The 288,358-nt window shown below is 42.7% G+C and overlaps 3 protein-coding genes across 5 annotated transcripts; 2 read left to right on the plus strand and 1 right to left on the minus strand.

The window, feature by feature from the left end:
* Positions 1-30,062: 30,062 nt before the first annotated feature.
* ASCC1 (activating signal cointegrator 1 complex subunit 1) lies at positions 30,063-170,476 on the minus strand. Of its 3 annotated transcripts, none has more exons than XM_058188271.1 (10): positions 170,277-170,476; positions 163,181-163,319; positions 158,357-158,456; positions 154,519-154,616; positions 151,863-152,041; positions 116,594-116,730; positions 110,126-110,245; positions 102,487-102,611; positions 97,047-97,123; positions 30,063-32,460 (listed from the first exon to the last, which is right to left on the minus strand). In XM_058188271.1, the coding sequence occupies exons 2-10, from the start codon at positions 163,287-163,289 to the stop codon at positions 32,344-32,346; spliced, it is 1,062 nt and encodes a 353-aa protein (XP_058044254.1). In that variant the 5' UTR covers positions 163,290-163,319; positions 170,277-170,476; the 3' UTR covers positions 30,063-32,343. The 3 variants fall into 3 exon arrangements, with proteins under 3 accessions (XP_058044254.1, XP_058044253.1, XP_058044256.1); XM_058188270.1 differs by lacking the exon at positions 170,277-170,476 and adding an exon at positions 169,967-170,112; XM_058188273.1 differs by lacking the exons at positions 30,063-32,460; positions 170,277-170,476 and adding exons at positions 80,754-80,792; positions 169,967-170,112.
* A 176-nt stretch (positions 170,477-170,652) lies between these two features.
* On the plus strand, positions 170,653-203,273 carry ANAPC16 (anaphase promoting complex subunit 16). The gene is made up of 4 exons (XM_058188275.1): positions 170,653-170,811; positions 182,448-182,605; positions 197,597-197,671; positions 202,996-203,273. The coding sequence occupies exons 2-4, from the start codon at positions 182,464-182,466 to the stop codon at positions 203,109-203,111; spliced, it is 333 nt and encodes a 110-aa protein (XP_058044258.1). The 5' UTR covers positions 170,653-170,811; positions 182,448-182,463; the 3' UTR covers positions 203,112-203,273.
* A 48,731-nt stretch (positions 203,274-252,004) lies between these two features.
* On the plus strand, positions 252,005-254,496 carry DDIT4 (DNA damage inducible transcript 4). The gene is made up of 3 exons (XM_058188274.1): positions 252,005-252,164; positions 252,311-252,553; positions 253,023-254,496. The coding sequence occupies exons 2-3, from the start codon at positions 252,376-252,378 to the stop codon at positions 253,514-253,516; spliced, it is 672 nt and encodes a 223-aa protein (XP_058044257.1). The 5' UTR covers positions 252,005-252,164; positions 252,311-252,375; the 3' UTR covers positions 253,517-254,496.
* The last annotated feature ends 33,862 nt before the right edge of the window (positions 254,497-288,358 follow it).

The raw sequence follows: 288,358 nt of genomic DNA on the forward strand, positions 1-288,358 counted from the left end.
CTTCCTCCTCCTCCTCCACCTTCTCCTTCTCCACTTCCTCCTCCTCCTCTTCTTCCTCCTCTTCCTCCTCTTCCTCCTCCTCCTGTTCTTCTTCTTCTTCCTCCTCCTCCTCCTCCTCTTCTTCTCCACTTCCTCCTCCGCCACCTCTTCCTCTTCCTCCTCTTCCTCCTCCTCCTCCACCTCCTCCTTCTCCACCACCTCCTCTTCCTCTTCTTCTCCACTTCCTCCTCCTCCGCCTCTTCCTCTTCCTCCTCTTCCTCCTCCTCTTCTTCTTCCTCCTCCTCCTCCACCTCCTCCTTCTCCACCACCTCCTCTTCCTCCTCTTCTTCTTCTTCCTCCTCCTCCACCTCCTCCTTCTCCACCACCTCCTCTTCCTCTTCTTCTTCTTCTTCCTCTTCCTCCTCCTCCTTCCTCTTCCTCCTCCTCCGCTGCCTCTTCTTCTTCTTCTTCTTCCTCTGTGTCCTCTGCTTCCTCTTCTTCCTCTTCCTCTTCTTCTTCCTCCTCCTTCTCCTCCTTCTCCTTCTCCACCACCTCCTCTTCCTCTTCTTCTTCTTCCTTTTCCTCCTCCTCTTCTTCTTCTCCACTTCCTCCTCCTCCTCTTCTTCCTCCTCTTCCTCCTCTTCCTCCTCCTCCTCTTCTTCTTCCTCCTCCTCCTCCTCTTCCTCTTCTTCTTCTCCACTTCCTCCTCCTCCACCTCTTCCTCCTCTTCCTCCTCCTCTTCTTCTTCCTCTTCCTCCTCCACCTCCTCCTTCTCCACCACCTCCTCTTCCTCTTCTTCTTCTTCCTCTTCCTCCTCCTCCTTCCTCTTCCCCTCCTTGTCCTTCTTCCCCCTCCCTCTCCCTCTTCCTCTTCAGATCACTGACCCCACAGATTGTTGCATGACTTGCCATATTGGTCCTGGACAATCAGAAAAATGTAATAGATGAACAGTTTGCAAACTTTGGCCAGACTCTTGCCACTGGGACAATAAGCAGATGGCTTCAATGGAAGTCACTAGGGATCCTCTGACCCAGTCAGTGAAAGCTAAAGCTAAGATTGATATAGAACCCAAGGACATAATTATGCAACCCTGTAAAAGGATGCAGAAATCTGACACATTTCCATGCTAAAATAATCAAATGGTTTTTCTTAAAAAAACAGTTCTTCCCCTCCCGTGTTAATTTTTATTTTATTTGTAGGATTCCAAGTAGATCACCAAATGTATTTGCCAAACATTTCAAACCCAGCTGTTTTTACTCAAATGCCAATCTCTGAAACTGAAACCAACTGGATTTTGCAACCATCTTCATAGATCTTCTTATTCTTTACCCAAGCAAAGTTTACAGTCAGATTGTTCACTATAATCTGTTGGTATCAAAATACCATTAGAGCCCCTTTGATCTTAGCACTAAGGGACCATTGCTTTTCACATGGAGCTCCATTGCTTTTCACATGAAGAGCATGATCCAGACCAAAAATAGGAATGGCTGTTTCTTTCTTGTTTCCTGTGAACAAGAATTAAGTCTCAATGCAACTTTCTTACTAAAGTCATCCGTGGGACTAAAAGCCTTTAGCTGTGTTTAGAGTCTGTTGGAATGCTGATCCTTCCTATTTCTAAAGCAATGAACAGCTGTCGAACAGAATAAATAAAAATTGTTTTCTGGCTGAGTTGTGGCTTCCCCCTTCAGATCTTGGTGACTCTTCCCTTGTGAGTGTTTTCAGAGGCCTCTGCAAACCTTCTGAATTGTGTGGGTCTGTCTTTTGTTCTTTCCCCATGTTGCCATTTTTGTTTGGGTTCCTTTTATCTTTATTGTTGTTTTGTCCTATTGCTATTTTTTTTCCTGTGGGGGGGGTGTTGTTTTTCTTTTTGTACTTTGTGACCCATTCCAAATTGGCCTGGAGTTGGGTAGTGTATTGAATAAATAAATGTAGGAGCCAGACAATTTAAATTTGTTTGTTGTCCCCCTGCGGCTTTCACATTTTGCATTTCATTTACAGATTCTCAGGCAGGCACGAATAAATAATAAACTCACTCTGGGTTTTGCAGTGACAAAACTCTGGTTGCACCAGTTGTCAGGCTGTTAAAAAGAAACACTGTCAGTGGCTAGACTGTTGAGCTTGGTGGTTAATTAATTTAAATGGTTACTCAGCTCCAAAACTCACTGGGTGGCCTTTGACCAGTCACAAACTCTCAGCCTAACTTAATTGAACAGGGTTGAGTTGGGGATAACGTAAGGTAACCTCTTTGGAGGAAGGAAAGCTTATAAAATCAGTCACCCTTCGTTGGCCTCCTTCGATTCATGGTCAGTTTGAAAAGGAATATGCCCTTTCCAACATGTCTACCCCACAACTGTGCTGAGGAAGGAAGAAAAATATTAAAATTATAATTATTTCAGTCACCCTGGAGTATGACAAAATCTTTAACACTATGGCAGATTTCTGAAGCTGCTTCTTTTCAGGAACAGAGATTAACCTTTCTCCTTCCAAAAAAAGCTGAATAGGGAAAATTATCTCATCACTAAACACAGGATTAAACATCACCAAGCACAGAATTAAACTTCACCAAAATCCAGTTTTAGACCAAAAGTCAGAAAGGGTATGTAAACTCACATTTCAATGTCAATCTTTCTAGCTAGCCAATAAGCCCTGCTGAATGTCACTCATCTTGGTTCCTTGTCATTAATAGTTTCTGCTTCGTTATTCAATTATTTCTTCAAAGTGCTGATCATTGCATTCTGGCTGGAAGAACTCCAAGAGGGGAGTAGTTCCTCCCAACAGCGGTATAAAAAGGTTAAAACAACCCTTCCCCTTTAAGAAAGTCAAGAAAAAAAATTCTAAGAAGCTCGGGAACCGGAAGCGACAGTAAGTCTAGGCGTACTGCCAAGAATGTAATAAGGGTTAACTGAGAGGCAGTTTCTGTAAGCAGGGCAATAAAGATTACGCTAGGAAACAACATCAGAAAGTTGTAATTCCTTACAGGATTAACCCTATAAAGTGGAAAAAAACAAAAGGAGATTTTTTTCTAACAACCGGTTCTCTGAACTGCTTAACTATTTAACCGGTTCTACCGAACTGGTGTGAACCATATATATGGCTAAAAGGAACACACACACACACACACACACATACACACACACACACATATATATATATCATTCAAATACTCTGTCTTGACTAGAAATGTGTAGTGATGGCACAGAGGTTAGAATGCAGTATTGAAAGCAAACTCTGCCCACTGCCAGCGGTTCGATCCTGACAGGCTCAAGGTTGTTTCAACCTTCCATCCTGCTGAGGTGGGTAAAATGAGGACCCAGATTGTTGGGGGCCAATAGGCTGAATCTGTAAACTGCTTAGAGAGGGCTGTAAAAGCATTATGAAGTGGTATATAAATCTAAGTGCTGTTGCTATTGTTGGGGGCCAATAGGCTGATTCTGTAAACTGCTTAGAGAGGGCTGTAAAAGCATTATGAAGTGGTATATAAATCTAAGTGCTGTTGCTATTGTTGGGGGCCAATAGGCTGATTCTGTAAACTGCTTAGAGAGGGCTGTAAAAGCATTATGAAGTGGTATATAAATCTAAGTGCTGTTGCTATTAACATTTGCAAAGTTTGCTTTACAGCCATGGTGTTCACTGAACAGCTGCCACAAAAAAGAATGTAAAATCAGGCATGGTCAGGTGATGACCCATTTAATAACCATAATGACTTAACATCATAGTTGCAGACTCAAATACAGTTGTACTGTACAGATGGAACAGTAAAGAAATATGTGGGTAAGAAAATTTACCTTTACATTATGTTACACCCTAGTAGATTTAATAAAATGACATACTGTTGGTATATGACTCCAGAAAAGTGTCTAGAAAGCATAAATACACATCAACTTTAGGTTGAAAATATGGACAATAATGAAAGGTCATTTTATCATCTCTGGTAGACTTATAAAAAAGCCAGAAATTTCTGGGTTCAAATACATGCATGTAATTATACTAATGGGAGATAATTTATGTAGCTCAGGGGTTGAGCTGGGGCCTTCTTGGTGCGTCTCTGAGCTTGGTTACATATATAATGATACCAAAAGAATGTATCATTTCTTCAGTTACACACAGTGGTGGGTTTCTACCAGTTCACCCCGGTTCGTGCGAATCGGTAGTGGCGGCAGTGGGAAGCTCCGCCCACCCGCCCAGATGTCATTGCAGACACCCTGCGTATGTACAGAAGTTTCTGCACATGCGCAGAAGTGCAGAAGCCCCATGAGCGAGCGAAGCAAGTGCACATGCACACACACTCACAGTTCCAAACCGATAGCGAAAGTAAGTGGAACCCACTACTGGTTACACGTATTGTGTTATTGTGTTGGTTGAACTGTATCTTTTTTTTTTAATTACACACGTATAATGATACAAAGAATTGTAAAAATCAACATTCAGTTGAGACCAAATCTTTTCTTGGTGGGATTAATGGGCAGCCAGTAGAAAAGAGCTCTGGAAGATTATTTTATAATGACTGCAAACTATGCACAAAAATGAAAGGATTCTGAATGAAAGATACAATAGAGGAATAGTTGGTAAAGATGACAGAACTAGCAGACATGGTAAAATTGCTTGGTTACATAAAGATCAACAACTACCTTTATCAGTGACTGGAAACCCTTTTAAGGACTTTATGTTTGAAAAAAGAGAGAAAAAATGAACTTGTGATTTATGAGTTTGAAGATTAGAAAGGGGAGCTTATGGAAATAAGAGAATTATGATTTACCTTTAGAGAGAGAGGGCAAAATATAAATGCATCTATAACCTCTGTCAAGAAGTTTGGAAGCCATTTCTTTATAATCCCCCCGCCTTTTATATTTTTGTATTCTGTTTCTCCCTACTATTTAGTACTTTTCTTTCTTCTTTTCTTCTATGGTTTTTACTTTGTTAAAAATTTCTTCAGTAAAAATTCTCTCTCTCTCTCTCATCTCTATCTATCTATCTATCTATCTATCTATCTATCTATCTATCTATCTATCTATCTATCTATCTATCTATCTACCTACCTACCTACCTACCTACCTACCTACCTACCTACCTGCCTGCCTACCTACCTACCTTGCCTGCCTGCCTGCCCTGTCTCCCCAAAAATAAGACCCAACCGGGAAAAAAGGCTTAGTATGATTTTTCAGGATGCTCGTAATATAAACCCTCCCCACAAAATCATACCTAGTTAAAATCATCAGCAGATGGAAGCATTTAGTACTGTATTTTCCCCAAAATAAGACCTAACTGGAAAATAAGCCATAATACGTCTTTTGGAGCAAAAATTAATATAAGACCCAGTCTTATTTTGGGGAAAACATGCTATCTATCTATCTATCTATCTATCTATCTATCTATCTATCTATCTATCTATCTATCTATCTATCTATCTATCTATCTATCTGTTATGTATCTTTAAATATTTAGGCGGGAAACAAGCACGTTGCTGATTGGTTAAAGCCGCCGGTTAAACAGTATATAAAGGGTTGATTTTCCCCAGCCAGGTTGCTGGGTTCACCATATATCCCTCCAAGACTGAGTGGCTGTGGATGCCGGCATCCCGGTACAGTCAGCTGAGTCCTCGGCTGACTGTTGGGGGCGAGTCATTGGCCCCGATGGAGAGGGTGCGCAATCTGGGCGTTCTCCTGGATGAACGGCTGTCTTTTGAAGACCATTTGACGGCCGTCTCCAGGAGAGCTTTTCACCAGGTTCGCCTGGTGCGCCAGTTGCGCCCCTTTCTAGACCGGGATGCCTTATGCACGGTCACTCACGCCCTCGTGACGTCTCGCCTGGATTACTGCAATGCTCTCTACATGGGGCTCCCCTTGAGGGGCATCCGGAGGCTTCAGTTGGTCCAGAACGGCTGCTGGTGATAGAGGAGCCTCGGGCTCCCGTGTTACACCTATCCTGCGCAGACTGCACTGGCTACCTGTGGCCTTCCGGTGCGCTTCAAGGTGTTGGTGACAATCTTTAAAGCGCCCATGGCATAGGGCCGGGCTATTTACGGGACCGCCTACTGCTTCCAAATACCTCTCACCGACCGTGCGCTCCCACAGAGAGGGACTCCTCAGGTGCCGTCCAGCTAGGCAGTGCCGTCTGGCGACACCAGGGAAGGGCCTTCTGTGGGGCTCCACCTCTGGAACGAACTCCCCCCAGGACTTCGTCAACTTCCGGACCTCCGAACCTTTCGTCGCGAGCTTAAAACGCACTTATTCATCTGCGCGGGACTGGATTAGATTTTAAAGTTATTGGTTTTAAGGGGTTTTTTATTATTTATATTGTTTTTAAATTAGGCAATAGAATAAGTTTTTTAATTGTTGTTTTTTAATTTGTATTTATATGTATTTTAACTGCCTGTGAACCGCCCTGAGTCCTTAGGGAGATAGGGCGGTATATAAATTTGAAAAAATAAATAAATAAATAAATAAATAAATAAATATTAAAGAGCTGTTGTCACTACCCTGGTCTCCAGCCTCGTTACTTCCCGAACTTAACACTGGCGACGAGGGTGGGATCTCGAGGCTAAGGAGAACAAGAACCGAACCCAGCAAACACAGGGCAGAAAAGCGGAGATGGCCAGTTACACTCCGCCCGCACCGTTTGACCCGGCTAAAGAGAAATGGGGAACGTATATGACCCGTTTCGAAAGCTTTCTAGAAGCCAACGAACTGCAAGGAGTTCCAGATAACCGCAAAAGGGCTTATTTCTTAAGCCACTGTGGTCCGGAGGTCATTGATATCGCGGAAGCCCTGGCAGAGCCAACGCCGATACAATCGGTATCGTGGCCAACTCTGCAGACCTTACTAAAAAACCATTTCGCGCCAACGCTGTCCAAATACGTGCGGCGGTTTGAATTCGGAGAGCGAAGACAGATGGAGGGCGAATCCATCGGTGACTACATGGCCGCCCTAAGGAAAGCGTCCAAGGACTGCGGATACCGCGACCTAGACGAGGTGCTCCTCGAGCAACTCATCCGAGGGGTCAGAGACATCCGTTTGAGGCGACGGCTGCTAGCAAAGAGCAACCTAACGCTGGCCAACGCTCTGGACGAAGCCAGAGCACATGAAATGTCCACCCAAGCGGCGGAGACACTGCAAAAGCCTCTCCCACCAAAGGCGAGCACAAAGCCAACTCCAGTGCACCAGGAGGAGGTTCAGACCGAATCCGATGGTGAAGATGAGGAAGGGGTCTGCCGAACCGAGAAACGTGACAAAGAGGACCGAGACGAATGCGGAAGCTGCGGAGGTCAACACCAGCGCCAACGCTGCAAGTTTAAGGACGCAACATGTCGGCGGTGCGGAAAGAAAGGGCACCTAGCTCAAGTTTGTCGAGTGGCCCAACCTTCCCGCCGAAAATTCAAATCGGCCAATCAGAGCGCGGGATCGGAAAGGCGACCCGCGATTGGTTCAAACAAGAAAGGCGCGAATTCGAACCAAACGACTGTAGTCATAGGCCGCGCCTCAACCCGAGTGGAGAAGAAGATCTTCACCAAACCTAAAATAGAAGGAGTAAGGTGCCGACTCGAAGTGGACACCGGGTCAGCGATCACCATCATGTCGTGGGACACTTTGGCGAAGTCACTGCCAGCAGTCGCGAAGCGCCACCTGCAAACTCAACGGCTACGGGTCCATGACTACCAGGGAAATCGAATCCCTGTTCGAGGGACCACCTCTGTCCGCGTCGAATACGGACCTCACAAGAAGACCCTGCCCATCACGATCGTCGAGGGGACTCTGCCTAGTTTGTTGGGACTAGACTGGTTTCGTGCACTGGGCATGGGAGTGACTGGCATCTACAGAAGTGACTGTAACCTGAAAGACATTCTCTTGAACGAGTTCGAAGATGTCTTCAAGGACTGCCTGGGCAAGTACAAGGGGACCCCTATTTCCTTCAACTTAGACCCCCAGGTAGCTCCCATTAGGCTAAAGGCGAGGAGAGTCCCTTTTGCCCTTAAGCCAAAAATTGATAAGGAGCTAGATAAGCTCATAAATCAGGGAATTTTGGTACCAGTCGATCACGCAAAGTGGGAGACGCCAATCGTCACCCCAATAAAACCAGATGGGTCAATTAGAATTTGCGCTGACTACAAGGCGACGCTAAACAAAGCCTTACAGAAAAGCGCTTACCCCGTTCCCGTGGTGCAACACTTGTTGCACTCTTTGGGGCAAGGGCAAGTCTTTGCAAAGTTAGACTTGGCTCAAGCCTACCAACAACTGCCCGTAGACGCCCACACAGCCGAAGCCCAAACGATTGTAACTCACAGGGGGGCCTTCAAGTGTACCCGATTGCAATTTGGGGTGAGTGTGGCACCAGGGCTGTTCCAAAATCTGATGGAACGACTTCTGCAAGGGCTCCCAGGGGTAGTTCCCTACTTCGATGATGTATTGATATCAGCCGAAAACGTAGAGGAACTGGGGGAGCGGTTGAGAAAAGTTCTGGGCATTTTCCGGTCAGCCGGACTAAAGGTTAAAGTGAATAAATGCCAGATAGGGGTAGAATCCGTCGAATTCTTGGGCTACCGAATAGACAAGAAAGGAATTCACCCCACTGAGAGCAAGGTCAAGGCAATCAGAAAGGCTCCAGCGCCCAAAAACAAAACAGAGCTACAGGCATTCCTGGGGCTAGTGAATTTTTACGCGGTCTTTTTAAAAAACAAAGCGACCGTTGCTGAACCGCTGCATAAGCTTCTAGGGAAAAATACTGCTTGGTCTTGGGGGAAGTCAGAAAGTAGGGCTTTCGAAGCAGTAAAAAACCTGCTCTCGAGCGACAGCCTGCTCATCCAGTACCATAGCTCATTACCACTAGTGTTGGTCTGCGATGCCTCCCCTTACGGAGTGGGGGCTGTACTCAGCCACAGACTGCCAAACGGCACAGAAGCCCCTATAGCCTTCTACTCTAGAACGATGTCCTCCCCAGAGAGGAACTATAGCCAGTTAGATAAGGAAGCGCTAGCAATTGTGTCAGGGGTGAAAAAATTTCACGAATACGTTTTTGGGCGAGACTTTGAAATTGTGACTGACCACAGACCGCTGTTAGGAATACTGGCTGGCGATCACCAACGCCTGTGGCACTTTCGCCACGCTTGACCCGATGGACTATTTTCTTAGCCGCATATTCTACAAGCTGCAGCATCGACCAGGAAAAGAAGTGGGGCATGCGGACGCTTAAGCAGATGCCCACTACCAGGGGCGATCAAGACCCCACCCGGGACGCCCATCCTGCTTATTGACTCTTTGGACTCTGGCCCAGTCACATCTAAGGAAGTGGCTCGGCATCATACCGACATTATGTTAAGGACTGTACTCGGTTGGGTACAAAGGGGGTGGCCCGCTGCGCCGGGCGAAAGATTTAAGGAATTTGTAAAAAAACGTGATGAGCTCTCGGCTCAAGGGGGGTGCCTGTTATGGGGTGATCGTGTGGTAATCCCGGATAAATTAAGGGGAAAGGTATTGGACCTCCACGAGGGTCACCCAGGGATCGTAAGGATGAAGGGGCTAGCAAGAAGCTACGTGTGGTGGCCACTCATGGACTCAGAGATTGCTGAGAGGGTAGGGAAATGCCAGGCTTGCCAAGAGTCCAGACCTCTACCCCCAACGGCCCCAGTCAGGGAATGGGAAAAACCCCAAGGGCCCTGGTCAAGAATCCACATTGATTTTGCTGGCCCCTTCCACGGCCAAACCTTCCTAGTGGTTGTCGACGCATTCTCTAAATGGTTGGAGATCATACTCATGAAATCCACCACGGCCGAGGCAGTAATCGCAGCCCTGCGCCACCTATTCGCAACACACGGGTTGCCTGACACTCTGGTGTCCGACAACGGCCCGCAATTCACGGCAGCCCAGTTCGAGGAATACTTGGCAGAGGAGGGCATCCGCCATGCCCTCTCTGCGCCTTTCCACCCTGCGTCGAATGGCCTTGCAGAGCGTTCCGTCCGGAGCGCTAAGGAGGCATTGTCCAGGCTCAAGCCAGGGGACTGGCAAACAAAGATAGATTTCTTTCTGGCCGTTCAGCACAGAACCCCAAGCACTGCTACCGGCAGAAGCCCAGCCGAATTATTAATGGGGCGGAAACTCCGTGCCCACTTGACTGCTTGAATCCCATTACACACCAGAGGGTTACAAGGGGAACTAGAAAACAGAGGAATGGGCATAGGCGATCGAGTATGGGCCCGCAACTATGGGGACGGCCCAAGTTGGCTCGCAGGGCAAATCATAAAAGCAACCGTCCAAAGTCATACTTGGTCGAGTTACAAGACAACCGAATATGGAGGCGCCACATAGATCAGATAAGGAAACGAATAACTGAACAACCCGAGCTAGCTGAGACAGACAATGACCCTCCTTATTTGACTCCACAGCTGACCATAACCCGGGAGGCGCAAGACTTAGCTGAGGTCCCGGAGGTCCAGCGACGCCATCAGGTTCCTGATGGAAACAGCAGGAAAACTCAAAGTAATCCAAGGCCGGAGGGCCAAGAAAAAGAGACTGCCAGTAATCCAGGGCCCGATGGCCTAGAGAAAGAGCTGGGAGGAGAAAAAAGCCCCTCCGACCAGCTCAAAACACCACCCAGGACTGAACCACGCAGGTCCGAAAGAATTAGGAGACGCCCAGGTTATTTGCGTGACTACGTCGAAAAATAACATGTAAATAATATGTAAATAGAGATAAAGTGTTTTCTGGGAGGGGAGGAGTGTTATGTATCTTTAAATATTTAGGCGGGAAACAAGCACGTTGCTGATTGGTTAAAGCCGCCGGTTAAACAGTATATAAAGGGTTGATTTTCCCCAGCCAGGTTGCTGGGTTCACCATATATTAAAGAGCTGTTGTCACTACCCTGGTCTCCAGCCTCGTTACTTCCCGAACTTAACACTATCTATCTATCCTGAGGGTAGGACAAGAAGCAATGGGTGGAAACCAATCAAGGAGAGAAGCAACTTAGAACTAAGGAGAAATTTCCTGACAATTAGAACAATTAATTAGTGGAACAACTTACCTCCAGAAGTTGTGAATGCTCCAACACTGGAAGTTTTTAAGAAGATATTGGACAACCATTTGTCTGAAGTGGTGTAAGGTTTCCTGCCCAAGCAGCTGGCTGAACTAGAAGACCTCCAAGGTCCCTTCCAACTTCTGTTCTGTTCTGTTCTGTTCTGTTCTGTTCTGTTCTGTTCTGTTCTGTTCTGTTCTACTCTACTCTACTCTACTCTACTCTACTCTACTCTACTCTACTCTACTCTACTCTTCTCTATTCTACCATCTACACATTCCCTGATACAAGAATCCAAAGATTTCAAAATACATGCCAGATGTCAGACATCACCTGTGTTGCAAAATCTTCATATATGACCTTTATATTGCTAATTGAATTCTTGTTATACATCCTACCCCTTTAGTGCCTAGCCCAGGGGTCGGCAACCTTAAACACTCAAAGAGCCACAAAGGTCCTAACTGGAATCCCCCTGTTCAATTCTGGAGCTGACCGGAAGTCCGGTTCCCCACTATAGAGTCTCTTCCTAGCACGGCGTCTTTTTTCTCTACCTGTCCTAACCGAAAGCCCTATCAATTGTGGAACTGCCTGGTGACAGGGAGCCACAGCAGAGGGATGAAAGAGCCACATGCGGCTCCAGAGCCACGGGTTGCTGACCCCTGGCCTAGCCTCAAGGAGGCAGCCAAGTTCATTACACAGTAGTGTCACTTCTGCAGTGGGATCTTCCTCCTACACCTCCTTTTCCTCAAGTCGATGAGTTTCAAAATCAAGGTCTCCCACAAGAAAGATACCAAGAACACTGCAGGGAATCCATTATTGAAAAAAGAGAGGTTCATCCATGCTTCAAACCACTTTCTTCATTCTTTATTCTGGGTTCCTTATGTATCTTTCAATTCTTTTTTCTGTTCTCATCAACCGTGACCATTGGCTGCACTGGCTGGAGCCTGAGAAATCTGTAATCCAAAATACAATTGAATATTACTCTATAGCAGGGGTGCCAAACTCAAGGCCCACGGGGTGGTTGGATCTGGCCCACAGGGCCAGCCTGGAAGCAGCAAAGGACTGCTATGCCTCTGCCAGCAAAAATGGGGCATGGGGGCACTGCATGAGGGCCCATTGGGCAGAGGTGGGTTTCAACAGGTTCTGACCAGTTCTGGAGAACCAGTAGTGGAAATTTTGAGTAGTTCGGAGAACTGGCAAATACCACCTCCGGCTGGTCCCAGAGTAGGGGTGGGAATGGAGATTTTGCAATATGGTTCCCCTGGAGTGGGGTGGGAATGGAGATTTTGCAATATCCTTCCCCTGGAGTGGTGTAGGAATGGAGATTTTGCAATATCCTTTCCCCTGCCACGCCCACCAAGCCACACCCACAGAACCGGTAGTAAAAAAAATTGGATTTCACCACTGGCCACGCCCCCATCTATTCTTTGCCTCCCAAATCCCAGCTGATCAGGAGGAAATGGGGATTTTGCAGTAACCTTCCCCTGGTTTTTTTTGTTTTGTTTACATTTATACCCCGCCCTTCTCCGAAGACTCAGGGCGGCTTACAATGTATAAGGCAATAGTCTCATTCTATTTGTATATTTTTTTTTACAAAGTCAACTTATTGCCCCCCCAACAATCTGGGTCCTCATTTTACCTACCTTATAAAGGGTGGAAGGCTGAGTCAACCTTGGGCCGGGCTCGAACCTGCAGTAATTGCAGGCTCTGTGTTTTTAATAACAGGCTTCTCTATTGCCTGAGCTATCCTGGCCCCGGGATTGGGGAGGGAATGGAGATTTTACAGTATCCTTTCCCCTGCCACGCCCACCAAGCCACACCCACAGAACCGGTAGTAAAAAAAATTGGATTTCACCACTGGCCACGCCCCCATCTATTCTTTGCCTCCCAAATCCCAGCTGATCAGGAGGAAATGGGGATTTTGCAGTAACCTTCCCCTGGTTTTTTTTGTTTTGTTTACATTTATACCCCGCCCTTCTCCGAAGACTCAGGGCGGCTTACAATGTATAAGGCAATAGTCTCATTCTATTTGTATATTTTTTTTTACAAAGTCAACTTATTGCCCCCCCAACAATCTGGGTCCTCATTTTACCTACCTTATAAAGGGTGGAAGGCTGAGTCAACCTTGGGCCGGGCTCGAACCTGCAGTAATTGCAGGCTCTGTGTTTTTAATAACAGGCTTCTCTATTGCCTGAGCTATCCTGGCCCCGGGATTGGGGAGGGAATGGAGATTTTACAGTATCCTTCCCCTGCCACGCCCACCAAGCCACGCCCACCAAGTCACACCCACAGAACTGGTAATAAAAAAAATTTAAAACCCACCACTGCTGCCGGGCTCTGTTTTCACCGGCAGAAGGCTATCAAAACAAACTAAAAACAAAACAAAAGGAAAAATGTTTCCCGTATTGCATTTGAGCATGCAAGAAGGGACAGGGAAGGAGAAAAGGAAAGAGGAAAGACAAAGACAAAGAAAAAGATGGGAAGAAGGGAAGAAAGCAAAGAAAAATAAGAAAAGAGGAGAAGAAAGAAGAAAGGAGAATGAAGAGGGAAGGAAAAAGAAGAAAGGGAAGGAAGGAAGGAAGGAAGGAAGGAAGGAAGGAAGGAAGGAAGGAAGGAAGGAAGGAAGGAAGGAAGGAAGGAAGGAAAATTATAATTAGAGTGAGGAAGGGTCTCAGAGAAGTCTTGCCTTAGCACTTGGCCACCACAGGCATCCCCAACATGAGTGATGTCGAGCTGGCCGTGCCCCCACCCCTCCGAAGTCAAACACAACCCTGATGTGGCCCTCAATGAAATTGATTTTGACACGCCTGCTCTATAGGAAAACTATAGCTAAATTGTTGAGCATATAAGTTACATTCTGATTATTTGAGGTACGATATATTTCCCATCAGAAGCTAAGATTAGCGTTGTGATGTGAACTTTTCTGATGAATTGGGGGGAACCCCTGCCATTGGAACAGATTACAAGAACCTAAGTGAAGAGCTACTATATCAAATAAAACAATATTCTCAGGAAGATCTAATTTGGGATTGCAGCAAGCGTAGTCAAGACAGCAATTGCTATTGTGGCTGCCATCTTGACCTTTTTAGACCATCCCCCCGTCCCTCAACAGGTGGGCCTCTGTCCCCGTGCTTAAAAAGCTCTTTTTTAAAAACTTCAGGTGGGTGTGGTCCCAATTTTTAACCCAGGAGAAAATGAAGAGGGTGAGAGGCTCCTATTCATTATTGTAAAGTGGATCAAAATTAAACACAAATGTGAATTAAATGAAAAATGGTCGCCACGATGTAAAAAAGATGTTGAGACTCTAGAAAGAGTGCAGAGAAGAGCAACAAAGATGATTAGGGGACTGGAGGCTAAAACATATGAAGAACGGTTGCAGGAACTGGGTATGTCTAGTTTAATGAAAAGAAGGACTAGGGGAGACATGATAGCTGTGTTCCAATATCTCAGGGGTTGCCACAAAGAAGAAGGAGTCGGGCTGTTCTCCAAAGCACCTGAGGGTAGAACAAGAAGCAATGGGTGGAAACTGATCAAAGAAAAAAGCAACTTAGAACTGAGAAATTTCCTGACAGTTAGAACAATTAATAAGTGGAACGACTTGCCTTCAGAAGTTGTGAATGCTCCAACACTGGAAATTTTTAAGAAAATGTTGAATAACCATCTGACTGAGATGGTGTAGGGTTTCCTGCCTGGCCAGGGGGTTGGACTAGAAGGCCTTCAAGGTCCCTTCCAACTCTGTTGTTATATTATATTATATTAAAACAGTTATGGTTTTTCTCCACACCGTTTCCTAGTTTGCCCCTCTCCACACACTTTTAAGGTATATGTCCTCCAGCATTTTGCCTAAAGACCTTCTCCGCCATAAAGTATTGCCTGGCATATCAAAAATCAAATAAGAAGCTAGGTGAGGAGTCATCCAATAAAGGACAATATTTACAGCTCAGGGTTGACAGGGAAAGACCTTGGTGTTCTCTGAGCTTGCTTGTTTTCTTGCACACATTTCATTATTCAAATTAGGTAACATCATCCGTGCTAATAGTGGACCAGCACTGATGATGTCAATATCTACAAGAAAACAACCAAGATTTTTCTATTGACAATGTGTTTTCTCTATGGAAGTCCTTTTAAGACAGTGGTCTCCAACCTTGGTCCCTTTAGGACTTGTGGACTTCAACTCCCAGAGTTCCTCAGCCATCTTTGCTGGCTCAGGGACTCTGGGAGTTGAAGTCCACAAGTCATAAAGGAACCAAGGTTGGAGACCCCTGTTTTAAGAAATGGGGAAAAGCATCATCCAGAGCATTCTAGGACCCTGAGGAGGGCAAAAACGGCCTTCCCCACCCCACCAGAGGCTTTCCAGAGGCTAGAAACAGCCCATTTCCCGACTTCCTGTAGGATCAGAAGGCCCGTTTTTCACCCTCCCCAGGTTCCAGAGGCTTTCTAGGACAGGGGTCTCCAACCTTGGTCCCTTTAAGACTTGTGGACTTCAACTCCCAGAGTTCCTCAGCCAGCTTTGCTGGCTGAGGGACTCTGGGAGTTGAAGTCCACAAGTGTTGTGCCTCGTCCACTTTCCCCGCAGCCAGGCCCGTCTTATCTGCTTCCAAACGCTGAGGAATGTCCTAGCATGCCTCCGGCCCCAACCCTGGCTCCATGCCCAGACAGGCCGAGGAAGAAGACATGCCTCCAGCCCCCAGCCCTGGCTCCATGCCCAGGCAAACGGAGCAACTAGACCCCGGCCCCTCCCCCACAGCATGTGAGCCTGAGGAAGGTCAATTACCAACAGCTGCAGACTGGAGTGACCCTCGCTTCAGGAGAATTGATAGGCGCGTCAACAGAAGGAAGGGAGGGGCAGGCCTGGATAAGTGCTGAGTCATGGAGCCACACCCCATGACCTATATAAAGGATCTGCTTTCTGGCATTCTCTGAGTCAGGCAAAGTTTACCTTATATTGCTGAAGTCACTTTCTGGTCTCCTGCCTGCCTTGAGAACTTTGCTAGGACTTTGGCAGAGCTGCAGAGGCACACCTGATTCGGATTTCCCTGACCGGGCCGTCAGCGGAGGAGTGGGACATGACAAAAAGTCTTAAAAGGACCAAGGCTGGAGACCCCTGATCCAGAGTTCTTTGGCATCCAGAATGTTCTTTGGCCCTCTTCTCTAGTCAGCCACTCACGTAAGTCACCACCAAGATGAAGCCTGTTAGTTTTCAGGCTCAGCCAAGGTGACCTATGCAATTAATAAATGAAGCATAGAATTAGTATCTGAGCAGATTCAGCCTTGGCTGCTTGATTTATGAGTAAGCTGCATGTGGCTGTAGCTTTGCAGACAAAACCTGGGTGTCACCACTTTTTTTTAACCAAAAAGCACAGCCATCTGTTCCATTAGCAAAAGTGGCACGATTAGGTTCTGTATGATGCTCTTCTGATAGAGTTGCTCCATAATTGATGCTGCTGTTACTTACACTCTTCCACTGAGGAAACCAAAGTGGGTCTGAAATTGATGCAGCCTGTTGTGGTCCGTCAGCAGCCTATGAAGCTGGCAACCGAGTTAGACAGCGATAAGGCTGAGGTGAGGCCAGGGCCATCAGGAATTGAGGTGCGGACTCCAGAGCCTCCAGAGACTGATAGTAGTGAGGCAGAGGAACAGGAGGAGACTGTTCTTAATGCACGCATGAGAAGAGCTGCCAGAAGCAGAGAGGACAACTCAGGAGTAGGGCCAAGAGATGATTGTCCCCTCCCATAAGGCTTAAAACAGAGCAGCAACAATGTTTGAGCTTTGCCGGAAAACAACATTGGTATCTGCGTCCTCTGCTTCATCTTCTGCTTCGTCTACGTCTTTGTTTTTGTGGCTTCTGGACATTTGCCAGGAAGGGCCTTTGGCAGTTTGCCTAATTGGACCACGGTTTGCGAGAGAACTGAGGAATTTGTGTTGGGAACCATTTGTTTTACTTTGAGTTGAACGATGCCGGGAATGAAGTAATTCCCAGCTGTTCGAATAAAGTTTGTTTGTTTTTCCACGGACTGAGTTTATTACTACTTACTTGGGCCTGGGTCACAACACAACCTTGGTGGCTGCAGCTTGGTGACATCCTGAAGGGTCTCTTTTCAGGGCAATTTTTTTTAATTTTCCATAATAATTCCCACAATTTGACCAGTGTACAATACAATCACTTATCCAACAATCGATCCTATACTCAAATTATGCTCAATCAGGGCTGCTCGACCGCCACGCCCTCCCTTAATCCTTTCTACCCTTCTCGTCCTTCTTCGACTTTCCCCACCATCCTTCTCCTCGCTTTCCTACTTCCCCTCCTCTTTCCCACTTCTCACTACCATCCTTTCTAACCCTCTATCTTCTCCTCCTTCTTCTCCTCCTATCCTTTCTTCTCCCTCCCTTCTTTCCTACCTACCTACCTGCCTACCTACTTTCTTCCTTCTTTACTCCTCTTTCCTTACCCTTTCCCTTCGGGAGTGGTTACCGAGCAGTCCCGACTTTACACCATTCCAACTTGTTTAATTCTACCATTATTCCTGTACAATGGCAATCAATCAATTTATAATCTTCCCCTTCCCTCCCCCATTTTCCCCCTCCCCCCCCGAGACTTCCCAGAACAGAATGCAGGGTATTGTAACTAACAAACATAATCTAAAATATAACATAAAACATATTCCACTTCACACCATCACACCATCACACTATCAATTCCCTTCTTTCTTAAGCTCTAATACATAGCAATTCCTAACTTCACTCAAAAACTAATTGATATTTTTTAATCTGATACTTATTTTGAATATAATCAATCCACTTTCTCCATTCCAAAATATATTTTTCTTGTGTACAGTCTTTCAAGTAGGCAGAAATTTTTGCCATTTCTGCTAAAATTTGATACAAATTTAACAGTGCAATCTGGAATTATTCCTAATAAAAAGAACTGTGGAACAAACTTGATCTTCTTTTTCAAAATGTTCTGCATAATCCACCATATTTTAATCCAAAAGGCTTTAACTTTTTTGCAAGTCCACCATATATGATAATAGGTAGCATCCTCACAATCACATCTCCAACATTTTGCTTTCACATTTCGATACATACATGACAGTTTTTTAGGATCTAAATGCCATCTATAAAACATTTTATAAAAAATTTCTCTTAAATTTTGTGCTTGCGTAAATTTAACATTCCTCACCCAAATTTTTCCCCATGTTTCTAACATTATAGGTTGTTGAAAATTTTGTGCCCATTTTACCATACAATCTTTAACCAACTCCATTTCTGAAAGGGTCTCTTTTGATGGACTCTTAAAAGATAGAGGTACAATTTAAATAACTAGGTGGGATTTATTCACAGGCAATCCATATTAGGCAGATGTTGATGTCTGAGAGTGGGAAACGTATCATTGCAGGATGCAAACTGTTCCAAGTAAAACTGCCTTTTGCAATTGACTAATAACGATTTTGTCAATGCCAATGGTGCTCTAGCGGTCTTTCAGATGTTTTGGGATTGCACCGGGGTGAAATCCAGCAGGTTCTGACAGGTTCTGGAGAACCGGTAGCAGAAATTTTGAGTAGTTCAGAGAACCGGCAAATATCACCTCTGGCTGGCCCCAGAGTGAGGTGGGAATGGAGATTTTGCAATATCCTTCCACCAGGAATGGGAAGGAAATGTGGATTTTCAGTATCCTTCCCCTAGTGGGGTGGGAATGGAGATTTTGCAGTATCCTTCCCCTGCCACACCTACCAAGCCACGCCCACCAAACCACACCATGCGCACAGAACCGGTAGTAAAAAAAATTAGTTTTCACCAATGGATTGCACCATTGTTTGGAACCCATACCACATTTCTGACATCAATACAATACTACGCCGCCTTCGACATGACCTGAGTTGACCTCATAGAATCATCTATTACAATGTCCTTCCTGTCAAAGACTACTTCAGCTTCAATTGCAACAATACACGAGCACACAATAGATTTAAGCTTAATGTTAACTGCTCCAATCTTGATTGCAGAAAATATGACTTCAGTAACAGAGTTGTTAATGCCTGGAATACACTACCTGACTCTGTGGTCTCTTCCCAAAATCCCCAAAGCGTCAACCAAAAACTGTCTACTATTGACCTCACCCCATTCCTAAGAGGTCTGTAAGGGGCGTGCATAAGAGCACAAACGTGCCTATCGTTCCTGTCCTATTGTTTTCCTTTGTTATATCCAATTAATATAGTTATTACATACTCATACTCATATATATGCTTATGTGTTGTATAGTTGTTTCATGCTTATGCTTATATATACTGTGTGACAAAAATAAATAAATAAATAAAATAAAAGGTGACTATTGTTATTGATACAACCTTTGATTATTTTTTTATGCACAGTTGTTCTATTTCTATTTGAAAATTCTTATATTTCATGATGATGATGATAATTTCTAAAGCCAGTGGTCATAATTGTCCTTCACTATGAGAAAAAAAAGAGATGTGGTGACTCAGTGGCTAAGATGCGGAGCTTGTCGATTGAAAGGTCGGCAGTTCAGCAGTTCGAATCCCTAGTGCCGCATAACGGGGTGAGCTCCCGTTACTTGTCTCAGCTTCTACCAACCTAGCAGTTCGAAAGCAAGTAAAAAATGCCAGTAGTAAAATAGGGACCACCTTTGGTGGGAAGGTAACAGCGTTCCATGTGCCTTTGGTGTTGAGTCATGCCAGCCAGATGAGCAAGGAGACATCTTCAGACAACGCTGGCTCTTCGGCTTTGAAACGGAGATGAGTACCGCCCCCTAGAGTCTGGAATGACTAGCACGTATGTGCGAGGGGAACCTTTACCTTTACATTTTATGAGAAAAAAAAAGAGGCTTGATCTGCTAAAATCTTTCTACAATGTGACCAAACACAGGCTACTCTAAACTGTTTTATCCATCTTATTTATTGTCGGCAAGGCCGATGGCTCATCACATCACCTGCCTTTAAAACCCCAGATGTGATGATAGATAGCAGAATTCAAAAGGACCCAAGATTCTTAACACTTTCACCTCACCTCTGTTTTGCTTTTGATTGTGATTTAGAGATGAGAACACTGAATAGACAATTATAACATGTGTGTGTGTGTGTGTGGTTTCAATGCATTTTGATGATGTTGGTTAGATTAAACTAAAATATGCCAAGCAGACCTTACGTTAATTTTCCTGCATCGATAAAGAGCTTTGATGAGATTATCAGGACAAAAACTCCATTGGATTCCAGAAATGAAAGGAGAAAAACATACTGTATAATTAATAGATCAGCTCTGAATCGTTTAGAGTCTCGTATGCAAAAAACCCTGCAGAGTGCCACTACCGTTTTGAAGGCAGAGATGTCATTTCAAAGCAGCTATCAAGAAGAAAGGTTTTACAGTAAGAATAAACCCGTGATTTCCAGCTAGAAACATAAGGGACCTATAAGGCAGGGCAACACGAGCCGCCGAATCAATTCAAAAATGGTGCTTTGTCAAATGCAGTGCCAAGGTATGGGTTGGGGGGCGGGCGGAGAGAAAGCAAAAACTAAAATATTGCACTGAGAAATTTAAGCAGCAGCCAAGCTGCAAAACAGAGGGGTGGACATTGGCTCCAGCAACTTGTCAAGAGTTTTTGGGGGTGGCACAGAGGGAAAGGGTTGATTTCAAAACTAGGAAACCTGGTTTCTGCAATACTTTTCAGGGAGGTAAAGAGACTCAGCGTTCGATTAGACAAATCTGAAGCCAGGGATCAGCCAACGAATGCTGCAGCAATGATCAGTACAGTCAGAAATGCGGGTTTACAATACAATGCAGCATTTAAAAAAAACCAAAACCTTCTGTGTACGTTCAATGACTTGCAGAGCCACCTTTGATTTCCTTGCAGCCTCCTTGTATGGGGTTTCCCCAAATTCCCGTGCTGTTGAAAAGGGACCCCAACATTTAAGCTGTGCTGTACTGTCCACTCCACTCACAGTATCCTTACTTATTAACCACAGCATAATCCATATCTCTCGAGGTTTGCAAAATATGAGAGGGAGGCAGTCTGGAGCTTACAATCTAAAATAAGTGCAGGAGAGCAACTGAGAAAGGGAGGGCACTGGGGATGGGCTATTCAGGAGAATCTGAGATAAGCAAGGAGTAAGCCAGGATGTACTGTAGGCTTTGCTAGACTTACGGATGCCATGTAACACTGAGATATCAGTCAATTGTCATTCTGTTACTCAGGTTCATTGCTGTGCTTCAGCCTCCTATCACATGGAGCCTATTAGGGAGTGGGGTCAAATTCAGCTGCAGGGAACATGTACTTGATGTTCTTTGACTCCATTTATTCATCAGCTGGATATCTTCATTTACACTGAATAGCATTTAGTAATTGCAGTAGCACTTATAAGAGCCACAGTGGTGCAGTGGTTAGAGTGCAGTACTGCAGGCTACTTCTGCTGACAGCTGGCTGCTGGCTGCCAGCAGTTTGGCAGTTTGAGTCTCACCAGCTCAATGTTGTCTCAGCATTTCATCCTTCCATGCTCTGTAAAATGAGGACCCAGACTGCTGGAGGGGGGGTGGGAGATATGCTGACTCTGTAAACTGCTTAGACAGGGCTGCAAAGCACCATGAAGCGGTATATAAGTCTAAGCGCTATTGCAATTGCTATATACAGCTCCATAGTGCTTTACAGTACTCTCTAAGAGGTTTGCAGAGTCAGCATATCCATCCAACAATCTGGGTCGTCATTTTACCAACCTTGGAAGGCTGTGTCAAACTTGAGCCGATCAGGATCGAACTCCTGGCAGTGGGCAGAGTCAGCCTGCAATATTGTATTCTAATCACTCTGCTCCACCAGGACTCCTGAATATTTCCTGAATCCCACTTTGCGATGAAGCTTCCTCCCCCCAGGCTACCCTCTTCAAAGGCACCAACATCTGTTTAAACTCTGGTATTTCCAGGTATCTTAAAGGCAAAAGGATATTAGCATTTCTATATATCACATTTTACATGTAAAGCGCGTGCACAAAGCGAACCGGTGGTAAAACTGGTTAGAACCCACCACTGGATTAAACATACTGTAACAAACTTGATTTCTGTTCCTTTAATGACATTTTCTGCTTCTTTATCTTTATCTAAACGGAGTCTATTCCTGTTTATTCTTAAATTCTGAGAATTATCTGAGGTTTTGGTTTTGAGAAAGATATAATCAGATGTTGTGACCCAGGCCCAAGTAGGTAGTAGGAAACTCAATCAGTGAAAAAACAAACAAACTTTATTTGAATAGCTGAGAATTACTTCATTCCCAGCGTAGTTCAACTAAATTAAAGCAAATTCCTCCCAACACAAATTCCTCATTACTATTGCAAACCTTGGTCCAATTAGGCAAACTGCCAAAGGCCTTTCTTGGCAAACGTTCAGAAATCACTGATACAAAAATAAATGCAAGAAGACGAAGCTACCAGCTGTTTATCGGCAAAGCCCAAACGCTGTTGCTGGTCTGTTTTAAGTCTTATGGGAGGGGCTAATTATCTCTAGGCCCTGCTCCCGAGTTGTCCTCTTTGCTTGAGCTGCTCTTGCCTTCTGGCAGCACTTCTCATGCGTGCACTAGGAACAGGCTCCTCCTATTCTTCTGCCTCACTACTATCAGGCTCTGGAGGCTCTGGAGTCAGCACCCCCTCCCCCGCGATGGCCCTGGCCCCACCTCTGCCTCATTGTTGTCCGACTCCGATGCCAGCTCTGTAGGCTGCTGGCGGACCACAACATTAGGTAAGGTTGGAACTAGCTTTTTATCTGCTTGATGCAATGACTCCATTCATTTGCACGTTGTGTGATTTATGATGATGCACTTCCAAGCGTGCCCAGTACTGAGCATTGTTAAACCGTGTTTACTGTGGCTCAGGGGCTAGGACGCTGAGCTTGTCGATCGAAAGGTCGGCAGCTCAGCGGTTTGAATCCCTAATTCTGCTGTATAACGGGGTGAGCTCCTGTTACTTGTTCCAGCTTCTGCAACCTAGCAGTTTTGAAAGCATGTAAAAATGCAAGTAGAAAAAATAGGGACCACCTTTGGTGGGAAGGTAACAGCGTTCCGTGCACCTTTGGCGTTGAGTCATGCCGGCCACATGACCACGGAGACGTCTTTGGACAGCGCTGGCTCTTCGGCTTTGAAATAGAGATGAGCACCACCCCCTAGAGTCGGCAATGACTAGCACGTATGTGCGAGGGGAATCTTTACCCTTTTACTGATGTAGTGGTTAAGGCACCTTGAGGCTTTGACTTCTATTCCTGCCTTAGCAGAAAGTCACTTGGGTGACCCTGAGCCAGTCATTCTCTTTCAGCCCTGGGAAGCAGGCAATGGCAAACCACTTCCAAAGTTTTGCTAGAAAATTGGAGGGATTTCTCCAGGGAGTTGCTAGGAGTCAACACTTACTGGAAGGCACACCCACACTCACCCCCCCCCCACACAAGGTTCCTTTCAGGAGAACACTCAAAATAGCTAATTTTAATTAGTATAGAACTAACATCTCTGTATTAAATAGTTCGTTTTTAAAATTGTCCCTGTGAAATATTAGACTAGCGCTCAGTTTGATAGGAATTAATTCCAGATGTTTATTTCCGCTGCGAGTTTAATTTAGCAACTTAATCCAACATTGTTCAATTAATTACATCTCATACATTATACAGGAGAATAGTGCACACGCGCGTACGCGCGCACACACACACACACACACACACACATATAAATGAAACACTTTCTAACTTCATTAAAATAAATGCTATACTAAGGTCTTAACCTCATAAATAACGTCTTATGGTTTTCCATGGAAATATTGTGCTCTGGGTCTCAATCTATGGAACCGAAGAGGCCCTTCTGCTGATGTAATCTTCACTTCTACTCCTTTGATGTTGTTTGGCTGGCAGTACCAAGGTGTAGGATGCTACAGCCAAGGAAGAACCAGCAGCAGCCCTTGACTTGAAATAATCACCTCCGGTGCCATTAATTCTGACACCCACCATGACCAAAGCAGCTAAAGAAAAACCAGTGCTAAATGTTAAGTGGGAGCAGGAAAAAGAAACTGGAAAGGTTTGGGAGGAACTTGCGAACAAAGAAGAATAAAACTAGTCTTTATTTCTTCTTTTTCTTTCGACTTTTAATATTCCGCACGAACCACCGCATGTAGCTTAAGTGCCTAAACAGCTTCTTTTTTGACCGTTGTGAAAAATATGTCAAGAAGCTTTTAGATGTACTCGGTTGCTCTCTGCTGCAGAAGACATTACCGGCTTTTATGGACGAGTGGAACACAAACAGTGGGTCCCCTCTCCAAATCCCGCTCCTCTTGACCTCTGAGCTGGGCGGAGGAAGAATCAAGAGGGACATTTGTGCAGGTTGAGCATCTCTTCAAAGGTGCTGAAAGCTGCTGAGTGGAGTGGAGCCTTCTCGAGACCACACCTGAAGGCTCAACACTTAGCGGTCTGAAGGCAACCGCGTAGCTAAGAGGCTCAAGGGAGGTTCTGAATAGCTGGCGAATGTAAACAAGGATATTAGACATTCAGGGGAGTAATCAGGGAACCTTCATCCCATATTTTATGTCTGACCCTTGGAACATTTCATGCTTATATATATCTGACACAAAAAGGATGCTGCCAGCTTTGAGTGGGGGATTTTAATAAGCACCAACAGAACCATCCATCTTTGGAAAACATTCAGAGAAGGGCAAGGATGGCAGAATTTGGGTTTGGTTAGCCAAAAAGAAGGGGACGTGGTGGCTCAGTGACTAAGACGCTGAGCTTGTCGATCAGAAAGGTCGGCAGTTCGGCGGTTCGAATCCCTAGTGCCACATAACGGAGTGAGCTCCCGTTACTTGTCCCATCTTCTGCCAACCTAGCAGTTCAAAACCACGTAAAAAACGCAAGTAGAAAAATAGGGACCACCTTTGGTGGGAAGGTAACAGCGTTCTGTGCTCATTTGGCATTTAGTCATGCTGGTCACATGACCACGGAGACGTCTTTGGACAGCGCTGGCTCTTCGGCTTTGAAACGGAGATGAGCACCACTCCCTAGAGTCGAGAATGACTAGCACATACAGTATGTGCAAGGGGAACCTTTACTTTTACCCTAAAGAAAAGAAGGATTAGGGGTGACATGGTAGCAGTATTCCAATATTTGTGGGACTGCCACAAAGAAGAGAGGGTCAAATTATTCTCCAAAGCACCAGAGGGCAGGACAAGAAACAATGGTTGGAAACTAATCAAGGAGAGAAACAACCCGGAATTAAGAAGAAATTTCTTGACAGTGAGAAGGATGAACCAATTGAAGGCTTTCCTTCAAACATTGTGGGTGCTTCATCACTGGAAGTTTTTAAGATACTGGGCAGCCACTTGTCTGAAATGGTATAGCAGTGATTCCCAAACTGTGAGCCGCGGCTCCCCAGGGAGCCGCGCCACCGCCACAAGGGAGCCGCGAAGAAGCAGCGTCCGCTCCACACGCGGTGCCGCGAGATCCCAGACGCACAAAGCCGGACACGGCCGCAGCGACCGGGACTCGCACACCGCAACTCGGGAGAACTCCAAAAGCCAAGGGACCCCCGCGCAGCCGCACCCACACCCCCCGCGGGGCAGGCCACAGCAGGCAGGAAGACGGCAGACGCCGACGACGGACCAAAGGAGAAGCGCGAGCTCCGGCCCCGCCCGCCCGCCTGAACCACAGCGCCCGCCCAGACCCGCCGCCTGACGAAGCAACGGCGCACCTCCCCTCCAGTCTGCCCGCGACGCCACTGGCCTCCCAGACCACCCGACACGCTGCCCAACACGGCCGCGGCCACCACGCTCGACGGCATCGGGAAAGAGGGCTGCGAGAAAATAGCAAAACCACCCGTTAGTTCCTCCCAGGTGAGCCAGGCTGGAGGCGAGAACAGCCACCTCCTCCACAAGGCGGAGACCCGAGGGAACAAGGGGATCGCGAGAGGCCAAACTCCGAGACCGAAGCAGGGACCCCCACGCCTGGGAAAGTTCCACAGAGGCCGCTCCCATCAAAGGAGACGGCGCGTCCATCAGCAAAACATGAGTATGCCAAACACTTTGTAGAAACAGACTTTTTGATTAAACTCACATACCTATGTGATATCTTTGAAAAGTTGAATGTGTTGAATCTCTCTTTACAAGGAGGCAATATGCACATTTTAAAGTTAACAGAAAAGATTTCAGCTTTCAGAAAAAAATTCAGAAAAAAAGACAAAAATTAAAAAAAAAATCGGATGTACCTATTAAGGGAGCCGCGGAAAAAATCCGAAGTGTTATGGGAGCCGCAAACCGAAAAAGATTGGGAACCTCTGTGGTATAGGGTCTACTGCTTCAGTAGTTGGCTTGAATAGAAGACCTCCAAGGCCCCTTCCAGTCAGGGGTGAAATCCAGCAGGTTCTGGAGAACCGATAGCGGAAATTTTGAGCAGTTCGGAGAACTGGTAAATACCACCTCTGGCTGCCCCCAGAGTGGGGTGGGAATGGAGATTTTGCAATATCCTTTCCCCAGGAGTGGGGAAGGAATGGGGATTTTGCAGTATCCTTCCCCTGGAGTGGGGTGGAAATGGAGATTTTGTCGTATCCTTCCCCTGGAGTGGGGAGGGAATGGAGATTTTGCAGTATCCTTTCCCTGCCACATCCACCAAGCCATGTCCACCACGCCCACCAAGCCACGCTGACAGAACCGGTAGTAAAAAAATTTGGAGTTCACCACTGCTTCCAGTTCTATTCTATTCTAATTCTAAACCAGAGATAAACCCAAATCCACAAACTGAGCAAATAAACAATAACAACAATAAAACCCTTCCTTGCTGAAACTCTTTATTATTGCATGAAGACAATTCCCAAGGAATACTCAATGAATCCTGCGGCACAATATATCTTCCTGGAAATACCACATACTGATATTCTTTTCAGCCAACATCTCAGAAATAGCCCCAATTTGTAACAGGGTGGGTGGGTGGGGGGTAGGGATGGATGCTATCTGAACTCACTGGTCTTCCCCCCTGAAAAGCAATTAAATCCTAAATGTATTTACAACAAAATACTTAACTGGCAGTCAGTAAAACTGCTGGGTTGGGTTTTGCTAGACTTATTCAGCATCTGGTAAGTCTAATTATTATTATTATTATTATTATTATTATTATTATTATTATTATTATTATTATTATTATTATTATTATTATTTATTAGATTTCTATACCACCCTTCTCCCGAAGGACTCAGGGCGGTGTACAGACAAAATAAAAACCCAAACAATACAATATACAATTAAAACAAAATTAAAAAACTTATTATACAATTGGCCGAAAACTTTAAAACATTTAAAATTCTAAGAACCCATTAAAATTCATATAAAATTTAGAAATATAAAATATAAATTTAAAAATACAACAAAATTTAAGCCAGCCCCGTGCGAGTAAATAAATACGTTTTCAATTCGCGGCGAAAGGTCCAAAGGTCAGATATTTGGCGTAAACCAGGGGGAAGTTCGTTCCAGAGGGCAGGAGCCCCCACAGAGAAGGATCTTCCCCTGGGGGCCGCCAGCCAACATTGTTTGGCAGACGGCACCCTGAGAAGTCCCTCTCTGTGTGAGCGTACGGGTCGGTGGGAGGCATGAGGTAACAGTAGGCGGTCCCGTAAGTACCCAGGCCCTAAGCCATGGAGCGCTTTAAAGGTAGTAACCAAAACCTTTGTCTACTTATTTGAAAATTTGAGGCATTCTCTCTGTACTTATTCTTGTCTCTCTTTTAACTATCTCCCTACCCTGTTTCCTCATTTTGTACGTCATTATGAAATGACTTACAGAATTCATGTAAAACAGTCGACTGCTGGTTTCCAGATGAAAGCCACAAGGCTGAGATTCATAGGAGGAGCAATGTTTGTGATCTTGGAAGCAGATCCTTCAAGCTTGTAAACTAGGCTGGTGACAATGTTGGGCTGTTCACTTAAGTATGATCATATTTCTGGATATGGACTTTCAAAAGCATAGAGCAGATGGATGCACTTCTGATCATAACTACAAAGTCTGGTCCCCGCCCAAAGAAACAGGACTCTTTGGGGAAAAAAAAGTGTTATCTGAATTGTGGTAATTATTTTAGCCTAATAAAGGAGTAGCTTTTATTATAATGTTTGAATGGGAATGATAGAGAGCTACGAATATAACTGCTGGGTACAGAGAGAGAGAGAGAGAGACAGAGAGAGAGAGAGAGAGAGAGAGAGAGAGAGAGGCAGAGACAGAGACAGAGAAAGAGAGACAGAGACAGAGACAAGAGACAAGAGACAAAGAGAAAGAGACAGACAGAGAGAGACAAAGACACACACAGAGACAGAGACAAAGAGAGAGAGAGAGAGACAGAGAGAGAGAGAGAGAGAGAGAAAGAGAGAGAGAGAGTGAGTGAGAGAGAGATGGAGAAACTGAAGATGGTATGATTGGTGAGGAAGAGGGCAGAGTTTGTAGACGTGGTGTGTTCGAATGAGGGCTACTGAGATAATTGTGGATGTGAATGGCATTCAAACTTGAGGGAACATGAAGAAAAAATCTGAGCTAAAGTGTTTGACAACATGGTGATGGTACGTCTGGACCACTGGGTGTCAAGAGTCCTTGCTGCTTAGATGAATTGGTGCTGCTGAATCCTCAGCAGAATCCTTCTGGTCGGTATGGAGTTGTAAGTCTAGAGTCACAACAGCAGTGACATCATGGCACCGCCATTTCCAGAAGACCTGGTGGAAGAATAGCAAAAGCCAGCATGAAAAGGTGACTGGGGGTCCGCTTGCATTCATCTTTTTGACTGGCATGCTGCTGGAAAGGGATTCAAGAAGGCGATTTGCAAGATTGAAAGTCTGAGAAAGGCCCAGCCTAGAGGGAGGAAGTTGTCCTTGGAAATCTGTGGAATAATATCAGGGACTCCATCAATTCCTATATGATTTTGTAGCAGACTGTAGTATGTCTGAGGAATAAGGAGTAAGGGTCGTGAGAGTGGCTTACCAGATTGCTAGCCCTCTGGAATTTAGTTGTTGTGAGGTATTAATGTATTTATTTTTATGGGCAACCGGAAGGGAGCTTGGGCAGATTTTGGTAATAATAAACCTAGAAGTATATGGCAACAGAGGCATCCCACTATGAAGGAAAGGGGCCTGATTGTTGGTGACTTTGCTTCAAGCTTGATAAGGCGGCTTTGTTCTTCTATGATATGGCAGTGAATGAATAGATGAAACTGTGTATTATCAAAACCTGGTTGTGTGAGAGTAGGAAGGTCGCCCTACAGAAATTTTCTCTCCTGGTTTTGGGACCCGATGGCATCCTTTGACAGCAGGCCATGGCAGGAGGGTGGTATTCCCAGTGGTACTGTTCTAGAATAGGCCCGATGCTTATTTGGGCTGAATGGAGTGAGGGGGAATCCATCTGATGTATTGGATGCTTTGCTCCCCAGCAGGGTCTCTTCCCGAGTTCCTCAGCGTGCTCTCAGGGCTGATCCTGGAGTCCCCTCATCTCTTGATAGCGCCCTGTGGGTTGTGATGGGAAAGGTTGATGGCAACCATGGCTTTATGTCAAGTCATCTCTAGCCCTACATATACTGGCAGTCATAACAGTATAACAGAGTTGGAAGGAAACGTAGAGGCCTTCTAGTCCAACCCTCTGTACAAACAGGAGACCCTATACCCGTGAGGGTCAATCTGTGGCACACGGAGCCATATTTGTGGGCACGTGAGCACTGCCTTAGCTCAGCTCCAGTGCGCATGTGTGCGCCAGCCAACTGATTTTCGGGCCTTCTGGGCACAAGGGAAGTCAGGAAATAGGCCGTTTCCGGCCTCCAGAGGGTGGGAAAAACTGTTTTTATGTTTTCTAGAAAGCCTCTGGAACCTGGAGAGGGTGAAAAATGGGCCTTCCGGTCCTACAGGAAATCGAGAAATGGGCTGTTTCTAGCGTCTGGTAGGGTGGGGAAGGCTGTTTTCGCCCTCCTCAGGATCCTAGAACAGGGGTCTCCAACTTTGGTCCCTTTAAGACTTGTGGACTTCAACTCCCAGAGTCCCTCAGCCAGCAAAGCTGGCTGAGGAACTCTGGGAGTTGAAGTCCACAAGTCTTAAAGGGACCAAAGTTGGAGACCCCTGTCCTAGAAAGCCTCTGGAGCCTGGGGAGGGCGAAAAACGGCCTTGCCATCATGTGCCAAAAGCAGGGGGAGTGCGGGGGGGTTGCATGCACATGTGTGGGGGCGGCAGGGCGCATTGAATTATGGGTGTGGGCACACGTACATGTGACCCCCTCTCGCGCTCCCCTTGCTTTTGGCACGCAACGGCAAAAAGGTTAGCCATCCCTGCCCTATACCATTCCAGACAAGTGACTGTCTAGTCCTTTCTTAAAAGCCTCATGGTGGAGCACCCACAACTTCTGAAGGCAAGCCTTTCCACTGGTTAATTGTTCACAGTTAGGGAATTTCTTAGTTCTAGGCTGCTTCTCTCCTTGATTAGTTTCCATCCCTTGTCTTGCCTTCTGGTGCTTTGGAAAACAGGTTGACATCCTCCTCTTTTCTCTCATGGTTCTCTCAAAGTAGCTGACGGATGGAAGGCAATTACTGGGGTCAGATCATGTAGAGAATAAATGTGAGGACCTTGATGGAGAAAGGGGATGCTGTATCAAGGCACAAGCCTTCCTTCCGGTTAAAGACTACTTCAGCTTTAATTGCAATAATACTAGAGCAAACAATAGATTTAAACTTAATGTCAACCGCTTTAATCTAGATTGCAGAAAATATGACTTCTGTAACAGAATCACCAGTGCTTGGAACACTTTACCTGACTCTGTGGTCTCTTCCCATAATCCTAAAAGCTTTATCCAAAAACTTTCTACTATATTTCTACTATTGACCTCACCCCATTCCTAAGAGGACCATAAGGGGCGTGCATAAGCGCACAAACGTGCCTACCGTTCCTGTCCTATTGTTTTTCTTTTCTTCTTTCTATATATATGCTTATACCTCCTTATATTTACCCATATATGTTTATATACTATATAATCTTTTGTATGATTCCTACATATATTGTTGTGACAAAATAAATAAATAAAATAAATAAAAGCAGATAAAAATTGCAGAGGCCCATAGGAGGGGTATGCAAACACCTCAGGCTCCCCCCCCTCCAAATTTACATGAAAGATAAGAGAGAGTGAAGCACATTCAGACTTGCAAGATTCTTTTACTACAGGCCATCTTAATTTTAGACACACAGTACCTGTTGCACCATGAAACATATTGTCCGAGAACTCCTAAGGAGGAGCTGTCTTTATCCTCTTTCTCCCACACAAATCATAAACTTTGCTGGGTTTTTTTGGGGTGGGTGGGTTTGTTTTTGTTTTTTGCTGCTCTGAAATGCTCTCCCTCTCTCCTGGCAGATTAAATTCCGCTATAGGTTTCGACTTATAAAACTGTAAATGGCTCAGCACCTAAATGCACACAGGTTATCAATCTCCTAATTGAATCATTCCAACCTTGATGATCATTCCAGGAAAGGCTACGGATTCCTCACTTCCAATGAGAGGAGATGAAACTAGGAGGCGCTATCTCATTTCCACTTCTGTGGAAGAGGCTCCCCTTACAAATTAAATTGGTATCTTCGTTAATGCTTTTCCAGAAGATGTCAACAAACACTTTTCCGAAGGGCCTTTGGTGATGATTCTTTCACCATTGTTTTTTTACTATTATGGTTGTTTTTGGACCGGCTGCTAATGTTCTGACAATGATTGTAATTATGTTTTGATTTAATTCTCTTAATTAGTTTATTTACCATGGATGCTTTAATTGTATTTGTAATGTGCATGTTTTAATTATTAGTTGTTAAACCACTACGAATCCTTGACGGATTCAGCATTTAGCCGTAATAACGAAACAACAACAACCCCACAAAAATGCAAATATACTGCTGTTCTCGCAGTTAAAGGAAAAACTATCGCAAGGTTACCAAAGGGAGTGGTTTTTGTTTGGAAAGCTACAAAAGACGTGGGTTTCAGGGCAATCTGAAGTACCACAAAAAGACGTGATTTCCCCCTCTTTAATTTGAAAAGTTAGCCATTAAAAATAATTAATGGGCAATTTCTGTACATTTATAGCTTTCTAAACGCAGGTACTATTATGTCTTTTATTTCCAGCTTTTGTTTTTCCCAATAAACCACTTGCCAACCGAAGTAACTTATTTGATTGCATAGCTATTTTCTTTCATTCAATTTAGGTCAGGGGGTTTTGCCCAGATATTGGCAAACTTCTAAGGTTGATTCCGGAGGACGGAGCGACCCTGATCTAATAGCAGGGCAGGTTTAAATCATTACTGCCTTCTATATTAGAGACTCCCGGATCTCATTAGGTGCAATCTATCGGGAAAGATGAGCCTGCAATTCAGGAGAAATTGAGCTGCCCGGACGAGGCATAGTAGCCCGAGTGGTCAGTGGAGAATCGCTGTGAGAGGTAGACGGAATTCAACTGCACTTCTCCAAATTCGAAGTTCTCAAAGAGCTGAAAGAGAGGAGAGAGGAGTCATGACATTATAAACCTCAAAAGAATACACTGTGTGTGTGTGTGATCCTTGTAAACCATCTTCCAACATGTAAGCCGCCCTGAGTCTTCGGAGAAGGGCGAGATATAAATTCAAATTAAAAAAAACAAAAAACAACAACATATAATTGATACACGTTCTATGATTTTCTTTTCTCCTTCCCTTCCCCTGGCCCAGATTGAAAGAACTTGTAAGCATGGTGTTTTTTTGTTTTTTTTTTACTTACACATATATATGGTTTTTAACCCAACAGGAAGGGAGTTTCTGAAACTTTATTTATAGCAGAGTACCAACAATACTTTTGCTCCATTTGATCTATTGCAGGAAGAGGGCAAACCCAGCCTCTTGGCTGACAGCTATTAACCTACATTACATTGCGAAAAATTCAATTTGAAAAAAGGCAGAAAGGAAGGCTAAACAGCTAGAAGATGTGTGGTTTTCTCTATGACAGTCTCTCCGGGGAGTTGGGTCCATCACCTCCGTTTCCGTAGGTAAAGGTTCCCCTCGCACATATGTGCTAGTTGTTCCTGACTCTAGGGGGCGGTGCTCATCTCTGTTTCAAAGCCGAAGAGCCAGCACTATCCAAAGACGTCTCCGTGGTCATGTGGCTGGCATGACTCAACGCCAAAGGCACACGGAACGCTGTTACCTTCCCACCAAAGGTGGTATCTATTTTTCTACTTGCCTTTTTTACATGCTTTCGAACTGCTAGGTTGGCAGAAGCTGGGACAGGTAACAGGAGCTCACCCTGTTATGCAGCACTAGGGATTTGAACCTCTGAACTGCCGACCTTTCAATCGACAAACTCAGCATCTTAGCCACTGTGCCATCGTGTCCCATTTTCGTAGTTAGTCAGGCTCTAATATGAAGTTAGTAATATACATTTTGTTGTGTCTTCGGTTCCCGAGCCTGGCTTTTTGGCAGAGAGTGACTCAGAAAGTGAGGGGGAAGAGCCGACAGGACCTTCCTCTCTGGCTCCGCTCCAGGTTCCAGAGGCAGGCCAGGTGGAGGAGATGACGAGGCCTCTTTCTCCCACACCTTCCCCCTCCCAGGCAACGCCTCAAGACCCAGCTGCTGACAATCAGTCCTGGTTAAATCCCAGGCATCGCAGGAAGGAGAGGCGGGAACAACAAAAGAAGATGTGGGGCAGGCCTAGAGAGTGCTGAGTCACGGAGCCACACCCCACGGGGTATAAAAGTAGGAGGAGCTGCTCTATAGCTTCTTGTGACGGACAAAAACTGACTCTTGGAAACTTTGGCTGCAATATTTCGAGACTAAGAATTTGGCTTCTGGATTTCTGTTTATTTCTGAACTCTTGGTTGCTCCAGCAACAAACTGCAGTTACGCTGGCTTCTCAGGAGATAAGAGAACTTGGCAGGCAATTGCAGGTTCGTTGCCAGAACTGATATCTGTCGTAGGAATAAATTGCTGGCAGTTATAGTCAGCTCACGTGTCTTCTTGGTTGTGGTTGGGTGGGGGGGGACAGAACACATTTACAAGTGACTGATGAGGAAGAATTTGAGAAGAACAAATGACGAGATTATGAATAAATATTTGTATATATGTATGTATCTCTCTTTGGGCACACACATGTGTTTATACATGCACAGGCATACACTCAATTTGATTCTTCTTTGAGAATATCAAAGGAATTACATGCAATATCTAAAGACAAAAATAATAATCCTCTCCTTGTTATAAACTTCATATTTTTTCCCCTTATAAGTAACAGAGTTGGAAGGAACATTGGAGGCAGGGGTAAAATCTAGCAGGTTCTGACAGGTTCTGGAGAACCGGTAGCAGAAATTTTGAGCAGTTTGGAGAACAGGCAAATACCACCTCTGGCTGGCCCCTGAATGGGGTGGGAATGGAGATTTTGCAATATCCTTCCCCTGGAGTGGAGAGGCAATGGAGATTTTGCAGTATCCTTCCTCTGGAGTGGGGAGGGAATAGGGATTTTGCAGTGTCCTTCCCCTGCCACGGCCACCAGAACCGGTAGTAAAAAAATTTGAATTTCACCACTGATTGGAGGTCTTTTAGCCATGTGGCACTTGGGTCTCAAACCGGGGCTGCCGGCTTTCCAGCTGAGAAGCCTAGCGTTTTAACCGCTGCGCCATTGTGCACCCCACAACTTCTGGAGGCATGAGTCAATCTGCAAGGAGCATTTAGTACTGCTGCCAGGGGCTACTTGTAATAGTATCTGGCCTATGGACCATCAGTTAATCATCTCTGTTTCTGACATTTCACATTTCTTGTTTACACAACCTTCTGGAAGACATTAAAAGAAAAGTAATAGTCGTTATCAGCTCCCCAGACCAACATGCTGTTTTTCTTAAAAGTCTCTTTTCTACTGAAATATGATTGCAGCTCTTCATCACACAAGAGAAGTTTAATTATTGCTTCCACAGATTACACAAAGAAGGCCTGTACATCAAAGAAGATAGGACTCTAGCACCCAAGTGCCAACAATAAACCTTTAATTTGCTTAGTCAAGACTGAGTAGTTGTTTTTGCGATGGGGGAGGAGGGTAATGGGGCAAGGAGAGAAATTTCTAATTTATGTAGATTACTAATCTGCAATTAGTGTATCCACCTATATCCATCTACGGCCAATTTGTCCAAGTCGGAATAATGAAATGAGAAACAAGATGCTCTTCTTCCAGATGCCAGCAGTACAGCTGTTCAAGGGCATTTGCACGCTCACGTATGTACAGTTCGGGAGAAAACTGCTTCAGCAATTAGCACAATACAGGAGACATGTATGTATGTATCAGTGGTGAAATCTGAACCGGTTTACTACCGGTTTGCTGGCAGCATACATGCGCAGTGCGCACCACACACCAAAGGTGCGTGCGTGCGCAGTGCACACCAAAAAGAGGCATGGGGTAAGTAGAACAGCGCATGATGTGTGTGTGATCAGCTGTGGTGTGCGATCTTTTTTTTTACTTTATTTTTAATACTTTATTGAACTTTTATTACATTAAAAGCATAAAAAATTATATCACTTAACAGCTATTTGTGGTGTTTTTCTTATAACAATACTCAGTGCATTATTTACAAAAATTAAATTGTGTGTATTTAGATTCTTGTTTTATCTTTTGCTTATATTTAATAATTAACTATTTTTAATCTGTCTCCATTCTATCCTTTAATACCACTGTTCCCATACATTATAAAATGTCAATGTCTCTTTATCTTTAAAACTTTTACTTTTTTTTTACTTTTAAAAGCATTTTTTTACAATCTGTTTGGTTGAAAAGGTTGTAAAAAATGCTTTAAAAGTAAAAAAAAGCCTCTGATTATCATGCAGCTCAGGTGTGATCATCAGATTTTTTTTACCTTTTAAAAGCATTTTTTACAACCTATTCGGCTGACTAGGTTGTAAAAAAAAGCTTTTAAAAGTAAAAAAAAGGCTCAGATGCTCACGTGGCTCAGCTGGGCATGGGCGGGGTGGAATTTTTGCTACCAGTTCTTTGAACCACCTGCCGCCATCGCTACCGGATCGGCTGATCCGGTCCGAACCGGGAGGATTTCACCCTGGTATGTGTATGTGTGTATACACACACAAACATATATACATATATACATATACATATACATACATACATATATATATATAAAATACATTATTGTAAGAACTCAGTAGTTATTGCTTTGAAGAATCATCACATTCAAGTGGTTTTCTTTGTTCCATTAAAGAAGCAGGAAATTGCTCTGCCTTAAAATGAAAGTAACTCTTTTAGAAAATCTTTGAACAACTGCCATTAATTTCAAACTCAGCTGAATGTTGCTGTGCCAAGGGTCAACAAAGACTGAATAATCTAGTCTCCCCCATTAAGAGAAGCTTAAAAATCCATACGCCATCTGAGTACTTCTGCATTTTTACATCTGTTTCCCCCCAGCCCCTAGTTCAAAATGGGTTATATCCCACTCTTCTTGCCATTAAGTTCAATCAAACTCATACCAGTGGCTTTGGAACAGCCTAGGGTTCATTACGCTCCATCCATACTTATCGTATTTTTGGGAGTATAAGATGCTCTGGAGTATAAGATGCACATTAGTTTTTGGGGAGGAAAACCAGGGAAAAAAAATTCTGCCTTTGCCTACCAGCATCCATTGGTATTCATCTGGCTAGAGTCCTTGCAGCAAACAGCAAACAGCCTGATTGGCTTCAGCATGTTATCGCAGCCTGATTTAGCATGAACAGCTGATTGGCGGTTGGATCGGCCATCTAGAATACCACCAATCAGCTGTTCCAGGCTGCGGGGATTGTCACAGCACATCATGCTTCACATTTTCGGCCTCTGCATGCCCCATTTTTGGCCTCTGTGCGTCGCATTTTCAGCCAGTTCCAGGTGGCGGGTAGCGGTGGTGGTGGCGGCAATCTCCACTGCCTGGAACAGGCTGAAAATGCAATGTGCGGAGTCCAAAAATGGGGCGTGCTGAGGCCGAAAACACGACACAGGAGGCGGCGATCGGCGGTGATGTGCTGTGGTGATCCCCGCAGCCTGGAACAGGTCTAAAATGGGGCATACGGAGGCTGAAAATGTGATGTGCGGAAGCCAAAAATGGCTGATGGGTGGGGGCCGGCAGATGGGTGGGGTTTCGGCAACATTCAGTGTATAAGACGCACCACAATTTTCACCCACTTTTTTTAAGGGGGGGGAAGTGCATCTTATACTCCAAAAGTACAGTAGTTAACAACCCACGGATTGTCTACTGAAATAATGTATTGGTAAAGGTCTCCCTGTCCAGTCATATCTGACTTTAGGAGGTGGTCTCATCTCTGTTTCTTGGCCAAGGGAGCCAACATTGTCCAAAGACATTTTCTGTGGTCATGTGGCCAGCATTATATGCCAACGGTTCACAGAACTCTGTTATCTTTCCACCAAAGTGGTACCTATTTATATACTTGCATTCACATGCTTTCAAACTGCTAGGTGGGCAGGAGCTGGGACAGGAATGGGAGCTCATCCCATTGCATGGCTCTCGGGCCTCAATCCCAGGCTGCCAGCTTTCCAACTGACGAAGTCAGTATTGAAATTCAAATATCTGTTAATCTATTTCCAGAAAAATACTGAGTTCTCCCCAGCACTGATGGCTTTTTATTGATTTTATTGAGTTGCTGATACAGGAATTATTGAGTGTAGCAATAATTGCAAATAGTGCAAATAGTGACTGTAGCAGGTACAGAAGTTTGTGTCAGCTTTGGAAGCCATATTAGGCCCGAAGGTTCCGTGCTGCCACTTTCTCATGTGTGAGAAAGTAGGAGGGGGGATTTAGCAGAGGGGTTGTCATTAGACATAATAACACTCTTCCTGTCGGTCAAGGTCAGGCCGATCCTGCATCTGGAGGAGGAGTGGTCGGAGTGCTGTCTCGAGATGGGACAGTTGGCAATTGGAGCATGTGATCGACTGCGGAGTCAGGGGATGGTTTTGGGGGTTTTGATTTACTGAGGGAAAACCCGGACCTCTCAGATTGGGATTTTCCCAGATGTGCCAGTTTACCTATCCTAGTAAACTTTGAAAGATGCTTGCTTCGGAGTTTTTACTTGGAATAGGTTTTTTTTCTGGAACGCTGACAGTTTGATCACCCTTCCAGGTGATTCAGCTTTATTTTGAAAGCCCTGAAGTGGCTTTCAAAATAATGCTGAAAACACGATCGAATTGTGAGACTTACAAAGGAATCAAAGACAATTCCACAAGTGAACAAATATTGCAACCCCTCACTAACTTCTTAGGTCTACCTACTTTGAACAAAACGAGCTCCACAAAGCAGTTATCTGAGCAGCTGAAAATTAAGATAATTCACTCTTACAAAGCAGGGCTATTAAAAAAAACGCTCTAAATATCTTCAAGTAGCAATTTCAACTGTGAGAAAGGCTGTTAAATAATGGAACTTACGTGCATTTGTTGAAGTCAGGGCAAATTCTGCTGCCCTACAAAGCAACCTTGACTATGTATCAGAATGATCAAACAATTGGCAACTCCAAATCTCAACCAACAAATGCTCCATCTTACACACTGGGAAAAAAAATCAGAACATCAAATACAAGCTGGGCGGATATGACCTCATAGACGACCCTCAGTCTGTCCAGGACCTTGGAGTACTCATCTCAAATGATCTAAGCGCCAGAGCTCACTGTAACAGCATTGCCAAAAAGGCATGAAGAGTTGTAAACCTAATCTTGCGAAACTTTTTCTCCGGTAATATTGTACTGCAAACTAGGGCATTCAAAACCTTTGCTAGACCAATACAGCTCGTCTGTCTGGAATCTGCACTGTATATCGGACATTAATACAATTGAGCGGGTCCAGAGGTATTTCAAGAGAAGACTACTCCACTCCTCTGCTCGCAGCAAAATACCTTATGCCACCAGGCTTGAAATTTTAGGCTTGGACAACCCAGAACTACGCCGCCTACAATCTGACCTAAGCGTAGTACACACAAAATTATCCGCTACAACATACTACCTGTCAATGACTACTTCAGCTTGAACTGCAATAATACATGAGCACACAACAGATACAAACTCAAGGTAAACCACTCCAAACTCGATTGCAGAAAATACGACTTCAGCAACAGTGTGGTCAATGCCTGGAATGCACTACCTGACTGTGTTGTTACATCCACAACCCCCCATAACTTTAACCTTAAACTGTCTACTGTTCCTAAGAGGTCTGTAAGGGGCGTGCATAAACGCACCAGCGTGCCTTCCATCCCTGTCCTACTGTCCCCATTTATTCGTACCATTTCCTGTATTAATATCCATGTTTATACTAATTCTGTTATCTCGTACATGTTTGACAAAATAAATAAATAAATAACTAAAAATAAAATAAATAAAACATGAAAAGTCAAGAAAAAACTCTGTGTTGTGACCCAGGTTCCCGGACTCGGACTCCTGGAGGAGGAGGATTCAGAGAGTGAGGAAGAGGAGCTGGCAAGGCCTGCTTCCCCTGGCACCGACCCAGGAGGAGGAGGAGGGGCTGGCAAGGCCTGATTCCCCCAGGCCTTCTTCTGATTTGGCAACGCCCCAAGAACAATCTTGGCTTGATGCGAGACTGCGCAGACGTGACCGGCGCGTGCAGCAGAGGAGGCATTGGGACAGGGTCAGAGAATGATGAGTCGCGGAGTGACACCCACAGGGGCTATAAAGCAGGAGGCGGAACTTCCTGGCTTTTTGTCTTGGACAAAGCAATGAATTTGCCCGGGCAAACTGTTTCATGGATAGAAGAATCTGTTAGTGAGTGAATCGTGCTTTATCTATAATTTTCTGGTTATCTCCAGGGATTTTGGCAGGCGTGTGGGGAGACGTGTCCAGAACATCTCTGTGCCAGAAGGAATCCAGCCAATTGTAAATAAACTGGGAGAAGGCCTTTGACTGACTTTTTGTTGGGAGTGGTGGGAGGGGGAAACAGAACACTCTGATGAAACCATCTGAAAACTGGTCAGAACCCATCGATCACTAAAAATAGCATGCTGAAAAAGTTTGGCTGAGCTGAAGTAGCTGTCCATTATATAATTTCACTGAAACAACAATAAGCAGCTGTATGGGAGAATTGCCAGAGGGAAATATTTTCTCTGATTTTATCACAAAGTTATTGTAAAATATGCAAAAGAAAACTTGAATCAATTGTTCAGACCAAAGCCCAGGAGACACACTGGAAGTAAAAAAGGAAGAAGTGAAAGCATCTGTTGACTCTTTGATATTTTGGGGAACACCAGCCAGTGGTACAAGAAAAAAAATGGTGTGCAGAAGATTGAATTCAATTAAATATCTACATTTCTGTCCCAAAATCAGTGAAGAAATTGAAACGGGGCTGGATTTTTTACAAGACAATGATTCCTCCCCTCCCACACCACAGAATAGCTTCCCCCCTCAAAAATCAATCATGAAGTGCTTACAGGAAAGATAAAGATTTTTAAATGATCTTTGCAGTCCATAGATGTCAACGCTTTTTGCAGTCTGAGTTGATATCAAACATGCAGAGGAAGCAAAGAGACTTCATGCTATTTTTGAGCTAAGAGAATTCTGATAGGAAGAGTTAAAAAAAAAATAAGATCCAAAAGCCCAGATATAAAGACTTAATTGGCTACACAAAATATTGGGAAGCTGCAGAGGTAGGGCTGCATTATTTGGTCTCAAGAGAGGTGCAATGGTAATGATCTGAATCAATTCTACTTAGTTAAGCAGACTAGTGTAAAAGAAAAGATGTAGTATTTGGCAGAATTTCAACAGACCTGAATCATGAAGAAAATAAATGAAACCAAAAAGTTTGGTAGTAAGAAATAAGAGCGAAATATAAATACCCTAGTTCTGGTTTATGTTGAATTCCGGTTTTTATTTTCAGCATATACTAAAATGAATATTCTTCAATTCAAGTATATCATATATGGGTTAGACAACATCACCACCAGATGGATTTGTAACTGGCTGACCAACTGCACTCAACAGGTAGTCCTTAATGGAACTGCATCTGCATGGGCGGAAGTAAGTAGTGGAGTTACTCCAAGGCTCTGACTTAGGCCCAGTACTCTTCAATATCTGCTTCATCAATGATTCAGATGAGGATTGATGGAGAACTCATTAAATATCCAAATGACACCAAACTGGCAGGAATAGCCAATGTTCCAGAAAATAGGCTTAAGATACAGAAGGATCTTGACAGAGTTGAACACTGTGTCCTATCTAAAAAAAATGAAATTCAGTGGTGAAAAAAGTAAGGTTCTACATTTAGGAAAGAAAAACCAAGAGGAGTACAGAGAAGAGCAACAAAGATGATTAGGGAACTAGAGACCAAAACATACAAAGAATGGTTGCTGGACTTGGTATGTCTAATTCAGACTTGGTATGTCTAATTCAGGGGTCAGCAACCTGAGGCTCTGGAGCCGCATGTGGCTCTTTCATCCCTCTGCTGCAGCTCCCTGTTTCTCAAAATATGTGTCACAGCTGCCAATGTGCAACACCTGCCGGCACATGATTTATTGAGCTTTTTGACTCCCGGAAGGCTAATCATGGATAAATCCAAAAAAAAGAAAAGTTACAGAAGGAAACAGAATGTTTAATTCAACTATATGTGCTAGTTTTGCTCAGGAAATAGTCAGGCATGGGAAGGGTTTTGTGGCTCCCGGTGTTTTCTTTTCTGTGGGAAACGGGTCCACATGGCTCTTTGAGTGTTTAAGGTTGCAGACCCCTGGTCTAATGAACAAAAGGACTAAGGGTGACATGATAGCAATCTTCCAATATCTAAGAAGCTGCCACAAAGAAGAAGTTGGGGGGGGTCAACCTATTCTCCAAAACACCCGAAGGTAGAACAAGACGTCATGAATGGAAACTAATCAAGGACAGAAGCAACCGAGAACAAAGGAGAAATTTCCTGACAGTGAGAACAATCAAGCAGTGGAACGATTTGCCTCCAGAAGTTATGGGTGCTCGAACACTGGAAGTTTTTAAGAAGACAACTATTTGTTTGAAATAGTATAGGGTCTCCTGCCTGATCAGGGGTTGGACTGGAAGACTTCCAAGGTCTCTTCCAACTCTGTTATTCTGTTATTAAATCAAAATATTAGCACTGGAAGCATTTGCAATCCTTGACTTAACAACCAGAACTGGGACCCAAATTTCCATCGTAGGTTGGTGTGGTCATAAAGCGAGTCATCATGTGACCTCTGTCATTAAGCAAATCATGTGAGTCGTGTGGCCATTAAGCAAATATGCCTTTCCCAATTGACTGTCAAAAGTTGGCTGGCAAGGTTGCAACTCACAATCACTTGTAGGCAAGTTGCCACAACCTTTGTAACTGCGAACCAGTTGCCAAATGCCTGAATTACAATCACATGGCCATGAGGTGGTGCTTTAAGAACCAGTCTTAAGTCATTTTTCCCAAGGCTATCGTAACTTGGAACCATAATTAAACAAACAGTCGTAAGTTGAGGACTACCTGTTACGTTTCATACAGGATTCAATGAAAAAAATGAAGCCTTTCAAATTGATCAACTTTTTTCTACCTGGTCCTTTCAAATGGTGACTGAAGAATTCTAGAGCCCACAAGAACATACAGATGTGTTTATCTCTCTCTCTCTCTCTCTCTCTCACACACACACACACACACAAACACATACACACATACAGTCATGTAATAGTGAATTGTCTTGGGGAGCAGTTCTGTGAATCCCTTTGAGAATGGTCTGTAAAAACCAAACCACAAAAAGTAGGTGGTTATGATGCTGAGCTTGTCGATGGAAAGGTCGGCAGTTCAGCGGTTCGAATCCTTAGTGCCACGTAACGGGATGAGCTCCCGTTACTTGTCCCAGCTTCTGCCAACCTAGCAGTTCGAAAGCGCGTAAAAAAGGCAAGTAGAAAAATAGGGACCACCTTTGGTAGGAAGGTAACAGTGTTCCATGCGCCTTTGGCCTTTAGTCATGCTGGCCATATGACCATGGAGATGTCTTCGGACAGCGCTGGCTCTTTGGCTTTGAAACAAAGATGAGCATTGCCCCCTAGAGTCGGGAACGACTAGCACAAATGTGCGAGGGGAACTTTTACCTTTACATGTCGGAAAAGATGGGAGGTGTATAGTTAAGGTGGAATAATTAGAATCCCTGCACAATCAAGATTTGAATTTCTATTCTTGTTAAGCTTAGCGATAATAAACGGCAGCAAAGGCTTTTCAGAAAAGAATTGTTCCAGCATGCTATCTAATTTAGGGGCAAGGGAAGACGGGAAGATTAGACAATTCCTTGAGAAAATTGGTTCACACAATTATAGGAATAAATTATAATATGAAACGGAACGTGGCTTGTTTCTCCAGATAAAAATATCTATATCTATCTATCTATCTATCTATCTATCTATCTATCTATCTATCTATCTATCTATCTATCTATCTATCTATCTATCTATCTATCTATCTATCTATAAAAGTGGCATTCATTTAAAACAACTCTTGGCCCATCCCTGCATACATATGGCTAAAGATAAAAATATAGCCTAGGTAAACTACATACATACATACATACATACATATATACATACATACATATATATGCGCATGTGCAGGTTTTGGTATGTTCAGGTCTTTTCCCGTGTAAGATTGGAAGTATTTAGGCAACGTTTCGATGAGATCTCACTCATCATCTTCAGGCTTTGGCTTTGTTCTTATGTGAGCAAAGTATGGATTTTAACTGCTGTTTCTCTATAAATACTGGTGTGTGTGGGGGGTGTTTTTTGAATTGCAGGCCTACCTGTTGCAAGCTGATTGGTTGGCTGTGTTGCTAATTGGTTAATGGGGTTGATGTTTGTGTGGGAAGTAGCATTTTGGGCCCTGGTCTGGTTCTGAGTTCAAGATCCTATTATGTGTTGATGTTTGTGTGGGGAGTAGTATTTTGGGGCCTGGTCTGGTCCTGAGTTCGAGGTCTTGTCATGTGTGGATGTTTGTGTGGGAAGTAGCATTTTGGGCTCTGGTCTGGTTCTGAGTTCGAGGTCCTGTCGTGTGTTGGTGTCAATTTTTGTAGCTGGGATTCGTTTCTCGACTATCTATCTATCTATCTATCTATCTATCTATCTATCTATCTATCTATCTATCTATCTATCTATCTATCTATCTATCTATCTATGTTTTCTGAGGTTTTCACGGGTGTTTGTATGTAGGTCTTTTGGTTGTTCGGGTTTTCTCCCGTGTAAAATTGGAAGTGTCTTGGCGATGTTTCGACGAAGTCTCATTCGTCATCTTCAGGCTTCAGCTTCCCAGAAGCACGAAGCTGAAGCCTAAAGATGACGAATGAGATTTCGTCGAAACGTCGCCAAGACACTTCCAATTTTACACGGGAGAAAACCCGAACAACCAAAGACCTACATATATACATACATATGCACACACACACACACACCGTACTTTTCGGCGTATAAGATGCACTCCCCCCCCCAAAAGAGGGTACAAATGTTGGTGTGTTTTATACACCGAATACAGTCATTTTTGGCCTCCTGAAACCCCATGAGTCCCATTTTTGCCAAAAACAGGTCCAAAAACAGGATGTGCAGAGGGTTGGGAGGCCTGCAGAGTGCTCCTGGGGGCTGGGGAGGGCAAAAACCAGACACGCGTAAGCAAAAAAACTATTTTTTTCTTGTTTTCCTCTTCGAAATCTTGGTGTGTCTTATGGTCCGAAAAATATGATACGTAGTTTGCCTAGGAGATATTTTTATCTTTAGCCATATATATGGGACAAGAGTTGTTTTACATAAAAGCCACTTTGATTGAATGCCATACCGAGACAGTAATTTTTTGTAGAGCGCAGCACTTTTGACAGGGCACATATTTTGTATCTGAGGGGCAGGAGAAGAATTTAAGACAATGCCTGTTTTTATTTTCCATATATTTTAAATTAGGAGCGCTCACAAGTACTCATGATCCTGCATTTATGCTTTCTCAGCATAAAAGGTTCCTCCCTGCAGTGCACTGAACAGGAAATGTTACCTTGAGGCTGAATAACTTTGTAAAGGACGGAATATAGGTAACCCACGACTCAACCATTCCTTCAGCGAATGATGGCGCAGAGCGATGGGACTCATGACCTGTGTCTGAAGTTGCAAGGCCCCTGCAGTCATGTGATCAAAATTTGGGCCAGCTCACACTTAGACAACAGGGGCCCTTCAACTCCCTCCACCTGCCTAAAACTCTCATCTTGCTTGCCAAGGCCGAAGTAGAGACTTTCAGCAATCTCAGCCAGCTGCCCCTGCCCATCATGGCCTCTACAGGGAGTCCTTGGCTTAAAACCGTTCCTTTAGTGACCATTTGAAGTTACGGTGCACTGAAAAAAAAAAGGGACTTGTGTCCATTTTTCACCCTGTCAACCGTTGCAGCATCTCCATTGGTCACATGATCAAAATTTGATGTCAATCTTGGAAGCCATCTTTGGATCTTCAGGACTGTCACATTTTAGTGCTGTGGGAAACTGGGAGGGGGGATTGTATGGAGTGGAGAGATATTGAACCATAATAACATTCTTTTCTTTGAGAGTCAAGGACATCTTGCCCTGCACCTGGAGGGGTGTGACTAGGAGGCATCTCCACTTGGGGCAGTGCATTGATTGGACCATGTGATGGACATGTGGGTGCAGGGGAAGGGACTTGGACTTTCTACTGGGTGGGGAAAACCTGGAAGCTTTCAGATTCGGGTTTTTCCAATGTGCCAATACGACATCTCTAACAAAATGGAACTTTGAGGAACTTCTAGCCTCACAGTCTTCTTTCGTTGGGGGTGTTACTTGGAACCATGACATTTGGATGTTTGGTAATGGGTTCATATTGATGACGGTTCCCGTGTCCCAGAGTCACGTAATCACCTTTTGCGACCTTCTTGACAAAGCAAAGCCAACAGGGAAGACAGATTTCACTTAACGATGGTGTTACTAACTCAGCAACTTCAGTGATTCACTTAACAACTGTGGCAAGAAAGTTTGCAAAATGGGACAACACTCACTTAGCATCTGTCTCGCTTAGCAATGGAAACTTGGGGCTCAGTTGTGGTTGTAAGTCAAGGACTACCTGGACTTCACTGCAATTGTAAGTTGAGGTATCATGAGACCGGATTTGATTTTTCAGAATTTTCTGGGTGGCCATTTGTTAGGCAAATCTGTTTTATCTAATGGATGTTTTTTGTTGGAATCTGGGAGTAAATGCCAGAAATTGGCAAAAAACCCTCACAAATTTTGGTCATATGACAACAGGGCACAGCAAAGGGTTGTAAAGCTGGACTGGTTTCCAAGCACCTAAGCCACAATCACATTGGAGGAGAGGGCATTGTAATATTGAAATTTCATAAGTAGCTTTTGGGGGGAGAATGTGTCTGTCATAACTTCAAATGGTTGCTAAGTGACCAGATATAAAGTTGAGGACTACCTCTATTCATTGCCCTCAGAAGATTTTCTTGCACAAATCAAAAGCTATAACGATATACTAAGCACTATTTAGAATTATATTAATTTTGCTCACGCAGGTATCTGAGAGTAATTTTAGCTTGTGGTAGTATCTTTTCAGACTTAACAAATTTTATGGAAAGTGACTTCATTGCCAGACTGGGACATAATAATATGCCCCTATTTGTGCATTTTCACTACATTTTCAATACAGCTACGCCGGGGTGTCAAACTCAAGGCCCGGGGGATGGATCTGGCCCACGGGGTGCTTAGATCTGGTCCGCAGGGTCGCCCTGGAAACAGCAAAGGACTGGCCCGCAGTGCTTCTGCCAGTGAAAATGGAGCTTGGGAGGGTTGCTCTGTTTTTATTGGCAGAGGGTTGCAGGAGGCTGTCGCAGCCAAAAACAGAACTCGGAAGCGCTTGGGCCACCACAGGCGCCCCCAAAACGAATCACGTTGAACTGGCCACACCCACCCTGACTATGCCTACCCCGGCCCCCCAAGATGAAACACAATCCTGATGCGGCCCTCAATGAAATCGTGTTTGAAAATCCTGAGCTAGGCTATCCCTAGTTCAATGGCAAATAATTAGGACCTGTTGATTTTGAATTGTGTTGCCTGCTTGGAGTGCTCACCTGAGCCGATGTTCAGTCTGATCAAGCCAGTGACTCTCAGCTATAGATTACTTTATGATTATTATTTCCAAGCTCTCTCGTTTCACAATTACAGCCAGCTGACTCACAAAAAGGCACTGTCAGTTGGCTCAAAAAAAAGCAGGATTTTGCTTCAGAGATAGGCTTGCACTTGTCCCCTTGACAAACATATATTGGAAGTATAGATGGTGCGGTGGTGATTCACAAACGTGGGAAAGACAGACGCCAAGTTAATCCACACAACCTCGCTTTCGATTGTGGCTTGATCGTGATTGTGCGGCTGCCTCAAAAGGCCCTGCTTGACTCTTATAAATGAAAGAAAATGAAACCCATGAACCAGTAATAGCCGGAATGTGATTCAGTCTAAAAGGTGTCATAGAACTGCATTGAAAGAGAAGAAAAGAGTTATTCTAGAACTAATGGGGCAGCGACCTACTGAAATGGCCAGAGATAAAGACACCTCATCCTTTTGGCAGGTCATTGTGGGTTATTGAGGACACCTTGATCCCCAGCCTATCCTGGATGCCTTGTTATATATGAATGCTGGCATGGGAACAAAGCTTTGACATTCTATTCTATCTAACCTGTGATGACTCCTTTGACTGTTTCACTGGTTCATGTTCAATGGTGGCTTCCAAAATAGTGATCAGAGAACAAGCCGTTAAAACATCCAGTTAAAATGAAATCAAGCTCCTGATAATCATTTCGTTTTAATTACGATTTTCTTTTTTCATAACATTGGTGCTTATTCAACAGAACTGTGACATTATTGTATATTTCAGATCTACCTTCCATATAATTTCTACATACATTATACGCATCTAATCATCAACAGCCTTATATATATTTTATTTTATTTTCTATTTCTATTGCTTGTCAATGTGTACCCATTTTCCCAGACCGCATAGTATTCTGAATCTTCTTTTTTTTGTAATTCTATGGTAAGCCTATCCATTTCTGCGCAATCATATACTATTGGATAATTAGACTCTCTGGTGGTATGCTATATTGGAAACACAGTACCTAATAACCATTTCATTCTAACCGAGACCACAACATCAAACAGAGACTGGTTAACTCCTGCTTTTTAGGAATATTGTTCATCTATATAAGCAACCTAGCATATACCGTATGCCAGTGGTGGGTTTCAAATTTTTTTGCTACCGGTTCTGTGGGTGTGGCTTGGTGGGTGTGGCATGGCTTGGTGGGCGTGGCAGGGGAAGGATACTGCAAAATCTCTATACCCTCCCAAATCCAAGGGAAGGTTATTGCCTTCTCTGTGGGGGCTCCTACCCTGTGGAACGAACTTCCCCCTGGACTTCGACAACTACCTGACCTTCGGACCTTTCGCCGCGAACTTAAGACTTATTTATTCCGTCTTGCTGGACTGGCTTGATTTTTTTAAAATTTTTAGATGATTTTATGGGTTTGCAAGATTTATTAATTTTATAGGATTGATCGTATTTTAATATTCGGCCAAATTGAATAAGTTTTTTAATGTTTGTTTTTAATATTGTATGTGTTGTTGTTGTATTTTATTCTGGCTGTAAACCGCCCTGAGTCCTTCGGGAGAAGGGCGGTATACAAATTAAAATATTATTATTATTGTTGTTGTTGTTGTTGTTGTTGTTGTTGTTGTTGTTATTATTATTAAAATCCCTGTTGTGACCCAGGCCCAAGTAGTTAGTAGGAAACTCTGTCAGTGAAAAAACAAACTTTATTCGAACAGCTGAGAATTACTTCATTCTCAGCGTAGTTCAACTAAATTAAATCAAATTCCTCCCAACACAAATTCCTCAGTCCTATTGTAAACCTTGGTCCAATTAGGCAAACTGCCAAAGACCTTTCTTGGAAAACGTTCAGAAGTCCCAGATACAAAAATAAATGCAAGAAGACGAAGCTACCAACGTTGTTTTCTGGCAAAGGCCAAATGCCGTTGCTGGTCTGTTTTAAGCCTTATGGAAGGAGCCAATCATCTCTTGGCCCTACTCCCGAGTTGTCCTCTTTGCTTGAGCTGCTCTTGCCTTCTGGCAACTCTTCTCATGCGTGCATTAGGAACAGGCTCCTTCTGTTCCTCTGCCTCACTACTATCAGTATCTGGAGGCTCTGGAGTCCACACCTCACTCCCCAATGGCCCTGGTCCCACCTCAGCCTCATTGCTGTCCGACTCCGTTGCCAGCTCTGCAGGCTGCTGGCGGACCACAACAATCCCCATTTCCTCCCAATCCCCTGGGACCTGGGAGGCAGAGAATAGATGGGGGTGAGGTGGTCAGAATTTTTACTACTGGTTCTCCGAACTACTCAAAATTTCCACTATCGGTTCTCCAAAACTGGTCAAAACCTGCTGAAACCCACCTCTGCTGTATGCTACATTTGGGTACAGCTATTGTCCTTGTTATTGATTGATTGATTAATTGATTTTTAAAAGGTTATACCAATGATCCTGCCAGCTCAAGACTTGTAAGTCTACATTGAACTAATAAGCAAATTAGAATCCAGGAATTGGAACTGGAAATTCTGCAATTGGTTTGTTCAGGAGAATATATTGGAGGATGAATGTTCTGGTGGCCTTCAGGGCAGGAAGATCTACTATAGATTACTGCCCGAGTCTGCAAAGTTTAGTGGAAAAACACTGCACACATGCAGAAAAAGGTCTCATCTGCTGTTTGGTGGACTTCAGGACTGATTTAAGGACTCCTTTAATGAAGAAGGGGTAGCGATGGCTCAACCGTTAAAGATCCTGAGCTTGTCAGCTGGAAAGCTGATGGGCCTGGGCTCAAGACCTGGGTGCCACACAACTGGATGAGATCCCTTTACTTTCCTCAGCTTCTGCCTACCTAGCAGTTCGAAAGCATGCAAGTGCGAGTAGATAAATAGGTACCATTTTGGCGGGAAGGTAGCAGCATTCCACGAGCCTCGGCGTATAGCCTTGCTGCCCACATGATCACAGAAATATCCAAAGCTAAGAAACAGAGATGAGCACCACTTCCTAGAGTCAGACATGACTGGAAAAAGGAAACCTTTACCTTTACCTTTTAATGGGGAAAGCTTAAGAACTCTTCTATTGATCTGCTACTGTTGATACTCAAATGACATGATAATACAAGACTGAGAATGAAATGTGATCACTCCGGAGAGCTCCTTGAGAGGGTAAAACAAGGTTAGCTTTTGACTCCTTATTCCTGATATTTATATAAATTCTCTCATCAGAATCTTCAGGGGACAGTTTTGCACGCCAAAATTGCAGACAAATGTCTTTCTGTTTTCTTTTATGCAGATGATGCTGTCATTTTGCCATTGACCTAGACAAGATTAGATCCCTTAAGGCCCTTGTTCAACATTACCAATAGGACCAATTTAGTCATGAAATATTGTAAAACAAAGCATGCGGTTTTTTTCCAATCCTACAAAGTTCCACAGTTAGTGTACAGAAATCTGTAACAAAGAAAACTATACTTTTCGGCGTTTACTTCGGTGTAAATATTGGAAGCGTGGCCTCCTGAAACCCCACCCTGCACGTCCCATTTTTGTGAAAAACAGGCCTATTTTTCACAAAAATGGGATACGTAGAGGATTTGGGAGGCCTGCAGAGTGCTCCTGGCAGATGGGGAGGGCAAAAATGCGACATGAGGGGGGCTTGGGAGACCAAAAACTGGGCCAGTTTTTCACAAAACAGGCCCGTTTTTGGCCTCCCCAGCCCCCAGGAGCACTTTGCAAGCCTCCCAAACCCTCTGCATGCCCCATTTTTGCAAAAAATGAGCTCATTTTTCACAAAAATGGGAAAATGGGACGCACAGAGGGTTTGGTAGGCCTGCAGAGAGCTCCTGGAGGCCGGGGAGGGCAAAAACTTTTTTTCCCTTGTTTACCTCTTCGAAATCTTGGTGTGTCTTATATACCGGTGCGTCTTATAGTCCAAAAAATACGGTCAATCAAAAGTTTTAAATATTTGTTTCCAAGCTTCCTCAAGGAAGCTGCTTGCATTGAATATATGGCTCAAAAAAAAGTGGGGGGGCACAGCAACATTTAAGATTCAATTGAAATCAGGAAAGGAACTTTATCAGCTATCAAACTTTTTCTAACAAATAAATTACACCATTATCTTATGAGGTGGAGTGGAGACTTCATTTCAGTAATGACTCCCTTGAAAATGTCCTTTTTAGATGTTTCAAGTCACCCAAATATATTCTTAATGTGGTTCTAAGCCAAGAGGCCAGGTTGCCCAAAACTGATAATAATGTTTTATTTAGGGAATTTATATTGCCGCTTATCCGCCCATGGCGACTCAAGGTGGCTTACAAAATATTGGTTTGGTTAGTTATCTTGAGAGCTTGGCTAAGGCTTATTCTAGCACCAATGGGAGTTCTTCTGCTTTTATTATCTCTACATGGTAGAAGAGCACCAGACGTAATTTGCATTTCTATGCTCTCACACCTGAATATCTATTACCTTCACGATCAGAAAAGATTAGAGAGGGGATCAAACAGATGAGCTGAGACATAGCATTCAGAATCATTTAAGCTGAGCTTCAAAGACTTTTCAACATCTTAGAGAATTCCAAAGATATGCTCCAGAAGTTTATCTTCTTTACTTATCCCCAAAATTGATGGGCACCTAGTTTCCTTCAGTGCTATCTATACTCTTGGCATTTTTGGGGGGGAAAGGCAGGTTTTTATGAAACTTCAGTTTCTCAGGGACTCTTCCCATGTAATTTGGATGAGACTGAATCTGCATACTGAACTGCAAAATTTTATTCTGCTTCTCAAGGTCACTCAGACAAAATTTCTGTCCAGTTTCTCTTTGCTAACAGAGAACCTAAAAAGACATTTCTATGTGCAAAAATCTGTTTCGTAGCTGCAAGGACTCATTTTCATACCTGAAGCCCCCACAGGGATTGCCTTCAATAAGACATTTAAATTGAGTGTAGTTGGGACCTATTACACCAATCATTATTTTATTATTATTTGATTACATTGATTTTAACAACTAATACAGTAGGTTTCATTGCATTCTGAACAGCGACTGAAATAAATGTTGGAGTCTGGCTGTAATACGATATGTGATGGCCAAAGGCATCAAAGTCAAAAGTTACAGATAACGCAGTGAGATCTCCTCTTTGTCTGTATTTTTCCATTTTTGTTTGCCATTAATCCTCTACAAAGTTTCAAGCTCTGGATCAGTGGATAATTTATGAGATTAAACTGCTATTTTGTACCCTATGACTATCATTAAGTGTTGTACCTTAGAATTCTTGATGAATCTATCTTTTCTTTTATGTACACTGAGAGCGTATGCACCAAGACAAATTCCTTGTGTGTCCAATCACACTTGGCCAATAAAGAATTCTATTCTATTCTATTCTATTCTATTCTATTCTATTCTATTCTATTCTATTCTATTCTATTCTATTCTATTCTATTCTATTTTCAACTCAAAATGCAGATACACAGAGTATCTTACACCACAACTGCCCCTTACATCATCAATGACTAGATATAACTTCCAGGGTTGCACCAATGATTACACATAGCTTTCCCTGGTATGTTTCTTATGATTGTGCCTGGAGTTTACAATATCCAGAGTGCTATAGGAGATGACCAGGCTGAGCCTGAAGGAAGGGACAAGTATGTCATCAGTTTGGACTCCCTTCATGCCCAAAAGAGATCTAAGTCCAGGCCTCCTTGAATTCTCTTGACTGTATCTACCACCAATTTGTTTTGACTGTTAGTAGTTCAGATTCTTGTCGTGAGCTAGCATGGATTAACCTTGTGCACATTTGAATAACCTTGGTTCCTGATTTCATTGCCAATTGTCATACAATAGAGACTGAAAGACTGCTATACTTGTTCCCCTTATTCTTCATAGGAATGCCTAACACCTGGTTTTATTTTTTTTATTTTTTTATTTGAATTTATATCCCGCCCTTCTCCAAAGACTCAGGGCGGCTTACACTGTGTTAAGCAATAGTCTTCATCCATTTGTATATTATATACAAAGTCAACTTTATTGCCCCCAACAATCTGGATCCTCATTTTACCTACCTTATAAAGGATGGAAGGCTGAGTCAACCTTGGGCCTGGTGGAACTTGAACTTGCAGTAATTGCAAGCAGCTGTGTTAATAACAGACAGACTTAGTCTGCTGAACCACCAGAGGCCCTTATTTTAAGAAATAATCATGCCTTAAGATTTCATACAATGAAATACAGTATCCTTGAATTGTGGGCCATCATATCATCTCTGCTACCATGGTTCAAATAGAGTGCCTGAATTTTCACCTTCCTTCCTTTCCTTCCTTCCTTCCTTCCTTCCTTCCTTCCTTCCTTCCTTCCTTCCTTCCTTCCTTCCTTCCTTCCTTCCTTCCTTCTCCTTCCTACCTTCCTTCTTCTCTCTCTCTCTTTCTCATGCACACACACACAATTAAACAATCCTGTTAACAGCCTTAAACTTTAATTCAAAGGAGCACTTCAACTTTGTAAAGGGCATTGTTGATTTAAAAAGACCAGCCTTGGATAAGAGGTGAGTTTATAATTTCCCAGACATCAGTCACTTGATGTTCTGACCATCCAATTTCTGCTGAGCTCAACCGTAATTGTCGGCACCTACAAAACCTTGCTGATTTTACAAGAAAGGAGAAAATGATGTGATCACGCTCTCTATGCTCTACACCTTTGGGGCGTGACACATGTATGACATTGCAACAGAGGTAGAGAAGGGAAGGGAGTTGTGACGTGAGGCTGCTTCCATCAGTCCAAACCACTTTCTCTCTCCGTATCTCCTTGCAAGCCATAAAGAAAAATGTACAGAATCAGAAGGAATGTACTTCTAAGCCAGTTCTATTGTTTAATTAACAAGAAAGAAATGCAAAGGTAAGAATTCACGGTAGGCCAAAGCTTATACAATTGTTTAGGATAGGATAGGATAGGATAGGATAGGATAGGATAGGATAGAATAGAATAGAATTTTTTATTGTCCAAGTGTGATTAGACACACAAGGAATTTGTCTTGGTGCATATGCTCTCAGGGTACATAAAAGAAAAGATACCTTCATCAAGGTACAACACTTACAACACTTAATAATAGTCATAGGCTACACATAAGCAATCAGGAAACAATCAATTATGGTATAAATCGTAAGGATACAAGCAACAAAGTTACAGTCATACAGTCATAAGTGGAAGGAGATGGTTGATGGGAACGATGAGAAGATTAATAATAGTGCAGATTTAGTAAATAGTTTGACAGTATTGAAGGAATTATTTGTTTAGCAGAGTGATGGCATTTGGGAAAAAAACTGTTCTTGTGTCTAGTTGTTCTGGTGTGCAGTACTCTATAGCGTCATTTTGAAGGTAGAAGTTGAAACAGTTTATGTCCAGGAAATGAGGGATCTGTAAATATTTTCACAGCCAAGAATCTTTTTGATTCTTGCACAATACAGGTCCTCAATGGAAGGCAGGTTGGTAGCAATTGTTTTTTCTGCAGTTCTAATTATCCTCTGAAGTCTGTGTCTGTCTTGTTGGGGTGCAGAACCAAACCAGACAGTTATAGAGGTGCAGATGACAGACTCGGTAATTCTTCTGTACAACTGGATCAGCAGCTCCTTGGGCAGTTTGAGCTTTCTGAGTTGGCACAGAAAGAATATTTAAAAACATGAACTGACAGAAGTTATCTGGTACCTGAATGCTGGGTGCATTAGAATAAATAAAAATAGAAGAATGAGAATAAAAGAGACAGTAAGCATTTGGCTTCACTCTTCCCCACAGAAAGCTTTGTTAGAACAACTGATTTTTGGAACAGTAGCTAGCCGCATGTTAATCACTAACATACTGATTTAAAGGACAATCATGCTTTTTTTGTAAAAAAAAAAAAGTCTTGCTTTCATTTCAGGACTTCTATTTTTAGTATCACATCACTTCATTCCCCCAAGCTTCAAATAATAAACCGACTGAAGACCACAGGTAGGCAAATGAGGGCAAGAGAACATGAGATTTTTTCCCTCAAACTCAGCTAAGAAAGGCCTTGAGGAATACAAATGGCAGCACAAGAGTTTGGGTTGCTCAAAATTAATCTTTTGATTTTTCCATTGGTTTAATAGATTACCTTCTACTTCGCATGCTTAATGTGGTTTTCAGAAGAAAGACATTCATGGATGCTAGCTGGCAAACTAACAGGTATGTATTAAATGTATCCATGGAGTTTTCCATTCCTTTTGGTTCATTTTTCTCTTACACCACGACCAGCCAAAAAAAAAAGAAGAAGAAAGGGACAAATTGCTTTTCCATATTTTGGCCCTTTAGGGCTGTTGTAGTATCATTTTTCTTCACTCAGATGGAAGTTCTGTCATCGTGTTTTATAACATGCAAAGTTTTAGTTAAAGTCATTTTAATTAATGATCTCCCAATCCCATAAGGATTTTTTTTTAAAAATGATGCATCTGGCTAAATGCACTTTTTTGGTGTTGTTAATATCGTACCACAAAAAAAATATGAGTTATTTTTATCTCAGAAGTGGGAAGTATCATCTCTGAATCCAATTTATATGCAGTCGCTGTTTTCTTCATTGTATGTTTCTGTCCACTAATATATTCAATTAAAAAGATTGGAGGGAAAAAGTCATTAAGGTGCTTACTCAGTGTCCGGAGGTTTTAAAGGGGAATGGATGGGGAAGACAAGACTGCATATCTCAATCCTAGCGAGGTAGAGTAGCTTTGGTGTTTGGTGCTCTGGGATCCAGGGGTTTTTCATCTTTAAATCTTAATGAGGTTGTAGCATTTCCCCAAAATTTATTTTATTTATTTATTTGTCAATCATATATAAGATAACAGGTAAAAGTATAAACATAATTTGGATATATGAAAAGAGTAAGGAAAAAAGGAATATTAGGACAGGGAGTAGGCACGCGGGTGCATTTATGCATACCCCTTACAGACCTCTTAGGAATGGGATGAGGTCAACAGTAGACAGTTTAAGCTTAAAGTTTTGGGGGTTTGGGGATGAAGCCAGAGTCAGGTAGTGCATTCCAGGAATTGACCATTATGTTACTGAAGTCCTATTTTCTGCAATCGAGTTTGGAGTGGTTTACCTTGAGTTTGTATCTACTGTGTACTCGTGTATTGTTGTGGTTGAAGCTGAAGTAGTCATTGACAAGTAGGACATTGTGGCAGATAATTTCATGTACTATGCTTAGGCCAGACTGAAGTTGGCGTAGTTCTAAGTTGTCTAAGCCCAAAATTTGGAGTCTCATGGCATAAGGTATTTTATTGCGAGCAGAGGAGTGGAGGACTCTTCTTGTGAAATATTGGCAAAAATTGGCACACAATTTGCTGGTTCTCTTAGATTCAAGGACCGGTGGTAGCTATGGCTAACGAACTTTTGCAGAAATTTCTATTGTGTGCCACAAGTGCTCATTCCATGATCAGGAAGTTTCTTTCTGGGTACAATTCAAGATATTGGTTACCACCTTTAAAGACTTGCATGGCACAGGATCAGTTTACTTGAGGGACACCTGTCTCTGAGAGTTTCTGCCAGTTCTACTAGATCTCACAAATTGGGTGTGCTCAGGTCTCCTACATTACACTACGCCATCTTGTGGGAACATGAGTGGTGCGGTGGCCTAGAGGTGGAGCTCTTGCCCTCACAATCAGGAGGGTATGAGTTTGATCCTAGGTAGAGGCAGATATTTCTCTCTCTGGGCACAATGAGAATATATCTGCTGTGAAATCTGCATTGTTGGCAGGAAGGCATCCGGCCAGTAAACACTCGGCTCCATTCATTTGCCCCGACTCCACCCCGATGCAAGGGATTAAAACACACACACAAAACAATCTTGTGGGATCAAGGCCTTATGCCCGCTCTGTTGTGGTACCTACACCATGAATCAGCCTCCCTCTTGAAATCCAGAGTCCCAACCTCTGGCTTCTCCTCACTACATTGGGTTAGAATGCAAGATGTTCCCCAAACAGGTGAAGTGTGTGCAATTGAGTTTTATTTTTAATTATTGTACTATTATTTTAATTTTGTATCTTTTGTTTCAGTACTAGAGTTTTTGTTATATTGCTCTGACTTTCTGTTGTTAGCTGCTCAAAATTCATATAGAAGATGGGAAGTCATATAAAGTTTCCCAGTAAATAAATACACAAAGAAACACTAGGTCATGGGTGTCAAACTCAGGACGTCACGTTGTCATCACATGACGTATCACAACATTTCCCCCTTAGCTAAACCGGGGGTGGGAGTGGTCAGTGCATGACGCGTCTGATCCGCGGGTTTGATACCCCTGCATTAGGTTGCCTGGATTCAGATCAATTCTTGGGAAGCAAATATAGAAACAAATTGGGAATTGGTCAACTCTGGGGTATAGGTTACCACATGGGAGAACTTGTTTAGCTTACTGCAGTGTTTCTCAACCTTGACAACTTTTAGAGGTGTGGACTTCAATTCCCAGAACTGAAGCAATGCTAGCTGTGGAATTCTGGGAGTTGAAGTCCACACATCTTAAAGTTGCCAAAGTTGAGAAACAATGGCTTGCTGACACAGATATTTTCCTGTGTAATTTGTGCATAAACTCAGAATCTACTGCACATGCCCGGTTTGTATTAAAGAAGAAAAAAAGTCTATGCTTGCCAGACAAGGGATTTTTAAAGGACAAACAGCTTTATTAATCTTCATCGCTGTAGGAAATATCAATATGCCCCAAAAGGAAATTCATTAGAGCATCAATATTAACATCTGAATCATCAGTTGAAGATATTCTAAAAAAGGGGTTCCCAACCCTTGGTCCATGGACTGGCATTGGGCTGCAGCATGCCAGAAACTGGGCAGCACAAACAAGCAAAGCCCCATCCACGGGATGTAGGCAGATATAAAACCAGCCCCCCTGCGGTTCATGGTAAAACCCCTCTCCTTGAAACCGGTCCCTGCTGCCCAAAGGGTTGGGGGCAGCTGCTCTAAAAAATAAAATTATACATCTTATTCTGAACAAAAGCGGCTCAGACAACTTTGATGCCAAAATAATCCCTCTGTGCTCTGGGCAATTCAATTTATTAGATAAAAGAATTTGGCAAAATGAAGAGTTATAGAATGTAAGTATTGGAAGAAACCGTGGAGATCATCCAGTCCGACTCCCAGTTCAATGCTAGTTGAACCACGGTGGCACAGTGGTTAGAGTGCGGTACTGCAGGCTACTTCTGCTGACTGCTGGCTGCTTGCAATTTGGCAGACTGAATCTCACCAGGCTCAAGGTTGACTCAGCCTTCCATCCTTCCGAGGTGGGAAAAATGAGGACCCAGATTGTTGGGGCAAGACATTGACTCTGTAAACTGCTTAGAGAGGGCTGTAAAGCGGTATATAAGTCTAAGTGCTATTGCTAGTTCAACATTTGACTGCAGCATCTCTAAAAGATGACCACCTAGCTTCTGCTGAAACCCCACTGGTACAACAGAGTTTGAGGCAACTTCATTCACTCTTGAGCAGCCGTTGCTATTAGAAACATTTTCCTGATGTCTAGCTGAATTAAAAATTTAAATTGCAATCCCAATTTGATACCCATTTGTTTCCAAGATTCTTATAGCCTTCACAGAATAAATGGCAATATCAGGAGAATGCAAAGTGAGCAAGAGAAACCCATTGTGTTTCTGTAACGGTTGAAAGGTGGGAACTAGTGGTAGGTTTCGTATTTGTTTACTACCGGTTCTGTGGGCATGGCTTGGTGGGCGTGGCGTGGCTTGGTGGGCGTGGCTTGGTAGGCGTGGCAGGGGAAGGATACTTTAAAATCTCCATTCTCTCCCTACTCCAGGGGACGGTTACTGCAAAATCCCCATTTCCTCCCGATGAGCTGGGACTCGGGAGGCAGAGAATAGATGGGGGCGGGGCCAGTCAGAGGTGATATTTACTGGTTCTCTGAACGACTCAAAATTTCTGCTACCGGTTCTCCAGAACTGGTCAGAACCTGCTGAAACCCACCTCTGGTGGGAACACACAATTAGATGTGTCTTTACATCGGGGTGGTACATTTTTTTTTCTGGTGTTTTTTGGTGTTCTGAGTTGTCAGCTAAAGGAGGCATTCCATGATATCCCATCATCCCAGCCTCTCACCGACCAGTGTGCTCTCACAGAGAGGGCCTCCTCCGGATACCGTCAGCCAAACAATGTCGGCTGGCGACCTCCAGGGGGAGGGCCTTCTCTGTGGGAGCTCCTGCCTTCTGGAACGAGCTGCCTCTGGGGCTTCGTCAACTCCCCGACCTCCGGACCTTCCGCCACAAGCTGAAGACATTGTTGTTTCGACGAGCAGAACTAGCGTGAACATAGTTTTAAATTGGGGTTTTAAATCAGGGGTTTTAAACGGGGTTTTAAATTTGTATTTAAAAGTTTTAGGCCATCAATTGAATAAGTTTTTTATACTGTTTTTAGCTGTTTTATATGTATTATATGTTTTCTGTTGTTTTTATTGGCTGTGAACCGCCCTGAGTCCTTTGGGAGAAAGGCGGTATACAAATATAATAAATAAATCATCATCATCATCATCATCATCCTGGGATAAATTACAAATCACTGAGGGTTTTATTTTTTTCCTCCAGAGCCCAGCAATCTTTTTTTTTTTTTTGCAAACTTTCTCAATCTGATGCTATTGGGCTTTCGATGTCATAATTTTCAACCTATATGATAGAATTAAGAGTGGGTGGTATATTTTTTTCCCTGTTTGAGGGTTCTGCAAATGCACATTGTAATTTGAAACAATATACCTAACTGGTGGGCGTGGACAGACTATTTTAAAACTAAATGAATTAGGTTTCTCTTAATGTAAAGTCTCAGTATGCTAGGTTTCATCGATCAATTCAATAAAGATGGATCTACCCTGTTTGAATAGAAATTACCATAATACTCTCACTTATGATTTATACTATCCTGAATTGCTGTTTCATTATTACTTGGATAGTATTAATGACCTGCAATTTTTAAAGCAATATAGCATATTTAGTTATTTCAAAGTAGGCAGTATCGAAGATTTTTATCTAACAAATTTAGTCCTATTTAATTCTATGATGATTGCAAATTCTGTATTTATTTATTTTCTTTTCTATTACATTGTTACAATTTTGATGCACTGCATTGTTTTACTACAATGATATCTGTAGTGTTAATGTTATTAACATTCAATTGTGTGTAGGTATAGGTGGTGCATATATACACATACAAACACATATCCACACATGCACAACAAATAAACATAGACACAGACATTAACAAAAGAAAAAAAATAGGCAGTTCATATTTAACAAAAATTAAAATACCAAAAATAATTAAAGAGCGAAAGAGACAGACACACAAAGAGAAAAAAAAACCTGTTTTCTAACTTCCTCATTTAATAGATATGCTAATTTTCACTGTATTGTACTGTAATGTATTGTGGACATTTCAAATTCTGTATTTATTCATTTTATTTTATTTTATTTTCCTTTTATGACATCCTCCTCTTTTCTTGTCTGTTGGCTTTCTTTTCTCACAAACACTTAATAAAAGTATCACAGAAAAGAAAACAAATAATCTTTTACTACATTTCCTGAAAGTAAAATCAATGTTATTTCCCCAGGTAATGTAACTTTAAAATGGGACTGTCATCTGAGAATACGATAGAGTAATAATGACGGATGATCCTTTATCTGGGATGATCTCCCATGGGGGTATGTGTACATGTGTCTTAAAATCAGTATCATCTTCCATTGTGGTAAATATTGTATTTACTGTACTTGTATATGTCCTTTTAGATCTGGGTTTATAGTCCATAAGGTTGATGAATGAGAAGAAAATAAGATTCTGGGTGACAGTGTTTATTGTGTTTCAAGATTAGGAAATAATGTCAACAAGAAGATGTAAGCAAGCTGAAAGAAATATTTACCCTCTATTGCAGTAATGGCGAATCTTTTAGACACTGAGTGCCCAAACTGGGAGCATGTATGCCCAAACTGAAAGGTGCGCACATATGCACGGACATACGTGCGTGCATGAGCAAACATATACAGACATGCGCATGCATGGACATATACTGACATGTTCATGTGCGCAGCACAGACCCAAAGACCAGCTGGCTGGCGGGAGGTGGAGCATCCCAACACTGGTAACGCAGCAAGAGGCAAGATCTTTTTCTTTCATGAGCTTCTGTTCATCATTTGTAGGGAAACGGAAGCTCACGAAAGAAACGCCACGGAGATCTGACCTGGGATGACGGCGTACATGCCAGCAGAGAGGGCTCTGCGTGCCATAGGTTTGCCATCACGGCTCCATTGCTTCTTCAAGCCATCAAAACTTGGTTAAGATTTTGGCTGCTTGAAGAGTAGAAACGGAACTCATGAGGTAAATTAGGGCTAGAGAGCATTAAATGAAAATATTTTAGCTATAGTTTGCTAAAGTTCAACATGTAAAAAGGTAAAGGTTCCCCTCGCACATACGTGCTAGTCGTTGCCGACTCTAGTGGGCAGTGCTCATCTCCGTTTCAAAGCCGAAGAGCCAGCGCTGTCCGAAGATGTCTCCGTGGTCATGTGGCTGGCATGACTCAACGCCAAAGGCGCACGGAACGCTGTTACCTTCCCACCAAAGGTGGTCCCTATTTTTTCTACTTGCATTTTTACATGCTTTCGAAACTGCTAGGTTGGCAGAAGCTGGGACAAGTAATGGGAGCTCACCCCGTTACACGGCAGCACTAGGGATTCGAACCGCTGAGCTGCCGACCTTTCGATCAACAAGCTCAACGTCCTAGCCTCTGAGCCACCGCGTCCCTAAAGTTCAACATGAGGCTTTCCTAAATCATGCTTGTCACAAGCTAGATGAGGTCAATTCACTGTATGAATGTCACCTGAGGCACGAAGATGGGCACCCCAACACTTCTTTGAATGAACTGACAAGAACCTTAGAGGAGAATTGTCCCAAAGAAGACATTCCCATAGGTGAAAGGAGGAAGGCTGGTAAGCTAGTGAAGAAATGTGGGGTTTTTTTGTTTTGTTTTGTTTTTTCTAAAAAGAGTACTCTGGAGAAGAACGTAGATGGAGAAGCTGTAACAACAGGTAACTGAAGATGGGTTTAGATAGCACTGACTGTTGATGATTTGTTTTAATAATGAGCAAAATTGGCCGATGATCCAGAAATGAAAAGTTTTAATCTCCAGCAGCAATGTTAATTTGAGAGAAGTTCAAAGATTCCCAAATGGAGCTGGGCTTAATCCAGACAAATCTGCTGAAGACTGGAAATCAACATGGAACAAAATCTGTCTACCACAAAGTTTTACCAAGAAAGCCCAAGTTCGAATGTGAGCCAAAAAGTAATGTTGCAAGCCTCAGAGAGAAATAATACCAGCTAGTGCTCTTCTTTCCTACTTCTAAATAGCAACAACAACAGCATTTAGATTTATACAGTGCTTTATAGCCCTCTCTAAACGGTTTACAGAGTCAGCCTATTGCCCCCAACAATCTGGGTCCTCATTTTACTGACCTTGGAAGGATGGAAGGCTGAGTCAATCTTGAACTGGTCAGGATCAAACTCCTGGCAGTGGGCAGAGTCAACCTGCAATCCTCCATTTTAACCACTGCACCACCATGGCTAACAACATTACCAATAAATATATTCTTAGAGACTTTAGAAATAGAGTGGCATAGATACACATTAAGCCAACAGAGTTTATGCATATGTTATCAGAGGACATTTCAGCTGCGTAATGTTTAGCTGAGGAAAACGTTCCCTTTGAAATCCATTTTAAGCCTCAAGCCATGGTTTCATTCCTTTCCTGCTAATTATCAGTAAAAATCAACAGAAGAAGAAGACAGAAAAACCCAGGCTCAGTTTATTAATTATTATTATTTATTAAATTTATTGGCCGCCCATTGTATCCCAAGGTAACTCTGGGAGGTTTACAATATTAAAAAGATAAAAATTTTACAAAGCCTATACGCAATAGGAACTAAATAATAAAAAGATGAATACATAATATATACCTAGTTACATATTAAACTGGCAGAGCTAATTGGGGGGGGGGGAATGGATAGTGTAGCATCCATCTGGTTTTGCTGTTCACTATTTGCTGAGATAATAAAACAGGAAAATATTCAAAAAGATTTTGCACTGTATGTTTCAACAAATCCTATGAATTCACAAAGAGTCCATGACAACGCTGCTTAAGGCATTTGAGAAAAGAGTACCTTCTCTTCTATCCAGACGTGATGCAATGCTTCGATTTTTAAACCTTGAAACAGCTATAATAAATCACAGAGCTGATACTGCATCAGAATCTTAGCAGAGCAGCCATGCAGCTTCATTTTTGAAAGCCTGGGCAAGCCAGGACAAATGACTACTTTTAAGTCACTTGTCATGTAGGCAACAAGCATAAGAAACATTAATAGATCTGACTGAAAAGGTGCAAAAACATCCAGAAGAGGCAATGGGGAAGCTGAGGTATTTAAGTCTTTGATCAGTTTCAAAGATTTTTGGTGGACTTTGCAAGGGCAGGAAGGAATGGAGAGTGGGAGGGAGGGGAAGGAAGGAAGGAGGGGAGGGAGGGAAGGAAGGGAGGGAGGAGAGAGGAAATGGAGAGAGAAGGAGGGAGGAGGGATGGAAGGGAGGAAGGAAGGAGAGAGGAAAGAGAGAGAGGGAGGGGAGGAAGAAGGAAGGAAGGAAGGAAGGAAGGAAGGAAGGAAGGAAGGAAGGGAGATATTTTGCTAAGAATTTCAATTTTGCAGTATTTTGGGAACAACAATTAAGTTGTAATGCTTTGTACTTAAACAGCAAGAAGCAAAACAACCCTCCAAAAAGAACATTATCACTATGATGATGAAGTTCTCATATTCACCCACACACTCCCACTTGCAGTTAAGTGCAGAGGGAATTCCTTCTGTTGAAAATATATATATATAGTTGGACGAACACGGGAAGCTGGCAGACACAAACATTTAGCAATTACGGTTCATCCAAAGAGGAAGAAGTCCCTCATCACTATTCCGAAGGCAAAGGACTTGGCCCAAGGAGAAGAATGCATTAGGATCTGAGTGTAAAAGCAATTAGATGCTTCATGGATCTTAAATCCTGATCTCCAGAATTCAACCTTACAGCAAGAAGTCTTAGACTTGCTTACAAGGGAGGAGGAAGGAAGGAGGAGGAGGAAGGAAGGAAGGAAGGAAGGAAGGAAGGAAGGAAGGAAGGGAGATATTTTGCTAAGAATTTCAATTTTGCAGTATTTTGGGAACAACAATTAAGTTGTAATGCTTTGTACTTAAACAGCAAGAAGCAAAACAACCCTCCAAAAAGAACATTATCACTATGATGATGAAGTTCTCATATTCACCCACACACTCCCACTTGCAGTTAAGTGCAGAGGGAATTCCTTCTGTTGAAAATATATATATATAGTTGGACGAACACGGGAAGCTGGCAGACACAAACATTTAGCAATTACGGTTCATCCAAAGAGGAAGAAGTCCCTCATCACTATTCCGAAGGCAAAGGACTTGGCCCAAGGAGAAGAATGCATTAGGATCTGAGTGTAAAAGCAATTAGATGCTTCATGGATCTTAAATCCTGATCTCCAGAATTCAACCTTACAGCAAGAAGTCTTAGACTTGCTTACAAGGGAGGAGGGAACAGTTGAAACACAGAGATAAGCCCGTCTGTGTTGGAGACACAAAGACAGAAAGCCCTTCCCATCTGAACAAAATGACACATCTACAAAAACACACTCATTGAGAGTTTTTAATCAAACAGACGTGGGCTCGGCTATGTCTCCTCAGGCGTTTAAACCCTTCAGCCTGGATACATTTTCACCAGAAAAGAGCAAAGTTCTTTTCTCTGCCTGTCTGCAACCTTTGACTTCTCTCACAACACATTAATTTTTCCTAGAATTATCTACTGGGGGGTTATTTATGTTCTGAAGGACAGAGCTGCACATTTTGGAGCCATATTTTTATGAGGATGCTGACTGGCTCTAATTCATCTTTAGCCAAAGTGAAGGCAACCAATATTTTAAATGTTTTTCATAAGGGCTCTTAACTGCTTCTTCCTATGAGAATAAGTAAATAATCTTCAATACTGGCCACTCTGACAAAAAGAGAAAGAGGGTGGATCCGAATTTAGTGATATTCAGACTGGGATTTTTTTGACAGGTACAAAAACGACTAAATACTGCATGACAGTCTTACAATATGGAAGACAACTTTAGAGAGCCCTGTGAGGCTTTCAGAATGCAGATAGTATTATGAGGCGACTTTGCTCAGATTATGGCTTGTAAACCACAATTCCCCCTGCTTTTAAACTAGGATACTTTGTAGTTTATAACTGCCAATGCCTCTCTTTATAAATGTCTTCTGCTTTGGATTCCCAATGGATTTATAAAGACGTTTCAACTATCTGCAGTGGAAGCTATTTTGCCAAAGGCAGAAGGAAGTATCAGTAACTCCAAAATGATTCTTCTAAAAGAGAATACTGTAATTTTTTTTTAAAAAAAATATATCATTAAAGAAAACAAGCTCTAAAAGATGGGGTTCTCTAAACTGGGAATTACATGAATCCTTGTGATGATAGTTCATCACAATCATATTATCATTTCTAAAATATTATTTTAGAAAAAAAAACATTCATCAATCTCTATGGAAATTCTTAAATCATCCAGATCACGGTTGTCTCATGACTGCCTTTCCAAAAGGCAACTGGACTTTCTTCAGAACTGAGGAAGCTTCTTGGATCAGAAGGGAAACATTTTTGAAGGGGGAAAAAAAAACCTAGAAAGTGCAAATGATGCTCCTGGCCTCCGAGTACATAAGAGGCAACTGTTTCCTTAAACCCCAGTCAACAGGATTATTCATTGCTGAGGTTGAACATGCCTAAAAATACGAATTTACAAAAAACTGTTTTTATTCAAAATGTAGCATATCATAATCATCACTGAACATTTTGGAAAAATCCAATTCTTTATTCCAGCACAAGCTAAAGGAAAAGTGTACCCATTGATCTTGTTCTAATTTATTGACAAAGAGAACAGTTGACCGTATCAGCTGACCATTCTTTTTAACTAGTAATAGCTGAATGACGTCTCCTGCAAGATTTTTTTTACAGAGTTAAGGCCAGTTTAAAATCAAAGAAAGGTCAGGAAGAATAAAGAACCATGGTGCCAGTCCTCTGGGAATTATATGGATTTAGAAACACATTTGGTCCTGAGGATATTGATATTGTGTGAGCAAGGAGGACAGGGAAAGGAGTGCATGTTGGGATAGGGAATAAATCAAAGTGATTGATAGGACAAAGAAGATTGAGTGATATAAATGGGGTGAATTTCACAGCTCATGACTGCAATAGGACGGACATGCCTGGCTAAGAAGCAGATGGGAGCAGACATAGTATGCTTTGGCCATCTGTACCACACAGTTCTGCTAATGAACCTTAATTGTTACGTGGAACAAAGCCAGTATTTTATTCCTAGAATTATAAAGCTGTGAAAAAGAATCTGAAAATCACTTAAATCTAAGCATAAAGCAAAATAGTCTACACGCACTCACATGTGCAGTGAGAATGGTTGAAATGGAAAAAAACCCACTCACAAAACAGAAAGCAAAAGGAAATACAATATATATGGCCAATGAACAATTAGTGTTTAATAATATTGTTGCTACTGTAACCATAGAGTCTGCTGTCCCCTGTTCCACCACATTAGTGTTGTAAAAATGTATTTAGGGACTTTTCATGCTTATTAGTCTTAAAAAGTCAACCTTTGGAAAGACAGATACAGAACTGAAGCTCAAATACTTTGGCCACCAAATGAGGAGAGTGGACTCATTGGAAAAAGACCCTGATGTTGAGAAAAATTGAAGGTAAAAGGAGAAGGGGACGGCAGAAGATAAGATGGTTAGATAGTGTCACTGATGCAACGGACATGGATTTGGGTAAACTCTGTGAGATAGTGGAGGACAGGTGGGCCTGGCATGTTATAGTCTATGGGTCATGAAGAGTTGAACAGCATGCTTGTTAGATGACAAGCAGCAGAAAGTTCTAGAGCTGGCTGGCGAATTCTGGGAGTTGAAGGCCAGGGTGGGAAACCTTTTATTTTTTATTTTTTTATTTATTTGTGAAGAACATATTAGGTAATAAGTATAAACACAGATTGGATACATAAAATAGATACAAATAGAGGAAACATTAGGATAGGGACGGTAGGCACGTTGGTGCTCTTATATACGTTGGTGCTCTTATGTACGCCCCTTACAAACAGATCTAAAAACAGATCATGCCAGACTAATCTTATTGCATTCTTTGACAAAGTGACAAAATTAGTAGACCAGAGGAATGCTGTCGATATAATTTACCTGGACTTCAGTAAAGCATTTGATAAAGTAGACCATAACCTACTACTAGATAAAGTAGAAAAATGTGGGTTAGACAGCACCACCACCAGATGGATTCGTAACTGGCTGACCAACCGCACTCAACGTGTAGTCCTCAATGGAACTACATCCACATGGAGGGAAGTATGCAGTGGAGTACCCCAAGGCTCTGTTTTAGGCCCAGTACTCTTCAACATCTTCATCAATGACTTGGACAAGGGGATAGATGGGGAACTCATCAAATTTGCAGATGACACCAAGCTGGCAGGAATAGCCAACACTCCAGAAGATAGGCTCAAGAAGGATCTTGACAGACTTGAACACTGGACGCTATCTAACAAAATGAAATTCAACAGTGAAAAAAGTAAGATTCTACATTTAGGCAAAAAAACAAAAAACAAAATGCACAGGTACCGTATATGTAGTACCTTGCTCAATAGTAGTACCTGTGAGAGGGATCTCGGAGTCCTAGTGGACAACCACTTAGATATGAGCCAGCAATGTGCAGCAGCTGCTAAAAAAGCCAACACAGTTCTGGGCTGCATAAACAGAGGCACAGAATCACGATCACATGAAGTGTTAGTGCCACTTTATAATGCCTTGGTAAGGCCAAACTTGGAATATTGCATTCAGTTTTGGTCACCATAATGTTAAAAAAGATGTGGAGACTCTAGAAAGAGTGCAGAGAAGAACAACAATGATGATTAGGGGACTGGAGGCTAAAACATATGAAGAATGGTTGCAAGAACAGGGTATGTCTAGTTTAATGAAAAGAAGGACTAGGGGAGACATGATAGCAGTGTTCCAATATCTCAGGAGCTGCCACAAAGAAGAGGGAGTCAAGCTATTCTCCAAAGCACCTGAGGGCAGGACAAGAAGCAATGGGTGGAAACTGATCAAGGAAAGAAGCAACTTAGAACTAAGGAGAAATTTCCTGACAGTTAGAACAATTAATAAGTGGAACGACTTGCCTGCAGAAATTGTGAATGCTCCAACACTGGAAATTTTTAAGAAAATGTTGGATAACCATCTGTCTGAGATGGTGTAGGGTTTCCTGCCTGGGCAGGGGGTTGGACTAGAAGGCCTCCAAGGTCCCTTCCAACTCTGTTGTTGTTGTTGTTGTTATTATTATTAAAACCCAGTAAGAATTTCAAGTCTGGTGACATAAGGCATGGAGGACTCTTCTTGTGAAATATTTCTGGACACATTCAATTGTATTAATGTTCGATATGTAGTGCGGGTTCCAGACAGATGAGCTGTATCAAAGAATTGGTCTAGCGAATGTTTTGTATGCTTTGGTTAGTAGTGTGATATTACCGGAGGAGAAGCTATGCAAGATTAGGTTTACAATTCTTAATGCCTTTTTGGCAATGTTGATACAGTGGGCTTTGGCACTTAGATCATTAGAGATGAGTACTCCAAAGTCCTTGACAGAGTGAGGATCATCTACAAGGTTGTGTCCACTCAGCTTGCATTTTGTGTTCTGGTTCTTTTTGCCAATGTGTAAGACAGAGCATTTGTTGGTTGAGATTTGGAGTTGCCAATTGTTTGACCATTCTGACACAAAGTCAAGGTCTTTTTGAAGAGTAGCAGCATTGTCTGTGGTGTTAAATATTTTTACATCATTGGTAAAGAGAACGCAGTTGCTTATGATTGCAAAGGTCATTTATGTATAGTATGAAGAATGTTGGTCCTAGAATGCTGCCTTGGGAGACACCGCTATTAACAGATGCAGGATTTGATAGGGCACTCCCTATTTTGACCACGTTGTCTGTTTGATAGGAACACAGTTATCCAATTATGTAGGAGATGCCATAGGATTTTAGTTTTAGAAGTAGTTTGTCATGTACACTGAATCAAAGGCTTTACAGAATTCTATGTAAATTGTGTCTATTGCTTTGCCCTGATCAAGATTTGTAGTCCATATGTTCTTGCTGTGTAGAAGTTGTAGATTACAAGATTTTTTTTTCTGAAACCAAATTGTTTATTAGACAGTAGGTTGTTTGTTTCTAGGTGGAGGGTAATGGAATGGTTAATGATTGATTCCGTGACTTTACAGGTGATGCAGCATAAACATAAATCTTACTCTAGAGCTTAAATTATTCAAGTTCCAGGATCATCCCCGAGATTTCTGAGGATCAGTCTCTGCTATTTTTAGCTATATATTCAAAATAAAATATTTCTCCACTAAAAGGTTATGACAACTAAAATTATACCCACTTGTGATGTAAATCAGATAGAAATCAACATGCATATTGATATTCTCTCTCACACAGATACATACAAAGATCAGCTTCCTTAAAGGTTCATGTTAGAAGAAAAATAAATTTGCACTCAAATCAACTTATCATCAAAAGAACAAATAAAAGACTTTAATTAATAGATTCTGATTTCTCATTCCACATTCGAAATACGTTTTCAAGAACATTTCACTGACAAAATGCATACATTCTTCTAACTCTGTTTGATTCCTGGCTTTGCTATACTAATAATTATCTGACATCATTTAATAGTGCCTGGAAACTTCTCAGTAACAATCATAAAAAGAGGACGTTGCTGATTCAGTTCCAGAGCAAAAGATCCTGCAAATGCATTTCACTTTCTGTCAAAATGACCATGCTGGCTCCTTTTCAAACAGCTTCTCAAAGCCAGATGACAAACTCAAATATTTAATTATGGCTCAGGTGTCCTCTGATTAAGATGTGCCAACACAGCTCACAAAAAGAAGATGGAATTACACGGGGGGGGGGGGGGGGGGAGAAAGGATACCATCCCTTCAGCTCTACAGAACAACAGGGCTCCCAAAAATATATATATGTTTATATATGTGTGTGTGTGTGTATACAAAATGGAAGGAAAGGAGAGATCTTGGTGATTTTATATATATGTGTGTGTGTGTGTGTGTGTGTGTGTGTATATGTTTATGTTTTCTGAGGTTTTCGCGGGTGTTTGTATGTAGGTCTTTGGTTATTCGGGTTTTCTCCCACGTAAAATTGGAAGTGTCTTGGCGACATTTCGACGAAGTCTCATTCGTCATCTTCAGGCTTCAGCTTCGTGCTTCTGGGAGCAATGTGTGATTGCAGCTGTTTCTTCCTTTTTAACTGCTAGTGAGGGTTTGAACTGATTGGGTGGGAGCTTGGCTGTGCTCTGATTGGATGGGGGTTTATTTGTGCTCTGATTGGCTGGGTGTGTGTCCTGTTTGGGTGGGGGCTTGGTTGTGCTCAGATTAATGTGAGTTGCAGGGGGATTTGAGCTGGTGAGTTGCATTGCTGTTGTTTGGCTTCGTGTTTGTGGTCGTGCTACATCTTCATAGTGGGTGTCTGTCTGCTGTATGTATGGATTGGAGGGGTTTGAAATGGCTAATGTTGCAGCTGCGGTCTGGCTTCTGGTCCTTGGTCGTGCTTCCTGAAGGTTCCAAAAAGAACCCCCCACTAAAATCCAAGACAGAGAACAAGAAAACGGCACAGCCCTCCTCCCATATATAAAAGGCACCACAGACAGAATCAGCAAGATCCTCCACAAACATAACATCAAGACAGCATTCTGCACAAACCAAAAAATATCCACCATCCTAAGAAACCCCAAAGACAAAATTGAGTTAGAAAATCAAGGAGTATATGAAATCCCATGCACCGCTTGCCCCACCACATACATCGGACAAACCAACAGAAGAATAAGTGCACGCATTGAAGAACACAAGAACTCAGTCAAAAAAGAGGAACCAACTTCTTCCCTGGTCCAACACCTTAAAGCCACAGGACACGATATTGACTTTAAAAAGACCAGAACTATCACCAAAACTGAACACTTTAACAACAGAATAATCAGAGAAGCCATCGAGATAGAAAAACGCCCACACAGCATGAACAAACGAGATGATACCTTCTGCCTACCAGCCATTTGGAAACCCGCCCTTATTGACAAATGAGTCCCTAACACGAGGAATGACACCAGACCTACACTCACGAGGTCCACACAGGATGTCACCACCACATATCCACCCAGAAAGCAGACCCAAACCCACACTGATCAGGAAGCACGACCAAGGACCAGAAGCCAGACCGCAGCTGCAACATTAGCCATTTCAAACCCCTCCAATCCATACATACAGCAGACAGAAGATGTAGCACGACCACAAACACGAAGCCAAACAACAGCAATGCAACTCACCAGCTCAAATCCCCCTGCAACTCACATTAATCTGAGCACAACCAAGCCCCCACCCAAACAGGACACACACACCCAGCCAATCAGAGCACAAAAAAACCCCCATCCAATCAGAGCACAGCCAAGCTCCCACCCAATCAGTTCAAACCCTCACTAGCAGTTAAAAAGGAAGAAACAGCTGCAATCACACATTGCTCCCAGAAGCACGAAGCTGAAGCCTGAAGATGACGAATGAGACTTCGTCGAAACGTCGCCAAGACACTTCCAATTTTACGCGGGAGAAAACCCGAATAACCAAAGACCTACATATATGTTTATATATATATATGTTTATATATGTACACACACACACACACACACACACACACACACACACACACACACACACACATATATATATAATCACCAAGATCTCTCCTTTCCTTCCATTTTGTAGCACAAACATTTCGATAAGAGGTTTTAAGCATTCTGGCCCTTCAGGATTACAAGTACCAATATCCCCCCTGCTGGCTGAGGCCACTGGAACAGGTCCTCCTTCCGCAGTTCTGAGGGAACTGTAAAATCCCTTGTAAAGTCGTCCTAGCACAATCTTCCAATCATCTAAGCTTGTCACTGTGGGATACATTAAATATGTTTTTGTTGTAAATGGGGCCTCCAACTTGTTGTCGTCACTTCTTATATTTTTTCTTAAGCCTGAAAGACGATACGTGTCTACAATATTTGCATAAAATGATAATTTCTGCTAGGGTTTCTGCTAGCAGAAATCCTTCTTGTTATTGCTATACTGATAAACAAACCAGCAACCCTACATGCAGTAGAATTTCTATTTTATTTTGCTTTGGAAGATAGTAATAGCAATAGCACTTAGACTTATATACTGCTTTACAGTGCTTTACAGCCCTCTCTAAGTGGTTTACAGAGTCAGCATATTGCCCCCAACAATTTGGGTCCTCATTTTACCCGACCTCGGAAGGATGGAAGGCTGAGTCAACCTTGAGCCTGGTGAGATTTGAACTGCCAAATTGCAGGCAGCCGGCAGTCAGCAGAAGGAGCCTGCAGTACTTGCACTCTAACCACTGCACCACCGTGGCTCATATACAATTATCTTCTCAAGCCAGATTTGAAATCTTAGCTGTTTTCCATAATTCTTAGATAGAACTGTCACCTCTGGGATAAAGCTATGATAATTGGCCCAGAATGACTTCCCCTTCGCCAGTTTAGTAAATGACATGTAATTTACTCTCAGAGATTAATCCAATTTGTAAAGATTATGCTTCCCACCGTAACATTTGTTTTGGCCCACGTAGACCAATATCTCTCAAACATGGCAACTTTAAAATGCATGAACTTCAACTCCCAGAATTCTTCAATCAGACCACAGTTCTCTACAAGCAGTTTGGCTGGTATGCTTTTGCTGACTTGCCCTTCCCTTGAGAAATATGCAAGAGCATCTTTGGTGCATCAACAGTGACAAAATGGCGGACACAACCAGAGTGATGGAAACCCCACTCCTTTTTAGTTTCTTAAAATACATATTTTAGGAGTGCCCATTTATTCCTGTGACTTCGATGTTGTCGACCTCCTCGGCCGTGCTTTAAACCAGGGGTCTCCAAACGTGGCAACTTTAAGACTTGTACACTTCAACTCCCAGATTTCCCCAGCATGAGTGTTAAGTCCACAAGTCTTAAAAAGCTGCCAAATTTAGAGACCCCTGCTTTAAACCAATGATTTTAGACTTTCCTTGGAAAACTTGGGACACTCTTTTCAGATATTGATTACTCCGCAATACTGGAGCAGCTTTTCTGAGAGAAACTGAGTAGTCTTCTGTCAGTCTATCTCAGTTATGAACAGGTGCAACCGAAAAACAACATTCTCGGTTCACAAAATATGCCAGGTCTCCAAAAATGAGAGCCCTAACTATCTCAAAATACATTCTAGTAATGAGTAGCGTTCCATGAAAATTTGGAGAGCTATGATACGGCTTTATTGTGAAGCCCTGAAAGCGTGAAACATGCTCAATTTTAAGAAGAGCATACAATTACTCCTATCCAACCTTTTACATTCCTTTTTTTAGAATTAGCCTTTTAAGCAGCTATAATCTGGAACATCTCCAAGCATACATATTTTATTACAAAGAGTACTGAAGTGTTAAAGGAGACTCTGCTGTGTACATGATTACCCTAGAGCATTTTGAAAAATTTCTGAATGTTGTGGCTTGTTCTGCAATCACAAACAACTCACCAAAATGGCTTTATCTTTTAAGGTTTATGCTTATTGTTTTTCTTCAGTTTTTGTTTTTATCTACTGCATTGGTATGAACTGTTACCCAATTGCATTTCTCACACCTCTTTCTAAGGTAAAAGAGGTGAGAAACAAATCTAAAGAGCAAGTGGAGTGTCGATCCTATTAATCTGAGAGACAGCCATTTTGCACACGCATCATCAGTGCCTCCGCAGGAAAGGCAATTAAGTCCACAATTAGTTCTAAATTAAAAACTTACTTTTCCCAAATAAGGTTGGATTGCGAATACAGATTGGTTGATTACCAACACATGTGTAACCCAACTTCATCTGACATATGACCTTTGCTCAACATTAAGCTAGATTTTAAATTTTGGGTTTTAAATTGGGTTTTATTTCTATTTTTAATTGGACGGGCTTTAGAATAAGTTTTTTAAATGTTTTATATTGTATTTATATTCTATTTATCTGTTTTTAGTGCCTGTAAACCGCCCTGAGTCCCTTGGGAGATAGGGCGGTATATAAATATGATTAAATAAATAAATAAATAAATAAATAAACTACCTAATTTGGAAATACCCCATCTAGTCTTTTTTTTTGGGGGGGGGGGTGGACGGGGGTACCCACTGCTGACAGACTATTAGCCCATTCACAGCATCACAAGAGCAAAGGAAACTGATCACTTGTGTCAGTACACTCTTTAGATCCAATGTTAAATAAACAGTAATGGCACTTTGTGAAAAATAATTGATGACAAGAAATATTTGCGATTTCGAAAGCTCACTTTCATGCTGCATTAGGCTTTATGCATCTTGAATATTGCTGCTAAGATTGATGCTTAAGTAAGGTACTGATAGCTGTCAAAGTGCAGGATATTTCTACTGTGTCAGGGTTCCAAGTAACACCCCCAACGAAAGAAGACTCTGGGGCTTGAAGTTCCTCAAAGTTTTATTTGATTAGAGATGTCATATTGGCACATCTGGGAAAATCCGAATCTGAACGCTTCCAGGTTTTCCCTACTCAAAGGAAAGTCCAAGTCCGTGCCCAGCAACCACAAGTTCATCACATAGTCTAATCCAAGCACCATCCCAACTGGAGATGCCTTCCAGTTCCAGCCATCCAGGTGCGGGGCAAGATGTCCTTGACTCTCTGAGAAAGGAATGCTATTATGACTACATATCTCCCCTGTTCCATACAATCCCCCCTCCCAGTTTCCCACAGCACTAAATATGGCAGGCCTGAAGGCCCTATGCAAAAGATGGCTTGTCTGTACAAGGCACTCTTAATTTTCTTGACTTCCACACAGCTGGTCGGTATGTTTGTGCCACTGTTTGCATTTTCTATGAAAAAGATTTCTTTCAAGACTAACCAGTGTAAGGAGCTAAAAATACCTAATGAGGGTTTCAGATGAAATAATATAAATGGCTTTTATCATAGTCAGTATCTTTTTTTTTTTTAAGCTGTCCAATGCTTCTTGCTATATATATGCCTGTCATGGGGCATGTTTGTCACATTTCTGCAGTAAATGTATTCAAGGTTATTTGCAGACAATAATCAAATAATACTTTCAGGTAAGCGCTAAAAATCTGGGATACACTGTGAGTGACACTTGAGGTGTGCTGTGTAAAGCTAATTCAAAGGGGAAGCATCAAGAATTGTGACATCATTATATTTGTACCATCAGTGAAATTATGGATAAAATGGCACCTTCGGTACTAATTAAACAATAAATATTTAGTCTAACAATAAATGTTTACTCTAAATATGAGTTAGACTTAATCATAGTTCACTTAAATTTGAATAAGAAAAAATGAATAAAGAACCTTTAAGACCATTTATTTACTTTCCCCAAATTTTGTTTCTATTTCAAATCCAAAATGCACTGGTTGTCTAAGATCTATTGGATACAAAAATCAATTATAGCATTTCAGTTGCTGAAAAAGAGATAAATTTGATTTGTTGCTTAAACACTTCAGAAAAGAAACTCAAGAAGTAAATATGGGGAAAATTAATTTTAATTCAGAAATTTCTCAGTGTCGATAACCTTAGCAAAAATAAAATAGTGATAATCTTGAAACAATCAGGTCTCTAGGTAATTATCTTGGGAGACGAAATAATGCAGGACACTATCACTCAGACTGATCTCAGAAAAAAAATTCCTGTATATATAGTTTTAATGAAGGTCTTATTTAATTCTTTCTGAAAATCCTCTCAAATCAATCTTTCTTCTGCATCCCTGTCATTTAAATGACATAAATATTCTATTGAGCTTCTCTTCCGAATTATCTCATTTTCTTACCACTATAAGGTTCTTCCATATTCAGATAATTTAAATCAGTCCTCTTATCAAAAATTTAAATTCTACTGTAATATTTATATGGTTATCTACCTCTTTAGCCTCCCTGTCTCTGCATAATGCAAGCATTAACTGTGTTTCTTTCTTTAAGCTGCAATCTCTTACCACAACTTCTTGAATGTTCTTTACAATAAAAATCCTTTAATTATGCAGAGATCAGAAACGGATACAAACTTCAGTAGTACAATTCTCCCTTCTCTTCTTCTACAGAGCTACTCTAATAAAAAAATGCTATTCTCTAACCAAATGTTTTTAGTCAATGATGTACAAAACGTAATTCACATTCATTCTTCTACATCCCACCTTTTAAAGTAAGCCGGCAAACAATGTATCTTATTTTTAATTGAGAAAAACACTGCATTATGAAGGGATATGGTAGGCTATATATTATATTTTGCATACATTATGGCCCCAATCAGTGAAACCTAAACATCTATGTTTCTGGAAAGAATAAACAATTGCTGCTTCATAAATTATGTAACAAAGTGATCTGTTTTTCTTCTGCAACATCAAATGGTAGCCATTTTGTTATTAGCTTTTTTAAGAGACATGTTTGTAAATGCTATTACGGTGAGAGATGAATCCATTTCTTCCTTTAATGGAATTAAGAGCTACATCAAAGGTTAGATTTCATTACACACAGACACTTTTGTAACCCAGGCCCAAGTAGGTAGTAGGAAACTCAAGTCAGTGTAAAAACAAACGAACTTTATTCGAACAGCTGAGAATTACTTCATTCTCAGTGTAGTTCAACTAAATTAAATCAAATTCCTCCCAACACAAATTCCTCAGTCCTATCACAAACCTTGGTCCAATTAGGCAAACTGCCAAAGGCCTTTCTTGGCAAACGTTCAGAAGTCACAGATGCAAAAATAAATGCAAGAAGACGAAGCTACCAATGTTGTTTTCCGGCAAAGAGCCCAAATGCCGTTGCTGGTCTGTTTTAAGCCTAATGGGAGGGGCCAATCATCTCTTGGCCCTAGTCCTGAGTCGTCCTCTTTGCTTGAGCTGCTCTTGCCTTCTGGCAGCTCTTCTCATGTGTGCATTGGGAACAGGCTCCTTCTGTTCCTCTGCCTCACTACTGTCAGTCTCTGGAGGCTCTGGAGTCTGCACCTCACTCCCCGATGGCCCTGGCCCCACCTCAGCCTCCGACGCAGAGCCCTCATCTGGGCCTTTGCCAGCCTCATCACTGTCTGACTGACACGCATACACAGAGAGACATGAAAATTTATTTAATTTGAAATAGAAAATAGAATAACAGAGTTGGAAGGGACCTTGGAGGTCTTCTAATCCAACCCCCTGCCTAGGCAGGAAATCCTACACCACGGTTCAGAAAAATGGTTATCCAATATCTTCTTAAAAACTTCCAGTGTTGGAGCATTTGAACAACAGACAGTCCCTGACTTACGCTCACAATCGAGCCCAAAATTTCTGTTGCTAAGCCAGACAGTTGTTAAGTGAATTTTGCCCCATTCTACGATCTTTCTTGCCGCGCTTGTTAAATGAATTACTGAAGTTATTAAGTCAGTAACATGTTTGTAAGGGAAATCCGGCTTCCCCACTGACTTTGCTTGTCAGAAAATGGCAAAAGGGGATCACGTGACCCCGGGACACTGCAACCGTCATAAATATGAACCAGTTGCCAAGCGGCTGAACTTTGGAGATGCTGCAGTGGTTGCAAGTGTGAAAATACAGTCATAACTTCCTTTTTTCAGTGCCATTATGACTTCAAACTGTCACTAAACCAACTATTGTAAGCTGAGGACCACCTGGTACTGACTTAACATCCAAAACTGAAAAAATAACAGCAATAGCACTTAGACTTATATACCGCTGTTGTGACCCAGGCCCAAGTAGGTAGTAGTAGTAGTAGTCCTACTACTGTAGGAATCAGTTCAAAAACAAACAGAATTTATTAGAACAGTCGTCCAAACGAAATCAAAGCAAATTCTTCATAACACAATTCTTCAGTCTTATCACCAACCTTGGTCTAATTAGGCAAACTGCCAAAGGCTTTTCTTGGCAAAAGTTCAAAAGCAGAAAACGCCGACAGGAAATAAATGCAGCAAGACAAGGAGCAAGTCTATCAACATTGTTTTCCGACAAAGAGCCCAAATGCCGTTGCTGGTCTTTTAAGCCTTATGGGAGGGGCCAATCAACTCTTGGCCCTACTCCTCTTTGCTTGAGCTGCTCTTGCCTTCTGGTAGCTCTTCTCATGCGTGCATTAGGAAGAGGCTCCTCCTGTTCCTCTGCCTCACAACTGTCATCCTCTGGAGGCTCCAGAGTCTGCACATCACTCCCAGATGGCCCTGGCCCCATCTCTGCCTCTGACGCAGAGCCCTCATCCAGGCCTTCCCCAGCCTCCAGGACTGGCCCATGTTCTTCCTCAGCCTCATCGCTGTCTCCGTTGCAGGCTGCTGGCAGACCACAACAACCGCTTCACAGTGCTTTGCAGCCCACTCTAGGCAGTTTACAGAATCAGCATATTGCCCCCAACAATCTGGTTCTTCATTTTACCGACTTTGGCAGGATGGAAGGCTAAGTTCAACCTTGAGCTGATTAGGATGAAAACTGCCGAACGGCAGTCAGCAGAATTAGCCTGCGATACTGCATTCCCTATCCTTGCCATTAGTGTGGCAAAGAGATAGCAAAACTGGATTTTGCAAATGCTCCGTTCCTAGGTTTATGCAAAATCTACCACTCATAACCAGTCAGTAACATTGGTGCCCCAAGCTTGATTGGGCTCAGTAGACAATCCTTACTTAGCATTTATTTATGATGTCGCAATTCATGAAAACCATCCAATGTAGACAACTGAACTAGCGTCAACAATATGGGGCATTACAAAATAGTTGGCAGTGTAGCCTGTGAGGTTCATCATTAGGCAAGCTAAGCATTATCAGTTTTTTTCTTTTAATATCGGTCATTGTAGAATGCCATAAAACATTGCCCCGTTAGATGGCCTACCACCAGTAATTAAATCTGCTCAGTATTATGTAGGCACCTGTTAATCTAACTATTGTATTTTGATCCAGGCTGTTTCCCTTATGCATTATACAGAAATGTGACATTGCAAAAATAAATGCCTTACTAAAACGTGTCCTACAACTAGGTGGCTTTTTTTTACTAACATGGAACTTACAACACAGTAGCGTAGCACAGCTATGGACCACGACTCATTAGCTCTTGTAAAGCATTTGGCAAATAATCTTTTGCTTTCTTTCCACATGCATATTCTCATCCTTACAGACAGATTGGGTTTTTTTTACAGCCTAATCTACTTTCTTTCTCTGCTTTTTCCAGAAGACAGTTGTGAGGGATCGGAACTGTAAATGCATTACAGAAATGCAAGATTTAAATCAAGCCAAGGGAAGAATTTCAGCAGGACACTGCAGAACTAGCACTAGCACTTAGACCAGGGATGTCAAACTCGATTTCATAGAGGGCCACATCAGAGTTGTGTTTGACCTCAGAGGGCGGGGGCACGGGTGAAATCCAGCAGGTTCTGGAGAACTGGTAGTGGAAATTTTGAGCAGTTTGGAGAACCGGCAAATACCACCTCTGGCTGGCCCTAGAGTGGGGTAGGAATGGAGATTTTGCAGTATCCTTCCCTTTCCCTACGCCCACCAAGCCCCAACACGCCCACCAAGCAACGCCTACAGAACTAGTAGTAAAACAATTTGGATTTCTTTACTGGCCAGGGGGCGTGGCCAGGGGGCATGGCCAGCTTGTCACTCATGTCGGGGCGCCTTTCGCTGGCAGAGGCACCACAGGCCGGTCCTTTGCTGTTTCCAAGGCAGCCCCACGGGGCGGACCTAAGCACTCCGCAGGCTGCATCTGGCCCATGGGCCTTCAGTTTGACAACCCAGGATTAGACCAATATACCGCTTCACAGTGCTTTACAGCCCTCTCTAAGCTGTTTACAGAGTCAGCCTATTGCCCCCAAACAATCTGGCACCTCATTTTACCAACATCGGAAGGATGGAAGGCCAACTTTGAGCCAGTCAGGATTGAACTCCTGGCTGTGGGCAGAGTCAGCCTGCAATACTGCATTCTAACCACTGCGCCACTATGGCTCCTAAGAACACTAACACCACCCTCACTAGGACCCGAAGGGAACGTACAACTTTTAAGGTCAAGAACTGAGAATAAATGGGAAAATTTCACGGAGAGACAAATATAACAAGGATCATAAATTGGAAGTCTTTAAACTAAAGGGCATGATGTCATAGGGACAAAATACTATCCTGACTAACACAGAGAGTTAGAATTTAACTTTCAGTAACTGGAAGCACAATTAATAACTTCTCACACACTCGTTCTCAATTTCTAGATCCACTAGGAGTGACCTTTTCAGGATCTCATTCTTGGGTTAAATTCTGGCACAAGGGAAGATACTAGCAACAGCTGTCCAAATAAGCTGCTTCTGGCACAGGGTGTTCTAAGTTCAGACGTTTATGGAAGCAAGATAAAGTTCTTGTGTTTAAGCTGGCATATAGTAGCCAGTGTTAAAAAGTAAGGAGAAAGATTAGGGGTCCTTGGTGCTCTCTACGCTTGGTTGCAGATGTTTCATTACCCAATCTAGATAACATCATCAATGCAGCACTAATGATACTATCTGAATTGGGTAATGAATGAAACATCTGCAAGAAAACAACCAACTTTAGACAGCACCAAGGATCCCTCAGTAATCTTTCTCCTTACTTTTAACACTGGCTACTACAGATGTCAACTTAAAACCCAAGAACTTTATCTTGCTTCCAACCAGGGAAAGCAAGCAAACAACTGCACACACCACATTTTCTATCAAACTTGTATTGTCATTACGGTGTGTTTGTACATGCAGAATATTTGTTGCTTTTAAAAAAAAATGACCAATCATTTTGTAATTATTCTGCAATAAGCGCCTTTTTCAAGTTGATTCAATTAAGAAGACAATGTCAAAAAGCAACCTTCAGAGAGCAATTCAGAAGTGTCCCGCATATAGGAAATTAGATGTTTGAGAAAGAATAAAATTTGAAGCCTTCTTCTAAACATCTCATTCTCCATGAGCTAGTATTTCATTAAAGGAAGACTTGTAGTAGCATCTATAGGAAAAGTTATAAAAATCAAGATAGTGGTTGTAGACCTGCAGTTGAAAGCCCTCTCCTTAATGTATGTATCACATATACAAAAGAGGTGAGGCTGTAATCACTGTTGTGTCCCCCTCCCCCTCCGACGACCGGGTCTAGGAAGTCCGTATCAGGCGTGGCAACGAAGCCTCTGCAGCTTTGCCAAATTCCTCCGAGGTTTCTCAGGGCAGGCAGGAGTTCAAGTTGTGACTTCAGCAAACTAGATGAGACTTTGCTTGACTCAAAGTTGGAATGCCAAAAGCAGGTCCTTTATATAGGCTGTGGGGTGTGGCTCCATGACTCAGCATTTATCCAGGCCTGCCCCTCCCTTCCTTCTGCTGGCGTCGCCTCTCAGATCTCCGGAAGCGAGGATCCTCCCACTTTGAATTGTCTTCTGCTGTTTGAGAAAGGGAGGGGTCAGAAGGAGTAGGCCCAAGTAATTCCAATCCGTGGCTGACTTCCTCTGATGGCTGAGCCACAGAAAAACACGCCATGACATCCTGTCCGGGCATGGGGCCAGGGCCGGGGGCTGGAGGCATGACAGGCCGTTCATCTTCATTATCAGACTCAGAGTCTGATAGCAGGGCCGGGAGGAGATGGGAGGGGCCCGGCTGAGGAGAGGAGGGAGGACGAGGCACAACAATCACATTTAGAATTATAGAATTTAGAATAACAGAGTTGGAAGGGACCTTGGAGGTCTTCTAGTCCAACCCTGCTGCCTGGGCAGGAAAACCTACACCACAAATGGTTATCCAACATCTTCTTAAAAACTTCCAGTGTTCTAGAAGTTCTGGAGGCGAGTTGTTCCACTGATTAATTGTTCTAACTATCAGGAAATTTCTCCTTAGTTCTCAGTTGCTTCTCGCCTTGATTAGTTTCCACCCGTTGCTTCTTGTCCCGCCCTCAGGTGCTTTGGAGAATAGCTTGACTGCAGCCACTATGTCTTGTCTTGTCTTGTCTTTTTTGCCAACCTTCCTTTCAATGCCACTGAACACTGTCTCACATTAAAACTTCCAGACTATTGCCTTAAAGAAGCATTATCCAAATATTGGCTACCTTTAATTCATTTATTTATTTTTATTTATTTTATTTATTTTATTAAATTTTTATACTGCCCTTCTCCCGAAGGACTCAGGGCGGTGTACAGCCAAAATAAAATACAGGATATATACAATTAAAACGAATTAAAATATAACAATTACTAAACGGCTGAGAATTAAAATGAATTTAAAATTTAAAATATTAATAAAACCCCAGTTTAAAATCAATCTATTTATGCCAGTCCCGCTTGAATAAATAAATATGTTTTTAGCTCACGACGGAAGGTCCGAAGATCAGGCACTTGACGTAGGCCAGGGGGGAGTTCATTCCAGAGCGTCGATGCTCCCACAGAGAAGGCCCTACTCCTGGGGGCCGCCAGCTGACATTGTTTGGCGGACGGCACCCTGAGGAGACCCTCTCTGTGAGAGCGTACGGGTCGGTGGGAGGCATAGGGTAACAGCAGGCGGTCTCGTAAGTACCCGGGTCCTAAGCCTTTAACCATCTTGGCGAGAAATGGGCTTAAATTACTAAGAAAAATCTCACTTTTAAAGCAGAAAATAACGATTAACAGGCATTTTTTAAAAACATAGCCTGCTAAGATTACTTTAATTTATGAAAGAAAAGCATCAGCGAATTATTTGGGGACAATCAACTGGGTAGCTTATTCTCTCTGAACGGATATAGCCTTTGACCTTATATATATTATCCTTAGTCTTTAAGATACTTCTTTCAATTGTTCAAAATGCAGCGTATTACAGTTAGTCCCCGACTTGCGACAGTTCATTTAGTGACCGTGAAAAAAAGTGACTTATGACCATTTTTCACACTTACGACCGCTGCAGCCTCCCCATGGTCACGTGATCAAAATTCAGATGCTTGACAACTACTTATCTTTTATTTATTTATTTATTTTATTTTTAAAAAATATTTATTTATTTATTTATTTATGATGGCCGTAGCGTCCTGAGGTCACCTTTTGTGATCTTCTGACGAGCAAAGTCAACGGGGAAGCCAGATTGATTTAACAGCCAGGTTACCAAGTTAACAAGGGCAGTGATTCGCTTAACAACGGTGGCAAGAGAAGTCGTAAAATGGGGCGAAATTCACCGAACAAATAATGCCTCAGCAACGTAAATTTTGGGCTCCAATTGTGGTCGTAGGTCGAAGAGACATTTGTATTTCCAAGAAACCTGCAACAGGTCCTTTCTCTCTCTCTCTCTCTATTCCAGATGCCAGCTAGTTCCAAGATTTATTGCGGTACAAATTTAAAAACCTGAACTAAAAGCACGCCAGCTGTTGCACTTCAATATCATAGAGAACTGTTAGTTTACTGCTTGATTGCTTCAGGGACACTGCAGTGGAACTGCTAGCTGATAGAAGATCACAGATTTTAGAAGCATCTCGTCCTCCAGATATGCTCCAAGGTTAGTTCTCATTTTTAACCATGCTGGCTGAAAATTATAGGCGTTGACATCCTATAATGGGTACCCAGTTGGAAAAGTTGATTTAAGATGAAGATGTAAGATTGGTAGCTCCTCTATGTTGTCTTTTTCTCCATTACAAATAGAATATATTACTATGAAGAGAAAAGCAAGTTAAAGGTTGAACAATACTCCTAAAGACTGCTTTGGGAATAAAAAGGAAAAGTGTGAACGAAAGGAAGGATCATTTTATTATATTTGATGTATTATTATTTTTTTGTTTACATTTATACCCCGCCCTTCTCCGAAGACTCAGGGCGGCTTACAGTGTATAAGGCAATAGTCTCATTCTATTTGTATATTTTTACAAAGTCAACTTATTGCCCCCCCAACAATCTGGGTCCTCATTTTACCTACCTTATAAAGGATGGAAGGCTGAGTCAACCTTGGGCCGGGCTTGAACCTGCAGTAATTGCAGGCTTTGTGTTCTTAATAACAGGCTTTACCAGCCTGAGCTATTCCGGCCCCTATTCCGGTATTATATTAAAAAGGCAGAAAGTTTTGGATGCAAGTACATGAATTAAGCCAGAAGATAAGTGTTTTTTATCAGGGCAATCTGGTCTACCCAAATATGGGATGGAGCATACGGCTTCTGCTTTCGCCTTTCAGCCAGGGGTGAAATGTAAAATTTGTTACTACCGGTTCTGTGGGCATGGCTTGGTGGGGGGGTAATGTGACTGGGTGGGCGTGGCCAACTTTTTTTTTTTTTACTTTTTACTTTTAAAAGCATTTTTTCTACCGAAGAGGTTGTAAAAAATACTTTTAAAAGCCTGTGATGATCAGGCAACTCAGCTGGGATCGCCAGAGGAAAAAAAGCTTTTAAAGGGTTCTGACAATCCCAGCTGAGTTGCCTGATCGCCAGAACCTTTTAAAAGCATTTTTTCTACAACCTCTTTGGCTGAAGAGGTTGTAAAAAAATGCTTTTGAAAAGTCTCTGGTGATCAGGCAACTTAGCTGGGATCGCCAGAGGATCCTTTTAAAAGCTTTTTTTTTTTTTACAACCTCTTTGGCTGAAGAGGTTTCAGAAAAAAACACTTTTAAAGGGTTCTGACAATCCCAGCTGAGCCACACAATCATCAGAGGCTTTTTTTTTTACTTTTAAAAGCATTTTTTCGGCCGAAGGAAAAAATCTTTTAAAAGTAAAAAAAGCCCTTGATGATTGTGCGGCTCAGCTGGGGCGGGGGGGGGGGGGGGCAAGAATTTTTGCTACCAGTTCTCTGAACTACCCGCCGCCATTGCTACTGGATCAGGCAATCTGGTCCGAACTGGGAGCATATTACCCCTGCTTTCAGCCCCAATCCAGGAGCCTTTGCAGGCAGTCGCTTTCGCGACAAACTTTTTTTGTGTTAAATTGATATTTACCAACAAAGAGATAAAGGGAGATTAGTATAGATCTATTTCAAGCTATTTAGCTCTCGTCAGCTAGCCTTATCTTTCTGGGATTCGAACCCAGACTACTTACAGTATATCACAGAAGTGAGTACACCCCCTCACATTTTGTAAATATTTAAGTGTATCTTTTCATGTGACAACACTGAAAAAATGACACTTGGCTACAGTGTAAAGTTGTGAGTGTACAGCTTGTATAACCGTGTAAATGTGCTGTCCCCTCAAAATAACGCAACACACAGCCATTAATCTAAACTGGTGGCAACAAAAGTGAGTACACCCCTAAGAGGGTTAAGGCAGTGCTGGAAAATAATGGTGGCCACACAAAATAGTGACATTTTGGGCCCCATTTGGACATTATCACTTAGGAGTGTATTTGTTTCCCTGTTCAAAGGAGATAATGATGATGATGATTTTAATTCCACTTTTTTAAACATTTGGTCAATTCAAGGAAGCAAACATACTTAGTTCATTCTACCTCCTCCAGGTTACTCCATAAAGCACTTAAATGTTTTGGCAAGACGCAATCTTTACTTGTATTTCATGGTATAAATGACCAACAGTTAAATCGTGGCTTTAAACATCAGTTAGCTGCACTGATTTTTGCATAAAGTGAAGTGCTAGAATGGCTTTGACTTCTGTCCAGCTCAATGGTGGGTTTTAAAAATTTTTACTACTGGTTCTGAGGGTGTGGCTTGGCGGGCGTGGCATGGCATGGCTTGGTAGGCGTGGCATGGCATGGCGGGCATGGCAGGGGAAGGTTACTGCAAAATCCCCATTTCCTCCCGATCAGCTGGGACTCGGGAGGCAGAAAATAGATGGGGGTGGGGCCAGTCAGAATTTTTACTACTTGTTCTCCGAGCTACTCAGAATTTCCGCTACCGGTTCTCCAGAACTGGTCAGAACCTGCTGAAACCCACCTCTGGTCCAGCTGCTGTGCTGTTACAAAAGCATGGGATGGGTAGATTTCTTACAGGAAAGAAACTATTTCTTTGTTGTATTTATACATCACCTTCCTTGTAGAAATTGTCTACAGAGCACAACCCCTCAACACCAACCATGGGAGGTAAATTAGATTAAGGGAGTGACTGCCATAAAGCCAGCTCCATGGTTAAGTAGATCCAGTGTCAATTTAAAGGACTGCAACATCTTTTAATTATTATTATTTTTTTATTTATTTGTATCTTGCCTTTAAGGCAGCAAAACATGTCCACCGCACATTCTTCCTCCTGTTTTCCTCACAACAACACCCTCGTGAGGTATGTCAGCTGAGAGAGAGTGACTGGTCCAAAGTCACCCAGCCGGCTTTTATGGTTAAGAAGGAAGCTGAACTCATGGTCTCCTGCTTTCTAGCCGGGTGCCTTAACTACCAGGTTGGCTCTACAATACAACTATAATAATACAACTACCCGGTTCCCCCAAAATAAGACCTACCCCAAAAATAAGCCCTAGCATGTTTTTTTTTACACATGTGCCTAATATAAGCCGTACCCCCAAAATAAGTCCTACTTAAGTGCCTGCGCAGCCAGCCAGCCAGCCATTCCATTTTTTTGTACAAATTTTTATTGATTTTTTGTTTTCCCCCCTCCACACAAACACAATTCATAAACAATGTAGTGACCTACAGTTCAAACTATTCAAATATATTTTTCTTAATTACAATTTTTGCCAAAATATATTTTTCCCCTAACTTTTTATTCCTTTCCTAATATTTCTTTGCTTATTTTATCAAATCTTTTTTCGCCCTTCGTTTTCTAATTTCTCCATTTTTATTCATATTCATTCTCTTTCATTCCTTTTCTTTTTTTTTACTATTTCAATTTTTATTCTTTGAATATTTTCGGGGTTGTCATTTCTCTATTTCTTTCACAGCAACCTTTCCTTACGCGCCTTTCCTTCCTTCCTTTCTTCATTCCTCCTTTCTTCTCCCCTCCTCTCCTATTCCTTCCCTACTTCCCTTTCCCTTCTGGCTGCTCGTGGCGCTGTGGACATGAGGTGAGGTGAAGGGGTGGAGCTGTCTCATGCACCCCGCGCCGGCTTACCTCAGGGTCCCTGCAGCCAGGCCATCCACACCCCAACTGCTTCGTTGCCACAGCACGGGCACGTGGCTCGGCCTCCTGCTCCGTTGCGGCCGCAAGCAGAAGTGGGCTGGCAGCCACATAGGGTCCTGATGGACGGGGTTGTTGGAGCTGCCACCACGAGGCAAGGCAGGTATCAGGGCATGGGTGGCCTGGTTGCGGGGGCCCTGAGGTAAGACGATGCGTGGTGCATGGGAAAGCTTCACCCCTCTTGCCTCGCGGTGGCAGCATCAGCATACCCTGCGCCCTCCTGCGCTGCTCCGAGCAAGCAGAAGTAGGGGGCCTCTTGTACATGGAAAAAAATAAGGTATCCCCCCAAAATAAAAGAAAATAAAACCCGGTCTTATTTTAGGGGAAACACGGGTAGAGAGATCTTTATGGGCAGGTATTGGCTCTAAACATGTATCTGTTTGAAGAACCTGAGTCCTAAAATGAAATGTATAAAAGCATATTGGAATAGCGACTTAACAGTGGGGAAGCATTAATATTGCAAATTGTCACTGGCAGTTCTGCATTGTCCCTTGTTCCCATTTGAAGTTTTCAAGTACACTTTAATTATTACTTTCACAGGGAATTTCTTTGTTAGCTCAGCTACTGCTTGACCTCTTTTGTTTATGCTGCTCACTGAAATGTTTTTGTTCTGGTCTGACATCGCCTTGTTCTTGGTTATCAAGCAAGACTGGGACAATCAACCCCATCATGCCCCTTGGGGCAGAAGCCTTCTCAAAGCGAAGCAATTAAGCAACAAAACATAAATGAGGATCAAAAGCTAATAACGATGAAAAACAAAATCAAAGCTACGACTAAAGCGATAGGCAAATGGAGAGTTAATAGCACATGGCATTGGGATGGCAGAAAGCCGCCACAAATGCCTTTTAAAAGGAATTGGAGTGGCTTTTCTTACACATGTGGTAATTCCGGCTTTGTCCTCTAAACCAGGGGTCTCCAAACTTGGCCACTTTATAGACTAGTGGACTTCTACTCCCAGAATTCCTCAGCCAGCATAGCATAGCTGGCTGAGGAATTCTGGGAGTAGAAGTCCACAAGTCTTAAAATTTGGCTGAGGAATTCTGGGAGTTGAAACCCCCAAGTCTTAAAAGTTGACTGAGGAATTCTGGGAGTAGAAGCTCACAAGTCTTAAAAGTTGGCTGAGGAATTCTGGGAGTAGAAGCCCACAAGTCTTAAGAGTTGTCAAGTTTGGAGACCCCCTGATCTAAGCCCATGGGAACCACCTTGCAAATAAAATGCCCGGAAAAGGAAGGAATCAATGAAATGGGAGGAAGCCTGCAATCAGATCATTTGGCAGGAATGGGCAGCAGGATGAGACTCGACTGCCAGTTATGAGTCATAAATAATGAGTGCCAGTGGGCACTGCCCTGGGTGCCTGGCAAAGAGGAGGGAAATGTCAAGAGGCTGGGAAAGAACGTGGGAGAAAGATGCCATTTCGGCTCGGAGGCTCTTATCCATGCTCTTTCATGCATCGAGGAGTCATTGGATGTTTTTTGGCTACAGCTGAACAAAACCAATTGAGGCTTCGGGCGGCCTGTGGGGTGAGAGAATCCCAATGCTTTGCTTCACATTTCACAGAGCAGTTTTATGAATAAGGGGGGGAGGTGATGGAGGTTAATGTGTTTTTCTGCTTAGAAATAATGCCATACAAAAGGATACTCAGCTGCAAATAATACTAAGTACGACCAGCAGAGGAAGCATCTTGTATTTGTTCTCCACTAACGGAGTTGAAGGGGCTAAACCAGAGCTGTCAAACTCCTGGCCCACAGGTCGGATCCATCACGCGCTGGCCACGCCCAGTTTAGCGAAGGGGGAAATGTCCTGATATGTCACGTGACGCCACCATGACGACATGAGTTTGACACCCCTGGATTAAACAGAGAACGCAGGTAGTCCTCAATGTACAACGGTTCATTTAGTGACTGTTCAAAGATAAAACGGCACTGAAAAAATTGACACATGAGGGTTTTCAGACAGACGACCGTTGTAGCATCCCGATGATCATGTGATCAAAATTCAGATGCTTGGCCACCGACTCATATTTATGACGGTTGCATTTAGATCATGGGATCCCCTTTTTGCGACCCTCTTGCAAGCAAAGTCAATAGGGAAGCCTGATTCACTTAACAACTGTGCTACTTAACAACCGCAGTAATTTACTTAACGGTGGAAAGGTAGGTCCTAAAAGTGGAGGAAAATTCATTTTGCTTAGCAACAGAAATCTCGGGCTCAATTGTGGTCCTATCTCGAGGACTACTTGTAAACTTCTCTCTCCTTTTTTTTCTTCCTAAGGCTAGATGAATCAAAAATTGGAATTAAGATTGCCGGGAGAAATTGGGCATTACGGAAACCTGGTTGGGCCCAGAGCGGGGGGGGGGTCCCCCTTGTTGAGATGTGCCCTCCAGGTTTCCGAGCATTTCATCAGCCGAGGGTCCAAGGTAGGGGTGGGGGGGTGGCGGTTGTTATTAAGGAGGATCTAGAGCCGAGGGAGACCACTGTTCCTCAGATTGCCGGTTGTGAATCCCTCTATGTGCGGTGGGGCCATAGGAATCAGTTGGGCTTGGTGATCGCGTACCTGGCTCCTTGCTGCGTGACCACAGCCCTGCCTGAGCTGTTGGAGGTACTTGCTGCTGTGGCGGTTGAGACCCCCAGACTTATAGTCATGGGGGATTTTAACCTGCCATCAGTCGGCTTGTCATCGATGGCAGCTCGGGAGTTCCTGGCTTCCCTTGGACGGCCTTGGACCTGATTCGAGTAAATGATGGCCCTACGCACACGGGGGGAGGCTCGCTGGATCTGATTTATATCTCTGGACAGTGGTTAAATGATCTGGTGTTAGATGATTTAGTAACAGAACCAATGTCATGGTCGGATCATTTTCTCTTTCGCCTAGACTTCCGAACCGCCATTCACCACCGCAGGGAGACGGAACCTATACGGTGGTTCCGTCCCAGGCGCCTGATGGACCCCGAGAGGTTCCTGACGGAGCTTGGGCCATTCCCTGAGGAACTGGCCCACGGCACGACTGAGGAACTGGTCGTGGCCTGGGAACAGGCCGCGGCCGGGGCCTTGGACCGTGTCGCGCCTTTGCGGCCTCTGACCCGGCGTAGATCTCGTCCGGCCCCTTGGTTCTCCGAGGGGCTGAGGGAGATGAAACGCCGGAGAAGACGCCTGGAGAGCACCTGGAGGTCCAGTCGCTCCGAAGCTGATCGGACACTAGTTAGGTCCTATTCTAGGACCTACCTAGTGGCAATGAGGGAAGTGAGGCGTTCTTACGCCTCCACCCTCATTGCGTCGGCAGATAACCGCCCGGCCGCCCTGTTTCGGGTGACCCGCTCTCTCCTACATCAGGAGGTGCGGGATGACCCTTTGCAGGGACGAGCCGAGGAGTTTAGCGGTTATCTATACGATAAAATCGCTCAGCTGAGGGACGGTCTGGACCGAATTTGGGATGATCCAAGCGAGGGAGAGGAGGCACGTCTTGTTGAGCCTATTTGGGATGAGTTTGACCCTGTGGCTCCCGAGGACATGGACAGGTTGTTGGGGAGGCTTCACGGCACGACATGTTTACTGGACCCGTGCCCTTCCTGGCTGGTACTGGCCACTCAGGCGGTGACACGAGGCTGGCTCCAGAGGATTATCAACGCTTCTTTGTTGGACGGGGTTTTCCCTGCCGCCTTGAAAGAGGCGGTGGTGAGACCCCTCCTTAAGAAGCCCTCCCTGGACCCAGCTATTTTGGGTAATTATCGTCCAGTCTCCAACCTTCGCTTTGTTGCGAAGGTTGTAGAGAGTGCCATGGCGCGACAGCTACCCCAGTACCTGGATGAAGATGTCTATCTAGACCCGTTCCAGTCCGGCTTCCGACCCGGATACAGCACGGAGACAGCTTTGGTCGCATTGGTGGATGATCTCTGGAGGGCTAGGGACAGGGGTTATTCCTCTGCCCTGGTCCTATTAGACCTCTCAGCGGCGTTCGATACCATCGACCATGGTATCTTGCTGCGCCGGTTGGGGGGATTGGGAGTGGGAGGCACCGTATATCGGTGGTTCTCCTCCTATCTCTACGACCGGTCGCAGACGGTGTTGACAGGGGGGCAGAGGTCGACCGCGAGGTGCCTCACTTGTGGGGTCCCTCAGGGGTCGATTCTCTCACCCCTGCTGTTCAACATCTACATGAAGCCGTTGGGTGAGATCATCAGTGGTTTCGGGGTGAGATACCAGCAGTACGCTGATGACACCCAGCTGTACTTTTCCACCCCGGGCCACCCCAATGAAGTTGTTGAAGTGCTGTCCCGGTGTTTGGAAGCCGTACGGGTCTGGATGGGGAGAAACAGGCCCAAGCTTAATCCCTCCAAGACGGAGTGGCTGTGGATGCCGGCATCCCGATTCAGTCAGCTGCAGCCGCAGCTGGCTGTTGGAGGCGAGTTATTGGCCCCAAAGGATAGGGTGCGCAACTTAGGTGTCCTCCTGGATGATCGGCTGTCGTTTGAAGACCATTTGACGGCCGTCTCCAGGAGGGCCTTCCACCAGGTTCGCCTGGTTCGGCAGTTGCGCCCCTTCCTTGATCAGGATGCCTTATGCACAGTCACTCATGCGCTCGTTACCTCTCGCTTGGATTACTGTAATGCTCTCTACATGGGGCTCCCCTTGAAGTGCGCTCGGAGGCTTCAGTTAGTCCAGAATGCAGCTGCGCGGGTGATAGAAGGAGCTACACCCAGGGGAAGGGCCTTCTCTGTGGGGGCTCCCGCCCTCTGGAACGAACTCCCCCCAGGACTTCGTCAACTTCCGGACCTCCGAACCTTCCGTCGCGAGCTTAAAACACACTTATTCATTTGCGCAGGACTGGATTAGTTTTTAAATTTATGGGTTTTTTAATGGGTTTTTATCATTTATTCTAAATTTTTAATCTCGGCCAATTGAATAAGTCTTTTAATTGTATTTTAATAGTATTTATATTGTAATATTATTGTTTATTTTATCTGGCTGTGAACCGCCCTGAGTCCTTCGGGAGAAGGGCGGTATAAAAATTTAAATAATAAATAAATAAATAAATAAATAAATAAATAAATAAATAAATAAATAAATAAACAAACACCGCTCCTGCGCAGACTGCACTGGCTGCCTGTGGCCTTCCGAGTGCACTTTAAGGTGTTGGTTATGACCTTTAAAGCGCTCCATGGCTTAGGACCTGGGTACTTACGGGACCGCCTGCTGCTACCACACGCCTCCCACCGACCCGTACGCTCCCATAGAGAGGGACTTCTCAGGGTGCCGTCCGCCAAACAATGCCGGCTGGCGGCCCCCAGGGGAAGGGCCTTCTCTGTGGGGGCGCCACACTCTGGAACGAGCTTCCCCCGGGTTTACGTCAAATACCTGACCTTCGGACATTCCGTCGCGAACTGAAGACATATCTCTTTATCCGCGCGGGGCTGGCTTAAATTGGATTTTTAATGTGAAATTTTATTAATTTTTAAACGGGGTTTTTAGTTTACGGTAATTTTAATTTCAGGCTAATTAAATAAGTTTTTAAAATAGTATTTTAATCTGTATATTGTATTGTTGGTTTTATCTTGCCTGTACACCGCCCTGAGTCCTTCGGGAGAAGGGCGGTATAAAAATCAAATAAATAAATAAATAAATAAAATAAATATCAACAATCTCAGATAAGCAGATGATACCACTCTAATGGCAGAAAGCGAAGAGGAACTAAAAAGCCTCTTGATGCGGGTAAAGGAGGAGAGTGCAAAAGTTGCCTTGAAACTCAATATTAAGAAAACTAAGATCACGGCATCCGGCCCTCTTAATTCCTGGCAAATAGATGGGGAAGAAATGGACGTAATGACAGATTTTATTTTCCTGGGCTCCAAGATCACCGCAGATGGGGACTGCAGCCAAGAAATTAAAAGACGCTTGATCCTGGTAAGGATAGAAAGCATACTAAAAAGCAGAGACATCACCCTGCCAACAAAAGTGTGTATAGTCAAGGCTATGGTTTTCCCAGTTGCCATGTATGGCTGTGAAAGTTGGACCATAAGAAAGGCTGAGCACCAAAGAATTGAGGCCTTCGAACTATGGTGCTGGAGAAGACTCCTACGAGTCCCTTGAACTGCAAGTCGATCAAACCGGTCAGTCCTAGAGGAGATCAACCCTGACTGTTCATTAGAAGGCCAGATCTTGAAGATGAAACTGAAATACTTTGGCCACCTAATGAGAAGGAAGGAGTCACTGGAGAAGAGCCTAATGCTGGGAATGATTGAGGGCAAAAGAAGAAGGGGACGACAGAGAACGAGGTGGCTGGATGGAGTCACTGAAACAGTCAGCGTGAGCTTAAATGTACTCCAGAAGATGGTAGAGGACAGGAAGGCCTGGAGGAACGTTGACCATGGGGTCACAATGGTTCGAACACGACTTCTCAACTAACAACAAGGCTTAAAGCAGGGGTGTCAAACTCGCGGCATCATGTGACATATCGTGACTTTCCCCCCTTTCACTAATCCGGGGGTGGGGGTGGCCAGCGCATGACGCATCTGGCCCGCGAGTTTGACACTCCCGGCTTTCCCCCCCCCCGCCCGAAATCTATTGCGCAACACTGCAAGAGACTTAGGTTTGTGGTGCAAGGTTCTGGAGTCAAAGGCAAAAAGGTGCTTTGGAGAGTTGGATGGGGAGCTGGCGCATAGCACCTGTCTACGACTCTTCAAAGTATCCAGCCTTCTTTGTAGATCGTTCAGCAGCCACTCTGCAGATGCAGTCTGGAGAAAAGACATGCTTGGTTTAAGAAACGACAGGCAGAGTGCTGCAGAGGCACTCCTGAATTATTTCACACCTGAAATAATTGAGAGCCGTCCAAGGTCAGCCTGACAAAATGGCAAAGGAAAGCAGTCTAATTGCTGTGCTTTTGTCCCCCATTGTTGTGATACATGGTTTGGCATCAGCCTTCCCTAACTGGATGTTCTTGAGATACATTGGATGACTTCATTATGCTAAACTAGCATCTTATTAGATTACATGCATTAAAGCGCCACATACTTCAAAAGCAACTCAGAAAAAAAGCACTTTGGACTTTCTGTGACACCGCACCTCTTATTAAAACGGTCTGCTTTAAAGCTCGTGAAAAAAAATATAATGGTTCTTTAGAGACACGGCTCTTAAGGGCAACTTTAAAGTAAGCGGTGCATTTTTTTTCCTCCTCTCAGTCTCACTTAGGAGTCATTAAAGTGGGAAAATCACTTCACAATCTCAAAATAAAGACCCTTTTTGGAAAGGAAAAGTTGTATTTTATTTAAAATTAGCACTCCGGAAAAAACGCATGGTGTCCATGAGACAATCTGCTCTCAACAGAAGCAATATTGAATTTGGATAAATCAGTTCTCCGTGATTTTATCTAATCCCCTTTTAAAGCCAAGCTATAACCATCATTAAGGGACATGGTGGCTTAGTGGGTAAGACGCTGAGCTTGTCGATCGAAAGGTCAGCAGTTCAGCGGTTCGAATCCCTAGTGTCGCGTGACAGGGTGAGTTCCCGTTACTTGTCCCAGCTTCTGCCAACCTAGCAGTTCGAAAGCATGTAAAAAATGCAAGTAGAAAAAATAGGGACCAGCTTTGGTGGGAAGGTAACAGCGTTCCATGTGCCTTTGGCGTTTAGTCATGCCGGCCACATGACTACGGAGACATCTTCGGACAGCGCTGGTTCTTTGGCTTTGAAACGGAGATGAGCACCGCCCCATAGATTTGGGAACGACTAGCACATATGTGCGAGGGGAACCTTTATAACCATCATGATGATAAATTCCATAGTAGGTTAGTTAGGCATTGTGCAAAGTTTGTTTTAAATTATCTTCCAATCGGTTTCAATGGATGATCTCTAGTCCTTCTTCTGGGGCCCCCTTCTATAGGGCATGTATAACTTTAAACACCTAAATCATTTCCACACAATTCCACCCCTCCAAGTTACAGAATCCCCAACATTCTAGGTTTTTTTTGTTTTTTAGTAAATATGTTCTTTGAGCCACCTGATCATTTGAACTGCCCTTGACTTCATCCATTCTAGCTCTATTATACTCTTTTTTTCAAGTATAGTGGCTAAAACTGTACACAGTTCTCCTGACATAGGAATACCACAGATTGATAGAATAACATTGATGCTTTTATTTATAGTCCCCTTTCTTAACGATACTTAGCATGGATCCTTCCTTTTTTCACAGTACACAAATGAACTATTTGCTATAAACCCAATCTCTTTTTTTCCCCAATTATAGACACAGACAGTTCATACCACCACAATGAGTATAGGGAGTTGGAATTGTTGTCAAAATGCACCTAGTTGATCTGGTTTTGGCGTTTGATGAACCCATCACCTGGTTTAAAGAGATCATTCCAAAGCTCTTCATAGAATAGAATAGAATAGAATAGAATAGAATAGAATAGAATAGAATAGAATAGAATAGAATAGAATAGAATAGAACAGAATAGAATTTTTTATTGGCCAAGTGTGATTGGACACAGAAGGAATTTGTCTTTGGTGCATACGCCCTCAGTATACATAAAAGAAAAGATACGTTCATCAAGGATCTTAAGGTACAACACTTAGTCATAGGTTACAAATAAGCAATCAGGAAACAATCAATCAATATAAACCGTAAGGATACAAGCAACAAAATAGTCACTTTTGTTTTCTACCATTCTCATTGGTTTAATCCCATCTGCAAATTTGGTCAGCTTGCTGTTTGTTCCTAAATCAACATTATTTGTGGACAAGTGAAAAAGCCCTTCTTCCAAAACAGATCCTTGAGGAACTCTTATTATTATTTCCCTCTACTTAGAATATTGCCTATTTATTCCTTATTATTCCTTTTGAGTTTTGAACCACTTAACTGTTCATAAATAAACAGGTGCTCTTATGTCATGACCAGTACATTTACTTTGATGAGACAAATGGTTTGGATTATGTTTATGAAGATACAGATCAATTAATTTTATATTCAGTGGATTGTCTGATTAACGCATGCACTGCAACCCTATTTATATAGCTTTACAACCAGTAAATACTTACTGACTAAGTATTAGGCAGGGGGTGAAATGTAAAATTTGTTACTACCGGTTCTGTGGGCGTGGCTTGGGGGGGTTAATGTGAATGGGTGGGCGTGGCCAACTTTTTTTTTTAACTTTTAAAAGCATTTTTTCTACAATTTCTTCGTCCGAAGAGGTTGTAGAAAAAATGCTTTTAAAAGGCTCTGGCGATCCCAGCTGAGTTGCCTGATCGTCAGAAGCTTTTTTTTTCTTTTAAAGGCAAAAAAAAAAGCTTTTAAAAGAAAAGAAAATGTATACATTTTTTATAAAATTTATTTATAAAAAACAATAATGGGATAATAAATAAATAAATAAATAAATGGTCAAAGTTAAAGAGTTCAGTCTTTCTCTTTCACTTGTCTTTGTATTTTGGGAAAAACAGTCCATAACCTCCCCTTGATCCCCATCGGATTAAAAGTTCTGCTGACAAAATCCACTTTTTTTGTTATCGTTCATTTGAATTTTGCCTATACATAAATGGATATAGGAACAACAGTCTGAAAATAATATTAGGGAGCCATACCAGAGTCCTTTTAGATTTTTTTTGTGTGTTTGTTAGAAATTCCAGCAATATTTTAGATTCAAACCCTCTTGTGTTTCTTGCACTGGAATACCATATGGAATATATAGTTGAGTTGAAACTCGATGTTTAAAAGTCTACTAAGATAAAATAAACCAGGATGCAACTTTATACTGACCTTCAAAATTGTTCGGCCATCAAATGATTCCCTTTCCTTGAACTGTTTGCCCGTGGCTCGGTTATTCAGTTCTTCCCCTGCAAAATAAATGGGATTTCAACTCAGTCAATTCCCGTCCCCCAATACACACACACACACACACACACACACACACACACACACACACACGCAGGGAGATTATTCTGAATTGTTTTTATCCATTCACCGTAACAGCTTTTTAAACAAGACAGAAATTATTTCCAAAAGTACATTGTCAGAATGTTTAGAGTCATCAATATTGTCTCGAGGATTATTTAAGGCTGACAGCTTAGTGTAATAGAATCATCCATGGGAATCCAGAGTTTTAAGATTCAGTGCTCTGTCAAAGCAAGCTTTGGTAGTAAAGCATTCCCTCATCTTGCTTCCCTGTCCAACCTTCGAGAGTTGACCATTCTGCGGGCTACAAATTTAAAACCAGTGAGAAAAATTGGGTACTTAGGCAATGTATCCTTGTTCTCAAGGTGCCTCTAATTCCTCAAAGCTGGGAACAAACAAAAGAAGATCAATGGCTCCTTAAACCAAGCGTTATTTTTGCTTGGCCCGACTGTGGATATTCCTTGCCAGTGTACCGCTACCAATTTGATCTTTAGAATAACAAGTTTTGTGAAACATTCTGAGAAACTTCATACTTCCTTTTTCGAAAAGCATGTTTCTCATTGCCTTGATAGGAGAAGCATGTTCCACTGTGCATCAAATGTTCATAAACAAGAACATTACACACAGTTTACTAGTCGGGGATTTAGTTCTTCTGCTCACATTTTTGCTTCTTCGGCAAGTCTACTATTTCCAGTGGTGGGTTCCTTCCGGTTGAACAGGCAGTTTGGTGATCGCGCGCGCACGCAGTTGAACGAAAAATCACCTTCCGCATTAGTGCTGGGGAATTAAAACAGCTGAGGTGTGGCAATCTGCTCTATTGCGCTAATAAGCTGTGAAGATAAAGGTAAGTAAAGCGCAGGGGTGAGAGGTCGGGCCCAGCTGATCGTTGGAGCAATCCGGTTCGCTCCCAGCTGATTGTCGGAGCTACCGGTTTGGCCGAACCAATAGAATTCCACCCCTGACTATTTCTACCACTAGCAATCCTTGACTTGCAATCATTCATTCAGTTTCAGCGGCACTGCAATCATTTCAAAAGTTACCTACAATTGGCCCTCACACTTACAACTGTTGTTGCATCCCCATGGTCATGTGATAAAAATTCAGGCACTTGGCAACCATCATATAGTTGCAATGGTTGCAATAGTCATGTGATCGCCATTTGTGATCTTCCCAACTGGCTCCCGACAAGTCAAGTCAATGGAGAAGCTGGATTTGCTTACGGACCACATGAATTGCTTAACTACAGTGATTCGCTTAGCAACCATGGCACAAAGGTTGTAGTATCCAGCGCGATTCAGTTGCCAAGCATCTTGCTTAGCAACAGAAAATTTGATCCCAACTGTGGTAGTCATAAGTCAAGAACTACCTGCATACTGATGGTATTGGCCCAGAATTCCTAATCTCCAAAAGATTTAACTCTACTTAAAGGACAATCTTTCTTTCATGGCTTCCGCCTGCTGAAGGGTTTGTGAAAGGCTTACATTTTGTTGTTCATCATGTATGCATTTTGGAATGCGGGTAGCGCTCTTATCTTGGATGGCAAACCTCATTTAAGCAGCGTTCCCAGCATATACAAGAATACAGGATGAAACCAAGTTGTAGCCCTGAAACACTGTTGTATTTGCTTTCTAGCATAAACACGTATTCTCAGGAAAAGCCAATGATGTAATTACTAACCAATTATTGTGCCTTGGAGACTAATTAACCAATAATGAAGTAACACGTATGTTAGCTGAGAAATGAGAAACTGAGAAACTATATAAACTTTGTCTGATGCTCAATAAAGTGCTGTTGATTCTAGACTTTCTATGCTGTTGATTCTGGACATTGTTTGCTGTAAAGTCTTATCAATCATCTTCAGCCTCTGGGCCCATGCAACAGCCTGCCATTAAGCATGTTCAGGGTCCATCTATCAAAAGTGCCATCTTAGAGCACCCAGAAGGTGTGCCTTCTCTGCCATGGTGCCTTACCACAGCACTGTCCCTGAAGGACCCATCCTGCTTTCCTTCAAATGGAAACCTGGCTTTCTTCCTAGGCCTTGAGATAGGCCAGGACATGCATCCACTATGGCAGGGGTGTCAAATTCAAGGCCTGTTGTGGTCCGCCAGCAGCCCGCGGAGCTAGCAACAGAGTCGGAAAGTGAGGAGGTTGGGGAGGACCATGGGCCAGTTCTGGACTCTGGCGAAGGCCCGGATGAGGGCTCTGCATCAGAGGCAGAGATGGGGCCAGGACCATCTGGGAGTGATGCGCAGACTCTGGAGCTTCTGGAGGCAGACAGCAGAGAGGCATAGGAACAGGAGGATCCTGTTCCTAGTACACACATGCGAAGAGCTGCCGGAAGACAAGAGCAGCTAAAGCAAAATGGACAACTCGGGAGTAAGGCCAGGAAATGATTGGCCCCTCCCATAAGGCTTAAAAGAGCAGTAAAGGCTCTTGGGCTCTTTGTAGGAAAGCAACGTTGCTAAATCTGTTTTGAGTTGGCGTCTCTTGTTTCTGAACTTTGTGGGGCTTTGCCAAGAAAGGCCTTTGGCAGGGTGCCAAAAAAGATAAAGGTTTGTGATAAACCCGAAGGACTTTTTTTGAAGGACTTTGTTTTGAGATTAATTTGGACTAAGCTGAGAATGAAGTAATTCTCAGCTGTGATAATAAAATATGTTTGTTTAGGACTGATTGTGTCTGGTAATAACTACTTGGGCCTAGGTCACAACAAGGCCCACAGGCCAGATCTGGCCTGCTGGGTGCTTAGATCTGGTCCACGGGGCCACCATGGAAACAGCGAAGGACCGGGCCACCACAGGCACCAACACGAGTGACGTCGAGCTGGTCACACCCACCGTGGCTCAAGTAGCCCAAACACAACCTTGATGCGGCCCTCAATAAAATTGACTTTGACACCTCTGATCTAGTATAGGATGTATTTGTTCCCTCTGTTATTGTCATTTTTAAACTTCAGTTTCTTAATATATTGTACAGTGCTGTGGCTAATTTTCTACATTACCCAAAACCAGTGATGAGTTGGGAGGGGCATAGAAATTTTGGCCGGCAGAGTGCTGCAGGAGGCTGGCAGAGGCACCGCGGGTCGGTCCTCTGATATTTCCAGGCCGGCCCTGTGGGTCTGATTTAAGCACCCAGTGGCCCACATATGGCCCTCGGGCCTTGAGTTTGACACCCCTGCTGTGCTCTTTCACTCTTTGAAAATCCCAACACGAGCATGAAAAATAAAATTTGATCAACAATCCTTAAGATAATTGTGCGAAAGCCAGTCATGTATGCAAATTGTACAGGCAGGATAGGCAGGATAAGAAAAACTGTGGTGACATTTTATTTGCAAGGCCCGTTCCAACAGACAGCTTCTATAACTGCCAGTGTACTCCACAATATTATCCATAGTCATTTATAAGGTAAAGGTAAAGGTTCCCCTCGCACATACGTGCTAGTCGTTGCCGACTCTAGGGGGCGGTGTTCATCTCTGTTTCAAAGCCGAAGAGCCAGCACTGTCCGAAGAAGCCTCCGTGGTCATGTGGCCGGCATGACTCAACGCCAAAGGCACACGGAACATTGTTACCTTCCCACCAAGGTGGTCCCTATTTTTTCTACTTGCATTTTTTACGTGCTTTTGAAACTGCTAGGTTGGCAGAAGCTGGGACAAGTAATGGGAGCTCACCCCGTTACACGGCAGCACTAGGGATTTGAATCGCTGAGCTGCCGACCTTTCGATCGACAAGCTCAACATCCTAGCCCCTGAGCCATCGCGTCCCTTTGGCATTTATAGGGCTGTGTAATTATGTACCGTATTATATATTCACAAACACACACAGACACCTTAAATTCAAGGTAGTTATATTTACAAGTAGGTATGGTAAATAGATCATTTGTTGACCATGGCTTGATGGTTCTTTCGTACAACTTCAGGAGATGTCCTTTTATGTGCATCAGTTTGCCTTAAGCCCTCCTTTGGAATTAATGGTTGCTATTTTTAGCATACAAACAAGCAGTTCTTCATATTCTGCTTACTAAAGAAGCTTTTAAAAACTGCTTTAAAAATTAAAAAGAAACTGCAGCTCGATAATACCAAGTACATTTAAATGGAAAAGCAGACTCGGTGTACTCAATGGTAATCCTCAATCCAAACAACATGCTATCAAATCTACTTTTTAAAAGAGAGGAGACAACCTTGATTAAAAAGCAATACAGAATCATCGCTTCTCTTAGACATAAGAGAGTATCAGGTAGGAACCAAACATCTGCTGGATATAAAAGATGCATTGAATTTTTTTAATGAAAGGTTCTTCCTTTCCTATGAGTGCAACCTGAATGAAGGGATCCAGCGGTGGGATTCACATTATGCTACTACCGGTTCGCCGCGCAGGCGCACACTCGCTTTGTGCATGCGCGCCTGGTTTGCATGCGCACCTGCCTTCCACGTATGTGCCCAGTTTCAAAAACGTGCCTAAATAGAATGGCACAGAGCCAGGGCGGATAGGCAGGCCCACTCGCGATTTCTGCTACCGGTTCGGGTGAACCGATGCCTTCTTAAGCAGGCAATGAACTCCTTGTCTCCAGCCTCAAGGTCCCTGTCTCTGTCCCTGTCTCTCTCTACCCCTCCCTCTCTCTCTAATGAGCAAGCAATAGCAAAGCTAAGGACTGTCATAGCAAACTCAGGTATCAAAGCAGGGGTGAAATGTAAAATTTGTTACTACTGGTTCTGTGGGCGTGGCTTGGCGGTGGTGGGGTAATGTGACTGGGTGTGCGTGGTCAACTTTTTTTTAACTTTTAAAAGCATTTTTTCTACAACCTCTTCGGCCGAAGAAAAAATGCTTTTAAAAGGCTCCTCTGACGATCCCAGCTGAGTTGCCTGATTGTCAGAGGCTTTTCTTTTCTTTTAAAATAATATTTTTTTTGCCTTTAAAAGAAAAAAAAGCCTCTGACGATCAGGCACCTCAGCTGGGATTGTCAGAGGAGCCTTTTAAAAGATTTTTTTCTACAACCTCTTCGGCTGAAGAGGTTTTAAAAGGCTCTGACGATCCCTGCTGAGCCGCACGATCATCAGAGGCTTTTTTTTTTTTTAACTTTTAAAAGCATTTTTTCGGCCAAAGAAAAAATGCTTTTAAAAGTAAAAAAATAAACCTCCGATGATTGTGCAACTCAGGTGGGTATGAGGGGGGCAGGGATTTTTGCTACCGGTTCTCTGAATCACCCACCGCCATTGCTACCGGATCAGGCAATCCGATCCGAACTGGGAGCATTTCACCTCCGTATCAAAGCCGTGGTTCACGTTTCTCAAAAGATCTTAATGGAGGCTCACCGCTAGGATCATTCCGAAAGACCGTGTTCATAACAGTGGCATGGAGCTTTACTCGATCCCATTCTTTTCTCATCAGCCCAGAGGTCACAAACTGATCCACCAGTCTATCTGCTAGGAGCTGAAGCCTAGGAAAGAGAAAAGGAAGCAGAGAAGAAAAAGGTAAGGTGAGGCCTTTTTCAATACTCGTTACAACCACAATTGAGCCACTGTGAAGTGCATTTTGGCCCATTTTATGACCTTTCTTGCCACAGTTGTTAAGTGAACTGCTGCCATTGATAAGGGAGTAACCTGGTTGTTAAGGGAATCTGGCTTCCCCGTTGACGAAGGTGCGTGACCTTGGGATACAGCGACGGTCATAAATATGCTGCAAAGGTCACAAATGGTGAAAAACGGTCGCAAGTCACATTTTTCACTGCCGTTTTAACTCAATGGTCACTAAATAAACTGCTGTTAAGTCGAGGACTATCTGTATCTATGGAACAGATACCTGAAGGTCCATACTCTGGAGAAGAATTAAAACAATTATTACCAAACAGTTATTCTCAAAACACAGGTTCAGTCTACAAGTCATCCTTGACTTGTGACAGTTCGTTTAGTGACCGTTCAAAGTTACAACAGCACTGGAAAAAAGTGACTTATGACAGTTTTTTACATGTTCAACCATTGCAGCATCCCCTCGGTCGCATGATCAAAAGTCAGATGCTTGGCAACTGACTCATATTTATGACGGATGCAGTGTCCTGGGATTGCGTGATCCCCTTTTGCGACCTTCCGACAAGCAAAGTCAATGGGGAAGCCAGATCCACTTAACAACTGTGGCAAAAAAAGGACGCAAAAATGGGGCAAAACTCCCTTAACAAATGTCTCGCTTAGCAACTTAGAAGTTTTGGGCTCAATCGTGGTCGTACGTCGAGGACTGCCTGTACGTCGTTGGTGTCCTGTTACTTCTTTGAGGGGGAAGATTAACACTGGGGGGGAAACTAGAATAAATCCAAAGTACCAGAAACACATTTCAATCGCCAGGGCTTAGAATACGAACAACCTAGATAGCACATCCTTCACTGAAACGGAACAAAATTGCATTCTGTGAAGAAAGAGGAAAGGTGGGGGGGGGGAAACCGCTTTGATAGGCCAATAAAAATAGTTTGACATACAATTTTTACTATGTGGAAAGCAAGAACTTGATAAAAATGCCTGTCTGACATAAGAAAAAGGCCTCTGAATAACGCATTCTTTTTTTAAAAATCTACAGGGATGCTTCAGATTACTCATCCCTAACAAGACAAGGTTGATGACATATGGCGTTGGGTGCTGCTGCTGATGCTTTATTTATCCTCAAGAACTTGGTAGCTTCTCCTACTTTGATCTTATCATGCTGGTGTTACCAAAATGATGCAGAACAAATAAATTTATTTAGATTGCTTTAACTCCTCACTTGATTTGGCTTTATGATGATGATGTTGTTGTTGTTGTTAGTTGCAAAGTCATGTCCGACCCATCGTGATCCCATGGACAACGTTCCTCCAGGCTTTCCTGTCCTCTACCATTCCCCGGAGTCCATTTAAGCTCACGCCGACTGCTTCAGTGACTCCATCCAGCCACCTCGTTCTCTGTCGTCCCCTTCTTCTTTTGCCCTCAGTCATTCCCAGCATGAGGCTCTTCTCCAGTGAGTCCTTCCTTCTCATTATTAGGCGGCCAAAGTATTTGAGTTTCATCTTCAGGATCTGGCCTTCTAAAGAGCAGTCAGGTTGATCTCCTCTAGGACTGACCAGTTTGATCTCCTTGCAGTCCAAGGGACTTGCAGGAGTCTTCTCCAGCACCATAGTTCAAAGGCCTTAATTGTTTGGTGCTCAGCCTTTCTTATGGTCCAACTTTCACAGCCCATACATTGCAACTTTATGATGTAGTCTTACTTTAAAAGGAGTCCCTGCAGGTTTTACTTCACTACTCATTGTCAACTCCAGGGGACAGTGCTCATCTCTGATTCAAGGCCATTGCGCCAGTGCTGACCAAAGACATTTTTGCGGTCATGTGGCCAGCATGACATCACGGAGTGGTGCAGTAGCTCAGCAGTTAAGACACTGGGCTTGTCGACTGGAAAGCTGGCAGTCCAGGTTCGAGACCTGAACACTACATGTTGGGGTGAGCTCCCATCCTCGCCCCAGGTCCTGCCAATCTAACAGTTTGAAAGCATGCAAATGCAAGTAGACAAATAGGTACCACTTCGGTGGGACGGTAACCGCTTGCTTCAAAAACCTTTATGGAAATCCATTTCATGGCACTTTCCATGGCAATATTTCCCACATCTTCCCATTCTTTTTCTATTTTTTTTAATTGGAAAATATCTTTTTAGGGAGAAAAAGGTGGCATAGTTACATTACAATATGAAGATCCCACTATTGTCAAGTAGGATAGAGTAAATTAACCCTAATTCCTAGTCTGTTTAGAAACAACCCTTTTTATCTTCTAAAACCCAGTAGCTGCTGCTCTTAAAAGTTTTTGTTATTGCCTTGGATAGTGGTTTACTAAAAAAAAAGAAGTTTAAAGACGTTATGTCAGATTACCTGATTGAAAAGGATTCTATTAACGCAAAGCAAGATTGAAATGAATGGATAAGGAAAAATTTGCTTGCTCTGTTGATGCTTGCTAAATTATTGTTATCAATAATTCAAGTAGCATAAAGAGTTTGTACCCTAGGCAGAACTCTACTAATCCCTATTTAAGGTAAAACATTTATTACTACTCTTCTTAATGCTCTGTGGAATTTTCTACCTAATGTCTATACCAAACTGGAATGATTTCTTTTTAACCCAGTCTTCACCACAGTTTACTATATTTTCTAAAGCACCTGAAGGCAGGACAAGAAGCAATGGATGGAAACTAATCAAGGAGAGAAGCAACCTAGAACTAAGGAAAAATTTCCTGACAGTTAGAACAATTAATCAATGGAACAAATTGCTTCCAGAAGTTGTGGGTGCTCCAACACTGGTAGTTTTTAAGAAGAGATTGGACAGCCATTTGTCTGAAATGGTATAGGGGCATGATGGCAAACCTATGGCTCAGGTGCCGGAAGTTTTAAAAGCTTACCGTCGCCAGTTGCTCTTCTGGGTTCCGGTACAGTGGCCAGCTGGTCTTCATGCACGCGGAAGAGCTGGAAACTAGAAGATCAGCCGCCAGGTGCGTATGCGCACACTGGGAAGATGATCTTCTGGTTTCCGGCGCACACATGCGCACTGGCCAGCTGGTCCTTGCGCGCACATATCCGCCAGAAACTAGAAGACCAGGTGGCCAGTGCATATGCGTGCGCTGAAAACTGGAAGATAATTTTCCCGATGGGCGCATGCACACTGGGTGGCTGCTCTTGTTTCTGGCACACACGTGTACGTGCCCCCATTTCAGCACTCAGTGCTGAAAAGATTCACCAACACTGGTATAGGGTTTCCTGCCTGAGCAGGAAGTTGGACTAGAAGACCTCCAAGGTCCCTTCCAACTCTGTTACTCTGTTAAGTCTGGAATGTGTTTGTTTGTCTATTTATACAAGTTCTTGTAGGTGCTTCTTCACAAAAAAAATGATCTGTGTTCAAAAAGGTTTAGTTGGTTTATTGACTAAGATACCAGTGCTTTTTCCTCAAAACTCTGCTCCAGCTATCTACGTAATAATAATAATAATAATAATAATAATAATAATAATAATAATAATAATAATAATAATAATAATAATAATAATATATTCAAACTTCCTATGGTCTCCTGAATCCAACAGTAGAAATAGCCACAGTGTTTTTCCTACTAGTCTTCCCAAAACTGGGCTGTGAGAAACAAAGAAACTGATTAAAAGTTGTCAGAAGGTTCAAGCCTGATCACTGGCAATCTATCCCATGTATAATTTATTGGGGAATCCTTGCAGGGAACGATGTGCCAGTAAGGTTTTAAATTATCCTTCCTGGTCCTAATGTGCTTTGATCACTTTATTTTCCTGAGATGTGTTTCCATCAGAGGAAGACATTTGTTCCTCCGAATATATATGGTAGAATGAGTAAAAACTCCACACTTAATATATCCTGCCTTTACCACAATCTCTCTCATGATTATTGACTTCTGCTCTCAACATTATAACACCTGTCTCCTGACTTGGCCTTTGACACAACCTGGAACACAAAGACTCCTTACGGTGTAACAAATATTGCCTCCATAAGTGATAAAAAAAAACCTGAGAGTGCCACAAGCTATGCATTATTTTTTGAAATGTCTGGATTAGGAGCCGTCCACAATGAAACACCATTAACAAAGAGAGCTTCTGTTGAACAAGCTTACTTTCTGAGTACTGGCAAAAATAAATCCCAACCAACACTAATGAGTAATGCTTGAATAGGTTGAGAGTAGCACAGATGACTTTGACAGAAATGTGCAGGAAATGTTACGTAGGCAGAGTCTGAAACATTATTAATTTGGGGGAAGAGATCAAGCAGATGTTTGTGGAGATTCACAGTTCTGCACCTCTATAACTGTCTGGTTTGGTTCTGCAACCCAACAAGACAGACACAGACTTCAGAGAATAATTAGAACTGCACAAAAAACAATGGCTAACTACCTGCCTTCCATTGAGGACCTGTATACTGCACGAGTCAAAAAGAGGGCTGTGAAAATATTTACAGACCCCTCACATCCTGGACATAAATGTCAACTCCTACCCTCAAAACGATGCTATAGAGCACTGCACACCAGAACAACTAGACAGAAGGACAGTTTTTTCCCGAACACCATCACTCTGCTAAACAAATAATTTCCTCAACACTGTCAAACTATTCACTAAGGCTGCATTACTAGTACTATTAGTTTTCTTATCGTTCCTATCACCCATCTCCTTCCACTTATGGCGGCATGACTGTAACTTTGTTGCCTGTATCCTTACGATTTATATTGATATTGTTTTCTGATTGCTTATTTGTACCCTATGACTATCATTAAGTGTTGTGCCTTATGATTCTTGACAATTGTGTCTTGTCTTTTTATGTACACTGAGAGCATATGCACCAAGACAAATTCCTTGGGTGTCCAATCACACTTGGCCAATAAAGAATTCTATTCTATTCTATTCTATTCTATTCTAATTCTATTCTATTCTATTCTATTCTATTCTATTCTATTCTATTCCATTCCATTCCATTCCATTCCATTCCATTCTGTTCTATTCTTCTAAACCAATAAAACAAAAGACTAACACACACACACACATCCTATATATTATCTGTGTGGAATCCATTAGGAAGGTAATTTGCAGGATAGTTCACACTTTTCCAGTTATAGATTTCTCTCTTGACCCCTTTGGTCTCGCTCAGACATGTTCTTCCCCTCTAGTCACCATTTGTTTGATAATTTTTGATGAGGTAATGTAATAGCCCAATGGCATTAAGTTGACCCTGTGAGGCTGTTGATGGCTAATTTCTAGCTGTTCAATTTCAATCTCCTGTTTTCTGCAGATACATTGTTGAAATTAGGCCTGCCTAATAAAAAGTGAGCAATTAATAAAAAATATCTCAAATAAAGCCATACTTTATTATAGCATAAAATCCAGGAAATAAAGCAAATTAAATTATAACGAGAGGCCTGCTGGATCGGAATCATTGTATCGTAACGTTCCTCATCGTCTTTCTCCCCTTCTTTAATAAAGATCAGATAAATTTTCCGGTAATATTGGCAATGGCGGGAAATGGTACTCTTCTGTTTTGTGGAATTGGGTATTTAAGGAGAAACAAAAAAAAAAAATCAAAAGTACATCTCACAAAATTAAATGGGTGAATTAGCTGAACATATTTTAATTACAAGGTAGAAAAAAAAGAAGTGATTTTTGCAATAATGCATAGCATTTACTCCTGTGGTTTAAGAGATAAACCATGAGAGACAATGCACTGAGTATGCCTCAAACTTTAGTAAACTAATGCATATACTTGGAGAGTCCAGAGTTTACTTACTCCCTATTGAAAGAGAGCTAATGCGAAGGACGTCAGTTTTTAAAAAATGTAAATTTCAACCCTGATTAGAATTTATCTTTTATGAACATCACACAAGTAGCCCAAAGGCAGAAAACTGAAGCAAAGTAGAATATGGTAATTCTCATCTTAACAAAAGTTTAATTTAAAATGATGTACTAAAATCTGATTACATTGTTTACTCTGATTTTTTTCCTTGGGCGAAATTAACAGATACATTTGAAAGGAAAAGGAAAAAGAAGAAAAACATTTAGCGTACATTTGGAAAAGAATACTTAAGACTTTCCAGATAATACTTAAAAGACTTTGCATTTGTAAAGAAATTAAAAAAACATGCAATATAATTTAGCAAAAGAAAGGATATTATGAAGTTGGTAGCTGAGTAATTAAATAGTATCTGGTACAGACAGCGGTTGCACTTACACTTCATAGTTAAACAGCATTTTGATTAGGTATAATTGCCATGATATGTTGGTTACATCTACTTGGCCCCTTCTTTCACAGAGAATGGCTAAACCAATCATAGAAGCTTCTTGCTCTATTTATCACAGGGGTCAGCAACTTGCGGCTCTGGAGCCGCATATGGCTCTTTCATCCCTCTGCTGCGGCTCCCTGTTGCCTGTCGGATTCACAATTGATAGGTTTTCGGTTAGGACAGGTAGAAGAAAAAGGACGCTGTGCTAGGGGGAGACTCTATGGTGGGGGAACTGGACTTCCGGTTGGCAGAGGAAAAAACAATGCTACACTAGGAGGAGACTCTGTGGTGGGGGAACCGGAATTCTGGTCGGCTCCAGAATTCAATGGGTGGGTTTCCGGTTAGGACCTTTGTGGCTCTTTGAGTGTTCAAGGTTGCCGATTCCTGGTTTATCATGATATGCAAATCAGGAATCTAATTTTATTAGCCACCAGTGTCAAAGTCAGAAGTCACTGTTTTATCATTAGTTTCCACTCTGATTTCTGTCTCCTTTGGAGAAAGAAATTAGAAATCCCTTTTCGCACATTATAGAAACTTTCCTCCATTATTTGTTGAGCAGAACAAGCCAAATAAGAGAGAGGAAGAAGCGCACACCAGAACATTTATGCTTATGGAATAACTGGACTATATGCAAACATGACCAAGCAGAGGTAATTTTTTTCCCCCCAGTTAGGCCCAGAAATTAAATCTTATGAGGATGGAAATCTTTTACGATTTTTAAAGTACTAAGTTCCTGATTTTTAAACCATTCAGAATAAATAGCAATTAGAAGAGAACAGAATTAACAGACTTAGAAATGTCCTTGGAGGTCTTCTAGTCCAATTTCCAGCTCAGGCAGGAAACCCAATACCATTTCAGACAAATGATTGTCCAATTGCTTCTTAAAAACTTCCAGTTTTGGAGTATCCACAACTTCTGGAGGCAAGCTGTTCCACTGATTAATTGTTCTGATTAACTGTGCAAGCGGAAAATGTCTCGCTCCTTTCAGTAATAAGTATGACCCATTACGAACCTAAGGGTAAAGAGTTAGCATTGGCTGCTTTTTAGAATAGAGAACAACAGAAGTTTCATCTCTTGAAAGGTTTCCTGACAGATATAATCAAACTCAGAAGTTGAGAGGAATTTGGAGTATCGTTACATCAATGACGATAGAGAAAACAAGGGAAAAGTTTACCTTCTGGAGCCATCTTTCATGCGGACTTTTGCATACAGAACATCAACCATGGCTGGGTCATCGTTCATGTACTCTATACCTCTTATTTCCACAGTTAGCGGTTTGCGTTCAGTAATTGTGCTATTTAAAAACAAAAAATAAAGGGTGTGTGTGTGAGAACATACCAAATGGTTCACTCTGAACTTTAGCTAGCAACTACGTATTTCGTTACTTCAACTGTATTAGACATAAGAAGTATCACTTCTTATGTGATTTCACCAGTTACATACACGATTGTATGTAACTGTGGTGAAATCCAGAGGTTTTTTTTACTACTGGTTCTGTGGGTGTGGCTTGGTGGGCATGGCAGGGGAAAGATACTGCAAAATCCCCATTCCCTCCCCACTTCAGGAGAAAGGATATTGCAAAATCTCCATTCCCACCCCACACAGGGGCCAGCCAGAGGTGGTATTTGCCGGTTCTCCAAACTGCTCAAAATTTCCGCTACCGGTTCTCCAGAACCTGTCAGAACCTGCTGGATTTCACCCCTGGTGTATAACCTGCTGCTGCTGTTCAGTTTAATATATTTGAGTGCTGTTAGTTCCCCAGCTGTATATAACGTATAAAGTTTATTTTGCATGAACTGCACTGTCGATGGATATTTCAGAGATAACATACAGAATGAATATTTCCCATTCTCGGTTCCTAAATTTGTCTTTGCTATTGTTGAGTTATTGCCTGTAGTGATGGATATTTCTTGTGAAGTCACTTTTTTGTCCTTCCGGCCCAGCAGATACTCAAACAGCCCTAATTTATGTGTAATACTAACGATAACAAATAGTAATAACAGTTCTAAGAATTACGACGATATAATCCCTCGACATGTATTCAAGGGCTGCTGTAGTCATATTCATGAAGAGCATCATATTAAATTTAATTTATTTCTTTGGCATTGTGACCTTTGGCATGCCACTCAAATGCCATTGCAATCTTTTACCTGGACTGTATCTGTAGCTTTAGAGTTGTTCGTTCAGCATTTACATGCCATAAGAAGAAATATGGAATTCTGCTGTTAGGTTATAAACCTCCCAGACAGTTACTGCATCGCTTTTAGACACTGTACAGCATTAATATTAAGAAATGTTAAATAATACAAGGACTTATATTATCTTTCATATAAAACTGAAAGGCCAACATTTTGTAATATTAGAAGCTGAGGTTTTTGTCCATTGCAGTTCTACAGATAGCAAAATTCACACAGCTAGACCCTTACAATTTATTTTCCATTAGCAATAATGGCAATAATGATTTTTCAATACTGCAGACATAATTGTTCTTGTGGCTGTTGTTGCTTTGCATTATAACTATATCATCTCCACACTTGTTAATAGCTAGGAGTTCAAATAAAGGAGAGGTATCCGGTCTTGGCATAGTGGAGTCAAAGGAGCAAGGACCAGAGCAGCGGTCCAGCTTGGCGGGGGAGAGGGGAACCAGTCTGCGCAAGCAACAGGCATGTGTGCATGTGTGTGCATGCCGGTCTGTGACTAATATGAGTGGAGCTGCGCGTGCATGCACCAGCCCCAGACTAAAGAAGAGCTGGATCTCTGATTTTTCAAAAACACATAATTAAGAGAATTGGTGTAATCAAAGCGACTACAGCCGATTTTGCAATGTAATATTTGTGTTTAATTATTTCCATTCTTTTGGTATAGGCGTGTCAAAAGCATGTGATACACCTGAATCGAGAAAAGGGTAAAGATGTTATGCTAGCGATAAAAGATGCTAACGGTTTGGGAGAACTGAATATTATAAGAATAGAGTAGGGGTGTCAAACTCGATTTCACTGAGGGCCACATCAGGGTTGTGTTTGACCTGGGGAGGGCTAGTGGGCGTGGCCAGGGAGGGTGGGGCCAGGGTGTGCATGGCCAGCTCAATGTCCTGCAGCCCTCTGCCAGTGAAAATGGAGTCCAGGAGGACTGTATGTAGTCCTCCCGGCAGGGGTGAAATGTAAAATTTGTTACTACCAGTTCTGTGGGCGTGGCTTGCGGGGGGGAGGGGTAATGTGACTTGGTGGGCGTGGCCATTAAAAAAAAATTTTTTAAAGCATTTTTTCTACAACCTCTTCAGCAGAAGAGGTTGCAAAAGGGTTCTGACGATCCCAGCTGAGCCATGTGATCATCAGAGGCTTTTTTTTTTACTTTTAAAAGCATTTTTTCGACCAAAGAAAAAATGCTTTTAAAAGTAAAAAAACCCCAACAACCTTTGATAATCGCGCGGCTCAGCTGGCAGGCGGGCAGGGATTTTTGCTACTGGTTCTCCAAACCACCTGGTTCTCCGAATCACTCTGGATCGGGCGATCCGGTCTGAACCGGGAGCATTTCACCCCTGCCTCCTGGGCTCTGTATTCAATGGCAGAGAGCTGCAAGAGGCCATCGCAGCCAAAAACAGAGCGTGGGAGGGCCGCGTGTAGCCCTCACAAACTCCATTTTCACTGGTAGAGGCCTTCAGTGTTTCCAGGGCGGCCCTGCGGGCCAGCACCCACGGGCCAGATATGGCCCACAGGCCTTGAGTTTGTCACCCCTGGAATAGAGAATATATGGTTGGAAGTATTATTCTCTCAGGCAGGAGGAAAGATTTGTAGCAATCTACCAAAATGCCATCCTACTTACTAAAAAAATCTACCAGAGTCAAACTGAGGATTTTTACGTGGTGTTGAGTAAACAGCCCATCCCAGCAATCTGGCTTCTAAAATGGTCCTGAAGAAAGAACGTCAATAAAAAGTGATCGTCAATTCATATTAAGACCCTGCTGCAAGGCACATCTCAGCATGTCATGGCTACCAAAATAACCCTGAGACCATCTCAAAGGATTATATGATCCTTAATTTAATATTTGAGGAGACGAAGAGCACAAATGGATAACTGGGAGTAGATGGGTGAGCATTGAAGTTATTCCAGTGTCAAAGTGATAGCCTCATCTGGTGAAACTTGGGTCTCAGTATTTATCTTCTCCACTAAGATTAGCCTGTCTCTGGAGATTACGAAATCTAATAGGCTCTTGAATAATCCATGGGAATTTATAGGAGCAAGCTCAGTAAATTCTTCAATGATTCTTCACCTCTACTGGCCTATACATTTCCTAAGGCCATCAAACAGGTCTAGTTGCTTGTGGTTTAGCTTGCTAATTATCATCTCATGGTTACTCACAAAAAAAAACCCCTTCCTTTTCTATGGCTGCATCTATGCTCTGGTAATGTTGATCCCTAAGGACACATTTAGATAAAAGATGCATCCTCCTAGCTAGCCTTCCTTATCAGAATGTTCTTCTTTTTATTCTATTTTTTAAATATCTCTCTCTCACACACACACAAACTTACTATTTTAGTTCACTGCCATTTATTTGCAATTTTTTAATCTCCTTCTTTGCATGCCAGGGTTGAGATTTTTACCCACAAATGTGGTATAAAAATCTAATGAATGCACATTAAATTAAGGTATCATCTGCTGATTTCAATTAAGCTAGTAACAAATAAACAAGGCTCCTGTGATACCAAAGCAGGTCATAAACCTTAATATTTTGGCTGGCCTTAATAGACCCACCAAATTTGTTATTGCTACCAACGCTGTCACTATGGATCGTATCTTTGACATTACTCTGAATCTAGAAAGCTGTGAGTGGCTTCTGTTTAATTATATGCGTATAATTATTTAGAGTGCCTCTTGTTTAATTTGAGATGGAGAGAATAGCAAATACAATATATCAAATGCAGATGCATCAAGGAGTAGACTAATAACTCAGAATTATCAATAAGGGTAGAAACTAGCATAATAAGCTCATAAATATAAGCATAAATATGCTTAGCTGTTATAGGGCCAATTTGATGGCTTCAGTGAAAGGACTGAATGGGATGGGAAGTTATGGCCCCTTTATGACCTATGGATGTCAACTCCCAGAATTCCTGAGCCAGCATGGAAGTATCCAACATTCAGGATAGAATGCTACAGACCTGAGAGGCTTCATGTTTTTAACTGTTCTCCAGGGGTGGGCTTCAAAAATTTTAGCAAGGGGTTCTCTGCCCGGTTGCTGGGTGGGTGTGGCCATGGTGGGCGTGGCCTAGTCAGCCTCCTGCAGCTGAAGAGGTTGTAAAAAATGCTTTTAAAAGGCTCTGACGATTCCAGCTGAGCCGCACGATCATCAGAGCCCTTTTTTACTTTTAAAAGCATTTTTTCAGCCGAAGAAAAAATACTTTTAAAAGTAAAAAAAACAACAACAACCAAAACCTCTGATGATCGCGTGGCTCAGCTGGGCGGGTGGGGGGGGGAGGGATTTTTGCTACTGGTTCTCCAAACCACCCGCCGCCATCGCTACCAGATCAAATGATCCAGTCCAAACCAGGAGCATTTCACCCCTGGCGTGCACGCGCTTTGCTCTGGGACTTGCCAAGAGCGTGGGAGCGTTTGAGGGGACATTTAGAGCATTAAAGGGGAGTTTGAACTCTCAGCTGGCTGTGTGACCTTTGCACCTTGTCCTGGGTCATCACACTTGTCTTTTTTAAATTCAGCCAGACATGGCTCCTAGGCACACTGTCTGAACAAGTGAATCTAGTTCATCACTGGGACAATGAGGACAGGTTCAGGCTCATGACCTTAAGGATTTCCCTCCTTCCCTTTTCCCTCCAAAAAATCTGGTGAAATAGATTGAGTTGTGTCGTAAAAAGTGACATTTCCAGTGAACTTCCATGACTGAGGATGAATTTCATGAATGCTAGACCAATCCCTTAATCACTATGCAGGTAGTCCTCAACTTATATAACTGTTCAAAGTTAAAATGAAAAAAACAACAACAACACTGCAGCATCCCCATGGTCATGTGACCAAAAACCAGATGCTTGGCAACAGACTCATATTTATGACGGTTGCAGTGTCCGGGAGGGTCATGTGATCCCCTTTTGCGACCTTCTGACAAGCAAAGTCAATGGGGAAGCCAGATCCGCTCAACAACCATTTGACTAACTTAACAACTGCAGTGATTCACTTAATAACTGGGTTAAGAAAGGTCCTACAGTGGGGCAAAAAAAATTCACTTAACAAATGACTCATGCAGCAACAGAAATTTTGGGCTCAATTGTAGTCGTAAATTAAGGACTATCTATACTACACTCCGTTTAAACACTTCAGTTGACTTGCCTTTAGTCATACCCACATTCTTACCGCTGCATTTTATATCATCAGAAGTTTTGGTGCTAATTTTAAATATAGGTTAATCACAAAAGAGCTCACTTTGTAAACTCAGGATGTATCCCAAATTTTTGCAAAAGCTTTCTGGTGCAGTGATTTCTAGTTTAGGAAACTACTGCACCAGAAAGCTCTTGCAAAAATATTACAAACACAACTGCATTGAAGGGGGGGTGGGAGAGAGAGGATTTTTATCTATCATTCTACATCCCAAACCACATGCCTTTGTGCAGTGTTTTATGACAACTTCTGCCCTTCTGAGTCACCTATCTATTGTTTGAGGACTGATTTCTTATACGGGTTTTTGTGCTTCCAATGCTCTTTGCCTGCAGCTTTTTCAAGAAATGAATCTCGGGGATATACAACCATCCTGGGCGAAAAGAATTATTCGCCAAACACTCTGCTAGAACAAAGTGTGAAGGTAATCACATTTTTCATGAACTTCAATGGAATAAAATCAGTCTTTGCTTATACACAAAATCACTGCAAGAAAAAAAGTAGCCAAGGATTAATAATAAAATGGCAAGAAAAGAAAAGATTCTACCATACGAAAACTTGAAGAACTAGAATAGGGACAGATTGTCATGGAGAAAAACTATCATTAAAATCAATGTCAACTTGATGGCACATAATCAATCAATCAATCAATCAATCAAAAGGAATTATTCGACTGTCGACTGATGTCATAAACAAAACACAATTGGTCCCTGGTCTTTAAATAGTTGTAGCTGCTTGCTACAATTTCTTACAATTTTATACTTTTTTTCGATTCTATTCTTTCCATAGGTGCTTCCTCTTTGGACAAATGTAAGCAACTGACAGAAAAACCCCTTGAAGAAACGAGAAGCATTTGAAATGTGGATTTACAGACATAAACCTGCTACGCTGGGTTAACAAAATCACAAATGAGGAGGTGATAAGCAAAGGGAGATCATCAAAGCCATTAAAAAGCGAAAGTTAGAATATTTCGGACATGTGACGCGACACCCGGAAACATATGGCATCCTTCACTTAATCCTCCAGGGAAAGATTGAAGGCAAACGAGGTCCAGGCAGAAGAAGATCATCATGGCTTCAAAACGTAATGGACTGGTTTGGATAAAACTCAGCAGCACGTTTTCATGCGGCTGTTGACAAAAATAGGATTGCCAACATGATCGCCAACATCTGGTGATGGATATAGCAGAAGAAGAAGGAGGAGGAGGAGAAGGAGGCAGCAACTGCTTCCTCTACTACCAAGCTTCTGTTTTACTTACTCAACAAGGTCCTCTCTACACTTCTGCAGGAGTTCCTGAGCTTTCTGGATTTCTTGTTCATTCAGAAGTACCAGAGTCCCAATAGTCAGATGGAGTTTTGCTGGGTTCTGGAAGAGGCTACCACTGACTCCACAGTCCTATAAAAACATTAGGCATTCCTCAAGTGAGAAAAGTGTACATTAGAAACTTCAGATGCATTCGTTATTTTTGGACACAACAAGTTGTAACTTGTATTGAGCAAAGACAGAGGCAAAAGTATGGGGAGCGCAGGAACATCAGAATTTTCCAAAGCACCTGAGGGCAGGACAAGAAGCAATGGATGGAAACTAACCAAGGAGAGAAGCAATTCTAGAACTAAGGAGAAATTTCCTGACAGTGAGAACCATCCACCAGTGGAACAGCTTTGCCTTCAGAAGTTGTGAATGCTCCATCACTGGAGGCTTTTAAGATGACACTGGACGTCCATTTGTGTGAAATGGCATAGGGCCGTGATGGCGAACCTATGGCATGGGTGCCACAGGTGGCACACGAAGCCATATCGGTGGGCACATGAGCTCAGCTCCGCCATGCATGTGCATGCCGGCCAGCTGAGTTTTGGGCCTTCTGGGCCTACAGGAAATTGGGAAACAAGCTGTTTCTGGCCTCTGGAGGGCCTTCGGGGGGGGGGAGCACGTTTTTTGCTCTCCCCAGGCTCCAGAGCATTTCTAGGAGTCTGGGGAGGGCGAAAACAGTCTTCCCCACCCCTGGAGGTCTCCAGAGGCTAGAAACTAACCAAGGAGAGAAGCAAGGGAGGTGCCTCTGTGGCTCAGACTGCTAATGCAGTCTGTTATTAACAGCAGCTGCCTGCAATTACTGCAGGTTCTAGTCCCACCAGGCCCAAGGTTGACTCAGCCTTCCATCCTTTATAAGGTAGGTAAAATGAGGACCCAGATTGTTGGGGGCAATAAGTTGACTTTGTATATAAATATACAAATAGAATGAAGACTATTGCTAACATAGTGTAAGCCGCCCTGAGTCTTCGGAGAAGGCGGGATATAAATGCAAATAAAAAAAAAAAGAAACAGCTTGTTTGCCAACTTAACATAACATAACATAACAACAGAGTTGGAAGGGACCTTGGAGGCCTTCTAGTCCAACCCCCTGCCCAGGCCGGAACCCTACACCATCTCAGTCAGATGGTTATCCAACATTTTCTTAAAAATTTCCAGTGTTGGAGCATTCACAACTTCTGCAGGCAAGTCGTTCCACTTATTAATTGTTCTAACTGTCAGGAAATTTCTCCTTAGTTCTAAGTTGCTTCTTTCTTTGATCAGTTTCCACCCATTGCTTCTTGTTCTACCCTCAGGTGCTTTGGAGAACAGCCCGACTCCCTCTTCTTTGTGGCAACCCCTGAGATATTGGAACACTGCTATCATGTCTCCCCTAGTCCTTCTTTTTATTAAACTAGACATACCCAGTTCCTGCAACCGTTCTTCATATGTTTTAGCCTCCAGTCCTCTAATCATCTTTGTTGCTCTTCTCTGCACTCTTTCTAGAGTCTCAACATCTTTTTTACATCGTGGAGACCAAAACTGGATGCAATATTCCAAGTGTGGCCTTACCAAGGCATTATAAAGTGGCACTAACACTTCACGTGATCTTGATTTTATCCCTCTGTTTATGCAGCCCAGAACTGTGTTGGCTTTTTTAGCAGCTGCTGCACACTGCTGGCTCATATCTAAATGGTTATCCACTAGGACTCCAAGATCCCTCTCACAGGTACTACTATTGAGCAAGGTACCACATATATGGTACCGGTGCATTTTGTTTTTTTTGCCTAAATGTAGAATCTTACTTTTTTCACTTTTTTCACTTCCGGTGGGGTGCATAGAATTATGGGTGTGGGCACACATGCGACCCCCCCTCCGCCCCGAGCTCCTGCAGCTTTTGGCACGCGATGGCAAAAAGGTTAGCCATCACTGATATAGGGGCTCCTGCTTGAGGAGGGGATTGTGCTAGAAGTCCTCCAAGGTCCCTTCCAATTCTGATGATGATGATGATGAAGTCTTAATCCTCAAATAACAGAAGCCTGATATAGGCCACTCCTTGGCACTGTAAAGAAGTAATATCTCCTTTTTGAAATTCTTCTGTCATGGAGAAATTTTCAAAGCATATAACCACATCTTGATGAAGATGGGAGATGGGAAGATAGTACAAAGAGCAACACTGCTCCATATTCTGTGGCTGCAATCATGACTCTAAGCTCTCCAGACCTTAATGGCACAAAGAAACAACCTGCAGGCAGATTAGAAACCCTTTTCCTTATTTATTTACTATAATGGCTCTTCTTATTATTGGGAGACGGTTTTTGTTTATTATTTTTATTATTATTATTATTTAAATTTTTATACCGCCCTTCTCCCGAAGGACTCAGGGCGGTTCACAGCCTGGTAAAAATACAAAATAATACAATATACATACGATTAAAATATAATTAAAAAACTTATTGAATTGGCCAAGATTAAAATTAGGAATAAAACCCATTAAAAAACCCATAAGTTTAAAAACTAACCCAGTCCAGCGCAGATGAATAGGTGAGTTTTAAGCTCGCGACGAAAGGTTCGGAGGCCCGGAAGTTGACGGAGTCCTGGGGGGAGTTCGTTCCAGAGGGCGGGAGCCCCCACAGAGAAGGCCCTTCCCCTGGGCGTCGCCAGACGACACTGTCGCGCCGACGGCACCCTGAGGAGTCCTTCTCTGAGAGCGCACGGGTCGGTGAGAGGTATTCGGTAGCAGCAGGCGGTCCCGTAGATAGCCCGCCCTATGCCATGGAGCGCTTTAAAGCGTTCACCAACACCTTGAAGCGCACCCGAAGGCCACAGGTAGCCAGTGCAGCCTGCGCAGGATAGGTGTCACATGGGAGCCACGAGGGCTCCTCTATCACCCGCGCAGCTGCATTCTGACCAACTGCAGCCTCCGGATGCCCCTCAAGGGGAGCCCCATGTAGAGAGCATTGCAGTAATCCAGACGAGACGCCACAAGGGCGTGAGTGACTGTGCATAAGGCATCCCGGTTCAGAAAGGGGCGCAGCTGGTGCACCAGGCGAACCTGGTGGAAAGCTCTCCTGGAGACGGCCGTCAGGTGGTCTTCAAAAGACAGCCGTTCATCCAGGAGAACGCCCAAGTTGCGCACCCTCTCCATCGGGGCCAATGACTCGCTCCCAACAGTCAGCCGTGGACTCAGCTGACTGTACCGGGATGCCGGCATCCACAGCCACTCCGTCTTGGAGGGATTGAGCTTGAGCCTGTTTCTCCCCATCCAGACCCGTACGGCTTCCAGACACCGGGACAGCACTTCGATAGCTTCATTGGGGTGGCCCGGTGTGGAAAAGTACAGCTGGGTGTCGTCAGCGACAGCTGGTACCTCACACGAAGCCACTGATGATCTCACCCAGCGGCTTCATGTAGATGTTGAACAGAAGGGGCGAGAGAATCGACCCCTGCGGCACCCCACAAGTGAGGCGCCGCGGGGTCGACCTCTGCCCCCCCGCCAACACCGTCTGCGACCGGTCGGAGAGATAGGAGGAGAACCACCGATAAACGGTGCCTCTCACTCCCAATCCCTCCAACCGGCGCAGCAGGATACCATGGTCGATGGTATCGAAAGCCGCTGAGAGGTCTAATAGGACCAGGGCAGAGGAACAACCCCTATCCCTGGCCCTCCAGAGATCATCCACCAACGCGACCAAAGCCGTCTCAGTGCTGTAACCGGGCCGGAAGCCGGACTGGAACGGGTCTAGATAGACAGTTTCCTCCAGGTGCAGGGGAAACTGATATGCCACCATATTTCTACAACCTTCGCCGCGGCGGTTGGAGACCGGACGATAATTACCTAAAACAGCCGGGTCCAGGGAAGGCTTCTTGAGGAGGGCCTCACCACCGCCTCTTTCAAGGCGGCCGGAAAGACTCCTCCAACAAGGAAGCGCTGAATCCCCTGGAGCCAGCCTCGTGTCACCTCCTGAGTGGCCAGCACCAGCCGGGAGGGGCACGGAGCCAGTAAACAGGTGGTGGCATTCAATCTACCCAGCAACCTGTCCATGTCCTCGGGAGCCAGAGGGTCAAACTCATCCCAGAAAATGTCACCAAGACCACCCTCAGACGCCTCATCTGAATCGTCGCAATTTTGGTCCAGACCGTCCCTAAGCTGAACGATTTTATCGTATAGATAACCGTTAAACTCCTCAGCACGCCCCTGCAGGGTCATCCCGCTCCCCTGGTGAAGGAGGAGCGGGTCACCAAACAGGGCAGCTGGGCGGTTATCTGCCGAGGCAATGCGGCAGGAGGGGTACCAACGCCTCGCTTCCCTCAGTGCCACTAGGTAGGTCCTAGTATAGGATCTAACTAGTGTCCGATCAGCCTCTGAACGGCTGGACCTCCAAGAACTCTCTAGGCGTCTTCTCCGGCGTTCCATCCCCCTCAGCTCCTCAGAGAACCAAGGAGCCCGTTGGGATCTGCGCCAGGTCAGAGGGCGCACACCCACCACACGGGCTAAAGCCCCAGCCGCAGCCCGTTCCCAGGCTGCAGCTAGTTCCTCTGCCGTGGGGCGCACAGAATTATGGGTGTGGGCACACATGCGACCCCCCCCTCCGCCCCGAGCTCCTGCAGCTTTTGGCACGCGATGGCCAAAAAGGTTAGCCATCACTGATATAGGGGCTCCTGCTTGAGGAGGGGATTGTGCTAGAAGTCCTCCAAGGTCTCTTCCAATTCTGATGATGATGATGATGAAGTCTTAATCCTCAAATAACAGAAGCCTGATATAGGCCACTCCCTGGCACTGTAAAGAAGTAATATCTCCTTTTTGAAATTCTTCTGTCATGGAGAAATTTTCAAAGCATATAACCACATCTTGATGAAGATGGGAGATGGGAAGATAGTACAAAGAGCAACACTGCTCCATATTCTGTGGCTGCAATCATGACTCTAAGCTCTCCAGACCTTAATGGCACAAAGAAACAACCTGCAGGCAGATTAGAAACCCTTTTCCTTATTTATTTACTATAATGGCTCTTCTTATTATTGGGAGACGGTTTTTGTTGTTACCGAGCAAAGGGAAAAAATGCATTTGTTTTTAACATGGAAAATAGGAATGCTACCTCTCATGGCAAGACTCGAAACTGTTAAGAAGAGACTGGACTGCCATCTGTCAGAAATGGTGTAGGGCAGTGATGGCTAACCTTTTCCGGACCAAGTGCCCAAAGTGGGCACACGCGCCTGAACCCCCAAAATGCAATGCATGCGCAGCCCCCGCATGTGCATCCCACCCCCGCGCATGCACATATGGACCCCCCACACGCACCGTGTGCATGTGCAGCAGAGACCTGATGATCAGCTGGCCGGCGGGAGGCACGCACATGCATGGTGGAACTGAATTGGGGCGAAGGCTCACGTGCACATAGAGAGGGCACTGGGTTTGCCATCACAAGTGTAGGATCTCCTGCTTGGGCAGGGGGTTGGACTAGATCAGGGGTCTCCAACCTTGGCAACTTTAAGACTTGTGGACTTCAACACCCAGCTTTGCTGGCTGAGGAATTCTGGGAGTTGAAGTCCACAAGTCTTAAAGTTGCCAAGGTTGGAGACCTCTGGACTAGATGATCTACAAGGTCCCTTCCAACTCTGTTCATCTGTTAACAAACTCCAAGGGGTTTACTCCTCTATTTTGTCCCCCTCCCCCATCCTTTACTATCAAAACAAAGTTGAGAAAATGGTCTAAATCCCATTCCGTCTGCTTTTAGAAATCCACAAAAAGAAATCAGTTGTTAGCAGAAGTAGACACCTTCCTCTTTTCCTGCTTTTGCAGGAGCGCAGTGAATACTGGAGATTAAGGGAGGATTCAATGGGATTCGACCTTTCGGGACTTTGCATAACAAAAACAAAGCCCCTAGGGGAATCTACCACTATCCCCCCCCCCTGCTCTCTCTCTCTCTTTCAACCGGAGAGGGAAATTGAAGCCGGGAACAGCTGTTCGTTGCTGTTTTCACCGGCTTTTACCATATTCAGTGCGGAGTGCCATAAATTAGCACCCAGCGAGAAAGGTGGCGCCACCCGGAAGTCTTGAACTTTTTTTTTTAAGTTAAAAATTCAAAGCCTAGCAACAGAAGCTATTATAGTCTATAATGAACACCAGGAGCACAGGGAAGATGTTGAAACAGCAGGGAGCAGATCTGATAGATTCCAATTATTGGCAGCAGTTCATTTTAATTTGTATAATGCTTGCAGATCTAATGAGCACAAAATATATTAACACAATAAATAAGCAACTTCTAGGAAAAGAGCACAGTCTATCTAGTCCCATAGAGAAGGAAGGGTGGCAAAAAAAAAAGAGAGAGACAGAAAACCAAGCAACACTGAATTAATGTTATAATTACTATAAGTTTAAATAGCTGAATTTTCCCTCTGCAGCTTTCCAGGAATCAAAGCCATCTTCCATGCCGACAACTTTCTACCTGTATCTTTCTACTCTTCAGTGCAGAAGAGAAGGCTGGAAAGCTTTATGATGGGTAGTTCTCAACTTATGACTTATGTAATTTACGACTCAAAAAGTTCTTTTGCTAAGAAAGGCAGTTGTTAAATAGCAATAGCAATAGCACTTAGACTTATATACCGCTTCACAGTGCTTTTACAGCCCTCTCTAAGTGGTTTACAGAGTCAGCATAATTGCCCCCAACAATCCTCATTTTATCCACCTCGGAAGGATGGAAGGCTGAGTCAACTTTGAGCCTAGCAAGATTCAAACTGCCAAATTGCAGGTAGCCGGCAGGCAGCAGAAGTAGCCTGCAGTACTGCATTCTAACCACTGCGCCACCGCGGTTCTTAAATGTCATAAATGACATTTTATGACTTTTCTTACCAGAGTTGTTAAGCAAATCTGACTTCCCCAATGGACTTTTGCTTATCAACTGGGAAATTTACAAAGGATGATTACATGACTCCGGGCAGTGCAACTGTCATAAATACAGGCCAGTTGCCAAGTGCCCAAATTTTGAAGATGTGTCTGTGGAGATGCTGTGATGACCGTAAGTGTGAAAACCACTTTTTCCAGCACCACTGTAACTTTGAACAGACGTTCACTAAATGAATGGCTGTAAGTCAAGGAATGAATGGCTGTAAGAGAAACAAAAGGTTCATGAAGTCAACTTTTAAAATAACATGTGAGCATAACAAGTGTTGTTACAATTGTTTACTACCTGTTTCCAATGAAATTCTGTAGGTCTTAAAATATGCCAAATCAATGCTTTTTCTGCTAAAAACCCTTTGGCAAAGTTGAAGCGGATTGTTCCAGGTTTTGATTTTTGCCTGTCTAGAAAGGCAGAGCTCTGTCTACCTACTTAGGTCACCATTTATATTTTTGCAGTGAATTTAATGATTCTGAGCTGCACTGACGCTTTTATTTAAAACTGCACTAAGCAAATTCCTATAAATCCTAATAAATGTGAATATCCTAGCACTGGACAATTAATACCAAAGAAGACCAAGCTGTATAAGCAGTAGAAGTTTAAGGAAGATATTCATTCATTCATTCATTCATTCATTTATTCATTCATTCATATATCCTGCTGCAATCAATTTGGCAGCATAGGATGAAAACTTTCATCTGGGATGAAACTTAGTAGTAAAATGTATGTTTACATTCAACCTCTTTTTTCCCCCTCCAACGTGCAACTAGGTCAAACTAAATTGGAGTCTTATATTAAAATGAAGGCTGTTAATAACCTCTGGCTGATTGCTTCTAACAAATTCTTTATAAACTCAGGTAAGCATGTTTTAGTAAGCATCAATTATCTTATGAGACAACAAGTAAATAAGAGTACCTGGAATGGTCAAGGGTTCCAGGCATACCAGCGGTTCATATTGGGAATGTCGAACAAACTCTAAACTGAGCTTCCTAGGAAAGTCTACAGAGTTGTCTGGATGACAGCAGCTGCCAACAGTCTCAAAACCAGGAAGCCCCCACTGGCACAACCTCGGCCCAAGAACTTTAACATCGATTCCCAAGGGAAAGCCAAATGGGTCACTGAACGCCCAAATGACCCCACAAAGATGGTTTGGCTTTTGAACTACCACGTCAGCAATGGACAATCCCAAACAGGATTTGCACCTCACACGACATCTGGAGCCGCAGTGGCGCAGTGGTCAGAATGCAGTACTGCAGGCTACTTCTGCCGACTGCCGGCTGCCTACAATTTGGCATTTCGAATCTCACCAGGCACAAGGTTGACTCAGCCTTCCACCTTTCCGATGGAAATGAGAACTCAGATTGTTGGGGGCAATAGGCTGACTCTGTAAACCACTTAGAGAGGGCTGTAAAGCACTGTGAAATGGTATATAAGTCTAAGTGCTATTGCTATCTGCCAGAACTCTCTGGTATAAATGGGGCAGTCCCATTTATCCTCCCTTCAGTATGACTGTAGGGTCTCACATTAAACTGTAGACCACACAGTGCCCGGCTGTAAATTGGGGACATATACCAGTCCAGTATCTGATGTTTTAAATATAAATGATGTTGCATTTCAATGGTTAGGTGGCCTAGACACTGGTGTTTGAACATAGATCTTTTTAACATTTATATTCTATTGTGTTCTGCTAATCTAGATGAATATGAATATCTATTGCTAATCCTTGTATGATATGGCATATGCTAAATAAATAAATAAACAGGGCTTCATATATACATAAGGCCCACAGAACCTTGTGTAGCCATCGAACTATTGTGACCCAGGCCCAAGTAGGTAGTAATAAACTCAGTCTGTGGAAAAACAAACAAACTATATTTGAACAGCTGGGAATTACTTCATTCCCAGCATCGTTCAACTCAGAGTAAAACAAATGCCTCCCAACACAAATTCTTCAGTTATCTCGCAAAGCTTGGTCCAATTAGGCAAATTGCCAAAGGCCCTTCCTGGCAAACGTCCAGAAGCCACAAAAACAAAGACGTACACGAAGCAGAAGACAAAGCAGAAGACGCAGCTACAACGTTGTTTTCCGGCAAAGCTCAAATGTGGGTGCTGGTCTGTTTTAAGCCTTATGGGAGGGGCCAATCATCTCTTGGCCCTACTCCCAAGTTGTCCTCTCTGCTTGAGCTGCTCTTGCCTTCTGGCAGCTCTTCTCATGCGTGCATTAGGAACAGGCTCCTCCTGTTCCTCTGCCTCACTACTATCAATCTCTGGAGGCTCTGGAGTCCGCTCCTCACTTCCCGATAGCCCTGGCTTCACCTCAGCCTCATCACTGTCCGACTCCGTTGCAAGCTCTGTAGGCTGCTGACGGACCACAACACGAACAAGTGAAGTTATTTTCTCATACAAAGTACCACGCTCACAGATAGTACTGCATAAATAATAAGACTCCATATAGAACGTATTCAGGCAAATTCATTTGACTTGATATCACAACAGGGTGAGCAATTAGTCAGAATCATTTGTACAAATAGTTTCCAGATCTCACTGGAAAGATAATTTCCTATAATAAATCACTACAGTGAGCAGAAGCAAAGTAAAATGAAACTGTGAAGGCATCCAAGAGGATTACAGCACAACTGTAGTATCCTTCCATTAATTCCTATAAATAATTTCCAGTTTCCACCTCAAAATCTATAATTGAGATTTGTTTATTTCGCAGCTCTTACATATCATCCCAATCACACAAATGCACAAAATATCAATCGTATGAATGCACAAAAATGCAGCAATTTATTAATATTTTAATATTAACTACAAGTTAGTATGTTATCAAACTGTAATTAATAAGATGAAAAAGAATATCGATACTTTTGAGCTTAGGTGTTGGAGAAGACTCCTGCGAATACAACAGACAACGAAGATTTTTTTTTTTAAAGGACACGTACAAAATAGTCCAGAATTCAAGGGCTAGGTGACCATGCTCAAATTATCCTATTTCAGATACAATACGTGAAGATCCTAGAGAAGGTCTCAAAGGTGCTTTTTCAAAAGACAACTGAACTTTGTTTTTCCTTTTTTTTTTTTTTTTTTGTTTACATTTATACCCCGTCCTTCTCCGAAGACTCAGGGCGGCTTACAGTGTGTAAGGCAATAGTCTCATTCTATTTGTATATTTACAAAGTCAACTTATTGCCCCCCCAACAATCTGGGTCCTCATTTTACCTACCTTATAAAGGATGGAAGGCTGAGTCAACCTTGGGCCGGGCTTGAACCTGCAGTAATTGCAGGCTTTGTGTTCTTAATAACAGGCTTTACCAGCCTGCGCTATTCACCGGTCCTTGAAGATGTTTCACTTCTCATCCAAGAAGCTTCGTCCGTTCTGTTAGAACAGAAGAAGCTTCTTGGATGAGCAGAGAAACTTCAAGGAAAAACAAAGGTACAGAGGTGAGATTCAGCCAGTTTGGACAAACCAGATGTTATTTTATATCTGGTTCAGTGAACCTGCAGTTCTGATGACCAGCTGGCCCTGTCCCACCCCTCCCACGAGTCCCCACATGGCCCATGTTAAATCCTAGGTAAATGCAGGGTGCGTGTGGAGTTTGGGGAGACGCAAAACGGGCCTCCCGGAAGTTTGAAGAGCACAAAAATGGGCTTATTTCCAGCCTCCTTCCAGCCCCCAGAGCCTGGTTGAAAATGGGGCCCCGCGGCCCGTTTTTACTCCCAGGGTGGTGCAGTAGGCTAAGTGCTGCCTGTCACACCTCTGCCATGCCCACCATGGCTATGCCCACCCACCAAGTCATTCGGGCAGAGAACCGGTCATTAATTTGTCCCACCACTGCAAAGATCGCTTTTGAAAAAGCACCTTTGGGACAACCATGAACTGGATGACCAAGAATCTCCATAGATGTTCTAGAGAAGGTTCTGAGGATGGGAAAGATAGAAAGAAAGAGAAGAGGACAACCAACAGCAAGGTGGATGGATTTAGTTATAGTTGACACTGAGAATCCTGTTGGAAGGCCTGAAGGAGCAGGTTGGGAACTGATCATGAAGGATAAAATCTACCAACAGGGTTGCTAAGAGTCAATACCTAATAAATCAATGAATGAATCAATAATTAACCTGCTGCCCAAAACCTCAGTATAGCCAAAGGCCATTGAAATAAAACACAATTGAGGACCATTCCAAATGTCCAAGGCCAAATGGACTTCTGAGGACTGCATGTTTTCAAGTGTGTTGGCTATTATTGAGAAAGCTGCTAATTCTGGGAGCTGACCTCCATAATTTGAAGTTTGCCAAGTCTGAGAAACACTGCCATAGACTAATTCACCTCATAAAAATTAAAGCCTGGCTTAATTCCAGGTATCTATATAGAAATGCACCGATAGGAGAGAATTCGGAGGCTGTTGTCTAGTTTGGTAGTGAAATGTCTCCAAGAAAGTCACCAAGGTCAGAGAACACCAAGACATATTCAGGCCTGACATTTTTAGATTTTTTCAGATAAAGATGAAATGCTAAGTACTGCTGCTTACTTTAAACATTGAACAATTCCTTTGATTATTTGAAGCAGTTAATTCTGCTTCTTAATACTTTACACTGACAACAAAGATTGCTAATTTTGAGGAAAAAAGACCAGCATTTCTAAAGGCCCTTAAATTGAGGGTGATGGTTTGGATTATTATTTTTGTTACAGCATTGCATACGGTTCTGATTAAAAAGTGTTTGTTAGGCATCTATAAATTATTTATTTTAATTCTATGCATAGAATAGAAAAAAATAAATTCCATATAAATCTACGTAATATATTCCAAGCTAAAAAATTGACTCTCAATTTCTATAATCTGCTAGAGATAAGTCAATATAACTACTTTCCAAATACTGCCCTCTGCTGGTATATAAAATCATTGTAAAACCTTAAGTTAAATTTATCACAACTATTACTATGATATATTTGTGTGTGTGTGTGTGTGTGCGCGTGTGTGTGTGTGTATTTGGGGTTGTAGATTATGAAACAGTTAATAGCAATGAAGTTCTAAAAATGATAAGGAAACTGTTGAGTTTTACCGATAATAAAGATGCAATTTTCTCACATAAATTAGATGAACTGCAAAAAGAAATGTTCACGTTCTTATTTAAACGTGGCTTTTATATTTCAAGGAATAGTATGCAATTACTCTGTCATTCCAATAGCTTGTAAAATCTATCTATCTATATATATTTTAAATTATGGGGCAGTGCAACTTTTTGGGGGGCATCATTAACTATCATTTTATTTGGTTAAGAAATTATACAGGAGTCTTAGGAGTGAAGAATGACTCAAAGGAGCATCCATATGTTTGTCTCATGCACAAACACAAACACCTCTAATTCCTACATTTCCTCTTTTCCAGAGGTGGATTTCAGCAGGTTCTGACCAGTTCTGGAGAACCAGTAGCGGAAATTTTGAGCAGTTCGGAGTAGTAAAAATTCTGACTGGCCCCGCCCCCATCTATTCTCTGCCTCCCGAGAATCCCAATCCCAGCTGATTGGGAGGAAATGGGGATTTTGCAGTAACCTTCCCCTGGATTGGGGAGGGAATGGAGATTTTACAGTATCCTTCCCCTGCCACACCCACCAAGCCACACCCACAGAACTGGTAGTAAAAAATTTTGAAACCCACCACTGCTCTTTTTTCAAATTGGTGGGTCTTCATTGCTTCCTTGGTTAAGAGAATCTAGTTCAGGGGTGTCAAACTCAAGACCCATGGGCCAAATCAGGCCAGCGGGGTGCTTAAATCTGGCCTGCAGAGCCGGCCTGGAAATAGCAAAGGACCGGCTGGCCCATGGCGCCTTTGGCAGTCAAAAGGGGGCACGGGAACGCCTCATTTTCAGCCTGGATGGCTTCCTGCAAGCACTCTGCCAGCCAAAACGGGGCATGTCCCCAGTAGTGGGCTTCACTTACCTTCGCTACCGGTTTGGAACAGTGAGCAAGCGCGTGCTCGCTTTACTTGCGGCGCTTCTGAGCATGTGCAGAAGGTTCTGCACATGCACAGAGCATCCGTGATGATGTCAGAGTGAGTGGGTGGAGCCTCCCGCTGCCGCTACCGGTTAGCCCGAACCAGTAGAAATCAACCACTGCACGCGCCACCCCCAGTGCTGCAGGAGGCATCTGCCCATCTCTCTCTCCCACCCAACCCCCACCAGCCCATGAGGAGAACTAGAATGCTGATCGGCATCCTCAAAGAAATCCAGTTTGACACCCCTGATCTAGTTCATTAGTATGTTAAGCCTGATAAATTACAGGCTTGATTTACTGAAAAGATCCAAGATTTTACCAGAAGATTATTTCCACAAAATATCACAAAATATTAAGTTAATCAGAGACACATTTAATTGTAGACATTTATTGCCTTGAGCCAAGAAATTAATGCTTAGGACCAGAGGTGTCTGACCTTGGCAACGTTAAGACTTGTGGACTTCAACTCCCAGAATTCCTAAGCCAGCCATGGTGGATAGGAACTCTGGGAGTTGAAGCCTACAAGTTTTACCATTGCCAAGGTTAGACACTTCTGGAGCTCTCATCTTTGTCTCTGTATTAATTGGAAGCTGCTGATCATTCATAGTATGTCACACCAAGCCAGGCTTGGTTACAACTCATTAATATTCAGTCATTATAATTCCCAGTATATTTGATTCCCTCTTTTTTATTTTCTTTTACCTAGCCCTTGAAAATGATATCACGTACACACATTTTAAGTTTGTTCTGGGAATTAGAATGGTTGTTAGATTTATTCTTTGTTTCCTGAGGAAACATATCCTGGTAATATATTCAAGTCTGTTTTAGACAGTTTACACTAATACATAAAAATAATATATTTCCCCCACAGAGATCTATCCGGCTTCCATTCTAATTAGAAAACACAGAGTAACCATCTTTTTCGAATTGCTGCAAGTTGTTCCCAGTTGTTCTAACATACATCAAACTCTCGGTCTTGGTCCCACAAGAGAACAGAAGGATTTTCTTTGTATTTTACAAAGAACACGATGCAAGCATCACGACTTTTGACCAAAAAAATGAAACTTGTATGTAGCAAAAATCCCTAAATCTTGATTTAAACTTGTCCAGAACTGCACTTACGTATTAATGCATCACCTTTGCTACAAAGGGGTTGTTGGGTAAGCATTAGGTTGCAGATGGTTGCAAAAGGGTTTGATGGACACACCTGCCAAATCTCAACTACGCATTAATTGCATGCGGATTGGTTGATTCAACTTTCTGTTGGGAGACGGGCAGCTTGAGCACTCTCTAACAAGAATGTTAACATTAGCAGAAATTATGAATACTGTTGTGGCCTGCCAGTTGCCAGCGGAGCTGGCGGCAGACTTGGATCGTGAGGAGGTTGGGGAGGAATTTGGGCCAGCTCTGGAGTCTGGGGAAGGCTCTGATAGATGCTCTGCATTGGATGCAGAGATTGTTGTGACCTAGGCCCAGGTAGTTATTACCAGACACAATCAGTCCTAAATAGAATAGAATTTTATTGGCCAAGTGTGATTGGACACACAAGGAATTTGTTTTGGTGCATATGCTCTCAGTGTACATAAAAGAAAAGAAAAAGAAAAAAAAATACCTTCATCAAAGTACAACATTTACAACACAAATGATGGTCATAGGTTGCAGTTTAACCCTTAATGATAGCAACAAAAAGTTACAGTCATACAGTCATGAGTGGAAAGAGATTGGTGATGAAAGCGATGAGAAGATTAATAGTAGTGTAGGTTTAGTAAATAGTTTGACATTGTTGAGGGAATTATTTGTTTAGCAGAGTGATGGCGTTCGGGAAAAAACTGTTCTTGTGTCTAGTTGTTCTGGTGTGCAGTGCTCTATAGTGTTGTTTTGAGGGTTGGAGTTGAAGCAATTTATATCCAGGATGTGAGGGATCTGTAAATATTTTCACAGCCCTCTTCTTGATTCGTGCAGTATACAGGTCCTCAATGGAAGGCAGGTTGGTAGCAATTATTTTTTCTGCAGTTCTAATTATCCTCTGAAGTCTGTGTCTTTCTTGGTGGGTTACAGAACCAAACCAGACAGTTATAGAGGTGCAAATGACAGACTCAATAATTCCTCTGTAGAACTGGATCAGTAGCTCCTTGGGCAGTTTGAGCTTTCTGAGTTGGCGCAGAAAGAACAGTCTTTGTTGTCCTTTTTTGATGATGTTTTTGATGTTAACTGTCCATTTTAGATCTCGTGATATGATAGAACCTAGAAATTTGAAGGTTTCTACTGTTGATACTGTGTTGTCAAGTATTGTGAGAGGTGGAAGTATGGAAGGGTTTCTCCTAAAGTCTACCACCATTTCTACAGTTTTGAGTGTGTTCAGTTCCAAACATATTTTATCACAGCTGAGAATTACTTCATTCTCAACTAAGTCCAAATTAGTTCCAAAACAAATCCTTCAGAAAAAGTCCTCCAGCCCCATCACAAAACCTTTGTCTTCTTTGGCACCCTGCCAAAGGCTTTTCTTGGCAAAGCCCCACGAAGTTCAGAAACAAGAGAGCTGACTAGAAATAATTGGAGCAATGGTTGCTTTCCTACAAGAGCTGTTGCTGCTCTTTTAAGGCTTATGGGAGGGGCCAAACATCTCCTGGCCTTACTCCCGAGTCGTCCTTTTTGATTTAGCTGCTCTTGCCTTCTGGCAGCTCTTCGCATGCGTGCACTAGGAACAGGCTCCTCCTGTTCCTCTGCCTCTCTGCTGTCTGCCTTTGGAGGCTCCGGAGTCCGCACATCACTCCCAGATGGCCCTGGCCCCACGTCTGCCTCCAACGCACAGCCCTTGTCTGGGTCTTCCCCTGACTCCATTGTCACTGTCCCGACTCTGCTGCCAGCTCTGCAGGCTGCTAGTGGATCACAACAGAGATAGAGCCAGGGCCATCTGACATTTCCCAGCCACCAGAGAGGCAGCTGCCTTTGGAGGCCGAGATAACTGGGGAGGAAGAACAGCTGTGGCCTGTTCCAGATGCGCAGCTGTTAGGAAAGGAGAAAAACTGAGGACAAGGAGTTGACTCGGGGAGCAAGGCACAGGTGGACCCTGAATGGCCCGTCCCTGGCTGGGGAATAGTACAATATAAACCAAATGTGTGTTAGTAGTTTCTACATGGGTTCATTTGTCCCTTTCCAGGGTCCAGGAGTTCAAATTGTTATTGAATGTCCTTGTGTTGCTGCTGCTCAACAGTGGGTCAGTTTCTAGTAAGATGGCAACCGTCCACAGTAACCTGTTGGGTGAGGGTGGTAAGTATCCCATTCTTGAAAAATCTGTCTTTCTCGGTATTAGGTTCTTCAACAGTATTGATTTTACTGTGGAGGGGGACCGCAATGACTATGACAGATGTCTTTGCTATGGAGAAGGGTCCAGGTCACAAGTTGTGCTCAAGATAGAGAAATGCTGAGCTAGTTTGCTTCTCTGCTCCTCCATGAGCTCCTGAAAACAGTATCTGAGCTTCTTGTTAAGACTAACTAGCAACATGCTAATTAATTTTTTACATCACCTAGTGAGATGGAACCACCTCAAGCAGAAATAGAAAAATAATTACCAACTTCAGCAGCTGTAAAAGGTTCAACGATTTTCCTTTCTAAGACAGAAGAAGAAAAATTGCTTTGGTTGACAGTTCAACTGAAGATGAGGTGGGAGAAGTGCAAAGAGCACCCGTAACTCCAAAGTGGAGCCAAGAGAAATACTTATAATTAATTCTGAGATATCTTGTCAGGGTGTAATCTGCACGAAGTCATCTCACGAAATGAATATTAACATACCTGAAAGAAGATTTGATTCTACACAGAAAGAAAACAAAAAGTAGGGAACTGATGGTCTCCTGAAGGGAAAAAAAAAAAAAAGAACCTACACCAGGGATGGGTAATTAATTTTCCCAAGAGGCTACAAGAGAAATTAAGACTGTTGTGGAGGACCGAATCAATAGGGCTCTGAAAGTACACAGGATATGCATCCAGGCATGTACGAAAATTGAAAACAAAATAGCAGTTGCCTTTAAAATAAAAGCAATCCACGCGGGCTAGACAGGGAGAGTCAAAGGGCTGCAGGTGGCCTAGGTCAGGGGTCTGCAAACTTGGCTCTTTTAAGACTTGTGGACTTCAACTTCCAGAGTTCCTCAGCCAGCAACTCTGGGAGTTGAAGTCCACAAGTCTTAAAAGAGCCAAGTTTGCAGACCCCTGGCCTAGTGGGTTACAAAATACCCAGGTCTGATCTAGGCTCTAGCAATAAAACACTCAAAAAATCAAAAGATCAAGAGTGGGCTCTCAAAAAAAAAATGTTTTATACCTCATGGGTATTGAGGACTAGTAGCCTCCACGGCTATAATAGAGGAGTCTTTTGAGGACATACTCAGTTTCAAAGAATTCTATAATACAGTATTGACATTCATCAAGATTCTAATCTTATTGTAGACAAATCCAGTTGAGAATAAAAAAGGGGTGAGGAAAATCTAGGAAAGGAAGAAAAACCTTGTAGCAATTGGAATCAAGATAAAAAATGGAAATTGGGCAAAATATAATAAAACAAGGAGGAAGAAAGCTGATTAAATGAACTTCTGGAAGAGACATCCCTGTTTTGCAGACTTTCACTCTCTCCCTAAAACTGAAACTCTAATCTACTTCAAAAAGTAAATTAAAAAAAAATCTGTGCTTCAAAATTTGATGTATAATAAAAGAATTGTCCTCTGGATGTTTATCTAATTGCTGTGAAGACTGCTGTTGTATTTCAATCTCAGTATGAGTTTCAGATCTTTTCTCAGATAATTAACAGCAATATCAGGATCATAAAAATGTTCTCATTCATCCAGAGATAAATAAAATTGGCAGGATGAAGAAAAGTTTTAATAGGGTGAAATTATTTGTGCTTTTTAACTACTTTGGAAAGCAAACCCGAAAAATACATTACTTTTTTTCCCCATCTGCCATATTCTAGAGAAATTCATTTACTGAAGAGGTGCAAAATGTTATACTGAATAGATTTCTTGAGAATTCTCAACTGGATTTGTCTATAATAAGATTAGAATCTTTTTTTAAAAAAAAAGTTTTTTATTTTTTAACAAACACACACAAACAAACAAACAAACAAACATTTTTTCTGAACAGAGTATTGGCCAGGTTCCAAATTTATACAACTTTTGGCTATCTTCCAACACACTTTATACGTTTCACTTTTTGCTATAATATTCTTTCTCTCTAATTCTTATTTTCTTTTCTTTATTTCTATTTTATAACTAGTCTTACCCGTTGCCCTATATTCTAATCCTTAATCAGTTTCTTTTTTCCTTTTTTCCTTCTCTCATTACTTCCTCCAAATTAAACCCTTTAGTTTCAAATCATGTTTCTATAATTTGACCCTAACTCTAGATCATCCTATTCAACTAATTTCCCATTATGCCCTTTTCATCTCATAATATAGTTTGAAGTATTTTCCCTAAATTCCCTTATTCTAATCACAAAAATTGATATTCATACAATTTTAGTTATACAACTTATCTAACATTTAGATCATTCATTTCCATTGCTTTTGGAACTGAGTTAATCTTCACAATATAATATAATTTCAAATATTTTAAACTAGATCTCATATTTGCAATTAAAAACATTTCATATAATATTCATACACACACACATCTTCATAATAAACCACAATCAAAAAGAAAACTTAATTAATCATTGTAGATTAATAAGATTAGAATCCTGATGAATGTCAATACTGTATCACAGAATTCTTTGAAACTGAGTATGTCCCCAAAAGACTCCTCTATTATAGCCATGGAGGCTACTAGTCCTCAAGGACTAGTAGCCACGAGGCTTAAAACATTTGACAAATTGATTATTAAGTACTTAATATGATTTTTCTTTTTCCTTGGGTCTTTCCTGTACCATGGGAAATTTCTTTAGATTTCTATATATAATGTCATCGTTTTTATTACAGAACATTACAAGGACAAAGATTTTTCTACAGATAAATTTTATAACAGGGGAAAAAATGATGTTCATTATAAATACATTTTGGCTGTTAGAAATCAGAAAGCTCCACCATTCCAATGCATTCAATAACCATCAACAATTAATTGAGGCAGTGCCTTAAAAACTAATTAGATAGTAATTATTTGGATCAGATTTACTGTTTTTTTTTCTGAGAACTAGCCATAGATTTGTTTCTTGTAAATCCAGACATTTGATCAGAGCACGTAACACAACTACTTAATTTATTACATAATTTTTAAGAAATCAAGCTTTACATCTGTGTTGTAATTGACCTACATTTTTCAATTAACACCTGGAAGAGGGGCTTGCTTAGACATGCTTGCTTTACCTTTTTACTCTCAGGAGATAACAAGCTCTCTGCTCTAACCTCAATTAGATAATTATTTCTCGCTTTTGTCTTGGCAGGAAGTGGGTGCCTGCTAGGCACTTAATCCTCATTAATATGTAAGCTTCCCTAAACAGAGAAACTCTGGAGGATGGAGAAGGAAAAAGAAAGTTTCAGGGCTATAAAACATCTGCCCAAACGAAAGCGACCTCTTTGCAAGTCAAATTCCAGAGACCATCACCATGAAGAAACAGCCCCTGGCGCTGTAAGTAATGAAATGGAGACACTTCAAATAAATAAGGTGTTTTGTTTCTGGCAACCTCCTCCTGCTGCTTCGGCATCCATCTTGCAAAATCTAAATTAGCTAGCAACCCCAAGAATTGCTCCAAAAAAATTAGACATTTACCCTCACATTCAACACGTTGCAAAATGCTGTTACGACAGCATGCTCTTCAACAGCAAAGATTTCTAAATAAGATCCGGGTTCTCCCAAAAACCCATTTTCCATTTTCTTTAATAACGGTTTATAATCTCGCTGTCATTTCCCCAGTGAATTTCTTTCAGAACTTAAATCAGATCCAATATGTTCCTAGCTATTATGGGTAATTCCCAATTGACTCACTTGGAAAGCCTCATCATATTAATCCTTAATAGCCTCAAAATCCCTATTGGTTTTTTTTTTCCTAAAAAAGAATACTATACATCTTATTGCTTAAATGAGCTGCAATAAACAAAAGCACCATGATCTGCTTCTAACAGAGTAACAGACCATGGATGTCTTCTAGTCCAACCCACTGCTCAAGCAGGAAATCCTATACCATTTCAGACAAATCTCTTCTTAAAAATATCGAGTGTTGGAGCATTCATAACTTCTGGAGGCAAGTTGTTCCACTCATTAATTGTTCTTAACTGTCACAATTTTTTTCTTTAGTTCTAGATTGCTTCTCTCCTTGATTAGTTTCCATCCATTACTTCTTGTCCCGCCTTTAGGTGCTTTGGAGAATAGGCTGACCCCCACTTCTTTGTGGCAGCCCCTGAGATATTGGAACATTGGTATCATGTCACCCCTAGCATACCCAATTTCTGCAACTGTTCTTTGTAGGGTTTAGCCTCCAGTCCCCAATATATGTTTTTTATACTTTAAACTTGTCAATAAACCCCTCACTTAATTTCAGTACCATAATCCTTTGCACTTGTATAGAAAACTAGCTGATAACCCAGCGTTGCCTGGGTATCCCCAATCCCCTTTACCAGAGGGCGCCCCCTTGTGGAGTACTGTGAAGCTATTACCATGGCAATTCCACTGTGCTGTACAGTAGAAGCCATTTTAAGGCACAACAGGCTGTATCTTAACAGAACTTGAATCCAAAATGCACACTCATAATTCATTCCTTTTCATTTCAGCAGCCCAGGCGTTCCAGAGTTATGCTGGAATTCAGACACACACAGCCATTTATAGATAGATGGATAGATGGATGGATGGATGGATGGATGGATGGATAGATAGATAGATAGATAGATAGATAGATAGATAGATAGATAGATAGATAGATAGATAGATAGATAGATAGCCTAGAGTTGCTTTGAAATGAGATGGGTGGATAAATAAATAAATAAATACATTTTAACTCCAGATTCGTCAGAAGTGTTTCTTCCCAGTCAATAATCAATTCCGCTCCATCTATAATTTCTGTGAATTTCTAATTTATGAGGGTTTTTAAAAATCCAAATATTAGTCCTTGCTATCTAGCTAACTCTTTTAATTTGATCCTGGGTTTTATTTTATTTTTTTGTATCAAATATAGATAAGAAATTCTTTTCCAGATTAATTCATACAGATTGTGGAAGGCATATTTTAAAGGCTTTTGGTTGAATTTGCAGGAAATTTTTGCTTTAAGATACTAAAAATGTGTTCTTTAAAGATATTGGAGAGTATCTAATTCTGTAAGCTCAATGAAATTAGTATCTATCTCTGGAACACGTTGCAAATCAATCTTTCTGTCACACACAACATTCTAGGAACATCTCCTATGATTTCTTTTTTGTTTCCTGCTTCTAAATGTAGAATTTACCAAACAGGTAAATTAATGTTGGTTAAAGTTATAGGTAGCTTAATTCTAGTACATTCTAGTATTAATTCTAGTACAGGGGTCTGCAAACTTGGTTCTTTTAAGACTTGTGGACTTCAACTCCCAGAGTTCCTCAGCCAGTAAAGCAAAGCTGGCTGGGGAACTCTGGGAGTTGAAGTCCACAAGTCTTAAAAGAGCCAAGTTTGCAGACCCCTGTTTTAGTACAATGTACATTCCAAGAAGGGAAGTTATTTGGGCAAAAGAGGAATGAATTGAAGGGAATTTCTAAGAGTGAATCTCTCAACAAGATTATTTAAATCCATCATTTAAATGGTTTGGTTCTGCAACCCAACAAGAAAGACACAGACTTCAGAGGATAATTAGAACTGCAGAAAAAATAATTGCTACCAACCTGCCTTCCATTGAGGACCTGTATACTACACGAATCAAGAAGAGGGCCGTGAAAATATTTACAGATCCCTCACATCCAGGACATAAACTGTTTCAACTCCTACCCTCAAAACGACGCTATAGAGCACTGCACAACAGAACAACTAGACACAAGAACAGTTTTTCCCCGAAGGCCATCACTCTGCTAAACAAATAATTCCCTCAACACTGTCAAACTATTTACTAAATCTGCACTACTATTAATCTTCTCATAGTTCCCATCACTAATCTCTTTCCACTTATGACTGTATGACTGTAACTTTGTTGCTGGCAATTCTTATGATTTATATTAATATATTGACCATCAATTGTGTTGTAAATGTTGTACCTTGATGAACGTATCTTTTCTTTTACGTACACTGAGAGCATATGCACCAAGACAAATTCCTTGTGTGTCCAATCACACTTGGCCAATAAAAATTCTATTCTATTCTATTCTATTCATCACAGTTCACTTGTGATTGGGGATCCTGTAATCCCATGCTCGCCCAACCTACAGGTGATTATAATTACTAGTTTTTCACTGATTCACGGGCAAAGGTGCTTTTTCAAGAAGGAACTGAACTTTCTTTGTTTTCCCTTGAAGACATTTAGCTTCTCATCCAAGAAGCTTCTTCAGTTCTGACTGTCAGAAAGGAAGAAGCTTCTCGGATGAGAAGTGACATGTCTTCAAGGAAAAACAAAGGCAATCCAGTTCCAGTGGTGAAATGTAAAATTTGTTACTACCGGTTCTGTGGGCATGGCTTGGTGGGGGGATAATGTGACTGGGTGGGCATGGCCAAGTTTTGTTTTTTTTTACTTTTAAAAGCATTTTTTCTAAAACCTCTTCAGCCGAGTGGGGGGCAGGGATTTTTGCTACCGGTTCTCCGAACCACCCACCACCATCGCTACCAGATCAGGTGATCCGGTCCGAACCAGGAGTTTTCACCCCTGTCCAATTCCCTCTTGAAAAAACACCATTGGGAGAACCATGACTGAGAATCTCCAAAGATATTTACTGATTTAAGAGCAGAGACAAACAAACTGCATGCAAAACGTACCACTATTTTTCACTTAATGTTAAATTAATAACGCAAACCACAATCAATAAAAAATATCTTCAGAGTTCTCTTTAGTGACGGGACAGCATAATTTCTTTCAGAGGGAAGCTCCAAATACACTGAGCTACAACTGCAAAGGACTTCCAACTGATTCATGCCTACCTTACCCTTTTACTGGCAGACCAATTATGTAAGGAACCCATACTGCCAAGGCAGCAGATAAGCAGAGTCTACATTATCCCAATCAATAAGCAATGGTTTTTTTTTTTATTCCTCAGCCTTCAGCCCGCCAAATCAATTGTGTTGGCTGACTGGATGGCTGGTTCCTTAAACTCTGAAAACTGCTAACTGAGAAGTTCTGTGTAGATCTTTCTCCCTTCTCAAATGGGTTGAAAATGCCCTCAACCCCATAAGCAACTCCTTAAGCATTAAAAAGAGAGGCACAAATTCAGATTAGTTTATCCTATACCCCACAACGGCTAAGTAAAAGGCTCTGAAAAGTTCACAAACAGGGCTTGAAAGCTGTTGTGGTCCGCCAGCAGCCTGTGGAGCTGGCAACGGAGTCGGTTAGCGATGAGGCTGAGTTGGGCCCAAGGCCATCGGGGAGTGAGATTCCAGAGCCTCCAGACACTGACAGTAGTGAGGCAGAGGAACAGGAGGAGCCTGTTCCTAGTGCACCCATGAGAAGAGCTGCCAGAAGGCAAGAGCAGCTCAAGCAAAGAGGACGACTCGGGAGTAGGGCCAAGAGATGATTGGCCCCTCCCATAAGGCTTAAAACAGACCAGCAATGGCGTTTGGGCTTTGCCAGAAAACAACTTTGGTAGCTTCGTCTTCTTGCATTTTTTTTTGTATCAGTGACTTCTGAACGTTTGCCAAGAAAGGCCTTTGGCAGTTTGTCTAATTGGACCAAGGTTCGCGATAGGACTGAGGAATTTGTGTTGGGAGGAATTTGCTTTAATTTAATTGAACTACATTGGAAATGAAGTAATTCTCAGCTGTTCGAATAGTTTGCTTTTTCACTGACTGAGTTTGTTTCCTACTACCTACTCGGGCCTGGGTCACAACAAAAGCAAACATGTTTCTCTCAATGTTGTTCTTGAACAAACTTCTTGAGAAATGGGCAATCATATAGGTCATGGGTGTCAAACTCACATCATCATATCGTCACGTGACGTATTGTGACTTTCCCCCCCTTCACTAAACCAGGGGTGGGCGTGGCCAGTGTGTGATGCATCCAGCCTGCGGGCCGGGAGTTTGACACCCCTGATATAGGTAGTCCTCTACTTATGACCAGTTGAAGTTAAGGTGGACTCTCCAAAAGGTACCTGGTTTTGAAGTTCTGATGTTGCAGCCTTCCCCAACGTAATCATGTGACTGCATTTTAGGTGCCTGGCAACCGGCCCACATTCACAAAAAACAGCCAATAGCGCACACAATGAGCTTGCTTAATGACTATGGTATTCGTTTAACAGCCACCATAAAAAGGGTCATTAAAATCCGGTCCGGTTACACGGAGACCTGCTTTGCAACCATCTTAACTCCCAGGATCAATTATAGTTGTAACTCAAGGACTACCTATATAAATTTGATTAATAAATAAATAAATTCGAAGATAGAGTGCCTCTAATCGTGGGGGCGTTATATTTTTAGCATGGCAGGCCTTCCACGAAGACACGGTTTTCTCTTTTTGGGGTACTGAGTGATCGACTCAAGGTGCAAACATGCATTTTTTTCTAGATACAGATAGTCCTTAACTTATGACCACAACTGAGCACAAAATTTCTGTTCTTAAGCAAGACATTTGTTCAGTAAGATCTGCCCCATTTTATGACCTTTCTTGCCACCATTGTTCACTGAATCACTGCAGTTGTTACTACAGTTGTTAAACGAACTGGCTTTCCCATTCACTTTGCTTGTTGGGAGGTTGCAAAAGGTGATCACAAGACCCTGGGACACTGCAACCGTCATAAATGCATGCCACGCCCTAATTTTGACTCTGTGACCACGGGGATGCTGTGTGAAACGGTCATCAGTCACTTTTTTCCGGCGCCATTGTAACTTCAAGCGGTCACTAAATGAACGGTTGTAAGTGGAGGATGGACTGCCACGTCTGAGCGATAACCTTTCTGTTTCAGGCAGATGTTTGATTTGCTTTCTTGCCCACTTAACGGGAGCTGAATTCACCCTCCCTTTCATTTTGATTAATTAGGATTTGCAATGGCTGTTATGCTATTGGTGTTAAGGTAACCTGCAACATTAACTTTTTTAGAATAGAATAGAACAGAATTTTATTGGCCAAGTGTGATTGGACACACAAGGAATTTGTCTTGGTGTCTACGCTCTCAGTGTACATAAAAGAAAAGATACCTTCATCAAGGTACAACACTTACAACACTTAATGATAGTCATAGGGTACAAATAAGCAATCAAGAAACAATCAATATCAGTATAAATCGTAAGGATACAAGCAACAAAGCTACAGTCATACAGTCATAGGTGGAAAGAGATGGATGATGGGAACGATGAGAGTATTAATAGTAGTGCAGGTTTAGCAAATAGTTTGACAGTGTTGAGGGAATTATTTGTTTAGCAGAGGGATGGTGTTCGAGAAAAAACTGTTCTTGTGTCTAATTATTCTGGTGTGCAGTGCCCTATAGATAGTTTTGAGGGTAGGAGTTGAAACAGTTTATGTCCTGGATGTGAGGGGTCTATAAATATTTTCACAGCCCTCTTTTTGACCCCTGCAGTATACAGGTTCTCAATGGAAGGCAGGTTGGTAGCAATTGTTTTTTTCTGCAGTTCTAATGATCCTCTGAAGTCTGTGTCTGTCTTGTTGGGTTGCAGAACCAAACCAGACAGTTATAGAGGTGCAGATGACAGACTCAATAATTCCTCTGTAGAACTGGATCAGCAGCTCCTTGGGCAGTTTGAGCTTTCTGAGTTGGTGCAGTTGTTCCACTGAGAAAGAGAAGTGGTCATCTTATTAACAACAAGAAGGGAAAATTAATGTGTCTATACTAGTGTCTGAGCTCCGCACACTTCACAGACAGATGCTTACCTAATGTAAAAGCTTTGGATGGTCTGATTTTTACATTTTTAATGCCAGCTTCATCACTGTCATGACAAAGTGAAAAAGAAAGGGAAAAGTGGGGCGGAGTTATTCTCATACATACATACATACATATATATATATATACAGTATACATATATATATATACATATATATTTAAACCAGCGGCTACAGCAGTACAATGGAGGGGAGCAATGGTTACCATGGTAACCACTCTAGTCTGAGGCAATGATACCGCATCATTATTCAACAACAACCCAAATGCTAATTTCGGCACCTGAAATTTGTGTGCTTGCTGATCTGCATTTCTGATTGCTATTCAGTTATATCTGAAGAGAGAGCAGTCATTAATAGGTTGCTCAATTCTGAAGCTCAAAAGAGCAGCACGAATGGTTAGCTGCGCCCGGCAGCAGATATATTTTCAGGTTCCTTGGAACATCCTACAAACTTCCCTGCTGTTTTGCGTTAGCTCTAATAATATATCCTTATTGGGCTGCAGTGCATAGATTTTTCCAAGACTCCTGGGTTTTTTGGAGCATCCTGCAGTGAAGATGATGGGGGCTAAGAAGAGCAGGGCTGACTATGAAAGATAGACCCAAAGGCAGAGGAGAAATGCTCCCGGTTCCGACCGGATCACCCGATCTGGTAGCGATGGCGGCGGGTGGTTCGGAGAACCGGTAGCAAAAATCCCTGACCCACCCCCACGCCCACCTGAGCCGCGCGATCATCAGAGGATTTTTTTTACTTTTAAAATCATTTTTTCTTCGGCTCAGCTGGGATCGTCAGAACCCTTTAAAAGCATTTTTTCTGCAACCTCTTCGGCCGAAGAGATTGTAGAAAAAATGCTTTTAAAAGGCTCCTCTGGAGATCCCAGCTGAGTTGCCTGATCATCAGAGGCTTTTAAAAGCATTTTTTACAACCTCTTCGGCCGAAGAGGTTGTAGAAAAAATGCTTTTAAAAGTAAAAAGAAAAAAAAGAGTTGGCCACGCCCACCCAGTCACATTACCCCAACCAAGCCACGCCCACAGAACTGGTAGTAACAAATTTTACATTTCACCCCTGCCCAACGGAGATGGGAGCCTCAAGCAAGCAACCAAGCTGTACATCATCAATCCAACTAGAGCTAAGCGGAAAGTAAATCATGTATTTCCTAGTCACAAGTTTCTTTTCCATAAAAAGTAGGCTTTTGTAATGACATAATCCATCTGCTGGCCAGTTTGGGGGAATCCAACAGAAACTCCTTAGAACAGGGGTGTCAAACTCAAGGCCCGGGGGTTGGATCCGGCCCTTGGGGTGCTTAGTTCTGGCCTGTGGGGTACTTAGATCTGGCTCATGAGGCTGCCCTGGAAACAGCGAAGGACCAGCCTGCAGTGGCTCTGTCAGCAAAAAATGGTGCTTGGGAGGGCTGCATGAGGCTCTCCCGAGCTCAGTTTTCACTGGCGGGGGTTGCAGGAGCTCAGGAGCCAGTTTTCACTGGCAAAGTGCTCAGACCACCACAGACGCCCCCAACACGAGTGGCGTCAAACTGGCCACAACCACCCCAACCCCCCAAGGTCAAACACAATCCTGATGCGGGCCTCAATGAAATAAAGTTTAACACCCCTGACTTAGAAACACCGTAAACACGCATGCGCGTAACCAAATTTATTTTTTAAAGTAAAAACATGTATTACAGGTAGTTGTCCACTTACGACTGGTCGCTTAGCGAATGTTCTAAGTTACAATGGACCTCTCTTGAGGTATTTAAGACACAGATTGAAAGTTACAACGGTCAGGGTCCCTCCCCGCCTTCATGTAACCACAGTTGGAGTGCTCAACAACTGGGCCAAAATTATAGCTATCTGCAGCATCCTCCAGTCACGTGACTGCCTTTTACAAGAGTTTTTGCCAAAAACCGGCTTTTACTGCTGGTGCTGAGCGTGCTGAGTCCATATAGCCAGAGGGCTAGCAGAAGCCAGCAATGCTGGCTAGAAAAACCCTTTTACTCTACTGTTCACCATGTGCCAAACTGAGACTCCAATAAAGAGACCCATTCAACTCACAGTGTGGCCTCTGCTTTTGCTGGCTTGGTTTGGAACCATGACAGATGTACATAATTCATAACTGTCTTCCTGATTATTATTATTATTTTTGGTGTAGATTTTGGGAAACAGAACCTATTCTATCACTACTGTTGTATGTACATTGAGAGCTTACGCACCGGAAACAAATTCTTTGTGTGGCTAATCACATTTGGCCAATAAAGAATTCTATTCTATTCTATATACATAAACAAAAAAATAAATTTAAAATAAATCAAGGCCCAATGCATAATTACACCACTTATTTTAACCCAAATCTGATTATATATAGAAAGTAAATTTTATCCTTGAAGGAATAGTGACACTTTGGGAACGTCTAAGAGAGGCTCAATATACCCGTACTTTTCGGAGTACAAAACGCACTTCCCTCACCCCAAAAAAAGTGGGTGGAAATGTCTCTGCATCTTATACAGCAAATATTGCCAAAGCCCCGCCCACCCGCTTGCCCCCACCATTCGGCCTCTGCCTCCCAGCAATTTACCTCCTTGCAGCAAACAGCAAACAGCGTGGTCAGCTTCAGCACAGCCGATCCCCGCCGCCTGGAATGGGCCAACGATGCACTGAAGCCAAAAATGGGATGCGCAGAGTCTGAAAATGGAGAGCATGGAGGTGGCGATAGGTGACAGCACCAACGGGGCCAATGGCGGTCCCCACAGCCAGGAACAGCTGATAGGCGGTATTCCGAGAGGCAGATCCAACCGCCAGTCAGCTGCTCGTGCTAAATCAGGCTGTGCTGAAGCTGACCAGGCTGTTTTCTGCTTGCTGCAAGGAGGCAAACTGCTAGGAGACAGAGGCAGATTTTTTTTTTCTTGATTTCCTCCCCAAAAGCTAAGTGCATCTTATACTTCAGAGCGTCTTATAGTTCCGAAAAATACGGTATATTCTTCCTCCACCCCTCTTCACAGATATGCCAAAGAATTTGAATAGAATCGATCTGGGCAAGCAGGTAAGATCCTTTTTTAAGGAAGGCATTCTCTATTGAGAGATTGAACTGGACTCTTTTTTTTTTTTTTTTAATTTGAATTTATATCCCGCCCTTCTCCGAAGACTCAGGGTGGCTTACATTGTGTTAAGCAATAGTCTCATCCATTTGTATATTATATACAAAGTCAACTTTTATTACCCCCAACAATCTGGGTCCTCATTTTACCTACCTTATAAAGGATGGAAGGCTGAGTCAACTTTGGGCCTGGTGGGACTTGAACTTGCAGTAATTGCAAGCAGCTGTGTTAATAACAGACTGCATTACTCTGTTGAGCCACCAGAGGCTCTTAACGTGGAGCCTCTCTTGATTATAAAGGCTTTGTTTGCACTTCTTTCTAATTACCCTAAAAGCACTGCACTGCTTTATGGCTTTTAACTGAAGGTTTTTATTGAGCTACCTTGCATTTAGATTACTCTATTTTTAAATTAATTTTTATCTTACGGTAATTTGACAAAAAGCCTGAATGCAGTCAAAGAATATGGGGGGAGAAATAATCGTCACTGAAACTGAAAATTAAGATCTCTGAGAAGGTCTCAAGTTTTTTAATGCCCTCACTGATAAGAATACAAAGTGCCAAAAATTACAGGTAGCCCTTGATTTATGACGAGTCCTTTGGGAGATAGGGCGGTATACAAATACGAATAATAAATAAATAAATAAATTTAACAATCCCCACTCAAAGCTATAATGGTTTGCAAAGCACTTCTGGCTGTTGTAAAACACTGCATTGACCCCCACCCACTCCCTTGCAGTCCAGGGACCTTATTTCAGGCACTTGGCAACTGGTTCACATTTATGACCAATTGCCCAGTGTCCCACCATGATGTCTTCACAGCCACATTTGTTTAAGTCGGGCTTCCCAACAGTGGTGGGTTTCAAAAATTTTTATTACCGGTTCTGTGGGTGTGGCTTGGTGGGCGTGGCATGGCTTGGTAGGCGTAGTTTGGTGGGCGTTGGCAAGGGAAGAATACTGTAAAATCTCCATTCTGTCCCCACTCCAGGGGAAGATTACTGCAAAATCCCCATTTCCTCCCGATCAGCTGGGACTTGGGAGGCAGAGAACAGATGGGGGTGAGGCCAGTCAGAATCTTTACTACCGGTTCTCCAAACTACTCAAAATTTCCGCTACTGGTTCTCCAGAACTGGTCAGAACCTGCTGAAACCCACCTCTGCTCCCCAACCCATGGTCTGTGGACCGGCATCAGGCAACAGGCCACAGCGTGCCAGAAACCGGACCATGCAAATAAGCGAAACCCCATCCACAGGATGTGTTCTGTTTCCCTCCCCCCAATACTCCCAGCAAAGAGTCAGTCAGAGGCCTTCTTTTCTCCTTTTATTTACATAGATAGATGTCCTGGCCACGTCTACCCACGGGCCTGCCAAGTTTCTGGAGATAACGAGGAAATTATAGATAAGGCCAGAATTACTTACGAATATATTCTTCCCTCCATTGATACAGTTTGCCCGCGCAAATTCATTGCTTTGTCCAAGACAAAAAACCAGGAAGTCCCGCCTCCTATTTATAGTTTCTGCAGATGTCACTGCATGACAATTATGACTTGGCTTTATCCCAATGCTGCTTCTGCTGCGCGCGCCGGTCACGCCTGCGCAGTCTTGCATCACTCCAAAACTGTTCTTGGGGCATTGCCAAATCAGAAGAAGGCTCCAGAGAATCAGGTCTTGCCGGCCCCTCCTCCTCCCTTTGAGTGGGTGCCAGGGAGGGAAAGGGCTCAAGAGAAGCAGGGCTTGCCAGGTCTTCTCCCTCACTTTCTGAATCATCCAAGTCCAGGAGTCCGGGTCCAGGAACCTGGGTCACAACAGGATGCAGGCAGCATATGCAAGGAATGCTGCGGGTCCCATCCCCAAGGGAGATACACCTGGTGCGACCCAGAAGAAGGGCCTTCTCCATGGTGGCCCCCTCTCTCTGGAACATCAACCCCCCAGAGATTAGAACAACCCTCACTCTAATACTCTTCTGGAAGGCGCTAACTCTTCTGCTGTTACCTCATGCCTCCCACCGTCCCGTATGCTCTCACAGAGAGGGACTTCTCAAGGTGCCGTCCGCCAAACAATGTCGGCTGGCGGCCTCCAGGGGAAGATCCTTCTCTGTGGGGGCTCCTACTCTTTGGAATGAACTTCCCCCTGGTTTACGCTAAATACCTGACCTTCGGACCTTTCGCCGCGAATTGAAAACATATTTGTTTATTCGCGCGGGGCTAGCTTAAACTTTTTAAACTGTTTAGTTTCTAAATTTTAAATTCTATTTATATTTTAAATTGGGGTTTTCAGATTTTAATTATTTTAATTTTTCAGCCAATTGTGTAATAAGTTTTTTAATTTAGTTTTTAATATTGTATATTGTGTATGTTTTTAGCCTGGCTGTACACCACCCTGAGTCCTTTGGGAGAAGGGCGGTCTAGAAATTCAATAAATAATAATAATAATAATAATAAAGACCTGGTTCTGCCGGTGGGCCTGGGGAACCCAGAGTGGGATGGAGCCCATTAAATGACTCATGTGATCTGCTGTCGCCAGGACGGGTGCATGTGTGTGATTTTATTATATTATACTATATTAATTTATTTGATTCTTTTTATTAGTTTTATTGTTTAAAAATGGAGTTTTATATTCTGTAAGCCGCCTTGAGTCGCCACGGGTGAATAGGCGGCAATATAAATTAATTAAATAATTAATTAAATGAATAAATATGAAACCACTCCCGCTCAGGTCCACGGAAAAACCTCTCTCCAAGGAATCAGTCCCTGGTCCCCAAAAGGTTGGGAGCTGCTGGCTTAAGGTGCTTAACAGACTTTTGTCCATCTCTGAAAAAGATTAAGAGGAATTCTCTGTATATCCTTCATGCCAGTTTACCTTGTTTATTTTTTATTTCCAATATTAACTGGGATCATATATATATCCACGCTAGAGAAAGATGAAGGACTAGATTTCCTTATTGGCAAATACAGATTGTTGTAAGGCTACAAATGCAGGGGAAGTTAAAAGTCCACTCTAGTTTCTTTAATCAACTAGTCACTATCTTATAATAGAAACAAAGAAGCTGCTTCTAAAGCTGTCTGTCGTGTCCCACTCCTCCGCTGACGGCCGGGTCAGGGAAATCCGAATCAGGCTTGCCTCTGCAGCTCTGCCAAAGTCCTAGCAAAGTCCTCAAGGCAGGCAGGAGACCAGAAAGTGACTTCAGCAAGATATGTTCGACTTTGCCTGACTCAGAGAATGCCAGAAAGCAGATCCTTTATATAGGCCATGGGGTGTGGCTCCATGACTCAGCACTTATCCAGGCCTGCCCCTCCCTTCCTTCTGACTCCGCCGCCTATCAATTCTTCTGAAGCGAGGGTCACTCCAGTCGGCAGCTGTTGGTAATTGACCTCCCGCAGGCTCATATGCTGTGGGGGAGGGGGAGGGGTCTAGTTGCTCCGTTTGCCTGGGCATGGAGCCAGGGCTGGGGCCGGGAGGTGCTTCCTCCTCCTCAGCCTGTCTGGGCATGGAGCCAGGGCTGGGGCCGGGAGGTGCTTCCTCCTCCTCAGCCTGTCTGGGCATGGAGCCAGGGCTGGGGCCGGGAGGCATACTAGGACATTCCTCAGCGTTCGGAAGCAGATAAGAAGGCCCCGGCTGCGGTGAGAGTGGGCAAGACACAACATTGTCTCTTTTAAGTCCTCCAGCCAATCTTAATTCTCATTTCCTCACAAGGCTGTTAAATCTACTGACAGTGGTTCTCAACCTTTTCTTTACCACGGACCAAGATGTCAGATGTCCCACAGCACTAAAGGTGGCAGGCCTGAAGATCCAATGCAGATGGCTTCCAGGCCTGACACATGGCCGCGGACCGCCAAGACTCAAGATCGAAAGCACTAGACTATATCAAACCTTTGCAGACTTCCTGTGGTGACATTACGCCCCCCACCCCTACCCCATGGTCTGCAGAAGACCACAGACTGAGAACCACTGTACTAAGTTGGAATGGGACAACTTGCTGCGGTCAACTCATCATGGCCAATTCGCCACTGGCCAACTTGCTACTGGCCAACACGCCAAGGGACAAATCGCCACAGCCAACTCACCACAGGACCACTCACCATGGGATATTATTATTATTATTATTATTTATTGTATTTGTATACCGCCCATCTCCCGAAGGACTCAGGGCGGTTAACAGCCAATAAAACAACAGAAAACATATAATACATATAAAACAGCAAAAAGAATAGACAATTAAATTCAGTTGATGCCTTAAAACTTTTAAATACAAATTTAAAACCCCATTTAAACCCCTGATTTAAAAACCCCAATTTAAAACTACGTTCAAGCTAGTCCTGCTCTTCGAAACAGCAAAGTTTTCAGCTCGCGGCGGAAGGACCTGAGATCGGGGAGTTGACGAAGCCCCAGAGGGAGCTCGTTCCAGAGGGTAGGGGCCCCCACAGAGAAGGCCCTCCCCCTGGAGGTCGCCAGCCGACATAGTTTAGCTGACGGTATCCGGAGGAGGCCCTCTCTGTGAGAGCGCACTGGTCGGTGAGAGGCTAATGATGGCAGTAGGCGGTCCCGTAAATATCCCGGCCCTAGGCCATGGAGTTACACTAATATAAAAAAAAAAATAGCAGAATAGAATCATTCAAGAAAGGATGCCAAATTGAAATCTGAATGACAAAAATTAAAATAATGTTTAACTATTTTAAATAATTAAATTGAATTGTTGAATTGCCCTGTGGCAAGTTGGCCATGGTGAATTGTTCTGCAGTGAGCTGGCTGTGGCGAGTTGGCTGTAGTAAATTGGCTGTGGCGAGTTGTCATACACCCGTACTAAGACATAAAGGAGGAATATAAGCCTATGTTTTTTTCAAGGGTCCTTAGGTGCTAGGACCATGAAGTACAGGGCATGAGAGTGATAATCATGCAACTTGCCCAGAGGAATCCTGTTTGCCTCTGATATTATCGGAGTATTTTTCGGAGTATAAGACGCACTGGAGTATAAGACGCACCTTAGTTTTTGGGGAGGAAAATAAGAAAAAGCTGACTGACAGGTGGATCGGCCTCCCGGAACACCATCCAATCAGCTGTTCCCAGAGGTGAATTTTAGCAACAGGTTCCTTGGTTGTGAGCTCTGTGCCTTGCTTTTTTTTTCTGCCTCTGAAAGCCTCCAAAACAGAACCTCAGAAAAAAAGCCTCTGAAGCTCTGTTTGGGAGCTTCTTTTCTGAAGCTCTATTTCAGGGCTTTTTTTCTGAAGCTTCTTTCAGCCTCTGAACCCTCCATTTGAGAAGCTGGGCAGGGCTACATTCGGAGTATAAGACGCACCCAGATTTTTCACCCTACTCCAAAAAATATGGTAGATTGGCCCCAACCCTGGCAGCCTTTCAGAAGATCTTAAGACATGGTTGGGTTCCTGAGCATGGAGTTAGAAGGTTGGTGGTTAGTCTATGCCGTTTATACTGGTTTGGTCTCTTGGCTGCTATGTTTTTTGATGGCCTTTACACTGTTTTTATTGCTGCTCTAAGCTATCCAGAGATGGGTAGCTATATAAATAGAAGAAAACAACCAATCAACAAAGAAATAAAGCATTCCACAATAGTGTATGTTGGGTCTTCCGGTCAATCTTGACTCCTGAGGATTATCTAGAAAAGTCTTTGCAATTTTTTTTCTTTTCAATCTAGTTGCCACTGCCTCTTTCCTAAAACTGACCCTACATTACCCAGCTGGCTTTGTGCTTAAAAAGAGCAGTGGTGGCGCAGTGGTTAGAATGCAGTATTTGATTCCCACTGGCACATGGTCAGTAAAATGAAGACCCAGACTGTTGGGGGGCAGTATGCTGACTCTGTAAATCATTTAGAGAGGACTGTAAAGCACCATGAAGCAGTATATAAGTCTAAGTGCTATTGCTATTAAGGTAAAACTAGAACTGTCTCCCAATCTCTAGCCAGGTGTTTTAATCACTACACTGAATTAACTCTCCGCCTCATATTATCCTTGTCTTAATGAGTTAATTTTCTGCTGTTTATTGTCAAGGAGTTAAACACACACAATCCAGGAGATGTCATCATCATCAAAGGCTCTCGTGGAAGCAAAATAATTATCGGCACTTCCATTATGGTTCACCTTTCCCCATATATTCTCATTCCAAAATGAAAACAGATATGAGGATTGAGAGAAAGTGAAAATTCTGAGCAAGCGAGATAGGAACAAGAAACAATATGCCAAACAAGACTTCTTAAAATGTTATTTTCTGTTTCGTAACGATCTTGACAGGAAAGTTTAGTTATTTTTTGTCTAGCCCACTGTTTCCAAATATTAAAACGAAAACTTACATGGGAACATTTCTCCAACACTTCCTCTTTGAATTGTAAAAACTTTGCTTGGATTGCAGGCTGGTTGAGTGCAAATGATAGAAAATGTGTGAAGGGCTGTTTTTTACGAAAGCTTTCAATGAGAACATCGATTCGTGTCCGTGCTGAAATAACACCACTCCGATGTTGTCCTGTGATCACTGAAAAGCAAGGAAAATAATAGGACAGGATAAATGCTAATGTGCTTCAATTTCGCTCCAAAAATCTAAGAATAGCAGGCAGGCAACAGCAGGTAAGTCCTTGTTGTACTCATAACCCAATTAGCAAGATGGCTGCTAACTTGACAAAAAACAACATAGGCATGGAGCGAGCTTTTCTCCAGGAAGGAGTAAGTCGTTAGAGAAGAGAATGTCACTTTTTGATCGTCATATTCCAACATTGTTTGATCTATGCCAGGGGTCTCCAACCTTGGGAACTTTAAGACTTGTGGACTTCAACTCCCAGAACTCTGAGAGTTGAAGTCCTCAAGTCTTAAAGTTGCCAAGGTTGGGAGACCCTTAATCTATGCTCTGTGTTTCCAACAAGAGATTTAAGAGGGCGTATGTACTGTTCGCTCCTGATCCTTTCCTGTTAATTGTATGATTACATTGCTTTAGATGTGTACAAAAGCAAAGTTTATTTTCTTGAAATCCCTTCCTCTCCAATCTCTCTGCTCTGGGGGGGGGGTGTAAAGTGAGGTAAAGGAAAGATTGCCTTCAGCTTGCCTTTTTTTCTCCCACTCTCTTGCAAAGCGGAGAGATTGGAGAGGAAGAGATTTCAAGAGAATATTGTAAGCAGTAGGCACAGCTTGTCAAACAGTTCCCAGGCCTGGGTTGCCAGTGTGAACAACATTGCTTTTGATGTATATTAAGAGCAAACTCTTTGGAAATCCCTTCCTCCCCAATCTCTCTGCTTTGCGAGAAGAAAAAAAAGAAAGACCACAGGGCAATATTGACGGCAATCGAGATCACATCACTGCCAGGCACTATGGAAGTTGTAAATTGGCTGTAAAGTTTTTTAAAAAAAATTTAGAACTGTGTAAAACAGTGATGGCAAACCTTTTAAGCACTGAGTGCCTAAACTGTGTGAGTGCATGCCCAAACTGAAAGGTGCGCGTGAACGTGCACATGCGCATACCTGCATGAACATGTGCATGCGCAGACACGCACGAACATGCACGCATGCGCAGCAGAGACCAGACCACCATCTGGCTGGCGGGAGGCAGGGCATCCCAACACCGGCAGCGCAAGAGGTAAGCTCTTTTTCTTTCGTGAGCTTCTGTTTTGTCGTTTGCAGGGAAACAGAAGCTCACGAAAGAAACGCCACGGAGATCTGACCTGGGACGACGACACGTGTGCCAGCAGAGAGGGCTCTGCGTGCCACCTGTGGCACGCGTGCCATAGGTTCACCATCACGGGTCTATAACTTTGAATGATTGCTAAATGAATGGTTGGTATGTGGATTCTTTTGGGTGGAATGTTATCTTAAATCGGAGGGTTTTTTTTTATATGTGACTATAGTAGACTGGGGGTAGGAAAAAGAAGTGAAAAAGGGATAATAATTACTGCAAGTAAATTAAGGATTTTGGGAAGTAGAGGATGCACATTGGATGACAGCTGTTTCATTGTCATTAAGATTCCTTCTTCTATGAAATGAAAAACTGCCTCTGTTTATGGATCTCATGGAATGGAAAACAAATCCTCTTTTCTTTAATTTCCCTTTTGTAGCTCATCTCATATATGGTAAAATAAAATATTCTTTTCACATATTGTGCTTCCCTGAAAATATGACCTACCCAGTGGTGGGTTTCAAATATTTTTACTATGGGTTCTGTGGGCGTGGCATGGCTTGGTGGGCGTGGCAGGGGAAGGATACTCTAAAATCTCCATTCCCTCCCCAATCTAGGGGAAGGTTACTGCAAAATCCCCATTTCCTCCCTATCAGCTGGGACTTGGGAGACAGAGAATAGTTGGGAGTGGGTCAGACAGAATTTTTACTACTGGTTCTCCGAACTACTCAAAACTTCCGCTACTGGTTCTCCAGAACTGCTCAGAACCTACTGAAACCCACCTCTGGACCTACCCCGAAAGTAAGTCCTAGCTTGATTTTTTTATACATGCGCCCAACCCCAAAAATAAGCCCTAATTAAGCACTCCAGGGTACATGGGTAAAAATTAATCTAGGGTAGGGATGGTGGGGTGGAGCTACCCTACTATTTATCTTCAGACAGTTGCAGCAAACCTCACACACCCTGACACCTGCCTTGCTGGACCATTTTTTCTGCAGCCGCCAAGGCTTTCCTGAAGGCCTCCGCAGACAATAACAGAGCTCCAGATCGATCCAGAGCTCTGTTATCAGCTGCAGAGGCCTTCAAGAAAGCCTTGCTGGCCGAAAAAGTTCCTGAAGGACTCTGATAGCAAAAAGGTGGCTGCGGCCGATGCACACAAGTAAGGTGAGTCAGTGGATGACATCCTCCTCCCAAAAATAAGACCTAATGTCTTTTTTCAGTGGCCAAAAAATATAAGACAGAGTCTTTATTTTTTGGGGAAACACGGTAGTATATATTATTTCTTAGTTTTATGTAACCTGTGTATGAAAACTCAGAAGTGTATTCATTTTTGTAAGCTCAAAATCTTACCGATTTCTCCTTCTACCCCTGGCTTGGGAATGCTGATGGAGGTTCGTGTTTCTGTCTCCAGTTTTTTCCTGGTTTCTCCTTTCTTTCCTATTATATACCTGTAAAAAAATATTGAGTGGGATTAGGAAGAAATAATAAGGGGCCTCTGGTGGCTCTACAGACTAATGCAGTCTGTTATTAACACAGCTGCTTGCAATTACTGCAAGTTCAAGTCCCACCAGGCCCAAGGTTGACTCAGCCTTCCATCCTTTATAAGGTAGGTAAAATGAGGACCCAGATTGTTGGGGGCAATAAAAGTTGACTTTGTATATAATATGCAAATGGATGAGACTATTGCTTAACACAATGTAAGCCGCCCTGAGTCTTCGGAGAAGGGCGGGATATAAATTCAAATAAATTTTTTTTAAAAAAAGGAGCTAAGGTTAAAAAGCTTCCATTAGTTTTAAATTATTTCCTGTGTCATAAAAATAACTGTTCTCTCTTGTTATGGAATGAAAGAGCTTAATAGGCACAATAGTTCTCACAACATCCAAATCCTTGGGAGACAAAATGTAGTTTGTGACAGGCAGTCATTACGTTAAATTCAAGCTTTAGGAATTATTTTATACCATTATTTATTAGTTGGTAGCTGAAGCATGTGGAGGGGTTTTTTTTCCCCTTCCACCAATTAGAGGAAATAGAAGTAAAGCCAGGGAATGCTGTAATTGATTATGTGCTGGTTGTAAAATTGATAGACTCCATAAATTTAGCAATGTGGATTTAGTGGCATGGCATATTGGCAGCAGCTTCAGAAAAAACAACAACGAAAAGAGGAAACAAACCAACAAACATAAAGCAATATGAGAAATGTAGTCTTGGATGGGCCTGCGGTCTTGCATAGGCCCAGTGAGGGATCCTATTTGAAATCAAACCAATCTGGAAGCCAAAATTGCGCATTGAGGGCGACTTGTTTATCTCCGCAACAACTGTGAGGCAGATGAGGTGGAAAGGAAAACGGGCAGACAGGAAACTGGTTGGGGAAAAGAAATAGGTGGTTGCGGTTCATTTCCTCCATTCCTCTCAGGTTCGCTGACCACTTTTTTGGTACCATTTTACTGAGTATGTGGGAGAAAAAAACGGTGTGTGTATGTGAGAAAATGCTTCGTTAAGACTTGGCTTTATTGTCTTAATGAAACCAGGGAGTTAATAAAAAAAATTCTTTGTGCGCTGTCTTGGCATGTTGTGTGATTGCTTGTCCTCAATCTCACTGAAAGATGCGCATGGATATTTCCCATGTAAACTCTTGACTGTTGACCAAGGCTGTGTCTTCTGTAGTCTCAAGCTACCCATCCCCAAACGGTGGTCGCTGTGAGGGGACTTTGGAGAGCGATGCAAGGAAAGACGGATAGATTGTAAGTGTATTGTAACAAGCTTTCATTGTAACGCTCATAATCATCCAGAAAGAACTCAAAAGAACCACAGTGAGAAACGACAGCCAAAATAAAAAAAAAAGCTACGTCAAATTAAGCAGTCTAAATTGAGCCGAGGTGGCGCAGGGGTTAGATTGCAGTACTGCAGGCTACTTCAGCTGATTGCTAGCTGCAGTTCGGCAGTTCAAATCTCACCAGGCTCAAGGTTGACTCAGCCTTCTATCCTTCTGAGGTAGATAAAATGAGGACCCAGATTGTTGGAGGCAAGATGCTGACTCTGTAAACCTCTTAGAGAGGGCTGTAAAAGCATTATGAAGTGGTATATAAGTCTAAGTGCTATTGCTATTGCTAAGTGGTTTGGAACAAAGGCCAAACCAAACAAGCCAAAGCATTAAAAAAAAAGTTATAATACACTTACGTTAAAATCAGCCATTTAAGCTTTTTGTTGTTAATTCTCTCATAGAATTTAGCTTTTATTATAAATATTATAAATTTTATTATAAAAGTCAATCTCATTGAGCTTAAATGGACACCAGAAGATGGTAGAGGTCAGGAAGGCCTGGAGGAACGTTGTCCATGGAGTAGTTGCAATGGGTCGGACACGAATTCGCAACTAACAACAAATTCTCTTATAAAACAACATAAAAATGTGATGCTAAATGCGTTTTAGGCTGCAATCCTATTATCCTTTTCCTAAATGTAAGCCACACTGAATGCTGTGGCTGTACTCCATAAAATAACAAAATTTCCAATATTGTAACTTGATTAGAAATAAGCAAACTTGCTAGCACTTCCTACCTGATCACTCTCCCAGGGCTTCCCCACCATACAAAAGCGGCCAAATATCATCATTACATACAAACCAGGGCTGGAAGCTACGATTAACACATTTTTAAAAACAAACAAATCAGGAAAGTTGGTTTAGCTGCTCCATATGGGCAGAAAAGGTAACAGAAAACGGCATGCTGGTTGTTTGTGGGTACGCAAGAACTTGGCTTTACTGTGACGTGCAGCGCTCTCAATGGAACTCACTTAAGTGATAAGTATAGAACTGGAGCAGGGGTATCAAACTCAAGGCCCGTGGGCTTAATCTGGCCTGCGGGGTGCTTAGATCTGGCCCGCTGCACCCACTCCCCCCCCCCGGGCCCTGTTTTTGGCCTGGACAGCCTCCTGCAGCCCTCTACCAGCTCGGGGGGGGGGGGGCGTGTGCAGAAGGAGAAATGTTTCCCCTTTTGCATTTGAGCATGCTAGGAGGGGCAGGAAAGAAGAAAGGGAAAGAGGAAGGACAAAGAAAGAGAGTAAGGAAGGAAAAATAAGGAAAGAAGGAAAAGAAGAAGAAAGAGGAAGGAAGGAAGGAAGGAAGGAAGGAAGGAAGGAAGGAAGGAAGGAAGGAAGGAAGGAAGGAAGGACAGACGGAAGGAGTGGTGAAAACCAAATTTTTTTACTACCGGTTCTGTGGGCGTGGCTTGGTGGGTGTAGTGTGGCTTGGTGGGCGTGGCAAGGGAAGGATACTGCAAAATCTCCATTCCCACCCTACTCTGGAGCCAGCCAGAGGTGGTATTTAACTGGTTCTCTGAACTACTCAAAATTTCCACTACCAGTTCTCTGAATTGCTCAAAATTTCTGCTACCATTTCTCCAGAACCTTTCAGAACCTGCTGGATTTCACCTCTGGAAGGAAGGAAGGAAGGAAGGAAGGAAGGAAGGAAGGAAGGAAGGAAGGAAGGATGGGATGGATGGATTATAATGAGAATGAGGGTCTCAGGGAAGTCCTGCCTTCGCTCTTGGCTACCACAGATGCCCTGACACGAGTCCCATGTCACTCTCGCCATGGCCATCCCCCACCCCCCAGCCCTCCAAGGTCAAACATAACCCTGATGCGGCCCTCAATGAAATCGAGTTTGACACCCCTGAACTGGAATCATTCAGAACATTCCCTTATGGAACATTTAGAACTTGAAATGGCCCGTTCACACCTGAAAATGAGCTATACCAACACAAAAGTCTTTTGAAGCAGTCCTATAATACTAGCAACTCATTCCAGGCTTGCAACATTTCCCACATCCCTACGTAAGCAACAGCACTAGCAATAACATTAGACTTACATACTGCTCCATAGTGTTTTACAGCCTTCTCTAAGCGCTTTACAATGTCAGCATCTTGACCCCAACAATCTGGGTCCTCTTTTTACTGACCTCAGAAGGATGGAAGGCTGAGTCAACCTTGAGCCGGTCAGAATCGAACTCCTGGCAGTGAGCAGTGAGTTAGCCTGCAGTACTGCATTCTAACCACTGCGCTGCCAGGGCGCTACGAGATTGAATTGTTAGCCTTTATCACCTTTGCATAGGTAGAGAAGTGATTTCTGTCAACATTAGAGCAGGAGATACCCATCTGCATGCAGTTCTTGTGATCATATTCCCTCAAACTCACTTATATAGTGGACTAGGAACGTCCATAGCACATTGGTATCCTCTTTCTGTCTCTTCTACTGCAAATGCGTCACAGGGTTCGTCTGAGCCATCTCCAAGACCTATAAAAACATGAGCCGATAATACATCATTTACCAAGATAGTCCAGTTGTTGTTGTTGTTGTTGTTGTTATTATTATTATTATTATTATTATTATTATTATTATTATTATTATTATTATTTGAATTTATATCCCGCCCTTCTCCGAAGACTCAGGGCGGTTTACATTGTGTTAAGCAATAGTCTCATCCATTTGTATATTATATACAAAGTCAACTTTTATTGCCCCCAACAATCCGGGTCCTCATTTTACCTACCTTATAAAGGATGGAAGGCTGAGTCAACCTTGGGCCTGGTAGGACTTGAACTTGCAGTAATTGCAAGCAGCTGTGTTAATAACAGACTGCATTAGTCTGTAGAGCCACCAAAGGCTATCTCATTTCTCAGATAATTAAAGTAAAAAAAAACCTCAGTTAAGGGGATGGGATAGAGCAGGGCAGGGGTGAAATGCTCCCGGTTCGGACCAGATCGACCGATCCGGTAGTGATGGTGGCGGGTGATTCGGAGAACCGGTAGCAAAAATCCCTGCCTCCCCCCTCATGCCCAGCTGAGCCGTGCGATCATCAGAGGGTTGTTGTTGTTTTTTACTTTTAAAAGCATTTTTTCTTCGGCTGATTGATTTTAAAAGTAAAAAAAAAGCCTCTGATAATCAGGCAGCTCAGCTGGGATCGTCAGAAACCTTTAAAAGCATTTTTTCTACAATCTCTTCAGCCGAAGAGGCTGTTAAAAATGCTTTTAAAAGGCTCCTCTGGCGATCCCAGCTGAGTTGCCTGATCATCAGAGGCTTTTAAAAGCATTTTTTTTTACAACCTCAGAGGTTGTAGAAAAAATACTTTTAAAAGTAAAAAAAAAAAAAAGTTCACCAGGCCCACCCAGTCACATTACCTCCCCATCAAGCCACGCCCACAGAACCGGTAGTAACAAATTTTAAATTTCACCCTTGGAGCAGGGGTGTCAAACTCAAAGCCCGCAGGTTGCATCCAGCCTAAGAGGTGCTTAAATCTGGCCCATAGGGCCAGCCTGGAAATAGCAAAGGACAGGCCTGCTGTGCCTCTGGCAGCCAAAACGGGGTGTGGGGGGCGTGTGCGGCCCCTCCACACCCTGTTTTGGCCGGCAGGATGCTGCAGGAAGCTGTCCAGGCCAAAAATGGGGCGGGGCGCTCGCCTGGCCCCATGCCCCATTTTGGCCGACAGAATGTTGCAGGAGGCCGTCCAGGCCAAAAACAGGGCACAGAGGTGTGTCTGCATCCAGTTTGACACCCCTGGGATAGAGGGAACTTCTACCAACCTTGTTTCGTGAACCTCTTTTTAAAGCCATCATACAGACATTTTAGTCTTGCAGGCATTTCAATAAGCAGCTGCTGTAGTGAATCAAACAGTGTTTTGTTTTAATCTGCTTTTGAGTACGAGCTGCAAAATAACTCTGTGGGAAACTTTTCAGTGGATTCTGCCACTGATGCAGATGTCTATTTAAGAAAGCATAAAAGAAGAGAGGCTACAGATGCAGCCTCTGAAAGCTGACGGTTGGAAGCAAAGTGACTCTCATTGTCATAGTCAGTATTCTCAGCTGAAAAAGAACACATAGCAATTATTCTTTTCTGCCAACCAGAAAAAAAAAATCATCTTCCAAACTGCATATGTGAAAACTGATCTACGTTAATTCAATAGCAATTCAGCAGATAAGTTGAGGGGAAATAACTTTTCCTTATTATATAATGTATTTCTAAAACACTTGACAATTTACAGAATGTGGGCGGTAGTCTTGCAATTAAATAGATAGATAGATAGATAGATAGATAGATAGATAGATAGATAGATAGATAGACAGACAGACAGACAGACAGACAGACAGACAGACAGACAGACAGACAGACAAGGTTAATAATCCTTATTTTAATATTCTGCCAGCCTGTGAAATTAAGTATACTGTTAGGAGAGTTCATATTCTCTCTCTTACATCGATATGTAGAATGAACAATCTCTTGGCCTTTATGTCATTTTTCCGGATTTGCTACCATAGTTTAGATAGAAATTTTATTGATTCTTCTCTTATCTGTCATCTCCTTAAGATGTTCCATCAATTCATGAAGTCTTTTGATTTGGTAACGAATGCAGTGCTGATATAGGTTCTACCACATCTCATGACCTAAAATGGACACCAAAAAAGCACAACAAAGAATATTCTTTCTGCGCCACCACAGAAAGCTCAAACTGCCCAAGGAGCTGCTGATACATTCTACAGAGGAATTATTGAGTCTGTCATCTGCACCTCTATAACTGTCTGGTTTGGTTCCGCAACCCAACAAGACAGACACAGACTTCAGAGGATAATTAGAACTGCAGAAAAAACAATTACTACCAACCTGCCTTCCATTGAGGACCTGTATACTGCATGAGTCAAAAAGAGGGCTGTGAAAATATTTACAGACCCCTCACATCCTGGACATAAACTGTTTCAACTCCTACCCTCAAAACGACACTACAGAGCACCACACACCAGAACAACTAGACACAAGAACAGTTTTTTCCCGAACGCCATCACTCTGCTAAACAAATAATTCCCTCAACACTGTCAAATTAGTTCCTAAGTCTGCATTACTATTAATCTTCTCATCGTTCCTATCACCCATCTCCTCCCACTTATGACTGTATGACTGTAACCTTGTTGCTGGTATCTGTTGTGTCTTGCCCGCTCTCACAGCAGCCGGGGCCTTCTTATCTGCTCCCGAACACGGAGGAATGTATGCCTCCCGGCCCCAGTCCTGGCTCCATGCCCAGACAAGCTGAAGAGGAGGGGGCACCTCCCGGTCCCAGCCCTGGCTCCATGCCCAAGCAGGCTGCAGAGGAGGGAGCACCCCCCGGCCCCAGCCCTGGCTCCATGCCCAGGCAAACGGAGCAGCTAGACCCCTCCCCCTCCTCCACAGCATGTGAGCCTGAGGAAAGTTTATTTCCAACAGCTGCTGATTGGAGTGACCCTCGCATCAGAAGACTGGATAGGCGGAGGCAACAGAAGGAAAGGAGGGGCAGGCCTTAATGAGTGCTGAGTCATGGAGCCACACCCCATGGCCTATATAAAGGATCTGCTTTCTGGCAGTCTCTGAGTCAGGCAAAGTCGAACTTATCTTGCTGAAGTCACTTTCTGGTCTCCTGCCTGCTCTGAGGACTTTGCTAGGACTTTGGGCAGAGCTGCAGAGGCACGCCTGATTCGGATTTCCCTGACCCGGCCGTCAGCGGAGGAGTGGGGCACGACAGTATCCTTAAGATTTATATTGACTGTTTCCCTATGACTATCATTACGTGTTGTACCTTATGACTCTTGACGAATATATCTTTTCTTTTATGTACTTCGAGACCGTATGCACCAAGACAAATACCTTGTGCGTCCAATCACACTTGGCCAATAAAGAATTCTATTCTATTCTATTCTATTCTATTCTATTCTATTCTATTCCCTCATTTTCTAGTACCAAAGGTTCTTGTAAGCATGGAGTATTGTAGGAGATGACCAGGCTGAGCCTGAGGGAGAAGTCAATCATGAGTCCCTTCACGGTCAGAAGAAATCTAAGTCCAGCCCACCTGGAATTCCTATTCTGGAATTCCTGAACTACTCACGCAACTTCTTGTAGAGAGCTTAAGCTTGCAATAAATCTTCCTATCTATTTGAACTGCCTGGATCTTTTGAATTTTCTGGGGCTTGATCAATATATTCTTAGCGTATCTTAGATATTGACACTTTTATGGCCCAGAATTTCACTCCACCCCTTCCATTTTTGTTTCATCTTCTTTGAATCAGTTACTATCTGTCCATTGGCATCCTTTGGCACTCCAACTCTAAGCTGGATTTCCTTCTAAATTTGGACTTCTCCACCTCCTTGAACCTCTAAGATAGTCAATTTGATTTCTGCATATTCCATCTGGTGATAGCCACATGCAGAGGCATCATTTTGATTTATTTATTTATTTATTTATTTATTTATTTATTCAATTTTTATACCGCCCTTCTCCCGAAGGACTCAGGGCAGTTTACAGCCAGAAATAAAACAACATAAATATAAACAAAAATTAAAACATATTAAAAAACTTATTCTAAGATTTGGCCAAAGATAAAACTAACATAAAACCATCATAAAAACCCCCTTAAAATTTCGTTAGGCTAGCCCCGCACGGTGGAATAAAAAGGTATTGAGCTCACGTTTAAAAGACCGGAGGTCGGGGAGTTGACGCAACCCCGGAGGCAACTCATTCCAAAGGGAAGGAGCCCCCACAGAGAATAGTCGGAAGTTTTGTGTTTGTAATAAAGTAATAATTGGTTTGGCATGGGAACCTTCAGAGTTGGTTTCTACCAGCTGTGCCAATATGATGTATCTAATAAAATGTTCTTAGAGGAATCTGCCTACCTCAAGAGTCCTGCTTTTAATGGGTGCATTACTCAGATCTTTGACACTAGCCTTTCATATGACTCTTATTCAAGTTTTTGCTCTAACTGCTGATTCAGAAGAGGAAATGGATACATTTTATAGTTTAGTTCAATCTGAAGTTGACAAATATGCAAAGAAGATGGCAAAACTGGAAGAGGAAAACGTGCCTGGTTTTATGGTCTAGTTTAGGAAACCAAAATAAAGTAGTGGAACAGCTTAGCAATTTCTGTCAAATCATTGGGGTGGGATGGGGTGGCGGTAAAACAAAATATAAACAAAAGTGAAGCGATCCCGTAGAGCAGTGATACCTGTATTAAAATCTTCCTCTTCTTCCTGTTGGTGAGCTTGCTCTTGAATAAAATTTTTCCTATAAACACGCCCATCAATTCTTATCAGTACTGGCCGCAGCACTTCCATGATTCTTTATCTTCCAATAACTGTACTTGGCTGAAAGAAAAATAAAATAAAATGTGCCTCATCTCTTTAATTTCTTATTCATCACAATCTTAACAGTACTATTATCAAAAATAGTTCAGAGATGTCACCTTGGGAGAATAGGAAGATGAACTACAACATCTTTCTGGATCCAGCTATTTGTATCTAATCTTCCAATACCTAGTGTCACATATTTACATTTTACTGAGTCATGGAGGTAACATGATAGCAGTGCTCCAATATCCAAGGGATTGCCACAAAGAAGGGGGATTCTCCAAAGTACCAGAACGCAAGAAAAGAAGCAATGGATGGAAACTAATCAAGGAGAGAAGCAACCTAGAACTAAGGAGAAATTTCCTGACGGTGAGAACAATTAATCAATAGAATGACTTGCCTCCAGAAGTTGTGGCTGCTCCAACAATGTAAGTTTTAAAGAAGAGATTGGACAACCATTTGTCTGAAATGGTATAGGACAGCAGGGGTGTCAAACTTGAGACCCACGGGCCGGATGCGTCATGTGCTGGCCACGCCCACTCCCGATTTAGTGAAGGGGGGGAGTTGCAATACGTCACGTTATTTATTTATTTATTTATTTATTTATTTATTTATTTATTTATTCTTATTTGTATACCGCCCTATCTCCCGAAGGACTCAGGGCGGTTCACAGGCAAGTAAAAACATATATGTACAAATTAAGAAAACCATTAAAAAACTTATTCTAAAAGCCAAATTATTAAAAATAGTATAAATATTAAAACCAATTAAGACCCCTATAAATTTAAAAACTAGTCCAGTCCTGCGCAGATGAATAAGTGTGTTTTAAGCTCGCGACGGAAGGTTCGGAGGTCCGGAAGTTGACGGAGTCCTGGGGGGAGTTCGTTCCAGAGGGTGGGAGCCCCCACAGAGAAGGCCCTTCCCCTGGGCATCGCCAGACGACACTGCCTAGCTGACGGCACCCTGAGGAGTCCCTCTCTGTGAGAGCGCACGGGCCGGTGAGAGGTATTCGGTAGCAGTAGACGGTCCCGTAAGTAACCCGGCCCTATGCCATGGAGCGCTTTAAAGGTGGTTACCACCTTTACCACGTGATGACAATGTGAGAACGTGAGTTTGACACCTCTGGTATAAGGTTTCCTGTTTGAGCAGGGGTTTGGAGTAGAAGACCTCCAAGGTCCTTTCCAACTGTTATTCTATTACCGTGTTTCCACAAAAATAAGGCAGGGTCTTATTTTCTTTTGACCCCCAAAATAAGCACTTGGCCTTATTTTCGGGGAGGTCTTATTATTTTTGAGGTGCAGGAGGCGACGAGCATAGTTACCTCATGGCTGCTGCTGACACAGCCGCTCGTCAGCTGTTCGCCCGAGGCCATACACGCACTTCCAGCCATGCTTTCCAGGACTCTGCACCATGCCGTCAATCTGGCTACGCCGCTGCGACCAGATGTCCCATCGCCGCCATTGCCTCCCTGTTCTTCACTAATGGCTTTTGCAGCAGCCATTAGCGTGACAGAAGGAGCGTAGTGGCTAGGGTGGCGGGAGCTGCCATTAGGTAAGGGCATGTGGGCTGCGTGGCCCAGGCCCAAGTAGGTAGTAATAAACTTAGTCCGTGGACAAAAAAACAAACTTTATTCGAACAGCTGGGAATTACTTCATTCCCTGCGTCATTCAACTCAAAGTAAAACAAATGCCTCCCAACACAAAATTCCTCAGTTATCTCGCAAACCTTGGTCCAATTAGGTCCAAACTGCCAAAGGCCCTTTCTGGCAAACGTCCAGAAGCCACACAAAAAAAGACGTAGATGAAGCAGAAGATGAAGAGAAGACGCAGCTACAACGTTGTTTTCCGGCAAAGCTCAAACGTCGGTGCTAGTCTGTTTTAAGCCTTATGGGAGGAGCCAATCATCTCTTGGCCCTACTCCCAAGTTGTCCTCTCTGCTTGAGCTGCTCTTGTCTTCTGGCAGCTCTTTTCATGCATGCATTAAGAACAGGCTCCTCCTGTTCTCCTGCCACACTACTATGCGGACTCCAGAGCCTCACTACTGGAGGCTCTGGAGTCCGCATTTCACTTCCCAATGGCCCTGGCCTCACCTCAGCTTCATGGCTGTCCAACTCCGTTGCCAGCTCCGTAGGCAGCTGACAGACCACAACAGGCATGTTCCCCCCCCTTCCTCCTTCCGGCCTCACCTCCCCACCTCGTGTTGTTTGTGCAGCAAGCAACCAGAGGAAATGGTGGGGACTGGCTGCGCATGCATTTAAATATTTTCGGGGAGGTCTTATTTACAGGGAACAGGGTAGATCAGCACTGCACCAACTTTGGTCAGGCATTAACAACCTCAGAAACAGAGAAAAATGTCATTTCACTTCATTACCTCAGTCAAAAACATACTGAATCTTAACAAAGCTGTTCAGCTCCTTTATCTTCCTAGGTTGACTAAAACTTACTGGTGCTTGTGGTCTGGATCAAATTTAACAAAAACTGAAATCTGTCTAAATTATGTCTTTCAACAACATAAAATTTGTGGCACAGGGAGAAAAAAAAAGAGAAGAGTATACATTAGGACAGTTTTCTCCATTCTGATGACCTCCAAATATGTTGGATTTAAATTTCCAAATCTAAAAGCAGCAGGATACTAGGGGAAGGCTGATCTAGATGCCAAACAGCATAAAGTTCCTTTTCTTTCGATAGTTCTTTAATAGGATGTTTCGGTAGGCACTTATTTCATGCAAGGCTAAGAAAATGTGGTGCCAGCCCAAAATGCCATTACTAAATTACTGAGAACTGCAAAATGTTTGACAATTGTACTAAAAATAGGAGAAAGGCAATCTGAAGTCACAGTCTTGTACATATTGCAGAATAGCAAATCCACTGTGACAATATGAATATAGTGAGCTTATTATTTCTTGAAAGTTATGCCTAGTAAGGAAGGGCAAAACATTATGATTTGTAAAAAAAAATATTTTGGGAAGAGATTGAACAAAAGGACTGTGTTTCCCAAAAAACAACAACATGAAGGATCAATTCATATATAAAGGTCACAATTCAAAAACCTGGTATATAACAATGTTATTTGCAAACCATCAGAATATTCAATATACCTCTTAACAATATTGCCCAAGCAGAATATCCATGTATGGATGGAGTCCATAGCATTGCTGGGTACTACATGTTAGAAAAACATAACTGAGGAAGGTCATTACCTTTATATTCTGCTTTTTGAGATTCCAGAGGCAACTTAGGAATCAGTCATTGTGTTTAGAAACCAAACACAGGACTGCATATTCCAAAGAAATTCTTCTGTTGTTACTCCCGTCTTTCTCAAAAGAAGACCTTACAACATCTGCCTTGTAGTTACATTCACCCAGCAGGATGCTTAACCAAAAATTACTAATACCCTGTTTCCCCCCAAATAAGACAACCCCCGATAATAAGCCCAATTGGGCTTTTGAGCGCATGGCAGTAAGGCCAAGTGCTTATTTCAGGGTTCAAAAAAATGTAAGACAGGGTCTTATTTTCGGGGAAACACAGTAACTAGAAAACCTGTGCCCCCTTAGATTAACATTTCAAAGATATCTGGCAATGAGAGCCATGGCAACTGGACTTATTTTCTTGTTGGTTTACCATGCTTCATTGTCCATCCAAGCAACTTCTTCAATCTGAACAAGCTGGTCAGGAGAACCTGAGTGGGCAGAGAATTGCATAACATGCCAACTCCTAAAATTCTTAGGGGCATTCCTGCACCAACTTTCCCAAAGTGTGTGGCAATATGTTGATGAAGATTCCCGGCCTTCCAGGTAAAATTGTTCGGAAATCCGAGGCAACTGAATTCTCTGCCTACTCAGACTGAAGAAGCAGCTTGGATGGGCAGCAGAACATTGTCTCAAATCAACAAGAAAATAAGTCCACTTGGGTATTTCAGAGATATTTCTTTACCAGATTCTTTAAGGTCTTTAAAAATGAGAGAATATCAGCTGTACGGCCATCTCTGAAAAGGTTGGGATGAAAATAGCCCATGTCAAACTGTAAAAACATCAGCACAGGAATTGTTTTGTGACATTTTGTACTATGTCATAAAACTGTTTAGCCCATGCTTAACTGTGTAGCAGTCAAACATCAGCACAGGAAATATTTTATACATTTTGCATTATGTCATAAACGGCTCTATGATCATGCTTATGTCATTAAATGTTTTATAAAATTTGTCAGGATTTTAATTCCACAGGAGTCATAGATCCTGGATTTTGGATACAAGTTAGCCCATTTGAAAAACTTTGGTTCTAAAGTAGCTTATTTATTTATTTATTTATTTATTTGATTTTTATACCGCCCTTCTCCCGAAGGACTCAGGGCGGTGTACAGGCAAAAGTAAAAACAGACAATACAATATACAATTTAAAATGCAAATTAAAAAACTTATTATAATTGGCCTAAAACTTTAAAATATATAAAAAACTAAAACCCCATTTAAAAATTAGTAGTAGATAATTTAAAATCAATAAAATTTAAGCCAGCCCCGCGCGAATGAAAAGATATGTCTTCAGTTCGCGGTGAACGGTCCGAAGGTCAGGTATTTGGCGTAAACCCGGGGGAAGCTCGTTCCAGAGTGTGGGAGCCCCCACAGAGAAGGACCTTCCCCTGGGGGCCACCAGCCGACATTGCTTGGCGGACGGCACCCTGAGGAGACCCTCTCTGTGAGAGCGTACGGGTCGGTGGGAGGCATGTGGTAACAGCAGGCGGTCCCGTAAGTACCCAGGCCCTAAGCCATGGAGCGCTTTAAAGGTCGTAACCAAAACCTTAAAGTGCACCCGAAAGGCCACAGGTAGCCAGTGCAGTCTGCGCAGGAGCGGTGTTACACGGGAGCTACGCAAAGCTCCCTCTATCACCCGCGCAGCTGCATTCTGGACTAACTGAAGCCTCCGAGTGCACCTCAAGGGGAGCCCCATGTAGAGAGCATTACAATAATCCAAGCGAGAGGTAACGAGCGCATGAGTGACTGTGCACAAGGCATCCCGATCAAGGAAGGGGCGCAACTGCCGAACCAGCTTGCCCTATGGTGCATCATTTTGCCCAAGGTTGCAGGAATACAGAGTTTTAGTAATAAGCAATTCTCCTGTTGTTACCACTGTATTTCTTAAAAAGAAAGGAGTTAATAAAGACTGCTGTAATGGTTTGTGGGAATAGCCTTGGGAAGGGGAAGAACCACAGCCAGGGGACTGGGTTAGATAAGAGGCAGTTTATCCCTTCAAAAAAAAACCGGATATGGTAAACATCTCAGCAAGAACTTTCCCCATTGTCTTGGGCTGTGTAGGCGAGGGGGAGAAATCTACTTTGAGACTTGCAAGATTCTTTTATAATGAAGTAGAACTAGTTCATTTGGGCATGCTTCTAGTCTGGACTACCTTACAACTCCTTGTGGCTATATTCACACAGCATGGCAAGCAGCCACATATTAATAAAAATAAGAATGACATCTGCTTATCCCAGGTTGTTGGGAAGGACTTGATAGGCGGATAAAAATGCCAAATCCAAGTCTAAACACCTGGCTAACTGGTTAACCATAGCAAAAATAATTTAATTCTGGCAGTTATCAGCACACTGGTTGCCCTACCAAAAAATCTTGCACTAAAAAAAATGTGCATTGACAACATTTCCATCTGTCAATTACAAAAGGCCATGGTGTTTGGATATCTACTTATATGCCAAGGCATCATATCTTAGGTTCTTGGGAAGCACTAGATGCATGTGAAGGCCAACATCAACTAAAGAACGGGCAGTTATTATTATACAAACGAAAGTCTGAAATCACAATAATTTACTGACTGTGCAACCATCCATAACTTATTCAATTTATATGCCGCTCAACATCTAGCTACTCTAGATGGTAAGCCAAATTACCGTGTTTCCCTGAAAATAAGACCCTGTCTTATATTTATATTATATTGAAATAAGCGCTTGGCCTTATTGCCATGCAGTAATACCGATTGGGCTAATTATCAGGGGATGTCTTATTTTGGGGGAAACAGGGTATTAAAATAATTTGCTGTACAAACCCAGAGGGGGGTACAAATAGTTTGGGACAATGTTTAGTGGTAATCTAAACAATGAGTTAATTAAGTCATTATTATTTAGGAGTAAGGTTTTGGGGTCAGGCTTAGTAAGCAGATCCAGGGGTCACTAACCTTTCGGAGCTCAGGGATCACTAAATTCATAATTTTAAATCCCACAGACCGCTAATATGATTTTTTTTAAAAAAAGATAAATAGTATTTAGTGCAATATTAAAAAACGCAAATAATTTTTCTGCAGACCACCAAAATTTTCTCATGGACCACCGGTTGGTGATCACTGCTCTAGTCTAGCTTTAGCCAATGATCAAGTCCATCGAAATAAAGAAGGGAGTGGGGGGAAGTGACCCAAGAGTTTGGCAATAGGAAAGTCAGCCTCTTTCCCCATTATCCTGTATGGATGGAACAGGATCATTCCGGGGACACCATTGGGGGTGAATTTATTTCACCCGTGCCACGTCTCTTACTGGGATCTTTCTTCCATCCTTAGGATGGGCAGCGGGTGGTACGCAGATGCTCAGAATCTCTTTTCCCTACAAACCTGGATCGCTAAGCTCACACCGCATTGCAGTTTAAGCCACTCCAGCCCGTCCCGATCTTACCTCCCCTTAGCTTTCGGTCGAGGGATTAAATGCTTAACAGACAGACCGGCCCCACTGGCAGATCCAGCAGCCCTACGTGGATCCCACTCCAAACGCGGCTACACGCGGCGCTTTTTCAATTGCAAAGCAGCCCTTCGCCCTGCTGATTGGGGCGTGGAAGGGAGAGGAGGGGCAGGATAGCAATGCAACCAAGTGCGCTTAGCAAAGACTCGGGGGTCGCAAAAGCGAGCGCCCGATTCAGACGACCGCGTTTCTTAACCCGTGTTTGTGGTCTAGGGATCTATCTGTACAAGTGAAAAAGGGTGTTTACCGTCGGGACCCAGAAATCCTGGCCGCTAGTGTTTGGGACACAAAATCAAAATTCCCTGCGGTTACTGGCTGCTTCGATTGGGGCTCGTGGTGAGAAACTCTTTAATTCTCTTCCACTAAATTGGTATTTGAGAGGAAAAATCAGCTTCTACCGCAAACCAGAAGCCGTCACGTCCCTCGTCTTCCCCCCAACATCCAAACCGCATCTCTAAGCTTTACGGTGCCATCGGCCCCTCTATTTATAGGCTTTCTAGCCACGCCCTTTTCTGACGCACCAATCAGGAGGCTGCAGACCAGGGCGCGCTTCTATGACCGAAGCTTACCTCTTTAGAGGCACCGCCCCTCGGCTTCGGACCGGGGTGCGGTGGGGGAGGCGACTGCGCAGTCACTCGCGAGCTGCCTCCGGTCGGATTTGAATGGCTTCCGTTTTATGAGTCGCCCGCCTTCTCTTGTTAGGCCTACCTACCTATCGCGAGATTTCTTCATCCCTACCGGCCGCAGGAGGACGGGATCATCCTGGATAATCTGGACGCCTGGTAACCGTAACAAGCTCTTCCTTGCCCCCTTCCCCCACCCCCGAATCTTTCGTCTCCTTCTTTGCCTCTTCTTCTTGGATAGGCCAGGGATGTCCAGACTAGGCCCCTTGAAGAATGGTGGACTTCAACTCCCAGAATTCCCCAGCCAGCAACTTGCTCATGTTTATAGCTCATACTGGCTGGGGAATTCTGGGAGTTGAAGTCCACCATTCTTCAAGGGGCCAAGTGTGGACACCCCTGACCTAAAATACCAGGTTGGGAATAGATTCTCCCCGAGAAGTATATTTCCTATGTCAAGAGCCTCCAACCTTGGCAACTTTAAGACTTGTGGATTTCAACTCCCAGAATTCCCCAGCCAGCAACTTGCTCATATTTATAGCTCATGCTGGCTGGGGAATTCTGGGAGTTGAAGTCCTCCAGGCTTAACGTGGCCAAGGTTGGAGACCCCTGCTATATACCATTGCAGACAAATGTGTGTTGTTGGCTGGTGTGATGCGGGTTGGGGTTTGCCTCTCGTCCACTACCCTTGCAAAAGTGCAAATGACCAGTTGCATTATTTCACTAGGTTTGCAAACTTTTTTTGGGGTGGGGGGCTTTTCCTAACATAATAGCAATAGCACCTTAAGACTTATATACCGCTTCACGGGGCTTTTTACAGCCCCTTTCTTAAGTGGTTTACAAAATCAGCCTCTTGCCCCCAACAATCTGGCTCCTAATTTTACCCACCTTGGAAGGATGGCAGGCTGAGTCAACCTTGAGGCGGTCAGGATCGAGCTGCTGGCAGTCAGCACAATTAGCCTGCAATACTGCACTTTAACCAGTGCATCTTTCTTTCTTCCTTCTTTCCTTCCTCCCTTCCCAATAGCACTTAAACTTATTTACTGTTTTACAGGGCTTTACAATCCTCTCTAAGTGGTTTACAGAGTCAGCCTATGGCCCCCAACAGGGTAGATTGGAGGGAATTTTTTTAACCTTCCTACTTTTTCCCTGCTGTTTGCATATGTTTTCCTACCTTTCAGATCTTTTTGTCTCCTTGGTTGAAAAGTTTTGGTGGGCTTGTTGGTTGCTGTCTTAAGCCCCTGTTTTGGAAAATATTTCGTTGAAAGTAGCGGGAGAAATTATGTTGACTAAATTGTGAACGGGATGCAGATTAACCTACATGTATTCAATTTGGAAAAGTAATTTCATATACAGTAGTATTTTCTTTTTTTACAGTGTCTGAATGCACTTTACATGCACTTCTATTTAAGGATAAGAGAAGACCTGCACCCCTTCACATATAAACCCTGCCAAAAGGTGGCTCAGAGATAATGACAGGCCCAAGTTCACTTTTAATAACTGAGAGTGGATTTGAACCAGGGTCTCCCCAGTGCCAACCGAGTACATTAGCCACTACATTGCGTTGATGCTCATTTTAATAAAGTTGGATGGAAATATAAGGGCTGCTGTTAACATTAGAATTGGTGGTAATTTATTGACCAAATGTTGAATTTCAAATTCTATCATCATTGGCTATGCTTGTTAGAACTGATGGAAAAAGAAATTCAATATTTGGAACCAACATGTTGCATATTCTTGTACTGGAAGTTAGGTATGATGGTTGACCTAGAAAAACGTAAAGGTAAAGGTTCCCCTCACACATACATGCTAGTCGTTGCTGACTCTAGGGGGCGGTGCTTATCTCCGTTTCAAAGCCGAAGAGCCAGCGCTGTCCGAAGACATCACCATGGTCATGTGGCCGGCATGACTCAACGCCAAAGGCACACGGAACACTGTTAACTTCCCACCAAGGGTGGTCCCTATTTTTTCTACTTGCCTTTTTACGTGCTTTCGAAACTGCTAGGTTGGCAGAAGCTGGGACAGGTAACGGGAGCTCACCCCGTTACACGGCAGCACTAGGGATTCGAACCGCTGAGCTGCCGACCTTTTGATCAACAAGCTCGACGTCTTAGCCCCTGAGCCACCGCGTCCCTTGAAAAACATAGAATATAGAAAAACATAGAATATAGTAAATTGGAATAAGCATGACTTCTGAACCAAAGCAAAGATTATCCACAGTCTGGTGGCTACGCAGAACCAAGAAAAACATGCATTTTAAGATAAGGAAGCGCTAATGGTGTCCTTCTCGACTTCAAACCAGTGCATTGCATCCTGTTGATGCCTTTTTAACTCAATGCATGTATTTTCCTTGGCAAGGACAGGTGAAACATGCACTTACAGGCTTACTCCAGAATTCTGTATTTTTTCTGCTTAGACTCCCGAGTGTTACATCTTCCTAATATATAAGCGCTTTGCTTGATTGGATCAAAGATCCACCTGATCCAATACTTGAGTTTCCACAGTGATGTTGAATACAAAAATAAAACAGACGGATGATAAAGCTCTGTTACTCTAAGGATGATTAGACATTCCAGTTCTAGTCTACTAAATTTAATGTAGGAACCAGGCACATCCCCTAACTAACCAAAAACATATTCCAATTCCCACAAACCTGACCTGGCCATGAAGTGTCAACAACAGAAATTGCAGAAGTCTAGCCATGGGTGAGGGATGCGGTGGCTCAGTGGCTAAGATGCTGAGCTTGTCAGTTCAGCAGTTCAAATCCCTCACGGGATGGTTTTGCATGCCACTTCCAGCACGCAGGCCGGGACGCGGGAACGTCAAAGGTTCGCCATCACAGCCCTGTACTATTCTGGGCAAATGGCTGTCCAGTCTCTTCTTAAAAACTTCCAGTGATGGAGCACTCACAACCTCTGAAGGCAGTGACTAAATGCTGAAGGATTTGGAGAAGAAAGAAAAAAACATCTCTTTGCTGGCAATTGTGCCAAATGTTAGCCTTTGATGCCTTTGCTAGCCATTTCATTACAGGATCTGTAATGAGGATCTGTTCCACTTGTTCTAAACCCATAGTCTCAAATTAGGGGGGGAAATGAGCACGGGTGAAAACATTTGCTCTTAAAGCAGCAGAGTGCATTAATTATACCTTTGTACCTTTAAGTATGTTCTGTCAAAATTGCAAACAATTCTGCAAGACCTAAACTCAAATAACTGGAATTACTTTTTTTTTTTTTAATTTAAATCTGTTGGGTGAAAATGTTTAGTAATGAGACAGTGAAGTACCTGGGCACAGTAATGGATCTCACTGCCTACCAATATAACTCAGGGGTCTCCAACCTTGGCAACTTTATGACTTGTGGACTTCAACTCCCAGAATTCCTCAGCCAGCGCATGCTGGCTGAGGAAATCTGGGAGCTGAAGTCCACAAGTCATAAAGTTGCCAAGGTTGGAGACCCCTGGTATAACTAGTCAGCATGACAGTTTGATCCATTCACTATTGTGACCCCACAAAGATGTCAATATGAACATGAGCCTGGCTTGTTCAGTGATGCTGGAAAAATTCACACACACACACACACACCCCTTGGTGGTGGCACCTATTAATTTGTGGAGTTCTTCACTCAGAAATCCCTGCTGAGGTCATGAAGTGCTTTGCACAGGTTGGAGAGGTAGTGTAACAAAGTAGTTGGTGTTTTGATAAATATAGCAAGAAATGTACAAAATAACCCACAGCACTTCCTCTGTTGGTTCACCCTTTTGAAGTTGGTTCTGCTTCCTTCTGTTACTTGGAAAAAGTCTTATTAATGTTTTTTGCTTTATTTCTTATGGTACTGTATCATATATAGCAACTTGGGACAGGAACCAATCGCTGTCTATCAACATTAGAGAAGCTAAATGCTGAGCAGAAAATGCTTGATTTAACTAATAATTATAAATAATTATGTGTGTATCACTCGTTTTCATTTCAGTACTTATATATTCACGCATTCAGATCCAAGAGCTTGCCCGACCAACTTCCTCTAATGTAGATTGAATATCAAACTCATACAAACTAATGAATTTGGTTTAACTGAATGCCATAAGGAAGATGTCACAATACCTGGTCTCAGATAAGTCAGTCTCAGTAACCCTGTACTATATATATCCAGTGCTTTTGTGCTTAAAGAAACCCTAGCTGATATACAGTACTCATCCGAGCCTCTTGAGAAACTTAAGATATGTGATCCTTCATTTCTTCATTAATTGTAAGACCACCTCTAGATATTTCAAAGTGTGCTACCAGTTCAAACTGTATTCATTAATGTTTCTGGGTTACCTGTCTGGATTCCATTAAAGTTAATTTAAAGCAAATAATACTTATTTAAGAGACTCAAGGCCTCCACACTTCTCCTTAACTTTGTTGTTATTGGTAATAACAATCTTGCATGAGGTTATCCTGGTTATTTTGTTCGTTTATTTGCTCATCATTATAGGGATGATATTTTAGTTTGTCTAAGTAGCCCATTATGGAACTGATATTAAAAAATAACAATAAGGCAAAGAGGCATCCTAGCTCCATTCCCTTCCTAAATGGTATTGTTCGAACAGGCCAATGTTGATGATTTAATTTGTAGAAAGCAAGCAAATGGTAACTTCTTGAAGCCCTAACCTCATGCCAAATATGTTCTTAGAAACTGAATCAAACATTTATTTAAATAATGAAACAAAAATAGCATAATTTGGATTTAAATCTTTTTCACTTTGGTTCTTTATAGATTATCCAGCAGTTTTGGGTTTCATTTGGTTGTTTGAAATGCTGAAGGAGCTGGACAGGGGAAGTATGACTGGAGCTTTCTGTTTCTTAGTGGATTGAGCAAGTCTTTCTTGGGAGAAGGAATGATTTTAATGGGATAAAATAAAGGTTCCATTTGCACATATGTGCTAGTTGTTCCCAACTCTAGGGGGCGGTATGCTCATCTCCGTTTCAAAGCCGAAGAGCCAGCCCTGTCCGAAGATCTCGGTGGTCCTGTGGCCAGCATGACTAAACACTAAAGGGGCACGGAACGCTGTTACCTTTCCACCAAAGGTAGTCCCTATTTTTCTACTTGCCTTTTTTATGTGCTTTCGAATTGCTAGATTGGCAAAAGCTGGGACAAGTAATGGAAGCTCACCCTGTTACATGGCGCTAGGGATTCGAACCGCTGAACTGCTGACCTTTCGATTGACAAGCTCAGCATCTTAGCCAGTGAGCCACCACGTCCCTTTAATGGGATATTGACTAACAATTTCTAATAAGCCTGCATGGCATTGTATCTGAAACTCGCAGTGACTACGATAGATTTATTAGTATTTAGGGTACTGGAATATGTGCATTTTATGTGTGTATACGCACACATATATACATGCCTACTGTTTTGGAATTTGCTTCTTGTAAATCCTGAATAATCTTTAAGGGAACATCTACAATAGTTGTGATTCTAATTTTGAGTTTATGAATTTATTTTTATTATATCCCGCCTTTATTATTTTTGCAAATAATTCAAGATGGCAAACACTTCTAATTCTCCTTCCCCTCCCATTTTTCCACAATAACTCTGAAAGGTAGGTTGGACTGAGAGAGGGTGACTGGCCGGAGGCTGGCTTTCATGCCTAAGGCAGGACTAGAATTCTCGGTCTCCTGGTTTCTAGCCCGCTGCTGTAACCACCAAACCAAACTAGCTTTACCAGCGTAACAATGTAAGCACATTCCAGTTTTCAGGTTGTGTTCATAAGCAGATTTTATACAAAAGTTTGGATTCCCAACTGTTCAAGTTGTAGAGAAAGTGTATTTGCATGCTAATAATCTCAAAGATGGATGTTCTTTGTGCTTGGGGAGACAGCTGGATCTGTTCGCTGTTTTTTTTATATATTTTAGAATCAGTGGATCAGTTTTATTGATGGCAGGTCTCCTGTCATAATAGAGACACTGAATTTTTCATCTTTGTTTCTTATTTTTGTCCTTTTTATAAAAAATCCAATGGATTTTGTATACTTTTATGTGAATAATTTTTCTGGCTTTTGCTAGAACAATTAGTACAAGTTCAAAAATCATTTTCTTAATTTAATTGTTTTCTTAATTTTCTCTCCCTAACAACAGCAGGGAAAAAGGCTCTGGATTTATGTATTTTTCTCTAAGGCCTATTCTGCAAATCTAAGTTGCCTCCGGTGGTGGTATTCAGCCAATTCCGACCGGTTTGAGCGAACCGGTAGTGGTGACGTGCAGATGGGCACACCTACCCGCCCTGGCGCTATGCCGCCCTATTTAGCCACGTTTTCTAAGCCACACGTATGCGTGCAAGTTGCACGCACAAGCAAAGCACATGCACAGAAGGCCAGGCGCATGCACGAAAGGCGCACGAGTGCTCACCTTTTTCGTGCGCGGTGAACCGGTGGTAAAATTATGTGAAACCCAATTCTGATTGCCTCCCTTATCTTCCTTTCAGGCAAATATCAATATCCTATACTCGTACATGGAATGAAAAAGCTGTTGACGTGGAATTTTGTTAGAACTCTAAATGACTTTTATATCCTAATCATAACAAATTATTTTGAGTTCTTGTGATGTTCTAATGCCAACAATAGATGCCAACAATAGATGAGTAGACCAGACAAGAAGAGCACTATGGAATAGCCATGGTACTGCATTCTTTTGTGTGTGTGTGTGTGCTTATTTGTGTTGCACATTTCATAATATTACTTCATGTTGAAATAAAGCTAAAAAAATAAATAAAAAGTAAAGATAACAATCATGCTGCTGTCAATTGAGAGCTTGGATAAATAGAATAAAACAGCACGAGAAGCAGTCATATAAACAATAGTAGGATGAAAGTTTAAAACATTTAAAACTGATCCAGAATTAGGATGTGCTACAAGATTTGAAGCGGAGGATTTCTGAGTTCAGGATGCCACCGTGTGGATGCATTTTGTATTGCGTTTGTCTGTGAAAACGCCTGTCGGAAATAAATGCAGCTGTGGACCATTGGTACAGCTCAGGAAACGGAACAAAGGGAGGAAAAATTGGAAGCTGGAAATATCCCAGCATCTGCCTGTCGTAAAGTCGTAAAGATTCCTAGGCATGCATAAAAACTGGACAATGTATGGGTTTATTTGATCCAATCCCATAGAAACAGATGCAGCTTTAATTCATTTTGCCTCTTGTCTTATAAGAAACCTAAACTTTAAGGCATAATGGTATATAGCTTCTTTTGTAAAGGTGCTTTGCTTCCTGTGTGTCTTTCCATCAGACAGTGCTAATATAAATCTGTTTTTATTTTTAAATCAACAGCATGGTCCATTTACTGTGCTGTCTATTCCCTTAGCGTTGAAATGCACTTACTGTATTTTTCGGAGTATAAGAGGCACCGGAGTATAAGACACAGCTTAGTTTTTGGGGAGGAAAATAGGAAAACAAAAATCTGCCTACCAGGTATTCATCTGGCTAGCATCCTTAGTCTGGTCAGCTTCAGCACATTAGTTTGCTGGTTTTTATCCCTTGCTTGGGATAAAAAAACAGCTTCTAAAGCACAACTGATCTTTGGAGAGAGAAGCAATGAGAAAAGCAGGCAAAGCACGGAGATCACTTCACTCGCTAGCGCCTCTTTAAGGCTGAAAAAAAAGCTTCACAGCTGAGAGTCAGAGGGAGCAGGTAAAGCACAGAGATCGCTTCACATGCTAGCGCCTAGTTAGGGCTGAAAAAAAGCTTTTGATTTGCTGATTTAATTTATTTACTAATTTGGGAGGGTTTTATGAGCCCCCCTCCCTGTTAATTATTTATTATCGTGAATGATAGCATTTGTAATATGTCACTACAAAGCTATTAGGCTACATCCTGGACGAATTCATTTCTGTTAGCGTAGCATCTATTTCTGTTGGAGGAAATTGCAAAACTACAATAGCTGTATAAAATTGGGTTTTATAGGAGCGTGACCCTGGTTAGTCGATTTGAACGTTTTGTATTACGAAAGCTTCTGCATTGACAAACAGTGGGAACTTGATGCAATGGTCTCATGATCTTCCACCTTTCCATGCGTTGTGTATATTTTATAACAAAAAAGTGTTTTCAGCAATCCAGCTGTTTTCCCCACCCAGGCTCTTCGCTAGTTTGCAGAAGCTACCTTCTGGTTCTATAAGATATAATACTTCCTGATTCCTAATCAAAATTGTAAGGTTGTTTTTACTCCTGACGACCTTGTGGAGGGTTCCATATTGTTTTCTCGACAAGTTTATAATGCCTTGATAAAGCCACACTTGGAATACTGCATCCAGTTTTTGTTGCCACAGTGTAAAAAAGCTGTTGAGCCTCTAAAAAGAGTGCAGAGAAGAGCAACATGGATGATTAGGGGACTGGAGGCTAAAACATATAAAGAACGGTTGCTGGAACTGGGTATGTCTAGTCTGATGAAAAGAAGGACTAGGGGTGACATGATAGCAGTGTTCCAATATCTCAGGGGCTGCCACAAAGAAGACGGAGTCAAGCTATTCTCCAAAGCACCTGAAGGCAGGACAAGAAGCAATGGGAGGAAACTAAACAAAGAGACAACCAACCTAGAACTACGGAGAAATTTCCTGACAGAACAATTAATCAGTGGAACAACTTGCCTCCAGAAGCTATTTTTAATTTAATTTTTAAGAATAGAATAGAATAGAATAGAATAGAATAGAATAGAATAGAATAGAATAGAATAGAATTTTTATTGGCCAAGTGTGATTGGACACACAAGGAATTTGTCTTGGTGCATATGCTCTCAGTGTACATAAAAAAAAAGATAAGTTCATCAAGAATCATAATAGAATAGAATAGAATTTTATTGGCCAAGTGTGATTGGACACACAAGGAATTTGTCTTGGTGCTTATGCTCTCAGTGTACATAAAAAAAAAGATAAGTTCATCAAGAATCATAAGGTACAACACTTAATGATAGTCATAGGGTACAAATAAGCAATCAGAAAACAATCAGTATCAATATAAATCGTAAGGATACAAGCAACAAAGTTACAGTCATACAGTCATAAGTGGAAGAGATGGGTGATGGGAACGGTGAGAAGATTAATAGTAGTGCAGATTTAGTGAATAGTTTGACAGTGTTGAGGGAATTATTTGTGATGTTGGATAACCATTTGTCTGAAGTGATGTAGGGTTTCCTGCCTAGGCAGGGGGTTGGACTAGAAGACCTCCAAGGTCCTTTCCAACTCTATTATTCTATTCTTATTCTATTCTAAGCTTTCTTCTGTGTGTTTTTTTAAAGTCTATCCTAACGACCTAATATTTTCTGGATCTCTCATTCTGTAGTTAAGCTATTAAACAGTAAAGTGTACAATGTGCCAGAACGCACAATTGTAGTTGATTGATTGGAGTGTGCTGCCTCATGCATGAGGCAATCTACGCTATGATTGTTTGCTGCGGGTATAAAGGGGGAGTTTTACCTCTGGATTTACCTCTTGATGTTCCTATGCTCCTGACTATCTTGTCTGCTGTAAATGTAAATGTTAAATATATTTATTTATACAAAGCTACAGGTTTGCGTCAGTATCTCTGACTTGGTTTGGACTGTTGGCTGCGCAATTCCCTGACACATTCAGATGTCCAGCTAGGTTTCAAGTCCAGTTGACTTTGATTTATGCTCTGTTTCTATAGAAACAAGCTTTCTCCATGCCAAAGCCATCAAATCAGCCTCCAGAATTTTATTCCTGGATTTCATCCAGATAGGAGAAAAAAATTACATAATCTCTACAACCAAACACTTTGCTAATTTTGGCCCAAAGGGAAACCGGTGTTGGAATTATTTCCCCTAAATTTGGTACTGTAGGTTGATGTGTTAGTACATGGCATTTAAAACACTTTTACTTCAAATTGGGGTTGATGTCTCAAATTTCCTTTTAATGTTTCCTCATCCCGTCTAATAATGCCAGCATTTAAATTACGTGATTTTGTATTAGAAACAGATTTTATAATTTAATTGGATATATGGGCAGAGGGGAATCTGATGCAAATGCGTTGATGCTCTTCCAAGTAAAAAATTGGAATTAAATCATTTGATTACAAGTTAGTTTTAGGTATTTTAACGACTAATCTCTATAGGGATACATTACCTTTTTTTCCCCTGTTAAAAGAAATTTGATTTACTTGATTCTTTATCCAAGATAATATCTGCTAAAAATTTGATAATGTCTAACCTCTGATCGTTCAGGCGTACTGTCATTTTTTAAGATAGCCATGTGAAATTCAAGTCCCTTTATTGATTCCTTTAACAGATGCCAACTAAATAGCAACATAGGCATTATGGAGTAAAATATTAAAAAGTTAAATGGGGAGCCAGCATGCAACTGCAAACTTTATTTACAAAATTATTTTTCTGAGGTACCTATGTGCCACAAAGGCATTCATTGAAAATGAAAATGATAAAAGATTGCAGCCAGGGGTGGGTTCTACTTACTACCAGTTTGCATCGTGCCCGTGTCGCGCCTTCTGTGCATGCGCAGAAGAGTTTTGATGACGTTTGGGTCAGAGGGAGGAGCCTCCTGCCAGTTTTACTACTGGTTCTATAGAACCGGTCCAAACCAGAGGCAACCCACCACTGGTTGCAGCCCAAAAACATGGCTATTGTAAGATGATATGAGGGAACTTTGCTAGTCTTCGTTTTGTTAAGTGGGATTTTTGTCATTGGCCAGTCTCATCTTAATGACCATTTTCTGATAGAAGACATAGCTTCTATCTCAAAATTCCAGATGTGTTTATCAGTGTAGAAACGCTAGGTACTCTTGACTTGGAGACTGTTAGTTCAAGCACATTTGAATCTGTAATCAATGTAATTTTTTTAATATAAGCCCTATTAGAAATGCAAATGCGTTGATGCTCTTCCAAGTAAAAAATTGGAATTAAATCATTTGATTACAAGTTAGTTTTAGGTATTTTAACGACTAATCTCTATAGGGATACATTACCTTTTTTTCCCCTGTTAAAAGAAATTTGATTTACTTGATTCTTTATCCAAGATAATATCTGCTAAAAATTTGATAATGTCTAACCTCTGATCGTTCAGGCGTACTGTCATTTTTTAAGATAGCCATGTGAAATTCAAGTCCCTTTATTGATTCCTTTAACAGATGCCAACTGAATAGCAACATAGGCATTATGGAGTAAAATATTAAAAAGTTAAATGGGGAGCCAGCATGCAACTGCAAATTTTATTTACAAAATTATTTTTCTGAGGTACCTATGTGCCACAAAGGCATTCATTGAAAATGAAAATGATAAAAGATTGCAGCCAGGGGTGGGTTCTACTTACCTTTACTACCAGTTTGCATCGTGCCCGTGTCGCGCCTTCTGTGCATGCGCAGAAGAGTTTTGATGACGTTTGGGTCAGAGGGAGGAGCCTCCCGCCAGTTTTACTACTGGTTCTATAGAACCGGTCCAAACCAGAGGCAACCCACCACTGGTTGCAGCCCAAAAACATGGCTATTGTAAGATGATATGAGGGAACTTTGCTAGTCTTCGTTTTGTTAAGTGGGATTTTTGTCATTGGCCAGTCTCATCTTAATGACCATTTTCTGATAGAAGCCATAGCTTCTATCTTAAAATTCCAGATGTGTTTATCAGTGCAGAAATGCTAGGAACTCTTGACTTGGAGACTGCTAGTTCAAGCACATTTGAATCTGTAATCAATGTGATTTTTTTTAATATAAGCCCTACTAGAAATGCAGATGTTCTTTGGTTCCTTGATAGCTGTATTGTGGTGGAATCTACCTAACTAAGCTTTGTTTCTCTTTTCTCCTACATTCAGGTTCAAGGGGGGCAAGATGGCAGCCTCTACTTCGTCATCATCAGCTGGTGGAGTGAGTGGAAGTTCTATGACTGGATCTGGATTTAGTGTCTCAGATCTTGCTACGCCACAGAAAGCCCTCTTTACATATCCTAAAGGAGCTGGGGAAATGTTAGAAGGTAAAAGTGTTCTGCATCATTTTGGTTTTGTAAGTCATGATAGTAGTGCTGTATTCACAGCCTCAGATTTTTAATTTTAGTGTGTGAAATGAATGACAGTGGCCCAGCTGATAATTAAAAATGGGTGGATTTGTGCAATGTTCTAAGCCCCAACTAAACAGACATTACTATTACCTATAAACTGAACCAACCAACCTTTCCTTCCTTCCTTCCTTCCTTCCTTCCTTCCTTCCTTCCTTCCTTCCTTCCTTCCTTCCCTCCCTCCCTCTTTTTCTTTTTCTCCCTCTCTTTCTTTTCTCTCACTTTTTCTCTATCTGTTTGTGTTTGTGTGTGCTTGCACACACATATCTTTCATGCAAAGGCTACTATGGAACACTTGCATCCACATTGATTCATCTTCTGAATTAGGTCCATGTGAAAAAAGTAAGTACTTGGCCTAAGCAGAAGGAAGCCAGTAAGCAAAAGCAGGTCACAGCAGAAATGTTGGCACCACAAACAACCTGATAGGGCAGTGAAACAAGGTAATAAAATGGGCAGTGTCTTTTTTTTGGGATATTGAAGTGGCATCCGAGAGGGAAGAGGAAAGTGAACTGTTGTGACCCCCCAGTGGCCAGTGGAGCTGGCAGTAGATTCAGACAGTGAGGAGGTTGGGGAGGAACATGGGCCAGTCCTGGAGTCTGGGGAAGGCTCTGATGAGGCCTCTGCGTCTGAGGCAGAGAGGGAGCCAGGGCCTTATGCCAGTTATCGGCTGCCTTCGGAGTCAGACATCAGTGACGCAGACGAACAGCTGGAGCCTGTTCCCAGTGTGTGCATGTGTGTAAAAATATACATCTGTCCTCTATGAAATGACATGTTCGCATGACTGGCGATATCCTGAATGTATTTTTCAAAAGAGATTTTGACATCATTTAATGCAGGTTCTTCTGCTCCAGTTATATTTTCCATGGATTGATTATGTGCCATCGAATCAGAAATCATTCTTAACAGCCACGTAGATAAACCACCCCCACAATAATCCGCTCCCAAACTAGCATTTCAGAGTTGCCAACAGAATACCCATCATTACTGCAGTTGAGTTCATCCACCTCACTGGTGTTCATCCTCTTCTTCCAACCCAGCATTGTGGGCTTCTCAAAGCAAATGTGTATACTCGTAGTTAGTATATGGTCAAATCAAAGAGGCCATGGAATGGGATGAGAAAGAAATAATCACCCTAGAGTTATTGATGCATAAACTCTTTGGCCATGCAAGATTCTTGAGAATGGAATGGAATGGAATGGAATGGAATGGAATGGAATGGAATAGAATAGAATAGAATAGAATAGAATAGAATAGAATAGAATAGAATAGAATAGAATAGAATAGAATAGAATAGAATTTTTACTGGCCAAGTGTGATTGGACACACAAGGAATTTGTCTTGGTGCATATGCTCTCAGTGTACATAAAAGATAACTTCATCAGGAATCATAAATTACAACACTTATTGATAGTCATAGAGTACAAATAATGAAGCAATATCAATATAAATTGTAAGGATACAAGCAACAAAGTTACAGTCATACAGTCATAAGTGGAAGGAGATGGGTGATGGGAATGATAAGATTAATAGTAGTGCAGATTTAGTAAATAGTTTGACAGTGTTGAGGGAATTATTTGTTTAGCAGAGTGATGGCGTTCGGGAAGAAACTGTTCTTGTGTCTGGTTGTTCTAGTGTGCAGTGCTCTATAGCGTCGTTTTGAGGGTAGGAGTTGAAACAGTTTATGTCCAGGATGTGAGGGGTTTATAAATATTTTCACAGCCCCCTTTTTGACTTGTGCAGTATACAGGTCCTCCATGGAAGGCAGGTTGGTAGCCATTGTTTTTTCTGCAGTTCTAATTATCCTCTGAAGTCTGTGTCTGTCTTGTTGGGTTGATAGGATAGATTGACCCAGCTTCTTGCAGTCTATATCTTCCTTGTATTTTGCGTTTATTTTAAAATGTAATAAATACACCATCCTTTACCTTCTTCAACCTCACTCTTAAGGAACTGTTGGAAAGAGTAGTAGTAGCCAAAAGAAAGAGTAGTAGTAGCCAAAATTGTGGAAAACTTTTGGGAAAAGTGTATTTTCTAAAACTAGCTAATAACACCACTTTTTTGGGGACTAGTACCATAAAATTATATATCAGTGGAAAGATAATTGAATCAAGAATGTAATGCAGTAACTTTTATGAAGGATTTGCTATTAGAACAAAGGCTTATGGAAGCTGCCATTGCGACTTTTTGCCATTAGATCTTCCAACATTATTACTGGTCCAACCAAACAATGCAATATTAAATGCAATATTATCAATTCTTAGAGTTGCTAAGAGGTATTGCTACGGCATTCTCACTTTGCTTTTTTTTTGCCTTAAGGAAGATTAATTATCTTCTGTATCATTTTTAAATTTATTCTTTCATTAGTCCTAAGGAACTACCACTGCCATTGATCATGTTATATTTAGCTGCCAAGGTGGTATTCTACATTCCTATTGAGATAAGGCAGTGCTCAGTGCAGTGCTGTGAGTAGAAAACTATGTCCTACAGTCTTCTATAATATACCCCAATAGAGAGGAAGTATACATTTTTCCTTTCGGTTAACATTAGAGTAGACTATTTGGCTATTATAAGGAAGCTGGTAGAGAATTCTTTTATCCAATTTTGGGTGGATAGAAACAGAACAGAATAACAATGCCCTGCCCAAGCAAGAGACTCTGGTCCCAGAATAGCGAATCTATGGCACGGGTGCCACAGGTAGCACACAGAGCCCTCTCTGTGGGCACGCCACCCATTGCCCCAGCCCAGCTCCACCACGCATGTGTGCATGCCTCCTGCCAGCCAGCTGGTCTTCGGGTCCTTGCTGCACACACGTGGAGGGCGAAGTGCATGCGGGAGACGCACATATGCATGCACAGTGGGTGCTCGCATTGCATTTGGGCACATGCATTTGCACACGTCTGCGCATTTTGGGCACTTGGCACCGAAAAGGTTAACCATCACTGCTCTAGTCTGTACCATTCCAGACAAGCGTCTGTCCAGTCTCTTCCTAAAAGCCTCCAGTAATGAAGCACCCACAACTTCTGAAGGCAAGCCAATCCACTGATTGATTGTTCTCATCTCACTGTCAGAAATTTCTCCTTAATTCCAGGTTGCTTCTCTCCTTGATTAGTTTCCATCCGTTGTTTTTTTATCTGCCTTCTGGTGCTTTGGACAATAGGGTGACCCCCTCTTCTTTGTGGCAGCCCCTTAGACATTGGAACACTGCTAGTCTCTCTTAGTCCTTCTTTTCACTAGACTAGGCAAACCCAATTTCTGCAACTGTTCTTCGAATCGCTTAGCCTTCAACCCCCTAATTGCCTTCGTTGCTCTTCTTTCATACACCAGTTTGTGGATTTCCATTCTTACCAGCTATGTGGCCATTGTCAGGAATGATGAGCGTAAAACTTAACTACATCTGGAAGGAATTAGATTGCCGTCCCTACTTTGATTGGATGAAGGATACGAGTAGTCTACCTTTATTGCAAAAGAATAAACAAACAGGGGCTCTTCTATTAGCTAGGTCTGATATGCCAGGTGTGATTCACTCTGTGAAAAGATAACTAAGCCTCTGTCCCCCATGGGCCGCTAGCCTCAACCAGCCTACAATGAAGTGTTGCAACCAATATTAAAACAAAAATCTCTAATGGGTCAGAGATAGTAAACCCCATCATTTCTAACCAGTGTAGCCATTGGCTATAAGTGGCGCAGAATGTCAAGCTGTGTAATGTAAAAGAACTGGAGGGTACCAGACGGAAGGGCTGGTGTCAGTTTCACTGGGCTGATACTATATAACTGCCTTGGCTTTTTGTGTAAACACAATGCTGATTAATGGTGATTTCCTTTCATTGTTTTGCCATGGCTGATAAGAAAGAGAACAATCTTCTTCATGATGCTATAGACGTTTTCCCTGTACTCATTGGTGATGCTATTTCAATGGAAAGAGAAGGGCTTTTTCAAATTTCTAGCATGTTAACTTAGTGTTTTCTCTCTAATTAGGACTGGGATGGAATCTATATGCTGTTTTTCCCATTAGTGTGATTTTTTAAAAAATACATTGTGCCTTTATTTTATCAGCCGAATCTATGAAGCCGAACAAACTGAAACCTCATTTTGATAGCAAGCATCCGAGCTTTGCCGACAAGGACACCCAGTATTTTAGATGTAAAGCTGATGGAGTCAAGAAAGCCAGACTTGACTCTGGTGGCAAGTACCATAAACAAAACATAGCAGCCGTTGAAGCTTCTTATTTGGTGGCTCTCCGAATCGCCAGAGCTATGAAACCTCACACCGTTGCTGAGGAGTTACTGTTGCCAGCGGCCAAAGACATTGTTCGAGTTATGATTGGAGCTGAATTTGTTACTAAATTGAGTGCAATTTCCTTATCTAATGACACTGTTCACAGGAGAATGGCTGACATGTCTGCTGATATTATAGATCAGGTAATCCAGGAAATGATATCTGCTCCACTTCCAATATTTAGCATCCAGCTTGATGAATCCACAGACATTGCAAATTGTTCACAATTACTGGTTAACATGAGGTACATAAATGATGGCGATTTTAAAGACGAGTTTCTCTTTTGCAAACCTCTTGAAACTACTACTACAGTACGTGATGTATTTGACAAAGTTGGTTCATTTCTGGAAAAATATAAAATCACTTGGGAAAATATTTGTGTCTGCACAGATGGTGCTCCAAGTATGCTAGGATGTCGGTCTGGATTTCAACGTTTGGTACAGAATGAGTCACCAAAAGTCATTGGAACTCACTGTATGATTCATCGATAAATATTAGCAACGAAGACACTGCCACAAGAATTACAAGAAGTAATGAAAAATGTCGTTAATTCTGTCAATTTTGTGAAAGCGAGTGCTTTAAACAGTTGACTTTTCAAAACTTTGTAATGAGTTGGATGCATCCAACAATGTTCTGCTATTTCACACTGAAGTGAGATGGTTGTCGAGAAGAAAAGTTCTAAAACGTGTTTTTGATCTTCGTAATGAACTAAAACAGTTTTTTAATCAAAAAGCAAAACCACAGTTCGAAGCACTTTATAGCGATGAAAGTGAACTACAGAAAATAGCCTATCTGGTTGATATCTTTGACATCTTGAATGAGTTAAATTTATCACTGCAAGGACCAAGTGCAACATGCCTCGATTTATCTGAAAAGATCCGATCCTTCCAAATGAAACTTCAGCTTTGGCAAACAAAATTGGATGAAAATAAAATTTACATGTTGCCAACCTTATCTGCTTTCTATGAGGAAAATGGCATTGAACCTAACGGAATACAATGATAATTTCTGTGAAAGAACATTTGCACATGCTTGCGGACGAAATTTCATCATACTTTCCAAATCTACCTGACATCCCGTTTGCACTTGCCAGAAGTCCATTCACAGTCAGAGTTGAAGATGTTCCTGAGACATCACAGGAAGAGTTTATTGAACTCGTTAATAGCGATGCAGCGAAAAATGATTTCTCTTCAATGTCAGTTACACAATTCTGGATCAAGTATTTGCAGTCATATCCTGTTCTGTCTGAGACTGTGTTGCGCCGCCTTCTTCCATTTCCAACAACATATCTTTGCGAAACAGGGTTTTCCAGCCTGTTAGTTATCAAGTCTAAATACAGAAGTAGACTTGATGTAGAAGATGACCTTCGTTGTGCTCTTGCAAAGACTGCCCCGAGAATTCCTGATCTGGTGAAACAGAAACAAGCTCAACCTTCACCCTGATGTTGGCTTGCTTGTACATATTGTCACAACAATTTTGTAGCAATGTAGTTCGCTGTAGTTAAGATTGTTGTCCATGCTCCGCCATGCTTTTCAAATTTTCACATCAGTATGCAACATGAATATGGTGAATACCCAATAGAAAAGTAAATAAATGCAAGTCATAAAGATAAAATTTCATTTATTTGTAATTTAATTATAAGCAGAAATATATTTTACACAAAATATAATTACATATTGTTTCGTGATTAAACATAAAGCTTTGGCTATGTTCAGTTTGTAAAATGAAAATACATCCTGTATATCAGATATTTACATTATAATTACGATTTATAACATTAGCAAAAGTACAGTTACTTAGGCCTAGGAACGAAAATAATTTTACGGTTGGGGTCGCCACATTGTGCGGAATTGTATTAAAGGGGTCGCAGCACTATAAAGGTTGAGAACCACTGTTTTATTTGAAGGATACATACTGGATAAAGCTGAACTTCATTTTAAAAATAGTTCGGGCATAGTGATGGGGCCTAGTTGTTATTCTATTCTGCAGGTTCTGGGCTTACCTTCCTCTGTGTGTGTGCGTGTATGTGTGTACGCGCTAAATTACAGGTAGTCCTCAACTTACAACAGTTCATTTAGTGACTGCTCAAAGTTACAACAAAAATGGACGTACGACCGATTTTCCCAGTTACGACCTTTGCAGCATCCCCATAGTCATATAATCAAACTTTGGCAACTGGTGAATAGAATAGAATAGAAATAGAATAGTTTAGTTTAGTTTAGTTTAGTTTAGTTTAGTTTAGTTTAGTTTAGTTTAGTTTAGTTTAGTTTAGTTTAGTTGGAAGGGACCTTGGAGGTCTTCTAGTCCAACCCCCTGCTCAAGCAGGAAACCCTATACCACTTCAGACAAATGGTTGTCCAATCTCTTCTTAAAAACTCATATTTGTGCCCGCTGCTGTGTCCCAAAGTCAGGTCATCCCCTTTTGCAACCGTCTGATAAGCAAAGTCAATGGGGAAGCCAGATTCACTTTTAACAACCGGGTTACTAACTTACTAACTGCAGTGATTCACTCAACAGCTGTGGCCAGAAAGGTCGTAAAATGGGGCAAAACTCGCTTAACCAAATTGTCTCACTTAGCCACAGAAATGTGAGCCTCCGTTGTGGTCGTAAATCGAGGACAACCTTTAGTCCGATCAATGGCTTAATCCTGGCTGGGCTGGTAAATAGCGTCTATGTTATAACGTCTATAACAGGGGTGTCCAAACTTGGTCCCTTTAAGACTTGTGGACTTCAACTCCCAGAGTTCCTCAGCCAGCTTTGCTGGCTGAGGGACTCTGGGAGTTGAAGTCCACAAGTCTTAAAGGGACCAAGTTTGGACACCCCTGGTCTATAATATAGCGTCTATGTTGGGAAACTTTACCTGTGGAGACAAATAAAAGAATGATGGAGCTGATGACCTATTCATCCAGTGAAGAAAATTCCGCTGGAATTGTTACCAGCGCTTATTGTACTGTTCTACGTCTGATTTTGTAAGAGGACATAGCAGGGGAGATTTGGCCAGAATAAGCTATTATCGTATCAGCAGCTATTGTTGTATCTGCCGTGTCTTACGTCAGTGTGGCGAGAGCTTGTGGTCCAACTGCTTTGGAAACAGTTCATCTAGTTTTGGGGGTGGGGGGGTGGGAAACAGTTATGTGGCAACGAAGAATACCGATTGAGAAAGAAAAGTTCAAAGCAATCTGTAGAAAATTAGCAGCACAATTCTTCGGACTTTGGCCTTGAAGTTTCTTTTTTACTTCTGCCGGTAGCTTTTTTTCCCAAAGTGGTGATATGTAGGTGGTTTTGTTTTTTTTTCTTGCATCAGGATTAAAGCGATGATTATTTCACCTTCAGGTTAATAGGTGTGTTTATTCATATAGGAGTTTCATTAGGCTGGGAAGTATAATTAGCTATTTAGTGCCAGTTGCAGGATGGCAGGTTGCGGTGGCTAGACTAGCCGTGGAAAATTCCAGGTTATTTCGTATCTGCAAAAAATCTTAACTCTTCGGAGTATTTAATTACAGGGTTTGTTCTGCATGGATATACATCTGAGAAATTGTAAGACTGTTTTTGGTGAGCGGCATGCATGAGTGCGGTGTGAGGTTGTTGTTTTTTTTTTTTTTTTAGCAAATAAGGAAGTAGGTTCAAAGAAGAAAAAATGTTAGCCGATTTACTGAAACAAGTTGCTCTTTGTTGAGATAGCGGTAGCTTTTCTTGGATTGGAAATGCACACTTGAATTTGAACTCTTCTGGATCCTTAAGTTGCATTCTTTTAATTTCTTTTAAAAGAAATTAAAAGATGCTTGCTCCTGAGGAGGAAAGCTATGGCAAAGTTAGACAGCATACTAAAAAGCAAAGACATCACCCTGCCAACGAAAGTGTGTATAGTCAAGGCTATGGTTTTCTCAGTCGCAATTTATGAAAGTTGGACCATAAAAAAGGCTGAGCACCAAAGAATTGAGGCCCTTGAACTATGATGCTGGAGAACACTCCTGCGAGTCCCTTGGACTGCAAGGCGATCAAACCGGTCAGTTCTAGAGGAGATCAACCCTGACTGCTCTTTAGAAGGCCAGATCCTGAAGATGAAACTGAAATACTTTGGCCACCTAATGAGAAGGAAGGACTCGCTGGAGAAGAGCCTAATGTTGGGAAAGATTGAGGGCAAAAGAAGAAGGGGCCAACAGAGAACAAGGTGGCTGCATGGAATCACTGAAGCAGTCGGTGTGAGCTTAAATGGACTCCGGGGGATTGTAGAGGACAAGAAGGTCTGGAGGAATGTCCATGGGGTCGCGATGGGTAGGACATGACTTCACAAATAACAACAACAATAACTTCCATTCTGTACTAGCAGTAGCATGTGATCGTGATGGGGATGCTGAGAGGGTAGACCAAGGGCTATTGCAACCGAACAGTCGCCAAAAGAATGACTGTAAGTCAAGGACTACCTGTTTATCTATGGTGAGATTATGTATGAGTTGAGCTCCAGCAGGACATCACTTTACATCACCAACTCAGTACGTTCTGTAGCTTCCTTACTAAAAAAATAGATAAATCTGCACTCTAGATGGGATGGGACAGACAAACAAGAATGTCAGTATTTTTGGTGAAAACTGCAAATAAACTGCAAGGAGACAAAAGGCAATGGTTGCATGTTTGCCCTGGCCTACAGGTCAAATTTATTTTTCAAAGCACCAGAAGGCAAAACAAGAAAGAAGGGATGAAAACTAACCAAGGAGAGAAGCAACCTAGAGCTAAGGAGAAAATTCCGGACAGTGAGAACAATCAACTTGTGGAACGGCTTCCCTTCAGAAGTTGTGGGTGCTCCATCACTGGAAACCTTTAAGAAGAGACTGGATAGCCCATTTGTCTGGAATGGTATAAGATCCTCTGGGGTTGCACTAGAACAGGGGTCTCCAACCTTGGCAACTTTAAGCCTGGTGGACTTCAACTCCCAGAATCCCCCAGCCAGCAAAGCTGGCTGGGGAATTCTGGGAGTTGAAGTCCACCAGGCTTAAAGTTGCCAAGGTTGGAGACCCCTGGACTAGAAGACCTCTAAGATGTCAGGGTTCCAAGTAATAGACCCATAGCAAGCAAAACTCCAAGGCAGGTAGATTCCTCAAAGAATAGCTTTATTGGATATATCATATTGGCACAAACCTGGTGAAAATTGACTCTGAAGGTTCCCGCAGTTTCCACCTAATTAAAAGTGAAAGTTTTTCCCTTTCCCCAAACAGTCAGTCACATTGTCCAATCGAGATGCCGTCCAGTTGCCGGGTAACATCACTCCTCCTCCCTCTGACCAGATGTGAGAATGTCCTTGGTTCCCAAGAGAAAGTATTTTGTTTTGGCTACAAAATCCCAGCTATCTCTATTCCCCCTATCCCTATCCCTTAGCTCCAGCGTGGCAACATTGAAGAGGAAAAATGGCTTCGGTCAAGTCAGCTTCAGGGTGTGACATAAGGGTTAGATTTTTACTTTTTAAGCCTTTTTAGTTAAAAATGCTTTAAAAACTTTAAAAAAAGTTCCGACGATCGCGCGTCGCTCTGCTTCGGAAATCTTTTTTGTTACTGTTTTTGCTACCGGTTCAGCAAACCAGTAGTATTTTTTACTACAGGTTCAGGCAAACCGGCCCAAACCGGTAGCATTTCACCCCTGGTTGGACCCCTTTGCCCAAAATCCCTCTGCCAATTTCCGTGGCTGAGCATTAGAGTTGAATCTAGGCCTCTTCAGTCATAGCTCAGCACCCACTTACGCCACACTAGCTTTCACACTGGTTCGTCCTGGGTCCTGGGCAAACAGTCACCTCCTAAGAAAAGCAGGATGCTGCCTTGTTTAGACACATCAACTGATGTTATATTGGCAGCATGTTAAGCATTAAATATCAAAAGCTCCTGCAGCAGACTAAATAATAATAAGTTGCAAGACACTTTAGCCAAGTGTCAGCAGAATTACGGATGTATAAGGCTGGTGTAAGTTAGGGCCCCACAGGCAAATTTGCCTGCTTAATTCTTTTTCATGTCTCCTAAAGACAGAGTAGGAGTAAGCCAGCTATATGTCAATGAGTCTGGAAGAACTGACTGCTGAGTTGGTTCCGGGAAAGTAGCTGAATTGTACTTTACTATAGAGGGCAGTACATACATGCATAAGCACAGTTGCCAACTGATTATGCTTGTATACAGCTTCAGCTACTCTGCTATAAAGTAGAGTAAAGATTGTGTTTGAGGCTGGTAGTTTGCAGCAAGTAAGCCTCCAATTCTTTTTTTTTAATTAATCTGAATAAAATCAAATTTGTTGGGCAAGGAACCTGGCAGACTTCATGATAGGCTTTTCACAGGAACACTAATAGCAATAGCACTTAGACTTGTATACCGCTTTACAGTGCTTTACCACCCTCTCTAAGCAGTTTACAGTGTCAGCATATTGCCCCCAACAATCTGGGTCCTCATTTTATCCACCTCGGAAGGATGGAAGGCAGAGTCAACTTTGAGCCTGGTGGGATTCGAACTGCCAAATTGCAGGCAGCCGGCAGGCAGCAGAAGTAGCCTGCAGCACTGCACTCTAACCACTGCGCCACCACGGCTCATTTAATGCCTTTAAATGCTCTGCTGACAATTCCTACCTTCCATTATGTCTCCAAGAATAGGACACCTGAAACTTTTGTTCCGTACTACACAATTGTCATCTCAATTTTAAACCTGTTTTAGGGATTCATGGTTCTATTTTTCCAAGGAAAGATTTAGAGTTAAGCAAATGTGAACTGGGAAAGCTACTTTTTTAGATTTGCTCAACAACAGGGAGGGGGTTGGAAATGACAGTAACACATCATTTCTAAACAAGTTGTGTGACCGTCCTACGTCCTAGAACAGATCTCATGTACACCAGAGCTGGTTATTCTTCCCAGAACTTCCTCTGAAAATCAGCAGTGCCATTTTCTACCATTTTCAGATATGTAAATGGTGGAAAATTGCGGCGTCTATGCTGAAATAATTTCAACAAAACTAGAAAAAAAAACCTCAACTGCCAAGAATTGGCTAAAAGGTCAGAAGACATAGAAGCACCTGGTGTGTGGTTTGAGCCTCCTGCCTGCTAGATATCATTGGGCTCTGCACTTCCTCCTCCATATGTCAAAAGCGAAAAGCGATTTCTAGCTATCAAGAGGTTGGCCATCCATATCTCACTTCTGAAATTGGTGCCTTCAGAAGCAGCTGTCGCGAAGGGGATGATAGGAATCACAATTCAGAATATCTTGGAAGATACCAAATTCATAATGATGGTTATTTCAGAGATTGTGTAATGGTGTGTTTTGAAAGTCAGTTGGTGATCCCAAGTAGCAAGGAACCTATATTTGTGAGAATTTGAACTGGGCAATTGAGAAATAGAATACAATAGAATTTTTTATTGGCCAAGTGTGATTGACAAGGAATTTGTCTTGGTGCATATGCTCTCAGTGTACATAAAAGAAAAGATACCTTCATCAAGGTACAACATTTAAATCACTTAATGATAGTCATAGGATACAAATTTAACACCTAATGATACTCCTAGGCTACAAATAAGCAATAATATCAATATAAATCGTAAGGGTACAAGCAACAAAGTTACAGTCATAAGTGGGAGGAGATGGGTGATAGGAATGATGAGAAGTTTAAAAGTAATGCAGACTTAGTAACTAGTTTGACAGTGTTGAGGGAATTATTTGTTTAGCAGACTGATGGCGTTTGGGAAAAAACTGTTCTTGTGTCTAGTTGTTCTGGTGTGCAGTGCTCTATAGCATCATTTTGAGGGTAGGAGTTGAAACAGTTTATGTCCAGAATGTGAGGGGAAACAAGATAATGTTCTGACTTAAACCAAATTAGCTTAGGTTTCTTGTTTGGGAACAAAAATAAGAACTAAATTCAATTCATTTCATACATGAGCTATCTCAACTTGCGCTATCAAGTCTGTATTATCAAGCTTGGCAGGCTATTATTTGCCTTTTATGGGTGAGTAACCCATAACATACCTAGCAAATAAAGGTTTCTTGGAAAATTTATTGTTTATGGGGCCTTGAGTTTCTCCTAATCTTGGCCACAGATAGTGTGCTAGTCTTGCAGCAGTCTTGAAGGTCTATTAAACTGTAATTTAAGTGTGGGTATCCATGACATGATTTCTTTCTTTTTTTCAAGGATGCATTTTCGTTTGGAGTTTATTTAAAGAGAATTAAAGTGGCATTGTTCTTCTTGTGTCCAATACGCAAAAACTATGAAATGCCTTATTTCAACGTTTCAGCATAATATGGCTAGAAAGAACTGTCTCATATTATGGTACTTAAAGCCTAACATCCATCTGTCTCCTAGACTGATTAGTAATGTCTGTCTGAGGTTTCGGACGAAATCTCCTAGCATTCTGAGGAGATGCTGGAAATTAAATCTGGAACGTTTTATCCCACCTGAGTTGCCAATCATTTAGGTAGATCTGGGCAATTTTTAACTAAGTTTACATTATCCATTTCTGCAGTTCATTGAAAGCCGTCCTATGGCAGTCCAACTCGAATACTGCAATATGGTAACGGGGTGGCTTGCATGAAATGAACAAGTAAGAAAAAGGCAATAAAAAGTTCCATGAGAAAAATCCCATACAAAGGTTTTAATAGATAGTAAGGAACTCATCACTAGTGGAAGGGATGGAAGTCCAATCATTTTGGCCCTGGAACTCAAGGAAAAGGCAGATTTGAAATGTTTTTCTAAAGGTCCATAGGGTCAATGCCAAACAAATATCAGGGAAGAGGTGGTTCCAGACAGGGGGGACCTGCAATAGAAAAGGCTTACCCCCTGACTCCCATCAAATGACATGGTTTGAAAGAAAGGATTCAAAGCATGCCTACCTATTAGAGCAGGGGTGTCAAACTCGATTTCATTGAGGGCCCGCATCAGGCTTGTGTTTGACCTCGGGGAGGGGGCGTGGCTAGGGAGGGCGTGCCAGCTTGACATCACTCGTGTCGGGGTGCCTACCGTGTCCCAAGCACTCGGCCAGCAAAAACGGAGCTCAGGATCACCATCGGGCAGAAGACATCGAAGCATAGCCAGCCGAACAAATAGATTTAAAAATAGTTTCTATCCTTGGGCTGTCAGACTCTTAAACACAACCACAATCACTCCACACACACACACACAAAAGCATATGACTAGGTTTTCTTTTTCTTTCTTTTTCTTTTTTCCCCCCCTAATTACTTGCATAGGGATTATTCTTTATACTTATTTATGTTTGACATGGATTGCACCAGTAAGGCTAAAACCAATTTTGTTATGTACATGATGCACAATGACAATAAAGGCTATGCTATGCTAGGAGGGCTGTGCGCACTCCATTTTCACTGGCAGGAGGCCATTACAGCCGAAACGGACCTCGGGAGGGCCATGTGTGACCCTCCTGAGCTCCGTTTTCACTGGCAGAGGCACCACGGGCTGGTCCTTCACTGTTTCCAGGGCAGCCCCACGGGCCAGATCTAAGTAGCCCATGGGCCGGATCCAGCCCCTGGGCCTTGAGCTTGACACCTCTGTATTAAAGTATAACGGAAAGGCCAATACTTTTAGAGAGAGGTGGTCCCACAAATTGACGGGGTGCTTTACAGAGCTTTATAGGTGATATGAAGCCTTCTGAATTTTACCTGGAAGCCTATAGGGCCGTGATGGCATGCGGAGCCATCTCTGCGGGCACACAAACCATTGCCTTAGGTCACCTCCACCACGCATGCACATGCACCGGCCAGCTGATTTTTGGCTGGGCCCGCCCACACCACCCCTCCCAGGAGTCTCCACACGGCTCATTTTGGATGCCAGGTAAGCACAGGGCTCATGTGGAGGCTCTGGGAGGGTGAAAAACGGGCCTCCCAGAAGTCCAGAAACGGCCCATTCCCGGCTTCTGGAGGGTCTCCGGAAGATCAGGGGAGGCCGTTTTTGCCCTCACCAGGCTCCAGGAAAGCTTCCAGAGCCTGGGGAGGGCGAAAAACAGGCCTACCAGAAATCCAGAAATGGGCCATTTCCGGCCTCTGGAGGCTTCAGGGAGACCTGCTAGGCCCAAAATGGGGCGCGGGGAAGTTGTGTGCACATGCGTGGGGTGTGGGGAGGCAGATGCATGCACAGGGAGGGCAGCACGGGGGGGGGGTGTTCATGTGCACATATACCGGGAGGGGCGCGCAGGGGAGCATTGCATTATGGGTATGGGCACGCGGGCACGCGACCCCCCCTGCACTCCCCTGCTTTTGGCCTGCAACGGCAAAAAGGTTTGCCATCCCTGCTATAGGAAATCTAATGCAGTTGGCGGGGGTGGGGGGAGGGAAGGGATGTTGCATGCCAGTGAGAAAATGACTGGATCAGACCAAGAATCCAACATGCTGTTCCCAACAACTGTCATCCAGGTGTATGAGAATCCATTGCATGACAGCAGCAAATAGCTTTGCTGTTGAGCATACACTGAGTTTCCTGGAGAGAACTGGCTAGTCATTGTTGGATCAGAAGCTAAACTGTCGGCCTGGTTCACTTTTCGTCATTATTACAATGAATGCACACACTTGTTGATTTATACATCGGTATAAAAATAAGACTGCAATTTTTTTGTGATACTCTTAGAAGACTTTTCGGGATCATAAATATTTTAGACTTCCTTTTTCTCTATTTACAGATGGATCGGAACGATTCCTTTGTGAATCCGTCTTCAGCTATCAAGTTGCATCCACACTGAAACAAGTAAAACACGGTAAGTGAATAAATTCACAAACTGTGTTGTATCCGTAGACCTGCATGTTGTGTCAGGATTTATCTATATAGAAATCCAGTAAGGTAATAGAAGCACCTTACTGTATTGAAAACAACAGGATAGAACAGAACATAATAAAAATATAGCAGATGTTTAACGAACCTATTGTCACAATATTATCCTGTGTAATAAAAAAAAAACCAAAAACAAAGTTTTATCTATATAGTCTATTTAACCAGGAGATAAGATTGTAACTTACATTATTTGATGCTGTTGTGTTCATAAAACAAGCTATGAACATTGCACTCATAGAAAGCTTTGTGAGGCATAACTTTGCTCTTAATAAAGATTGCTATCTTTTTTTCTGGGTCATCTGGTTTTTAATCTCGTCTCGCTTCATCATCTCTTCCTCCTCATGTGATACATTGGGCATCAGTTTATTTGCTTCTGAAATGTTATCAAGATGGAACAGAACTCTGGAAGAAAGTATCCGATTAGAAGTAACTCTTTTTGAAGGAAACTTGATCACTTGCTATTTTCAAGCGTACTCTGTGGCCAAAGAAATTGGCCAAGAGTTCTTAAAATACTGTTTTTCTATCAAGGTAAATTAATTGCTTGATTGCTGCTCTGCCAGAGTGTCTTGCAAATTTTCAATTTTGTAGATCTATTCCTTTTGGGACTACAGCGAGATGGACAATTTTAAGGTTTTACAGTAAGGATATCCAACCAACCTTGGAAACTTTAAAACTTGTGGATTTCAACTTCCAGAATTCCCCAGCCATCAAAATTCCCCAAGTTTAAGACCACAGACTTAAAGTTGCCAAGGTTGGATTCCGCTGCTCTAGAGTATGCCAGAATATAGAATATATTTGGGCTAAAGGTTGTATATACAATCTATTTGTTCAGCTGTATTTAAAAAACCACAGCACAATAAGACATCGCATTGCTAGTATTTCTTTATCTCTTCTCTATTAGCACAAAAGGTAAGGAATTAATGTCACCAGAAAGAAACCGCTTGTAAGATGTGACACCCCCAGGATCTTCGGTAGTGGGTGTAAATAAATCTTTACCCAGGCCACTCTCATAACAGGAAGGAAAGTTCTCCGATTTGGATGAAAGGATAAAAACAATTTGAAAAAGATGATATCTGGAATCAAAATAGGTCAAAACATTGTGAAGCTGGAAAAATCTTCTTTGCAAAAAGTGAAGACCTCATAATGAAACTAAAAGAAGGAAAGTGGAAAATATGGGTTAATGTTAAATATCAAGATGACAAGGGTTGTGTCAGCTATCTACCATTACCTTCACTTTTCACTATCAACTGGTATGTTCAGTTGCTCAGAATTCTGGGGAAGTCCACAAGTCTTAAAGTTGCCAAGGTTGGAGACCCCGGCTCTAGAGCAGGGATGGGGAACTATGGCCCCTTTATGACCTATGGACTTCAACTCTCAGAATTCCTGAGCCATCCATGTTCAGGATTTCTGGGATTTGAAGTGCACAGCTCATAAAGGGGCCATAGCAGGGGTAAAATGCTACCGGTTTGCCCTGGTTCGGGCAAACTGGTAGTGATAAAAACTACCGGTTCAGGTGAACCTGTAGTAAAAAAAAAAAGCTACCGGTTCAGGCGAACTGGTAATTAAAAAAAGCTACCAGTTCATATGAACAGTATTTCCAACAATCAGCTGTACCGCGTGGTTTATATTCGCTAGAAAGCAGGAGATCCTGCTTTCTAGCAAAGCTAAATCACATGGCACAGCTGTTCCCATCCCCTCACTGTTCTACTACCACTGTTCTTTTTCCGCGCAAAGCGCACATTTTGGCTTTTGGTACACGCTGTGCATGCGTGCACACAGCGCGCATTTACGGCCAGCAAACAGATAGCAAACTGGTTCAGATTTCACAACTGGGCCATAGTTCCCCATTCCTGTTCTAGAGAAATAGGAGATTAATTCTAAGCAAAATGGCAATGAAAAATTTAAGACAAGTTCATAAGGATATTTCAATGGCAGCAAAAGTTAGAATCATTAAAACAAAGGACATTCAAGTGGTTCTGAATGGAATTGAAAACTAGATGCAGAGAAGATACTTGCCTTTGAATTATGATTTTTAAGACCATAAATACTAACCACTCATTCAGTTTTAACTCAAATAAAGTCTGGTGTTGTGTTGAGGTTATGTTCAGCAAACAGAAACTCCCATGCTGCAGGTATGTGGGGTGAAAAATGCGAAATGAGGAAAAATTGTATTATTCAAGGTTGAGAAGAGGAGAAGACAAAAATAGATAAAATGCACTAATAGATAATTCCAGATACAATTACTGGAATATCCTTGGAAGACACTCTGCAAATTATTATTATTATTTAAAACATCTCTAAATGGACAGCATTTTGATAATTGGATGTCAATCTGAATCAGTGGCACCTAGCTATTAATGCTGTTATATAATACATGTGAGGCCAAGATATCTTGGCTCTTTTTTCAGGGTTTTTGTCCCATGTTAAGTTTATTTTAGTACAACATTGCAAATTCCTAAATATTTCCAATCTCAAAGTAATTATTAAGTGTATCAACATTCAAACAGCTTTAGAATAGATTTTTTTTTATTGGCCAAGTGTGATTGGACACACAAGGAATTTGTCTTGGTGCATATGCTCTCAGTGTACATAAAAGAAAAGATACCTTCATCAGGAATCATAAGGTACAACACTTAATGATAGTCATAGGGTAAAATAAGCAATCAGGAAACAATATCAATATAAATCGTAAGGATACAAGCAACAAAGTTACAGTCATACAGTCATAAGTGGAAGGAGATGGGTGATGGGAACGATAAGAAGATTAATAGTGGTGCAAATTTAGTAAATAGTTTGACAATGTTGAGGAATTATTTGTTTAGCAGAATGATGGCGTTCGGGAAGAAACTGTTCTTGTGTCTAGTTGTTCTGGTGTGCAGCGCTCTATAGTGTCGTTTTGAGGGTAGGAGTTGAAACAGTTTATGTCCAGGATGTGAGGGGTCTGTAAATATTTTCACAGCCCTCTTTTTGACTCGTACAGTATACAGGTCCTCAATGGAAGGCAGGTTGGTAGCAATTATTTTTTCTGCAGTTCTAATTATCCTCTGAAGTCTGTGTCTGTCTTGTTGGGTTGCAGAACTAAACCATATACATATTTATAAACATTTACTACGCCGATAAACATTCCATCCACCTATTAAGCCTGTTGACACTTCAGGTTTAATTTAATAGGGCATCCCTTTTAACGACATTACGAATTTCCTATCTTCCTTTGGAAACAGAATTTCCTATGGTGTGTCACTGGACATCTGTTGAAGAAGCTTTGGCAGAACAAGCTTGACATTAACATGTTCATATTAAAAACCCATTTTCCTCATAAATAAGATTGTCCAGTCACTGTGGAATAGCTGTCTCATTCGTTAGGTTTGTTTATGTCAATGAGGAACTATGACCCCATTGCAATTGGGCACAAGTAGGCCTTGACTTACAGCTATTCATTTAGTGACAATTCAAAGTTACAACACCTCTGGAAAAAGTGACTAATGCCCATTTTTCACACTTACAACCATTGCATTATCCCCATGGTCACGTGATTAAAATTCAAATGCTTGGCAGTTGGTTCATATTTATGACGGTCGCAGTGTCCTGGAATCGTGATCAGCTTTTGCGACCTTCCGACGCGCAAAGTCAGCAGGGAAGACAGATTTACTTAACAACTGAAGCTGTCGCTAACTTAACAACTTCAGTGATCCACTTAACATCCGTGGCAAGAAAGGTCATCAGAGGGGCCAAATTCACTTCAACTTTTAACTTTTCACACCGCATCATAAATGTTGGGCCCAATTGTGGTCATAACTTGAGGACTATCTGTATGCCACAAATCTTTTAAAATATGTCTTTTGCCGAACCCCTTCAATTACTCTGTCATCATTCCTTGTCAACTGCTCCAACACTGATGGTTTTTTTTAATTGTTTTGTTTATTTATTTATTTATTTATTTAAATTTTTATACCGCCCTTCTCCCGAAGGACTCAGGGTGGTGTACAGCCAAGGTTAAAACAGTTAAATATACAAAATTAAAATATCAATTAAAATACATATTCAATAATATCCAAATTAAAACCGTCAAATTGACCCAGCCTAAAATACCCCATATAAAATTACTAAAAATTTAAAATTTAAAAATCAAGCCAGTCCCGCTTGGATAAATAAATAAGTTTTTAATTCATGGCGAAAGGTCCGAAGGTCAGATAGTTGGCGCAAACTGGGGGGAAGTTCGTTCCAGAGGGTAGGTGCTCCAACAGAGAAGGCCCTTCCCCTGGGGGTCACCAGCCGACATTGCTTGGCGGACGGCACCCTGAGAAGACCCTCTCTGTGAGAGCGTACGGGTCGGTGGGAGGCATAAGGTAACAGCAGGCGGTCCCGTAAGTACCCGGGCCCTAAGCCATGGAGCGCTTTAAAGGTGGTAACCAGAACCTTGAAGCGCACCCGAAAGACCACAGGTAGCCAGTGCAGACTGCGCAGGAGTGGTACCCGGGAGCAACGTGGAGCTCCCTCAATCACCCGCGCAGCTGCATTCTGGACTAACTGGAGTCTCCGAGTGCACTTCAGTTTATGGCTTTTCTTGAACTATATTAGTGTATTTGACACGTTTGAGAATTTTGACAAAATGAAAAGCATCTGATAGATAAAGGCATGAACAATCTCAGTGTAATACAATAACTTTGTTTTAGCTTCCTTGTGATGTACCAGCTGTAGCAGATGACAGAATAATAAGATATCACTATGTGGAAGTGTTTGATATTTAAGTTAAGATATAGCTTTTTTTTTTTTGTTGACTCACATGCAATACGGTTGTTCTAGAGAACAGATATTTTGGCCTTATTCATAGCTTGAAGGATATATCCCAACATCTATTTATGTAGGGATTATCTGAAGTATTTTCACTGGCTAACAGTTTGTATGAGAAACAGCAGGATAGCTGGAATAAAGTCGGATCTAAAAGAGCTTTTCTAGGATTTAGAACTGGAGCAGTAGAAATAATACATTTGTTTCTCTGCAGCTGAAAAATAAACGTGAGGATCTTTGAACAGAATTTGTTTATTTTTAATATTTTTTTATCCTGTCTTGTGGGTTGAAAATGTCTTGTGAGTCCTACAATGAAAACAAATTGATTGAATTCTAACTGGTTAATTTTCCTGTGATGAAAGATTTTGTTTCTGCTGTAAGACATGATGTGCGGCTTATAGTCCATTAAAAAGGCTTAACCAAACGTTGATTGCAAACCCATTTTTTAATTTTCTGATACAGATCAGCAAGTCGCTCGAATGGAAAAACTCGCTGGCTTAGTGGAAGAACTGGAGGCAGATGAATGGAGATACAAACCCATTGAACAGCTCTTGGGCTTCACCCCGTCTCTAGGTTGAAATATAGCAATTTGCTGCTGTGGAAAAATCCAGGATTCGTGTAGCTCCGTTTTAAAACTTTCAGTGGTTTCCTTCTGCATTTTCCCACAACTCTGATGACAGTCCAGAACTATGGTTTTGGGTTTTGTTTTTCACCAGATCCAATAAATATATGTTTATTCATCAGTAGTGGGTTTCAATTTAGTTTGCTACCAGTTTGCGCACAGAAGCATCCAGAAGGGTGGGCGGAGCCTCCCACTGCTACCAGTTCGCTTGAATCCGGGGCAAACCAGTAGCAACCCACCACTGTTATACATCTTTTTTTAGGGTTTTCTTTTTTTTAGTTCACTTTCACACTGCTTGAGAAGTAGGAGATGTAATTACTTTTCGGGGTGGGGGACGACGACAAGACGACACCTTTTTTTTTTTCTTCAGAGGGAAAAAGGGATGATAATTTCAATTCAACAGTCCTGATTTGTTGACCTTGAGCTGCCACAATGAAAATTGACCGAGGCATTGGGCTTTTCTTGTGTGTAACTCTTGGAGAGCTGAGTAAGAAGCCATAATTTTAATCCCTAAGCTATTGCTTTGAAGAGAAATGTGATAATAGGACAGGTTCACTTGGAGGCCAGAAAAATATTAACCGTTTCCTATATTTAGGTTGTTGCTGAGTGCGTTTTGACAGCTGTTCCTCTGTTAATTATGCGTGGAAATGGTCAGAACAAATCTTAAAAGGAGACATTGACTGCCCTGTTTGCTGTACCAGTCCAGCTGAATAGTCTTGTTTGGTAAATAAATTATTTTAGCTCTTCCCATGACGTTGGGTTTGGTATTCCTTTCAAGGGTTTGGGAATAAGGAAATGGACTGATACCAATATGAGTTTCAGTAAAGGTACGAAGATTCATGAGGTCTACATAGGGGCAAATAAGACAGTTGGTGTAACTGCAACATCTTGAGTTTAGAAGTTTTCAGAAGAAAGTTTGATGACATTCTCATAGAAGAAGAAGAAAAGAAGAGGCAAATGACTGATTAGTGTGTGTGTGTGTGTGTGTGTGTGTGTGTCCTTTATGCTGTCTAAGTTTGGTTGCTTTCTTGCAGATGTTTTCATTACCCAAACTAGGTAGGTAATGCCATCAAGCGCCGATGATGTCATCTAGTTTGAGTATTGAAACATAAGAAAACAACCAGACTCAGTATTAAAATATAAGAAAACAACTAAATTCAGTATTGAAACATAAGAAAACAACCAGTCTCCGAGTGCGCCAAGGAGCTCCCCATTCAACCGCGAGCTACAAATATTGTTGACTTAATTGTGGAAATGCTACCGATAGGCTTAGTTTCTGAGATCCTGGTCTGTCATACTTGGATTATGCACTGCTGGCCCAAGATGATTTAGCCGAGATACGATCAACTTATTTTTTATTTATTTGATTTTTATACCGCCCTTCTCCCGAAGGACTCAGGGCGGTGTACAGGCAAAAGTAAAAACAGACAATACAATATACAATTTAAAATGCAAATTAAAAAACTTATTATAATTGGCCTAAAACTTTAAAATATATAAAAAACTAAAACCCCATTTAAAAATTAGTAGTAGATAATTTAAAATCAATAAAATTTAAGCCAGCCCCGCGCGAATGAAAAGATATGTCTTCAGTTCGCGGTGAAAGGTCCGAAGGTCAGGTATTTGGCGTAAACCCGGGGGAAGCTCGTTCCAGAGTGTGGGAGCCCCCACAGAGAAGGACCTTCCCCTGGGGGCCGCCAGCCGACATTGCTTGGCGGACGGCACCCTGAGGAGACCCTCTCTGTGAGAGCGTACGGGTCGGTGGGAGGCATGTGGTAACAGCAGGCGGTCCCGTAAGTACCCAGGCCCTAAGCCATGGAGCGCTTTAAAGGTCGTAACCAAAACCTTAAAGTGCACCCGAAAGGCCACAGGTAGCCAGTGCAGTCTGCGCAGGAGCGGTGTTACACGGGAGCTACGCAAAGCTCCCTCTATCACCCGCGCAGCTGCATTCTGGACTAACTGAAGCCTCCGAGTGCACCTCAAGAGGAGCCCCATGTAGAGAGCATTACAATAATCCAAGCGAGAGGTAACGAGCGCATGAGTGACTGTGCACAAGGCATCCCGATCAAGGAAGGGGCGCAACTGCCGAACCAGCTTGCCCTATGGTGCATCATTTTGCCCAGTTAAAGGTTGCAGGAATACAGAGTTTTAGTAATAAGCAATTCTCCTGTTGTTACCACTGTATTTCTTGATTAGGAAGGCTTGGTGCTGAAATGTGTAGGATTTGGAGAGCTCGTCAGTAGCTCCTCATCAAACTGGAGTAGGACGTTAAGTGAGCTGTCACAGGGACCTATGCTGAGCCTCTACTCTTTGTACGTTTCTGTTAACGACTTGGATAAGGGAATGCATACTCAATTTCCACATGACACAAAACTGGGTGGGATCATTAATGGTATGGAAGAGATGCATGCAGAGGTGGGTTTCACATAATTTTACCATTCCTTCACTGTGCACCGAAAATGTGAGTGTGCACGCTCGCTTCGCTCACGCTTATGCATACCACACATGCGCCCAGCCTTCCATGCATTTGCTTTGCTCGCATGCGTGGCTTGCACTAATGCGCGCAGCTTAGAAAACGTGGCTAAATAGGAGAGCATAGCGCCAGGGTAGGTGGGCAGGCCCATCTGCAGGTCGCCACTACTGGATTGCCTGAACTGGTCCGAACTGGCTGAATACCACCACTGGATATATGTAGTCCTTGACTTACAACCAAAATAGAGTCCAAAATTTAAGTTGCTAAGTGGGACATTTGTTAAGTGAATTTTGCTCCATTTTACTACCTTTCTTGCCACCGTTGTTAAGTGAATAACTGCAGTTGTTAAGTGGATGTGGCTTCCCCGTTGATTTTGCTTATCAGTAGGTTGCAAAAGGGGCTCACGTGACCCTGGCAACCATTATAAATATGAGTTAATTGCCAAGCATCCGAATTTTTGATCACATGACCATGGAGATGCGGCAGCAGTCATAAGCGTGAAAAACGGTGATAAGTCAACTTTTTTTTTAGTGCTGTCGTAACTTCGAACCGTCACTAAACGAGCTGTTGAAAGTCGAGGACTACCTGTACTCCAAAGTGTTCTAGAGAAAATGAGTTGAAAATGATAATTATATTTAATGGCGATAAATGTTAAGTTTTCCAACTAGGAAACCAATCAATTGGATAGATATACAATGCAGGATTTCAGGCATAGCTATGGTACATGTGGGGGAAAAACCTTGAAACTGCAGCTGATGACAAACTGAATCAACAGTGTGATCTGCTTGTAACATAAGCAAAAGCTGTTTTCTAACTGCATCAGTAGAAACAACATTTCCAAATCTTGAAAGAGGTGATGTTTGTATCGGGAACCGTTTCATCCACTTCCAGCTGTGATTGAAGGCTTCTCTGTCTGTGCAAATAGAAGCCTCACCTCCATGAACTATCCAAGTGACGTGACTCACTTTCAGAGAGATGATGGAATTCATAAAAGCCTCTGCAAACCAAGCAACTCATCAATGACATTTTTAGCCAATCCGTGTTTCCCTGAAAATAAGACCGGGTCTTATTTTCTTTTGGGCCTCAAAATAAGCCCTAGGGCTTATTTTCAGGAGTGTCTTATATATTCCCCCACCACCACCACCATGTACGGGAAGCTCACTTCTTCCTTGCCACGGGGCAGGAGGCTGCACAGTGCTGCTACTGCGAGACAGCGGGTTGGAGCTGCCCCATGCACCACACCAGTGGTGGGTTGCCCCCAGTTCGGACCAGTTCTGTAGAACCAGTAGTAAAACTGGTGGGAAGCCCCGCCCACCGACCCGAACATCATCAAAAGTGATCTGCGCATGCACGCACGGGCACGATGCAAACCGGTAGTAAAGGTAAGTAGAACCCACCCCTGCACCACACACTGGTTTACCTCCGCGCCCCTGCAGCCAGGCCACCTCACATTGGTGGCTCCGGCAGCCCCATCCAGCAGGATGGTTGCCAGTTCTGCTTGTTTGCGGCCGCACCGGAGCAGGAGGTGAGTGATGTTTTGGTGCCACTGTGAGGTGGGGGCATGGAGCTGCCCCTACACGCCTCACACCGACTTACCTCAGGGCCCCCGCAGCCAGGCCATCCATGCCCCGACACCTGCCTCACCTCGCAACCACGGCACCAACACTGCTCAGCCTCCTGAGTTGCGGCCACCAGCAAGCAGCAGAAGTGGGCCGACGACCATGTGGGCTCCTGCTGCACATAGCTGTTGGTCCTGCCGCCGCAAGGCAGATATAGGGGCGCAGATGGCCTGGCTGCGGAGTCCCTGAGGTAAGCCAGTGCGAGGTACGTGGAGCAGCTCCACTACACTCCCGCCTTGCCTAGTGGCCGTGGCACCACGAGCAACCAGACAGAATAGGCAGGCTTTTCATCATAATTTATATTGAACCATTTAATTTTCCACCCATCCAAAATCGAGGACACCACAGGGAAGAATTTGGAGAAAGAAAACGCTCAGTAAAACAGTTAACAAGACAAGAGAAAACAGCAGAAAGGCTTGTGCCGCAATGTTCTTGGGGGTTTCTAGGAGATGCCAGGGGAACATTTTGTGCTTACTGACGGCTTCTCGGCTGCTATTCCCTCCCAAGTGCTTACAATCTGCACATGAACTCTAATTATGTACAAACAAAGCCGCAGCCAATATCTCTAGATGCAAATAGCAGAAGGGAGTCTTCTTAAAAGAACTTGGAACAAAACAGCCCAGCAGACGTTGCTAAACACAGCCAAAAAGCAGTCCGTACAGTCTTCCTCTGCTGCTTCGCAATTCCTTGTGTTTTTATAAAGCTGAAAGGAGCACCGTTGGGGACACGCTGCTTAAGGGATGACTTAATGCCGTTCCAAAATATCTCTCCAATACCTCAGAGCGTGGCTATTTTCTACCAAGAAAGAAGCAATTATATGGTTGTTTCCTTCTTGGCAGGCTTCCGCGCGTTTCAAAGAGGTTTGAGAACTAGGAATTCAACTGATGAAGTCCGCCTCCTTGTTGGGCTGAAAGGATAGAAATTATTTCACAAGTTGATCTTCTACTTCTCATGCAATAAATAAAGATGCTGGTATAGGATTGTACCAGGTGGCAAAATCGCTCCACCGCAACAGCAGAAAATGGCCGTGAAACGACAGTAGAATTTCTTCATTTACTGTGTCATGCAGCTCGGAGTTCAAAGGTGCTATCTATCTATCTATCTATCTATCTATATATATATATATATGTTTTTACAGAGGTCTCCTTCATATGCTTGAGTCAATAGTCTTGTGCAGAGGAATTAAGGAGGCAAAACTTGAGAACCTTGATTGGTTGATAAGAAAAATCCATTTGATGTCTTTGCCAAGTTGCTCATAAAGGCATAAGAACCGGGTCAAAAAAAAATACTGGCATGTAACAAGTGTTCCACATCAATAAACAGTTCTAAGGCAGAAGGGTTGGATTGGTTGATCAAAACTTCCCTTTCAGCCTGGTTGTTGTTGTTTTCCTTGTGTTCAAAGTCCTCTTTTTGGACTTTGTTTAATAACATTTCTCTTTTCAAAACTCATTAGTAAGGCAACGACTAATAGTGTCCCCATGGTCACTGTGTCTAGACTTGGTTTTTGAGCTTGTTCTAAAGTTAGTTTTGTTAAGTAGCAACTGTTTAAGGTAACGTTGGCCACTTTAAGACTTGTAGACTTCAATGTCCAGAATTCCCCAGCCAAAAAAAGGAATTCTGGGAGCTGAAGTCCACAGATCTTCAAGTTGCCAAGATTGACACCCCGGTTTAAGGATTTTTATAACATCCCATGTCCCCAGTTATTAAAGAACAACACCAGTTTAGCATCTCTTAGGAAGATGCAGAGAATTATTCTTGTTCTAAAAGTAGATCTACCTACTTTTTTTTTCAAAATCTTGCCTAATAATTTCATCTACAATATATGAAGCTGCTTTATCTCTATCAGATTAGAGTTCTGTGTAGTCCCATGGTCTCTGCTGTGACAAAAGATCCCAAGGTCCATCATGCTGCTGGTACTGAACCTGAGGCCTAGTATAGCAGAAACAAGAGCCATCTGACCTATTTCTCTTTTTGGTTACTTCTAAAATAAAGCAAATGGATTGAGTTAGATAAATGGCAACAATTATGGGAAATCAACAAATTAACAACAGCATATAAAGAAAATCAATATAAAATGTTTTACAGATGGCACATGCCACCTGAAAAACTGGCAAAAATGTTTAAAGATAAATCAGCTAAATGCTGGAAATGTCATCAGATCATACTATCATATGTGGTGGATATGTCCAGAAGCAAAAAACGATTGGATTAAAATTAAAACATGGTTAGAAGAGATGACACAAAAACATATAGATTTAAAACCTGAACTGTTCCTATTAGATATCCTACCAGAGAAGTTTAGTAAAGAAAATATATATTTGATTATACACATAATAACTGCAGCGAGGATAGTATTTGCACAAAGATGGAAAGCAGAGAGAATCCCTACAGAGAGTGAAGTAATTAAGAAAATATTGAATTGTGCAGAAATGAATAGATTGACTTTGACAATCAAAGAAAGAGAGGAATCTGAATATTTTAAGATATGGGGACAATTTTAACATTGGTTAGACAAGAAATATATATAGGGTAATGTTGTAATGAAACATGGGAAGAAGAAAGAGAAGAGAGAAGATTGATAAATGTGTTAATAGCAAAGTAAGAAATGTGGGGAAAATGTTACAATAAATGAAATGATGACATGAAATGATTAACATTGGAGAACAAGAAGACACAAAAGTTGTTCTCATGTGAAGCACTGAACGATTGATTATGTATTGTATGTTTGTTTATAAAATAAAAAAATTTCAAAATAAAATAAAATAAACCAAATGGGTGTTTACTGTCAAGTCATAACGGATTTCTAGTATGAATAGGAGCAAATCAACTGGAGATATTAATTTTCATAAACTGTCAGGATCTGAACATTCAATATTACCTTTGATTAACTAGCCAAGCAGGAAATTTCCACAAGGTGAAAAAAAAATTCCAAACTTAACCAGTTTCTTTTTACCATTTGGATTTCAGCACCAGTGGGAAACACACAGAGACACATAAAGGAGGCATTAAAGAAAATAATTAGGATTTAGGTCTAATTCTACGTACAAATTTAATCTGATGCCCTTTGAAGGGGTCTATGACAACTCACCATGGTTAACTTTCCTTGGGAAAAGAGTTACACTAATATTCAAGAAATAGTGGAATAGAATCATTAAAGAAAGGATACCGAAGGAGGGACAAACTGAAATGTGAATTGCAAAAATTAAAATATTTTTTAATTATTTTAAATTGTTGAATTGTCTCACAGGAGTTCTCCCATGGCAAGTTGGCCATTGCGAGTTGTTCTGCGGTGAATTAGCCGTGGTGAGTTGACCATAGCTAGTTGGCTGTGGCAAGTTGTCCCATTCCACTTTGAAGTGTTAATTTCTTCTAGGAAATATCAGAAAACTATCATTGCTTTGCTGCTTTATCTAGGTCAGGGTTCTCCAAAGTAGTCAATATTGATCCCCCCTACCAAGGGTTGATGGGCTTATCCCAGGGGTGAAATCTAAAAATTTTCCCTACCGGTTCTGTGGGCATGGCTTAACTGGTGGGCGTGGCTTGGTGGTCAGATGACCAGGTGGGCGTGGCCAATAACAATAAATAATAAAAATAATAAACGAAGTACACAAAACAATAAGAGGTACCAAAAACCAACGTTCACAATTTACACACACACAACACCACAACACAACTGACTCACACATAATGTAAAAGCAGCTGCACTTCATCCAAAATGGCCCCTGCAACAAGCAGGAACCTCACACAGCCACAAAAAGCCCAAAAACCAACTTTCACACTTTACACACACAGAACACAACACAACACAACTGACTCACACACACCAACAAAATGCCACATATAGCTTTGTTAGATTTCGTGTGTTTGTGTAGTTAGTGTGAAACACTACAGAAACATACCAAATCTCAGAAAGCTGCACAAATATTTTATTTTATTATTTTATTTTATTTTATTTATATTTTTAGATAAAAGCAACTAAACTTAAAACTTCCTTAACTTTAAAATTTCCTTAACTTTAAAACTTCCTTAACTTTAAATTGCTGTCTAAAAAAATAAAATAAACCTCCTTAAAAAAAAACCCAATTAACTATTTTTTAAAGCTTCCCCCCCTCAGCTACTTACCCAATTGGAGGCAGGCAGATTGAGTTGCTCACCGATGAGATGGATTGCAGGCAGGCAGATTCAGTTGCTAGCTAATGCAATTGATTGCAGCAGCCGAAGCAAGGGCGGAATAGAGCATGAGACCAAAAGAAGCAGGAAGCTGCCAAGGAGGCAAGTGGGGACCAGGTAATTGGGTGGGCATGGGCGGGGGGAGGAGCAGGGATTTTTGCTACCGGTTCTCCAAACTACCCGCCCTCATCACTACCGGATCGCTTGATCCAGTCCGAACAGGGAGCATTTCACCCCTGGCTTATCCATTATTATTTGTCGTATTATTAAAATATCTATGAAATTATTTTCAAATAAATCGGGCATGATGAACAATCTGAAACTTCATGAAAGGGTCAATGACCTTATTATCATATGTGGTGGACATGCCCAGAAGCTAAAAGTTATTGGAATAAAATAAAGGGTTGGTTAGAAGAAATGACCCAGCAACACATTGACTTAAAGCCAGAGCTGTTCTTATTGGGTATTCTATCAGAGAAAATCAGTGAGGAAAATATTTATTTGATTATCTATATAATAACAGCAGCAAGAATTATTTTTATGCAAAATTGGAAAGCAGAGAAAATACCCCTGGTAGGAGAAATTATTTAAAAAAATTTAGACTGTGCAGAAATAAATAGTTAACTTTGATGATCAAAGAAAGAGAGGATTCAGAATATTTTAAGATATGGGATCAATTTTACCATTGGTTAGAAAAAAGACAGATAAGCAACGGGTAATTATGTGAAAGAAAGGTATAATTAGAATACTGTGCTTGTGAAAAGATGGTAATAGATTAAATTGAAGTAAAGAAAGAAGAAACAACAAAAAGATGGAGCCATGAAGAAATGTCACGTGGAAGGAATGATTGATGTACTAAATGTTTGTTTGTCTATAAAATAAAAAACTTTAAAAAGAAAAAAGAAAAAAAAGGATCAATGACCTGAGAAATTTGGGGGCTCCTGGTTTAGAGAAAACAATGTCATGTTTTCAATTGTTAGCTTTTTCAAATTCTATCTGCTTTCGTTCTTTCACCTTTTCCAAAATGTAACCAACGGGACGTCAGAATTAATTTCCCAGGTGTTCATGCTGTTAGCAAAAGGAAGAAACTACCACCTAAAGTGGTGAATTCATCACTAAGGGTGTTCAAGCAGAGACTAAATCAATATTTCTCAATTTTGGCAGCTTGAAGATGTGTGAATTTCAACTCCCAGAAATCCCCCACCAGCATGCTGACTGGGAAATTCTGGGAGGCGAAATCCACACATCTTCAAGCTGCCAATATTGAGAAACACTGGACATCATCTGTCAGAGACGTTGTAGAGCAAGGGTGTGATTTCATTGAGGGCCACATCAGGGTTGTGTTTGACCTCGGGGGGCATGGCCAGGGTGGGTGTGGCCAGTTTGGCATCACACATGTTGGGGGCACTTGTGGTGGTCCGAGCGCTCTGCCAGCGAAAACAGGCTCCCAATCTCCATTTTCGCCTACGACGGCCTCCTGCAACCCTCTGCCAGTGAAAACCGTTCTGCCGTTTTTGTTGGCAGAGGCACTGTGGGCCAGTCCTTCGCTGTTTCCAGGGCAACCCCACGGGTCAGATCTAAGCAACCCACAGGCTGGATCCAGCCCACGGGCCTTGAGTTTGACACCCCTGCTGTAGAGGATTCTTCACTGAATAGGCCAGGACATTGGCTGAGATGTCCTCTAACGTTCCTTCCAACCCTAGAAATCTACAGTTCTCTTATGGTAATAAAGGTTTACTGAGTTTTAAGCCAAGACAATTTATATGTGAACAACATTTGCAAATGTCTTGCCCACCACACATACACTTCATGGAAATGTGCATTTCAAGCCTAATTCTTAGAACAGAATTTTTTTTAAAATATAAATTATTTAAAAAATATTATTTTTTTATTTATTCTTTTTGTATAAATGTTATGCCTTCTTTTCTGGTGCCCACATGTCTTCTCCATAATCCATTTTAAAATGAGCAGTTTTTAAAAAATGGCAAAGTTGATGAAAGTTAATCCTCATGAATCTCTATTTTCCTCCCTTTGTTCAGCAGCAGCCCTGAAGCTGCAGCATCGCTTGTTCCATGGGCTTTCTTTCAGCTGTTCTTTTAACTAATAATAAATGTTCACTTATGGGGTGATTTTTCTCTCTTGGCTGAACTCCCACACACAAGCCACCGGTGGGTGTGTTTTTATTGCCCTGCACCCAAGCAAAACCAGAGGTTCTTTGTTGCAAGCTGTTAGGGAACTGGTTGTACTAGAAGCGAAGGAAACGGCTGCAGGCTGGCTGGCTAAAATTAGTTGTTAACCACTGTGCTGTAGCTCGCTGAAGATCCCCGCCAGATGTATCTCTGTCACATGCAGAGAGACAAAAATCTTACAGTGCAGGCAAATACTTATATCGGTTGCAGAAAAAAATGCAAACATCCCAGTCTTTATCTTCATGGGTGAAGAAATATAGAGCAGGGGTCTCCAACCTTGGCCACTTGAAGACTTGTGGACTTCAACTCCCACAAGTCATCAAGTGGCCAAGGCTGGTATGGAGAATCCTGTTGGATCAAACCAAAATACCTTCTTTTTCTTTATGACGGGACTATACGTTGGATAGCCTCTTTCCTTGGGAGGGATCACGTATTACAGAATTTTAGACATAGGGCCATATTTGCATGCAGAGTTTTCAAGGTTTATTACTTCCTCGTTTTAATGGTTAGCTGCAGAAAACACCAACACATGGCATCTGTAAGCACTGCAACATATAGTACTGTCCTTCCTGAGCCTACCAACTAGAATAGAATAGAGCAGGGATCTCCAATCTTGTCAACTTTAAGACTTGTGGACTTCAACTCTCAGAATTCCTCAGCCAGCAATTCCGGGAGTTGAAGTCCACAAGTCTTAAAGTTGACAAGGTTGGAGACCCCTGGAATAGAATAGAGTAGAGTAGAGTAGAGTAGAGTAGAGTAGAGTAGAGTAGAGTAGAGCAGAGCAGAGCAGAAGAGAAGAGAAGAGAAGAGAAGAGAAGAGAAGAGAAGAGAAGAGAAGAGAAGAGAAGAGAAGAGAAGAGAAGAGAAGAGAATTCTTTATTGGCCAAGTGGTTGGACACACAAGGAATTTGTCTTTGGTGAATATGCTCTCAGTGTACATAAAAAGGGAAAAAATTACATTCATCAAGAATCATAAGATACAACACTTATTGATAGTCATAGGTTACTAGTAAGCAATCAAATCATATTAGGAAACAAATAATATAAACCTTAAAAATACAAGCAACATGGTTATAGTCATAAGTGGGAGGAGATAGGTAATAGGAAGGATGAGAAGAATAATAGTAATGCAGTCTTAGTGAATAGTTTGACAATGTTGAGGGAATTATTTGTTTAGCAGAGTGATGGCATTCGGGGGAAAAACTATCCTTGGGTCTAGTTGTTCTGGTGTGCAGCGCCCTATAGCGTTATTTTGAGGGTAGAAGTTGAAACAATTTATGTCCAGGATGTGAGAGGTTTGTAGATATTTTCAACTTCCATCTATTCAGTGGTGGGGTATCAAAATTATGTGCAGTCAGGCTGTCCACTGTTCAACACCATTCTGGAAAAGGGAGGAAGCATGGAGTAAGAAAAGAGAAGAAGAAAAATGTTGGATCCTTGCCTGAGAAAAGGTCCTAAATTTGAGAAGCAAAGGACCCAGTGGTGGGTTGCTACCAGTTTGCCCCAGTTTGGGTGAACTGGTAGTGGCAGCAGCGGGAGGCTCTGCCCACCCGCCCAGACGTCATCAAAAACCCTCTGCACATGCACAGAAGCGCTGCACACACACAGTGTGTGTGCACGCTCCCACACGCTCCCTTGTGCTCCCAGTAGGGAACCGGTAGCACCAGGAATTGAAACCCACTACTGGAAGGACCCAATATTGAAAGCTTTGTGTGATATGGGGTTGTAAGCATGTTCACTTGGGCTTCCCGTTAGATGGCTGTAAAGACACAAGAACCCCATGGGGACCAACAGAAATGGAAGAGAAAGAGCATCAGCATCACATACTGTATTTGATCACATTTTGTGCTCAACAACTGAACCAAAATACATATAATCAAGTGGGCTGATATGCTTGAGGGCTGTATCATCACTCAGGATATTTTCCTTAGATATCGCTATGATTGATCATGCTAGCTGATTCATGACAAATGCCCTTTAATATGAGACATCTGCCTAGAATCCCAGAGGCAAATAAGAATGTTAATCTAGTATTCCTCATATTAGTGCTCTTCCTGTACAAGAACCAGGGGTGGGCTGCTGGGGGTTCTCAGGGGTTCGGGAGAACCTCTAGCTAAGATTCTGAGCAATTCAGAGAACCCCCAAATCCCACTCCTGGCTGGCGCCACCCACCCCACCCCTCCGAGGAGTACCCACGCGGCCCGTTTTGGATGCAGGTAAGTGCAGGGCACACACAGAGGCTTGGAGAGGGTGAAAAACGGGCCTACCAGAAGTTTGGGAAGGCCCTTCCCAGGTTCCAGAAGCCCTCTGGAGCCTTAGGGAGGCTGTTTTCGCCCTCCCAAAGGCTCAAGGAAACCCTCCAGAGCCCGGGGAGGGCAAAAACGCCCCTTCCCCACCATGGTGCAGGAGGCTGACTAGGCCATGGCCACACCCATCCAGCAACTGGGCAGAGAACCCCTTGCTAAAAATTTTGAAGCCCACCCCTGACGAGAACGTCAACTTCCAAGATGCTCAGCAATGACCACCCTTGCTGGAGAATTCTGGGAGTTAAAGACTACACAATAGAGGAGATCCAAATGGAAAAGGCTTTCTTAGCCCTATGCAAATAAAAAGCCAAAGTTGCAGAATAAAGGGGTGGATTGTAATGTCCATTCTGGTAAAATTAAACGCCTGTTTGCGAGACACCCAAAACCATATAACAGGAGTGGGTGGTACATATATTTCATGAATAAATAAAACTATGCTATCACTTCTCAGCAACCGATTTCTAGTTTCCATGCGGCACAAAACAGGCATTTTGTTTGCAAAGCGATGACATTAAAAAAACTTGCAACCTACAAAGCAAGAATTTTCCAGTTTACTCTTTGGTTGGCATGAAAGTTGCTATTATTTTTCTTTCTAATAAAAGAACTTGAAAGAAGAGCTTCAGTTTGAAAATGCTTAGCTAGGTTTATTTTTCCCCATAAAATATGATTGTGTTCATTTATGCCACAATCAAAAGAATACAAGAATGCCTTTTTTTTACTATTATAGGTGCAAAATTAAGTTAAGATGAATGGGTTACTACCCTTTTCTGCCGGATCACATTGCTTATCTCATATTTCAACTTAGATGCTTTGACACCATCTGTCCCTAAACAGGCAAGTAAACAAGTGCTTGGTGTGAATGTACTATCTTTATCATTTTTAAAAAGAGAAAATTGTTACAGCCAACATCTCTTGTATTTCCATAGTTGAAAGAGTACAACACAAATGATAAATCTGATGGCTAAAATTGTGTTGGTGCCTAGAAGTATAAATCAGTCAACTTCTAGTTAGCTACTCAGAAACATCAGTGAGCAGTACACCCCACACAATATGTATAGTAAATAGTATAAATAAATAGTATAAATAGTAAAAAAAGAGGGTATATTTGTTAATAACTTGAAATATACTTGGCTTAATGTTCTGTTTTCTTTCATATTTCCATCTAAGTATGTCCTTGATTTCTTTTTCTCTGATGATGTACCATAATGCTTAAAAGTTTGTGAATCCTTTTGAATTTTAAATTTTTCTGTATAAATGTGACCTAAGACATGACTTGTTCTCCACACAAGTCCTAAATTTAGATAGGAGCCAATTAAACAAATGCAATTAGATAAAAGAGTGAATGTGAACAAACATGGACAGATTGACATTTTTCGGTATAATTTTCTGGTACAATTCAAAATTCATGGTTCCATCAATGATGGCAAGTTGGCACATTGTCCTGATCTAGAGGTAATACAGCAGACCCAAAGCAGGGTTACTTCCATCACCATGTTTCACAGATGGGATAAAGTTCTTATGCTAGAATGCCTTTTACCAAAATAACACTTTTGATTCAACCCAAAAGGTTCCATTTTGGTCTCATTTGTCCATAGAACATTCTTCTAAAATCCTCAGGGTTATCCATGTAGTCTTTCACAAACTATAGAATAGAATAGAATAGAATAGAATAGAATAGAATAGAATAGAATAGAATAGAATAGAATAGAATAGAATTTTTATTGGCCAAGTGTGATTGGACACACAAGGAATTTGTCTTGGTGCATATGCTCTCAGTGTACATAAAAGAAAAGATACCTTCATCAAGGTACAACATTTACAACACAAATGATGGTCAATATAAATCATTAGGATTGCCAGCAACAAAGTTACAGTCATACAGTCATAAGTGGAAAGAGATTGGTGATGGGAACGATGAGAAGATTAGGCATTCTGAAAGTTAAAGTCCACAAGTCTTAAATTTGCCAAGGTTGGAGACCCCGTCTTAGAGTACTGGTAGTCCTCAGCTTACGAACACTTAACATTTGTTAAGCTAATTTTGCCCCGTTTTACGTCCATTTTTGCCACAGTTGTTAAGTGAATTACTGCAGTTGTTAAGTTAGTAATATGGTCGTTCAGTGAATCTGGCTTTCTAGCCCCCACACTCCCGACTTTGCTTGTCAGAAGGTTGCAAAAGCGGATCATGTGCAGTAGCGGGATTCAAGTCCCGTTGCTACCAGTTCGCTTGTGGGCATTCTCGCTCGCGCACGATGATTCTGTGCATGCGCAGAGACGTCCAGGTGGGCAGGCAGAGCCGCCCGCAGCTACCAGTTCACCCGATCCGGGGCGAACCAGTAGCAACCCACCACTGATCACGTGACCTTGGGACACGGCAACAGTGGTAAGTATGAACTAATTTCCAAGCATCTGAATTTTGATCACATGATCATAGGGATGCTACAAAAGCCGTCACTGTGAAAAACAGTCATAAGTCACTTTTTTTCAGGACTGTTGTAACTTTGAATGGTCACTAAATGAACTGTTGTAAGTGGAGGACTACCTGTATTTATGTAGAAATTTTGAAAATACAGAAGGATGTACAAACATTTAAGCACCACTCCCTACTATTGCAAACCAGCAGGCAACACTTACTCCATTATTGGTTCCAGAATAAGTGAACGTGCATTTATTAAGGCCCTCATTATTTGGGATTCTAAATGACCTTTTGCCACTGAGTATTATAGATCTCTTTACTCTTGTAAAGCCGGTTAAGCAACAAGGAAGACATTTGGTCTCATGGCATCTTTCCCATTTTCTCTCTCATTGGTGGCTTACAGATCAGGAGATGAATCAAAAAGGGGTAAGCGAGTTAACCTACCCATGAAACCTACAAATAATTTTTTTAAACGCTGAGCTAAATATTAACAGCTCCACAGTTGGAGCACAGACTTCCACATTTTTAACCTTGCAGCTATTAAGCATATGGTTTTTTTTTTAAAAAAATAAAGTTTTATTAATTTTCTACTATTACATTTAATTAGTGTTTAATAAACTTCATGTCATCTGGGTTATTTTGTTTGCTTAACAATACAAATTATATTCCTAATCTTTTACTCCTTTCTTCCAACCATTGCTAAAATAAATTCCATGTTTGATAGTATTCTGTATCTTCTTTTTGTTTGATCTTCAATGTAAGTCTCTCCTGCACAGTCCAATATCTTCTTAATTATCTCTTCATCTAGTGGTATTTCTTCCAATGCTGCACAAATACAATCCTCACTGCTGTTAATACATTCAATATTAATTTTATACTTTGCTTATCAATTTTTTTCTGGTACTATACCCAATAGAAAATGTTCAGGTTTAAAACTTACATGTTTTCCTGACATCTTTTCTGGACACATATGTATTTTTGTCCAAACGTTTTTGTTTTAGCACAAGTCCACCCCAGATGATAATAATGTGTCAGATTTTTGGTTACGTTTGCAACATTTGCTAGACATATTTTTTAACATTTTGGCTAACCCAGCAGGTGGTGAATGCCTTCTATAGAACCTTTTATATAAGTTTCCTTTCTTAGAAGTTGCCATTGTTAATTTATAATTTCTTTCCCGTATATTTTGCAATTTCTTTAATTCTATATTATAAAGCAGGGGTCTCCAACCTTGGCAACTTTAAGACTTGTAGACTTCAACTCCCAGAATTCGTCAGCCAGCTTTGCTGGCTGGGGGATTCTGGGAGTTGAAGTCCACCAGGCTTAAAGTTGCCAAGGTTAGAGACCCCTGTTATAAAGCATACAGATTTTGTTAAATGCTGCCAGATTGCAACTTCACCTTTCTGGATGGACGTGGGGATGCCCTCAACACCTGGGTAGTTTCACTGCTCTGCTGAAAGTGAAAGTTGCTTTTTGGTTTTGAAAAGTGATTTTCACTGAGCACATACTTAGTTTGAGAGAAAGTAGAGGAAGAGGGGTCTAATTCCTACATGCCCTAAAATGTTTATTTATTTTTAATTTATACGCCACTCATCTCATTATCAAGCAACTCTGGATGGCTATAAATCAGTGGTGGGTTGCTCTCGGTTTGGTCCGGTTCTTGTGAACCGGTAGGAAAAGCGGTGGAAGGCTCCTCTCACCCGCCCAGACATCATCATGGATGATCTGCGCATGCACAGAAGTACACGCGCTCCCATTCTGAACCAGTAGTAAAGGTAAGTAGAACCCATCCCTGCTAAAAATCCAAAAAAAGGGGTCTTCCTTGACTTTTCTTAGACGAGAAGCAAAACAATTTCTTCTTCTCCTTCTCCTGCTTCTTCTTCTCCTCCTTCTTTTCTTCTCCTTCTTCTTTTCTTCTTCTCCTTCTCCTACTTTTCTTCTTCCTCTTCTGCTGCTTCTTCTTCTCTCCTCCTCCTTTTCTTCTCCTTCTTCTCCTTTTCTTCCTCCTCTTCTTCTCCTTCTCCTTCTTCTCTTTCTTCTTCTTTTCTTCTTCTCCTTCTCCTTTTCTCCTTCTCCTTCTCCTTTTCTTCTTCTTCTTCCTCCTCCTCTTCTGCTTCTTCTGCTTCTTCTTCTTCCTCCTCCTCCTCCTCTTCTTCATCTGTTTCTTCATTTTCTTCTTCTTCCTTCTCCTCCTCCTTCTTGCCTGGATGGCTGAGAATCCATATGGGCATTAGGAGCAATAAATCAGTTTAATTGAACCTTCACATGTAATCCTGATCTTTCGTGCCTGAAAGATCTAGAAGGTAGAAACCAGAAAGCAAGGGAGATGGATGGATTGATTCCTTGCTATTCCCATCCTGCATTGTTGCTGAGCATCAATCATGAATTGTACACTACACAAAGCCATTCTAATCCAATAGCATTTCAATTTTAGGGTACAAAACCAGTGGGGAATCCAGAACCTTAGAAGAGGTTTTAGTATTTTCCCCCCCCTTCTCTCAAACACATCTAACCTTCTCATTTCCCAATGCCGATTTGTTTTCTCTTAAGAAATGATACATTATCCAGCACCCTCGAATGCGGCTTCCAGATAAGAAAGAACACATGATTACGATAGCTACATTCTGGAAAGGGGGAAAAAAACCTGATTTAGACCAGGTTGTGAACATAGCATAGCAATAAATCTAGCCCAGAAATGGCCTTTGCCCTTACCGTCTTTTTCCCCCCCCTTCCTTTGCAGGATACTCTATTTATGTAACTAGTTCACTGGCTGTGAAAAATGACGGCTGGTTTGGCAGCCTGGAGGGAAGGGAAGTGGAGCCTGCTATTGTCTAGACTGGCTACTGTTGGCAAGAAGCCCAGTTTAACATTTACTCTGAGTCCTTGACTGGTCTTGGGAATTTCTCTGGAGAGGTCTGAACAGAAAAAAGGTGCTCTTTTCACCATCTCTGGATTTGTACCTCTGTGGAGCAGTGGTGGCATTCAAAATTTTTTACTACAGGTTCTGTGGGCGTGGCATGGTGGGTGTGACGGGGGTGTGACAGGCAGCACTCGGCCTCCTGCACCCCCCCCACCCGACAGCAAAAATGGGCCATGGGGGGGAACATGCTGCCCCCCTGTGTCCCGTTTTGGGCCTAGTAGGCCTTCCTGAAGCCTCCTGGGAGCAAAAACAGGCCACGGGGGGGATGCTGCCCCCCATGCAGGGGTGAAATGCTCCCGGTTCAGACCAGATCGCCTGATCTGGTAGCGATGGCGGTGGGTGGTTCGGAGAACCGGTAGCAAAAATCCCTGTCGTCGTCCCCATGCCCAGCTGAGCCACGCGATCATCAGAGGGTTTTTTTTAACTTTTAAAAGCATTTTTTCTTCGGCCAAAAAAATAGTTTTAAAACTTAGAAAAAAAGCCTCTGACGATTGCGCGGCTCAGCTGGGATCGTCAGAGCCTTTTAAAAGCATTTTTACAACCTCTTCCAACGAAGAGGTTGCAAAAAAATGCTTTTAAAAGGCTCTGACGATCCCAGCTGAGTTGCCTGATCGTCAAAGGCTTTTGTTTTCTTTTAAAAGCAAGGCCCTCCCGAGCTCTGTTTTCCTTGGCCTAGGGTTGAAGGAGGCTGTCGCAGCTGAAAACCGAACTCAGGAGCCCATTTTCGTTGGCAGGGGCACTATGGGTTGATCCTTCGCTGTTTCCAGGGTGGCCCTGCGGGTCAGATCTAACCAGCCCATGGGCCGGATCCGGCCCCCAGGCATTGAGTTTGACACCCCTGTTCTAGAGCTTTATATTCCATGAACCGCTCAATGTTATTGGATTTTTCTTTAAAAAACCCATTCAGTTATAAATGTACAATTCTCTTATAAAGTCACACCAAAGAGCTTTTCAGAGACCTTGGCTTTTGAATCCTTCATGAACTTTTAAAGTATTTTGCTCCTCAGTTGACTTCTTTGATAGGAGAACACCGCATGCTGTAGAATCTTTGATGGTTGATTGGTAATGATGAATACTCATTTAAATACTTGAGCATGCATAATATTTCCATGGAGAATCGACAATGCTAGAAGTCAATAACCCGTAAACTAGGAGTGTAGGCAAGGAGCTATCTTGTATTTCTCACCATGGCTTATTGCCCCTTTAATACAGGTAGTCCTTGACTTATGACCACAATTGAGCCCAAAATTTCTGTTGCTAAGCGAGACAATAAGGGATGCGGTGGCTTAGTGGGTAAGACGCTGAGCTTGTCGATCGAAAAGTCAGCAGTTCAGCGGTTCGAATCCCTAGTGCTGCGTAATGGGGTGAGCTCCTGTTACTTGTCCCAGCTTCTGCCAACCTAGCAGTTCGAAAGCACATAAAAAATGCAAGTAGAAAAATAGGGACTACCTTTGGTGGGAAGGTAACAGCATTCCGTGCGCCTTTGGCGTTGAGTCATGCTGGCCAAATGACCACGGAGACATCTTCGGAGAGCGCTAGCTCTTCGGCTTTGAAACAGAGATGAGCATCGCCCCCTAGAGTCGGGAACAACTCGCACATATGTGCGAAGGGAACATTTACCTTTACCTTTTAAGCGAGACAATTGCTAACTGAGTTTTGCCCCCTTTTATGACGTTCCTTGCCACAAGTTGTTAAGTGAATCACTGCAGTTGTTAAGTTCGTAACGCGGTTGTTAAGTGAATCTGGCTTCCCCGTTGAAGGTTGCAAAAGGTGATAACATAATCCCAATTCACTGCAACTGTCACAAATATGAGTCAGTTGCCAAGTGTCTGAATTTTCATTACGTGACCATGGAGAGGTTGCAACAGCGGTGAGTTTGAAAAACAGTCAAACTTACAACTTCAGGTCCGTTGTAATTTTGAACGGTCACTAAACAAATGTTGTAAATCAAGGACTGCCTGTACTGTGGTTTTGACAGAATATACGTGAATCTATCCTTTTTCTGAAACTGATGCATTTTGTATGTGTTGATCCTAATTCCAGAATTCCCAGTCAATGCATGCATTACTGGCTAGGAATTTGGGCAATTGTAGGTCAAAACATGTCTGGCCAACAAACCTGGAAAGGTTGCACTAGGGCTGTTTTTGGATGTCTATTAAGCCATTCAAAAGAACAAGGTTAGGGTTTTCTTTTAGCAGCTGAAACTACCCGGTTGATATATAGAGCAAGAATGTTGAAGTGGTTAGTTAGGTCATTTCTGATCTTGTTGGTTGAACCTGTTCTTCCTCCAGGCTCTGTTCCCACTCATGCTAGGAATAGCCTTACCTTAGCAGCAGAAAAGTTTGCATCTGATAACGCTTATCGGTGAGTTGTCAAAATCCACTCTGTTTGTTTGCCACTTGCACAATAATCTGGGAAGGTCAATCACTTAACCAGAAGGTCTTTCTTTTTTTCCTCTTTCTTTCTTTCCTTCTTTCTCTCTCTCTCTTTCTTTCTTTCTTTCCCTCCCTCCCTCCCTCCCTTTCTTTCTTTTTCTTTCTTTCTCTCTTTCCTTCTTTCCTTCCTTTCCTCCCAACCTCTCTCTCTCTTCTTCTTTCTTCCTTTTTTCTTTCTTTCCCTCCCTCCCTTGCTTCTTTCTTTCTTTCTTTTTCTTTCTTTCTCTTTCTTTCTTTCCTTTTCTTCTTTTCCTTCCTTCCTCCCAACCTCCTCTCTCTTCCTTTTCTTTCTTTCTTTCTTTCTTTCTCTTTCTTCTTTCTTTCCTCCTCCCTCGCTTTTCTTTCTTTCTTTCCTTCCTCTTTTTCTTTCTCTCTTTCTTTTCCTTTCTCTTTATTTCTTTTTCCTTCCTTCCTTCCTCCCTTCCCTCCCTCCTTTCCTTTCTCTTTCTCTTTCTCTTTCTTTCTTTCTTTCTTTCTTTCTTTCTTTCTTTCTTTTTCTTTTTCATCCATGCTCATGTTTCTATATGATTTAACACACATACATGTACAGCCCACACGTCACTCCTCTTCTTTTTGCCTCCTCTTGGCTCTTCCAATTAAATAGTAAACTCTTTGGGACAGAGAATTGTCTTTCTGTTTGTATTTCTCTGCTGATCACAATGAATAATTGTGATCGTCATTGCCCTGTTGTTGACCTGGCAAGGTTGATCGAGCCTTTGTTAGTGAGATGCCACCCTTAACATTTCAGGAGTGGAGAAGATTTGCCAAATGTCAAAAGCACACGAGCCTCTTTCAGAGCTGATGTTAGAATTTCTGTGTATTTCCTGCCTTGAAATGATAGGAAATTATATAGATATAGAATTTATATAGATAGAAATATATATAAGAATATATATAAGAATATCTATATATATTCTTAGATAGATAGATAGATAGATAGATAGATAGATAGATAGATAGATAGATAGATAGATACAGATATAGATATATGAATAGATATAGATATATAGATATAGATATAGAACACCACTGACTTTTAATAATTGAGGTCAGATGGGGCTTCTCCCCCTCCCCCCAAAAACAGATTAGGGGTTCTATGCGGCCCTGGGATTGCAGGCTATTCTCTCGCCTAATCCGAGGCATATTGGCTTGGCTCCATGACATTCTTTGGAAGCAGCGTTCCTCAAAAAGATTTCCTGAGTTGGTCTGGTTGCTCCACAGTTCACACTTCTGGTTCCTTCTGCAGTTACAATTCAGGCTTACATCTTGTCTTCCCTTCTCACTCCCCCCCCTCGCCCCGCCAGTCTTGCAAAATCGCTGAACTCAGCACGTCGGCAGTGAAGGAGGCTTGGTCTTCCTCAGGAAAAATGCCTTGCAAGACACGTCCCTAGCAGCTGCAGAGGTGTTTTTTTTTAACTATTTGTGGAAAGCTTTGCTCTGCACTGACACTTGATCTCCTTCTCTAACAATTGTCAGCCAAGGCAGTCAGACGACTAAACCAGAGCCAGGAGGGATAACTATTTACTCTGGGGGGACAAACTCGTAGTCACGTAGCCAACTTTACTTCTCTTTATCATTCAGTTCCCCTAGCACAGGGGTCAGCAACCTGCGGCTCTGGAGCCGCATGTGGCTCTTTCATCCCTCTGCTGTGGCTCCGTCACTCAAAATAGGTATCACAACCGCCAATGTGCGACACCCACCGGCACGCTATTTATTGAGCTTTTCAACCCAACCCCCCCCCCTCCCCAGTAGGCCAACCATGGATAAATCCAATAAAAGAAAAGTTTCAGAATAACTACATGTGCTAGTTTTGTGGCTGCTCAAGAAATAGTTGGGCATGGGAAGGATTTTGTAGCTCCCGGTGTTTTCTTTTCTGTAGGAAACAGGTCCAAATGGCTCTTTGAGTGTTTAAGGTTGCCGACCCCTGCCCTAGCATGTAAGATCTGGCACACAAAATTCATGAAGCTGTTTTCTCTCCTATTGTTTACTGGATTTTGCATCTGAAAATCTTTGTTGGTTTCAGTCAATTGGTTTCTCTGCTTTTGCCCGTTCTGTCTTTCTATATTTAATACTGACTTGTTTATGATTTGAAAGTGGAGGCTGTTTTTACCTCACTTCTAAAGTTTCCTGGCTGGACGGCAACCTTCAAACATTACATTATTAAAATGAATCGATGTTTAATCTAATAAAATCTCCACTGATTTTTTTTTTATTTCAAATATTCTGACATTTCAGGACTGAATGGCACATCCAGAAAAGAATAGTGTTTGATTTAAGCATTTTTTAATCTTGCAATTCCAGAAGATCCAGTGCTTTAAAGAAAAACCAATAGTGGGATTCAGCCAGTTCGCACCACTTCGGGAAAACCGGTTGTTAACTTTCTGAGCAGTTTGACAAACTGGTTGTTTTAAGAAATCATTAGGGCAGAGAACCTGTTGTTAAATTACTTGAATCCCACCACTGAGAAAAACCCATAAATATTAAAAAGCAAATTGGAACAGCATAAGAGGCCGAACAATATGGAAATGTATACATATTTTTAAAAGTTTTAAAGACAAAATTCCTTTGACTGTGAGCAGAGTGCAACTTTTAGAAAAATCATAATCCTAGAGAGAAGATGTTGAAAAAGTATTTTGCTCATTTTTCCCTAACACACGTTTTGGAGACAACTGAAAGATTTCACAATGTTATTCTGTTTTATTTTTTTCATAGATTAAATTTGTCAGATGTAGGTAAGAACTTTCTTCTCTGAATAATGGATGGAATAAAAAAAGAAGAAGAATGGATGGAAACTTACCAAGGAGAGATTCAACCTGGGAATAAGGAGGAACTTTTTGAGAGTAAGAACAATCAACCAATGGAACAGTTTTGCCTTCTGAAGTTGTGAGAGCTTCATCACTTGAGACTTTCAAGAAAAGATTGGGCTGCCATTTGTCAGAAATGGTGTAGGGTCTTCTGCTTAGGCAGTGGGGGGTTGGACTAGATGACCTATAAGGTCCCTTCCAACTCTGTTAATCTGTTATCTGAATATGTAAATCACAATCCCCCCTCCCCCGGGGTGAAAGGCACCATTTGCTAAATCTAAATCCAGCAGAATAGAGGACTTTTTTATTTATATATTTTTCTTTAATATACGTAAGTATTCAATAAACAGTGTCTTGTCTGAGTCTTTTTGCATCTACATGATGATGATTATAACGATGATAATAATAATCTTTACTTCTATATAGTAATATTCTTCTCACTTCTAATTTCTACTTTATTATCTAACCATTGATAAAACAAACATTCTGTGTCTTCTTTATCCTTTATCTTTAAAATTAACCTATCCATTTTGGCACACTCTAGTATTTTTTAAATTATATTAAATATAAAAATAAGAATAGAGGATTTTTTGATGTTCAGATCTTCTTGGCTTCTACTTTCTAACTATCTCAAAAATTGTGATTGACGGTAGAGAATGATGGGAACGAAAGTCTACGCCAGGGGTGTCAAACTCAATTTTATTGAGGGCCACATCAGGATTGTGTTTGACCTTGGGAGGCCAGGGTGGGCGTGGCCAGTATGATGTCACTCATGGGGGCGCCTGTGGTGGCCCAAGCTCTCTGCCAGTGATAATGGGCTCCCAAGCTCTGTTTTTAGCTATGACAGCCTTTTGCGATCCTCTGCCAGTGAAAATGGGCTCCCGAACTCCATTTTCAGCTGGGACAGCCTTCTGCAACCCTCTGCCAGTGAAAATGGAGCTCGGGAGGGCTGCACAGGACCCTCCCAAGCTCTGTTTTCACTGGCAGAAGCACCATGAGCCGGTCCTTCACTATTTCCAGGGCGGTTCCATGAGCCAGATCTAAAAACCCAACGGCCGCATCCGGCCCACGGGCCTTGAGTTTGACACCCCTGGTTTACACTCACCTGGTGGAAAAGCAGGAAAATCATGAATGGCAATCGATTTTTGAAGACTATAACTTCCTCCTCTGTCTCTGCCTTTTGGAAAAAAACCTGTCCAGCTGCCTTTTGAAACAGCACCTTTGAGACAAGTGTGATCTGGATGACTGAGAATCTCCACAGATATTCCTCCCTTCTAGCAATCTGAACACAAATGTAATTTGGTATTGTTTAGTAGAACATTGATCCCTGACCTTTCCGGCACCAGGGACCAGTTTCAGAAGAAGAAAAATTGTCTTCCATGGACCGGGAGGGGATGGTTCAGCGGTGAAATGGTCCTGGATCGGACCAGATTGCGTGATCTGGTAGCAATCATGGCTGGTAGTTCGGCGATCCAGTAGCGATGGTGGAGCAAAGCTCCACCCATCCACCTGGGTGTCGTTACTTGCTTTTAAAAGGTAAAAAAAGGCTCTGACAATTGTGCACCAAAGCTGTGATCGTCAGAGCCTCTTTTTTTTACCTTTTAAAAGCATTTTTTACAACCTATTGCCTGAATAGGTTGTAAAAATGCTTTTAAAAGGTAAAAAAAGGCTCCGAGGATCACAGCTGTGGCACGCAATTGTCGGAGCCTTTTTTTTTATGGGGGTGGGGCGGGGGGGCAAGTCCACTCTTGCTCCTAGCAGGCTTCTCTGAAGCCTGCTGGGCAAAAAACGGGTGTGTAGGGGGGGTTCAGTTTTGAGAAAGAGAGAGAAAGAAAGGAGGGAGGGAGGCAAGGAAGGAAGGAAGGAAGGAAGGAAGGAGGAGAGGAGAGGAAGGAAGGAGTACAAACCTGGCACTAGACGCAGCTTCAGAGGATAATCCAGGGCTGGAAGGGACCTGGAGGTCATCTAGTCCAACCCTGCTCCAGCAGGACATTGTTAGTGAGTTTCTGTCTTTTGATTCCCCCAGGTTACATAGCCACGCCCACCCAGTCACAATACCCCCCAAACCACGCCCACAGGATTGGTAGCAAAAAAAATTAGATTTCACCCCTGGGATGGTTTTGCATGCAACTTAGATCTTGTGCATGCACAGATGAAGCTTTGCTTGCTCGCCCACTACAGGCCATGGCCAAGGCCTGGAGGTTGGGGACCTCTGTGGTAGAAAGTCTAATATTTCAGGCCCCTTTCTCTAAAAATGTACCAAGTTGGTGAAGCTGTAACAAACCGGTATGTGCTGATTGCTGTCCACTCATAAAAAAGTCATTTTCACTGCAAGGAAGAGCAAGCTAAAACTGCAGTGAAATTGGTAGATATTCTAGCTAACTCAGATAGGAAAGTGATATATATTTTCAGTTGATATCAGAATATTTTTAAATTGACTGATTGTGTGCCATCAACTCATTTTTGACTCCTAGTGACCACATAAATAGATTTTCTCTGCAGATAGATAGATCTGTACCCAGCTTGGTCCTTCAAGTCCTCCTGTGATGACTTCACTACCACCATAACTTGAGTTCACCCATCTTGCTGTTTGTCATTTCCTTCTCTTTCCTTCCACTTTTCCCAACATTGGACCCTTCTCAAAAAAGCTGGGATTTCACATAATGTGCCCAAGGTAGGATAATTTGAGTCTGGCAGGGGTGAAATGCTCCCGGTTCGGACCGGATCGCGCGATCCGGTATTGATCTTGGCTGGTAGTTCGGAGAACCGGTAGCAATCGTGGTGCGAGGCTCCGCCCACCCACCCGGTTGTCGTTACTTCTTGGTTTTAATCAGGAAGTAATGTGTTTTGTACCCTCTGCACATGCACAGAAAGGTTTTGCATATGCGCAGAGAGTTTGCGTTTGCATGTGACACGCGAGAGCGTGCGCGTGGTGCATGCACTTCCAAACCGGTAAGGAAGGTAAGTAGTTTTCGCCCCTGGAGTCTGGTTATTTGTAGCCTCATATGAGAACTCTGGATTATTATTATTATTATTTGTTCAATAATCAGTTGGTTTGTTTTCATGGCTATCCGGAGTATTTGCAGGAGTTGTCTTCTTGATACTAGAAGAGTATCCAAATTCTAGAACCTGATGCCACCAGAAAGACTTTTAACAAATGTTTTAAAATACTATCCCAGGTTTTTCACCCCCAAACTCTCCAAATAAGATTGTCAACTGTGTTCAGTATCAGCTAAATCCCCTGTGCATTGTGAGACTTATTCCTTGGTAAATATGCTGGGCTACAGCTTTAGATTGTGACAGTTCCATTGGAAATGGCTCAAACTTTGTTTTTGGTTTTTTTGACCCTGTGCTACACCGAGAATGTTGTAAACGTTTCGGTAGAATGTGGAAGAAACATGAAGTGATGTTATAGCCCTAATGTCACCAACAGTGGTGGGATTCAAATAATTTAACAACCGGTCTTCTGCCCTAATGACTGGCTGGGTGGGTGTGGCCATGGTGGGCGTGGCCAGGAGATTTGACAGGCAGCACTCGACCTCCTACACTCCCCTGGGAGCAAAAACGGGCTGTGGAGGGATGCCCCGCCCCCTCACGCCCTGTTTTGGGCCTTGGAGGCTTCAGATAGGCCTCCTAGGCCTAAAACAGGGCGCGGGAGGGTGTGGCGCGGGGTCCCCCGTGGCCTGTTTTTGCTCCCAGCAGGGTGCAGGAAGCTGAGTGAACTTATCTGAGAGCCAAAATGGGGCGTGCGGGGACTCCTGGGAGGGGCAGGTGGGGAGGGGCGGGGCCAGCCAGCAATTTAACTACCGGTTTTCCTGAACCGGCCCAAACCGGCTGAATCCCACCACTGATCTCCAGCCTGGTGGCTGTTGTATTTGACTAAAATTCCCAGTAGCCACAGGCAGAGCAATTCATGGTTTGCTGGCTTATATATATATATATATATATATAGGAAATCCAGCCCAAAGAATCTTGACAAACAGGCACCAGGGTGGGGAACTATTATCCATATCAGATTTCAGTTGTTTTATAGCTTAGTTACTTGTCCAACTCCATGTTTGTCAATCTCAGCACTTTTAAGTTGTGTGGACTTCAACTCCCAGAATTCCCCTCGTCAATATGACGGGGGGAATTCTGGCAATTGAAGTCCACACATCTTAAAATTGCGGAGATTGAGAAAAGCTGATGCAACTGTTTGGACTCCTCTGTCTAAATACAGCCCTCCACAATCTAGTTCCACAATAAATGCTAACCCAGAATAACAAGTATTTCCTTATCTTTGCATTTTGATTAGGCTTTCAGTGTAAAGAGTTGAAGGATTACAGCTGTGATGATATATAAAGTGCCACGGAACAAAATGCACACTTTTGTGGATATAAACCTCACTTCTAAAATAACTAAACCTCTGTCATTACCAAATTAGTCCTGAAAAAGAGTTTATTACATGTCTGTAATAAAGATTAAAAGCAGGCCATCAAGTATTAAAACCAATTATTAACAGAATAATCAGTTATTCTGCTTGGAAGCAGAATAAGCCGTAACATAGGTAACTGGCTGTCCAGTTGAGTTGCATTTCTGTTTAACTCTGTTTATGGATATACGAATCAGCATGTGCACTTTTAAGGCCCTTATTTTATTCCTTATCTTTGTGTTTGAACCAACATGCATTTCAACATGTTTCTGGAAGAAGTACCAGGAAGACGAAATCACATATTGGTTTTCCCATTTTTCAGAGAAATATATTTTGAATGTAGTCAGCAAAGCTAATGATTGTTATTATAATTACTTAAGGGTAACCATAAACTGGTCAGTGGGTAGGTTTATTAGCTGATCCATTGTTTGAAAGATTTAATAACACAATCTGGTGCATAGTATAGTTCAAAAGTAAACTCAATCACAAGGGGGTTATTCACAGATAAGCATATTTAGGATTTTATCTACAATGCTGTCTGTATTACCTTGTTTGTTTTCATCTGAATAATAAGGATACGGGGATGGAATTTCCTCTTATTTTAGACTCTAGGTTGCTATTGTTTTAATTTTACAGCTTAGCCATTGCGAGAACTATATGATTGCAAAATTGCATATTCAGGAATTCTGTAAAAATATTGTGGTCGTTATTTTCAGCTCTTTATGACCAAAAGAAAATTGTTGCTTGTCAATAACTTAAAAAAAATTTTTTTTTTGAAAGCTAATACTTTTGTAATAGGATCTAGTCAACCTATCTTCTGTCAGTGTCTTTTTTGATTGCCTTTGATTCAGTTTTAGCAGAAATGCCAGTATCTTCTCCGACACTGTTGCCTTCACAAATTTCGCTTTAAGCCTTATTGGTAGGATTTCTACTGAGCTGTCTGGTTTTATATCAGCCAGCATTGAATTACCTGCTCTTCCGATGCTCCAACCATTTGAGAACAATATTCTCAATATTTTTCTCCAGTGTCTTCATTTGCAGGTTCATTTTCCAGCTTTTCAGATAGCTTAGCTTTCCCAGCCATAATTAGTACTAGAAAATGTACGACCTTGACAATATGTACTATTACTGCCAATGTGTTATATCTTCACTCTAACATTTTGTCTGGATTTTTCAACTTCTTTCTCCTAAGTAGCAAGCATTTCTTTTATTCATGACTAGGTACATGTGGCAAGGTTGGCTCATCCCAGCCACCATCGATTAAACAATGCCATTTGTGGGGTCTCTGAGCTTGGTGGTTTTCTTGTAGAAATTTCATTACCAATGAGCTGAAGTAACATCATCAATGCACTGATGATGTTACCTAGTTTGGTAATGAAACGTCTGCAAAAAACCCCCATCAAGCTCACAGAGCACCAAGGACCCACAGTTCAACCCTGAGCTATAAATATTCTCTTCTATTGGTACAAAGCCATCCATTGCATCCCTGAAAGTGTGCCTTTTCTGTCCTGGTGCCGGCCCCCTGAAATGCGGTCCAACCACCCAACCACCCCCAGGATTTAAATGGACTCACCTTATTGATATTTTGACATCTCTGATGACATGCTCTTTGCCCAGGTCTTTGGCAAGAATAGAGGGACACGGTGGCTCAGTTGGCTAAGACTCTGAGCTTGTCGACTGAAAGGTCGGCAGTTCAGCGGTTCAAATCCCTAGTGCCGCGTAACGGGGTGAGCTCCTGTTACTTGTCCCAGCTTCTGCCAACTTAGCAGTTCAAAGGCACATAAAAAATGCAAGTAGAAAAATAGGGACCACCTTTGGTGGGAAGGTAACAGTGTTCTGTGCGCCTTTGCGTTTAGTCATGCCGGCCACATGACCACGGAGACGTCTTTGGACAGCACTGGGTCTTCGGCTTTGAAACGGAGATGAGCACCACCCCCTAGAGTCGGGAACGACTAGCACATATGTGCGAGGGGAACTTTTACCTTTACCTTTACCTTTACCTTGGCAAGAATGATTGACATCCCTTTTCTTCTTTTTCATTGCTCCCGTCTAATTTGTTTTCTCAGCTATCTTTAAGTCCTTTGTTTTGCACTGTTGCTGTGTTGTTCCTTGTTTTTAAATGTTTCTAACAATTTGTGAACTGTCCACGGTCTCTGTGAGTCAAATAGTATATAAATTTAATCAATTATTTTGATTGCTACTGCTACTCCTATTACTGTATTTGTGAATTGTTCATGTCTGAGAACTAAAAACTGTTGCTCCTTCAACTTCTCCTATTTGCATTGGGTTGGAGTTGCATCTTGACGTAAGTATCTCTGTCACAGAGCCTGCCCTATGGAACAGCATCCTTCGAGTGCCAGATGACCCCTTCTGGCCTTTTGTAAGACATCTCAAGACCCCTACCAGCTCTATTCAGATTGCGAGCTGGACTTTTGAACTGAGAGGTTGAATCAGCCCTAGAGGTGGATTGATTAATTTATTTGGATTATATGGACTAAAAGTAAAATGTTTTTGCACCCAGATTTAATGCTGTACAGTATTATTTTATATATTTTTATTTTCCATTTAAATCCTTTTGTCTGACTCACAATCACTGCTGTGAGATGGGCAGCTATATAAACTGTTTCAATGAGTTAAAAAAAATCCAACAATCTGTTTAATCTTATGCAAGAGACTGGTTTTCCTGCTCTCTTCTTTTTCTTCCAACAAGAGATTCCTTAAGCCTTCCTTGTTTCCTGCTGTCAAAAGTGGAATCATTCACATATCTGAGGTTGTTGATGGTTCTCCCAGCAATCTAAATTTCATTCTGATTCTTTTAATCCAAAATTTCTCCTTATGTATTCTACATATACATCAATTAAGATGAAATGATACAAGCTTGGCACACCACTTTTGCTATTTTCAACCACTTTAGGTGTTCCATATTTCATTCACAGCTCTGATTGTCATACACATTTTTTCCCAAAGGCAGATGCGGAGGTGGGTTTCAGCAGTTTCTGAGCAGTTCTGGAGAACCGGTAGCAGAAATTTTGAGTAGTTCAGAGCAGGGGTCTCCAACCTTGGTCCCTTTAAGACTTGTGGACTTCAACTCCCAGAGTCCCTCAAGCCAGCAAAACTGGAAGTTGAAGTCCACAAGTCTTAAAGGGACCAAGGTTGGAGACCCCTGGTTCAGAGAAATACCACCTCTGACTGGCCCTGCCCCCATCTATTCTCTGCCTCCTGAGTCCCAGTTGATTGGGAGGGAATGGGATTTTGCAGTATCCTTCCCCTGGAGTGGGGAGAGAATAGAGATTTTACAATATCCTTCCCCTGCCACTCCCACCAAGCCATGCCACGCCCATTAAGCCACACCCACAGAGCTGGTAGTAAAAAAAATTGAAACCCACCACTGGGCAGAGGAAATTGTCTGCTATACCAGTGGTTCTCAACCTTTGTTTCATCATGAACCCCGTTTAAATACCATTTTTTGGCCACTGACCATGACCCTGGACCCCAAGACTTAACCCAAGTTTTAAATCCTCACATGTCTCCGAGCACAATGATGATATTGTGGACCACAAGTTGAGAACCACTGTTTACACAGTCAAAAACTTCACTAAAGCCAAATGAGATCTCTTTTTGTATTTCTCTTGTCCTTTCCATTATCTGTTTCATCTGGATTTCATCAGCTCTTGCAGTTTCATTGTTAGTATGGTAATATTCTAGGGCCCAATCGACTTTCCAGTAATGATTTGAGAACTTTGTTAGACATCTGTACTATATCATTTTTATAGCTTCTTCATAGTCCCTTTCTCCATGAAATTGCTGCCTTCTTTGTTTTCTTTCAGCCTCATCTCTGCATTAAAATTACTCTTGATGCCTGCAATTTTCTTAAATCTTTCATCATCCCCATGATATGGTTATCTTCACTCCTTTTTTTTTTTTTTGCACTGCTTATTTAGATATAAATCCTCAGTTTTTATTACCCTTCAGTGGAACTTGGCATTTAAGTAGGCAGATTTTCCTCTGGTCTCTATTACCTTTTGCTATCCGGTTTTCTTTTGTTTTGCAACTATTTTCAGTAATTTCAGCAAAGAGTCATTTCATCTCGCTTTTTCAGGATATTTTTCTTTGCTTCACTTTTAATAATGTCGTAAATATCAATTTAGAGCTTTTCAGGTTCTCTATTTATCAAATCAAAGTTATTTATTTATTTATTCAAACGTATCATTCCAGGGGTGAAATGCTCCCGGTTCGGACCGGATCGAGCGATTCGGTAGCGACCTTGGCTGGTGGTTCGGAGAACCGGTAGCAATCACGGTGCGAGGCTCCGCCCACCCACCCGACTGTCATTTCTTCCTGGTTTTTACCATGAAGTAATGTGTTTTGTACCATGTACAAAATGGTACATGGTACCATTTCTGCTCATGCGCATGTGCATGCGCACAGGGTGTGTGCGTGCATGTTTCTGCGCATGCACACAGGGTATGTGCATGCATGTAATGTGGGTGCATGTGAGCAAAGCAAGTGCGCGCGCATGGCGCGTGCACTTTTGAACCGGTAAGGAAGATAAGTAGATTTCACCCCTGAATTATTCTTGTTTGCCTTATTATCTTACTAAATACTTGTGAGGTAATATGTTTGATATCATGTCTGTACTTGTTTTGTTTTATATTATTTGTAAATTTTTTGCAAGGAACTGCAATCAGCACTGGCTCTTGGTTTTGCTGACTGAATGCAATTTCTCCATCTTTGCATGCAAAATATATAGTCACTGCATTGTCCTATCCAGAGATGTCCATGTATAAAGTCATGTTTGAAAAAATAGCGCAAGGTGTTTGCTATAAACACTGAGGGTTTCTTTTTTAGAAGAGTTGCAGAATTCTCCTTTGTTTGCACATTGAGGGCACATTTTCCCATTATTTCAAGTGCCAATTTACATTTTTTTGATGTTGTTTTGGCAGGAAGTTGCAAATCACTCTAGAACTTCTGCCCTCCTCTGGACAAGTAATTGGAACTGGACCGGAGATCACCATAATATTGTTGGCTTGCTTTGGGCTTGAATTAAAACTATTCAAACATTTTTAAAGGGTTGTATTCAGGTGCTGGCTTTGGCACTTTTTTGTTAATGAGACTTTTTTCCCCCTGTGATTTTCTAGTCCTCAGCAGATCTGGAAATCCTCTAATTTGAAGCAACTTGTTCCAGTTTATTTCACTTTGCTGATCCTCAGAAGATCCAGTGTTCAACCCAGGGGTGAAATGCTATCAGATTGGACTGGATCACGTGATCCAATGACGATCGCGGCCGGTAGTTCGGCGATCCAGTAGCAATGGCGGAGCAAAGCTCCGCCCACCTGCCCAGGTGACATTACTTCCTGGTTTTAACCAGGAAGTAATGTGTTTTTTACCTTCCGCACATGCATAGGTTTTGTGCATGCGCAGGTCTGTGCATACGTGACACACGCGCATGGGCGAGTGAGCACATGCACGCGGCACGTGCACTCCCGAGCCGGTAAGGAAGGTAAGTAGATTTCACCCCTGGTTCAACCTTGATATTTATGCTCTGACATCGAGTTTGCTATGGGTCATGTTACTGGCATTACACATGCGAAAAGTGTGTCTGTGTGGATTCATGTTCTTTACATATTAAATTTAACTTTCAAGAAACTTCAGCTTTAATTATCCATGGAATAAGTACCAGAGCTACTCTCCCTGTTTTTCCATCCTAGTTGCTTGGATACCTCCTCCCCCGGCAGGTTCAACTTCCAACATCAATTTGGGATTGTTGTGATTGTAAATGTCCATTTAGTCTCTTGAGGGGAATGCTGGAGTGGGGTTTCGTTTCTTTCTCTAGTACAGGGTTGTACTTGGCAACTTTAAGACTTGTGGACTTCAACTCCCAGAATTCCTCAGCTAGCTGTAAGACTTGTGAAGTCCACAAGTCTTATAGTTGCCCACACCCCTGCTGTAGTAAATATGATTTTGTCAATCCCCTCTGTTAGCACCTCTTTTATCAGAGTGGACACTTTGGACAGGAAAATTTGTAAAGTCATTAGGATGCAAAGGCACTTTCAAAACTACAAGATAATGATCCACGAAGATACAGATATATGCATACATGCGCCACCCAACCTAGGTTTTTTTTTTCCAGTCTCATTACACAGAGACTTATGACAACCACTGCCATAGTTTCATCAGGCAATGATTTGAGAAACAACTAAGTAGGTGATCAAATGAAAAATTATTGATGTAAACCCAGGGACATGGCTGGGATAAGTAAATAGGAGCCATTAATGAAGTCAATGTAAAATGATCTTCCTGGATGAGAGATCTGAAACACCAACAGGGTGCTTGGGTTTGCATTTACAAATAGTTTGAAGCTCTTTGATATGGATCCCAAACTTAAGGTAAAGCATCTTCTTAGTAGTTGTACACAGGGTGAAATCCAGCAGGTTCTGACAGGTTCTGGAGAACTGGTAGCGGAAAATTTTAAGCAGTTTGGAGAACCGGCAAATATCACCTCTGGCTGGCCCCAGAGTGGGGTGGGAATGGAGATTTTGCAATATCCTTCCCCTGGAGTGAGGTGGGAATGGAGATTTTGCAATATCCTTCCCTTGCCATGCCCACCAAGCTACTCCATCCGCACCAAGCCATGCCCACCGAACCGGTAGTAAAAAAAATTGGATTTCACGACTGGTTGTAGACCAAAATGGACAATAGTTCATTGTGTCAGCACTGGTTGAATCTGATTGCTGTCATTTTCATTTTAATGTAATAGTTGTGGTATGGGTGCATGAGAACGAAGAGAAAAAACATAAATTTTAAGATATTAGCGCATACAGAGGATTAATTTTTTACTCTTTGTTCTGTATTATTGATCCCAATGAAGAAAGGTGTTTGATTCTAGGGGCCTGTGCTTATTTCTGTTTCTTGGCCAAGGAAACCAGCGTTGTCTGAAGAAATTTTCCGTGGTCATGTGACCAGCATGGCTATACCCCAATGGTCCAGGGAATGCTGTTACCTTCCCACCGGTGGTACCTGTTTATCTAGTCACATTTGAATGCTTTTGAACTGCTAGACGGGTAGGAGCTGGGACAAAAATGGGAGCTCACCCCATAGAGCCGTGGTGGCACAGTGATTAGAATGCAGTACTGCAGACTACTTCTGCTGACTGCCAGCTGCCAGCATTTTGGCAGTTCGATCCTGACCGGCTCAAGGTTGACTCAGCCTTCCATCCTTCCGAGGTCAGTAAAATGAGGATCCAGATTGTTGGGGGCAATATGGTGACTCTGTAAACTGCTTAGGAAGGGCTGTGAAGCACTGTGAAATGGTATATAAGTCTAAGTGCTATTGCGCAGCGCTCAGGTCTTGAACCTGGGTTGTCAGCTCAGCATCTTTAACCCCTAACCCTAACCACAGAGTCATGAAGACTGGTCCCCGAATATGTTGGTTTGCCCTCTAAAAAAGAAGATAGGAATATATTGGTGATTTTAATAAGGACACTGGAGTAGGAAAAGTCAACCTTCACTAGCATGTTGCAATCTTGATTCTGATCAGTTCTTCCTGCATCTCCAAGTTTAGTCCATCCATTTCTCTGAATTATAGACTAATTTAGATACCTTTGGGGAAGCTCAAAATCCAGGCAAGGCAAGAACTATTCACTGCTGCATTTGGTAATCATCTGCACCCTCTCTCAGCACTCTGCCTCTTGTCATTTGCTTCCAAGTCACCTCTATTATCAGTAGAGATGGATTTCAGCCAAGTCTGCTCTGTATTGTTGCTTGCTTCTCTGGACTTCAATATCATGTTTGGAATTGAGGTCAGCTGCAGTGCATCACTTGTTTTGTGAAAAGCGTGGCCAAATGATACATGAATTCCCTACAAATTATCTGCAGGCATGAGAAGCATAGCAAAATAATAATCAGGCGAGCATCTGCCAGCTCCCTGTATCATAGCAAGATATCATGGCCTATTCTGCCCATGTTGCAAGCCGCAAATTTTCCATGGATTTTAGCCCAAGCTCTCTTATTTTCTTAGGAAAGTTGACAGATGTCTTAGGAAAAAGAGAGAGACCAAGGGAAGGAGCCCAAAATATGTCAACCTTCATGATGATAAACTTATGCTTAGCAAAGGGAGTAAGATAAGAGATCTGCTTCATTTATTGCACTAAATTATGTGATTGTTTGCTTTGGCTTAACATGATGTGCTAACTCAGCCATTATCGTTTGTGAAGTGTAGTTGCGCCTAATCTGTTGTGCAAACCAGGCAATTGTGCTTTATTCTGTAAACCATGATTAAAAAAACATGGCTGCATGTGAACCGAGTGACAGTGTGTACTGTGTTTACATGCCTATAAAAATGGCAAATTAGTCATGCCTTCTTTCATTTATTAATATTTTATAGCATTTCCACCTATCTTTTATAGAGTTTTATGCTAAGGTACATTTCTAGTGTTGCAAAGACTTCCCATCTTTAAAAATTCTGATTACCTCTGATTAATAAGAACTACCAAATTATTTCTAGAATGTCAGACTCCATAATTCTTAGGATAAATGTTTAAGTATTCTGTAAATCTGCCTCTTCAATCTAATATTTTCCAGATGTGTGGCTCAGAGATGGGAATCTCCCAACTGCATTCTCAACATATAGCAGTAGTCCTTAGACTTACATATCCCTTCCTGGTTCTTTTACAGCATTCTCTAAGAGGTTTACAGAGTCAGCATGTTGCCCCCAACAATATGGGTCCTCATTTTACCAACCTTGGAAGGATGAAAAGCTAAATCAATCTTGAGTCCAACAGGATCAAACTCTAGACCTGTGATGGCAAACCTATGGCATGTGCCAGATGTGGCATGCAGAGCCCTCTCTGTGGGCATATGCGCTATCGCCAGCTGTTCTTCTGGTTTCCAGCGCACGCATGCCTGTCAGCTGTTCTTCGCATATGCCAGAAACCCGGAAACCTAGAAACTTGAAGACCAGCTGGCTGGTGTGCATGCGCGTGTCGGCCACCTGGTCTTTGGGTTTTTGCTGCTCCGATACACGGGAAGGCCAGGTGGCCAGCGCGCATGCGCTTGCCAGAAACCAGAAGACCAGATGGCCAGCACGCACATGTGCACCGGCCAGCTGGTCTTCGAGTTTCTGGGGTTCTGGCGTACACACATGTTCCGGTTTGGGCACTCGCTGCCAAAAAAGTTTTCCATCACTGCTCTAGACTGTCGGCAGAGTTAGCCTGCAATACTGCATTCTAACCACTGCGCCACAGGGCTCCTGGAGATTGCCAGATTAAAACAGGCTGCAATCAATTTAAACAAAACGTTAATTTATTATTGTACCTAAAGTGCATACTGAATGACCTAGAAATACAATAATCTAGCCAATGTGTAATTCAAGAGAGAATTATATAAGAGAGCCCAAGCACAATTTTAATTTGTTTTATGAAAGCCCCTACTTTAGAAAGGTGTGATTATTTCAAGGTGTGGAAATCCAGCTTTTTGTAACAGGCTATGGTAAAGGAAAGCTTCCCTTTGTTAATGCAGCTCTTAACAGCTACTTGAGACTTCATTTGATTTACTGCTGAATATGCCTTGACTGCATTCTTAATCCCTATAGAAGTTTCCAGCCAATCCAAATTACAGCAGAGGTTGTTTGGAAGCCAATGCAGCAAAAGAAAAAAAGAAGAAGAAGCAAAAAGCAAAAATCCAGATGCTAAAGTTTGTTAAGGAAGATGTTTAAACCAAACTTTCTATGATTTTCTCCAAAATTTAAGTGTTCTGCATGCAAACTTGATGAGATACAACTATTCAGGATGTACCTTATATACACGGTGAAATAATATTCATAAGCTGGATCAGAAGGAGCTAGAGACCAAACAGACTTCCTGTTGTCCAAAGACTGTTTTCATTTATGACTGCTGATAAATATGTAAGTCATTCATAGATTTTTTTAAAAAATAGTTTCTTTTACAGATTTCAATAGAATAAGATTGATTCACTAAATTTATCTCAACTTCCACTTGTTGATACTTAATAGAACAGGGGTCTCCAAACTTGGCAACTTTAAAACTTGTGTACATGGCTGACTGAAGAATTCTGGGAATTGAAGTCCACAAGTCTTGAAGTTGCCAAGTTTGGAGACCCCTAGAATAGAATAATAGAGTTTGGAAGGGACCTAGAAGGGACTTTTAGTCCAACCCCTGCTCAAGCAGGAGAGCTTTATATACCATTATGAGCTGCGGTGGCACAGGGGCTAGAATGCAGTACTGCAGGCTACTTCTGCTAACTGCTGGCTGCCTGCAATTTGGCAGTTTGAATCTCACCAGGCTCAAGGTTGACTCAGCCTTCAATCCTTCCGAGGTGGGTAAAATGAGGACCTAGATTGTTGGGCCCAATATGCTGATTCTGTAAAATCTTAGAGAGGGCTGAATAGAATAGAATAGAATAGAATAGAATAGAATGGAATGGAATGGAATAGAATAGAATAGAATAGAATAGAATTTTTTATTGGCCAAGTGTGATTGGACACACAAGGAATTTGTCTTGGTGCATATGCTCTCAGTGTACATAAAAGAAAAGATACATTCATCAAGAATCATAAGGTACAATACTTAATGATAGTCATAGGGTACAAATAAGCAATCAAATCACATTAGGAAACAGTCAATATAAATCGAAAGGATACAAGCAACAAAGTTAGAGTCATACAGTCATAAGTAGAAGGAGATGGGTGATGGGAATGATGAGAAGATTAATAGTAGTGCAGACTTAGTAAATAGTTTGACAGCGTTGAGGGAATTATTTGTTTAGCAGAGTGATGGCGTTCTGGAAAAAACTGTTGTTGCGCCTAATTGTTCTGGTGTGCAATGCTCTATAGTGTTGTGAGCTCTAAAACAATGTGAAGTGGTATATAAGGCTGAGTGTTATTGCTATTTCAGAGAAATGGCTTCCAATGTCTTCTTAAAAGCCTTCAATGATGGAGCACCCACAATTTCTAAAGGCAATCCATTCCATTGATTGTTCTCCCTGTCAGGTAAGTCCCTCCCACTCCAGTTCTCCACCATAATCCTTCAGTTTGGAATAATGATGCCAACAACTGTTTATGTTGAAAGAATACTGAGGAAACAGCTTTGTGTGATTTTCATTTATTCCTGAGATTTCATTTGCCGGTTATTTCCTGAAGAGTTTCATGATATCTTTAATGTTGTAACAAATTGACCATTTGCAATCAACAAGGCCAAATAAAAATGGAAAGGCCATGCCACAGCTCAAAGAGTATCTGGGAGGCCCCTTCGCCCACCTCAGGGCACTAGTGGTGACAGCAAAAAACAGAATAAAATCTTCACCTTTATGTGAAGAAAAGCCTTTGGCTCTTCCACTTTTCATTCCTGTCAAGTTACTTCATGAATAATGCATGCTAATGACTTTTTGCAGTAATATAAAAGAACAGGCAGTAAGATTTCAATGACAGAATTTAAAATGGAAGCATTTTTGAAGAATTCTGGACAAAGAAACAAACTTTGGCTCAGACAAAAGGGACATGCTAAGTCTTCGCAAGTGACGAAGGGATGCGGTGGCTGAGTTGGCTAAGACTCTGAGTTTGTCGATCGAAAGGTTGGCAGTTCAGCGGTTCAAATCCCTAGTGCCGCGTAACGGGGTGAGCTCCCTGCTTCTGCAACTTAGCAGTTTCGAAAGCACGTAAAAATGGCAAGTAGAAAAATAGGGACTACCTTTGGTGGGAAGGTAACAGTGTTCCGTGCGCCTTTGGCATCGATTCATGCTGGCCATATGACCATGGAGACGTCTTCAGACAGTGCTGGCTCTTCGGCTTTGAAACGGGGATGAGCACCACCCCCTAGAGTCGGGAACGACTAACACACATGTGCAAGGGGAACCTTTACTTTTAAGTCTTCTTTTAAGAATCCAGTTCCTTGACTCAGCTTCTGTGCCATCCACTCATCTTCCTCAGTTTGGATTACAGCACACAATACTTTGCATTAGGTTCGCAGTTTTCCTGCCACAACTGTAGTTTGCTTAGTACTGAGAACAGCGGTGGCTTTCACTTTATGTTACTACCAGTTCATGTGTGTGTGCACCTGGTTCACACGCGCCCGACCTTCCACGCATGTGCTTTGCTCGTGTGTGCCTTCCGCACACGCGGCCGGCTTCAAAAACATGCCTAAATAGGATGGCACAGAGCCAGGGTGGGTGAGCCTACCTGTGATTTCCACTACCGGCTCGGGTGAAATAGCTCGAACCGGCTGAATTATTATTATTATTATTATTTATTTGATTTTTATACCGCTCTTCTCCCGAAGGACTCAGGGCGGTGTACAGGCAAAATAAAACAGGTAATACAATGTACAATTTAAAATACGATTAAGAAACTTATTTTATAGTTAGCCTAAGAAGTTAAAATATATAATAGACTAAAACCCCATTTAAAATTATTAATAAAAAAATTTAAAATTGATAAAATTCAAGCCAGCCCCACGCGAATGAACAGATGTGTCTTCAGTTCGCGACGAAAGGTCCGAAGGTCAGGAATTTGGCGTAAACCCGGGGGAAGCTCGTTCCAGAGTGTGGGAGCCCCCACCGAGAAGGACCTTCCCCTGGGGGCCGCCAGCCGACATTGTTTGGCGGACGGCACCCTGAGAAGTCCCTCTCTGTGAGAGCGTACGGGTCGGTGGGAGGCATGTGGTAACAGCAGGCGGTCCCGTAAGTACCCAGGCCCTAAGCCATGGAGCGCTTTAAAGGTCGTAACCAAAACCTTAAAGTGCACTCGAAAGGCCACAGGTAGCCAGTGCAGCCTGCGCAGGAGCGGTGTTACATGGGAGCTACGCCTAGCTCCCTCAATCACCCGCGCAGCTGCATTCTGGACTAACTGAAGCCTCCGAGTGCACCTCAAGGGGAGCCCCATGTAGAGAGCATTACAATAATCCAAGCGAGAGGTAACGAGCGCATGAGTGACTGTGCACAAGGCATCCCGATCAAGGAAGGGGCGCAACTGCCGAACCAGGCGAACCTGGTGGAAGGCCCTCCTGGAGACGGCCGTCAAATGATCTTCAAACGACAGCCGTTCATCCAGGAGGACACCTAAGTTGCGCACCCTATCCTTTGGGGCCAGTAACTCGCCTCCAACAGTCAGCTGCGGCTGCAGCTGACGGAATCGGAATGCCGGCATCCACAGCCACTCCGTCTTGGAGGGATTAAGCTTGAGCCTGTTTCTCCCCATCCAGACCCGTACGGCTTCCAAACACCGGGACAGCCCATTCCTGTCCACTTTAGTTCGCTGATTTCTAAGATGTCGATGTTCAGTCTTGTCATCTCTTGTTTGATCACATCCAGCTTGCCTTGATTCATGATTCATAGGAACCTGGATCTTACATTCCAGGTTCCTATGGAGAAAAAATCTTTACAGCATCAGATTTTCCTTTCACCACCAGATACATCCACAGCTGAGCGTCCTTTCGACTTTGGCCCAGTCACTTCATTCTTTCTGGTGCTACTAGTACTAGCCCTCCGCTCTTCCCCAGTAGCATATTGGACACCTTCCGACCTGAGGGGCTCATCTTCCGAAATCATATCTTTTTTCCTTTTTGTACTGTCCATGGGGTTTTCATAGCAAAGATACTGGAGTGGGTTGCCATTTCCTTCTCCGGTGGATCACGTTTTGCCAGAACTCTCCACTATGACCTGTCCGTCTTGGGTGTCCCTGCATGGCATAGCTCATAGCTTCATTGAGCTACGCAAGTCCCTTCGCCACGACAAGGCAGTAATCCATGAAGGGGATAATCTGGTTTACCTGGTTCATATAAAGTCTGAAAGCAGGATATCCAATTAAGTAGTTTTACAAACCATGTATTAACCGTGATATGTCAATCCAGCCACTATATCTTCCGTCTTCTCCAATGCTATTCCTTTAGTTTTCTAAATTGCTCAGTGAGAGGCTTTGACTGAGATGGCCACAGGAACATTGCCCTATTGTTTGGTAATTCTCTTTACCTTAACTCAGCCTTTCTCAACTTCCGCAACTTTAAGCTGGGGGAATTCTGGGAGTTGAAATATGCAGTGTAAAATTGTGGTGGTTGAGAAACACGAAAAAACAGACAGAGTCATATTTTATTTATTTATTTATTTTATTTTATTTTTATACTGCCCTTCTCCCGAAGGACTCAGGGCGGTTTACAGCCAACATAAAACAATTTTATAAATAGAATTAAAAAACATTTTAAAAAACTTATTCAAATTGGCTAACCCCATTTAAAAACTATAATTGAAAAATAATAAAAACCCCAATTAAAAAACCGTAGTGTATTAGGCCAGCCCTGTGCGATGAAACAAAAAGGTTTTGAGTTCACTGCGGAAGGTCCGGATGTCGGGAAGTAATCATAACTCCAGAGGAAGCTCATTCCAGAGGGTAGGTGCTCCCACAGAAAAGGCTCTCATAGTAGAGGTAGTCCTCAACTTACAACAGTTCGTTTAGTGACTGTTCAAAGTTATAATGTCACTGAAAAAAAAATGACTTATGACCACTTTTCACATTTATGACCATTGCAGCATCCCCCAAAAGTGATCAAAATTCGGATACTTGGCAACTGGTTCATATTTATGATGGGTGCAGGGTCCCGGGGTCATGTGATCCCCTTTTGCGACCTTCTGACAAGCAAAGTCAATGGCAAAGCCAGATTCACTTAACAACCATGTTACTAACTTAACAACTGCAATGATTCACTTAACAACTGTGGCAAGAAAGGTCGCAAAATGGGGCAAAACTCACGTAACAAATGTCTCACTTAACAACATAAATTTTGGGCTCAATTGCGTTTGCAAGTCAAGAACTACCTATAGTTTTTTTTTTTTAATGGAAACATTTTAAATGTAATTCCATTGCGAATGGAATGCATGCACTTTATAAATTCTGATTATTATGGAGTACATTTTTGATAGATTAATCCCAGGTTTTTGTTGTTTTGTGATGATGGTATGTGAGAAGCACTCAGCACAATAATAGCAATTAGGAATGTGGTTTTTTTTCTGGATCATGAAGAACATTATCAATAGTTACAACTAGTCTGGGACTCAGGATGATTATTGAGCATCTATCTAGACTTTTATCTAGACTCAGGACTTCGTCAACTTCCGGACCTCCGAACCTTTCGCCGCGAGCTCAAAACTTACTTATTTATCTGCGCTGGACTGGGTTAGTTTTTTAAGTTATGGGTTTTTAATGGGTTTTATCTCCAAATTTTAATTGTGGCCAATTTAAATAAGTTTTTTACTAGTATTTTAATTGTATTTATAATGTATTGTGCATTTTTTACCTGGCTGTGAACCGCCCTGAGTCCTTCGGGAGAAGGGCGGTATACAAATTTAAATAATAAATAAATAAATAAATAATAGCCATAATTTTAAAACAAGGGAAAAAAGCATTTCAAAACCTAACTTTAAATAAAGCAGCCCAAAAACTTACTATTAGAAATAACACATGATCATTGTTGTTTTTTAACAGTTGGAACATCAGGACAGAATAAGTAATATTCAGCTAAGGTAAAAGTAAAGGTTCTCCTCACACATACAGTATATGCTAGTTGTTCCCGATTCTAGGGGGCGGTGCTCCTCTCCATTTCAAAGCCGAAGAGCCAGCGCTGTCCAAAGACGTCTCTGTGGTCATGTGGCCATCAAGACTCAACACCAAAGGTGCATGGAACGCTGCTACCTTCCCACCAAAGGTGGTCCCTATTTTTCTACTTGCATTTTTTACGTGCTTTCGAACTGCTAGGTTGGCAGAAGCTGGGACAAGTAATGGGAGCTCACCCCATTATGTAGCACTAGGGATTCAAACGGCTGAACTGCCGACCTTTTGATCGACAAGCTCAGCGTCTTACCCACTAAGCCACCGCGTCCCTTAATATTCAGCTAATTATATATAAAAATTGCTACTGCTGGGAAAGCCTGCCATTTGGGATCTTCCTGGAAGAGCAGCTATAGAATTAATTACTTGGGGATTTTCATCCTGGAAAAGTCCCAGATCTACAAAGGCCTTGGGTTACTTATGAGCTGAACCTGCATCTCGGTGTGTCTCTCTTTCCATTTACAGTATGAGAACATAAGACTGAGATACCTTGCAGGGTTCTCGTAGGAATTAGTGAAGTAAGATTACAGGTCAAATGTTCTGAACTCTCATAAAACATAATATAAATGCTGAGTTAGTGACATTATTGTAAAGTGCAGACATTTTAATTACAGTGATCTGGGTTTCTCTTTTACTTTAAACTAGTTGTCTACCTGGGAACAGAAGCACTGGGAAGATTTCTCCGAGCATAAGCAAGCCCCAACACATTCACACATTAAACTCTACTTTTGACATCTGCACCAGGTTTAAATTCAAGCCAATTTCCGGCCACGTTAGTAAAAAAAACAAAAACAGTAGTATAATTTGCCTTTGTTTTGGGACAGAACATACAAGAAAATAGCTGAGGATAGTTCTGCTTTTGTAACTTCATAATTTTAATAAGGGGAATTTCCCCAATTCCTCTTGCAGAAGGATGCAGGGAAAAAATGAACAATCCTAACTCAGTCCGCATGCTGAAGACGCTCTCATCTACTTTGGGTGGAGTTCCAGCCACTCTATATTAATCCAATACTTAAGTATTATAATGTTATGATAATGTCATTTGGGGCTACTGACTAAAATATTCCCCATCCCCCTCTCACCCCCCAAAAAAACAGACAAGGCACAACTAAGTAACATCTGCACACCAGGTAGTAGTGAATGTGCTAAAAGAAGGGACCAATTCAATCACAACTTTTCTTTAGCTTCTAACATGTTTCTTATCTTTTTCTTCCAAGTCCACTCTTCTCTCCACTTGTTTTCAGATCAGTTTAATTCAAGATTCCATTTTATTTCTACACAACTAAACTCAGAGGTGTGATTTCACATTTTAGGAAGACTTTATTCAAGAGAGGTTTGTTGCCCTTGCATTCATTCGTCTTTCAAGGGTTTCATCAATTACTTTTTTGTGCCTCAAAATAATGGTGGTTTAGCTCATGGTGTCACATCCTTTCAAGAAAAAAGATTTGTACCCTTGGCATGTCAAAGTAGACCATAACCTACTTCTTGTTGTTAGATGTGAAATCATGTCCGACCCATCGCAACCCCATGGACAATGTTCCTCCAGGCCTTCCTGTCCTTTACCAGCCCCCAGAGTCCATTTAAGCTCACGCAGACTGCTTCCGTGATTCCATCCAGCCACCTCATTCTCTGTCGTCCCCTTCTTTTTCCCTCGATCTTTCCCAACATTAGGCTCTTCTCCAGTGAGTCCTACCTTCTCACTAGGTGGCCAAAGTATTTGAGTTTCATCTTCAGGATCTGGCCTTTTAAAGAGCAGTCAAGGTTGATCTCCTCTAGGACTGATCGGTTTGATCACCTTGCAGTCCAAGGGACTCGTAGGAGTCTTCTCCAGCACCATAGTTCAAAGGCCTCAATTCTTTGGCGCTCAGGCTTTCTTATGGTCCAACTTTCACAGCCATGCATTGTAACTGGGAAAACCTTAGCATTATACGCACTTTAGTTGGCAGGGTGATGTCTCTGCTTTTTATTATGCTGTCTAGATTTGCCATAGCTTTCCTCCCCAGGAGCAAGCGTCTTTTAATTTCTTGGCTGTAGTCCCCATGTGGGTGATCTTGGAGCCCAGGGAAATAAAATCTGTCCCTACCTCCATTTCTTCCCCATCTATTTGCCAGGAATTGAGAGGGCCAGATGCCATGATCTTAGGTTTTTTAATGTTGAGTTTCAAGCCAACTTTTGCACTCTTCTTCACCGACATCAAGAGGCTCTTTAGTTCCTTTTCACTTTCTGCCATTAGAGTGGTAAGTTAGAAAAATGTGGGACAGCAAATCTGTGCACAGGGTAGGAAATGAACTAAGTTTAAGAAATGTTAACCTAATTTCACCAAACAAACATGGCCACTTTCAATTGAATTTGCGTGTTTGTGTTTTTAAGAAAACAGAAAAATAAAAAAGGAACTCTGCTATTTCTCCTCTTCTGTGTATTTTGCAGTCACTGAGCAGGTATGATGGGATGAAAATATTCTAACTTAAGTTATCCAAAGATTTACAATGAAAATGCCTGACTACTGTGTGTAAAATTTAAGAGCTCCGATTTCCTCCCTCCTTTCTTTGTGCATGTATGTGTATTAAGGTCTTTGTGTGTTCTTGAGATAAAAAAAATGATGTGTCAAGACCTGCTAACTATACCGTTAATAGCTGATGTATAGAGAAAAAAGCCACAAAGAGTAATGTATTTCCCTGTACCACCACTTTATCTGCTAAGATCGACAAAATAGCTTGGAGGCTGAGAAAAGGAGGAGCATATCAGAGGCCTTTTAACTTCCAACTTCCTTCCTTCCTTTCTTTTCCTTTCCTTTCTTTTTTCTTCCTTTCTCTTTTTTCTTCCTTTTACTTTTTTCTTTTCCTCCTTTCCTTTTTTCTTCCTTTCTCTTTTTTCTTCCTTTTACTTTCTTTCTTTCCTTCCTTCCTTCCTTTCTCTCTCTCTTTCTTGCCTCCCTATTTCTACCTATGAAATTGCCTAAGCCACCCTGAGCTATACCAGTGTTTAAATGGTCTTTCCCCTCTTATTCCGATCACCTTTGAGCAGCTTCCTACTCTCAAGAGGAGAGTGACGCAGAGTTGCGATTTTCCAGAAAAGCCAGCAATGAATCAGACTTTTATAACTTTAAACCTTCCAAGAAGGTCATCTAACTTACAGCGGACTTCCTTCTTCTTGTTGTCTTTTTTTTTTTCTGATGAAACGACTTCTCTTCTTGCAACGCGCGGCGGAAGCTTTCTTTTTTCCCCCTCCCCCGCCGGCCCGTCAGTCCGTTTCCTAGATCCTGATGCAACCTTCGCGATCGCTTACACGGTATAACTCTACTACAGAGTTAAGGCTTGGGAGCGCGGGAGGCGCTAGGACCCGGCGGGAGTCTCCGCCTCTTGTTAAAAAGCCTGGAGCTCTGGGTCCTGCAAAATCCCCCTCCCCTCCACGTCCCGACCTTCGGCTGCAGAAGCTGCAGAGATCCAAGTGGTGTTCTGAGCAATCGGGCCGTTTTCCACCTTCCTTCTCCCAGGAAATAGCCAGCACCAAGGGTCGTGTGAATGTGCCTGGCTGATTCTCATTGGGAATCCATTCATCCCGCAGACAGGACCCCGTTGTGGGGAGGGTGACGCTTCTATGATATTGGGGCCCCGTCCTTGGAAGGCAATGGGAGCAGATTCTGGGCAAAAAATAGCAAACCATTAGAACTAGATGAGCCCTTCCTGGGATGCTGGATCTTTCCAAGGAATGCCTTTTAAAAAAATCTTATTGATTGATTGGACAAATGCAACGCTCAGGCTCCAATTAAGAGCAACTGTTGCTCCACTTGAGCACAGTAGCCAGGCTTTTGACACACAGTTTAACTCCTGGCCCCCCAATTTTGACTTTCTTCGTGTTGTTCCTGGCGCTTCCACTTAAGAGAGAGAGAGGGAGATGAATCGTATTAAGGTCCAAGTTTGACCGCCCGATCCTTGGCGAAGAAAAAGGTTCGAACCGTCCAAAGATTTTAAGCGAATAATAACAACAACAACAATATAATAAGTTTTTCTGCAGTTCTGCTAGTATTATTGCAGGAAACTGCAATTTGTTGATGTCTCATGTCCACGAATTTTATAAGATACATCAAGAAATTGCAGTTTCCTGCAATACCACCAGTGGAACTGCAAAAAACAGCGCTACTTGGAACACCGTACATCTTAAGAAGGTACTTGGTTGATACCTAGGATGCTGGCAGCAACCCGTATCAACCATTAGCACCAGTCAATGCTATTTGTGATGCCTTTTTGAATGTTCAGTTGACCGAGTTTCATGTTTAATAAATAAAAGAAATCATCATCATCATCGAGAAATCCAGGATCAGGGGAAACATCGGAGGAGGGGAGGAAGAGAGGGTGAGCGCGTGTCTAATCAGTATACACAACACAAAGAAACGCGTTACAAACGCAGCGAGTGGGACTTTTGGGTTTGAATCGCGGGCATCCACGGGGAGTTGGAAACAAACTCTCATCGATTAGGGTTCGTCTAGGCAAATTAAAAATTCGCCTAAACAAAGGTTCAGCCTGGATGGATAGTTCTGACTTCTGAACGCATCCCAGATTGGTTCACGCGTACTTCGGACCACCAAAGGGATCGGGACTTGCCTCCGACGTGGGAATCCCACCAAGCCGTAGAATAAGCCTGCATGTTAGGTTTCGTATGTTAAGAACGATGCTGGCTTGAGCCCATGGTCGCCTTACACCTCCTCCCCCCGCCCCAATCTTGCCTTGGCTCGAATTAAGGTCCATTAAAAGGAAAGGCGGGGAAGGACCATCTTGCTTTCCAGAGGAGCCCCCACCCCCTTAAATAAGTTTTACAGTCATGATAACTTTGCAAAAAAAAAAAAAACAACCAAGGGAATCAATGTAGACCTTGGTTTTTGGCTGGGCTCTATTTCCCGGGATCTGCTCGCCTAACCCCAATCTTGGCTCCCCCAACTAGGTTATAAATGAGAGGCATCAGGCACAGAAAGCAGGGAACAAGCCGGTGTGTCCGCGTCCCACGGTGAAGTCCCAACTAAGTTCCACGCAGCTCGGCGTGGAAAGCAAAGGTTGCATTCAGAAAAGCAGGACGACTCGGGTTTTCTAGGCTTCCCGGAGCACAGGGTTCAAACCAACGGAGGGCGGGGGGGGGCAGACGCAGATCAACCCTTCCTCCTCCTCCTCCTCCTCCCCCCCCTTCCTATTGTTCCACAGTCCCCGGGCCTCCCCCACCCCGTACGCGCTTGCTTCACCCACACACTCTTCCCCCCCCCCACTCAACACCCCAGCTTTTAGCCCCGTCCAGCACGAAGAGAGGTGTGTCCCGCTCTACTGTAACCGGGCAGGAGAGAACGTTGCGAACGTGCAGCCGCTTGCGATTGGCCCAGCCCGTCCTCCGGCCGGCCAGTCAGCGACGGAGGAGCGAACGAGCAGAAAGGGCGTGAGCGTGAGCGAGGGGCGGAGCTTCCCCTTGACCTGACTATTTAAAGGCGGAACGGGGGGCTGGGAGTGCACTGCCCAGAAACAGGGCAAAGGGAGGGGAGGCGGGACAGACGCCGAGCTTTGGATTGAGCGTCTTTTTTATTGTTTAAATAGACGCCTTTAGGGTTTCTGCCTTTAGCCCGAGACGCTTGTGGGGTTTTTTCCCCCCCTGCATTTTCTCGCCAGGCGTTGTCCTGCAAGCTGGTAAGCACCTCTTTTGGGCAGGAGGGAGAGGGAGGAGGCGAGCGCTGGTCTCCGGGGGGCTCCTGGTCTGTCCGCCGCTCCCCACCACTTGCAGGCGAGGTGACCCCCGTGGAAGAAGTTAATCCTCCTTTCTCCTCCTCCTCCAGAGTCGTTTCTCCGGCCGACCGATTCCAGCCTCCAACCTGCAAGCCCGGCCGCTCCGTCGAGGAAGATGCCGGTGTCTTGGGACGGCTTCCCTTCCTTGCCCCCCATTCCGGAGCAAAGGGAGAACCCGGCGCCCGCCTTCGCCTGGGAGAAGAGCGCCTATCAAGAAGCAGTTAGCCGGACCGCCGCCAGGCTGGAGAACTCCGACTGCGAGTCCCTGGACAGCAGTTTGAGCTCCGAAGGAGGTGAGGAGAGACGGCTTTTCTCTTAAGCGCTTTCTCGGTGGGCTGGTGGACTACAAGAGCCATCGTGCTGGGCGAATAAACTGGGTTGAGAGCGAGGGGGGGGGGAGAGAGATGGCTTTGGGAAAACCATACGGAGAGTTTGGGGATTCCGACCCATGGGAAAGCCAACTTGCCAGCCCAGCACGATGGGAGTTGTAGTCCAGCCCCTTTGGAAGGCGCTAGCGTTTTTTGGAGAGTCTTCAATGAGGAAAAGGAAGGCGCCTTCTAGAAAGTCTGTCTGCTGTCCTCGCTTTGAGATTTTTTTAAAGCTTCAGCCGAAACCGAGGTTCCCTGGTGTGGTTGGCTCTGCGCTGCTCTTAGACGAGTTGAATTCTCTTTGTTGGGGGGCAGAAGGGTGGTAGTGTTTCCTTTTCTTTTTTTGTCTGTACATGCATGCGACTCACAGGGCTTGTTTTGCTTTGTTTTCCAGACGCCCAGGAATATCTGGATGAGGTGTCCTTGCCCGACTTCGATTTGCTCAACGACCCCGAGGATGAGCTGTTGTGCGCCAACCTCATGAAGCTCATCCAGGTCACCCTGAACAAAGCCAAGCTCTACTCCAACCGTCCCTCCCGGCTCTTCATGCCCAACGAGCTGGTCACCCAAGTGAGCAAGGAGCTGCTGCACCTGGCTTACCGAGAGCCCTGTGGCTTGAGGGGAGCCCTCATCGACCTGTGCGTGGAACAAGGGAAGGCGTGCTACAGTGTGGAGCAGATTGCCGTGGATCCCAACCTGGTGCCTACTTTCCAGCTGACGCTTGTTCTGAGACTGGATTCCCGCCTGTGGCCTAAAATCCAAGGACTCTTTAGCTCCGGTTCTGCTTTCTCGCCGGGCTTCAGTCAGTCCCTGAAGCTCAGCACAGGCTTTAGGGTCATCAAAAAGAAGTTGTATAGCTCTGAACAATTGCTCATAGAGGAATGTTGAAAGGTAGCCTCTTCCTCTTAGGTTGAACCAACTGAGCATTTTACTCTTAAGTTGGGGCCATTTCCAGTCCAAACTGGGGAAGGTATGTTACTTTAAAAGGGCTATGGAACAATAAGCTGATTTTTCAAGAAGTGGTTGTCCCTCTGGAGCCACAATAGGTTAGATTAGATGGAAGTTTGATTTACAGCAATAGTGGGAGAGAGTCCGAAGAGAAGGCAGAAGGCAAGATTTGATTGTAAGAATAGCACTCTTGCTACTTAATTCTGACCAGCAACAAAGCTCACTCCCGTAGAGTAGACCTGGAATACACTATGCTAGCTTTAAAAATCCTTGTCTGCCAATGGGATGACTTTCTCTTACTGATTTAGCAGTATTTTTTGTTTTCCTGACAGCTGATAACTTTACAGCAGCGGGGCTGCCGCTAAAGATAGATGAAGGTTGCCCTTTTTTTTTCTCTGTTAAGCTTTTAAAAAACAACAAATGGGAGGAAAAAAAATTTAGATAGTAATCAATGGATGTCTGGTGAAAGTTGCGGTGTGTGTTAATAAGTGTTCAGGTCTAAAAGGACCAAGCATGTGTAACATTTAATACAAGATGAATGTGAAGACGTTCCACTACTGACACTTGGGCAGCTAAAAAAAGGAGGCAGCTAAATATAGACTTCTGGCTGAATGGGGGGGGGATTTAATCCACTGAGCACTGCTGTGCAACTCCATTTTTTTTGTGAATGAGACCAGTGGAAGGAACAGGGCAGCAGATGGACTGGGCCCTGTCCGTGCTTACAAATCCTGGGGACGTATGTCTTAAGGTGATGCTAAAAAGTTGCGATGGGGGCAGGACCCCTCGCAGTCGGGTTTCTGGTGCTTCCATTGATTACCGTTTCACGTGAAAATACACTTGATGTTCAAGTTTTTGAAGAATTTCTATGCAACTTGGTTTTTTTTTACTTTTCCTGATAAAAAAAAACAGTTTTGTAATAACTTGCTTCTGTTCTTGTTTTTATTGGCTACTTTATAAGCAATTGGGGAGGGGAGAAAAGGGAAGAGAGGAGGCCATTCTGCCAAGTGAGAAGATCTTGCCCAGTTTAAAGGACCTTCATGTGCTGGTTTCTTTCCATGTTCACCATAATAGAAACTAGCATTAAAAGATGGGAGGACATATAAGGCTATTAAGCTATCGGCTATTGTTCGTAGTTTTTTCCCAAACTTAAATGGTGCATTCCCATGAGGCCTAGGCAATGGAAGCTTACGTGATTAGGTTTCAACTTCAGATCACCAAGAAAAAACACCTAATTTTTCTACTCAATGGAACTAAATTTCGGTTTCCAAACTCCCTGTGGAAATCATGTAAGATAAGGTATTTCCCCTTTCCTTCCAGTTGTACTTGTTCTGGAGGAGGTTGCCAAACCCACTGACTTGAGTTAAAAGTCTAGAAGCTTAGACTGAAGTATGTTTGGCTCTGTGTCACATTTCCATGTTGGTATTGCTCCAGGAAATTATTTTTTTTGGGCCTACAAAATATCCCAGAAATGAGCAACGCAGACTTCAACCCTAGCTGGTTTCCCTGGGGAAGACAACATTAATCACAATGGAGAATAGAGATGGGATTCTAAATTAGTGCAAAGCATCTAGTCGCCTCTGAGTTTGATGGGAATTCCTCAATTTCCATGGATACCTTCAAAAGAACCCCTATCTGAAAACTGCACAATACAAAAATAGTATCGGGTGACATTTCCTTTATATGTATATAAACGAATCACACTATTGAAATAAGCAATGTTGTTGCAAGTAAAGACACAGATTTAACAAACAAACAAAAAAAAGGGCATGGGTATAAAACAATTGAAAATCTACACCATTATATCAATCCATGCCTATCCTTGCAAACAATCCTTTCTTCCTGTGCGTTCATATACCAATTCATACCTTGCATTCTGTTCTTTAAACTTCTCAAGATAGGTATCTTATCGGGATGGGTTGAGAGACAAAATTGCCAGGATATGTGTGTGTGTAGATGTATGTGAGTGGGCAAGATCTCAACCCTCTCCGTCTAACTTTTCTTGAGTCCTGATTCATCAGCTGCATCCAACAACCTAGAAATAAGAAATTTCCTGACAGGGAATCAGTGAAAAAGGCTACCTCCAGGAGTTGTGGGTGCTCTATCACAGAAGGTTTTTTTTTTTTTTTTTATTCAAAAAGTTTTTATTAGTCAAAAAAGGTTTATACAAATACATATCAGGTATGGTAAATTTTCATTTTTCTTATCTAAAATAAGAATTTTACTCAAATTTTTTAACACATACAACAGCCATAAGGCAAGCAGGTGACACGAAGTAGCTAAGTTTGCAAATTTTAAATACGTAATAAAGAAGAGTCAAGAATAAACAGAATATCGTACAAAAGAGAATAAGGAAAACCAACACAATCCCAAATATCTTTATCACTTCCTAGTTTTGGATCTCAGAACTCTGGGTTCAGCCTGACCCAACTCCAGGGCAACAGCGGCAGCCGCTTCAGCCCCATGATCTATAACCTCCCCTTCTTCAATTCCTGGGTCATCTGATTCCAGGAAGGCTTTGTGTTCCTCCACATAGGCCGTAGCCTCCGCAATTGTACTGATTTTTTTCGTAATGCCCTCCCGGAAAATCATCAATCCTCTGGCATCAGCCATCTGAAGCCCACTCCTTCTGGTACAATTTGCTTGACAAAAATAATATTTCTTTCTTTTTCACGTACCTGTCTGGGAATCTGCCTCAGAATGGCTATCTCCTGCCCCTGTAAATCAGTGCCCCACTCCTATGTTTTCTAAGAATTTCATCTCGTCTCTTCTCACAAATTTGACATGAACCTCTCTGGGAACTGCATGCGTATGCGTGCATATTGCGAATTAACTCTATAAACTCGATCCACATCCCAATTCATGAAATCAACACCTCTCCCAAGAAATTCTCCCAACAATTTAGTCACAACATCTCTCAAGTCTTCTTGGTCCACTTCTTCCAAATTTTGAAACCTAAGGAAATAAGACATTTTATCCATCTGTAGTCCAAGCACAGCATTGCCTGTCGCCTCCTCTCTTTTCTGCACTGCCCGCATCTCACCCTCCAAACCTTCCACTTTCTGCTTGTTTTCTGCTGAAACTTGTTGAGTATCCTTTAAATCCTTTTGGATAGTCACAATTTCTGCTCTTATTTCATCCAATTTCTTGTCCATATTAGATAACTTTTCCAAAATTCTTCCATCTCTCCAGCAGTTGGTCTCTGACCTTTGCCATTAAGGAAAAAATACAAAATCCTCAGGCAGGCACAGTATCCTTGTAATTTCCTCCGGATCCACCAGGGGCACTCACAGGAGCAACGAGTCCAGAGTACAGTTAGTCAACCAGGAAGTCAAGGGAAGTGATGTCATCAAAATTCTCATAGTGAAGGCGGAAGCTGGACGCCACCACTGTTCCCCAGAAGGAGGGGGCCTCAAACCTTCCCTCCTAAATTTCTCCATCACCTCTTCTCTCCAGAGCTCCACAAAACCGTAATCTTCTTATTTTAAGTTCTCCTCTCTCCAGAATAACTCGTGCTCCTTCCAACCGCAGGGGAGAGAAAACCCCGCACTCGGAGCACTCCACCACGCCACCGATATTCCCTTCCCTTCTCCTCCTCAATTCTTCTCCGTGCCCTGTTCACCACCAGGCTGCTGCAGTTATAAATCCAATGCCCGGTGTCACGGCACAGCGCCCAGGCGACGACCAAAATAATGGCGCGCCTGTGGCCTCCGAACCCCGCCGAGCCTAGGACGCGCCAGCATCGGTCCCCACAGTCCTGTATGTCGGCTGGGAGACCCCTGGCGAGCCGTCCGTGCGGCAGGTGTCCTTTTCGGAACACCTGGCCCCTGAGGGCCTCGGCGGCGGCCGGATTCGGGCGCTGGAGGCAGGAGAAACCTTCCAGACGTCCGTTGCCGCTGGATACCGGAAGTCGTCTCCTCACAGAAGGTTTTTAAGAAGAGATCGGACAGCCATTTATTTGAAATGGTATAAACTCTCCCGCTTGAACTTGGGGTTGGATTAGAAGACCTCCAAGGTCTCTTCCGACTCTCTACTCTATTAACCAGAGGTCTTTCCCATCTTCTGTATCTTCTCTTCCTTTACTTGTAACCAGCATTTTTACACCTTAATGTTTCTTCATCCATTTTCTCATTTTTGGAAAACATTTTGCCAAGACACCAAAGTTCATCTTTATAACTTTTTATAACTTTTATTAAAACTTTTTACGTCCATAATAAATGTAAAGGAAGAATATAAGGCAAAGAGAAAAGAAATAAGAAAAAGGGGGAAATAGTGTGAAGAACAAAGGAAACAAGGGGAAAAATGCAAACCAAATGCAGACCTTCTTTTCAACAGTTATAAACAAACTCATTATTCCACCTTCTCTTTAATACTACAAAAACTCCTTCAGTCTCCTATATAGTTCCTTTTCAATCATTGAAAATTTATGTATAACTGATAAAGGAGAATATTTGTAGGTGGCAGCATGGAAGCTTCCGCCCTTATATGGCTGACTGTAGGTCTGAGTTGAAAAGAGAGGGGTTGTTTTCTGGAAGATGTTTCCCTACCCAACTAGGTAACATCAGGGTGGAAAACAAGCCAGCTCAGAGAACACCCAAGTATTCCTTATGTATAATTTTTAGATACTAACTCTCTTTTTCCTGTCAAACACAGTTATCTTGTTCTTTAATCATTGTTCAGAACCATATTCCTGGTTGCATTGTACAATTGAATGTTACTGCAAGTAATTCAGATTCTATTCAGCAACACCAATTTTCTGCAAACAAAAGAAGATGTGTATTTATCTTCCCAACCAAACACTCTCCTTCTGTCGCCACAAATACTCTTGATAATTATCTATGAATTTATTAAATATCCAAGAGGAGATCACTTCCCCCTTGATTTACTCCCTGCTCAGTACTGAAACATTCACTATACCGTTTTTATTGCATTCAGCAGCTAATCTTCATATCCCTACAAACTATTCCATAACTCAAGTTCCTTTACTTCATCATAAACTAAATGGTGCAGGGTCTCCTGCTTAGGTGGGGGTGGGGGTTGGACTAGATGACCCATAAGATCCCTTCCAGCTCTGTTAATCTGTTATCTAAATCAGAATGCACCATATACTATCTTACATATACACATTTCTCCATGGCCTACAAAAGAGCAAAAATCTGCTGGACGTTTATTGCGTTTTCTCAAATGTTGCTCATATTATATGTTACTACATTTTCAATCAAAATTCTGCCAAACGTTCTCAGATGTACTTTGCAATACATTTGCTCTTGATACCTCTTCATTTTTTTTAATAAGGGAACAATAAAAGCCTTCTTTGAATTGTCAGACCACAGCGGTAGCCTTCATAAGCAAATCACACCCATATTTTATCCAATTAGACTAGGGATGTCCAACCATGGCAACTTTAAGACTTGTGGACTTCAATTCTAAGGCTGGCTGGGGAATTCTGGGAGTTGAAGTCCATGGATCTTAAAATTATATGACTCACTTTTCAGCACTTTGAAAATTTCACTTCCATTCTTCCACATATCATTTCCATTCTCGGTAACTTCTCTAAAATACTCTTTCCAACACTTTCCCACTTTCATCCTAAATACTTTCTTTTTTAATTGGATTTTTTCTCTTTACATATCTCTATTACATATTTAACAGATCTATGACATTATTCATACAAGTAGAACCAATATTCAGTACATTATATACATTCCATTTCTAAACATTTTATACCTTTATGTACACTTCCATTCCTTATTACTATTATCTATCCATTCATACCATTTCTCCCATACCGCATAATATTCCGAGTCATCCGTTCCCTTTAACTCTAATGTGAGTTTATCCGTTTCCGTGCAATTAATTTTTTCCCCAATAACTAATCCCTCTGATGCAGAGGTGGGTTTCAGCAGGTTCTGACCAGTTCTGGAGAACCAGTAGCGGAAATTTTGAGTAGTTCGGAGAACCAGTAGTAGAAATTCTAACTTGCCCCACCCCCCATCTATTCTCTGCCTCCCAGGTCCCAGCTGATCAGGAGGAAATGGGGCTTTTGCAGTATCCTTCCCCTGCCACGTCCACAAAGCCACACCCACCAAGTCATGCCACACCCACCAAGCCACACCCACAGAACCGGTAGTAAAAAAAAATGAAACACACCACTGCTGTGAATGCAATACATGGGCCAAGGAAATCTGTGGTCAAGATGGCTGCCACATCCACATGATGGGAACCCCACTTCTTGTTTACATGTATCCCTCACACCTTTCCTTTTTTAAAAGGGCAGGGCTTCAGTCACATAAAGACCCACCATACTGACTTATTTTACACTCTCTCCCCTGCACGGATGTCCCTGATGTGAACCTGCTTTTAAAAATTAGGAAACTGCAATCGGTCCAAACCAGGGCAGCAAAATTATAAACTAGGATTAGTATTCTCCTTTATGTACATACCCACCATCTAGCCTCAGATCCTGTTTTACAGCCTGTTTGTTTGTTTTTTGGAAAGGCATGGTTAAGAAAAAAAAACTTGCCTTCTGTAATAGATCTATAGGTAGTTGGCAGCTTATGACCAGTTGCTTAGCGACCATTTGAAGGTACGATGGACCCCCCCCCCAAAAAGCTACTTATGATTCAGTTTTGAAGTTTCACATCCAGGTTCCCCTTCCCCAGAGTCACATGACCATATTCTGGTTGTTGGGCAATCAGTCTGCATTTACCGCTATTTGTGGCATCCCATGGTCATGTGTAAAAGGAACACGGTGGCTCAGGTGGCTAGGATGTTGAGCTTGTCGATCGAAAGGTCAGCAGCTCAGCGGTTTGAGTCCCTAGTGCTGCCGTGTAACTGGGTGAGCTCCCGTTACTTGTCCCAGCTTCTGCCAATCTAGCAGTTTCGAAAGCACATAAAAATGCAAGTAGAAAAAATAGGGACCACCTCAGTGGGAAGGTAATAGCGTTCCATGCGCCTTTGGCGTTGGGTTATGCCGGCCACATGACCACAGAGATGTCTTCAGACAGCGCTGGCTCTTCGGCTTTGAAACGGAGATGAGCACCGCCCCCTAGATTCGGGAACGACTAGCACGTATGTGCGAGGGGAACCTTTACCTTTATCTTTATGGACATGTGATCACGATACCACATTGCAAACTCATGTTAACTTCTGGTTTCTGGAAAAAACTGCCCCAGAGCAAACAATGCATTTGCTTCATGGCTATTGTGTTTGTTTAACAGCCATGGTATTTGGTTTATGTACATCATGACCGCTGCACAAAAGGTTGTAAAATCAGGTCTGGTCACATGGTGATTCGCTTTACAACTATCAAGACTTAGGACCATAATTGCGGGCTCCATTATGGTTGTAAGTCAGTGATGAAATCCATTTTTTTTTACTACCGGTTCTGTGGGTGTGGCTGCAAAACCTCCATTCCCTCCCCGCTTCTGGGGGAAGGATATTGCAAAATCTCCATTCCCACCCTACTCTGGGGCCAGCCAGAGGTGGCATTTGCCGGTTCTCCAAACTGCTCAAAATTTCTGCTACCGGTTCTCTAGAATCTTCAGAACCTGCTGAATTTCACCCCTGCCGTAAGTTGTTGATTCCCTGTATATGTAAAGCAATAAAAGCAGTTGATTGAACAACACTGAAAAATACAACGATATTGGGAAAAGGACAGTTATATCACTAGTTCCCAGGGAAATGCGGCTGTACCCCAAGAATAATGGATTGTGCCAGGTCCCAGTTTCTACTTGGGGAAGCTTATAAAATGCCCTGCCTGAAATTGTACATCTACTGAGACAGCATGGAAAGTTACACATGTTAATTCTACACTAAATCTTATCTGCAAAATCATGGAATTACCCATGAATCATACGTGAACTGTTCAGTTTTATAGTGCTGCTCACCACAACATTTTGACATGGGCATAATTTCTGCATGTTGCAGGATAGGCAGCTAATTCCCGTTGTTAGTAAGCAGGGCAGGAATAGCTCATAAGGCTGCTGAAGAAGCATAATTTTGCTTGACTTCAGTAGATTCTCACTGACAAAGTGTATTTGAGTGCAATATATTTTAAAATGTATTGATGAGTTAGCATCTTCGTGTAACTAAAAAGACGCTCTCTTATTTGCAGAGGCATTTGAACTGAACCTTTGACAGGAGAAAGCAAGCAAATTGGTAGATATTGCCATCTTGGGAGGCAAGACCCAATTAGTCTTCCTTTGGGACAAGCACTTTTGAAGAAATCAAGAAAACTACTACACAAATCTTCCTGCTGTTTTATCGTTAGTTTTCCTATATTGAAACAGCTTTGGTTGAAAACCTTATAGCAAGCAATGACCCTGGTTATGCTGATCTTAGTACTCTGTCTTACTTCTCATTTGGTTTCTAAATGCCTTTATTTTTCTTAATTTTGCAAGCATGACATCAGAGCTATTAGTTCTTACTCTGTGTATATATTGTTGTATATATGTGTATATAATTACAATTATAATGTATATAATATTACAATTGTATATTGCATGAGTCAAAGGGAGGGCTGTGAAAATATTTACAGACCCCTCACATCCTGGACATAAACTGTTTTGACTCCTACCCTCAAAACGACGCTATAGAGCACTGCACACCAAAATAACTAGACACAAGAACAGTTTTTCCCCAACTGCCATCACTCTGCTAAACAAATAATTCCCTCAACACTATCAAACTATTCACAAAGTCTGCATTACTATTACTATTATTCTTCTCGTCATTCCCATCACCCATCTCCTCCCACTTATGACTGCATGACAGTAACTTGCTGTTGTATGCTTACGATTTAGATTGATTGTTTCCTAGTATGATTCGATTGCTTATTTGTACCCTACGACTATCATTAAGTGTTGTACCTTATGATTCCTGATGAATGTATCTTTTCTTTTTATGTACACTGAGAGCATATGCACCAAAGACAAATTCCTTGTGTGTCCAATCACACTTGGCCAATAAAGAATTCTAATTCTAATTCTATTCTATTCATTGAGTAAGGGTTAACTCAGCTTTGCCTGTTTGTCTGTCTGTCTGTCTATCTATCTATCATCTAGCTAGCTAGCTAGTATTCAATGTCAATAATTTGTGTCTGTGTGAGTGAGTGAGAGTGTTATGTACTTGTAGTCAATAACATTTCATCGTTTGCTGTCAATCAGCTTTTGTGTAGATCACTTGGAATGTTGCAGTCCTTTTCTCATTTAACTCCTAGTGAGTGGAACAGTTAAACATGAATGAAAATCCCAAATCACTTAATTACATCATGTCAATTCATGAAGCAGAGTAGTATTGGCCCTCCAGATACCTTTGAACTATAATGACCACCATCCCCAGCCAGCAAGATTAGTGGTTAGGCACGCTGGGAGACCTATCTCTCTTTGTTGTGTCACCTGCAAAGTAATGGAATCTATCATCAACCAATCCATTACCCTCCATTTAGAAACAAACAACCTACTCTCTAATAAACAATTTGGTTTCAGAAAAAAATTATGTAATTTACAACTTCTTCACTGCAAAAACATATGGACTACAAATCTTGATCAGGGGAAAGCAATAGATGCAATCTACATAGACTTCTGTAAAGCCTTCGACTCAGTAGTACATGATAAACTTCTCCTAAAACTAAAATCATATGGCATCTCAGGACCCCTCTACAATTGAATAACAGCTTTTCTATCAAACAGACAAGTGGTCAAAATTGGCAATGCTCTATCAAACCCTGTTCCTGTTAAAAGTGGCGTTCCCCAAGGCAGCGTTCTTGGACCAACACTCTTCATATTATGCATTAATGATCTCTGTGACCATATTACAAGTAATTGTGTTCTCTTTGCTGACGATGTCAAACTATTTAACACCACCAACAATACAGCTATCCTCCAAAAAGACCTGGACTTCTTATCTGAATGGTCTAAAACTTGGCAACTCCAAATCTCAATCAGCAAATGCTCAGTCTTACATATTGGAAAAAAAGAACCTAAACACTAAGTACAAGCTTGATGGACATTACCTTACTGATGACCCCCACCCTATTAAAGATCTTGGAGTTTTCTTATCAAATGATCTAAGTGCCAAAGCCCACTGTAACTGCATCACAAAAAAGGCTTTAAAAGTTGTAAACCTAATCTTGCGTAGCTTCTTCTCCAGAAACATTACACTACTAACCAGAGCATATAAAACGTTTGCTAGACCAATTTTTGAATACAGCTCAACTGTTTGGAACCCATACCGCATTTCTGACATCAATACAATTGAACGTGTCCAGAAATATTTTACAAGAAGAGTTCTCCACTCTTCTGAATACAACAAAATACCTTATGCCACCAGACTTGAAATCCTGGGTTTAGAAAATTTGGAACTGGGCCGCCTTCAACATGACCTGAGTTTAACTCATAGAATCATCTATTGCAATGTCCTTCCTGTCAAGGACTACTTCAGCTTCAATTGCAACAATACACGAGCACACAATAGATTTAAGCTTAAAGTTAACTGCTCCAATCTTGATTGCAGAAAATATGACTTCAGTAACAGAGTTGCTAATGCTTGGAATACACTACCTGACTCTGTGGTCTCTTCCCAAAATCCCAAAAGCTTCAACCAAAAACTATCTACCATTGACCTCACCCCATTTCTAAGAGGTCTGTAAGGGGCGTGCATAAGAGCACAAATGTGCCTACCGTTCCTGTCCTATTGTTTTCCTTCGTTATATCCAATTAATATAGTTATTACATACTCATGCTCATATATATGCTTATGTGTTGTATAGTTGTTTCATGCTTATGCTTATATATACTGTGTGACAAAAATAAATAAATAAAATAAAATAAAATAAATATATAGTTCTGGAATAAATGGATTGCTCATCCTGGCCTAGATAGTGAGCAGCTAAACTCCATTTCATTCTCCTGATGTTTCTGAAATGTCAAGCACCAGATATCATGCTTCTTAGAAAAAAAGAAAGTTATTCTCTTGGATTCTAGGAAACACAAGCTTTGGTATGGGACTAGGAGGAGGGGTAATTGGCTGCAGCATGCAATCAAATGAGGACAACTAAAGCTCAGGGAAAGCACTGCATGACCATCACAGCAGCTGATGGTGGCCATGTCATTTGAAACCAGCAGTTAGTGCACTAGAGAAGAAAGCAAGGACAGGTAGCACCAGCCAAAATTCTTGCCCTTCTATCACACATCAGCTGCTGCCGCCTCTAAAGGGAAGACTTTTAGAGAGCTGTCCTTGAAATTAAAGCCATGGTAGTGTTGGAAGAAATACCCAGGTCCAGTTCCAAGCTGGGAGAAAGGCATTGGAGAAAAAATGGAGGCTGGAGATTGATTGGAAAGAGGGTCCATTTATTGATGAAGCAGAACCACCAAGCATGTGTGATTCTTGGCAGCTGATCCCATGGGAGTTGAGATTTGGCGGGTTTATACCTTCTCTTGGGCTTTGCACTTGAACTTCCTGTTCCTGTGCAAGAACATGTATTCTATTGGCTGTTGTCAGACTTCCATGGGGCCATGTACAAATCCTAGGAGTTTGTCTGAGCTACGTTTGGTTGATGTTTCTGACGATGATGCCATGAAGGGGTGTTGGGCAATTCCTACTGTGGCTGAGGGCTAGGATTCTATCTTTGTTGGATCTTGGATGAGGGTATTTGCTTATGAATAGAGCTATCTATCTCTTTATCTTTTAAGTGCTGACATCTGCTGAGGACTATTAAGAAAGGTGGGGGCTGCTTTCTTCTCTCCAAGAGCACATTTCTCCCTTGAGAAATATAATATTCTGCCTTTTTAATATTTCCTAAAATATTTCATTCTTCTAGGAGAGGGGTGGGTGCTAATTTTCTACAGTGGCATTGCTCAAATTTGGCAACTTCAAAGCAAAGCTTTGAAACCATGGCGTCCATACAAGCACCAAAGGATGTTACTTGCACAAATGAAGGCAAACATACATGTCCCAAGGTAATGTTGCAAGATCCAATCTGGGTCGATCCCTGGTATAAGAGGTTTACTTTTCTATTTACTTCTAATTACTTCTGATTAATTAGAAGGTTAAACTTTGTGACCCACCCAGATTGGATGTTGTCTCCATCCAGGCTATCTTACTCCAAACATGTTTGACTAGGGGTATGTTCGCTGATTAAAAAGGGGGGAAGAGGAAAATGCCACTGTCTGCAGAGAGAAGAGTCCTTATCCTGTAATGTAGCAATGTTTCCTTGTAATCTTGCAGTAATTTCTTAACCAAGGACTTTTGATTAATTAGAAGGCTTTCATTACCTTTCATCATCTCATTCATGCTATGTAAGGCTTGCTGGTGGTTTTTTTTTTTTAATTTTATTTTATACACAAACAAACATTTAATACATCAGTCATTCCTTCCATGTGACATCTTGGTGACTTCGTCTTTTTATTGTTTCTTCTGTCTTCATTTTCCCTTAATCTATTACACCATTTTTCCAAAAATACAATATTCTAATTATACCATTCTCTTACATAACTGTTAATATGTTTATCTATATCTCTTTTCTAGCCAGTGGTAAAATTGATCCCATATCTTAAAATATTCTGAATCCTCTCTTTCTTTAATTATCAAATTAATCTAGTCATTTCTGCACAGTCTTAAAAATTTTTTTAATTACTTCTCCTTTCAAAGGTATTTTCTCTCCTTTCCAATTTTGCACAAAAACAATCCTTGCAACTGTTATTACACGTATAATCAAATAGATATTTTCTTTACTAATTTTCTCTGGAAGGATACCCAATAGGAACAGTTCCGGTTTTAAATCAATATGTTGTTGTATCATTTCTTCTAGCCGTATCTTAATTTTATTCCAATTGTTTTGTTGTGACCCAGGCCCAAGTAGGTAGTAGGAAACTCAGTCAGTGTAAAAACATACAAACTTTATTTGAACAGCTGAGAATTACTTCATTCTCAGCATAGTTCAACTAAATTAAAGCAAATTCCTCCCAACACAATTCCTCAGTCCTATCACCAACCTTGGTCCAATTAAGCAAATTGCCAAAGGCCTTTCTTGGCAAAAGTTCACAAGACACCAATACAAAATAAATGCAACAAGACGAAGCTATTAATGTTGTTTTCTGGCAAAGAGCCCAAATGCCATTGCTGGTCTTTTAAGCCTTTTGGGAGGGGCCAATCATCTCTTGGCCCTACTCCCGAGTTGTCCTCTTTGCTTGAGCTGCTTTTGCCTTCTGGCAGCTCTTCTCATGCGTGCACTAGGAAGAGGCTCCTCTTGTTCCTCTGCCTCACTACTGTCAGCCTCTAGAACTGGCCCACGCTCTTCCTCAGCCTCATCACTGTCCGACTTCATTGCCAGCTCTGCTTTTAGCTTTTTTAGCTTCTGGGGTTTTTAGCTTCTGGGCATGTCCAAGTTTTTAGCTTCTGGGCATGTCCACCACATATGATAATAAGATCCTGGTAACTGGTGACATTTCCATCATTTAGCTGATTTATCTTTAAATATTTTTGCCGGTTTCTCAGGGGGCATATGCCATCTGTAAAACATTTTATATTGATTTTCTTTATACGCAGTGGACATTGTCAATTTGTAGTTCCTTTCCCATAACTGTTGCTATTTATCTAGATCAATTGAATATCCAAAATTCGTAGCCCAGGCTATCATTGTTTCAAGGTTTGCTCTTGAAGCAGTTATGGCATTCCTGCAAAGTTACTGAAGAGCTCTTAAAGATGGTTAGGACAAAAAGACAGACAGACATTTGTCTTCTTCAATGAAATGTTGGAGATGCAAAGTTGGAGACCCGCAAGCAATGCAGGGTTCCAGCGCAGACCATCACAATATGTCCCAACAGGAGCTATTCCACCAAATGAATTCCTAAAATTAAGGTCTGCAACAACCCAATTGTGCTCAATATTTATTTATTTATTTTATTTATTTATTTTGTCATACAGTATATATAAGCATAAGCATGAAATAACTATACAATATATAAGCATATATATAAGCATAAGTACGTAATAACTATATTAATTGGATATAATGAAAAGAAACAATAGGACAGGAACAGTAGGCACGCTTGTGCTCTTATGCACGCCCCTTAGAGACCTCTTAGGAATGGGGTGAGGTCAATAGTAGACAGTTTTTGGTTGAAGATTTTGGGATTTTGGGAAGAGACCACAGAGTCAGGTAATGTATTCCAAGAATTAACAACTCTGTTACTGAAGTCATATTTTCTGCAATCAGGATTGGAGTGGTTAACATTAAGGTTGAAAGAAATTAAATCAGTAGATGGGAAGGACAATCGTCTCTATTTCTTTTATAGTAAATGAGTAACTTAGAAAAGGAAAAAGCATTCATTAAAATTCTCTCCCACATAATTATTAAAGGTATATGACATGCTGGCTTTCTCTGGGTATAGTTCCCTGGAAAAAAAAATTCCACAGACTTAAAACAATTTGTCCAATAAAACCTCCCTTTGATTTCCAGCATGCTTTATTAAAAGGGAAGGGAAAAGTATACATATTTTTGTTAGATTCGGGCAATAACGAGGCAGGAGACCAGGATAGTGACAACAGCTCTTTACTATATGGTGAACCCAGCAGCCAGTGCCCGGGAAAACCCCTCCTTATATACAGTTTAGTCGGTGGCTTCAACCAATCAGCAACGTGCTTTTTTCCCGCCAAAACTTTTAAAGATACATTACACTCCTTCCCTCCCAGAAAACACTTTACCAATATTTACATATTATTTACATCTTATTTTTCGACGTAATCACGCAAGTAGACTGGGCGTCTCCTGACTCTTTCTGACCTGCGCAATTCATTCTCTGGGAGTGAGTCGAGCTGACCGGAGGGACTGTTTGTTCCTCTCAGCTCCTCCTCTAGGCCATCCGGCCCTGGATTATTTGCAGAGTCTTCCCTGCTGTCTTCAGGATGAACCAGTTGGCGTCGCTGGACCTCCCGGCACTCAGATAAGTCCCGCGTTAGCCCCGGGTTTGAGTTAGCTGTGGATTCCAACATTGAATAGTCAGGGCATGTTTCGTCTGATTCTGTATTACCTGTTATGCGTTTTCTTATCTGGTCTATGTGGCGCTTCCATACCCGGCCATCCTCCAACTCTATTAGATATGACTTTGGTCCTGTTATTTCTAGGATTGTCCCTGCTAACCAGGTTGGGCCCTCGCTGTAGTTGTGTGCCCACACTAGGTCGCCTGTTGCCATCCCTCTTGTTTTACCGTGTGCCCCTTTGTAACCGTCTGGTGTGTAGTTTGGGTTTAAACGGTCTAGTGAGCACCTAAGCTTCCGACCCATTAATAGCTCGGCCGGGCTGCGGCCAGTTGTGACACAGGGGGTTCTGTGTTGGACTGCTAAATATATATCAATTTTTGTTTGCCAATCGCCTGGCCTGATTCTGGACAATGCTTCCTTTGCGCTCCGAACGAAACGTTCTGCAAGGCCGTTCGTCGCAGGGTGGAAAGGCGCCGAGAGGACATGTCGGATGCCCTCCTCTGCCAAGTACCCCTCAAACTGGGTTGCCGTGAATTGCGGGCCGTTATCGGAGACTAACGTATCGGGCAACCCGTGGGTTACAAATAGGTGCCGTAGGACTGAAATCACGGCCTCGGCTGTCATGGATTTCATGAGAATGATTTCCAGCCATTTGGAGTAGGCATCGACTACTACCAGAAAGGTTTGGCCGTGGAAGGGGCCGGCAAAATCGATATGGATCCTAGACCAGGGGCCCTGGGGTCTCTCCCATTCCCGAATCGGGGCCGTTGGGGGTAGCGGTCTGGACTCCTGGCAGGCCTGGCATTTCCCTACCCTTTCAGTAATTTCCGAGTCCATTAAGGGCCACCACACATAGCTTCTCGCTAGACCCTTCATTCTCACGATCCCTGGGTGGCCTTCGTGAAGGAGATCCAATACCTTTTTTCTCAATTTCTCCGGGATCACCACTCGATCCCCCCATAGCAGGCATCCCCTTGAGCCGAGAGTTCCCACGTTTTTACAAATTCTTTAAAGCCGCCCAGCAATGCCCTAGCTTCCGCCTTTCCCCAAGACCATGCAGCTGTCTTTGCTAGTAATTTATGCAGCGGCTCGGCTACTGTTGCCTTATTCTTTAAGAATACTGCGTAGAAGTTGACCAGACCTAAGAATGCCTGTAACTCCGTTTTGTTCTTTGGAACCGGGGCCTTCCTGATGGCCCGTACCTTGCTCTCAGTGGGGTGAATCCCTTCCCTGTCTATCCGGTAGCCCAGGAATTCCACAGACTCAACCCCGATCTGGCATTTGTTCAGTTTTACCGTGAGACCGGCAGACCGGAAAATGCCCAAAACTTTTCGCAGCCTTACCCCTAATTCCTCTAGATTTTCAGCGGATACCAGTACATCGTCAAAGTATGGTACCACCCCTGGTAGGCCCTGCAACAGCCGCACCATTAGGTTCTGAAATAACCCTGGAGCCACACTAACCCCAAACTGTAACCGGGTACACTTAAAAGCCCCTCTGTGAGTCACAATTGTCTGCGCTCGCTGTGCTGCTATCTACGGGCAGCTGTTGATAGGCTTGGGCCAAGTCTAGCTTGGCAAAACTTGCCCTTGCCCCATTGAGTGCAGTAAGTGCTGTACCACCGAACGGGTAAGCACTCTTTGCAACGCTTTGTTAAGCGTTGCCTTGTAGTCAGCGCAACCGGACCGATCCGTCCGGTTTGACTGGGGTGACTATAGGGGTCTCCCACTTAGCATGGTCAACTGGCACTAGAATTCCCTGATTTACTAGCTTGTCCAGTTCCCGGTCAATCCTGGGCTTTAGGGCGAACGGGACCCTCCTAGCCTTTAGACGGATAGGGGCAATTTGGGGGTCTATGTTAAAAGAGATAGGGGTCCCCGTGTACTTGCCCAGGCAGTCTCTGAAAACATCCCCAAATTCTTTCACGAGTGCGTCTTTGAGGTCGACTTCTTTTCTGAAGATTCCAGTCACTCCCATGCCCAATGCTCGGAACCAGTCCAGTCCCAACAAGCTTGGCAGGGTCCCATCGACGATGGTGATGGGCAGAGTTTTCTTGTATTGTCCATACTCGACGTGGACGGACGTTACCCCTCGGACGGGGATGCGATTCCCCTGGTAGTCTTGTACCTTTAATTTCTGTGGTTGCAGCTTGCGCTTTGCGATGGCGGGTAAGGCTCTCACGAGTGTCCCAGGACATGATCGTGATCGATGAGCCGTGTCCACCTCCAATCGGCACGGCACCCCTCAATCTTTGCCTTTGTAAAGATTTTTTCTCTAGGCGTGTTGATGCGTGACCCACTCTCACGACAGTCTGATTCAACTCGCCTTTTTAAACTGACCACTCGCGGGCCGCCGCGTTCCAGCGCTCTGATTGGCCGGTTTGAATTTTTGGCGGGAAGGTTGGGAGCTCGACAGACCTGTGCTAGGTGCCCTTCCTTCGCATCGACAAGTTGCATCTTTAAATCTGCATTGTTGTCGTTGGTGTTGCCCTCCGCAACTCGCGCAGTCACCCGGTCGTCTTTCTCCGCCTCCCGTGTGGAAGACTCCTTCCTCCTCCTCACCGTCCGATTCGGCCTGGACCTCTTCATTGTGGACCGGGTTGATTTCGCACCAGCCGTTGGTGCGACCTGCTTGTAGGGTTTCCGCCGCTTGGGTAGACATCTCGTGAGCCCTGGCTTCGTCCAAGGCGTTTGCCAGCGTTAGGTTGCTTTAGACAGCAGCCGCCTCGCAAACGGATGTCCCTGACCCCGCGGATGAGTTGCTCCAGCAATGCCTCATCCAAGTCTCGGTTCTCGCAATGTGTTGAGGCTTTCCTCAGGGCGGCCATGTATGCGCTGATGGACTCGCCTTCTTGCTGTCTGCGCACCCCGAATTCGAACCGTTGCACATACTTGGATGGCATTGGTGCAAAATGGGCTTTTAGTAAAGTCTGCAGAGTTTGCCACGGCACCGACTGTACCGGGCGTTGGCTCAGCCAGGATTCTGCGGTGTCGAAAACTTCTGGACCGCAGTGGCTCAGGAAATAGGCTCGTTTCCTGTTGTCTGAAACTCCTTGAAGTTCGTTAGCCTCGAGGAAACACTCAAGTGAGCCATGTATGACCCCATTTTCCTTAGCTGGGTCGAATGGCGCTGGCGGTGTGTAGCCGGACATCGCTGCTTTCCGCCCTTGTTTTGCTGGGTTCGCGTCTTCCTGGTGAGTTCAGCTCTTTTCCTGGCGCTCTTAGCCTCGAGATCCCACCTTCGTCGCCAGTGTTAGATTCGGGCAATAACGAGGCAGGAGACCAGGATAGTGACAACAGCTCTTTACTATATGGTGAACCCAGCAGCCAGTGCCCGGGAAAACCCCTCCTTATATACAGTTTAGCCGGTGGCTTCAACCAATCAGCAACGTGCTTTTTTCCCGCCAAAACTTTTAAAGATACATTACAATTTTTAAGCAACTTGAAATAGGTTTCCTGCCCTTCCAGAGGTAGGAATAGTCTGTGAACTTGACTGGCATGACAATATGGAGGAGGAGGTGCTTAATTCTTCCAGTATGGTTACATTTTCTAATCAAAATATCACTGTTTTTTCCACCCAAGTGTTGTGGTCCGCCAGCAGCCTGCGGAGCTGGCAACGGAGTCGGACAGCGATGAGGCTGCGGAAGAGTGTGGGCCAGTTCTAGAGGCTGGGGAAGGCCCGGATGAGGGCTCTGCATCAGAGGCTGAGGTGGGGCCAAGGCCATCGGGGAATGAGGTGCGGACTCCAGAGCCTCCAGAGACTGACAGTAGTGAGGCAGAGGAACAGGAGGAGCCTGTTCCTAATGCACGCATGAGAAGAGCTTCCAGAAGGCAAGAGTAGCTCAAGCAAAGAGGATGACTCAGGAGTATGATTGGCTCCTCCCATAAGGCTTAAAAAAGACCAGCAACAGTGTTTGGGCTTTGCCACAAAACAACATTGGTAGCTTCATCTTCTTGCATTTATTTTTGTATCGGTGTCTTCTGAACCAAGAAAGGCCTTTGGAAGTTTGCCTAATTGGACCAAGGTTTGCAATAGGACTGAGGAATTTGTGTTGGGAGGAATTTGCTTTAATTTAGTTGAACTATGCTGGGAATGAAGTAATTCTCAGCTGTTCAAATACAGTTTGTTTTTTCAATGACTGAGTTTCCTATTACCTACTTGGGCCGGGGTCGCAACATCAGAGAAGAAAATGGTGTCTCTATATTTTCCCATAAGTTTCCAATATGGAAAGAAGCTGTCTGGCTACAGCTACAGTTGTTTTGATCAGGCAAAGAAAACCGGTTTTGGGAGAAAACTATGTAGAGTCTTTTTCACGTAAGTCTTCAACTTACAACCACAATTGAGCTCAGAATTTCCATTGCTAAGCGGGACAGTTGTTCAGTGAGTTTTGGCCCCTTGGATGACCTTGCTTGCCCGCGTTGTTAAATGAATCGCTAGCGTTGTGAAGGTAGCAACACCGCTGTTAAGTGAATCTGGCTTCCCCAATGACTTTGCTTGACAGAAGGTTGCAACTTGTGGTCATGGGACCCTTAGGACCCTGCAACCATCCTAAATACATGCCAGTTGCCAAGCATCTGAATTTTGATCATGTGATCACGGGGAGGTTGCACCAGTCATCAGTGTGGAAAATGGTGGTAAGTCATTTTTTTTCAGTGCTGCTGAAACTTCAAACCGTCACGAAATGGATGGTTGTAAAGTCGACCTGTATGTCAGTCATGAATAAAGCATCTTTATTTTCATATATCAATATCTAAGTAAGGCCACAGTTGGAATACTGCATCCAGTTTTGGTCGCCACAGTGTAAAAAAGATGTGGAGACTCTAGAAAGAGTGCAGAGAAGAGCAACAAAGATGATTAGGGGACTGGAGGCTAAAACATATAAAGAACAGTTGCAGAAACTGGATATATCTAGTTTAATGAAAAGAAGGACTAGGGGAGACATGATAGCAGTCTTCCAATATCTCAGGGGCTGCCACAAAGAAGAGGGAGTCAAGCTATTCTCCAAAGCATCCGAGGGTAGAACAAGAAGCAATGGGTGGAAACTAATCAAGAAGAGAAGCAACTGAGAACTAAGGAGAAATTTCCTGACAGTTAGAACAATTAATCAGTGGAACAACTTTATTTATTTATTTATTATTTATTTATTCATATTTTTATACCGCCCTATCTCCCTAGGGACTCAGGGCGGTGTGCAGCCATATAAAAACAACATAAATATACAAAGTAAAACATTAATCTAAAAAACTTATTAAATAGGCCAAATATTTAAAATAGACATATAAATAATAAAACCCAATTTAAAACCAAATCTAAAATTTAAACAATTAAAATTTAAAAATCTAGTCCAGCCCTGCGCAAATAAATAGATGTGTCTTAAGCTCGCGGCGGAAGGTCCGAAGGTCAGGAAGTTGACGATGTCCTGGGGGAAGCTCGTTCCAGAGGGTGGGAGCCCCCACAGAAAAGGCCCTTCACCTGGGCGTCGCCAGTCGGCACTGCCTAGCTGACGGCACCCTGAGGAGTCCCTCCCTGTGAGAGCGCACGGGCCGGTGGGAGGCATTCGGAGGCAGCAGACGGTCCCGTAAGTAACCCGGCCCTATGCCATGGAGCGCTTTAAAGATCATTACCAAAACCTTGAAGCGCACCTGGAAAACCACAGGCAGCCAGTGCAGTCTGCACAGGAGAGGTGTTACATGGGAGCCACGAGGGGCTCCCTCTATCACCCGCGCAGCCGCATTCTGAACTACCTGGAGTCTCCGGGTGCTCCTCAAGGGGAGCCCCATGTAGAGAGCATTGCAGTAGTCCAGACGAGATGTCACGAGAGCATGAGTGACCGTGCATAAGGCATCCCAGTCTAGAAAGGGGCGCAACTGGTGAACCAGGCGAACCTGGTGAAAAGCTCTCCTGGAGACGGCCATCAAATGATCTTCGAAAGACAGCCGTCCATCCAGGAGAATGCCCAAGTTGCGTACCCTCTCCATTGGGGCCAATGACTCGCCCCCAACAGTCAGCCGAGGCTGCAGCTGACTGTACCGGGATGCCGGCATCCACAGCCACTCCATCTTGGAGGGATTGAGCTTGAGCCTGTTTCTCCCCATCCAGACCCGTACGGCTTCCAGACACCGGGACAACACCTCGGTAGCTTCGCTGGGGTGGTCCGGTGTGGAAAAGTACAGCTGAGTGTCGTCAGCGTACAGCTGGTACCTCACACCGAAACCACTGATGATCTCACCCAGCGGCTTCATATAGATGTTGAACAAGAGGGGCGAGAGGATCGACCCCTGAGGCACCCCACAAGTGAGGCGCCTCGGGGCCGACCTCTGCCCCCCCGTCAACACCGTCTGCGACCGATCGGAGAGATAGGAGGAGAACCACTGATAAACGGTGCCTCCCACTCCCAATCCCTCCACTGGTGCAGCAGGATACCATGGTCGATGGTATCAAAAGCTGCTGAGAGGTCTAATAGGACCAAGGCAGAGGAATAACCCCTATCCCTGGCCCTCCAGAGATCATCCACCAATGCCACCAAAGCCGCCTCAGTGCTGTAACCGGCCGGAAACCGGACTGGAACGGGTCTAGATAGACGGTTTCCTCCAGGTACCGGGGTAGCTGACATGCCACCACTCTACAACCTTCGCGCGGGTTGGAGACCGGACGATAGTTACCTAACACAGCTGGGTCCAGGAAGGCTTGAGGAGGCCTCACCACCGCCTCTTTCAAGGCGGCCGGAAAGACCCCCTCCTGCAAAGAAGCATTTGTAAGCCCCTGGAGCCAGCCTCGTGTCACATCCTGTGCGGCCAGCACCAACCAGGAGGGACATGGGTCCAGTAAACATGTGGTGGCATTCAACCTACCCAGTAACCTGTTCATGTCCTCGGGAGCCACAGGGTCAAACTCATCCCAAACAATCTCAACAAGACGGCTCTCAGACATCCCACCTGGATCTACCCAATTTTGGTCCAGACCGTCCCGAAGCTGAACGATTTTGTCGTATAGATAACCACTAAACTCCTCAGCACGTCCCTGCAACGGGTCATCCCGCCTCCTGTTGAAGGAGAGAGCGAGTTACCCAAACAGGGCGCGCAATGAGGGAGGAGACGTAGCAACGTCTCGCTTCCCTCATTGCCACTAGGTAATGCCTCCAGAAGTTGTGACTGCTCCAACACTGGACATTTTTAAGAAGATGTTGGATAACCATTTGTCTGAAGTGATGTAGGGTTTCCTGCCTAAGCAGGAGGATTGGAGTAGAAGACCTCCACGGCCTCTTCCAACTCTGTTATTCTATTCTATTCTATTCTATTCTATTCTATTCTATTCTATTTTCATATATCAATGCCACCTCACCTGAGAAAGGAAGTATAGAAAGGATAATCTTGGACTAAGATATAGAAAAAGGCATAACAAATTATAGTTACAGTCTAAACATCTGATTTAAGATTGGGTCTGAACATACTGAATTTCAACCAAATCCATCATCTTTTAGCCAGTGTAGCATTTCCCAGCTTTGGTTACTTTTACATATGTGGACTTCAAAATGCTGGCATTTTCAGCAAGGGCTGAGAAATTCTGAGTTTTTTCGAAGACACATCTGCCAGATGCCAAGACAAGGAAAAGTTGTTCCGTCATAGTGTGCTGGGTAAACCCATCCAGGCTGGCTAATCTATGGCTCAATATGTTCGGCGAACCCAGAACAGTTGAGTAAAAAACCATGGTTAATTTAACTCCAGGAAGGTCTGCTGTTTATTTTTGAGTGTGTTATAAGTACAGGTAGTCTTGACTTACGACCCCAAGGGAGCCCAAAATTTTTCTTGCTAAGAGAGACGTTTGTTAAGTGGATGTTGTCGCCCGATTTTACGACCTTTCTTGCCACAGCTGTTAAGTGAATCACTGTGGCTGTTCCGTTAGTAACATGATTGTTAAGCTTCCCCATTGACTTTGCTCATCAGCAGGTCACAAAAGGGGATCACACGATCCCAGGACACTGCAACCTTCATGAATATGAATCAATTGCCAAGCGGCTGAATTTTGATCATGTGACCACGGGGAGTCTGCAAAGTGTGGAAAATGGTCATAAGTCACTTTTTCCAGTGCTGTTGTAACTTCAAACAGTCACTAAATGAACTGTTGTAAGTTGAGGACTACCTACTATATAATTGTTCTGAGACTCCAGATCAGAGGTGGGTTTCAGCAGGTTCTGACCATTTCTGGAGAACAGGTAGTGGAAATTTTGAGTAATTTGGTGAACTGGTAAATGCCACCTCTGACTGGCCTCACCCGTATCTATTCTCTGCCTCCCGAGTCCCAGCTAATTGGGATGAAATGGAGATTTTGCAGTAACCTTCCCCTGGAGTGGGGAGGGAATGGAGATTTTACAGTATCCTTCCCCTGCCACCCCCACCAAGCAATGCCACCCGCACCAAGCCACCCCCACAGAACCGGTAGTAAAAAAAGTTTGAAACCCACCACTGCTCCAGATCAGTTAGATTTTTTCCCCCTTAATGGCTGATATCACCAAATGGCCATTGGGAAACAAGACTTCCCAGTTCCGGGTATGTTTTTTTTTACATCAAACAACAGTTTGCAGGTAATCATGTTTTATGGCAGGTAGTTAAACATTATTTTCTTCTAATAGCACTGCAATTCAAATTGCTTTTAAAGGCACAGGGACAACTTTAAAGTTTATTTAAATAAAGATTATTTCTCAAGGAATATTGACTATTTTCCTGGGGAGAAAGCATCTCTATCCTGAAACGAGATTGGCTATATATATTCTCTTAAAATATACTATACGTTAATTTTTATTTCATATGGGTTTGGGGTTTTTTTTGTGTGTGTGTTTGTGTGTCCTTGAGTCAGTGTTGACTCCTGGCAGCTGCTGGACAAGTCCCTGCAGCATTTTTTTGGGCATTGTTTTCAAAAGTAGTGTGCCATTGCCTCCTTCCTCCAGCTGACTTTTGCTCAATCTCATTTGCACTTGAAATGCATCATTGACTCATTACAATTGTACGGCTGGATTAGACATTGTGAAGGAGAGCTGGGTTGGTCATAAAATGTGTGGATCTGAAAAGGTTCCGCTAGCCTCGTTCTGGTTTATTGCAAGGATAAGGTGCGAATGCAGGAGAACAATATTCAGGATCTTAAACGCAGCTATTTGTGCTTTTTCACATCTCTATTTAACTCCAGCGTAATTTTAAATCAAGCTCAGAAGTGTGTCTTCCAGAGATACTTTCTTTCTACAGTTTCTACTTTCTTTCTACAGTTCTTGCGCGAATTCGTGCTTAGGCAGAAAGGAGCTTGGCCTATAAATTAAAATATTCTTTAGCTACATTTTTAAGTAGCCTTAGTTAGCCTTAATTCAACCCAATAGTGACTCAAGCCAGATGTTTTCCCCTGGTTTTTTTTTTTACTCTTAGCAAACTGACAGTTGTTTCTCCTGATCTTCCGTTTCATTTATAGAAAGATGGAGAAGTGGAGAAAAAGAGTAATAGGTAGTTTAGAACAGGGGTCACCAGCCTTTCGGACCTCAGGGACCACTAAATTCATAATTTTAAATCCCTCGGACCACTAATATGATCTGCCTAATGACCGGCTGGGTGGACATGGCTAGGTGGTCATGTGACTGGGTGGGTGTGGCCAACTCGATATCACTCATGGCAAGGGACACCTCACCAGCCTCTACTCACCCCTCTCCTCCCAGCCACTCCTCGCCTCCCTGTCGGGGCTCCTTAGGGCCCCAACAGGAAGCAGTTGTTGGAGCTAAGCAACCACCACAAGAAACAGTTGGCAAAACAGCTCAGTTCAAATTGGATCTGATGGAAAAGGAGGCTCAGTAGAAGTAGTCCTCACTGAGAAGTAGTCCTCACTGAGTCCTCACTGAGGACTACGAGCATAGGTTTTCCAAGCAGAGGGAAGACCTGCGGGAGTGCAAGGCCAGGTACAGGCACATGGAGGCTCAGCAGGCTGAGATGGTCAGCCAGTTCCAGGCCATGATGCAGTCCCACTGGAACAAGGTCCTCCGTCTCTTCACCACCAGCGGCACTTCCCTCCAGCCATTGCCCAAAGCCCTGCACCAGGAAGCTGAAGTAGACTCCAAGTCGGAATTTCTGTCCCTCTCTGACCCACAAGAAGAAGACCTTGAAGGGGAAGACTCCGCATATAAATGTTGTCCCTGGTGCTGTAGTTTGAGGACTCCTGATTTAGTGCAATATAAAAAATGCAAATAATTTTTCTGCGAACCACCAAAATTTTCTCGTGGACCACCAGTTGGTGACCGCTGGTTTAGAAAAAAAATACCTTTGTGATTCCACTTCAGTCTGGGTTTTAGGATAGTTTTAACCAATTTTGAGGGTCGTTAGGTAAGCAAATGTTTTTTTCCATACCACCTGGAGGGTGTTTGCTAAGTTCATTTGGTCTAACTCTAGATCACGGGTGTCAAACCTACGGCATTGCATTGCCGTCATGTGATTTTCATGATGGTTTTCCCATTTGCGGAGCTGGGATGGGCGTGGCCTGTACATGACGCATTTGGCCCATGGGCTGCCAGTTTGAGACCCCTACTCTAGATTTATGTGCGCTAATCCACAAGTTGAAATAGGAAAAAAAGTTTACCTGTGTATATTGCTTCAAAAATACACATTTTATAGATTTTTAAAATTGCTATAATGTCCAAAAAGAGGCAACTCCCCCCAAACCCTATATACAACAAAGTATACATAGACACAAAGACACATAAAAACAAGCCAAAAAGAGTTGTTCAAAACACGCACATTTATTACAGTGGCCATGTTAAAGAAACTCAATTTTTAAACAATGAATTCTGGCTTGCTCATACAAAATCATATTGAACCCCTGGTTCATGATTTTGATTGTAACAAAAGTAAGATTAATTTATTTTTTCAATCCAAGATTTGAACTTTTGAGTGACAATTTGCGTCAGTAAATATATATATATATGTAGATCTTTGGTTATTCGGGTTTTCTCCCGCATAAAATTGGAAGTGTCTTGGCGACGTTTCGACGAAGTCTCATTCGTCATCTTCAGACTTCAGCTTCGTGCTTCTGGGAGCAATGTGCAACCAGCTCAAATCCCCCTGCAACTCAGACTAATCTGACCACAACAAAGCCCCACCCAAACAGGACACACCCCCAGCCAATCAGAGCAGAAAAAAAACCATCCAATCAGAGCACAGCCAAGCTCCCACCCAATCAGTTCAAACCCCCACTAGCAGTTAAAAAGGAAGAAACAGCTGCAATCACACATTGCTCCCAGAAGCACGAAGCTGAAGCCTGAAGATGACGAATGAGACTTCGTCGAAACGTCGCCAAGACACTTCCAATTTTACGCGGGAGAAAACCCGAATAACCAAAGACCTACATACAAACACCCGCGAAAACCTCAGAAAACAAATATATATATATTCGGCTAGACCTCAGGCTCAGTAAGTCTAAAGTTCTTCATAAACTGATAAATGAAAATATACTGTTTATGATTCCAACCTTTTACCTAATTTTCTCGGGGAAAACTGGAGATACTTTGTTAGTTTATGACACTGCAGTTTTATATATTAAATTCAGCATAATTTGTGGGTTATAATTAAGAATTTCTAACTATAAACTTTCTGCCAGCTCATTAAAGCATTAAACTAATTAAATTGGACAACAATGGATTAGTTTGTAATGTTGACATTGAATATGTTTGTTTACATGAATTATCCCTGTAGAATCTTTCTAGTCCAACTTTTCTCATTTTGGTGCTGATGCCTTCCATATGTGTTGGGCCTCAGTAATATGTACTTAACATGACTTTGCTTGATGGGAATTTTAAGAATTGTAGTCCCAATATATATGGGAGATATCTTACTGGGAAAAATTGATTTAGGCTATCAATAGAGTTCACTTCCAAATGAAGACAGATATACGTGTCCCAGGATAATGATGCGAGATAGAATTTGGGTCAAAACTGAGTTCTCTTCCCTCAACATATTATCCATCCATCAACATATTCTTCCCCATAAATCCAGTTATTCAAAAATTCTCTACCTTTAATTTTTTGAACAATTGTGTTGGCACTGGTTAAGTAGCCTCTTTGTTTCAACACTCATTTCTAACACACTAAAGCATTATAGATCCCTAAAAGATCTACTGTTTTATTGCTTTTAACTGTTTGAAAGAAGATTGTTCCAGGTCTCCACACTTAGTCAACAGTGGTGTTTAGCCAGCTTGCCTTCTGTCAACTATCTTTTTCACAAGCAGATAAAAGATCTTGGTCTTTCTTTCTTTCTTTCTTTCTTTCTTTCTTTCTTTCTTTCTTTCTTTCTTTCTTCCTTCCTTCCTTCCTTCCTTCCTTCCTTCCTTCTCCCTCCCTCTTCCTTCCTTCCCTCTCTTTCCTACCTCCTCCTTCCCACCCACCCTCCTCTTTCCTGCTTCCTCCTTTCCCTCCCTCCCTCCTCCCTCTCTTTCTTTCCTCTCTCCTTTCTTTCCTTCCTTCCCTCCCTCCCTCTTTCCTTCCTTCTTTCTCCCTCTCTCCCTCCTTCCTTTCCCCTCTCTCTTTCTTTCCTCTCTCCTTCCTTCCTTCTTTCCTTCCTTCCTTCCTTCCTTCCTTCCTTTCTTTCCTCCCTCCCTCCCTCCCTCTTTCTTTCCTCTCACCTTCCTTACCTTCCTTCCCTCCTTCCTTCCCGCCTTCCTTCCTCCCTCCCTCCCTCCCTTCAATACACTTTGAAACTGAACTCTCTGCCTCAATTTAAATTCTGCTGACATCTTTTCTGAAGTTCTGTGCCGCAATGTGTGTGGAGATAAAACTCAGGAGCAAAGAACAAACGTTAGTTCAAAAGTAAAAAAAAACAAGCAATAATCCCCAGGTCTGACTTGACATCCTGTTTTACACTCAGGGATGCCTGACACGTAGGGAAAAACAGGTATGCCATTATTTCGAAGTGATAATATAAATGCTGTAATATGTTTGTCCTTCTGCTTACTTGTAATATTCTTATACAACGTATACTTTTACTGCTTGCTGACAACTGTAAAACAGGAGTGTTTGAACACCCAGATGAAGAAATTATTGTATATGCAGGAACTTGTGACCAAAAAATAAAAAATCATCGCAACTGAAATACTTCAGGAAGGGGAACTGGGAATTCCTTCACTTCTATATTTTCACTACAGGGAGTTTTCTCAACTTACAACCATTCATTTAGTGACCATTCAAAGTTACAACGGTGCTGGAAAAAAAGTGACTTATGGCTGGTTTTCACACTTATAACCGTTGCAGCCTCCCCATGGTCACATGATCAAAATTCAGAGGCTGGGCAACAGGCATGTATTTCTGACAGTTGCACTGGCCCCAGGTCATGTGATCATCATTTTGCAACCTCCCCAGTTCACTTCCCACAAGCAATGGGGGAGCAGATTCACTTAATGACCAAATAATTCACTTCACTGCAGTGATTAATTTAACAACTATGGCAAGAAAAGTTGTAAAATGGGACCAAAACTCACTTAACAACTGTCCTGCCTACCCACAGAAATTTTGGACTCAACTGTCGTTGTAATCCTCAGTTTATGATCACAATTCAATCCAAAATTTATTTGGCTAAGCAAGAGAGTTGTTAAGTGAGTTTTGCCCCATTTTGCGACCTTTCTTTCCACAGTTGTTAAGTGAACCATGGCAGTTGTTACATTAGTAATGTGGTTGTTAAGTGAATCTGGCTTTCCCACTGACTTTTTATTATTATTATTATTTATTAGATTTCTATACCGCCCTTCTCCCGAAGGACTCAGGGTGGTGTACAGCCAAAATAAAACAAACAATACAATATACAATTAAAACAAGAGTTAAAAAACTTATTAAACAATTAGCCTAAAACTTTAAAAAACGTTTAAAATTCTAAAAACCCATTAAAATTCATAATATAAATTTAAAAACCAACAAAATTTAAGCCAGCCCCGCGCGAATAAATAAATGTGTTTTCAGTTCGCGGCGGAAGGTCCGAAGGTCAGATATTTGGCGCAAAACTTTCCTTGTCAGAGGGTCACAAAAGATGATCACATGACCCAGAGACACTGCAACGATGATAAATATGTGCCAGTTTCCAAGCGTCTGAATTTTGATCATGTGGCCACGGGGATCAGTGGTGGGTGTCTACTGGTTCGCCCCAATTTGGGCTAACCGGTAGCGGCGATGGCGGGAGGCTCCACCCACCCGCCTGCCCAGATGTCATCACGGGCGCTCTGCAAATGTGCAGAAGTGCCATGCACGAGCAAAGCGTGCGCATGCGCACACTCACAGTTCCAAACCGGTAGCAAAAGTAAGTGAAAACCACTACTGATGGGGATGCTTCAATGGTCATAAGTGTGAAAAATGGTCATAAATCACTTTTTTCAGTGCTGTTGTAAATTCAGAAGGTCACTAAGAGAATGGTTGTAAGTCGAGGACAACCTGTATTCATTCCTTTTAATTTCTTCATTTATTCATGAGTATCAAAGCAATAATCTAGCCCTAATTTTTGTTTGGAATGGTCTGATCGCTTTGCAGATGACACCAAGCTGGCAGGAATAGCCAACACTCCAGAAGATAGGCTCAAGTTACAGAAAGATCTTGACAGACTTGAACATTGGGTGCTATCTAACAAAATGAAATTCAACAGTGAAAAAAGTAAGGTTCTACATTTAGGCCAAAAAAAACAAAATGCACCAGTACCGTATATGTGGTACCTTGCTCAATAGTAGTACCTGTGAGAGGGATCTTGGAGTCCTAGTGGATAACCATCTAGATATGAGCCAGCAGTGTGCAGCAGCTGTTAAAAAAGCTGTTATGTATTCTTGTATGTTCCTTTAAATATTTGAGCGGGAAATCAGCACGTTGCTGATTGGACGAAGCCGTCCCTAGAACTGTATAAAAGGAGAGGTTTGTTCCCCAGCCTGTTGCTGGGTTCACCCTATATTAAAGAGCTGTTGTCACTACCCTGGTCTCCAGCCTCACATTTCCAGAACTTAACACTGGCGACGAAGGGATCTCGAGGCTGGAGAACCAGAACCGAGCTGAAGCACGACAGACCAACCCAGCAAACACAGGGCAGAAAAGCGGAGATGGCCAGTTACACGCCCGCACTGCTTGACCCAGCCAGAGAGAAATGGGGAACGATATGACCCGCTTCGAAAGCTTTCTAGAAGCCAACGAACTGCAAGGAGTTCCAGATAACCGCAAAAGGGCTTATTTCAAGCCACTGTGGTCCGGAGGTCATCGATATCGAAGCCCTGGCAGAGCCAACGCCGATACAATCGGTATCGGCCAACTCTGCAAACCCTAAAAAACCATCGCACCACACCGTCAAATACGCGGCGGTTTGAATTGGAGAGCGAAGACAGATGGAGGGCGAATCCATCGGTGACTACATGGCCGCCTAAGGAAAGCGCCCAAGGACTGCGGATACCGCTGACCTAGACGAGGTGCTCCTCGAGCAACTCATCCGAGGGGTCAGACATCCGCTTTGCGCGGCGACGGCTGCTAGCAAAGAGCAACCTGACGCCACAACGCCTGGACGGCCAGAGCACATGAAATGTCCACCCAAGCGGCGGAGACACTGCAAAAGCCGGTCCCACCAAGACAAGCGCAAGACAACCCCAGTGCACCAGGAGGAGGTTCAGACCGAATCCGACGGTGAAGATGAGGAAGGGGTCTGCAGAACCGAGAAACGCGACAAAGGGGACCGAGACGAGCGGAAGCTGCGGTGGTCAACACCAGCGCCAACGCTGCAAATTTAAAGACGCGACATGTCGGCGGTGCGGAAAGAAGGGCACCTAGCTCAAGTTTGTCGAGCGCCCAACCTTCCCGCCGAAAATTCAAATCGGCCAATCAGAGCCGGAATCGGCAAGGCGACCCGCGATTGGCTCAAACAAAAAGGCGGATTCAAACCAAACGACTGTGGTCATAGGCCGCGCCCAACCAGTGGAGAAGAAGATCTTCACCAAACCAAAAATAGAGGGAGTACGGTGCCGGCTTGAAGTAGACACGGGATCAGCGATCACCATCATGTCCTGGGACACTTTGGCGAAGTCACTGCCGTCAGTCGCAAGCGCCACCTGCAAGCAACGGCTGCGAATCCATGACTACCAGGGAATCGCATCCCTGTTCGAGGGACCACCTCCGTCCGAGTCGAGTACGGCCACATAAGAAGACCCTGCCCATCACGATCGCCGAAGGACCCTGCCCAGTCTGTTGGGACTAGACTGGTTTCGCCCTGGGCATGGGAGTGACTGGCATCTACAGAAGTGACTGTAACCTGAAAGACATTCTCTTTAACGAGTTCAAGATGTCTTCAAGGACTGCCTGGGCAAGTACAAGGGGACCCCTATTTCCTTCAACTTAGACCCCAGGTAGCTCCCATTAGGCTTAAGGCGAGGAGAGTCCTTTGCCCTAAAACCAAAATCGATAAGGAGCTAGATAAGCCCATAGATCAGGGGATTTTGGTGCCAGTCGATCACGCAAAGTGGGAGACGCCAATCGTCACCCCAATAAAACCAGACGGGTCAATTAGAATTTGCGCTGACTACAAGGCGACGCTTAACAAAGCCTTACAGAAAAGCGCTCGGTTCCGTGGTGCAACACTTACTGCACTCTTTGGGGCGAAGGGCAAGTCTTTGCAAAGTTAGACTTGGCCCAAGCCTACCAACAACTGCCCGTAGACGCCAGACAGCAAGCCCAAACGATTGTAACGCACAGGGGGCCTTCAAGTGCACCCGATTGCAATTTGGGGTGAGTGTGGCACCAGGGCTGTTCCAAAACCTAATGGAACGCGTCTTCTACAGGGCTCCCAGGGTAGTTCCCTACTGATGATGTCCTAATTTCAGGGAAAACATAGAGGAATTGGGGAGCGTTTAAGAAAGGTTTGGGCATTTTCCGGACAGCCGGATTAAAAGTCAAGGTAAACAAATGCCAGATAGGGGTCGAATCGTCGAGTTCTTGGGCTACCGGATAGACAAGAAAGGAATTCACCCCACTGAGAGCAAGGTCAAGGCAATTAGAAGGCTCCAGCGCCCAAAAACAAAGCAGAGCTGCAGGCATTCCTGGGGTTAGTGAATTTTACGCGGTCTTTTAAAGAACAAAGCGACTGCTTGCTGAACCGCTGCATAGACTGTTAGGAAAAATACTGTTTGGTCTTGGGAAAGTCGGAAAATAGGGCTTTGAGGCAGTAAAGAACCTGCTCTCAAGTGATAGCCTGCTCATCCAATATCACAACTCATTGCCCCTAGTGCTGGTTTGCGATGCCTCCCTTACGGGGTGGGGCTGTACTCAGCCATAGACTTCCAAACGCACAGAAGCCCTATAGCTTTTACTCTAGAACGATGTCCTCCCAGAGAGAACTACAGCCAATTAGATAAAGAAGCACTAGCCATTGTGTCAGGGGTTAAAAATTCCACGAATATGTCTTTGGGATTTTGAAATCGTGACTGACCACAGACCGCTACTAGGATACTGGCTGGCGATCGCCAACGCCTGTGGCACTTTCGCCACGCTTGACTCGATGGACTATTTTCTTAGCCGCTTATTCGCACAAGCTGCAGCATCGACCAGGAAAGAAGTGGGGCATGCAGACACAGATGCCCACTACCAGGGCCATCAAGACCCCACGCCGGGACGCCCATCCTGCTTATTGACTCTTGGACTCTGGCCCAGTCACATCTAAGGAAGTGGCTCGGCATCATACCGACATTATGTTAAGGACTGTACCGGTTGGGTACAAGAGGGTGTCGCTGCGCCGGCTTAACGCTTTAAGGAATTTGTTAAAAAGGATGAGCTCTCGGCTCAAGGGGGTGCCTGTTATGGGGTGATCGGGTAGTAATCCCGATAAATTAAGGGAAAGGTACTGGACCTCCACGAGGGCCACCCAGGGATCGTCCGGATGAAGGGGCTAGCAAGAAGCTATGTGTGGTGGCCACTCATGGATTCAGAGATTGCTGAGAGGGTAGGGAAATGCCAGGCTTGCCAAGAGTCCAGACCCCTACCCCAACGGCCCCAGTCAGGAATGGGAAACCCCAAGGGCCCTGGTCAAGAATCCACATTGATTTTGCTGGCCTTTCCATGGCCAAACTTTTCTAGTGGTTGTCGACGCATTCTCTAAATGGTTGGAGATCATACTAATGAAATCCACCACGGCCGAGGCAGTAATCGCAGCCCTGCGCCACTATTCGCAAGAACTCACGGGTTGCCTGACACTCTGGTGTCCGACAACGGGCCGCACCACGGCAGCCCAGTTCGAAGAATACTGGCAGAGGAGGGCATCCGACATGCCCTCTCTGCGCCTTTCCACCCTGCGCCGAATGGCCTTGCAGAGCGTTCCGTCCGGAGCGCTAAGGAGGCATTGTCCAGGCTCAAGCCAGGTGACTGGCAAACAAAGATAGACTTTTCTGGCCGCTCAGCACAGAACCCCAAGCACTGCTACAGGCAGAAGCCCAGCCGAACTATTGATGGACGGAAACTCCGTGCCCACTTGATCGCTTGAGTCCCATTACACACCAGAGGGTTACAAGGGGAAATAGACAAAACAAGGGAATTGGGCATAGGCGATCGAGTGTGGGCCCAACTATGGGGACGGCCCAAGTTGGCTCAGGGACAAATAATAAAAGCAACCGCCCAAAGTCATACTTGGTCGAATTACAAGACAACCGAGTATGGAGGCGCCATAGATCAGATAAGGAAACGAATAACTGAACAACCTAAGCCACAAGAAACAAATTATGACCTCCTTATTTGAACCCACAGCTGACAATGACCCGGGAGGCGCAAGACTTAGCTGAGGTCCCAGGTCCAGCGACGCCATCAGGTTCCCCGAGGAAACAACAGGAAAATTACAAAAATAATCCAGGCCGGATGGCCAAGAAAAAGAATCTGCAATAATCCAGGGCCCGATGGCCTAGAGAAAGAGCTGGGAGGAGAAATAGACCTCCGACAGCTCAAAACACCACCCAGAACTGAACCGCAGGTCTGAAAGAACTAGGAGACGCCCAGGTTATTTGCGTGACTACAAAAAATAACATGTAAATAAAATGCAAATAGAGGCAAAGTGTTTTCTGGGAGGGGAGGAGTGTTATGTATTCTTGTATGTTCCTTTAAATATTTGAGCGGGAAATCAGCACGTTGCTGATTGGACGAAGCCGTCCCTAGAACTGTATAAAAGGAGAGGTTTGTTCCCCAGCCTGTTGCTGGGTTCACCCTATATTAAAGAGCTGTTGTCACTACCCTGGTCTCCAGCCTCGTTACTTCCAGAACTTAACAAAAGCCAACACAGTTCTGGGCTGCATAAACAGAGGGATAGAATCAAGATCACGTGAAGTGCTAGTACCACTTTATAATGCCTTGGTAAGGCCACACTTGGAATATTGCATCCAGTTTTGGTCGCCACGATGTAAAAAAGATGTTGAGACTCTAGAAAGAGTGCAGAGAAGAGCAACAAAGATGATTAGGGGACTGGAGGATAAAACATATGAAGAACGGTTGCAGGAACTGGGTATGTCTAGTTTAATGAAAAGAAGGACTAGGGAGACATGATAGCTGTGTTCCAATATCTCAGGGCTGCCACAAAGAAGAGGGAGTCTGTTCTCCAAAGCACCTGAGGGTAGAACAAGAAGCAATGGGTGGAAACTGATCAAAGAAAGAAGCAACTTAGAACTAAGGAGAAATTTCCTGACAGTTAGAACAATTAATAAGTGGAACGACTTGCCTTCAGAAGTTGTGAATGCTCCAACACTGGAAATTTTTAAGAAAATGTTGGATAACCATCTGACTGAGATGGTGTAGGGTTTCCTGCC

The sequence above is a fragment of the Ahaetulla prasina genome, chromosome 6 (assembly GCF_028640845.1).
Source record: "Ahaetulla prasina isolate Xishuangbanna chromosome 6, ASM2864084v1, whole genome shotgun sequence".
NCBI classification, from domain to species: Eukaryota; Metazoa; Chordata; class Lepidosauria; order Squamata; family Colubridae; genus Ahaetulla; species Ahaetulla prasina.

What these genes read in the sequence shown, in the direction of transcription:
- ANAPC16 (XM_058188275.1), top strand. Translation starts at nt 182,464, where the DNA reads ATGGCAGCCTCTACTTCGTCATCATCAGCTGGTGGAGTGAGTGGAAGT. An exon ending in AGCTGGGGAAATGTTAGAAG is followed by an intron (nt 182,606 to 197,596) that starts GTAAAAGTGTTC and finishes CTCTATTTACAG; the next exon opens with ATGGATCGGAACGATTCCTT. An exon ending in ACTGAAACAAGTAAAACACG is followed by an intron (nt 197,672 to 202,995) that starts GTAAGTGAATAA and finishes TTTCTGATACAG; the next exon opens with ATCAGCAAGTCGCTCGAATG.
- DDIT4 (XM_058188274.1), top strand. Translation starts at nt 252,376, where the DNA reads ATGCCGGTGTCTTGGGACGGCTTCCCTTCCTTGCCCCCCATTCCGGAG. An exon ending in CAGTTTGAGCTCCGAAGGAG is followed by an intron (nt 252,554 to 253,022) that starts GTGAGGAGAGAC and finishes TTTGTTTTCCAG; the next exon opens with ACGCCCAGGAATATCTGGAT.
- ASCC1 (XM_058188271.1), bottom strand. Translation starts at nt 163,289, where the DNA reads ATGGAAGTGCTGCGGCCAGTACTGATAAGAATTGATGGGCGTGTTTAT. An exon ending in TGTAGAGAGGACCTTGTTGA is followed by an intron (nt 110,246 to 116,593) that starts GTAAGTAAAACA and finishes GTTTTTAAATAG; the next exon opens with CACAATTACTGAACGCAAAC. An exon ending in ATGAAAGATGGCTCCAGAAG is followed by an intron (nt 102,612 to 110,125) that starts GTAAACTTTTCC and finishes TCTCTTTCCTAG; the next exon opens with GCTTCAGCTCCTAGCAGATA.